The sequence below is a fragment of the Dermochelys coriacea genome, chromosome 14, assembly GCF_009764565.3.
Source record: "Dermochelys coriacea isolate rDerCor1 chromosome 14, rDerCor1.pri.v4, whole genome shotgun sequence".
NCBI lineage: Eukaryota > Metazoa > Chordata > Testudines > Dermochelyidae > Dermochelys > Dermochelys coriacea.
Window position 1 is genome coordinate 14,347,518 of NC_050081.1, and position 283,124 is coordinate 14,630,641.

Sequence of the window (283,124 nt, forward strand, 5' to 3'; positions counted from 1 at the left end):
TACTAAAAAAAAAAAAAACAAAACAAAACCCTGACTGGGAAGAAACCAGGGAGGTGAAGATACTAATGCAGCAGTGGTCACCAATCAGCAAAATAAACATTGGTTCAGCGAACTGCCACATTCTGCTTTATCATTCAGTTCCTGAATTGCAGGGTATATGGTGTGTTTCTTTCCTTCACTCTGGTGAATTTCATCTCCCTCTCTCTGCACAGTGCTAAAGCCATCCCTGCCACCACTGACTTGTATTTCCTGGCTTATAAAAATATTCCTGAAAAGCACATTTTTTGCTTGAAGAATACATCAGCTTGCACTACTTCTCAGGGAGAGGAGGTGTATCATGCTTGCAAAGCATGTGTTGTATTTTTCCTCTTGTGGCTGGGCCTCTTCTTTGATAGCTTACTGCCAGTTAATTATGTTACTCATCTAGCTGTGGAGGTCCATTCTACAGTATTGACAGTCCTAGGTTTAAACCCTGCTGCTACCCCTTAAAGTAGGTAATTACAGATGTGCTTCCCAAGCCTCCTTAGAAGGCCTTCATTTCCACTCTGCAAATTACTCAGTGCTTCATGAAGGGCTCTCCTTAGAACTAAATTGGCTCTTCATCTGCCTACCTGCCTTGTATAGTGAAATGATATGAAAGGTGGCCCACTTCCCTAAGGACTTTCATCCTGCTTGAATTTTAACTAGCAATGGTAGGGCACGAAGTCCACTTTGCTGGAGTTCCCAGTTGACACTGTCAGCTCTGTGTTGCTGTGATTCTCTTAAGCATACTAGTAATCGCTCTGTCCAGCAGATGATGATCACATATGATGGAAAAGAAAGGGGGAGACCCAAAACAACCAACCAACCTAGATTTAATTTGCATTTGAAATTCCTTTAAAAAAACTGTTAAGGGTTTTTCTGCCTCCCTGATTAAGCTCAGAGGAACTTCTGGCCAGGCCTCACAGTAAAAGCAAAACCACCCGAGGTGCTCAGACTATTACTTGCTGCCTGTTCACTTTCAGTTTTAGCTCTGCTGCTGTGGTACAGGTAACCATCTTCTGACAGGGCCTGGGGGAGGGGATGGGGCATGCACTATCACCAGAATAATATACCAGACTATACACAACTGGTGTCAAATGCACAAAGTAAACATAATAGGGGGAAAAGTCTAATTTGACTCTTGGGTACAGTGATCATAGGGGTTACAAGTTATAATAGTAAGTGCAGTATTTTCAGATCTGAATGGGATTTTTCAAGTTGACTGTGTCCCTTCAAATGTCCTCTTTTAAAATGTTAGATTCAAATAAATGTGGAATCATGGGCAGGCAAAGACACCAGGAGGGAGGAGTTGAGAACTGCTGTGGTCCATTATTTTAAGATTTCTGCATTCCATTACCTTCTCAGTTAAGGAGAGAGGAATTGAAGTCTAGTGGGATGTCGTGAGCAAAGGAAACTCCATATTAGATTCGTAAATGTATGTTCCAAGTAATGTTGTCTCTTGAGTAAAAGAAAGCTGCTGCTCCCCTTTCGCCTACAAAATAAAGCTGCTGCTTCATCCAACTCCCAGTCTCAGTGTTATCCTTAGTGTTTACCAAAAAGATGATGTTGGGTTCCTAAAGGCTAAAGGGCCTCTCATGATGCTATTTGGAGTGAGTTTGATTTACAGCACTAACCTCAGGCAGCCCACAAAGTTTTGCTATTTCCATAAAGCCACGTTATAGATGAACAGACAAAGTCCAATTAGCAGAGTTGCAAAGGGAAACTCGAGAAACTGATCTGGAATTTGGAGAAAGGGAGAGAAGTTCTTTTCAAGAAAAAAACAGCACAAGGCTAACAATCTCAGCCTCATCTGGAAAAAGAAAAGGAGTACTTGTGGCACCTTAGAGACTAACAAATTTATTAGAGCATAAGCTTTCGTGAGCTACAGCTCACTTCATCGGAGCTGTAGCTCACGAAAGCTTATGCTCTAATAAATTTGTTAGTCTCTAAGGTGCCACAAGTACTCCTTTTCTTTTTGCGAATACAGACTAACACGGCTGCTACTCTGAAGCCTCATCTGGGTGCTCCAAAGAAAACAACCTCCCCCCACAGCCTGTGCCATTGCACCCAAACAACCTTTACCAAAGGGGAAAAAGTGGAGCACCATATCTGTAAAGCAGTCAGTTCACATGCAGAAACAGACTAGTGCCCTCAGCAGCTCAGAGTCCATGGTGTAATTTCATCTTCTCTCCCTTCTTCTCCACCTAATTTGACTAAGGAATCTAACATCTGATAATGTTTTGACTTATGTGACTCCTGTTGCTCTAGTAAACCCACAAGTTCAATTGCTTCTGGAGGCCTAGATTAAAATCTGCCAAAGTCAGCAATTTCAGTGAGTTTGGTTCCATCACTCATCTCTAATGGATATTAGGTCATGTCAAAATGAGGACACCACTGAGAGAACAGGAATAGCAAGACTGTTATAGCATAGGTTTGGGATGCAATGGACGAGCTGTGTGTGTCCCTTAGCTGAACAAGGAGGTGTGTTGTGGGTCAGTACTGGGACACATCAGGATTGCTTCCTGGGTGAGTCATTTTGTTCATGAAAACGTTCACAAATCCTGCAAATGTCATTAATTTAAGCATGGCTGATGGTTTCTCCAGGAATTCATGCCTGACGCCTGTTTGTTACTCGTTATTCTCCTATTCAAAAACCGTAGTTATCCAATCAGAGAGCAGAAACAATGCCATGTGACTGAAAAATCCCACACCCCGGATAGTAATTAGTCAAAGGCAGAATTAAAGCCGATAGCTCAGGAACAGCCCCTGGGACTGAAAGTTGAAACGATTCTGTGAACCGGAGTAATGAAAAGGTTAGTAGGAACCAGGAGCAGTTCAAGATCATTCTGAAACTGAAAAGGGGGCTACACTTGCAATGAACATTATTAGCAATGAGTAATTCGACCAGTTTCTAATGTGTGTGAAGCCCATAATTCCCAAGCAACTAGGTCACCACCACAGTCAGATCCAGAACCATTTGTACTGAACAGATTCCGGTGCTGGCAGAAGCTGTTCGGGGAAAGTCACTTGCGAGCTGTCAGTGCGCCGCTTGGGGCGTTCACAAAACAAGGATGCATCCGATGAAGTGAGCTGTAGCTCACGAAAGCTTATGCTCTAATAAATTTGTTAGTCTCTAAGGTGCCACAAGTCCTCCTTTTCTTTTTGCGAATACAGACTAACACGGCTGCTACTCTAAAACAAGGAGGATGAGTCAGCCGAGCCTCTCTTCTTCGCAGCACGTCTTCCCGCTACAGGAATTCTGCCTCCCTGGGAAGTCCCCGCTCATCGTGAAGCTGCAGGGAAGTCTGCATCTGAAGAAGTGGGGTTTTGACCCAGGAAAAGCTGATGCCCAAATAAATCTGTTAGTCTTTAGAGCGCCACCGGCCTCCTTGTTGTTTTTGTGGCTACAGACTAACCCAGGCAGCTACCCCCTGCTACTTGGCTGCAGGGAGGGTCACTCAAGTGGCCCCCACGCCTGCTCCTCTTGGACTCCCTGTCTCTGATGGAAGAATCTTCACTCTTGCTACTTTGTGACACTTCTGCTTCCGGAGAACTTTCCTTGCAGCCGCGAGGCTCCGTTGAGGGTGGAGGGAGGCTATTTGCATAATCCCGCCTTCTCGCGGCTTGGATTAAACTCCCGGGCCTCAGGGGCCGCGTCATCTCCCCTCGGCTCCGCCCCCGCCTTACTCCGATTGGCCTAGCGTCGCCCCGCCGCCCTCCCGGGCCCGCCCCCTGCTATAAATGGCGGTGACAGGCTGTAGAACGCGCGGACGGAGAGCGGGGTTCGCGTTGAGGCTTCGTCACGTTCCGGGCAGCGGCGGTCTCCCTCCCGGCTCGCGGGGCGCCTGCTGCGGGGAGCCGGCGCTGGAGCCGCCCGCCCGGATCCTCGCGGGGCTGCAGCGGGCTCGAGCTCCCGGGATCGCTGCCTCTCGGAGCCGCCGATCTCTTTCCACCCTCCCGCCGGGAACATGAGCGACGGGGCGGGGAGCGAGCGGCCGCTGCTGCCCCGGCTCTGCCGCCTGGAGAAGGGGCCGAACGGCTACGGCTTCCACCTGCACGGGGAGAAGGGCAAGGTGGGCCAGTTCATCCGGCTGGTGGAGCCGGACTCCCCGGCCGAGACGTCGGGGCTGCGGGCCGGGGACCGGCTGGTGGAGGTGAACGGCGAGAACGTGGAGAAGGAGAGTCACCAGCAGGTCGTGAGCCGCATCCGAGCCGCCGTGGGCGCCGTGCGCCTGCTGGTGGTGGACGCGGAGACGGACGAGCAACTGCAGAAGCTGGGCGTCCAGTGCCGGGAGGAGATAATCCATGGGCTGCCCGCCGCGGGGCAGGAGAAGCCGGAGGAGAAAAGTAACGAGGAGCCGCAGGAGGAGGCACCGAGGGAGCCGGTGGAGAGGCCGGACGGGGAGGAGAAGAGCCAACCTGCGGAGCGGGTAAACCTAGGTCATTCCCGGGGTGGGGAGGGCAAGCCCTTGGGGGGCTAATGGCGAAGTGGGGGCGGGGAGAGAGCAGCGAGTAAGCCGCAGGTTCTGGGGAGAAGGGAGTGGGGGAGACCGCGGGGCCCAGGGCTTAGGCAGAAGGGGGAAGAACTCGGACAGGTTTGGGAGTTGCGGTGCGGGTGGGGGGAGCAGGGTCTGGCTGAGTGTAACTGACTCTGGTGGTCCCCCAAATACCCCATAGAGTTTCCATGCAGAGGATGGCTCAATGCCCTGGCACGGCCACTCTCAGAAGACCAGATAACGGGCTAGAGGGACTGTTGGTCTGAGCCAGCGTGGGCATTCCTACCACAGTCTCTCTCAAAGGGGGACTGACCTCCCCCTCCAGGTACCTCTCAGGCTCCCATGGTTCCCTGCAGGCTCTCTACTGATTTGTTCTTGTAGCTGGGGATAACTCCATCCTCACCTTTGATGATGAAATGTGAGGCAGTCCATTCGCTTCGGCTGGGTGCCAGCTGAATGTAGGGCTGGCGCTTACCTGCCCTGGCAGGAGAGTCTGGCTGAGTACAGATTTCTGTTGGGAGAGAGAACTTGGGCGGGGGGGAGGCGCTCAGAGAGGAGGGGGGATTTTGGGTGGCCAGGTGCATGCTCCAGGAATTTCCATGTTGGATTCTAGCATCTCTCTATCCCCATATCTGCCAGGCACAGTCTCTGCTGACCTATGCTGGAAGGAGACCCAAGTACCATTCTGTACTGTAATGGGAAGAGCACTGGTACCTTAAAGGGGCAAATGTCTTCTGTGTTTAAAAGTTCCCTGACCTGTCTTAATGGGAGTGAAAGACTTTTACAATTTCTGTCTAGTTTGATTTTAATGCAGGATCCATTCTAGACTGTTGTATTTCTCTCAGCTTTGATAAACTGGTCAATTTCGTGTTAGCCTTATCCTTGCTAGTCAGTGTCACTTTCTGGTTCTCTTGTGCTCACAAAATGCAGCAATAGTTGGGTTGCAAATGCTGCAGGGAAATGACTTTGGGGTGTGTGGGGGTGAGATACTAACATTCATGTTGCCACAAAATTAAATTCTGGTTTTTTGTTTTGTTTTAAATCTCCAGCTTATATTTTAGCCCAAATTTTAACTCTAGTGCCCCTTTTAAAGAGATGCCATCAATTTGAAATCTAGCCTGTTAAATATACTAACTATCTCAAGTACTACATCTGCCCATAAAGCTATCTTTGTGTAGTTTTTTTACAATCACATTTTCCAATTTTTTGTTAAATGCATCTCCTCCTGTTTGGAAAGCAGAGGTAGACCTGTAAATAAAGGGCAAACAAGAGAGAAGTGAGAGAGACAGAGGAATCCAGGCCAGATACCTTCCTCTAGTTTCTTTAGGTTCAAACCCCTTTCTAAATCCAAAAGTTTTAGGAATACTCTCTCCTGTAGCCGTGTGAAAGAGTGACAGAAACAGAAGAAACCTATTATATGAGGAAAACAGTAATACTGACTATTCCAAGTTGTTGGTGGAAATACTCTGAAGCACCTACGAGCCCCAGTCACAGACCAGGACCCCATTGTGTACAAATGCACAAAGTAAACAAACTGGAAAAATGTAGGAACTTTCCCTACCCACAATTAATGCTCTTAAATGTGTTACTTGTTTTACCTGCTGTGGTTACTTTTCACAGAAGAGTGTCTCTTATTTGACTCGTTTAAGCATCTCTTGCTCATTAGTAACCCCTAGGTCTCCATCTTGCCCTGTTGCTGTAGTTGGGATATTTGAAATAATGTCACTTCTCAAAAGAATCCACTCTCCTCCCAAGTGTTACAGTGAGGGTGGTATAGTTACTCTTAAAGGTATGGATGTGGGGTCATGGTTGAACCACGTGGGGGTGGGATGTTGCCTTCTCAATGCTTATGGGACTAAAGTTCCACTATTGCATGTATCGATATAAGATTGAATGTTTCTCCCTCTCATTCATATTGTGTAGCTCCTAGTTGGTGAGGAGGAAGAGAGATGAGGGCTCTGTCAGGATGAGATGGGTCTCAGAGTAAGTGTCTAGGGCTCTTTAACTTTGGGGAACGTGTGTAGCTGAGGATCTAGTTTTTAAATCTCTGTGGACTTCGTGCCTGCCTGCTGCACTCATCAGAAAGAACCAGTGGCTGGTGGCTATTTAGGAGGTGGTGTGGTGGAAAACTAGTAAAACTGTTTTGTTCTCCCAGTTCTTCTCTGCTGTAATGTTTTTAAAGAAACAAAACCAAACACAACTCTTCCCCCAAAACCTCAACAATGGTCAGACTGCTGGTGTGCTGTGACCACAGTTTTTCATACTGACCAGTATCTTCTCATTGTTTCTTTATGCTCTAAATGCTTAGACTGTAAACTCTTCGGGGCAGGGACAGTCTCTGTTTTTGCAGTGCTTAGAACAATGAGAGCCAGGATTCTAGGTGCTTCCATCACAGAAACAATAAAAACTAAATAAAAGGGGAGGGGAATTTTGATCCATGCTGGCTGCAAGTCTTGAAATATGGAAACTTATCAATTCAGAAATGTCTGGCTGTCTTCTACAATATTTTAGTAGAAATACAGATGGAAACACAGTAGAGAGAAGATGTGGAAGGGAAGAGACTCTGGAACTGAGAATGAAATTGCCCTTTACCTACTTGGAGTAGCTTTTAATGGATGCCCTAGCTTTATGACCTAGTTAATATTTACATAATGGAAAATATGTACCTTGTTGCAAATGTAACGCCAACAGACAGGCGGGATCCACCCAGGAACCTCTGAAGCTTAGTGCATGAGCCTCTATAGCATGAGCTAAAAGCCAACTGGCTGTTAGCTAGGGCTGTAGAGCAGACTCATTTTATCTCTCTCTCTCTCTTTCTCTAAGTGGTCTCTGTGCCACTAGATGGGACAGAACACCACATCCAGAAGGGGTGTGGGTTACACTAAGACTGTATGTTTTCACCAGTCTGTGGTGGACCTCTTCAATAGATCTCCTTAAATAATAAAGCTGGGTTATCTTCCCTGGGGATGGAGAAATAAACATCTAAGAAATAAATCTTGGAAGCAGTGTCCCTCTTTCTGATCAGGATAAATTTATCTTGGATAAAATCCTATAGCTGACATGGTAGATTCATTGCTCACTGGTGTTCAAGGGGGTGAGGAGAGACATCTGGTCCATTGATACTTGGGAGACTGCTGGCTTCACCACTTTCACAGGCTGAAGAAGAGAGCTGAAAGGGCTTAATTATCACACAATTGAGGATATAAATAGGACAAAATGTCTCATCAAAGTGAAGGGTTGAACTATCGCTATATAACCATATTGCTCAGATGTGATCTCAAAGAAGCTCCACTCAACTTCTGAGAGTTGAAGGCTTTCAGCACCTGTAAAGGTCAGGCCCTAACGCTATTTTGAGAGCTCTAGCTCTAGAGCATTTAGAGGTTCAAAGTATGGTCTACAAGGGAGTCACCTGTCAGAGGTTTTGTTAATACTAGAAAACCAGTGGGGGCCTAGAGAGAGGTTCTGGGAGCTTTAGACTTGGACTCTGTGGAGGGATGTCCTCTCACACCAGCTGTTGTATCCTGTAATTAGGAGGAGCAGGGCGTTCTTAAGGAGATGATCATTGGAGACAGTGAGTGGATGGACTTTGCCTTTGCTGAGCTAACATTCTTACTGTTAACTGCTGAGGAATGATAGTTCTGCTAATTGTTCCCCATATTGGACTTTAGCCTGGATCCAGAACACATGTTCCTCTTTGGCCATCTGCCCTACTGTGTCACATGCACTTTGCACAAACTGATGGAAAATTTCAGGCCTTTTGGAGCAGACAGCTCTTGCTCAGACTTGTTGTTAGCAAGGTTCTGTTCTTCTGGATATCCCACAAATGGGATTCTCACAGGGTTCAAGTAGCTTTTGCCAGTCCCTCTGAGGGGAGCGAGAATCAATTCCCTTCAGACTGGGCTGGGGATAAAAGTTTCTGTTCATCTTACCTCATTAAAATGAGAGGAATCTTCTCTTGATGTCACTTAGATGAAGAAAGAAGTAACTGATGTAGTTTGCCTTTCTTTTCTGTAGGGGACAGAAATCTGGCATTCCTTACCACTTTTTCTTTAATATGTTGCAACCATATAAATTGAGTGTCTTGACAAGATGCTTACATCGTGGCAGGGTGCCCAGGGCCTTAGGCAGCTCCGAGTCCTGTTTACTTTGGGAAAGTGACAAATAATTGTACTCTGTGTGATCTCCCTGCCCGTGGCTCAGCATACCATGAAGGCCTGGGTATGGCTGAATTACCCATGGATGAAAACCCTATGAAAGCGTCAAGACAATGCCAAGCCACGAGATAGTTACTTAACACCCAGCTGTGGTTCAGAAAGCTCAGCTCTCCATGGAAACAACTGCATTGAGAGAAGAGGGGGGGTCCACGAGATACTTGATCTATATGGCACAAGGCAGATGGATGTTAGCAGGGCACAGGGAATGCATGTGCAGGAGGTGGAATCCCTGATCAGTGACCATATACACAGCCAGGGTGGTGAGAGCTATAAGGCTGCTTTATCAGGCACTAGCTCGGGGTATGGGGCTCCTAGGGTCTCCTCCTCTGCCCAGTCACTTGGAACTAGCTGTGTCTTGTGGAACTGAGGCCGCTCCCGTAACCAGAGTGGCTGATAAAGGAGGCTCCAGCATTGTGCTGCAAGCCCAGAGCAGGGAGTTAACACTAGGGCAGTTTCTCTTCCTTCCCAAAAATGGGAAGTACACACGCTTGCAAAATGGGACAGACCCCACGGCCCATCCAGCACAGCGGAAGGTCAGTGTTTCTCAACAGGTAGCAGGAACTCCTAACCCTACCTGAGCTGGGACTAATACCTGGCTGGCCTCTGGGACCCTAGACACATGACAGCAAAGTGAAGATCTGTTTGTGGATATTCCCCTTCAGGGTGCCTAAGGAGCTCTTTCTCAGAGAGCTGCATGAGAGGAAGTGAAGGATCAACACTGAGCTGGAGGCTGGCAGCAATATTTTTTTTCAGAGCTGGTAGGAGCAAGCTCCCTGCAGTGAGGCTTAGAGGCTCTCTGCTAAAATCTCACCTGTAAGGTATTAGTCTTGCAACATTTGTTCAGTGCTGATTACTGACTGGCTGCAGGTGTCTGGGGAGTCTCCACAGTGATATCCTCCATTCAAAGGCCAGGGACCTCATCTTCCCCTCTCCGCTTCAGCAGGAAAGATTAAACCATGTCTAGGACCAGACTTTCAAGAGAGGCCAGCACCCGCCCCGCTTCCCCCCCCCCCCCCCCATTGAGAACAATGAGAACTGCTGGGTGCTGAGTACTGTTGAAATTCTCAGCCCTTCTGTCAGGTCCCAAATGCAAGCTGAGGTCTCTTGGAAACCTGTCCCCTGGCATCCAGATGATGTGATACAAGTGGCATTGGGTGGGACACAGAGTTCTTCCTATAATTTCTGGGTAGCACTTGCCGCCCTCATTGGCTAAGATTCGAGAATTGCTCATCTCCTTTTGGCTGTGGAGAAAGAAGCAACTCAAGGCTCAGCTGCTGGATCAAGAAGAATCTGCTAACTGTCCGAACTTCTCAGCTGATTAGTCTCTTGTCAGCTAGTGTACTGGGGCAGGAGGGGATGGGGAGTTCTCTGAGTCCTGTAGGGGTTAATGAGTCTGCAGGTGGTGCTCACCAGATTTGCATGTGTCAGAGTCCTATTTGCTTTATTGGGCTGGGCTGGACTTGACTTTATTTGCTTAATGAGCTCAAGGCACGTTCTGGCAGGAGGGCAAGCTGTCCTGCACTGACTGGTTGATATTTGACTCACTTTGGTCTAGGGAATGGGGGAAAACCTGCTGCATTCAGCTGGCAGAGTCCGGGGGGGTCTCTGCCTCTGAGAGCCCCGTCCACAAACATTTGTGCTTTTGTCTGGCTCCCCTCCCCTGCAATGCCTCAACTCGCTGGAACAGAGTAAACGGTCCTCCCTGTGTTAACTTGGAGCCGACACAGACCGGGGCTGTTCGGGGCCAGGTCTGGGGAGCCCCGAGGTAGCAGTGGAACAAGGGGAGGGCTCTGTTACCTTGACTCTTGCAGCACATTTCTGATGGTTGTTCCTCCCCTCCAGCTGGAGCTGAAAGTACTTTGAAAACCCTTTGAGTATTGATGATTAAGCGTTGCATATTTTATGAATAGGCATTTCTATGGTGCTCCTCAGGGTTGGGCCAAGACCCTATTATGCTAGGTGCTCTACAAACACAGAACAAAAAGATGGTCCCTGCCTCAAGGAGCTTCTATTTATTTTGTAAGACAAGCAACAACAGATGGTCTATGGAATCTGAATGTAAAAGTCTCTCCAGGTGGTAGGGTGTAAACATCCAGGAGGGAGTGATCTGAAGGGAGCATATTCAGGAGTAAGGGGATTCCATTTAGAAAAGGAACATTTAGGATGAATATAGGGTGGAAACATTGTTAATGAGGAGAGCTAGTGGATTATTCTACAGAGAAATGGTAGAAGTCCACATTGCTTAGGACACACCCAATGTGACTGGACAAAGGCCTAGGGGAGGGGCTAGATGTGGTGGATAGAGCTGGCTGTATTTTATTCGGCAAATAGTAGATGAACTCTTTTGACTGGCTGAAATTTTTTGGAATCTTCCAAATTTGGTTTGACCCGAACCAAACTTTTATTTCTTGGCACTGGCAGTGAACTGAAAAAAAATCAGTGGTTCACCCAGCCCTCTTGATGGACCTCTTTGCTGACCACTGAAAGGCAGCTGCTGTCTGAATGATACACAGGTACTAAAGAAAAGTTAAATCAGAATTACAGGGGAAGAGAGACTCAAATTGGAGTTGGCCTCAGTGACTTGGGCATACATTTTTAGTCCTGAAAGAAGTGCTCTGAGCCTTCTAAAGACAAGTGATCAGGACCTTGCTCCTAGATCTGATCTTATAAACTGATGACTATTGAACCTGAGGCAGAGTTCAGACCTCGCAGCCTTTGGGAACTCAAAGGGGAGTCCAGGTTGGTTAAGAGAACAAGCATAGCGTTTTCAAAAAGGCTCCATCACTTGGAGGCAAGTCCTATTTTCAAAAGTAACTTAGGAGCCTCATTCTCACTGAAAGTCAATGGAATAAGTCACTGAGGTGCTTTAGAAAATTTTACCTCAAACCTCTGCTCTGAATTGTCCAAACTGGGACACTCCAAGCAAGGTGATGTGCAAGACTCCCTGAAGAGCTGAGCATGTTCTTTGCTTGTCCCCATGCCTTATGTTGGGGAGGGGAGAAACCCCAGCTGTCAGACTGGTGTGATCATAGCCCACAAGGGTTAGCTTATTCCAGGATGTAACTTGGCACACAGGTGCAACATTACTTAGGTTCACACGCTTTGTTAGTGCAACAGGGCCAGAAATGTCACCAGTTCCCTTTTGGAACCTTTAAAAATTATATGAACTGGCTCTTTAAATAAGCACAGACAGCCTTGAACTTGACCCTCCATTTCCTGCAGCTGTAACAACTTGATAAGTCTCCCCCATCAAGGTTCTCAGGGGGAGTGGGATGATTCATAATCAATATGATAAACACCATAAAAATACCAATGTGGACTATAAACTGTAGAACTAGAAACTCTCAAGTCCTATTCCTGGTGCTTGAGGCCTGATCTCCCCTCCTTTTTCCCACCCCCAACTCTCTCTCTGAAGCCAAGGAAAGCTGCAGGCCGTTGGCACCTTTAAACTTGAGCACTAGACAGATTTCAGAGTGGTAGCCATGTTAGTCTGTATCAGCAAAAATTTGTTAGCCTCCAAAGTGCCACAGGTGGTGGTACTTCTTCTTCAAGCACTAGAGAAGACTAGCTGCGGAAGCTCTTAAATGGTCCCAGCGTCCCTGGCCTTGCAGAGCTGAGACTGCAGCCAGTTACTAAGCAGGACCAGCACTTCTGCTTTTGCCACAGAGGTTCTCAAGGGGACAGAAGATTATTTGCATAATGATAATGTTGTAAGGGGAGCTGACTCAGCAAAGTTGAACAATAAAACTGTTACGGGATGAGAAGAGGGGGAGGGGTTCTCTTTGTGGAATGACTAAACTGAGCCCAAACTGGGCCATACTATTTATGCATGGGGTCAAGAGAGAACGTATCCTCTCTGGTCCGGCCTCTGCTGCACCTTAGGAGCAACTACTTGCATAACGATTTGAGGCACAACTATATGTAGGAGGCTGTGCTCTACTTTCTGCTCATAACGTTTGCGCTTCCTGCCGAGTGCTGAAGCAACATGTGGGTGTCTGAAAACCACATATTGCTTTCTGAGCCAGGCAGCATCTGCTAAGGCTGCATCCCGACCTGTTGCAGACTGTAGCCGCCCCATCTTGTCAGCGGTCAGGATGCAGATTTTAACAGTAGCAAAGCTTTCGGTAACACTGCCAACTCGAGCAGCCATCCAGCTTCCTGGGACCTTCATCTCTCAAGATAGTGTTAAACTTTGGCTCTCTTTGTACCACGCGTGATTCCCCTAGGTAATGGAATAATGAGTTTCTCCTGAGGGTGTAATGCGAGGGATGGCTAGTTGAATTGCTGCTGACTTCCCAGCTGGGTTTTGAAACGTAGAAGCAGGGGGAAACAGTGAAGCCAAAATCTCTACCTGGAATGCTAAGAAACTCTCCTGAGTCACAGAGCAGATGTGGAGGAGCATAAAATGCATCTCAAGTCAGTCTGACTGTTCATATCTGCACAGTACAACTGTGCATCGCAAAGAGGCCATTTGCATCTCTGTGTTGTACAGAGCCAGGCTCCAAGTGCGTAATTCAAGCAGCCATCTGCACTCCACTGTTAATAAGGGCCTATCCGAAATGGAGGCCGAACCTCATGAATTACACCCAGGTTACAAAACTGCTGTCAAGCAAAGACCCAAGAACTGTGATGGGCCAGCTCTCTGGCAGAGCTTCAGCTAGCATTTTCAGCGCAGGAAAGGGCACTTCAGAATAATAGCAGAAAGCAAGCTGGGTACTGTAGCTTGGGTTTAGAAGATGAGTTTGATACTTACCATGTGGCTGCAAATTCTCTGGTCTTAAGTGTTGGGAAATGGTTTAAATGTGATCACAAGCCCTAGTGGGCAGAGGCATCCAGTGCCTCTGTCAGAGAGGTACTTGCATGCTGGAAATGAGTGGCCTCCTCCGAGGTGGCCTCAGGGCAGCTCTGCAAGTGGCCCTTTGCCTCAGTTTCCCCTCTTGGTTCCTCAATAAATTCAAACGAGGCTTTTGCAAATACCAATAACAGCAGCCCTCCTGTAGGGTCTAGTTTATTACCTGCAAGTTTAAATTGAAATCCAGAAATCTTCCCTCCATTAAGCTGGGCACAGCCTTGAACTCCCTTGGTGTCTCAGGGCCTTCCTGCTTTAGCAGGCTACTCCTAGCCGGGGCAACTCTATTGGTCTCTGGGTCCTCCCTGCAGGAGCCTTTCCTCATCTTTGCTGCAGCTTCCTGACCTTCCCCCTGGGCCCCTTTACAGCAGTCTCCTGCCCCACTTGATAGGGAAATCACCTGATGCACACCCAGGTGTCTCTCCTTAGTAATCAGGATTGGCTGGGCCCCAGGCATCCAGCTTTCCAAGGGTAAGCTAGCCTGTTACAGTGGGGACCTAAAGTGAGAGTGTATTGTGTGTCACTGATCCTGTTTTGACCAGCACCTGGATTCCATGATGCTGGGTTCACAGGGATGCCCTGTTCTGCAGGGAGAAAGGAGGAGGGGAACTTGGATGTCCTTGCATGCAGATGTCTCTTGCTGATAGGAAGGAAGAGTCTGTGTGGGTTTCTGAGGGGGTGGGGGAGGGTTCAGCAGCTCTTCCTTTGCACCATCATGTCAGTGGGAATTTCAGTCTTAGCAATGGGAAAGTTGTTCTGAGGGTTGAGTCTCTTCTTGCCTGTGCCCTAGAACTCGTGAGGGTGTGGGCATGGGCCCAGAGGATGAGTGCTGGAGTCATGCTGGGGTACTTGCTGCCCCTTCTTTTTTGCTGGGATTTATTGCTTAACCAGTGTCAAACCCCAAACCTCAGCCATGGAGGAGGGATCTGAGATGGGAGGGAAGAACCCAACTCTGTTTCAAAAGCAAACCGTATTTCTGAAGGAACTCTTTCTCCTTGTTCTTTGTCATGGTACGTTCTGCTCAGAGCATGGCATTGTAGTGAGATTCATGTGCAGCGCAAGAAGCCAGAGCATCTTGCACCTTAAGGGATCTTGAAGGGGCATAGTGGGTTTCTGTCAAAGGTGTTTTCCTGCAGTGTTGCGGTAGCTGTGTCAGTCCCAGGATATTAGAGAGACAAAGTAGGAGAAATAACATCTTTTACTGGACCAACTTCTGCTGGTGAGACAGACAAGCTTTGGAGCTGCACAGAGGAAGAAGAGCTCTCTCACCAGCAGAAGTTGGTTCAATAAAAGACATTGCCTCGCCGTCTTTCTCTCTCTGTCAAGGCATTTCCTGATGCAGTATGTGGGCAAAGAGATGGGTGTGGTCAATCCAGGAGACTTTGGCTCTAATATGCATTTTGGTACGGTAGGCTCCAGTCACAAAATTGAGCACTAATGCAACTCAAAGGTTGAGAAAATCGGCCTTGTTAGACTCTAAGCTCTTGTGGGGGCAGGGACTGTCCTTTACAGTGACTAGCACAATGGAGACCGGGGGGAATCTCAATGAGGCCTCTAGGCTGCACTGCCATGTAGATGGTAGCTATAGGACTCAAGTGAAGAAATTCCTCAAATCAGGATGAACAGTCACACTGAACTCTGCCCCTTCTAGCATGTTGCCATTCTGTTTGTCAAATGCAACACAATACAAAGGTGCATGTTTCGTGGAATCTGACAATGGTCACCTTGCACCTCCTGTACGTTGAAATTGCAGTTGTTCCTGTGATACAGCCATATGCTCCCTGCCATACAACAAGGCATCCGGTTTAGCTGGTTGACTGGTATGAAGAAAGGGGACTTGTATGCTAAGGCTTGCTTTGAGTTTGGTTAAAGGGAATTTAGGGTTGGGGAGAGCTGAGACTGTGTTTGTTTTATTAAAAACAACAACCCTAATTGTCACAAAGGTGGATCAAAGACCTTGTTTGAAGGTGACCTTTAGATAGTGGATAGTTCCTTGTGCGAAATGGGCAACAGCTTCTTTATGAAACATTTTAATGGCAAGTCAACATGTACCAGGAATTAAGGGGAAAGGAAGTCTTTGATTGTAACAGCTAAAAAAAGTGTAACCTAGAACTGTCCTCAAAGGAGGTTTATTCTAGGAACCTAGGCATTGCCATACTGGGTCAGACCACTGGTCCAGCATCCCATCTTTGACAGCAGCCTGTGCCAAGTGCTTCAGAGGATGTCTAGTCTAGTTTTAGATCCTTATATGGCCCCCATTCCGGTAGCTTCTGAGCTCCTCCAGTGCACGGTGAGGTAAGGAAGTATTATCTTCCCTTTACAGATGGGGAACAGAGGCACAGAGAGCCTAAGGGGCAGATTTTTAAAGGTGTTTGGGCACCTAGCTCATAACTATGGGAGTTGGGAGAATCTGGTCCTAAGTGAGTTGCCCAAGGTTACACAGGAAGTCTGGGGTGGAGCAGGGACCTAACCCTGGGTCTCCCAAGTCCCAAGCTAGTGTTCTAACTGGCCCATCCTTCCTCTCTGAGAAAGGTGTTAAATTCATAATGGGTGGTGATGGAATGAGCTGCCCATAGTGGGGAGTCCCTCCCCAGCCCTGTCATTGAGTGGGTGGCTTGTGCACTGCAGCATGAGGGTTTATAGTGTTAGTTTAAAAAAAAATCATGTCAGCTGAATATCTTCATTATCCATATAACGAATCCAACCCCCTTTCAATCATACTAACCCATGGCAGTAAGCTCCACAGGTTAACAAGCTGCGTGGGTGGGGTCACTCCCTGAAGTCACTAAGGCTAAGATGAGAGCATGACTGCAGTGTGGGTGGTGGTTAGCAGGAACCGGAAAGTAGAAGCCCCAGATGACTTTTTGCTGGGAATGTTGAAGCATGGGACTATAGGCAGAGAAAAAGTTCTGAAAGAGAAGATACCCCATCATTTGTAGTTTTCCATCTTACTCTCTCTCGTTCTGCCTCATTTCAGGCCATTATCCTGCGTTCTGGAGAATAAAAGCTTGTTTGTGACTGCTGGCACTGGTCAGGTGAAGCGTTACACTCGGATACCATAGTGAAGGACACCTTCATATCTAGGTCTTGCTATTTATTACTTGTATTGCAACACAGTCCATGAGCCACAGTCATGGTCCAGGGCCCCACTGTGCAAAGAAGTAAACAAATGCAGGACAAAAAGTTCAGAAACACCGTTCCACGCCTGTTGCAAATGGCAATCGACACCTCCTTCAACACAAGGCCTGTCCAGCTATGTACTCTGAGTCCAAACAGCCTCACCCTGTCCATGTTGAAGTAGCTTTGGAGTTTAAGTCCCATTGACTTTCAGTGGGACCTTGGAGCTTATGAAGATTTTACCCTAAGTCTAGAAGAGTTTTTTATGTTGATATCTGATCCACGGTGCTCCCCCACACTTAAACCAAGAGAGCTGGACAGTTTAAAACCTTTGGCTAAAAGAGTGCTGAGTGATTTTGGAGTGTCAGTCAAGGGCTGAGAAAGGGGTAATGTACAATCAGCATTTAAGAAGCCAATGCTACCTCCTGTTCCCCAGTCCCCACAGCAGAGCTCATCACTGTCCGATGTTAGTCCTGCCATGGGGTATCTTGGATTTGCGGGTCCCTCCCTACCCGGAATCTCTGAATCTTGCCTTAACCTATCCCTCCATGCCTACCCCGGGGATCCCTGGCGGAATGTGCCCACAGGAAGTGGGGAGTCCCATGGAAATGGGGGCAGGATATACATTTTGTTTTCAGAGGCTGCAGCGGAAACGCTGCGTACTCATGGGAGTAGATTTGCACGGAGTACGGCAGATAGAGAGGTGCTAAAAAAAAAAAAAAAAAAAAAACAGAACAATCAGAGCAGTTGAAATGGTTTCTTGGCCACCGAGCTGCGTGAGAACAATGGGGGGTGGGCTCAGCATTCAGAGGAGACGGCTTGGTTTAGTGTCCTTTCTGGGGGGGGTGTTGTCTTTAGAAAGGCCCCAGGCCCTTCCATTCTGAAGCTGAAAGGGAGGCTCGTTAGAAATGCAGCCCCTGCTGTGGCGGGGGCAGTGCAGGGAAATGACTGGTGTGAATTTGGCACTGGGGGATACATTCCGTAGCCCGGGGTTGAGGGGAAGGGAGGGGATGAATTTTTCAGCAGATCATAAAGATCTTATCCCCCACCCCCCCAGAAAAACTCTTGTCTTTAAATTCATCCCCTTCAAAGGCCCTGTTTAGCCCCCGACCCCCTGCTGGGCAGGCTTGTGGTGAGGCCTGAGTTAATGAGGGATCCTGCCTTTCAGAGGATGAAATGTAATGAATTTATTAATGACTTAGTGTATTTATAAACCACCCACGGGACTCGGCCGCACCAGCCATGCCTGTGCAAAGTCCTCTTCCCTACACCTCCCAGCTCTTGGCTGAGTCCTGGCTCCGGGTGCTCCCCGTGGAGGGAATAACCCGGCCTCCCTGCTTTGTTCGGAGTTATCGGTGGGAAGTAACTGGCTGCCTCTGCCAGCAAAACGGAGGGGGGTGGTGGTGGTGCGTGTGCACACAGAGTGGCGCCATCTCTCTCGCGCTGGCAACAAGCTGGGGCAGGAGATCCGGTCTTGCTCAGACTCTGCTGTGATTTGTCCTTGGTAAGAGGCAAACTGAGCGCTGCTCATGGCACTTTTTCCACCCCCTGTTAGACTGGGGCCCCTGTTCTATACACTACCATGAAGAAACTACAGCACATTGCCCTGCTGTCCTTATGAGCTCTGTGCCAGCTGGTGCAGCAGAGGCAGGGAGAGAGGCTTCTTTCCAGCAATCTTGCGTGCATCCCAGGCTGGATGCATTGGCAGCAAGAGGTCCCTTTGGTTAGACTCCTCCTGAGGCTTATTTGGTTTTGGAACTTCAGGATACCAGCCTCTGATGAGCAAGAAGCTGCATTTTGGAAGCAGGGGCATAACTCGTACAGCGGATGCGAACAAGTCTCCCAACAGCAGAAGCCCATGAATTGATATTTTAAAAAAAACAAAACAAAACACACAAGAGCAGCTAAGCTAGAAGGAGGGAAAGGGCAGAATGCAGTCCTGCAGCTTGCAATAATAAACTTTTTATGCAAATCTTAATTGCTGGTGTTGGTGGCTGGGTATTGCAGTGAGGGAACGCTGGAAGTATGATGGGTAGGTAGGTCAGGGACTTAACATCGTGCCCAGATCCAGAGGGTGATAGCTGCTTGTGCTGGGAAATGGGGCTGCAATCCCCAAGCCAGCATGGGTGCAAGCCCAGAGCGTTTGATCCTATCAGCTGCTACGGGTGGGAGAGGGAGGTATTGTGCCAAGTACTGCTGTCATTTGACTATGTGCTTTTGCAGACACTAAGCCTCCTAGCGTCTAAGCTAGAGCCTGGGGTGTTGTGCAAGGTTTGCTTTACGCTGTCTAGATCACTGTCCAAATCAGATGGTCGCGGTTACTGTTCCAGGGCTAGCTGCACCTCTGATCCTTCTCTGGTCTTTGAGGGCACCCCCACAGATGTCAGGCCCTGTGCTTTTATGGGGGTGGGACCACATGATTCTCCCACTCTTAGGCTAAGTCTGTGCTGTGAGCTGGCTGTCTGATTCCCAGGTTCTACAGGTGTACTCGCGCCAGCTCTCCTGGGCTACCGGCCCCACGCATCGACCATGCTTCCTGGCACCTGGAAATCTTCCCTTCAGGAGCTTGTGACTGGCGATAAATACAGTGACCCACCCAGCCTTCTTAAAGCAAAGGTATTGTTCCTTTAACCCCAGGAGCAGAGTAACCTTACTGGGAAAGGATTTCAAATCAACAGGATGGCTACGTGCAGGGCTATCTTACTTGGAGTCTTAGGCAGGAGTGTCTTAGTCCAGGCCCCCAACCTCTGGAGTCTGGGTTTGCCTTAGCTCTCCGTCCCCCTGACCTGGAGGGACTCTTCCAATCCATCCAGCCAAAGTTCTTCGCTTTCGGTTTCATGGGCTTCTGGTCCAAACCTAGTCTGAGCTCCACTGGGTATGAAATCAGAGCATCAGAGTGAGCAGCAGGGTGCTTCCCGAGGTACCCGGGACTGAGGCACCTCGCTACCACTTGCTCTCAGTGCAAGGAAGCCATGTGTCTACCTGTCGTAGTTCAGCACCCTACTTCGCCGGCCACAGACAACACAGTCACTCACATCAGGACTAAGTCCTATCGAGAGTGGTGGTTCTCAAACTTACTTGATCGGGTCCTCCTCCTTTGTGCCTGTAGTCATTTACACCCCCACCCCCACCTCCCGCAGCAGCACAGAAATAAGGGTGGCAATGTGAAAAGTGACATTTGTCCATATCAGACTTGGTGCCCCTTTACCACCCTTAATTCTGTGCTGCTGCTGCCACCCTGGGGCTGACAGCTGGAGCCCCACCACCTCCAGAGGACGAGCCCGAGCCCAGGCTGCCTCTTGGTGCGGGATTGAGGGGGTGGGGGAAGGAGAGCCCAAGCCTGAATGATGGGGCTCCAGCTGTCAGCCCTAGGGCAGCAGGCCTCTGGCTGTCCACTTTATCCCTGCCTCCCGGGTGGGCATGGCCCTTCTGCACGAGCCCCAGCCACCCAGGGCTGACAGAGCTCTTCATTTAGTTATTTAAAGGGCAGGCGCACAGCTTGCACCTTCCTTGACACGTTCCCATACCTCCCGTGGGCTGTGAGAACTGCTGATCTAGACCATCCCTGACAGGTGTTTATCTAACCTGCTCTTAAAAATCTCCAATGATGGAGATTCCACCACCTCCTGTAAAATAAAATCATAACACCCATTCTAGAACCTAGACTTATTTAAATAGATACCTTCACATTTTACAGAGCAAGGCTCACTCCAGTCTCCTTCCAGTGTTTTTTTTTCAGCCAGGCAGGCTGTGATCCCTTTTTCCTGAGGCCAGCCACACTGCCAACTTGTCTCCTCAGTGCAAGATATGGTGTCTCTCCCTGCAACCCCAGATGTATCAAAACAGTCCTTTGAGCTTTATTCATAAGCTGGACACCCTCCTGCTATGTGTTCCTTTCTGTAGATTCTGCCATCTCTTGTTGATTTTGTAATCTTGATTAGCTGGTGGTGACAACGTGTGTTAATAGACTTCCATTGTGAGAGAGACAATGGCCAGAATGAGAGATAAGCATCTACTACCCCCTGCCTACCACAACCTCCTGGTGACCTGCCTTCAGTTCAATGCTTTAGTTTCCAGTATAGACACATTGCTTCATAAATACTATCCATACGTACATTTAGCAATGATTATGATGATCAGTGAGCTCTTGGCATAGACCTCACATGCCACCCTTTGGTGAATTATTGTACATATACTTGATTTAGCGGATCCATGGAAAGCTCTGTGCCTCTGCCAGTTAGCACAAGAGGTTCTTGAATCACAGAGGCTCTTTCTGAGAAGTGTATATCTTGTTCCACCTCCCAACACCACGCTTCCTGCGTGAATTTCATGATAGTGCTGCTGTTGAATTAACTCAATATATGCATGAAACAGACAATGACCAGGTTAATAATATTCACAGATTATTACGAGCAGCTCCAAATCCATCTGTCCTCTGTGCGGCATTTTGGGGCAGGTGTCAACAGGCATGTTGAGAGTTGGTTCCTCACTAAGACTCTGCTTCAGAAGCAGTTTTGATCTCCAGATAAAAGCAGTCAAGGAAGGCTGTGGGGTGGGGGACACTCTAAATCTCTGGGGAGCTGGATATTCTTTGTCTCCTGAGAAATGTTCTGTTTTACCACCTGTGTTGACTTGGCCATACTTTGGCCTCTTCTCAAATTTTGCAGTCACTGAGAGTTTCCCCTAGTAGTTAGAGCAGGGACTTGGCATTGTTGGGACACCAGGGTTCAACTGAGAACTCAGAGTTGCTCTAGGCCAGTGATTCCCAAAGTTTAACAACCTGTGAACTCCTTTCACTAAAATGTCAAGTCTGGTGAACCCTCTCCTAAAAATGAATATTTCCGGGGATTTTCTCCTTTACCCAAGTATAAATGATAAAAGCAGTGATCTTGAACATGTAAAATTTGTTTTTATGGCATGCTTATTGCACACTATTTATTATTTATCATTACAATATTTGTATTACATTACAAAAACAGCAACACTCTTCCAAGATCTCTTTCGTGGCTTGTATCACTTGGAATAAGCTTGTTATAAGACAAGGCGCCTCTGTTTCATCAAGGAGTATCGGATGAGAAACAGCAGGAAGGTATTTAAGAAGCCAACTCAGAGAGTTCCTCCCACACAAGCATTCAGGTCTTGAGCAGTCCAGGCAAACAATGCACGTTACAACAAAGCTTAAACTTGTTCTTCATAATCATTTTACAAACAATACTAGCTGCCTATTTAATTTTTAAAACCGCAAAAAATATCCACCTCCCTTTCCATTTCTTATAAGGTGTCTTGAAGTTTAAATCTCCTCAGTGTGATAGATATGCTTGCTTTGATCTGCTTAGCTCTTGGAAGTCCAGGGGCTCTGGGCTGCTGGCCCCATGCTGCCTGGGATCCCTAGGGACAGTTCTGTCTGCCATTAGGGAATTTTTCTCTGAGAACCCCCTGTAGCTTTTCGCAAACCCCCAGGGGTTCACAAACCCCAGTTTGGGAACCACTGCTCTAGGGAAGCCACAAGCTGTCTGCCTTGTTTACCACCTGTAATGTGGTATCTACCTTATCCTCCAGGGAAAGCTGTTCCATCACTGATTGTTCTATTCTTGCTGAATTGCTGGTGGATAGTTTCAAGACGGGTAATTGGTCGGTCTGGTTGGAGAGCCAATGAAGCTTGATATTCACTTCATCCTCCTTCACCTCCTCCCTACCCGTGTCCTTCTCAGAGCTTTACTGTAAATATAACGCTGGTTTCAATAAACACAGACTTGGCTGTGATCCACATACCCACCAAGCTGGGCTACTAAATTCTGTTGTACCCAGCAGCGTGGCTATTGGTGTGTAATAGAAAGGGAGTGGAGGACACTGGGAGAGGAGGGGAGGTTGAGCTCAGAGTGACACTGGAAACTGATGTTTCTCCTTTAGCAGAGGTCTGACTGCCCATGAGAAATCTAATTCCAGGGATGGGCTTGCTTCAGCTCTTCAGAGATGTCTGGCAGATGGATCTCTTCTGGGCCACTGGATGTTGTGGGGCCATTCAGATTTTTGCCTGGTTATAATAACTCTTGGGGGAAGGAGTGCAAGCCAGGAGCTGGCTGGAAGTGTCACGAGGTACTTGTGTAGCACCATCGCTGTAGTGTCTGAGCACCCGCCAAGTATTGAAAAGAGGAATAATTTTAACCTCTTGCTTCCTGGCAGATGGAGAAACAGTTTGACTAGGCAGTAGAGTACCTTGTTGTTTGTGTGTAAAGAGCTTGCTGACGGAGAGCCAAGTCAGGGGAATTAGTTTTTCAATTCATTCTGAAAGGGATGGTGAGCCCCTCCTGTGAGGGGGAGAGCTGTGGCTTAGGTCAGTTCTGTCTCCTGCATGATGAGCCTTCCCCATTGTTCGTCATTAGTTCCACAGTTCTGGTGGAAGGTAGCTATTGCAGGAGATCATGGCCATGGAGGGGGTGACGTGCTTGCTCCCAGGGAGCAAGGGCTGATTCCATGGAAGGCTTTGGAGATGAGGCTAAAGACCTGGAACTGGACTCTGGCCCTGGTGGTGATTGTGGTGACCTGTGTGCTGAGCAAATGGGCCGCTGCTCTGTGTCCTAGGAGTTTTTCAGGGTGTAGTTTCTAGACGTGAGTTAGTCATTAAATCTGGCTGTTCCATGTTCCATGGGTGGCTCTCTAGCCAGGTCTGCTTGATGGGATGGGATGCAAGCGCCTGGCTAGATGGGATGAAGTGGGTGTCTTGCTGTCCTGGCTATTTGGGCGTCCTCAGATAGCAATGAGGCCACACTGTGAGCTGAATTTTCCCGCGTATCTGCCCATAGATTGGACGTTGTTAGAGACGAGCTGAGAATGTCTTGATAGCTAGACATAGAGCTAGAGAATCAGTCTGCCCTGTCAGGCTTTGAGCCAGAAGCCCTTATTGTGTTAGATGCTAAAACCTCATTCTCCCAGGAAACTAAATCTGTTTTCTGGTGAAGTCGCACCTGACTGACTCGGAGGCCCCAAGAGGAGGGAAATGAGCTCCAGTGCTCATGCAGGAATCGCGGCAAGCTTGTGATGCCAGCTGCTCTGTGCTCGCTGCCGGTGCAGGTGCAGAAGCTGCTGTGTGCCTCTCGGTGAAGGGAAGGTTTCTGAGTAACACCTCTTAGTGTCACAGTGCAGCCTCGGGGTTTCAGCCCTTCGGAGATATCCCAGTGTGAGGGGCAGAGTGGAAGGCAGGCTCTGCTTCTCGGATTTAAGCATCTGGCATTGAGAGAAGGGCCAAGAACTGATCCAAGAGGATCTGAGTTGTTGGGGTGGTAGGAAGTGGCCCTGCTGACACTACTCCCTTGTTATCTGGTTTGATGGTGGAGGAAGGATTCAGGGCAATGGGCTGTTTTTAAGGTGGGAATTAGTAGAAATGGCACCCGAGAGTCCCTGATGTGCCTTGCTGGGGGAGAGGCTGTTCAGGGAGATGAGTCCACAACTTGTATCTGTGTGTAGTCCGACACAGCACAGTCTGTTCCCCTTTAAGGCTCATTCTGGTACCCTGCAACACCTCTCGAGTCCTGGAAAGAAATCCGCTAAAGGGGGATTGTGCTTACATGAAAGAGAGGGGGTGTCTTCTAAGCACAGGCATTGGAAGGGGCTCCTGATACAGACCACTTTGATGTAGTCTCTGGCTTGACCTTGCTGTATACTCGCCTGGCTTTGCCATTTGAACAGCCGCGCAGAGCTGGGGCCTGAGTATGTTTGGGCAGCACGGTGGCACTGTCCACGCCTGCTGGGAGTGCTTGAATCCCTCTCTAAAGAAATCTTCATGCTCTGTAATCTGTTTGGCTTCAGTAGGCTGCATTTCAAGGCCAGGTGGGTGGGTCGGTTCCTCCACCCTCCTGCGGCAATTATTTCTAAAGCAACCCTGAGTCCTGCAACTGGAGGTAAACAGCTGGGTAATGAAATGTCAGCACTCTCTGCCATCTGTGGGACAGGCCAAGGATGGGAGGGTGCCCTCCCTGGGAGAGGAAAGGACATGAATATAATACACCCTGCACTTCGTATCGTCGAAGCATTTTATGAAGACTTCACTCCTCTGTGATGCAGCTAACTCCTGAGTCCGTTTAAACTAGGGATATGTTTAGACTGCAAGGGAAATCCAGGTGTAGTAGAACTCAAGTTAGCAGACCCTGGGTTTTTTAACCTAGGACTTGATCGTCTACATGTATTTGTAACACCAGGTTAGGAGTTGTTGAATGCTCGGCCCTAGCCTGGGGCTCCAGCATCTGCACTGTATGGCCCCGAGTCCAACCACCCGTATCCCAGACTTCCTAGCACCCTCCTAAAATGTGGCTGCTTTAGCCCCTAGTTTGTGGTGCAGTGTGGGAAAACTTGACTGTCCAGGGACAAAAAAAAGTCAGCCCGTGGGATTATGGAATGCTTTTGGTGGACTCCCAGAGCATGAGTCAGTGGGGCTGTCTACATTGCAAAGAATTAGGGCTTGAACCCTGGGTCCCGCTTTGACTCAGGCTCAGACCCTCCAACCCTGTGGGGTCCTATAACTTGGATCCAAGTTCTGAGTTAGGGCAATATGTGTGTAGACGGAAGAGGGATTAGGCTTGAGCCAGAGTCTGAACCCTGGGCTTGCATTGCAGTGTAGACCTACTGTAGGAGATGGAGACACAAAGGCTGACTTTCCAGTGCTATGTACCTAGTTGATGGCAGGCAGGGCTAAGACTGGAATGCAAAGCTGTTGGCTCCCATTCCTGTGAGACCACTTTGCTTCTGGATGGGTGCTGATTCAGGCCTGGGCGAGTCTCTGATCTTGGGCTGTTGTTAGGAGGCAAGGTAAGTGACTACTAATCACCGCTTTCGCGTGTGTTCCTTCCCGGCAGAAAAAACTGCGACCTCGTCTCTGTTTGATGAAGAAGGGCCCTAACGGCTATGGATTCAACCTCCACAGTGACAAAACCAAGCCGGGGCAGTACATCCGGGCTGTGGATCCAGACTCGCCGGCTGAATCGTCAGGGCTACTTCCCCAAGACCGCATCATTGAGGTACATTCAGGAGGCGGGGGCAGTGCAGTGAGGGGAGAAGGAGAGAATGAGTGGTGAAGCATGGGAATGGCTGACGAGGTCGCAGAGAGCAGTGCGTGGTAGGGGCCTCCATAGGATGCCAGGGGGATGGAGATCGGCAACATCATGAAGATGCTGCATTCCACATCTTGCACCCACGAGCATAGTCATCTGAACTGGGCCCAGACTCCTCCTCTGGGGTTAGTAACGTGGGTAGTTTCTTTTCCCGTGTAAACTAAGGAAAACTTGAGTCTTGCAGTCCATTTGCTTGGCGCCTGTTTTTATTCATCAAGAAATGAGTAGTTAGAATCAGCCTCTGCAGTTTTCAGAGTAGCAGCCGTGTTAGTCTATATTCGCAAAAAGAAAGGGGGTACTTGTGGCACCTTAGACTCTCAAATTTATTTGAGATAAGTTTTCGTGAGCTACAGCTCTACAGTGTGGCTTTGTCTATGACTTGAGTCCTGATGCTGGCCCAGTCATCCTATAGTCACAACCAAAGTCTCTGGGATGGACGCACCACCCACCTTTCCCTCCCATGTTGCTGTCTGGGGCCAGGACATTACAGGAATCCCTTCACTGCTGGCAGTAGGAGGATGAATCTGCAGTGGATCCTGTCTGACTGACAGCTCTGCTTTCTAGGGCATGGTATGCTGAGCATGTTCAGGCCTGATATGTATGCCAGGAGACGGCAGAAGTGCTTTCCTGGCCGTGTAGGAGCCCGTGTGGCAGCTGTCCCCCGCCTGTGTGTACACAATGCCTCATGCTCTTGCCACAGGTCTATTGCCCAGCCTGTGTGCATACACTGCCCTGCGCTCCTGGCAGCTTTGCTGTGTAGTCCTGTGCTAATCACTTAGAGAAAATCTGATTTTAATGAGGTTTTGCTAGCTGCTCTGCTAATCCCTGACAGGCTAGCTCTGGGGACCTGCAGGGGCTCAAGGGTGGCAGAGCTCTGGCTGCCATCCATGCCAGGACAACCAATTACAAGCCTTTCTCCAGGCTACCCCGCCTTCCTAGTTCCAGATGTGCCATTGGGAATACCCTCCACAGAGCTCGCCAAAGACTTCCTGGCCCTGGTCTCTAAGCCACTTCAGCTGTCTTCAGGCCATTCCCAGGTGCAAGTCTCTGCAGCTCTGTTCTGACTCAGCCTGCTGGAATCCCAGCAGGGCACTGATGGGACAGTCACCACCAAGTCACTCCAGCCTTCCTGCCTCCCCCTGCCAGCTGCTCACTCAGAGTACAGGTTAAATGTTCATGGTGGGACATGCTGCCCTTGAGCCAGCTGTGAGGCTGTGTCAGTTTGTTCTGTTAAAAAGCCGTTGTCTCCAGCTGGTCAAATCCTTTCCTATCCTAGCAACCCAAGTGCCTTGTGCTCTCTGCAGGGAGGGGCTGTGAGATGGTGAGTTATGGGTTAGCCTTGCTCCCCACAGTCACATGTGCACAGCTGTAGAGTAGCGGGATGTGTGGGGGGAGAAGTGTGGATTTCATGGGAAGCAGCATATGGGCTGAGCCACTAGTCTGAAGTTCCCGAATACAGTGTAAGGCCAATAGGAAGGGACTAGATGAACAGATTTTTGGGGTATGCTAGTGATCACTACCTCTTGGTCCAGAGACTTCTCTTTCCTTCCTTGGGTTTCCATCTCAGTCTAGGGAGACACTACAATGCTTTTAATCTTCTATGATCATGACTGGGGCCTGGTCTACACTAGAAACTTTTGCTGGTATAACAGGGTTGGTTAGGGGTGTGATTTATTTATGTGACATTTCCGTACCAGCAGAAGCCCTAGTGTGGATGCAGCTATCCTGGTATCAAAGTGCTTTTGCTGGGATAGGTTATTTTGCTCACCAAACTGGTACAAAGCTACAGTGGCAAAAAAGTACCCTCTGGCTGCTATCAGCTATGCCTACGCAAGGAGGGTTTGATGGGGTACTTATGGTGGCAAACCTTTTCTAGTGTGGACATAGCCTCAGTTGTCTTTCTGCTGCAGGCATTCTTCCCTGTCCATAAGTTATAATACAGAGGAATGGGACTTGTGAAAAGCCTCTGTACTCGGAGAGCCTGGATGCTTGTTTCTGCTGTCAGCTGCAGATCTGCTCAGCTGCAGCCACAGCACAGCTGTGTAGGAAGGAGCACGGGTCAGCTGAGTTAATGTAGTCAGTGTCCTATTCAGAAATGAGGCGTGCAGCTCACAGCTGGTAATGCTGAGGAGCGGTCCAGTGATTGGTTAGGTCAGGCTGAGAGAGGCTTGTGCAAAACAGGAAACGTTCATAAATGTGGCGAACTTGCAAGACTACAGAACCCCGATCTTTGTGTCCAAACCCCAGATCTGACCTCTGTGGCATGGCTAGCTCTTCTTCCAGACCTGCTCTTCTTCCTGGGCAGGCTTTGCCAAAGGGCTCGTTGGAACCCATTCCTCCTCCATCATTGCTACTTGTAAATTGGGCTGAATGCTCAGGGCTTCCCCACTTAACATAGAGCCAGAATATTTTTGTGGTGACTTGTCTGAGGGCAGCCTGGATCCCAAGTGTGGCAGTCTGATAAGAGAATTGGTCACAGAGTCTTTCTGAAGTGCGGGATTTGGGTGGAACAGGCCAATGGAAGCTGAGAGAGGAATGTCACAACATAGATCAAGCATCCGTTCCTCTTGTAAAGTGGTGACTGTTGCCTGTCCAGACTAAGGGTCTGGCTGTTCTGAGCTGCCAGACAACAGGAGTCTGACGTAGGCAAGAGTGAGTGTGTCTATTGCTTGGTGGCGGGGGACACCTCGCAATGTACAGCCCTGCAGTAGCCTGCCTGTTCCCATACCAGCTGGGCAGCAACTGAATGGGATAATAGCCAGCATGTGATTGGTATCAGCATTTGTCTAACCCACAGCCAGCCTCGTAATTCAGTATGAATCTTCTTCTTTCATGGTCTTTCCTCTAACTCTGCCCGTTTCCCTTCTGGTAGGTGAACGGACAATGTATGGAAGGGAAGCAGCACTCTGACGTGGTGACGGCTATCAAAGCCGGGGGAGATGAGGCCAAGCTGCTGGTGGTGGATAGCTTAACAGATGAGTTCTTCAAGAAGTGCAAAGTTGTTCCCTCGGAGGAGCATTTGACAGGTGACCGGGTAGCAGCCGCAGTGCTGGGGCTTGTTTGTGGTGCTGGGGAGGGATGGGTTTTACCTAGACAAGGCTGCAAGGTTCTCTGCGAAGGGGTGGCTTAAGGGGGGAGATGGAGGCTGAGAACAGAAGGTTTCCTGCTTATGAGTGGCTTCATTTCCTGTCCAAAACGAGAGAGGATAGAGATCTGTCCTGGTGAGAAGTGACCTCTGTAGCATCTCCACACAGCCCTTGGTGCTGACTGCTTGTGTCCTCTCTTCCTAATCCACAGCACGTAATTAGTTTCCAAGGTGCACTCTGGTTCGCCAGCTCCTCTTGCTTGCCAGTTCCATGGGAAGCTGGCAAGAAAAATCGCCAAGACTTAACCCTGAAGGAACATGACATAGCTTGCACTGGTGTCAAGCAGCCAAATTAAAGACTTTCTGCCTGCAAAGCTGGAAGCTACCTCGCAAGCCAAAGGCCTTTCTGGTTTCCTTGGCATCTTACATGCCAGCAGGGAACGATCTGGCACTGTTGGCCTGGCTCCCTTGCACTCGGTCACCCCACGCCCTGACTGTGCAGGCGTCTGTCTGGCGTTGTGTGAATTTTACAGCTGAAATGGTTAAACTTTGACAGGGTTTATGAGAGGAGGGGCCCGGTTTTTCTCTCTCTTCTCCCCCCCCCCCCCCCCCCCCCCGGATCAGAGTGCAGGCCATGTCAAGAGCATGACTGGCCTCTCTAGCTCATGGTCCATGCCCTCCCATTATCCCAGAGACAAGGGGAACGCACTCCTCTCCGAAGATTTACGTTGGACTTGGTGCTCCAGTAACTGTATCAAAAATGGTAATTCTACCCCTGGGGAGGCTTAAGGGCAAAAGCTTATGGCCCAGCTGTCCCTGCCACAAACCACCTCTTCTAGAACATGTGAGGGTCTTGGCTTGAACCCCTTGGCTGCATGAGAGCTAGGGAGTCTGCAAGGAGGGCCTCAGCATCTGGCAAGACTAATAGTCGCCAAACAAAATAGCAGCCCAGTGTTAATTGGGCCCTGGTGACTGGCCTAAAGAGCTTTCTATTGGGCCTAAAGAATGCTTGTTCCAATAGTTGGATTTCCTCTAGCGGCTTGGAACCCTAGGATGCCAAACGAGTGGAAGCTGGCCAGACTGAGAGGCAGTAGGGGTTAACACTGCAGCACTTCCAATGGCCGGAGTAGGTCCAGGTTAGGCAATTCTGTGCCCCCTCGGTCTGCCAGCAACTGGCAGCGGAGAGCTGGATTTTGCTGGGTGCTAGCTGCTTGGTTAAGGGCAGGAAACGCTTGCTGAGGGTCTGAGCTCATGTTCTGGAGAACTAGATTCTTTTGATGGGGGGGTGTATGTGAGGAGGGACTGCAGCAGAAAATCCAGCACTTCGCCACCAGACTCTGAAGATCTGGGTCCAGTGTGCAAAACCCCTAAGCAAACAAGCGATTTTGGGCGGTTTTTTGTTCTGCTTGAAACATGCCCTCCGATATATTTACTTTCCAAATTCAAACCCGGCCTCTGAAGAAGGATAAATCTTGCTTAGTAGCAGAGAAGAACTGCGTGGCCAGTGGCGCTAGGGGGTTCCACAACAGTGGAATCCGGTGCTTGGCTCTGAGGGAAAAGATCAGTTTGCTGAGCAGACGTTGACATGAGTCTAATGAGCCAGCCGGAAATCTCGGGAGCTAGACACAGGTGTCTGCCACTTATATCTCTGAGCCTCCACCACCCCTGTGGGCTGAGCCTCTGCTGGCATGTGGGGTCTCACTTCAAGCCCTTGTTCTGCTGGAGGGGAGGAAGTGACCTCCTAGGTCACACTTGAAGCACATAAAAAGAGAGTCACAGCCTCACCGGGGGGGGGGGGGGAGAGAAGCAGGAAGCTCTCTGGAATCTCTTAATTAATCCTGTTAACCACCTCCTTCCCCACCAAAATAGCCTGGCCCTGCGGGTGGGTCCGTACCGAGATGTTCTAAGTGGCCCCTCAGAATAGCATTGCCCGGGACGGATGCTCAGCTTGGGTTCTGTGCCTTGCCCGGGGAGCCTTGAGATTCTTGATGGGGCTGATGTGAGGGAGGTTAGGGGAGTGGTGCTTTCTGTGGCATCGAATCTCTTTAAAGCAGGGGGTGGGCTGGGCTAGGTTGGCTTGAAGAAACTCCCCTCCTCCACTCTCCCTGCCTCCATACTGGTGTCTGGCTGCAGGTGGTTATGTCCTATCTTCTTTTGCTCTAGGAGTTTCCCATGAGCTTTCCTGCCACCTGAGTTCTTCATGCAATGACACTTTGACAGGGCCTGCTGTCCAGTGGCTTGAGCAGGGGTCAGGGCTGCTGGGTTCTGTTCCTGGGTCTGCCACTGTCTTGTTGCATGGCTTTGGGAAAGTCACTTTACCTCGGCACTGTAGCTTATCCACCATTGAAGTGGGTCTCGTAAGGGTGTTGCGAAGTCCTGAGATGGAAGATGCCTACAGGGCACACATCCGAGTCTACATCAGCAGCCACCTCCTTGGGTTCATTGCACTGGTCGCTTGTCCCCAGTAACATAGACTCGGGACCTAACCCTGCAGTGGAGGCTCTGGCCATATGAGATTGTGAGGATGTGGTTTCCCCACCACAGCCCATGTTCTCAGTGTGTCTACAGCCTACTGCTGAGCACTGGGCTCAGCCATTGTTTAGTGTGGGTTTGAGAAGATCGGTTTTAACTCTCTGCACACGCACCGGGCTAGGCAGAAACGAGTCCTTGTCTTTGCTGCACAAAAGGGGTTTGGGTGGGGAGGTCACAACAAGATCACTGACATGCAGTGGGTATCCTGCTGCAAAATCCTAGTGGGGACAAAGGACCAGAGTCCTTGCCATGAGATCTTAATGTGAGGTCAACACTCTGCCCCGTGCCCATGGTTCACCTCCCCTCGCTGCATCGCAGTGAGAACTGCAGAGTCTTATCTCCACTAGGTTTTGCCGGCATTCATTATCCTGCGGTAAAAACGCTCCTTTTTTGGCAGGGAAGACGCAGCAGGTCCAGGGTGCAGTGGCAGATAGAGGGGCTGGATCTTCTCCATGGTAAACAGCAGCTTTGTCCGTGGGGGGAGGGGGAGCCAGCAGTCCCCTGGATGTTGGCTCCTTGGTTGCCTAGCAATCTAGCTTTGGGGGCTTTCTCGCTGCTTTTCTCCCTGGGAAACTGAACTTCCCATAGTAAAGGGGAGAGGAGACACTGCAGGAGGCATGAGCCAGCCTATTTACTCCAGGCAGAAAGATCTGAGTGCCCAGGGTGCACGGGGAGGAATGAAAGGTCTGCCCTGCGCCCATGGGGGGGTGAATGCAATAATAATGGGGTTCTACTTTTAAGCAGTGGCTGGTGCTTTAAGATTGCAGGGTGTCTTCAGAGGTGCTTTTTTTTGTCTTGCTTCCTCCTGGTCTGTGGCAGTTCTGTTGAACCATTTCCAGCTTCACTTGAGAGGGGTGAATTTGCTCCCACCTGGTAGTGGCAAGTGTCGCTCAGTTTGAGAGCTGGGAACCTTCAGCTGGCATTAGTGGTGAATACGAGCTGGTTTTACTCCGCACGCCCTGCCCCCCAGGACTAACTCTGATCACAACAGGAGCTGCTCTCTCATGCCAGCAGTGAGGAAGTGAACGGCCATTGGATCTTTCTGGGTAACTGGGAGTGGCATGCTGGGCAGCTGCTGATCTGGCACAGGGAGGCTGTAGTGGCATTCCCTTTTGGATGCCCCTCCACCACAAGGGGTGATTTTATGGGGAGTGATGTGGGTCTGACGACTCTGCCGGTACAAAGGCAGTCTCTGTGCCAGCCAAACGAAAGCATCGTCTGCAGGATGGCACAGCCTGCCTTCCCCCTAGCTCTGTGCCTTTGGGGTGCAGTGCCTAGGCAGAGCTGGGAGGCCACTGGATAAGCAGCCCCACGTCTACAATGATGCCAGGATCCCAGTGCATGGATGTACGGCCGAATAAAGGCAATGGCTGCTGGTTAAGAGAGGAATTTGCAGGCTCTTTGTAACTACATGTCTGTGTCTTCTACTCCAGGTCCCTTGCCAGAGCCAGTTGCCAACGGCGAAGTAGAGAAGGTAAAGATCTTGCCAAGTCTCAACTTTTATAGATGGCATCTAAATCCCACGTTTGCTGCCACTGCAACATGCGTGCCCCTCTGCTCCACTCCAAAGCTGAGTGACTCCTGGAGCCTGTCACACTCCCAGCTTGCGTTCCAGGGCAGCGCTGACCTTTGCAAAGGAAGGGAGAACTGACTCCTTCAGTGTCAGCCACCGAACGCATTAAGACGGGCCCATCTCTGCCTAGCTCCACCCCTTCCCGGGGAAGAGAATGGCCCTTTCTTTAGGAAGGGGCTGGACTCCAAAGGCCTCGTTACTTCCAGTCTGGTTTGGAAAAACAAAACCTCATTAACCGTGGTGCAGAAAGGAAGGCGTCCGCTCATTAGGGCCTGCCGGGAAATCTTAATATTCTTCAGGGAACAGAGGGAGGGGAGATGAGACAGGCTGCTGTTTCAGACTAGGGCAAAATGCCATGGGTGAGGAATAGGCAAATCTTGCCACTGGGATTGGTCCATCAGTTTTCCTGACTAACTGGTGGTGCCAGCGGGTGGAGACAGCCTGGATATTGGAGAGGGGCCAGGGATCAAGGACAGATTCCTCCACCTGGATCCTTATCCAAGTCTAGATGAGCTGTTTCATGTAGGTGTAGAAGCTGGGGCGGAAAGAGACTCAGCATATGAGTCCCACGGCTGTTATGATGGGAACATCGGCACCGGTACAGAGTTGGGTCTGGGAAGTAGTGGGACTGTAGCTTTTCTCCCTCCCCGCACCCCTCCCATGGGTGCATCTGTGGCTTGACAACCTTACTGGCCTTTCTTCTGGTGCACTCCCTGCCCTAAAGAACCTCCAGGTGTTCTCTGCACCCACACTCACCTGGGCCTTGTTTGCCTGGGGCTTGGCCTACACACCGCGTTTGGACCTGTTTGTTAGGGCTGGGACTTTCCTACTGACGTGGTTACAGCGGCACAACTCTTAGTGTGGACACAGTTAGACTAGGATAAAAGTGCAGAACGGGCAGGAACAAGCTAGAACTACAAAATCACAGAACTGTGTCCACGCTGGGGCGCTGTGCCCCTTGAACTATGCAGCTTTCAAGAAGGGTGCGTAGGAGTAGCTCTCCAGTGCAGAGAATGGATCTTGTACCCTTGGGGCACAAAGCAACAGTGCTTAGACCCTAGCCCTGGAGCTGCGATGTGACCAGTCCTTCTGGACGGCAGGAGAAGGGAAGGGGTCTCCACGTGCCCTCTCTCTCCCCCCTGGCCTATACCATGCTAAGGCCAGAGGTTGAGGCAGCACAGCTGTTGTGTTTAATCCTGTCCAGCTCTGAACAGGAAGCACTGACGCCTGTCCAGAAGATGCTTATTAATCTGCAGCCTGTCAGCAGCTTATGTGCTCGGAAGAAGGATTTCCCAGACCCCCCCACTTACTGGGCCCGCTGAGGGAGGAGCTAATTGGAATCAACGGCACTCCGCTCTGCAGGGAGTCGCACAGACCTTCTGGACGTAAGAGGAGATGTTTGCATCTCCCTCCCCAGGAAAGCGCTTAGTTCCCTGCAATCCATGGTGGGGCCCTGAGCCTTCCTGGAGAGGATCTCGCTTTTAGTGAGATTCCAGTCCAGGTGAGCGGTGTTAAGGGGAGTTCTGGCATTTGGGCTAATCCTGCCTTGGTGTTTCAATCTGCTTTCCCTTCTGGCTCCTGCTAAATGGAGCTGAGCAGATGTCAGCCCCTCTGATCCCCTGAGGAATGGAAAGCCGAGGGGGTGGAGTACAAGTTCTGGAAGTAGGGCTCCTCCGCCATAGAAATCTCTAGGGGTCTGACGTATCATGCAGGGCAAGTGCCTCAATCTCTCAGAGAAGCAGGAGAGCTGGCGGAATCTGCAGATGATATTTGGGGCTCTGCATTAAAAATTACCAACTCATCTGCCTCTACACTGCCCAACACTCCCACCCTTGGGTGCCTCCAGCTCCTGCAGATCCACCCAGGGCCCTGCCTGTGTAAAGCACCCCCAGCACAGCGTACCTCTGAATCTACTGGCCATTGACTGGTTCATAGAAGTTGTTCTCTTCCTGAATAAGGTAGATCACTAGATGTTTTTTGTGCACAGGCTGTTTCAAGAGGGTAGTATTTGGAACTGGCCCTGCCATCTGCTGGCAGGCATTACAAAACCTTCCTCTCAATATGACTTCAGTGTGAGTTTCCCTCTCCTATAGGGGATCCACTGCACAGAGGAGAGAAGTGGTAGGAATGGCTGGGGAAAAGGTGGGAGTGTGCCAACTGCATGGCCTGCCCCTCTGGCTGTGTGTGTGTGGGGGGTGGGGCAGCTCAGGGTCTCACTTGGTTTTGTTTCAGGAGGACAGCAGAGAGCAGCGGCCGGAGTCTATGTCTGAAAGTCCATCAAGCCCCGAGCCAGTGGCTGTGTCCCCCTCTTTTAAAGAAATCCAGAATCAGGTATGGCAGGGTGCCTGCTCAGCAGGGCTTTGGGTTGCACCTGGGGGGCAGCTGCCTGATTTGAAGCAGAAGTGAGGAGCGGGCTAGGATTTACCTCCTTGGCTGGCGGGATGGGACAAAGTTGGGGAGCCAGCACCTTCCTGGTGCATGGGAAGAGACCTTTGCCTCGGAGACTCATCACTTCTCCTTGATGGAACAGCAGGAACCCTTGTATGTAGCAAAGGGCTTATTCCCTTCTCTGACCAGGCCTGGCAAAGCATCACCTGTGCCAGAGAACAGCCTTGCACAAAAAGCTCTCTCTTTTTAGGCTCTTAAATAAAAATGGCCTGATTTTCAAAGGGGTAGTGTGCGGGCCACTCCCCTTGAAACCAGGAGAGCAGCACATATGCAGCACCTCTCTAGATCAGGCGGCTCCTCCTTAGACACCGGGGGCCATTCAGAAGGTAATTGTAGGCAATCTGGTGTGCAAAGGGTGGCTTAATGAAATAGCCTGGGCTCATGGCAAGGGGAGAAGACCCAGAATCGTGAGGGATAGAGGCAGACCATCTGCTTGAGTGTGTGAGATCACGGTGGGATGCTCAAACACTCACTGTGCCTGTCGGTCACCTTTGCAGTCTGACTCTCAAGAGAAGGAGGAAAAGCAAAACTCCACGCCTGATCCACTCCTGGACCTAAATGTTCCCCTGTCTGTGGCCAAGGAGCGCGCACACCAGAAGCGCACCAGCAAGAGGGCGCCGCAGATGGACTGGAGCAAGAAAAATGAACTGTTCAGCAATCTCTGAAAGCCCCCCGACAGGAGAGGTAGCAAACTCTCCAGCATCTGACCCAAATCTCCACCAACATCTCGCTTTCTCCCCAATCTCCAGTTTCGTTAGGGAGCGGAGTCCTTTCCCCTACACTTGAATTGCACAATTTGGTTTTCTCTACTGTAATCTAAAGGAAAAAAAAAAAAGCACAATGGCTCCTTTTGCAAGTTTCCAGAGCAGTGTTAACATTCAGAGAACCACAAGATGTTTGTGTGTCTCAATAGCTTAGGGTTCATGTGTGGTAAGGGGTTGGACCATTCCACGGCCCCGAAACAAACCCCTATGTGTTTGCAGTGGGCATTGTGGAGCACCTTTCATTCTCACTGGGTTTTTACTGAAAGCTTAAATCCATGTAAATGCAGGGAAGACATTCAGCAATGACGTGGGATTTTGAGTGCCTGACTGGAGACTCCTTAAAGGGGCCTGATTCGATGCTCAGTTCTTAAAGCAGCTTAGATATATTTTCAGGTGTATCCAGCTGAGCACCCAAAATCACTGGACATATCTGAATATCTCAGCCTTAGGCTTCAGTGTATTTTAAGCTCCAGTTTGGCTAAGAACCAAACAACATTCCTTCCAAGAGTTACTATTTGTTTAGGGTTTTTTATTTTATTTTATTTTATTTTACCTGTGACCTGGGGCTTCCGTCCACAGTGATCCACCCTGCATCAAATCCCCTGGTCTGAAGGTACCCAGAGGGCACTACATTTGAATCGGTTTAACCGAGCACTTGTGTGAATGCCATGAAACTGGTGTCCTGAACACACCTCACAGAACCATTTGTCCCAAGCCCACTGGAAGTGAACTTTCAAAGGATCCAGCTCCCTAGAGTAGCTGAGAAGGGCTTCCCTTGCCATGTTATACCCATGGGATTTGTTCCTGCAGGGGAGGGGTGTTTGGAGCAAGCACAATGACCAATAACTGCAAGCGGGAATCTCCTTTGATCTCTGGTTACTCCTGGAGACCGAACGATCAGAGTTTTGAATACTGAAATGTGTAACATAAAGGTTTTTAAGTAGACTCTGTCCGTTTTCTGAAATGAGATGTTTCCATTCATGCTGATTTATAAGGGGGGGGAGGATTTATTCTGTGGCAATTTTTCCCTGTGGATGTTTTGTTTTCCGTGTTTGTGATTGAGGTATTGTACTGTCAAACTCAAGAGAAATGCTCTTTACCAGGGAAAAAAACAAACCTCCTGACTTTGTGTGTTCATTGGATGGCTAAATCCTTCTAAAGCGAGCCGCCTGGGGGCTCTGAGCAATCCCCTGATTGTGCACCTGGGCTGCACTATGGAGAGAGACATCATGTAATTGCCCATGGCTCCTTACTGCAGACGTGTTTCAGCACCTCCACCTAGCTGCCTTTGTCCTGGAACAATCCTCTCTCATCTGCCCTGACATGCTGCCCCACTGTGCTTGTGCATTGTGGGGGAAAAATGTGGACAGCACCCCTGTGCTGGCTCAGCTAGTGGTGCAATGCATTTTGGGATAGCCTCCTGCCAGGTAGGACTGGCTTACCTGGTTTGGCAGGCATAGGTGAGCAGGCCTCCTCTCTCGACAGAAGGGGCAGTGTTAAAACTCTGCCACAGCCCGGCCCCTGAATGTGTACCCACCCATGTACAGTAGGAGCAGCAGTCAGCCATGTACGAGCTCATAACACTATAGTGTAGATAGGACCCTGGGGCAGGGGGAATTGCACTTCAGGAAATGTCTGCTCGTGGGGTTTGTGTGGCTAAAGTACCTGCCTGTGCACTGGTCCTGGTAGGGGTAAAGGCCATCAGCCCTACCCTGCCCCTTATTTTCAGAGTAAGAATAATTGCCTTGGGTGTGGCTCTGTTTAAGCCCCTCCCTCCATCAGAGCATGGGAAATTCCAAGCCTGCTGAAACTGGTGGTTTAAAGGTTTCCGGTGCATTTGGATGGTGGCACTTTGCAATGTAGTGATGCATTCTGGGCCAACTGGCCTGCTTCTGGAGCCTAGCGAGGGGCAGGGAGGGAGAAGAGGGATCAGCTGGACCCCTCTGTGGGTTAGTGTCTCTGGATTATTAAAATGCTCTCATCCCTGCTGCTCAGGTTGGTGGGAGGAGATGCCCGTGAGACTGCCATGTGTACCAGCTGTAATCTGCTAGGGCTGTTGCTGGAAAGGATTCCCAGGGTAGGGTCACAGCAAGCCTGAGGGACTGTCTTATCTCAGTGTTTACTGACCTGATTAGAGGGCGGCAGCCTGTAAAGGCTCTGGGGAAAATAAATCAGCTGCTCTGCAGTCCATCCCCATTTTCACAAGACTATGCACATTCCAAAACAATCCCAAGTGGACCAGGCTAGTAAACATGGGGGTTGCTTCATCCGAGCCTGGTCCACTTGGGATTGAATTCCAGGACTTGACCTAGCAAATCGCTAAGGTGTGCTCCTGACCTACACCAGAGCATGCAGGTAAGCGAGGAGCCGCTGGCCGTGGAAAAGAGGAGCCTGAGATGGGACTGGGAAAGGAACAAGAGAGGAGGAAGCATGGAAGAAAGGTCTACTCCCATACATCAGACACACCCATGGCGATGTAACAGCGTTTGGTGTGCAGGTGCAGACCAGAGGCTGGGAAGAAGAGCAGGGGAAAACAAATGCATGAGGGCCTCCTTAAGGAGCAGCAGTTGCTGGAGGGGATCATGTTAGTAGGCAGGTAGAGTATGCAGATTTCTAAGGATGGGGGTGACTTGTTTCCACGCCCAGATGTGTATGAGATGGGCCTGTCTTGGGCCTGTTGATGAGCAATGGCACTTGGAGTCTAAAGGAGGAAAGCTACAGTAAGCGAGAGGAAGGCGATAGCTGCAGAACAGTGATGCCTAATAGCGAAGGCAATGGTGGGTAAACTTAAAGGACTGACGCACTGGCAAGTGCTCTGTCCCTTCTTGTGTGGCTTGGTCTCATAGCATACAGCCTCCTACTGGTACCAGTGAACAGAGTTGCTTCTTTAGCTCCTGGCAAGAGGCATGTCCTTTGGCTGAAGATCCTGGGTTCCATCCCTGGTGGAGGTGATTTTGTTTGGAAGCCAAGTCAATGGTTCCTGACTGGGAGAATAAGATTAAAATAAAGGGGAGAGCTGGACAAAGGAGTAGAGCTATGATCAGAGGACTCCACCCCTGCCCCGCATTCTAGCAGGGCAAAGGTTTGGTCTGTGTCATAACGCTATCTCTACTAAACCAGAGAGCAGCCTCTGTAGAAGATGATCGGTTACAGAAACTTTACTCTGACTCCAGTGCCTGTCTCAGTGGCGTAATGACTTTACTAGGAAAGCTGAACTAGCGCCGTGTTACAAACCAGCTCCCTGGTGGCAATAACCTGGAGTCTGTACTCTGTGAACAGCGAGATGTCCCTTAGAGGCTTGTAGTGGAGGAAATAGGCCTTTGGAGGGGAAGATGTCCAGTGAAGTGCTTGCAGAGCCTGGCTGCGGGCACAAATTGTTCCGGGGCTGCCACCTTGTGGCTTGAGCTTAGCAGCAAAATCGGTGTTTGCTGCACTATTTATATGTGTGCACAATGCTGAGTAGCTTAAGTGGGTTAAACAGATAAATCCTTAGCCTGCAGAATGTACAGCTGAAAGACGTGGGTGAGTACAATGCAAAACTAACCCAGACGGCTGTCTGGTCATAACTGCAACATCTCACGTGGCAGGACTAGTTTTCTAAAGCACTAGAAACTTTCCAGGGCTCAATTACAGTAGAACCTCAGAGCTACAGTCAACCACACCCCTCATTTGGAACTGGAAGTATGCAATCAGGTAGCGGCAGAGACCAAAACAAAAAAAGCAAGCCAATGCAATACAGTACTGTTATATACTACTAAAAATGAAAGGAAAGTTGTTGTTGTTTTTTAAAAAAAGTAATGTTTGTGTTTCATTTAAATTAAGATAGCTAATCTTTATTTTTTAATTTCATTTAAATTAAGATTTTTTTTTTGTTCTGCATCGTAAAGTTTCAAGCTGTATTAACTCAATGGTCAGTTGTAAACGTTTGTTCAGAGTTGTGAACAACCTCCATTCCCAAGGTGTTGGCGACTCTGAGGTTCTACTGTATAATGATGATTGCTCTCCCCCAGCTCTTGCATTCATGGTTGGTGGTGGAGCCCTACAAAGCAGGATCTCCTCCATCCCCTTTCGCTGAGTTCTAATGTGTCTGCTGGCTGATCAGCTGTAAGCAGACCTCACGCCCAGCTGTTCAGAGAACGGCAACCTCAAGGAATTTGGGGGTGTTCTCTAAATGGGCTGCTGCTCCTGCCCACGTTGAGAGCCCCACCTTTTCACTGTACTTCAGACACAAAATGGTGGACTTTCACTTGATACACCTGTGGTGAAAAATACCCAAGTGCCAAAAATTCTGTTGCTTGATTAAGAACCTATTTTCCCTGCCCCCCTCAACAAGAAAAAATAACGTGTCCAATGGTGCTTCAGCTGAGAACTTAATGGAGAATTTCCTGACTCGTGTTTTGTTTTTCACACCAATCTTCATTCTGCCCAGTGGGCCATGTGGATGTGAAGACATCTGTCTTGTCCCTTGTCTTTCCGACCACTGGTGAAATTGTGTAGAGAGCCCCTATCTTCCCCTCCCTCACACACCAGCTATATAGGCCACCAGTAGCTAAATTCCATGTGATTGAGTAAATATGCTATTGTCCAGTAGACAGAGGCTAATGAAATGACCTTTTGAGGTGCAGGTGTGTTGGCGTTGGAACGTAACTGTGGAAAAATGTCTTGACTCTCACCTGCCCGTTAGATTCTCCCCGGTGCGTGGTTGGTAAATTTGCAATATCCTGGACTGGGGGAGATCGGCTGCAGATGGTTTGATAAGTGGGAGGGCCAGAGCCCTTATTAGGTGAGGAGCCTGTGCTGCTACAGTAGTTGGAGCTTTCAGAGGACTCAGGAGGAAGGTGAGTGAGTATCTCTGTTTCATGCTTTTGGCCCAGAGCTGTAGATTTAGCTAGTTTAACAAAAGCATTGGTGCACATTTTTAAAATGCACAGGTTACATTTTAAATGGGTGGGTGAACAAAGCTTATTATGGTGAAGGAAACCTGACCAGCAGAGAGGAAGCTAAAGCCGGGTGTTTCTAGCCAGAGCTTTACAAACCCTTAACTGACAGGGCAGTGTCATAGAATCATAGAATATCAGGGTTGGAAGGGACCTCAGGAGGTCATCTAGTCCAACCCCCTGCTCAAAGCAGGACCAATCCCCAACTAAATCATCCCAGTCAGGGCTTTCTCAAGCCTGACCTTAAAAACTTCTAAGGAAGGAGATTCCACCACCTCCCTAGGTAACGCATTCCAGTGTTTCACCACCCTCCTAATGAGAGAGTTTTTCCTAATATCCAACCTAAATGTCCCGAAAGGGAAAACCGACCGACTAAGGTGCAATCAGAGCTAGTTTACAGCCCTGGGCAAAGATCCTTTCCTGCCTTAAAGTGACTGGCCCTTTTCTGAGGAGCTACCTCTGGGGCATTGACCAGGGCTGAGGGGGGCTAGGATAGAGAGAGGGCTATATACAATCATGACTGAGGTGGAGAAAGTGAATGTGTCATTTACCCCTTCATGTAACACATGAACCAGGGGTCACCCAGTGAAATCAATAGGTAGCAGTTTTAAACTAAAAGGAAGCATTTCTTCACCTAGCACACAGTCAACCTGTGGAACTCACGGCCAGGGATCTTGTGTATAAGGGGTAGGGGCAAACACTTTAATGTCCATGTTCATTAACATTTGATGGAAAAACGGCAAAAATTCCATGGACATGCCATGCCATTCTTCAGCCCGCTCTGATTTGAGGCTTCTCTACAGCTTTAGCCTAGCTGAGTGCCAGGGAAATGAAATACTCCTGGTGTGGTAATGCCAGCAGGGGGTTATTTCAATAACCTTCCAGGGAGCAGCTGGGGAGAGGAGCAAGTGTATGATGCAAGCAAACAGCCAAAGTAATCTGCAGGGCAGAATACGTGCCTCCCTTTGAGCCATTTGGGGAATCCAGACAAATAACGGAAACGCTTTAGAAATCAGGAGCACCCTGCAACATGTCATTGATCAGAAGTGGGGCGTGCTTGTAATTTTAGCCGGGCTCGACAGGTCTTCATTCTGCCCATAAATTCTAATGAATTGAACTGAGAAGCAGGCTCAGACATCCACACCTTCCTGAGCTAGGCCCTGTAGTCCACAGCTGTCTGCCCTTTCCTCCCCTGCAATACCCCTGCCCTCACACCCACAGAGCCAGGGCTGTAATTTTAGGTTGCCTCGTGGAGGGTTCTGCTGGCATTTGAATTCAGGACCTCAGGCAAGAGCCATGTCACAGGGCCGTGCAGCCCAGCTCCAGGAATGATGGATTTCCCCCTGAGTCTGGATCTTTTATCTGTCCCCAGAGGCTGCTTGCAAGCAGCACCTCCAAAGATCCCAGGGGTTAAGACCACTGCTGCGACAATGGACAAGAACAAGGGCCTGCTGATTAAATGAGTGTCGTTCTTCATTAAGGAGTAACCAGGTCGGAAATAGAGGCACGGATGACTGGGGGCATCCTCAAATAAGCAGCAGCCCTGGGAGAAAAGCCTATTTTGTTTGTAGCAGCTTTGCAGGGAGTCAGGTCACGGCTGCATAGGGCAATACCCTCCCCCCTGGAAAATGACAGGCCCTGACTTTGCTGAGCTAGTGACCAGTGGAAGCAGATTCTGCAGAGGGCAGGTAGATGTTGCTCAAGACCTCAGATTTCACAGATCATATTTCCATACACGGAGCAAATCCCTCCATTCAGATCTGTTCTCCAAACCTCCTGACTTCAGCACTCTTCTGCTCACTGGGCATTTGGGGAATTATTTATTTACTCACTACAGCTGAAGGCTTAGAGGGAAGATTTATCTCGTGACTATTGCTGGTGAGGTAGCAGGAAGGAGCTGGTAGACAAAACACACGTGAGTTTCTCTGGGGCCCCAGCTCTGTGCATGGGGTGGGGGGGAATAGAGAGAGGAATCAGCCAGCGGTTGTGTTTAGAGAACTCTTGGCCCCAGACACTGCACTGAATTGCTGCCGAGCTCCAGGGTGGAAACAAAGGGCACAATAGCAACACCACCTTGAGGAATCCCAAACTGTTCCCAGGGCCAGCTGCAAATGCCAGAGCCACCAGATCAGCTCACTTGACCCACCTCAACCAGGAGACACCAGGTTGTTTTTTTAAACTCTTCTGAGGCCTTCTTTCCAGTGTATGGCAACTTCTCCAGTGAGCGCCCAATGCTCTCTGGACCCAGATGGAGATCATGCTAGTGGGGGAGTGTGGACGACAGGAGCAGGGAAGGTGGGGGGAAGGTGCTATTGGGTTGAGAGAATCTTGAGGAGGTTGACAAGGGTCCTGGGTGTCTCTGGTGGAGGAAGCACAGAAGGAGATGGAGGGTTTCAGGCAGGTGCCATAGGACTGAGGATATGGTGAACGGGGTTAGGGATCTGCAACAGAACCTCCCTAGTTCATATGTGTGACTGGGCAAATCCCTGGGGAATTGATGCGTTTTGCAAATTAGCGAGTAAGCAAACAAGCAAGATAGCAAATCATCTCTGTTGACGCACTCTGCCTTTGTTTTGACAACCACTGTTCCATTTTGTTTCGTTTTGCTGGGTCTTCCGAGCTCACTCGCTGACGTACTGCAAGGTTTTCTTGCAAGAAGGAGCAAGGTGTCAGTAACGGGAGGCAGGTGCCACTGACTGCCTCTGCTGTTACAAAAAAAATCTCTGCAGTGGTGAAGTGGGGTGAGAGGCCTGGGGGGGGGGGCAGGGGCAGCTTATGGATCAGAGAAGTAAGTGAGATTTATGTAGGAAGTGCCAGTGGCTAGGCAGCAAGTGTTCACTGACTGAGGCATTTCACACTGCTCATAATTGTCTCCATTGTCTCTGCGCCGCCTTTTTGCCTGGGCTTTATTATTGAATGATTAACTCCCTATGAAAGAGACTTTTTTATGAGCGTACATCATCCGGCATCAAGGGTCTTGATCCCTGCTTGGGATCGCTCAGCACTACCATGATACGAGGTGCCACCATGGTCTGTAATGAGCTAGCTATGGTAGTGCTGTCCGCCTACAAATTCATATATATGTTTTTCTCAACTCCAGTTCCCCCTTCTTTGTTATTTCTAACACCTCAGGTTACCAAGCCTGAGAGAAACATGCATTTCCTGCCCCCCCCCCTTTTTCCTTTTTCTCTAGAGTCTGAAAAATCAAACTAGTCAGTATCACTTAAGTTTTTTAGACAGTTTCACTCCTGAGCTCTGGGCTGCAATGTAAATGCAGCAGAAGGGTGTTGGTTTGTTTACCTGGTGCTGTCACTTTAATGCCAGAGCTGTACAGCTGGACCTGTTTGCAAAGGGAGAATCAACAGCTTTGCTTTAACAAAGGGCCTCTCAGGGCTGTTCATGGAGGCCAGAGCGCTCTGCCCTTCCTGGGCAAAGCAGGTTCGTCAGTCTGCCTGTGGGGGTGCCTGCAGTTCCAGTGCTCTCCTCTTTGGGGCACTGTTGCTATGCAGCCTCAGCACTGGGCCCAAAGCTGAGGGGGCCCCAGCAGTAAAACCAGCAATGATGGGGCTGAAGGCAGCACCTCCAAAGCAATGGGGTGCTGGACGGTGCAGGACAGATTCAGGGACAGGCAATGACAGGGGTTTAGCCTACAACAAGGAAGGGGCAAGGACCCAGGCCTCAGAAGGGGCTGGAGTGGAGGGGCTTGGAGGTGGGAAGAGGATGTCCACAGCAGCCGGAGCCAGGTGCCGCAGGGGGAGCGAAGAGAGCCCAGCGCTGGAAGAAGCCACTCCGTGCCTATCCAGCTGTGTCTGCACTTCCCTGGCAGTGAACTGCTCTCGCTCGGGGCTGGCAGAGGTTCCTCCGGGAGAGCCCTGCTCCTGGAGAGTGACCATTCTGTGAGTACCTCGCGGCTGCCTGGAAAGGGTGCCACTTTTGGAGGGGCTGTGTCTCCAGCCTGTGCTCTTGGGAGGGGAGGAACTGCCCATGCAGGGAGAGGGCTGCAGTGTGTTTACAGGTGCTCTGCAGTGCTGGCCCCACGAGGTGGGGGAGCGCCTGTCCTGGGGGAGGCTGCTTTGATGGAATGTTAATGAAATCCCAGGGTGCTGCCCAGCTGATCCTGGGGGCCTGCCAAGGAATGTGCACTCCTCCTCTGGCTCCCTTCAGCCTTTGAACTCTGGGGAAAGGGCCTGCAGGATCTCAGGGAGACAGCAGTGCTTTAGACACCTCTCCTGAAGCCCCCCCCACCCCCTCACTCCAGGCAGATGCTGCATTCTCAGACCCCTCTCAGAGGTAGCCAGGGAATTACTGCATTACACAAAGAATCCCAGGTGCCTGCACCAGGATGTCAGCCCTTGACCCAAGAATGCCCTCCCAGGCACTGGGGCCTAGTGGTTAGAGCATGGAACTGGGACTCAGGAAACCTGGTTTGTAGGCCCATCCCTTCTGTTGATTCAGTGACCTTGAGCAAATCTCCACTTCTGTATGCCTCAGCTCCCATAGCTGTAAAACAGGAATAATAATGCGTCACCCACCTTTATAAAGTACGTGGAGATTGCTGGGAGGAACATGCTGTATAAGTACACAGTGTTAATCTTTAGTGATTATTCTTTAATGGCAGCTGTGCTAGTCTGAGCTGCTAGAGTAGGATAAAGTGATGGCAGCGTCCCAAGGACATTGCACCCACATTAATGATACCAGTTTAAAGCAAGCCACACGACCGGCGTCCACACGTGCAGGTTGGCAACCATGTTGGTTTCAATCACAGTTCTCGTTGCCTGCTCTCTGGAGGGCAAGGGCTCTGTAGTAAGCTGGTTTCGTTAACATTGATCCAAATGAAACTGCTTTCCGGATCAATTTAGTTTTTCAGCAGACAGGCCCAAGTCAGCATCTCTGAGTGACTCATTCGGTTCCCCATCCTGAGAGACCCTGCCCTCATTGATGCATATTAGATGGCAAACAAACCTCAAAGGCAGGGTAATTTCAGGGGAAGGATGGCCTTAATTTAAAGCAGGGAGTATAGCCTAGTCTGAGCCCCAAACTGCTGGACAAGAGAGCTGGGTTCTATTCTTGACTCAGCCACTGCCTCGCTTCAGGCACGTCACTTAACTGTGCTGTGCCTCAGTTTCCCTGAATGTTATAAGTTCCCTAGGAGGGGTTGTGAGCCTTCCGTAACATGTCCTGATGCACAGGTGCTACAGAAGGCTGGAGCATTTCTTTATTTCTTACCAGGGTCTGGCACTTCCTGCCTCCAGTGGCTGAAGGGAAGGGAGGGGTTGGTTTAGAAAAGGGCTACCATGGAGAAGGTATGGGCCTCTGTGGGGGGCCCTGTCAGAAGAGATGGTTCTGTGGCAAGCGTCCCTAAGGAGCTCCAGCCAATGGCCCTCCAGACGCATTGGCTCCTCAAGCTGTGTCAACATGGCTGGATGAAACCCATAAAACAATATTTATCTCCTTGTTCCCATCAATCACCATGGCAATGAGGCCTGATCACCCACAGTTTGCAGGCACAAAACTGTCTCCTGGGACAACAGAACAGGCTATTCGTATCCCTACTGGCTATAGTAGACTTGGGGCTGGTCACCTGGGCAGCCCTGGTTACCGTCACCCTGAAGATGGTGGCTGGGCAGGCCTGCAATGCCCTGGCATGGAAACGGTCCTGCCAGAGGATTCCTCTCCACCCAGTCGAGTTGGCCTTACCTCACTGAATGACCTTACATGTGAGCTCCCCTCCTGCCTCAAGGGGGTTTCCCATTAAAGCTCCCTCCAGTGCAGCCTATAACCAAGGGGGGGGATCCAAAACCCTAGATCCAAGCGCCCCCAAAGTGCAGGGTAGGGGGATTTGATGTCTGAAGCCAGACTGTGCAAACAGCTCCTCCTTATAATGGGCCAGACCAACAGCTCAGATCTTCCCCCCGGACTAGGGCCTGTTGGAGACCCAGGTCTGAATATTGCTAGTCTGCATGCTCCAGTACAAGCCCAATAACATGGCACAGACGCCCGCCTCCTCCCAGTGGAACCTGATTGGTTCCACTGCAGGGACCCCCAGAGAGAGAGAGAGAGACCCTGGAGGGCCCTTTTGCAGCCACTGCAAGTACCTGGGGCCCAGCGACTTGAAGGGTGAGGAGCTTTAATTTCCCCCCAATGTAACCATGGCTTCTCCCCAACCCCCATGTTCTCCTTGTGGATTCTGAGGGAAGAGTCTCCCAGCAGCAGGGGGTGGATGTTTGCTGCAAAGGAATGTTGACTTTTTATTAAAAACATCCAGCTATGCCGCGATAAGCAACCCCCACCCCTTGCTGCCCCTGCCCAACATACCAGTGAGGAACCTGGCAGAGCCTGAGATCTCATGGCAGAAGCAGTTAGACAGCGGCTTCCTGGGGAAACATGCATGGAGGATAGTTAAGCACATTCCCGAGGTTCCCTTCATGGGGTGGCTTCTGGATCTAATTAAAACGCAGGCTCAGAGTCCTGGAGAACCCAGAGCAGGCGTCCCAGCCCCCTCATCTCCATATGGCGGTTGCAGAGAACCCAGGGCACGTTTCTCAATCCCCAGTCAGAAAACGGAGGCACAGTCAAATTAAATGACCTGCCCAAGGCCTCATGGCAAGTCAGTGGCAGAGCAGTGATCAGATTCCCCCAGCCTCCCAATGCCCCATCTGGCACTTAATCTATTAGAGCGTGTGGCCTCTTGGGTGAGGGGCATGTGGTTCGGGGTTTCCCTGTGAACGTTTCGTACAGCCAGTCGTCGCTATGGAGCAGTGCGAGGGCCTACGCTGGGTGCAAATAACTCTTTGCTTTCAATGCAGGGACCTGTCCCACAACCACCTGAACCATGTCCGAGCAGAGGAGCTTTCTGGATACCCCAGCCTCCAGGTGCTGTAAGTAACTCCCTAGCCAGAGCCCCAACCCCTTCCCCATCAGCTCGTATCACTCAGTTCACAGTCTGATTTTTGGTGGCAAGAAAGGGCCACTGGCAATGTTCTCAGCCCAGAGGCTCGACAGCCCACGAGGCTGATGCTACCAGCATCTGCAGCTGGGCATGGGGGAGCCCGTCCTAAAGCTTGCTGGCTATAGTGGGGGTGACAGTATCCAGGAGCCGTGCTTCTTTTGAGCTCTGCAGCAGCCCATTGCTTGCTGCGTGCTAGCCCTGAGCTTTCCAGCACCATCCCCCAGCGGCAGCTGCTGCCTCCTGAGGGTGAGTCTGGGCCCAGAGCTGTCTCTCCTTCCTCACCCGGGTCTCCTCTCTGGTCTCTCCTTGGCAGGGATTTGAGTTACAACTGTATCCGCACCATAGAGGAAGGAGCCTTCCGCCACCTGGGCAGACTGCAGTCGCTGTACGGTTATGTGCCTTCCCTCAGACCTCTCTCTACCTGTCTCCGTTTCTTCTGTCACCCTGCCTTGGGTGCATTTGTCCCTGTCCCTCCTCTCTCCATCCCTGTATCCGTCTGACTCCCTCCCCCTCCCCCTCCCCCATTTTGGTATCATGAGCATTTCTCCCATTTTGGGGGTGGGGCTCTCTGCACAAACAGAGGGAAGTGTTTCGAGGTACCCGACCTCTCTCCTCACTGCCCTCCCCTTCCTCCACTCTCCTCCCACAGCAAGCTCGTCTCTAACAGCCTTGTGTGCAGCTGCACCTTGCGCTGGCTCGGGGCCTGGGTGCGAGAGAAGGGCCCGGCGCTCGTGCACGATGCGGAGCTGCTCCATTGCTTCCAGCCAGCAGCCTCCAGCAGCATCGGGTTACTGAGGGCGGATTTCTCAGCTCTGATCTGTGGTGAGTGACCCCACCACCACCATGGCACTCCCTGCGCTGATGGAGAGGCTGGGCTGGGCGGGGCGGGGAGGAAGATCTCAGATGTGGGATGGAATTTCAAGCATGGAACAAATCTGCGAGGTGTCTGCCCCCCCACAACGCCAGCCCATGCGAGTCCAACAGAGCATCCCAAGCATGTGTTATGAATGTAGGGGGGTGGAGGAATTCCTCAGATAAACAGTGTTTTGACTGTCCCGTCTGGTGCTGAGTGGTAGTGAGGGAACTGCCTTCGTCCAGCACCTCCTTTGTATCTCTGGACTCTCTGGCTGCACCTGAGAAAACCGAGAGCTGTGTAACTCACAGGCTGCCAAAATGTGCAGCCTCTCAGGCTCTCATCAGTCCAGCTCTAGGGACGCTTCGTCTGTCTCTGTTCTGTTCCCCTTTTGGAAAGACTCTGGGAGTTTTCCCCATGTGAGGTCAAGATGCCCCTTCCCATAGCGACCACCCCTCGGTCAGCCAAGCACAGATATCCAGACTGTGCGGCAAAGCAAAATCACAGAGCAAAGCACTGTAAGGCGTGGCTCAGAAAGCTGGCCTGGGGGACTGATACAGACACAGGATACTGCTGATTCAGACCAAGAGGGGAGCTGGAGAAGAGTAACTGGGTGGATGAAGGGGAGAGAATCCACAGGGAAAGCCGGGTCAGACCAGGAGGATCTAGATGGGATAGAGAAACTGGGTGAGAGTAAGAAGGGTCACACCAAAAAACTGCTTCAGGGTTAAAGAAAGAAGAGGTGACCCAGAAGGAGGTCACGTAAGGTCCCAGATAGTCTAGCTGCTGGAAGCCAACTCCATGTGCAAACCGTTGTGTGATGAGGGGTGGCTTATTATAAATGTAGGGCGAAGTCCTGGCTCCTCCTACATCACCAGGAGTTTTGCTGTGGAGCCAGGATTTCACCCTTAGACGGGGTCTACAAATGTAAACCGAAAAGGGGCAAGAGGGAAATAGGAGATTAACACATCAAAGGTCCTGTGGAGTTGCAGAGTTATGCCTAAGAGGAGAGCTGATTTTCCCAAACCTGCCAAAGGGGGCAGTAAGTCCATGGCCAGCATGATACAAACTAAAGAACAGCTCACCAGAGTTCGCTGAAACTTTAAAAGAAAAATCACCTTTGGAGTAAAAGGAAGCGTGAGACATTTCAGCCCAGAAGGGAACTTTTTAGAGGAAGTGTGAAAGGAGGGGACCCAGTGGTTTGCAAAAGAGATGGCCCTGAGCCGAAGGATCCAACTGCTCACCAGGAATTCTAACCCCCTGGAGTCCAGGGGTGGCCAGGGTTTGGAATGGGCCTATCTGGAGTTCAAAGGGAATGGCAGCAGGCCTGATTCACCAGTGCTGGCACTTTGTGGTGGTCTTTACATCTGTGCCAGGGAGCGGATACTAGGTGCAAAAGGCCACTAAAGCCAAGTTTGCCAAGTGGGAGCAATTCACCCCCACTCTGAGCAGGTGTAAAGGGTGACCCAAAGTTCCAGGCAGTGGAGAACCAGGGATCGGTTTCCAGCAAAGCCTTTGCAATTAGCTTGCCTTTGCAGTTTTGGTTAGCGCCTCTGTGTAGGGTTTGCATTTGGGCTCAAATTTTCTTTGTGTGATCTGAGCTCCTCGCCGTGTTGAGCTCTCTACACCTTCGCTAATAACAGACCAGCCAAGGGTTCACCTAGCTCGGTTTCCCTTTCAGCCACTGATTTTATCTCCTGTGTGAAGGACCCAGAGACCAGGAGAGAGACAGTCCTGCTCTACTCCTACCTCCACCCCGGCACGCAGAGTCAGGCCTCTTGCCATGCGCTCTGCTCTCAAAAGGCGCACACCCATTATGGCCTGGACTTGGAGGACCACTGCTTGTGTGGGTCACTAGGCAGCAGAGGGCCCGTGGACTGTAGGAAAGTGTGCTCCAATGAAATCCCGAGCCAAGCGTGCAATAGAACAGTCGTCCATGCCGTGTACCCTGTCCAGGTAACCGCACCATGAGTTAGGACCGTGTCTCGTCCGAGGCTTTATCTACACAGCAAAAGCTGTGTGTGGGCTGGTCTGCCTGAGCTAGCTTGAATCCAGCCAGCACAGGTACCAACAGCAGTGAAGATAGTGCGGCGCGGGCTTGAGAGCTGAGGACATACCCAGGGTATGTGCCAGGTGTGTCTGACCTGCACTGGACCCGAGCTGTGCTGACTTCCCTGCTTTTGTTACCCAAGCTAGCTTTGGTAGGCTAGCCCATGTGCAGCTTTTGTTGGGTAGACAGACCCGGAGTGTGAAGTATTTCGCCTCCCCAGCCAGTGGGGACAGGCTGCTGCTCTGCGACAGCTGGCATTGGGAGAGGTTTTCAGCTGGAGCATGTGCTTGCTGGAGTGGGCTTATGGCACCTTCTACTCTCCGAGAGTATAAGGAAAGGTGGCTAGCGGGAGCTCCAGATGGGGGTTTAGGGTGTTGGATGGAGCCCCCACCTGACAGAGCAGGGTTGGAGACAGGCCCTGTCCAGTGTGGGGCAGAGAGGCTGTGGGAGTGAGAAAGATGGAAAAGGGCCCTCCCATAGCATGCTGGGGGATGGGGTTCGGAGATGTGATTGTTATCAATACCCATGTAGTTCTGCGTCTGATTCCCTCTTTCCCCTCTGTCAGGTGAGCCTCTCGCTCTCTGCTCGGACCCATTACAGTATCCATGAGGTGATTGAATTCACCGCTGAGATCCCGCTGCCTGAGACCCTGTACACCTGGGACTTTGGAGACGGGGGGGAGCAGTTCTCCAGCAGCAGCCCGAGAGCTCGGCATATGTATGCCCTCCCTGGCATCTATGCGGTGACAGTCAGGGCTCAGGTTGGGGAGAGGTCCCTGCTACATAGAGCTGCTGTTAGTGTGATCCTGCCTGTGGGGCTGGTGGGCATCGAGTGCCCCAGGGCAGTGGGGAGAGGAGAGAGCATCAAAATCGGGATCCACACCCAGCAGGGCACTGACCTCTCCGTCCTCTGGAAGATGAAGATGCCAAGTGGACAAGAGACTCTGGGTGAGATATTGCAAAGCGTTTATTTGGGATCAGTGTTGTTTTTTTTCCCCCCTGAGATGGGGAACTTCCATGGCATGTGGCAGTGCTGGGTATTGGAGGAAGAATGGCAGGTTGTGACCCTGTCCTTCCTGCTCCCTTCCCTTCTGCCCCAGGATCGTACACTACAAAAAGAAGGAGATAGCAGCATAAGGCCCTGCAGGGCAGCCTGGGAAGGGCATAAAAGCGGAGCCAGGACAACACAGTCTGGAGGAGGCAGCCTGGAGAAGGAGAGTCAGTCTCAGGAGATGGGGAAATGCCAGGTGCATCCTGGAGGCCCAGGGGTGCTGTGCTCTAAGCAACAGGTGCAGGAAGCAGACAGAGACAGCTTGGAGAGGGGTGCTGTGATCCCAGGGAGCGGAGAGGAATGGCTGAGGGAGTGCCCTGGTCTCAGTGAGTCAGGGAAGCAGTGGAGGTGACCTGGTGGGCACCGCTATACAGGGAGAGCGGGGTAGGAAGAGGATCAGGTTAAAACCAGCTGCCTGTCTGTGTGAGGAAAGCTCCCTCCACACAGACCTTTAGAGAAGGGAGGGCCACAGCTGCGTATCCAGGGAGACTTGTAGCAGCCACAAAGAAAGGGTTTAAAAAAATAGTTGCCGAGTAAAGCCCTATAAAAGCGATCAACGTACTACAGAAGACAGCAAAGTCAGTGAGGGGAGAGAGCTAACAGCACCAGGGACACAGACAGAGTGAGAAGAGGCTCGGAGGGACATTGAAGGGGTAATTCCCACAGAGAGAGAGAGAGAGAGAATGCAGCTCAGCATTGCCTTAGCCCAGATGCCACTGTGATGAGCCTAGTATGAAACCCTAGACAGACAGGTCATTTCCATGGCCCTTGTGAGGATCCTTCTCTCGGAGACTGTGGTATCCTGCGGAGCTGCATGGCAGGGGTGATGCTGAGCCAGGGCTTGAAGCTAGGCTGGCTGCTCCTCCTCCTGCTGGACAGAGGGACAGCTGGTAAGTGGGGCCTTGTCTGTGGTGAGTGAATATGGCAAAGGTTCCCAGCGGTGAGTGGTGGGGAGGTGAGAGGACAGCTGGTGCAGAATCTCTGTTGGGCAGGGTCTATTGCTGCTCGGCTGGGTTCGCAGCAGAGCGCAGTGGTGACTCTGGTATGCTCAGCAGCTCTCAAGGGGCATCTGGGCGGAGGCACCTGGCATGTTTAAGCTTAAATGTTGGTTCATGTTGAAGCAAATGGAAAGGAGAATGCGAGAGCTTGGATTGACTTTGCCATGTGGTCTCCTGTAGTCGAATTCTGCCCTGCAAAGTCTTGGACCTCAGCCCCTTGTGTTCTCCTTCTCCATAAAACCAGAGTGACTGAGGACATCTTGCGCATGCAGCCTGTAAGAGACAGTCCATGTGAAGAGGCAGCATGAGCAGCCAGGGTGAGATAATAGGGTCTTTGTGAAATTGCAGAAGGTGATGCCCATATGGTGTCTCCTCTCAGCCCTCGGGGAGCAGACAGATAGTCCAGTGACTCCAGTATCCTCTCTTCAAGAGTGGCCAACGCTGGGTGCTTCAGAGGAAGAGAGGAACCCTTAACAATGCACTTCATTGTGCTGTACTTTGCAAAGGGGGATAGCCTACGAGATCAGAGTCTTCAGCTTGTACAGTTGCAGGTAGCTTCTTAATCTTCCACCTACTCTTTTTGAAATGCTCTAAGCTCTTGGTTCGCAATAGCTCAGTAGTAGCTGGCAAATGTCTGACTATGCAGCCGAAGCCATGGAAGGCTCTAGCACCTCTTTCTTGCCTGAGTCTTCCTCGTAATGGTTGAGCACTGACCCCTCTTCTTTGTGGTTTGCAGTAACTCTTCCCACTGGGAGAGCAGCTCCATGCAGTCAGTTGTCGATACTACACTGGTCTCTTGCCTTGGTGATGGGCTTCTGGCCGTGCCTTTGGCACTAGGCTATGGGCATTCTCTAGGTTCTTGGTCATGCCCAGCAGCATAGGTTAGGACTATAGGGCAAGCCATTGGTGCAAGCCCATTGTATAGATAATTGATATACCTGGCCAATGTACTTCACATTTACTACTAGATCATCCCATTGTAGTGTCCCTGGGACAGGGACTCTGGGGCTGGACATGCTGAATGCTCAGGTGCCCTGGGCTCTCTGGCTCTGTGTGCTTTGCAAGACAAGTTCCCAGTGTTCCCTCTAATTGTTTATGACCATGTACGGAATGAATTTTGTTATGTGCACCAATATGGAGGTGATGTGCAACACATTACTTTCATATTGGTGCATATAACAAAATTCATGTGGTGGGGGTGGGGCGGAGGGGTTTGGAGTGTGGGAGGGGGCTCAGAGCTGGGGCAGAGGGTTGGGGTGTGGGGGATGAGGGCTCTGGCTAGGGGTGCAGGCTCTAGGGTGGGGTCAGGAATGAGGGGTGTGGGGTGCAGGAGGGGGCTCAGGTCTGGGGCAGAGGGTTGAGGTGTGAGGGGTGTGGGCTCTGGGGTGGGGCCAGAGATGAGTGGTTTGGGGGTGCAGGCTGTTCGGGGCTGTGGTGGGGACTGAGGACTTCCCCCCCCTCCACACCACCACCCCCAGCCCTCTCTCACTGCAGCAACCCGGGGCCGGGGAAGAGGCGCCTATCCCCAGCCGCAGCTCCGGTGGGACTGGGCCAGGCCGGGAAAGGGGCTCCTCTTCCCCGACGGCAGCAGGTCCGCACTGGAGGAGAGGTGTCTCTCCCCGCCGCAGCCTTGAGACCCTGCAAGGGGCTTAATAGACAGCTGTGGGGCCGCGCAGCTTAGAGGGAACTTAGCCAGCGCGCGTGTGTGTTTGCTTTTGTATTTCTTGTGACGGCAGCTCCATGGCCGATGCTGATGCCAGGCCCCGGGGCAGAAGGTTAGTGAGGCTTGAGGAAATGGAGTATCTAGTCACCTTATCCCAGCAGGTCCATTCTGGAGCGGAAGGAAACGGAGAGGACAGGCTTGGTCATGTCTGTGGAGTGGAACCCAGGTGGCTAGAGCTAGTTGCACAGTGGCCGCAGCTCCTGCTGTGTCCTGCCCAGGGCCCATCGGGGACGTCTTTCACTGGAGGCAGACTAGGGCCAAATTCAGCCCTGGTGTAAGCAGACGCAGCTCCCATCAACGTCCGTGGGAAGCTGCATCTGCTTACACCAGGGCTGCAGCTGGTCCTCCATCTCAGCAATGGAAGCTCAAACCTCTGAATCTTTCCATGCCCCCCAACATGCCACTACCTGGCCCTAGAAGTGTAGAGTTTGGGGTGTTCACTGCTACTGTGACCTACTTGCTGTGTTAATACAGCTCTGGCTGGATTCCCTCTCCCCAGGCTTTGTCACCCCAGAGAGTCCTGGGAGACGTCCCAGGCGTGTAGTGTGCCCAGAGGGGGAACTGGCGCACCATTCCTCTAGGAAGCAAGCTGAGCTGACTCTCCGTACCCAGGGGTGTAGGGATGGGGCGAGGGGAGATGCTGCCCAGTCCCTATAGCCAGTATGAGGTGAGGGAAGCCTGCCCTGGAAGATAATGCTTTGTCCTTATGGAAGATAATGCCTTGCCCTGGTATGGGGCAAGAGAGCTGTGCTGAGTGTGTCTGGTGTGAGGCAGGGGAGACAGGTTCCACAGGTTGCTATATCTTGTCTGGGGGCTGGGTGCCTGTGCCATGTTCCCTGTCCAGGAGCGGCTGAGCCTGTGGCGTTGGGGCAGTCAGTGCTGCTATCCTACCCCAGGGAGCTGGCTTTGTGCTCCCAGAGCTGATGTGGGGCAATGGGAATGAGAAGACTCAGCATCGCACCAGGAGATGTGAACACACATATGGCATCAGCACTAGGCTGAGCGAGCCCAACGTAGCAATCTATCAACTGGGGCATTCCTGGTGGCTGCAAGGCCTGCCGTAAAGACTGACCTGGACTCCTCTGTCCTCCCCCTGCACCCCAGCTGCATGGAACCTCCTGATGTCTGGACTGTTTGTGTGGGGCGGGGGGGGGGCTGGGTTTTGAAGAGTGCTCCCCTGGAGAATGGGGCAGGAGGGACCATGCACTGTGTCCTGCAGGTGCATTATTTATATAGTGCTGGAGATGCACAGAAAAGACAGAGTGAAATCCTGGCCCTGTTGGCCTTAATGGAACTTTTACCATTGATGTTGGCGGCGCTGGGATTTCACCCACCATTTCTGCCTTGAGGAGGCAACACAGACCAGACCAAGTACAGGGCAACCATCCAGTCAGGGGAGAGTACAGAGAGCTGAATGCTGAGGAGACCAGCCCAGAAAGGTTTCCTGCAGGACAAGGCTTTGGGGAGGGATTGGAATGAGGAGAGCGAGGACTCTGGACCCAGAGAAAGGATAGTCTTGTGGTTAAATCAGTGGACTGGGCTGTAGGACACCTGCATTCAGTTCCTGCCGCCAATTCCCTGTGTGACCTTGGGCCTGTCACTTGCTCTCTCTGCTCCTTGGGCTCTCACAGGGATGCTGTGGGGAGAAATTTGTGAATGTAGATGAGGTGTTTGTGCACTGCGGTGATGGGGCCATGCAGCTTCCCAGACCGAGATGGGAAACAGTTTCACAAGCAAGGGACAACATGAGTGAAGATGCAGAGCAGAAAGTGGGTGTGGGAGGAGGAAATGGGTGTGTTGCAGGTGGGAGTGTGATTCTGTATTTGCCTGAAGGTGAGAAGGGAGCTGTCCCAGGGAGAACAAACAGTGGAGGGGATTTTTTGATCCTAGTCTTATAGGTGCAGGCAGAAGCGTCTGAGTCATCCTCCATCCCATACCCCTCTTGTCAGGGAGGAGTGGGAGACAAGGAGCAGAAACCACCGGGGGCGGGAATCCAAACCAAGTGTCCCCCCCCTCCCCACCCCACTGTAGCAAACTTTTCAAGAGTGCTTGGTCTATCAGAACGGCCTAGCCAAAGCACTGCCAGCAGCCTGCGGATGCAGCTCCTCGGGACGGGGGAGCCAGGAGAAGTTTCTCCCTTGCTGGAGGAATAGATGGGGGGCCTGGAACAGATCAAACTTTGTTTAGGGTTGCCACGGCAATGGATTTTTCTGGCTTCCTGTAGAAGGAGCATTTTGGTTGTTGCCAGGAGACCCAGGAATGCCAGACAAGGTGCTCACTGGCTCCCTGGGCAACCATGCTGGATACTGTGACGGTCTCATTGATTGGATTGGATTTTTCTTATTATCTTGTGTTTTCAGCAGAGGGATGTTGGGGCTCAGAAGGCTGGCGCTTAGGCCTGCCAACCGTTGCTTAGGTTCCCGACACTGGGGTAATAACAAACTCGTCATCTCCTACCCCTTATGATGCAGCTCTTTCAATACCAAATTCCATTTTCTCCCCAGTCCTGCTTGTCCTGGCTCTTTCCAAGTTAAACACGTTCTCTTTGGACAAGAGAACAAAAGGCTTTGGGCTTTGCCATGAAAAATGCAGAGCCTGGAGTCTGGGCTGGGACATCAGCAAATGGGAGATGGGGTTCTTAGCAGAAGGAGTTAAACAGCAGAGGAAGTGGGGGAATTGCACAGATGAGCTAGAAATAGGAGGGGGGGCAGAGAGAGAGCAGCTCACTCCCTCCAACCCTGAATGCAGGATTTCTCCTTTGGGTTACCGCCTGCTTCCATTGCCCCCACATTTAAGGGTTCTTTTGTAATGAAACCTAATACTGACCATAGAGGGCCATTTAAAGCCCCAGTGTCTTGGCCTAGTTTTCTGCTCATGCAGTAACCTTCCCCAGGCAGTTTCCATTGGATATTCTAGCTTTCCTATCTAAGTTACTCCTGTGTGCTTTTAAGCAGCAGCCATTTTCCACCCCAGAGGTGGCTGCATTTCAGTGGTGGCTGAAGTGATTCCTGTATCTGAAATCTGTAAAGTGCCTATAGGGTGAAAGATGTCAACTCGATGTAACACTCACTGTCATTAGTTTTCCTTCCTCCTCAACCCAGGATTTTATGTGCTGCAAAAATTCCCATCTCCTGTGCCAGGGAGGGTCACCTCTTACAGAAAAAGGCCCTTTTACTCCCAGTTTTGTTTTCTCCTGAGGGTCAGCTGGGTGGCAGCACCTCAAGGTGAGGCTCTGGGTTTCTGTTCCTGCTTCACACCCAGTAGTTCCCCTGGAGCTGCTGTTTGCAATTCCTTTGCTTCCTCCATGAGGCAGGTAGGTTTGTCACCTGAAGAGCTTTATCCCAGGCCTCCATCCACTTCTGGAGTGTAAACAGAGAGGGAGAGCCAGGGCATTATCAACGCTGGCCCTTCTTGATCCTTCTACCTCAGCACTGGGCAACTAGAGCTAATGAAAGGTTGAAGGGAAGGGAGCTCCTGCTATGGGGGGTATCCTCACTATGCTCCTTAAGGCCTTGATGCTGCCTGTGCGGGGGGGGGGGGGGTTGCTGGGCGTGGAAGAGGCTCATGCCATGGTGCAAATCTCTCCTTGCCATATGTTACACCAGAGATGGTGACGTGCTGCTAGGTCATAGTTCTGGGGAAGGAAGCCCAAGAGGCTTAGTTACCACCTCCTGACATGCTCCACCAGCCAAGTGTTCCAGAGAGGAATAAGGACCTGCAGGAACACACTACCAAAGCGGAGGGTAATCTTCCTCAGTCTATGTGGCTGTGCCAGGGCTTATCTCCTCTGGCTACGTCAGCTGGAGGAGCTGGCAGTGCTGGGCTCTCTGGAATGTGATTCGCCTTCTAGCGCGAATCCTGTGTCAGGCTGAGCCCGGAAGGTTCACAAGGAAAGTTCTGGCAGCATGGGGACCCTTCTCAGCTGTTGTTCTTAATCTTTAGATGAAACCTGTTGCTCTCAAGGTGGACGGATCCATTTAGAGAATCTGAACTGCTACTGGCTCAGCCACACCAAGGAGACCTGGCAGGATGCGAGAAGGCTCTGCCAGGGGATCCCCGGTGGAGATCTGGCAGTTGTAAGAACTCAGGAGGTGCAGAGCTTCCTGCAGGAGACTTTCTCTGGGTGCGTATCCTGCTCCAGCCCCATTCTCTTTGCTCTGATTACAATGATGAAGTCACTACTACAAAAGTTGTTGTTGTTCAGGCACCATGGCAATAATACAGGCAAACTCCTCGTCTCCCCTAGCCCCATTGCCCAAAGGTAGTGTTGGATACATTACAGTGAGCCGGGCCTAGAGGCAGACAGGCAATGTGTGCTGCAATAATAGCCTTTCGATGGGCAGCCTGGGTGCGGTTGTGTGAGGACATAAATGGATGTAGCTCACACCCTTAAAAAGCACGTGTGGATCCTGACATAGGATAGATCCACTCAAAGCAGGCAACAGAACAAGTGCAATAGCCATTCTGAGCCATAGACACGGTGGGCTGGATTTTTGGAAGTTCTGAGTGCCCACAACTCCGTTTAAAATCCCTGGGAGGGAGCTGCAGGTGCTTAGCACCCCTGGGAATCAAACCTTATGCACACGCTTCAGGGATCTTCTAGGCAACTGTGCTGGGAATTGTGGGCGAGGTGTAACAGCCCAGCCGCCCGGCAGTGGCTTTGGGGAGCCCTGCGAGTGAATGTGGTGCACCCAAAACAAGATGGCTCGGGCCTTTACAGCATGCACTAGTTCATTCACACCTGCCTGTTGCAGGACAGGCTGCAATAAAAGCCATTTCTAGTGCTGAGGAGCCTCCAGGAAATGTGGGGTCTGTGTTTTTGGGGTATCCCTGGAGACAGAACCATGGCCACACATTCTGACATGTGCAACCTTTTCCTTAGAGTTAGATTGTGGGGTGCTTTTCCTCTGCTGACTGGGGTCAAAGGCATTAACTGCACCACCACCTGCCCCAAGCCCTGCTCCCTTTCCCAGCCGCTCCCTGCATTCTGTGTTGCATTGCTGATGCTGTTTCTCTTTAAGCAGAGGTTATTTCTGTCTTTCTCCCTGGCAGCGCTGGTGTGGTCTGGATTGGGCTCAGCTCCTTGGGTTCCTTGCGCTGGGTTGATGGGAGCCTTGTGGACTCGTTCCAGAACTGGACCCCCTTCAGTCGGCCCGAGGGCAAGGAGAGCTGTGTCCAGATGCACCTCCTCAACCCAGAAGGGGTTTGGAGTAGTAGCCCGTGCTCTGCAAAGTCCTCTTTCCTCTGTGAGAGGAGAGCTGGAGGTACCATATGTCCTGCTGGCACCTAGGGGTGGGAATGTGTTCATTGACTGGACTGGGAGATTACGCTGCTGACCACTGCCAACAGGAATAAAAAGGCATTTTCTTGCAGCCCCTGGAGGAGCTGAGTTCTAAGGGGGGCTGCTGGTATCATAACCCATTGCTTTATACTGCCCTTTCATCCTGGAGGACCCCAATGCTCTTACCAAACCATGGTCCCATGATATGAGAAGCTGAGTGCCTCCCAACTCCCAGTGAGGAGGGCACTGTCATTAATATGTATTTGTTAGTCATGCCTAAGGCTCCCAACGGAGATTGGGGTCCCATTGCGCTAGGTGCTGTACAGACACATAGCAAGAGACCACCCTTGCCCCAGAGAGGTTACAGGACAGAAGTGTTGTTATCACTGTTCTAAACTGGGGGAACTGAGGCAGAGAGGGATTAAGTAACTTGCCCAGGGGTCACCAATGGAGTCTGTGGAGGAGCTGGGAACAGAACCCTGAGCGCCAAGTCAGTCCCTTAATCACAAGGCCACTCTTCCTCTCCAAAGTTAGTGCCTGAAAGTTGACGCTCTGTAGTGTTCTACCCCAGACTCTGGCAGACTCCCATGTACTCTGATGGTGGGTGTATGCCAGGGCCATGGGTGTTTCTGAATATACACATGTGTATTTCTGTGTTCGTTCAGCCCATTCACATGGGCCCTATTGCTCCCCCACACATGCCCTTTCCTTCCAGTCCCCACCCTGGCAGATCTAGGCCCCAGTTCAGCTAAAGCACGTGCTTACAGATTTGCTGAGTCAAGACCCCGGTGCAGCCAGGTGGATCTCCTACGAGCCTACCACTTCATCTGTGATGCAAGCCTGCAGCAGGGCCCGACAGAGCTTTAAGCGGTGACATGACCGTCTATGTGCTTTGTCTTTGCAGTCACCCTGCCCAGCCCAGATGTGTTCCTGACGGGCGTGCCGGTGTTCAGTGGAGTCTACGACGTGAGGAACGTCAGCACTGAGCAGCTGCCTCCTCTCCTGGGGCCTGACAGCATTGAGGTAATGTGCAAACACAGACGGCTGGTGTGTGTGAATGCTGGATGGGTCCATCTGAGACCTCCTCTCCCTTCCCTCTCTAGTCTATATACCTTGCTGAGTAGCCTTTGGGACAGGGAAAACTCTTGGGAAGAGAACACAAATCAACCCAGGAGCACTGCCATGTCAGATAAGGCTGTTCTCTCAATATTTATGGTCCACGGGATATGGGAAACGTCAGAGAGAGCCAGGCTCTGTATTCCCAAACCAGATAACCGTGGCCATGCTTCAGGTCAAGCACTGATCTTTAGGAAGCTTATTTGAACTACACAGGAACATCACAACAGCACAGGTCCCTCCATAACCACCTCACCCCCAACCTCCCCTGCCAGTTCCTTCCAGGAGGCCACTTTGGACCTCCCTCCTTCACACGTTTATTTCCTGGTCTTGTGTCTTGTAGTTGATGCTCTTCCCAGGCCTCTGGTTCAGCCATGCTGGTATTCTAGTCTCCGTAGACTTCGGGATACGAGGGACAAAGAAGCCTGTTCTGATCCGGTTCCAGGTCCTCCGCCCACATTGCAACCCCAACCAGTACTTGGTTCCTCCCGGTAAGAGTTCAGCATCCATGCCTCTGTCTCTTATTCTCTGATACTCACAGACCATCTGCCTAAACCAATGGGGTTGTGCTGATGGGTTGGTGGACATTATAAAAGGACAGGGAGAGGTTATAGCTGCTTGATAGTCTCTATGCTTAAAGCCTCTGGCTTTGTTTGACTCTTGGTGGGATGCTAAGATAGACTGGTGGGCTCAACCTCACATTTCCCTCCAGACCTCATGTGTGTACTTTGCCCCTCTGGGTTGCATGGAAGGGACAGAAGAACCCTGACAAGTGAGTCTCCCACAACTAAGTGACTTGTAGAGATGGTCGGGAATTTTTTGGTGAACTGTTTTTTTTTTTTGCTGAAAAATGCAGATTCATCGAAACTAAAACTGGATCAGGGTTGACAAATCTCCCAACTCAAAAAATTATTGGGCGGGGAAAAAGTTTTGAAATTGTCTAAACTTCCCATTTCAAATTTTTCAAAACAAAAGCTCTGGTTTTTTGAGCCGATATATTTTTATTTTGAAATGTGAGTCAATTTAGACTAAAAAAAAAAAAGGTTAAAGAGAAAAAACAAACTCCAAATGAAGCATTTTGAAATGTTCCGAATAAAATGTTTCCATTTTTTGCAATGGCTTTTCAGTTCATGGAAATTTTCGAAACTTCTAATTTGGACCTGTATCTTGAAAATGTTCATGTGACAGGAAGTTCATTTCCTGCCCTAGTGCCCTGTAATCACTGTGTGGGGCGATATTCATTGATTCATTAGACTCTTCTCCTTCCTACTCCTTTTTTCCATTCTCTTTTTGTTTCAACCTCCTCCTTTTCACACCCATTTCCCCCCCCCTTGTTCTCTGCCTGTCCTCCCCACTGTATCTCTTAAGTCAGGGATGGCCAACCTGAGCCTGAGAAGGAGCCAGAATTTACCAATTTACGTTGTCAAAGAGCCACAGTAATACATCAGCAGCCCCCCCGCCTCACCACCCTCAGCACCTCCTGCCCACCAGCACCTCCCCCTCCCTCCGCGTGCTTCCTGCCCATTGCAATCAGCTCTTTCGCAGTGTACAGGAGCTCTGGGATGGAGTAGGGAGGAGCAAGGGTGCAGCAGGCTCAGGGGAGGGGGCAGGAAGGGGTGGAGGCCTTGGGGTAAGGGGTGGAGGGGGGGGCAGGGCCTGCGGTTGAGCAGTGGAAAGTTGGCACCTGTAGCTCCAGCCCAGGAGTCGGCGTCTATGCAAGGAGTCGCATATTAACTTTGAAGAGCCGTATGCGGCTCCGGAGCCACAAGTTGGTCACCCCGTCCTAAGTGCATTGTGAGCTCAGTAAGGCCAGATCTATGTTAGAAAAGGTTTGTCAGTGTCGCTCTGCCAGCAACCCTCCAAATGGAGAGACCACTTATATTGGCAAAAATGTGCTTTTGATGGTATAGCTGATACCAGTTTGGTGAGCACAATAAGCTCCACCTGCCAAAGCACTTTTGTGCTGATATAACTGCATCTACACTAGGGCTTTTGCCAGTAGAGAAATGGGACACAAATCACTCCCTAATCAACGTTGCTACACCTGCAAACATTTCTAGTGCTGACCTGGCCTACCATTCCAGTTGGTGCCAGCCTTTGGAACCCACCAGGTTTGGATGCTTCTGAAATGAAGCAAAACCAGGGTTCCCAGTGCTCTGATTGGTGACACGGTTTGTATTTGACACCCACAAGAGGGTTAATGATCTCCCAGAGGTTGCTGGGAAATGATTAACAGCGTCCTGCCTTTAGGTTATGCTCCTTCAGTGAGGATGTCCTGAGTAGGATGTTGTGCTTTTATCTGGTGTCCCGTTGGCTGGGGACTATTGTCACTTTGGGCTTGGGTGGAGCTCAGTCTGAACTGGTTGTTTCTGGTTTATAGTAAAAATAAACACACATGTAGTACTGTCCTGAATCCACAAGCAGTGAAGTGCCAGTGGGCTGGCATTATCCCTTTGATATCGAGGGGAGAAAACAAGGCAGAGACAGGTGGTGACTTGCCAGAGGCCATAGAGTCAGTCAGTGGCACAGCCAGGAATAGAACCAACTCCCAGTCAAGTGCCCTATCCACCAGACCATGCTGCCTCCCAGCTTAGGAAACTCTCTTGCTCCATCCAGCTTGTCCAGATCAAACTTCGGGGTGTTCGAAATCCAGATGTGGCTCCAGATCCGGTTCCAGAACATGGCCTGGTCCCTTTCTCTCCTTGCTTGTTTGGCTCTGCTAAGTTAGTTGCATGGCTTGGAAATGTCGCTACAATATGAATGATTTGTTGGAACATGAGTCTAGGGAACACATGCTGGTTACAAACCATAACCCAGTTTGCTCCCTCTTTGAGCTCTCCAAGTCCAGCGTATCTTGCAGCACGTGTGCTTCTTCCCAGGCTGCAAGCTTCTTCACACGCCATTCGCCTGCTGTCACCCCCGGCCCCTCTGCAACACCACGGGTCGCTGCCCCAGCGGGCAGCAGTGGTGCCCACTGAGAGAAGGCTGCTTGAACCTCTCCAGCCCTTGCAGCTCTTATGCCTTTGAGAATGTGACTTCCAGCATCCTGCCCATCCGAAACCCCCCACGTTACAGCGGGACCCTGCCCTTCTACCAGCCAGTGGCTGACTTACCCCTGCTACTCACTCCCAGCAGCACAAACAGGCATGTTCAGGTAAGTGCTCTCAGGGATGTTATTCTGCTGCATCTTCTCTCTCCCATCTTCTACTGCCCGGTCATCTCCTGCCCTTTCTTCCAAGTATGTGTGTGTGTAAATCCCCTTGTGACACCATGATGAGTCTTTGTGGCGATGTGTAATTCAGGCCACATCATCATGCTGAGAGACACTGTCATTCTGTGTCAACACCACGTGGTGGCGTGAAGAGACAACCCTCGCACTTGCATTGTGATGCCTGAAATGAACTCTGGGATGGACCCAGGAAAATGAAGGCATGTCCCAGGAATTTTGGGCAGCCCTGTGACTCTTCTTCATCTCCTTCCCCTGGCTTCTCCTTTCCTGCCCTCCCCTGATTCCTCCTTCTTTCTTTGTGCTCTCTTCTCCACCACTAACGTGGGGAGGCAGGATGTTTCATGGAGACTAGGCACAGGCTGGGGTCTGGTTACAGCAGAGGCTGTGGTTGCAATGGGAGATGACTCTTTCTGTGTGTTTCAGGTTCTCCTGCCTAGAGAGGAGATCAGCGTGTCTCCGGATGACATTATTGGAATACAGCATAATGCAGAGGTGAGCTCCCTTCTCCGTTGCCTGCAGCACTCCCATTCCCCCTGGCGGCAGAGCTATATCAGCCTTGCAAAGGCTGGCTGGTGGGAGGGAAGCATCAGCAGCTTTACCAGCCCCACCTGGGTGGACCATGTCGTCTGTGACCTCCGAGTGACCTTTGTTGGCAAAACCCGGAGCTTTGCAGCCATGCCGCGGCTGGCCAGGCATTCGGCACACGGGGCGTACACCTACACGGCAACGGTGAAGAATGCGGTCAGTAGCAGGCAGGTGAACTGCACGGTGGAGGTGCAGACCAAGGTCGGTGGGCTGCAGATTATCCACCCAACACCGGTCAGCGGGAAGCTCAATGTGGCCACCAAGAGAGAGACTCTGATTGTCATCAAGATTCTCTCCGGCTGTAATGCCATGGCTCGCTGGATGGCACCCGTAGGTAAGGCTGGGGTGGTGTTTGAGGCCACCTGCCCGGGCAGCATTGTAGCACATGTCCCCGCCTGCCACAGAGACACTGCAGATACCTGGTTCTCCTCGGCCCTGCTTCGCATGGAGGAGCCGAGAATGGAGATGCTGAATGTGCTGGTGTCCAATGAGATCAGCTCCCAAAAGCTGTCGGTAAAGATCCAGTCGTACAATGTCATTGAGGGGCTCCGAGTGGTGCCGCCTGGCCCCCGCAGGATGCTAGTGGATGTGTCTCAGGTAGGTCATCTTGCTGCAGTTATCACGGCTGGGTTATCATCAAGGGCATCCCTCCAACATCTCTGACCCTCCTGCCACTCCGTCACCCTATTAGATGCTGGCATATGAGCTGCCTGATGGTTTTACTATAACGCCAAACCTATGGTCACGCAGCTACAAGATGAAACTGACCTCAGCCAGCAGAAACTTCCAAGAAGGGTAGCCCCGGAGCCTGTCCTACCCTCCCTCAGGATGCACTGGGGCCCCAAAAGCCAGGCTAGCATGGGGCATTGTGTGTCTCACCTCCCTGCTTCAGTATCAGGGAGCCAACTGTGTTACGTCCATTGCATGGCTGCTGGGGAGCAGGCAAATGCCGATGTTTCATGTGGGTGAAGTCTTCCATCGCTTTGCTTTAGGCCTATTGGCACCTTCCACCCCTTAGCCCTACTCAACACAACCAGGAGGAAGCAACCTGAGCCCAGCCCATAGGTCTGCTGTAAACTGCTGATTGTTTTGCTCGGCAGGTGTTCTCTGCAGAGCTGACCCAGGGCTCCTCTGTCTCCTACAACTGGGTCATCGACAACATGGACATGTTCGCCTACAACGGACAGACCTACAGCGTCAAGTTCAAGAGGCCTGCCACATACCAGCTGAAGGTGAGCAAGCATAAGAACCAACCCTCAGTTTCTTCAGCTGTGGCCCAGATCATAAAGCAAGGGAAGAGTGTGTAGGAGTCAGAACAAGGAACTGGGGAGTCATGGCTCCTGGGTGCCTTTTCTAGCCCTGCCACTACTTTGCTGTGTGACCTTCAATAAGACACTGACACTCTGCTTTAGGTTCTCCATCTGTAAAAGGGAGGCGGTAATTCATATACCCCTCACTGGCCGGTTCAGAAGGGGTTAAATATTTATAAAGTGCTAGGAGACCCTTCAGTCAGGAGCACCGAATTACTCTCCACCCCCAGAGGGGTACTTTTGGAAGGAATGATGGATAGGCAGACAAATATGCAAATTATTATTAAAATCAAAACACAAGGGTGTAGAAAACTGCTCGTTCAGCCGAAGGCCTGGCAGGACTCAAGACACATCAGGCAGAAGCACGGAACAGCCACTGTCAAATAGTAGCAGCTTGACTCAGGACTCTGTACTCTACACACTTGCCCCAGTTGCTTTTTCCCCACGGAGACTTAACTTCTGATGGGAGTCACTGTATGCTCCACTCTGCCGCCGCTGAGTTGACAGAGGGTGCTGTCTGGGCAGTGATTAGCCGCCATTGCACATCTCCGTGTGTTGCATTTTCCTGACCGTCAGGCCAACGTCTGTTCCTGGCTCTAGTCCCCACTCACCCTGTGCTCCCAATGAGAACATCACCGCAGTGCTACCATTCCCTGGACCTCTTCCCCCAACGTGGGTGGCAGGATGCACTATGCTGGGAATCAGGGAAGCGTGTAACATGGGTGGGGTGAGTTACATGGGAATGCGTTGCAGCAAGGGGCTGTGAGACAAACCAAGGGGGGGAGGAAAATCCGTGGTCATGGTACTGTGGGGTGGGAGGCATCGACCGCCCTGGTGGAGAGGTCAGAGGTCTGGAGTAGATGGGGAGTCAGAAGAAGGGAATGCCGCCTGTTCAAATTTCTTTGCATGGTTGATGCTCTTCTGTTCCTTCCGCACAGCTGCGAGCCGAGAACCCTGTGAGTTCAGAGGTGGTGGAAGTGGTGCTGGCAGCCGAGGCTATGAATCTACTAGCCAACCCCGAGATAGTGGGGCTCCCTGGGGTGGTGGCAGTTGACACCCTCCAGACTCTGGTGTTCAGGGTGGAAGTGGACACTGCCATGGAAGTCACTGTGAGGTGAGAGTCCCATGGAGTCCAAGAAAGGAGAATTCCTCTCACAGACTAATGTGGTCTGATCCCAGAGCGGATCACCAAGGAACTTCCTAGAGAGACCAGCCTTCATGGGCAGCACTCCTTGTACCATCTGCTGACCTCCTGTATCAGTGCCTCTTTGTGTGATCTCTGACAAGAGTCCTTTCTCCCCCGCAGCTGGGTCAAGGCTGTAAAGGGGTATTCTAAGAGGTGGCAGGTTAGAACTGGTATCTCTCATCAGGAATGAGGAACCAAGGTGGGATATGTGGAGATTATTCAAGGGGTGAAAATAGAATTGTAAAACTTGGCTGGGTTTGAGATCCACCCCCAATGGGCTTAAGTTACCAGAGGCTCTGGTGAGAAATGTTCGCAGGTGATGTGGCATAGGAGGGCCTTGGCCAGCTATGTCAGTAAATGCCAAAAGAAGCGCTCTCTAGGCAACAACTTTCTGCAAAGCCCACACCACAAACTAGGCAGAGACTGAGCTGGAAAAGGTGCACTGATAGTGGGACATAAGAACTGCCATGTTGGATCAGATGCGAGGTCCGTCTTGCCTAGTCTCCTATCTTCAGAGAAAGGTGCAAAAAACCCAACCCCACTGTAGCCGATGTGAGAATCTGTTTCCTCCCTCGATGTTGGATTTCTTCCTGATCCTTTCTAGATAGAGACTGGCTTTAGCCTTGAAACATGAGCTTTAATGTCCCTTCCAAAATGTACATTTGCATTTGTTGTTCTAATGCTGGGTATTCATGATATTCACACAGCTGCCCAGTCTCTGAACCAGACCACTGTCTGTGAGGTGGAACTGTTTCTCTTTGCAGGTGGGGCTTTGGGGATGGCAGCCCAGAAGTGGAGAGTCTGTTGTCTCCTCCCTACGATTCTCAGCTGTCACGTCCAGATCCACAGGGAGAGAGAGTCCAGGTGCTGGCCAGAGTGACCCACACGTACACTCAACCAGGTAAGAAAGGGGCTGATCCTGAGGGGGTCACCTGGGCTCAGAAGGGCTCTTAGTCCATGAGTTGGAGAGGGAGAGAGAATGGGAAAGGAAGACAGACGGATGATGGGAGAGAGATACTGTCACAATTATAGTTCAAATGAGTACAGAGAAACATCCTGAGCACAATGGGAATGACACATTCTCTCTCTAGGCACAAGAGTCCTAGAAACCCCGGTTCCTTCCCACAATGCCTTTCTTCTCTGCTTCCACAGGTGACTACTTAGTGACCGCAGAGGCCATCAACAAATATGATCGAGTGGAGCGGGTGGCCAAGGTCCGTGCGGTCTGCCCTATAGCTTCCGTGACCATTCTGGTGACTCCAGCCTCCCCGCTGGTGAACGAGGTGACGCAGTTCGAGGCGTTACCCCGCCCTTCCCCCTATGGCGTTGTTTACTCCTGGAACTTCAATGATGGCTCTCCCATGCAGGAGGGAGTGAATTTTCTGGTGCGCCACCGCTTTGAGAAGAGCGGGGTTTACAACGTAATGCTGCAGGCCAACAACAGCCTCAGTGAGGTGCCATCTAACGTGGCTGTGATGGTCAGTGAAGGTGTCACGGGTCTCCGCTTGGTGGCCAGCGGACCTACTGAGCTGGGTTCAGCCACAGTTGTCAGTGCCGTCTTGGCCTCTGGCACAGATGTCCTGTGGACTTTTAACATGGGGGACGGGTTCGTCTACAGCAATCTGAATCTAAGCTTCATCTCTCACACCTTCGCCAAGGAAGGCAACTACACAGTGACAGTGATGGCTCACAATGCCGCCACCTCTACCCGTGTCTCCACCATTGCAGAGGTGTACCGGCTTCAGATCACCAACATCCTAGCACCCAACTGTCTCTCCAGTGGGGAACGGACTCCCTTCCAAGCCTTGGTAACGGGGCCGAGCCAAGGAGTTCAGTTCTGCTGGGATTTCCAAGATGGCAACCCCCCTTCTGTTGGGGACGGGGAGCCCATGGTCTTTCACAGCTACCCAGCAGCGGGGAGCTACCAGCTGAACCTGACTGTACGTGGCACAGTAAGCACCACCTCTCGCCAACTGGCCATCTGCGTGGAGGATCGGATCCGCTCGGTTAAGCTGATGGCACCGACGCTGGCTTTAGCTTTAGGGGAACCCACGTGCTTCCAGGCTGAGGTTGTTCCAGTGCCAGACCCCCAGCACCAGTATCGGTACCACTGGGATTTTGGTGTTGGTGAGGATCCAGTGACCTCAGGGTCTCCAGAAATCACATTCACCTACCTGGAGGGAGGATCATACCGGGTGACAGTCACTGTGTGGAACACGGTGAGCCAGCAAAATGCCTCAATAGATATCCTGGCTCAGAGGGCGATTGGCACCGTCTCCATTCTCCACAGCAGTGAAACGGGGAGCTTTCTGGCACTGGGCACCTCCTACCTCTTTATGGCTGAGGTCCCCTGGGACAGTGCGGCCACCTTCCTGTGGAACTTTGGAGACCGTTCTCCCCCGCAGATAGGTCAGAGCACCTCCCACTCCTACCGCACAGCTGGAGACATCACTGTCACTGTGACCGGAAAGAACCAGGTCAGCCATAGAAACTCCTCGCTTGACATTACAGTCCTGGCCCCAGTGCAGTTGCTGACTCTGAGCACTGAGCGGCCAGTCTGTGAAGTCAGGCAGGAGGTCACCTTCCACGCCTCTCTGGCATCAGGAGACCAGGTGCGCTACCTCTGGGCTATTGGAGAGCCACGTGGCTTTCAGAAGGGGGCTGCCACTTTCTCCCATGCCTTCCCTGCTGCCGGCTTCTTCGTGGTTTTTGTCGCAGCTGAGAATGCAGTGAGCACAGAGAAGGCGAACATCACTATTGAGGTCCAAGAGCGAGCCCAGGGTGTTCAGATCCACAGCGGGAACATGGTGCAGGGCAGGTACCTGGCCTCTGCCGAGCCCTTTATGCTGACCGCCGAGGTTACCCAGGGCTCCAGCCTCACCTTCCGCTGGGTGATTTCTCGAGGGCTGCGCCGAGTGTTCACCGCAACGGGACAGTCGCTCACGTACTGTTACAATGCGAGTGGGGAGCTGCTGGTAGAGGTGAGAGCTGGGAATGTGCTGGGAGAGGCGTCCGCTGGCCTTGCCCTGCGGGTGGTGGCGAAAGCCTGCGGTGTGACGGTCCGGGCCGCCAGCGACAGCGTGGCTCTGGGAAAGCCAGTGAACCTGTCTGTCTCTGTGGCCTCTGGGACTGATTTGCTCTATTCCTGGTACGTTGAGGAACATGCCCAGCCCCTGCTCACCAACTCTTCCTCTCTGTCCTACGCTTACTCCACTCTGGGCTCCAAGCTGGTGTTCGTCACCGTCTCCAACGTCCTCGGTTCCAGCAACGGCTCCACAGAGCTGAGAGTCCAGGAGCCCATTTCCAGGGTGAGCTTCACAGTGGAAGGAAGCTCTCTCCCCTTCTTCTTGATGTCAGACACTTCTAGGCAGCTCTGGGGCTCAGTGGCTGCAGGCTCTGATGTCAAGTGGGAGTGGCAGCTGCGGGGGAAGGAGAAGCAGCAGCTCTTCTGTGGACAGAACATCTCCTGCGAATTCAGTGCAGCTGGAGTCTATCAGGTGGACCTCCGAGCCTGGAACGATGTCAGCGAGGACACAGTCCAGCATCCTGTGGCTGTCCAAGATCCCGTGGCTGGGCTGGCAGTGGAAGTGGACAAGCAAGACGTGTGCACCGATGACGGGGTAGTCTTCACGCTGCACACTCAGAGGGGCACAAATGTGAGCTTTGCTCTCGCCATCCCGTCTTTGGGGCTCAGCCTGGATGTCAACGGAGGAACGCATCACTTTTCTTTCCCGGTGGCGGGTTCTCATCGGGTGCTGGCATCGGCCTCCAACAACGTCAGCATGCAGCTGGCCTCTGTTATGGTGCAGGTGCTGGAGAAGGTTCAGGGGCTGCACATCCCTAATTGTTGCCCAGCCGTCCTGGAGTCCAACAAGGAGCTGGCGCTCATGGCACAGGTGCAAGCTGGCAAGAATGTCACCTTCTTCTGGATCTTTCACCTCCCTGGGCACCCGGCCTATAAAGCAGCAGGCCAGCAGGTTGGGTACATGCCACCCGGAGCAGGTAACCTGACCATTCACGTAGAGGCCAGTAACCCGTTCTGTGCCGCATCTTTGACTCTGACCATGGCCCTGCAGGTGCCCATAGAGGCAGCCACCTTGTCCAGCAATGGGACGGGGGCTTTCCTCAATCAGACGGTGGCATTTGATGTGGCGGTCATGGGTGGCAGCGATCTCCGCTCCGTGTGGAAGTTTGGGGACTCAGAGGAGACCTTTGCTGGCAGTGGGGACAAGAGGATGTTTCACCGTTATGTCCGTGCTGGGGATTTCTTAGTGGAGGTGAAAATCTACAATGAGGTCAGCTTTGTCCTGGTGCAGATGACGGTCACTGTGCAGGAGCTGGGGTGTGACAGCCCCATGGTGAGGCTGGTGGAGCCGCCCTCCTCTGTCCCCAGATCCCGCACCAGCTACTTCGAGGCCAGCATAGACCTGAAGGGCTGCACGGCCTACAAGGCCCTGTACCTCTGGGAGGTGTTCAGCAGCCCCAGCTGCGAGCAGCTGGCTGAGGCTGACCAGGTGCCGCTGCAGCACACGGACCTGCTCACCCCGTCGCTCATGCTCCCCAAGCTCTCGCTGGACATCGGTACCCACTGCTTGCGCTTCACTGCCTCCCTCCAGCACACCCCTCTGGCCCGGACGCTTTCCCTGCTCATCGCCGTCATCCCCAGCAAGTTGGTTCCCGTCATCCGAGGCGGGTCGTGGAGGAGCTGGTCTGCCCAAGTGGACCTGATTCTGGATGGCAGCGGGTCGTACGACCCTGACGTGGGGAGGGATGCAGACCCCTCCCTGGAATACCACTGGGGCTGTGAGGTAACGAGGGGAACCCAGCAGGAGTGCCTGTCAGCACTCGCCTCCGCTTGCCTGGGGGAGGGGCTGGGGCTCTGAGTGCCCTGGGGCAGACGGGGTTGGATTAGAGTCTAGGGGAGGGCAGGTGCCTTCTTTGGAGGATATTGTGTAACTCCAGGACCCCCCTCCCCCACCTCACAGCTCCCCGCTTCTTCATCCCATGCCCGCCCCCACTGATCACTCAATCCGCAGCCTGCTGTCCAGGCTCCGTCCGTCCGTCTGTTCTCCCTCTGAGGCGTGGGACAGGGACAGATAGCCCAGGAGTGAGTTAATCAGATCTCTGTGTGTGTCTCCCCCACTCAGAATGTGTCCTCGCCCTGGTGTGCCCCACCTCGCCTGCAGGGAGGTGCCAGCGTCACCGTTCCCCGCACTGTGCTCTGCAGAGGCACTGGCTATCGCTTCATTCTCACTGTGAAGAAGCCGGGGAAGGAACCAGTCTCCGTGGCCCAGACGGTGAGCTTCGCGTGGGGAGGGGAGCCCCAGGAGAGGGGTCAGTCTGGGGAAGGACGCTGAGGGACCAGACCCTCAGTCTCGCTGGCACAGAGCCAGCCCAGACAAGGAGGCAGTTGCCCATATGTTCCTGCTGAGAAGGCAGCGATGACCCCTCGCTAAGCCTTGGGGCTACACAAGGAATGGGGTTACAGCTTGGAAGTGCGTGGATTGGTCCATGTGCTTTCAGTGCCGGGCAGATACCAGCCAGGATCTGTGTGGCTGTGCTGCCACCCTGGCACCTGATTCCAGCCCCAGTGCCTGGGCCTTGTGTCTCCCGCTTTGGGTGCCAGGCACACTCACCTGTCACCAAGGGCTCACTCCCTGTGTGCCAGGAGCTCATCCCTCTATTGCATTGGGGCTGCTCCGTTTCCACAGGGGTGTACATCAGGGGAGGGCTGTTTTCCTATGTGGTTTGAATGATCCTGCCGTCCGCCTGCAGGTTTGGATTGAGACTGGCCAGATCCTGCCCGTGACCATCGAGTGCCGTTCTTGCAGCGCCCTGTCGAGCTATGAAATCAGCAGGAGTGTCCACGTCACTCTGGCTGGACAGTGCCAGAGCTGTGACAACAGGACCATAGTGAGATTTGCGTTGCTGATGCATGAAAAGTCCAGTACAGAGCCACTTGTACTTTGCTCACACCCCAGCTCCTGCCACTTGGTAGGAGGTTTGGTGGTTTGATTTTAACGCGCAGCCCAGTGGAGAGATCCTCGCTCTCCAAGCGCTGCTCTCCCACCCACCCCCATTCCTCGCCCCATAAATGCCCATAGGCTCATGGTGCTGCTTTGAGCTAACACTTACAAGTGACCCTGCACTGACCGGAATAGCCAGCTGATCTGTGGAGCTTGAGGGAAGGTGAACTGTGATTGGCTGTACTCGAGGTGCTCCAGCCCATGAGGAAAGGGGGTGTTACTGGGGAAGGGGTGCCAGGAGATAACTCAGAGAGGATAAATCTTACAGCAGAAGGAATGGGTTGAGTGACTAGACCAGGAAACTGGAAGGCAGGACTGCTGGGTTCTAGGTCTGACTCTCTGGGTGACTTTGGTCAAGTCATTTAACCTCTCTGTGCCTCAGATTTCCCCTCTGTAATTTTAGGGATAATGTGCCAGCCGGCTGCTGTGAGGCTCTGTGCATTGGGATTTGTCAGCTCTGGGAAAAGCTTGGATGATGGGCACTACAGAAGGACCAGCCTGATTCTCTGGGCACCCCTATTGGGCTGTTCTCTCACCAATGTCCCTCTCTTTAACCCTTGCAGTACAAGTGGACAGCTCAGAGTTCAGATGGACAACCTTTGACCCTGGACCATGTGACCACCTCCACAGGGGACTCGAACCGGGACCTGGTGATCAGACAAGGGGTCCTGCGGGATGGGGTGAATTACTCTTTCACGCTGTCAGCCTCCCAGTCTGACGGGGAGCTGCAGGGGGGATCCAGCATCACTCTGACCCCCAACAACCCGCCCAGGGGAGGGGTCTGCACCCTGACACCCGAACACGACCTCTACCTCCTGGAGACCCTGGTCTCATACCAGTGCACAGGTAACTCTCTGCCAGGGCATCCTTTGGGCGGCTGCCCCCCACACATGCACAGGGCAGAAGTGGGTCATTTGGAAACCAAAGAGTACACAGTGCCATCGAAAAGGGAGAAGCTCCCAACCCAGTGCAATGTTCATGGGAGGTTGAGAGGGATATTCAGTCCACGTCCCCTGTACCCGGGACAAAGCCCCCGGGGTGGGAATGAATGGGCATGCTGGCCTGGCTAACTATGGCAAGGTGCAGATCTGGGTTCTGTGCATACAATAATAGATAGACTCTCAGGGCCTTGGGAGGTGACGGAGACTCTGGGGCTGGCTGCCAGCCTTCTGCACTTGCCTGGTTAAGCCAGGTGATTTTGACATGGTCTCAGTGCTCCGTATTGCAACATATGTGAGCAATAGCTGCAGAGCCCGACGCGGCACTGGGAACACAGGGAGGCCTGAGGCTGAGAGTCCTGCCAAGAGAGGAGGGAAGAATCAATTGGGCTGCGGGCCAGGGGATTTGGCAGGTTGCACATGCAACCATGGCCTGAAGGAGCCCAAGAGGCAGTGACTGGGTGGGTGCCCATGTTCTGGACTCCCAGCTAAGTCACACTCGCTCTCCCTCCTTCCACGTCTCCCTTCCCTGCTCTCTCAGGCTGGGTGGATGAAGACAGCAGCCCAGTACAGCTGATTTACACACTGATTGCTGAAAGGTGTCCCCCCGACGGCAGGAACTGCCAGCACTTCTGCCTCTACCGTGGGATCAAGTCTTCCTTTGGCACCTTCCTCCCTGCAGCCACAGGTGGCAGGCGCACTGCTGTCAATGTCCTGGTTGAGCTGGAGGACTCGCAAGGAGCGAAGACCCTGGCCTTGAATCGGTGAGTGTGGGCAGATCCGGGAGGGGTGCACACAAGGAGATGAGCCTGGCCGGTGTTCGGCATAGGAGTGCATCCTGGAAGCTGAAAGATCAGAGAGGCAACCAGTAGTGTCTTTGGACTATGTTTTGGATTCGAAAGTGGCTCCGCTGACGGGTTCAAAGCTCCCACTGTCCCTGGCTGCTGGGAGGAATGAAGCCCTTGGAGTTGACTGGGATAACTTTATTTCCTTCCTTCCTTCCAGGACCCTGCCTCTCGCCATGCCGGTCCTCCCAGCGGGCTTCCCGACTGTCACCAGCTGGCTGAAGAACAAGAGCCAATCAGAACTGTGGGGTGTGGTCCAACAGGGCAACCCCCAGGAGGTGATCCCATACTCCCTGGCTCTCATCACGGTGCTGAATCAGGTAAGGGCTCCGCTGCGGTATCCCCTTCTTCTCTGACTCGTGCACTCACACACACACACACACACACACACACACACACACACACACACACACACACACACACACACACACGTGCTTGACCTTTGCACGTGCATGCACACGCCCATCCCCTCTCCCAGCAGAAGTGCCTTGCTCACGAGCGCTCATATGTGTGTGTATGTGCGCTCCAGAACTCGGGCAGCCAGGGCAATGAGGAGGAGCTGAGGGACCGGATCTCCATCCGCAGCAATGTCACCGCAGCCCTGGCCTCCCTCAATATCTCCAGTGTGAAGGAAGTTGCCCAGCTGAGTGCGGCGCTGCAGCAGTGTGTGGTAGGACTTGGCTCTCATCTCTTTTCCCCTGGCCTGTCACTCCCGTGGTGGCAGACGGGCTCCTTGCTTTGAGGGAAGCCCCTTCTCCTCAGCCTCCCTTTCCTCCCTGTCTGCCTCCATTTTCCCATGCACCAGACTGAAAACTTTCCCCTTTGGGAGGGTGTGAATAGTCCCCCTGTCCCCCCATGTGCTCCCAAAGCTCTCTGGCTATGGGGCTCTTTGTTGTGGGGGCAGGGCCTCCTCTGGGACAGTTGCCTAAAGAATGGGCGGAGAGGGAATCTGGGAGCCCAGTGCCCCCCAACCTCCTCCCATCGGGGTGAAAGAGCAGGGGGTAGGAGAAGAGAGACAAGAAAGTATGCAGTGATGGCTCCTGCTGCCTGGGTCAGTGGAGAGTCGGAGAAGTGAGCACATCCTGCTGGCACCCTGGTGCAGGGCAGGCAGGCTGGGTAGGGCTATAGGGACAGGGAGAGGCGCTGCAATGGTGGGTGCTCTCTCAATGCCTCCCCGGCTTAGACAGAAGAAGGGAGGAGTGGAGTGGAGTGAGGTGGAGAGATTGGCAGGTCTCGGCTGGCTGCGGCGGTGATGGAGAGTGGGAGTCAGGGGAGAGCAAAGTCTGCGGGATACGGCCGTGATGGTGGGGAAGGTGAGGCAGGTAGGACAGATCTGCTGGAATGTGACCCGGGGGCCCCACTTTCCCATCCTCAGGCATTTCCAGGAGAGCTCAGCCCCGAGAGCCAGGCCAGGACCCTGGCAGCAGCCCAGAGAATGATCGAAATCATCAGCTCGGAGACAGAGGAGGGACACGAGACGCCCACCTCTGCTGGCAACAGCATCCTGGGGATTCTGGGTAAGCAATGAGCCACCTCAGTGTGATAGGGCAGGACTGGGGCATGAAAGGCAGCAGGGCCGTATTCCTGGGAGTCCATGACTCAGCCCTCTTGCCATCGACTCCCCCAGTGTCTTGGGCAGCTCTTTGACCCAGTAGCAGCTCAGCTCTAAGTGCCACGGTCCGGCTCAGTGATTTTGGGTGCTGCAGATGTGGCCTTGAGGGCACAGCAGCCTTCTGCTTCCCGGACTGTCGTTCTCAGCAGCCTTGCCAGGCCTGAGGTGAAGTCTGACACTAAGGGGCTCTGTGCTCCTGGTGGGGCTGATGCCCTAGTGAAGGGACATGTGAGGACAGGTGGGGCCGTGGGAGGAACGGGGGAAGCAGCAGGACTCTAACCGAGAGGTGTGAAATCTTTCCCAGGGAGCACGTTATCAGCACTGGACACAGCCCCCCACCCACCTCTGTCTGGGGCCCCTGGTCTCAGCACGGCCTTGACCGCCTTCAACCTCACCCGGGCCCTGATGAAGTCCCTGATGAGATCCCGGGTCCTGAATGAGGAGACCTTGTTGCTGTCTGTCTCGGAGATCCGCACACAGGGCAAGAGGGCCAACTCCCCCAACCTGCTGTGCCAGGCTCCCTCTGAGCGGTGTCTCTTCTCCGTGCCCAGCGCGGTGGCCGGGCAGCTGGCAGGGAGCCAGGAGGTGGTGCAGGTGCTCATGGACATCTCTGTCAACCCTTTCCCATTCAACTACTACGCCAACTCCTCCATCTCTACCTGCCTGGCACTGCTGGAGTTCACCACTCCTGGAGGGGCCCCCATCCCAGTCTCCAATCTGTCTGGGGAGAAGGCTATCGGGCTGAGGCTGCCAACGGGGCAGCAGGAGCAGCGGAGCTCTCCTCCGACGCTCATCGTCCTCCCTCCTGGGGAGTCGGTCAATTTCACAGTGAGGGCCTCGGTGGGGAGCCATGCCGAGGGGGTGCACATCCGTGTTGGCGTCACTGTGCAGGAGGGTGAGTCGTTAGCAGAACAAAGAGCTGCTCGTGGTCTGAGATGGGCAGAGCTTTGCCCAGCTTGTGGGGGGCGGCAGTTTGATGCAGATTAGCACTGGGGTTCCCTCTCCCTCTTGCATAGAGGCACCATGACCCTCAGCTATGGTGTAGGGGACAATAGGGATCCGAGTGATAGCCAGAGACTCTCCACAAGCTGCCCGTTAGGACTCATAGATCCCGTTTGTAGGCAAGCCCCTAGGGAGCGATATAGCCACAAACCCTGGAATGAGCCTGATTCCATCAGCAGAGGGCAGTGATACACCTGTTCACACACATGCCCTCTGGTGTGTGCCAGAGTGCAAATAGAGGCTACAGGTGGCATGGGTTTGGTGACTCAGTCAGCTCAGTTCACTGCTTCCTCTGCATCAAACACCCAGATTCTCATTCAGGTGAAGGATGTGGCCCTTCCAGATCAGTCCCCTTCCTTGCTGCTGTGCCCTTCCGAAGCACAGATTCCCCATGCCCAGGTAAATAAGTGCCAGAACTGGCTGAATATTGCAAATCCACAGAGAGTGACCGTCCCTCTCCTTACAGGTTTTGACCCTAGCCAGGAGAGCGAGCCTTCGATCCGTTTCTATGGGCACTACACCCCGGTTCCCAATGAGTTCCACTATGCCTGGAAGGAAGAAATCATCTTTGACAGCTTGCAAGGAGGCAGCAGCAGGGAGGTCACCATCTTGCTTTCATCTCCGTGAGTATCCATTCACCCCCTGTGCTAGGATTTGCAGGTTCCTTCCTGCAGCATTGCTCCCTGTGGTTTGAGGGCTTCACCCGCCTTATGGGTGGGGCGGGGGGGGATAGTCGGTGTCTGTGAGAAACGGCTGACTCCTGCAGCATGCCTCCCCAACACAGCATCAGAGCCCACCTTCTCAAGGGGATGAGCCCAGGGGGTGCAGTGACCCAGTCCAGGGCAGCAAAGAGAATCCATTCCCTGTGCGAAAAGACACTACTTCATTGGAGAGAGCTTTCCTCTCCGGGAAGGATTAGCAGGGTATTTGGGAGCTAAGGGAGAGGGGAAGATCCGTAGCTCTTAACTACTATAGGGCAACAACCTAAGTGCACACAGTTGTGATGTCACTTTGCTTGGGTTGCATGGTGCACCCCTTTTTCACTGGCTTTGTGGAGCTTGAGGATGGGGTTTAAGGGGCCCTCTACAAAGTCAGGTGTGGGGGTGGGGGAAGGCAGATGCCCACTGTGTGGTACATTTAGGGTGTGGTGGGTGCCTGGCATCGCTCCAGGGAGCATCAACAGGGTTTGGAGGAGATCAGAGTGCTGCCATTGGGCAGGGCTGGAGGTTTAGATAGGGGGCTTTTGGCATGGGGTTTGGAGGTGCAGGACGGGAGTCAGAAGGTTGGATCCCTGTTTGCTAACCAGGCCAGCAGGTTGGGGAGCTCATAGGCACAGCAGGAAGGGAAAGTGTGATCACAGCATGGGGCCAGTGTGGAACCCCGTGCAGCCCCACACGGGGAGTATGGCTGAGGCCAGCCCTGCTTGCAGGACTTGCCTGATGGTGAATCCTGGGGATCTACGTTGTGCCACATTCCTCCTGCAGTTTGCTTTAGATATGCTGCCCTTCACTTCCTGTCCTAAACTGTGCATCTGTCATGCTAAACAGTGGCTGCATCCTGCCCCAGCGGGAACTACACTTCAGTGGTGCGTGAAGTCTGTAAGGGGGGGCATTGGCATCCTTTGTATTGAATGGTGCTACTGAACTGTAAGCTCACCCCTGTGCTGTCCCCTCTCCCTTCCAGCCACAGCTTCAACGGGACGCTCCGAGACTATCACATCAACATCACCAACCGCTTCTCCCAGGCACCAGTCAGCTCCACAGTCACGGTCTTTGCCAGCCTCTGCCAGTACTTCCACTTCCCCAGCATGCAGTGGAGCACAGAGGGCCTGAGGCCAACAGCTGCCACCAGCCAGAAGGAGATTGTGTGCCTGACAGAACATCTCACCGTCTTCGGAGCCAGTCTCTTTGTGCCACCTCACAGCATCCTCTTCCTGCCCCCGGTAAGCCGGGCCTGGCCGTCCTGGGCATGCAAGGAGGAAATGGTTGGTTACTGTCCCTGTCAGTGTAACGGTGACAGCTGGCATCTTGGCCAGCACCCGGGGACCTCCAGAGCTAAAGCTGCACTTCTGCAGCTTGAGCTGATGAGCCAGGCTGGGGCTGTCGCAGCTCCTATCCTCTGTGGCTATGATGGGGAGCATGCAACACACAAGGACCAGTGACTGCATTAGCGGCAGCCTGAGACCCTCTGCAGGCAGAACACCCGTCAAAGGCTGTGGGGGCTTCCTGTGCGAAGAGCCAGGCTGTAGAAGCAGGAAGCCTGGTCTCCACACTGCGCACTCGATCAATTGAGCCTTACTGAGCGTGCTATCCTGTAACTGTCTGCTCTCTCCCAGCAAGGAAGGACCCGGCTCACCTGGGTCTAGAACTGGTGGGGGGAGTGAAATTCTCCCCTGTGCAGAGCGGATTAGGCTAAGGGCTAGACACCACCTGAGCCCACATATGCCCTGATTTCAAGGCTTCAAGGAGACTTGAATGGTGCATAACAGGTCTTAGGCTGTGATGCCCCCACTCCCTGGTGAATTTCCTCACCAAAGAGAGGGAGAGGGGAGATGATGAAGGGAAATCAAGACTCCCTTGCTCAGTGATCAGCAGCTGGATCTTGGTAGGTCTGCCAGGGTCGCACCCCGTGATTGAAGATAAAGACCGGTTTCAGAGTAGCAGCCGTGTTAGTCTGTATTCACAAAAAGAAAAGGAGTACTTGTGGCACCTTAGAGACTAACAAATTTATTTGAGCATAAGCTTTTGTGAGCTACAGCTCACGATGAAGTGAGCTGTAGCTCACGAAAGCTTATGCTCAAATAAATTTGTTAGTCTCTAAGGTGCCACAAGTACTCCTTTTCTTTTTAAGATAAAGACCGATACTGTTGCCACCAGGCTCAGGTTCAAAGTCAGTTTGGTCTGTTGGAGAACAACTCGTCTCCTATTTGATCACAGCACCAGCAGAGACGTGCATTACCAGATCTTTCTGGATAGCCACTCCTGCTCTGGGGTAGTGTTTTAGGGTCGGAGTTCCCCAGTGCCCCCTGCCCAGGAGCTTCCGTTTCCAAGTAACACGAGACGCGCTCTCATGATCGAAGGTAGGAACTTGGAGGAAATATTCCCTCCTGGTCCTTCGGGGTTGTTTTCCTTTTAGTGCTCCCAGCATGCCAGATCTCCCTCTAACAGTGGTGGCCTTTGGTCTGCAGGAACCACAGCTGCTCCATTCATTAATTTTATCTGAAGGAGTTCAGATGCCTGGGTGATGGGCACGTTGGAATTGCTGTAATGACAACGAGGGTAGCACAGATGCTTCCTGCCTCTTGCATCTCCAGGGGTGGATGGGTGGGTAGCGCCCGATGGAGCCTCCCTCTGCCTGCTTCTACCCTCACCTGTGTTGGGGTTTCAGAGCAAGCGCGCCAGGCAGGCTCCGCTGGTGGTGATTACCTGCTGTGTGCTCTTCGCCATTTACCTGGGGATGGTGCTGATCGCCCACAAGCTGGACGACATTGACATCACCCGGGTGGGCATCATCCCTCGCTGCGGCCAGCCTGGACGGTACAAGTACTGGGTAATGGTGAAGACTGGCTGGAAAAGAGGATCAGGTAGAGTGGGCAGGCAGCCCATTCCGCTCCTGTCAAGGGCCAGGTTGCAGGGGGTTGGGAGGAGCTATGTGAAACCCCGAGGCAGGCGGCCCTGATCTAGAAAGCTTCTGGAGAGCAGAGGTAGATCTGCCTGTGGCATCAGTCCCTCGATGGAGCTGTGTGAGCGAAAAGCCCAGATCGGAATGAGCCTACAGTATGAATTCCTCCCTCGCCCCAGGAGCGGTGGGCTGTCTCTGAAGCGAGGGCGGGGTTCATTGGTGGAGCTGTGTATAGTGCACATAGGGGGATAGACAGAAAAGGGGATGCCCAGGGTAGAATGAATTGGGAAACAATACATTTCCCCAATGCCTGTTCGAGTTTGCTCCTCTTTCAAGCAGCTAGACCAACGCCCGCTCCCACACCATCTGGAGGCATCCAATTGTGCGCACTTAAAGGCCGAAACATCTGTTGTGTCAGCCATTGGCAGCTGAGTTGGGTTGTGGGGGGACAAGGCGGGTGAATTCTGATGGGGATAATAGACACAACGTTGGCTATCACGTTACACGTCTTTTCTAGGTACCACTGCACACGTAGGGATCAGCTTATATGGGCTGAACAAAAGTGGCTCTCGCCACCTGGACAAGGGCTGGGCCTTCCAGAGAAACAGCCAGGATATTTTCCAGGTGGAGACTGATGCAAACCTGGGAGAGATCTGGAAGATCCGCATCTGGCATGACAACACTGGTATGGCGCACACACTGGCCATGGATTTCTCCGCATAAACTCTGTGCTGCTCTTGCCATGTTCTGAGGTCAATGGGATACATGGATTCTTTACGTATCATTAATATTTCATTAATAGTGATTAACTCTGTTAATTTTCAGACTAGCCTTTATGTCCAGGGCGTGATTTTTCCAAAGTGACTAGAGATTTGGGGTGCCCTTAAATGAGACTGATGTTTGGAAGTGCTGAGCACCCACCTTCGGAAATAGAGGCCCCCTTAAGGGGTCTCCAATTGGGTGCCAAAATCACAAGTCACTGCTAAAAATCTTGGCCACCCCAACTATAAAGGGCCAGATCCTCAGCTAGTGTCAATCACTGTAGTTCTATTGACTTCACGGGTGCTGTGCTGATTTCCACCAGCTGAGGGTCTGACCTAATAAAGTTTCCTTTAAACTGAAGCCAGCAAATTCAGAGTTAAAGCTCAAATCCTATCCTTAATTTGTCTCATTGCACCTATAATTTGACAGCACATCTGGTATAAAGAGGGGCTCACTGTTCTTTGCAAGCCATGTGCAGACCGGTGGAATTGTGAACAGTGATTAGCTTTAGCCTCGAGTTACCCTGATTTGGTGCCTTGGAGCTGACCCATAGCATCAGGACACATTTTTGTGTTCAACTCCATCGCGCTTTCTCTTCCCTGGTTGTGGCCTGTACAGTGTGCATAACGAGGAGTCGTCTGGTACACACTTCCATTTCAGAGCAAAACTATTCACTTTGATGACCCACACAAAAGGGTGAGAGATCAAAGGCAGCGGTGGTCTTACTAATTTATAAGCCAGCCCATCCCTCGCTAGCAGTTCTACAGACACAGCTTTGGCTCAGTCCCGATAAAAGACAATTCCAAGCTAGAATGTTAATTACAACAATGTATCCATGTACTGTTACTGTCATTCTATATTTGCATGATAGTAGCATCCACAATGCACTAGCTGCTGTCCCACACATATTGGGTGAGATCCAGTTGCTGCTCCAAAGAACTCACAAACTAAGTTTCCAAGCGCTTCTGACCAAAAGGAACTCAGTAGCTCACATAAAATAGGTTAGCCTCTGTACATCCATCCTGAGAACTAATCAGCTCCTTAGCTCCTGGATTAGAGCACATTGCAAAGCACATATTGTAACAAGATGGCCATGGACTCCTGCCTCAGGTGAGAATGGGACAGAGGCTAGAGTTCTCCTCTCCATCTCCCTCCATCCGAGGATGACTGAGCAAAGAAGTGAGCAGCCAGGATGTAAATCCATTTGTAACTGTTCTGGGAAGGCAGTCAGAAACGCAGGTGCGTCATTCTCTCCTCCTCCGTGTCCCCAGGGCTGGACCCTTCCTGGTACCTGCAGCATGTCATTGTCTGGGACAGACAGACTGACCATATGTATTTCTTCCTGGTGGGCGACTGGCTGTCCGTGGAAAATGAGAAAAACGAAGGGCTGGTTGAAAAGGAAGTCTTGGCTGCATGTGAGCGTTGCCCCTGGGGCTCTGTGCTAGAAGCGATCCAAAGCGTCCCGTAGCATTATTACTGCAGTAGCACCAGGAGGCCCTGACCCAGGTCAAGAGCCGCTGTGCTTGGTGCTGCACAAACGCACAGTACACAACAGTCTCTGGCCTAAAGATCTGATGGTGTAAATAGACGAGGCAGACCCAGGGCAGGAGGGGAATTGGAGAGGCACGGAGGGGAAATGATTTGCCCAGGATTGCACAGCAGGTCAGCAGGGAATCTCCTGACTCCCAGTCCAAGCCCTGTCCCCTAGGCCACACGCTGAATGTGATCTTAGTGGACAATGGAGACGGGTATGAGGACACTAGAAAGGCTGGCAGTGGGTGGGGAGTGAAGGCATCTTTGACAGCGCAAGTGCCACTGGTGCCCAGACTAACTGAAAGGAGTTCTCTAAGGGATGGTGGCATTGGAGACACCGGAGAAGACAACGGCAAAAGAACTTATAGTGGTGGTCAAGCGAGAAGGAAGGTGTTGGTGATGGCAGAGGTGACAGCTAGAGGGAAATGCCCACAGGAGGGGAAGGAGAGTGGGGATAGAATCCCCAAAGAGGAAGAGAAGGGAATGTTGATCATTTGCATTATGCCGCTCCTAGGCCCACAGGAGCTGAGATGCTTCTCTCGAGTTTTCCCTGCTCAGCTGCGTCTTGGCTTTTCTGATTGGCACGTGTGGCTCTCCATCTGGGGCCGCTCTCCCCACAGCCGCTTCACCCGGGTGCAGAGGATTACCTGCTGCGTGCTTGCTGTGTACCTCTTCCTGGCCATATGTGTGCTCTGGTATGGAGCCATCGGAGTTGAGGGCTACAGGTGAGTTCCCTGCATCTCTGTCTCTTACAGGAGAGTTTCGTGCAAGAAGACAGAGAAAGATGGAGGGAGGGATGGAAAGTAGTGAGTGAGGGAAGGGAAAGCCACTGGGGCTGGAATTTTCAAATGAGTTCAAGGGACTTAGGCACCCAAATACCACTGGATTGCAATGAGATTTGGATGTCTTAATTCCCTTAAACTCCTTTGAAAATCACAGCTTGAATGGGATACAGGTGCTGAGGAAGTATCTGATGCTTTAGACTCATGGAACTGAAGGGCTGGAAGGGACCTCAAGAGGTTATCTAATCTAGCCCCCGGCGCTGAGGCAGGACCAAGTAAACCCAGACCATCCCTCCACAGGTGTTTGTCCAACCTGTTCTTAAGCTCCAGTGATGGGGATTCTTGGAAGCTTATTCCAGACTAAACTACACGGAATTAGAGAGCTTTTTCTAATATCTAACCTAAACCTCCCTTGCAGCAGACTAAGCCCAACACTTCTTGTTTTACCTTCATGGACCTGGAGAACAATTGATCACCGTTCTCTTTAGAACAGCCCTTCGCATATCTGAAGATTATCAGGCCCCCTCAGTCTTCTTTCCTCACGACTAAGCATGCACAGATGTTTTTAACCTTTCCCCATAGATCCTCAGTCTTTGTGTGATGGCTCTGTGCCCAGAGGAGCCTGTGCAAAATGTGGGTCCCTACCCAGTATGAATGTCCTAGTGTCCTGGAACCACTCCCTATTAACACAGGACTCTTCGAGTCACCACGTTCTCTTCTGGCTTTATTTCTCTCCAGTAGTGTCCCCCTGGGGAGCCAGGTTTCAGTGACAGCAGAGAGCATTGCTGTGGGGATGGTTGTGTCTGTGGTGGTCTTCCCAATACAGCTTCTCTTCACCTTCATCTTCAGGAAAACTCGCAGCAAGGTACTACAGTAGTTACCCTCTATGCACAACACCTAATCAACCTCCTCCCTGAAGCTACATCACCCACCAAACCTGCTGCTACAACCCCACCAGGGTCCATCCATTCCCACCCTAAGGGACGGGAAGTTTGGCATGATCAGAGTGAAGGACCTCTGCAGTGCCTGTTTTGTGCATAAATATTTATAATACACGCCAGTATCCAGGGTTGTCAGGCAGATCCCTTTTCACCGGCATAAAATTCATGTAATATTTTCAAGGAAGTACTCTGAAATGTTGCCATCTTATTTGACGGACACGGTAGGAAGACTAGGCTAAAATATACAGCCAAAGATAGTGGAAAATTAGAGTTGGTCAAAAAATCGGGTGTGATTTTTGTAAAAAATGTGTCTTTTTCATAGAAATTCAAAATTTGATTTAAAAAAAACCTTCATCAAAATTAAGAATTTCAAAATGTTGACCAGATTTACATATAAGCCCTTAGGGCTGTTTTTAGAACAGGGTTATAATATTATTAATAGTTGTCATTATTTGTACTGTATCTAGGAGCCTGTCTTGGACCAGAACTCGATTGTGCTAGGTGCTGTAGAAACACAGAACAAAGACAGCCCCTGCCTCAAAGAACTTACAATCTGAGTATAATAATAGGAGAACTGGAAATTATGCAGAAGAAATTCTGCCATGAGCACACACAGCTGTCAAGCTCTTCCACATGATCTGACTTCCAGAGGCTCAGTTAGGGAGTAATGACAGTACCTAGCTCTTATGCAGCACTTTTCATCACTAGCTCTCAAAGCACTTTACAAAGGAAGCCAGTATCATTCTCCACATTTTATGGGTGGGGAAACTGAGGCACGGGGACTTGCCCAAGGTCACCCAGCAGGTTAGTGGCGGAGTCAGAAACAGAACCAGGTCTCCCTTGTCCCTGTTCAGTGCACCGTCCACTAGACACTTGACTGTCACTTAGGGGAATTCTCTCGATGCCAAACTGAAATTGCAATAGTAACTCTTAGGGTCCAGCTGTCAGACCCCTGCCTCCATTTGTGCACCTGCTGCTTTGTATGTGCTCACTGACACCTGGGCACACACTAGCATGTGCATATGCAGGTGACTGAATCTGACACATGTCAACATCTTCCGAGAAGGGCAATGCGCCAGTGCAAAGGAACCGGGTTGGAACCTGGTTCTAGGCGTGCCCTCGGGATGGTCACAGCTTCTGGGCAGGAAGCACTCCTCGTTCCTGTTTCTGACAGGTGGTTGTGGAAGACCCCAACCCACCTGTGCAGGACTCTCAGACTGTGGAGATGGATGTGTGCCTGGAGCACCCTGACCTGGGCAGCTCCTCCTTGCTGTCTATCCCAGGCGGGGTGGAGTCCATCATGGACGGGAGCTCCGTCAGCGGTGTAAGTGAAAGGCCATTCTATGGGCACCTTTTGGGGACGTATGGAGAAAAGGCCCTGGGAGGGGAGGGGCTACATGTCTGTCTGTCTGTCTCGCTGCCCTCCCAGGTGAGTGCTGTATTTCTAGACACACACCACTGCCCCTGGGCTTTGGAAAAGATGACTTCTCTGAAAATTGAGCTCCAGCAAAAGGTTATTGAGCCAGGAGTCAGGACGCCCTGGTTTGCAGATGGGGTGGGTTTGCTCACTCTCTGGAGGCCAGCACTATTTTCAGCCCAGGCCATCCTACCTGCTGAGTAGCGCAGACACTCCTTAACTCCCCTCGCAGAGCCCTCATCCCTGACCCCTCTGCTTTCAGAGTCATGAGAGCACAGATACAAACCCACACTGGTCTAGTGTGGGCAGACCCAGTGTCTCCAGCTACCAGAGGCAGATCCCTCGCAGAGGGGAGAGCCCCTCGCACTTCATCCTGAAGGCTCTTCTTAATCCTTTCTTTGCTGGACTAGAGTAAAACGGGGTGCAATCTCAGCAGCACCCTCTCTCTGTTTATGGGAGCTTCTCTTTGGTTGGATGCAAGGAAGGGTGTGTTCTCTAAAGGTCAATGGTCATTCATATAGAGAGCTTCATAGGGGGCAGGAAGCCAAAGGGAAACAGCCATCTTGCTCTAAGGCAGGATGGATGCCAGGGGACACTCTCCAGGAGTCCTGATGACCATGTGGCTTCTGTCTCCCCCTCATAATTCATCTGCACCCCCCTCATCCGTTTCTTTTCAGGAGTCGTCTGGGAGTAGAAGGCCAGTGTCCACCCAGGAGAATCTCACCAAAGTGGGCAATTTAAGGTACTTCTGCAGCAAAGGGGGCTGGACAAGGGGACGCGGTCCCCTTAATTGAAGGAGATTCATGTCTACCCTGAATCATTTCCCCCCTAAAGCACTGGCTTCAGAGAGGCAGATGCAGGCAGGGGGCTGATGGGGTGATCCTCTCCTTTCTTCCGAGATGGGGATGAGAGAACAGCACCAGTAACACACCCATGCTGGCAAGAGAGCATCAGGTCTCTGCTGCTGGAGAAAATTAACCCATTATATTCTGAATTAAAGCATTATTGAAAAACCTGCATTCGGGCGTTTGTAACTTAGCTCCCCAGCCAGCTCTGACTATAGCCCATTCATGGAAGGACTCCCCAAGTCAGCTTTACATCGAGGGAGAGCTCAGCCTCTGTGCTTTAACGAATCTGCAGTTGGGCTGGCATCTGGCAGATACAGTAATCCTGGTTGTGCGGGCCCCGAGTGGTACTGGAATGGCTGGTGCAGCTCTGCAGTCGGGCTCTGATAGCACTAATCCAGCCTGCCAGGGTGGTCGAGGGCTTGGCGAGAAGGATGGGGCTGCAATGCAGAGCATCAAGGTGGGTCGCGGTGGGGAGACTACAAGGCAGCTAAGATGAGGAGACTCCTCAGAGCTTTGACAAGTCCATGGAGATCTCTCTGTGGGTGGAGGGGTCTATAAACCCTCTCCATCTGAAGTCTGGACTGAGGAATTTGCACAGGCCCATAAAAAACAGGTGACAAATGCAAGCCCCATGCAGCAGAGGAGACATGGGGCCTAGGTTTCTAGGCTGGTCTGATGGTTAGACTGCAGATGGCAAATTCATGACCAATGACCAGCCAGGCAGGAGGGCGGTTCCTGTCCAAATCCAGAACTGTCACGCTCTGACTGTCCAAGCCAGGAAGGGACCTCCTTTGCACGAGGACCAGAGCTCAGCAGCGTGTCGCCCCTTTGGTTCTGCAGGGTCGCGAAACACTGGCCCTCCTGCGACAGCATCTTCGACATCCCAGATCTTCTGAACTCAGAGCCCCTGGTGAGCCAAAGTCGGATCCTCAAGAGGAAGAAGGCCCTGCTGAAGCTGGGAATTGAGTCCGCATCTGGCTCTGATGATGACCCCCTGTCCTTCTCCTTGGGGGACTCTGAGGATAGCAGGAGAGACAGCCATGGCCACCGCCTCACCCACTCTGGTACCCCAAACAACTCTCTTCTCCTTTTTCTCCTCCCCCCTTCCATCTTCATTCTCCAGCTCAGGATTCAGTGTGCGGGTCCAGCTTTAGTGTGATAAATGCATCTGCTGCTACAATAGACAAATGGCCCTGGCTCCTACTGATGCCGAGGGGAGTTTTGCCATTGAGCTCAGTGAGGCTAGAACTGAGCCCAAGGTGCTCCTGCCTTCCCTCTCCTGCCCTGGCTGCAAAGCTGTCTCACTGAGCGCCATCCTCTCCCTCTCCACTCAACAGAGGAAGATTTGCTCAACTCCATCATAGCTGAGACTCAGTGGAGCAGCTCCTCGGACTGCGTCACGTCCGACAGCGGCAGGTTCTCGCCCCGAGCTGAGGCGGATCTAGTCTCTGATGTGTACGTACCCGGACCCTACTCAGAGCACCCCCAAAAAACTAAGCGGGGAGCCCAGGCCAGAGAGATTCATAGAGCATAAGGCCAGCAGGGACCATTACGATCATCTAGTCTGACGTTCTCAGAGACCGTTTCTCCCGCAGCTGCACTGCCGGGAACGGGACGCCTGTAGACCGTGACCCCGAGGGGTGGTGCTTTTTGTGGCCAATTAGGATTCAGAGCCCCAAATTCTTGTTCCGTTTTCTTTTAGTTTTGGGTATTTAATGTCCCGCCCATCTCCAAGGGCTCTGGCGCAGCTCAGGGGGCCTCTCCCCAGTCCTAGGCTCAGTGGTTGACGATCATGAACCACCATCTCTTTCCCATTACAGTACGGAAAGTTCCTGCAGTGCCTGGTCCGATGGCATCACACAGCAGGGGAGGAGCAGCTGGGGTTTCCTGCACAAGTCCTTCTCCTACATCTCCGCCCTGACGAGCCCTGGCAGCGCGCTGCTCCCTGATCCAGAGCCTCTGTCTGCCCCAGTGTCGTCCTTCTCCACCCGGATCGGTGTGTGAGGCACCTGGAAAAGGGGACCCACCCTTAACTGAACTGGACCAATGGGGCTGAGGTGGGGGGAAGGAAGAGAATTCCTGCCTGTGAGAATGGTTTCGCATTGGGGGGACCCTAAGGCTGGATCACTGCGGGGATCTAACATCTGTTGGCAACTTGCAGGTCATGGTTTGAACGCCTCTTCCTCCCGTTCTTCTCTGACTGCTCCAGGCGGAGATTGCACCTTGCACCTCCACGGCACCCCTGGGAAGTGAACGGTGCATCCCTGTTTCTTGCCCCACAGCACCAGTTCGGGAGGGAAGCCAAATCTTGCAGCTGCGGCCCACACACCTGCCGCTGAGCCACCACATGCTTGGCGAGAGGAATAACTCCAAACACAGGTTGAAATGGCTGCATCTCCAGCGAGAGGCAGCAACCAGGGAGGAGAGGGGAGCCTGGATCCCAGCGCAGAGGAAGGGAAGCCAAGTGAAAGCAGCTGGATTGATTTCTATAGACCTAGAAATGCCAAACCCTGCCCCTGTGCAAGGAGAGGCAGTGGGGCTGCCTCAGTGCTGTGGGCAGGGGAGGGTCATGTTGAGTCTGTGGGGTCTAAGTGATGATGGGGGTTTAAACAACAACTCTGGTTGCTTTTCCTGCAGGGGTGTCCCGCAGACCCTTGGAGTGGCTCTTCCCTGGCTGGGTGCTGCCCATGACCTATGCTTTCATCTTCCTGCTTCTAGCAGGCTGCTTCACCATCACCATCCTCTATGGCTCCCCTCTCGATGACCACACTGCCCTAATGTGGCTCATCTCCTGCGTCTTCTCCTTCATCACCTCCTTTGTGCTGCTGGAGCCACTGAAGGTAACGGCCCCTGCTCCTCTCAGGACTGTAGATAATCTTCCGGCTTTGCCCATTCCCAGCCCCTTCCAGCTGAGAGACACAAAACATTTTGCAGACATCAGTTAATTCACAGCACCCTTAAGGTGGGATGACACTGCACCCATTGTCAGATGGGGAAACTAAGGCAGGGAAAGGGTGAATGACCTGCCCAAGGTGACCCAAGTGAGTGAGTGGCCAGTGGGGATGGAACTCCGGAGACCTCAGTGCAGATCCTCCTGCACACAGACTTAGAGGAGAGACTATTTCACACTCACCCATTGGCTTTGATGGAATCCCTGCTGGCTACTGACTCACTTGTGTTACCTGGGGCAAGCCGCTGGCCCTCTCTGTGCCTCAGTTTCCCAATCTGTAAAGTGGGGGCAGCATTGTCCCAGTTATCCCAGGAGGCTGGATGGGAGCTACTGCATACCCTGCTGGAATAAGGCCAGGGGCATTCACTGGAGATGGGAGACTTTGACCTCTCCCCCTGAGGCTTTATTCAACACCCCTCCCCCTTCACTCTGGACATCCCCCACTTCCACCCATTGGGGCATTGCTCTGTGGGTCGGGGTGACTAGCTGCTCTCTGCGGCCCTGGAAGAGTAGCAGCCCCTGGCCCTGGAGAGCTGGGTCTCAGACATTCTCTCTCCACTGTCCTGTTGTGGCAGGTGGTGCTGGAGGCCCTGCGTGCTGCTCTCATCACCAAGCCGGTGGACAGCGAAGGAGAGGGGCTGGTGGAGGAGCCGCTGGTAAAGCCAATGCCTGAGCGTGTTGGGAAGGTGCGAGTGCCCTGTGGATACGGGCTTCTCCAGGCCAAGGAGGAGGCGAGGAAAGTGCGGGCACTGCGAGCGCTGATGAGGGTAATGCATTCCCCTGGGACTCACCCCACTTCGCTTGGCTGCTGTAAGAAGCCTGTGGAGAGTCCTTGGGATGCCGAGGGAGGGATACAGGACATTCACGGAGTGTCGCACTATACTCTGAGGAATGGCCCAAGGGGAATTTAACCTAAACCCTTCTTTTCTGCTGTCCTCATTCTCTATTTTCACCCCCAGCTGCATCCCGGCTGGGCAGTGAACCCCGCCTGAGGGCACCAGCTCTCCAGTTACAACTTAAGGGCACCAGCTGGCAACTGAACCCAGCCCCTCCTTCCGACCACAGTGCCAGTGTTATAATGCACCCTCCTCTTCCCCCCCCCCCCCCCCCCCCCCCGTGCTCAGAGCTGAGCTACAGGAGAGCACCAGTTTACTGGCAAGAGAAGGAGGCCGGCGTGGATTTTTATACACCACCCAGATCCAGAAGCCTTGGCTGTGTTTTGAATCAGAAGCCAAAGGGGCGGCGGCAGGGGTGGGGTGGAGGGTGTGTGATGTATTGAACTAAAAAGAAAAGGAGGACTTGTGGCACCTTAGAGACTAACACATTTATTTGAGCATAAGCTTTCGTGAGCTACAGCTCACTTCATCGGATGCATTCCGATGAAGTGAGCTGTAGCTCATGAAAGCTTATGCTCAAATAAATTTGTTAGTCTCTAAGGTGCCACAAGTACTCCTTTTCTTTTTGCAAATACAAACTAACAGGGCTGCTACTCTGAAACCTGTATTGAACTAAAAGGCAGAATCACAGCTGTAAGGGCTCACTGTGGCCACTAGATGTCAGTGTGAGTTTGGATTTGTGCCGTTTAGCTGCACCTGAAGATAGCTGGGTCCCGTCAAAACTCCTGGCTGTTCTCCAAAGCTCGTGATGCAGGGCTCTGGGCCTGATGGCCAGGCAATGAAAAGCTTCCCATTGTCCAAGATTGTCCATGATTGGGGTTTCTAGCATCTTCCTCTGAGCGTCAGGCTCTGGCCCCTCTTGGAGACAGGAGATGAGCTCGACTGACTCTTGCGCTTGCCCTGGTATGGTCAGTTCCCATCCTGTGGAGTCCCCTTTCTCAGCCCATGATCCAGCTTTCCTTACCTGAATGCCTCCATTTTCTCCCTCTCCCCAGAGCTGTCTCACCCATATGCTCTTCCTCCTGGTGGTACTGACCATCAACTACCAGAGCTGCATCCACCACCGCGATATCCATCTCCTGCACGCTGCTGTCAGACAGGCCGTCGCCGCCCCAAATAACAGAGGACTCAACTTCTCCTCTGTGCGCAGGTGAGGACCCCAGGCGGGGTAAGGGACGGAGCAGCAATGTGGGTGTTGTAGCCTGTTGTTCAGCTGTTGGTTGATGCCCTGAAGCCTGAGTATGTAGAGTTGTATTATACTGAAGACCCCACATACTCATGCTTCCGGGCATCAATCAACAGCTGACTAATAGGGTTCAGGAAGAAAATTTCCCCATGTGCCAGTTATGACATAACTGCCTTCTGCAGCGATGCTGGTCACTGGAGATGGGATCATGGGATAGCTAGACCATAGTTCTGGTCTAAGGCTATCTCTGTCCCTGGAGTGAGATCACCTGAAATCTGTGAAGTTTGGGGTACCAGGCTGGAAACCTGGTGGTGGCTTTGATGCAATTTAAATATGGAATGTTTATGACATATTTACCAGGGAACTAACAATGACCCCTAACGCAGCATCCCTGTATGTTTATACTGATAGTGTAATTCCTTTTACACCACCCACACATTGTTCGTTTTCCCTGTGCTGCAGGTTTTGAATGGCCGGTGCAGAACTTGTAAACTCTTTGGGCCAAAGCCTGTTGTTCATAGTATATTTGTACAGCACCTCACACAACGGGGCCTCCAGGCACTATGTAATATACCAAATAATTGCACTGTAGAAGTAGCAAGGGGGAAGCTGGGGCTGGATAGCGGTCAGCTGGTGATAGGTATGGAGGCAGTTGGGATTGCAGGATAATCTCATTGAGCTGGATGTTTTGTTCTGAGTTTGCACAGTGCCTAGCACCATGGGGCCTTGGTCCACAACTAAGGCTGCAAGGTGCTGCCACAATACAAACACTAATAATACCGATGATCAGCAGTGAAATGGTTACAGGGTTGATATTTTAAATTGCCCCCTTTAGGTTTCAGAGTTAACCCCCTGAAACAAATGGGGCAGTTCACCCCTTGCAGAGCAAGTGTGTCAGGCTCTCTGCAGACTCAGGGAAGACGACGCTAAAGTTGGTTGTGCTCAGTTCCTATTTTCACAGTTTATCTTCACAACTATCAGGGCTACAAACATTACTGACTTAAATAAGGAAAGCTGAGAGTCCACAACAGGAACCCACTCAGCTGGGTATGTCTGCAGGGTGGGATGGCAGGGTACACAGCGTGCCAGCCAGTTATACTGCACTGGGGTGAAATGCACCTGTTCCCCTGGCCTCTTGTTTTGAAGTTGCACAGACACGTGGGAGTGGATAGACTCTGGTTACCTGAGCTACCTCTACAACAATCCCCAACTGACCCTGGTCGGGGTGCCTCGTCTCCGGCAGGAGAGCTCTGCTGAGAACATACCTCTGGATCTGGGTGAGGGCTGCTAAAATCACCCCACTGCTGGCTGGGAGAATGGTATTGGGTGGGAGGACTGTGGCCCCAAACTGGCACCAGCCAGAGAGAGTCTGCTGCTCCATTTTAGCTAGCCTGGAATATAGACTGAAAGGAAGCATCATCCCCCATTTGACAGGTAGGGAAACTGAGGCACGGGAGGATTATGACAAGCTCAAGGTCACGCAGTGTTACCACTAACATCAGAGGGTTTCAGATTCCCGTTCACTGCTCTAACCACTAGAGAAAGTTTAGGGGGTACTGATGTTTTCTAACTGGTTTCTCTCTACAGTCCTGGGGGTTGAAGCCTGTGTGTAAGACTGGGTCGGGAGAATCACAGCCCAGCAGCCACTTCCTACACACGAGCGTTGGTAAGAAGGGGAAGGGCTGGTGATCAGGGAATCCAGGCTATAAATGGGCACCTGAAGGGTGGCGCACAGAGGAATGGAAAGGCAGGAAAGCCTGCACGTCCAGTCATGGGCACAGAGGAGGCGAAGTCACCAGGGAGATGGGGACTAAGGGTCATCCCAGTGGCTATGGGATAGCACTGGACACATCCAGGCATTGAGTCTCGGTGCAGGGCTGGAGCTTCCCTGAGCCAACAGAGGCTGACTGTGTTGCGAAGGGAGCTCTACAGAAGGAGGGTGGGGGACAGGATGGGAAAACCCTGCTCTTGATCCTGCAGTCCTGCCTCCACTGACCTTCATGGGAATTTAGTCTGAGTCAGGAATGCAGGCTCAGGCCCCCCCTTTGGCCAGCAAGGCTTGCTCCAAAGCATTAAATGTGGGAGGGCGAAGATGGGGGGGAAACACCCAGCTGAACCCTAAACAGACAAGGAATTGCGATTGGAAGGAGGGGGTGGAGGGCAATGGAGGAGGTGGAGGACACAGGCCAGGTGCAGAGGGAGACGCTGGGACAACCTAGATCTGGAGAGCAAAATAAGGAGTGTTGTTTAGATGCCATTTAGAAACTTATTAATTGCAACCCAAATCTCGTCCTCCCCCTCTGCTTTTCTGCACCCTCGTGCTCCCCCAACTGGGCTTAGGTCTCTCTTGACATGTCACATCACTAATAGAACCTGTCCCCTCTGCCACTTGTCAGCGCCCAGAGCAGAGGTTTCCAGGAGTGGCCAAGTGGACAGAGACGCATGCTCCCATCCCAGCCTTCCAGAATTCATCCATCACTCTATCGGGTAAGAACACTGGCACGGGCTGGAATGGACACTAATTGGCAGCTGAGAGCAGGAATAGTGCAGTTATGCAACCAAGATGCTTGGTTGTGGATTTCCGCTTCTGGGTTCCCCATCCCAGGGTCAGCTCAGGAGTCCCCAGTCTAGTAGCCCCAGGTTGCTTCACACTGAACCATCAGGAAGGTTCCACTTTTGCTTTCACAAGAACTCTTCCAGGGGAGTGTCCCAATCCTACAGTGACTCCATGGGGATGTGAATTACCCCAGTTCTTGCCCCCTTTCCCCACCAGGGCTATGGCATCTCCAATTTCCCTGAGTGCTAGCTGACAATCAGCAGTAAGGTTCCTTCTATTAATAGCAGTCCTTCGTAGGACTTGAAGGGACACAGATAGGTCATCTAGTCTGATCCCCTGCACTGAGGCAGGACTAAATATTCAGAAGGCTCCCAAAGCATTTCACAAACTATGGACCTGACCCTGCAAGCAGCTGGGCATCTGCAGCTTCCATTAACTTCAGTGAGTGGTGAGGATGCTCGGTATCATTCAGGAGGCGCTCAGCACCTTGCAGCCGCAGACCCCAGGATAGATAAGATAGCTATATCACACATAGGAGACACTGGAACACAGCAACTGTGTCCACAGCCCACAGTCACTACTAGCAATTGCCAAACAGAGGAAGTGAAGGAGAAGACCACAGCCAGCTGGAAATACAGAGCAAATCCAGGGAGACAGAATACGTGCCTCCTAGGTTGGAAGCTGGCCATGACACAAGGATTAAAGATCTCGTCTCTCCTGAACAGGCCATGCAGTCTTTAATAACAAGTGGCCATGAATTTCAATTCACATATTACCCAAAGGTGTCTCAGCTCTATGCAGAAGCACTGGGTCACTACAGACTCAGATAATAGAATCATGGCCTGATCCCTAGCTCACCTGTCTGCAGCACCCTGGGTTTTCCCTGGAGGTATCCCATCTAAATGTGGGCTGGCCCATCCCTGTTCTAGCTTGGATCTGACCAGATCACAGCCCAAGTTAGGGCTCCCAATCCAGCCTCTCACCCACTCTGTTTTCACAGCTACATTTTCTGGTCTCCCATCCCCATTTCTTCTAGGTTTTGGATCTGGGGGCACGTCGGAGTACCACACTAACACGGCTTGCTGGAGGGAGCTGGGAAACAGCTCTGTCAAAGCCCGAAGGTACACTGGCTGACCTGCGAGCCAGCAACTGGATCAACAAAAGGCAAGCCCTCAGGGCCTTACCTTTTACTTTGACAGCTGGGCTGGAATGGAAAATTGAAATTAATTTTGGTAGGTTTCACAGCGTCATTTGGGGTGCTTTAAATGCTTACCTGTGGGGAGGAGGTCATTGCATGGCTATTTCTCCCCTGCAGTAGCTCTGTCTGTCTAGCCGTCTGAGGGGACATGATCATCCTGAGAATGCAAGGTGATGTCAGTTGTTCTCTCCTGTTGTGCGGTGGCCATGTTGTTCCATTTCCCCCATTCCCTTGCTCTGAAGTGGAGCAGAGCGACTCCAGATGACTCGAGAAAGAGAGAGATACTCCAGGCCACAGAAGCTGCACAGTGCAATGGCCAGCCACCGACTGGCACGGGCTGGAGAGCAGGCTGTCAATTTAATCATCCAAACCAATCGGGTTGAGGGCACATTCCATCGGTGGCCACTTAGAATAAGGGAGCAAACCCCTGGGGACAGGGACCTCCAGATGGAAAATCAGGGTTTGTGAGGACAAAATGCACTGTTATTCCACTGCATCTGGACTCCTTGGACCCAATAATTCTGTGGCGGGCTCACATGCTATATATACACCATTGGCTGGGGTCAGTAGTTTCACAGCATCCTTTGTGTGGTCCCTGACTGAATCTTGGCTGCCAGGGGGCCCAAAGGCAGCATGGCTGAGACCCTGATTTAGTGGTAGGAATTGAGGCTCTCTAAATATTCAGAGGATCCCAAAGCATCACCGCAAGGCTGAGATCACCCCAGAAATGGTTCAGTTCAACCTTGCTTATCCGAATGGTATGAGAGAGGCTGAATAAATGCAGATATGGCAACATTGGAGTTTCTGGTGTAATTTATAAGAGGCAGATGACTTGCCCTTGTGGTGGATAGCTGACGTAGCATTGTATGTCTGTGCACAGTCTAGGGAATCTGATGGCTAGTGACCTGTTACGGGTATCCCAACTTTATCCCTGAAAGTGGAAAGTCGAAACAGTGTTTCCCAGCAATCAGATTGAAATGTCCCCATTAGGAGGAGCAAAAATTGGGCCAATTACCCAGCATTTCAGAGCCCTGGAAAATATTTCTTCTCAGCCCACTGTTCTCAGCTCTCTTCCTGCACGACAGGACCAGAGCCGTGTTTCTGGAGTTTACCCAATACAACGTTGATGTCAATCTGTACGTGGCTGTAATGCTCCTGCTCGAGCTCCCATCAGTCAGACCGGCTGTTCCTTCCATCCTCATCCTACCCTACCAAATGCTGCGCTTACACACGGGGCTGGACCTTCCACTTGCCCTTGTGGTATGTACTCTGTGTTGCGAGATGCTTCCAAGGCTCGGGGCTGTCTCCCAGCAGAATGGAGCCAATGTTTAACTCACTCCGGTGGGCCTGCTTTCTCCAGAGGTTGTGTCACAAACACTCTTAGCAGGAGGAGTTTGCTGTATGATATCATAGGTGTCTGTAGGGAAACCTTAGCTCTGCAGTGGTAGCTAATTACAGTCCAAATAAATGCTTGCCTGACTGTATGTGGGTTTGTGGCGGTTACAGTCTCTGATTTAGATGAATCCCAGGAGTGCATTCCCAATGGATATTCCAGGGGGATCTATCCAAGGCTCTGCTTCCCAGTGACAGGGTGATGTAGCTTGGCTCTCTGGTCCCTTATGATGTGGCACACACAGAGTAATTCCTATGCGCAGTACGCTACTCTGTATCTGTTGGGATGATGCTATTTACCTGCTCTGTTTGTTTAGGCTTCAGAGTTAGCACCATACGCTACCATGTTCCTGCTGTATCCACCTTTGTTCGTGCTACTTAACCCAGTGCACAGCAGGAAGGCAGATTCTTTTCTCACCTGCTTTGGCTTTTCAGGTCTCCCTGCTCGTCTTCAGCATGGCCTTTCTCCTGCCAGAGCTGTCGCTCCTGTCCTCAGGAAGGCCTCCTGTTTGGGTCAGAGCCGAAGTTGGCTCCAGCTGCTCCTAGTGCTGCTCTCCATTGCCGTCGGCGCCTTGCACTTTGCGCACATCTGGCTGGCAGATGTGCAGCTCAAGCATTACCGGGGACACCGCCAGGCCTTCACCAGCTTTCTATGAAGTGGCACAGCTGGCTCGGATGGAAGTCTGTCTCCGGCCCTGCTGCTGACCATCACCACACTGAAGGTGAGTGAGTGCACAGAGTTCTGTGATTCCCCAAGGTCACATGTCATGTCAGTTGCAGAGCTAAGGATGGAACCCAGGAGTCCTGATTTCCACTCCCCAGTTCTAACACCTCCGCAGGGTCCTTCGATGTATGTCTGGAACCCCATTCCCAATGTTCCAAAGTTGCTGATTAACAGCCTGGCCCATCTCCCACAGAAATCTCAATCGGAGCCTTTCCACTGGCTTTCTGTTCAGTCTGAGCCCTAGTTCACATGTTGTGGGAAACATTTTATCTACTCAACAGCAATCACTACAAAGCCACCTGGGTGTTGTGCATAGGAATAAATCAGGACCGATCTTGATCCCCCGTTACATTGGTGTAACCCCTCAATCACTGCCAGGCTGCATGACCTAAACACATTCCCGATTCTCATCTGCCAACACCAGCATGTGAGGGCACCTGGAAATGGGCTGGAATTTGTAAAGAGATAAAAACATAAGAACCACCATACTGGATCAGACCAATGGTCCATCTAGCCCAGTATTCTTTCTCTGACAGTGGCAGTGCTAGATATTTCAGCGGGAGGGAGCAGAACAGGGTAATTTTGAATGATCCATCCAGTCATCCAGTCCCAGCTTCTGTCACTTGGAGGTTTACACCCACAGTATGGGGTTGTGTCCCTGACCATCTTGGCTAATAGCCATTGATGGACCTATCCTGTGTGAACTTAACTAATTCTTCTTTGAACTCAGTTATACTTTTGGCCTTCACAACATCCCCTGGCAATGAGTTCCACAGCTTGACTGTGCATTGTGTGAAGAAGTACTTGCTTTTGTTTGTTTTAAACCTGCTGCATATTAATTTCATTGGGTGACCCCAGTTCTTGTTACGTGAAGGGGTGTGTGATCGGACTCGTGGTGCCTTCAGCAATCACAACCCTTGCTGCCAGCTGTCCCTAACTCCCTTGGGTAACAGTCCCCACTGCTCATCCCAATGGAGAGTCATGTGGGAGCAGATCACAGGGTGAAATTGAAGCCAAAGTGGTTTCTCTCTCATAAATAAACCAGGTGACTCTGAAGTCTCTGGCCGGACATTAATGGCTGATCCCCCCCAACCTGCCTCTGCAGCACATCGCTCTCTCAGTTACTCTGAGAGTCCCAGCTGCTCTGGCCCCATCTGGTCTCTCTGTGATAATATCTTCACCACCACATGGAAGCAGAACATCCTTCTTCATCCAACAGCCCTTGTGCATGGTGGCAAGTGGTGTGAGACAGTGTCAGGCCTGAGCTGCTAACAGCCTGGATGATGTATACCTTCTCGTTAGCATGCATATATTATATTATGCCACAATGACCTTATAATTGTCATTGGGGCTGCTGCCGAGATGTAATATCTTCAATCCTTTCTCCCGTTTCCTAATGAATTGGCTAAGTGGCCCAGCTGCTGTCTTCCAGGCTTGCTGTATTTATGGTTCACTGTCGACCATTACTTGCTTAATGCACAGACAATAAAAAAGCGAGCAAACAAATGGATAAAGGCTGCTGGGAGCCAAAGCTGGAGAATCAGTGAAGAGAAAGGGACCCCTGGAGCAGCCTCCTGGAGAGCTCTTGTGTCAGAGATCCCCATCCTCCCAGATCACGTCGGAGAGCTGGCCATTCCCAAGACACCGCTTTCATGGAGGGTGCATGCCAGATGAGTGCATACAGGGGGTCCTCAGTATATGTCAGGTTTGCGTTCTTGAAAAGGGCGACAGATACTGAAACGATGGATACCAGGGAATTTTTCCCCATAAGAAATAAGTCTGCCCCTCCTCTTCCTGCCCAGTTCCACCCCTCCTTCGAGCACACCCAATCCCCGCTCCTCCCTTTCCTTCGCAGCGCCTCCTGAATGCCAGGGGAAGTACCCAAAGAAAAGCCATGCAAAAGGAGAAGCGATCAATATGCGGATCGGGACAGACATGAATTGGAACATGTTCCCCTATTGATATACCAGGGACCCCCCTGTACCAGCTGGCTTTGTGCGCCTGGATAATCCGTTCAGGGAGTGCAGCACTAGCACATAAGGCCCCCAACAACGGTACCGCTGTCCTATGACCTGGTTGCAACATGGTTAAAATGTAGTGTAGATGGGACCTAACCCCATAACCAGGTTAAAACTCTCAACAGATGCTAGCTTTTGGTTGGTTACAGGGGCATGGAAGATTCTGCCCCAGGCTGCAGCTTTTAACAGCCACATTGCAACTGTGGGTCATAGCCAGGATGAAGGCTGGGCCTTTGAGAAAGACGATGCCCTTGCTCCGCCTGGCTTCCCTCACCTGGCCACACAGGCTCCTCAGACACCTCTTGTGAGACAGAACAGAGTGAATGTACATGGGGCTGTTTGAAACTCACTTTTCTGATAAGATCTAACCAGGCTTCATGCTCCCCAATGGACCTTCTCCCCGTAGATTGTACGGCAGCTGCGCTTTGTCCGGAGATGGTCTGCGTTTGGGAAGACATTCCAGCATGCACTGGGGGAGCTAGCGGCTGCCACGCTCCTCTTCCTCCTGCTGTTCCTTGTCTATGCCCAGTGTGGATATCTGGTAGGTTATGCGGAGACTGGCTCTCAGCAGTGGGAGTGTGTGTGGAGAGTAGGATGGGGTTCTGCGTGGTCATGACTCTTACCGGTACAGGGCACTATGCTGTGAATTCCTGTATAGGCTGGATACAAGACGATGCAAAGCGTTTGTCTCCCTGCTACTCTGCCAATGGGCATCAGCTCTGTCAGAGGACCACCACCCTTCCCCAGAGCTCCTCAGTCAGTCTCTCCACTGCTCCCCAAGAGGGACCCACCCACTGCTGAGATGAGATCAGAGTCTAGTGCTCATTTGTGTTCACGCCGTCTGTTTTGCTCTGCTTCATCAGTGAACTGGAAAGTTGACTGGGAGCGACCCACCCCCACATGAGGGCAACGGGAGCTTGTGCAATTGCTAAGGATGCTGTAGACAGGAAAGGGTGAAGACACCTTTCCTAGCGATAACCCCTACGTTGTCTCTCTCATTCCCAGGCGTTCTCTGCTACAGTAGAGGAGTTCAGAACGTTCCGATGTGCTGTCTATGCACTGCTTTCAGCCCTCCATGGGAAAGTGGCTTTTCTGTCCGTGATCCAGGAATTCCCCACCCTCGGCACTGCATACGTCCTCAGCTTCACCGTCAGCTTGCTCTGCGTTGGCAGCCGTTTCCTTTGTGCGATCATCCTTTACAGCTACCGCACTGTCCAAGCTGAAATGTACCGCCCTGCCATTGAACCGCAGGACTATGAGATGATCGAGTTCTTCGTGAAGAGGTTCAAACTGTGGATGGGGCTCAGCAAAACTAAAGCGGTAAGAAAGGGGGAAACCTGGGTGTAGAGCAGCCAGCAAGCCAGAGTCTGGTGCTGCAGCATCAGAGCAAGGTGAACTGAACCCAGGGCTTAATTTGTGCCAGGGCTTGACCAGGCTGAGCCCTGGCACCTCTGGGCCTGGCAGTTCCAAGCCCTGGCACCTCTGGGCTTGTTGCATCAGTTATGAATGTAAAAAAATTGCTTGAGCCCTGGGCTCTCTTTCATTACAAATTAAGCACTGGTTGAATCCAAAGGCCTGGTTCAGTCGTGCTCTCACACTATTCTACTCATGGGCTGGTACCCTGACACAGAGGGGCCACCCTCAACTCTTGGGCGGGGGGAAAGTCTGATCTTACAGCAGGGTACATCTGGATTAACTCCTTCCGTGGGGTCCCTCGGCTTTACACCAATGTTACTGAGATTGTACTCCAGCCCCCTATCCTTCCCTAACCTCTATCCTACCTTGGAGTGACCAGCCTTTTAGGAACAGAAGGGAATTTAGTTTTCATGTAAGAGGGCTCACTTTTCCCCCTTCCTCTCCTTCTGGATAATAAGGCTCAGCTTCTACCCAGCTGCTATCCCCCAGTCGGTCTAATGGCTGCAGTGGGATTACACGGGTGTGATTTGATCCTAGCAGGTCAAGACTTGGAAGAAGCAGAGAGTGGAGCATATAATGCAAGGTGATCTTGGATTGCTCCTCTCTTTGGAGAGGGAAAGGACAGCCTTGTGGCTAAGAGATATCTGGGTTCATTTCTCTGCGCTGGCTTCTTGCCTGGCCTTGGGAAAGTCACTTGCCTTAGCTTCCCCATCTAAGGTTCCATTCATAAATGGTAAATGGAAGTTATAAGCATGTTAGAGAGATAAGTAGTATGTTTGCAGTGTTGTAGTCATGTTGGTCCCAGGATATTAGAGAGACAAGGTGCGTAAGGTAGTATCTTAGGTTGGTGAAAGAGACAAGGGGACCTGAAGAAGAGCTCTATGCAGCTCAAAAGCTTGTCTCTCTCACCAGCAGAAGTTGGTCAATAAGATATTACCTCCCACACCTTGTCTCTCTAGTATGTGGAACAGATGGCTGTAAGCAACCTGGACTCTAATGATTTAAACCAAATTTTAAACCATCTATTAACCCTTCCTAAACCATTATAAATGGAACCTGAATATAAAGTGTGATGGAAAAGCCTATAACTAACACTGCAGGAAAGAGCGCACTGTTGTGGCTCACGGGCCCTCTTACCCCACCAAAGGTAGCAGCACTGGGCTTTGGGATTCTCAGGGGATTTCCTCTTTTTTTCCTTGTCATTCAGTTCCGCCACAAAGTAAAGTTTGAAGGGATGGACTCCCTAATTTCACGCTCCTCCAGGAACTCCAAACACTCCCGCCTCCTGTCTGCTGGCACCATCTTCCGCTGTGCCAGCTCCACCATCTCCTCCTGCTCAGAGGAGCTGGCCCTTTCGGAGAGCCCTGTCCCGGAGCCATACAATGTACAGTTTTACTTGGACCGTCTACCCTCTGCAGTCAATAACCTTCTGGACCAGTTTGACCGGGTCATTAGAGTCATGGAGGATGTATGCCAGTTGGAGAGGGGTCTGGAACAGGCTCAGAAAAGAATTAATGACAACAAGAAGGGACAGAAGAGCCTGCAGGGGGAGAAGGTGGCACCAGTTAAGCAGCTAGAGCTACCGAGGACTTACACCACCTTCTCGGAGTCTGCCCTGGTCAGACTGAGGGCCCACAGGGCCAAGGTCTCCAACTGCAATGCCACTGATGGGCACAAGCTGGTCCAGCAGCCTCCAGCAGATGAGATACCTCACCCAGTGGCTGGGTGCACATCCTGGCTGGTTGGCCCTCCAATATCAACTGATCTCTACCAAAGGTTTACCCAGGCACCAGGCATTTCGTGCAAGTGGAGACCAAAGAGCGAGGAGGGGCAGGGCTGTCTGTGCCATGAAGTTCCTCAGAGGCAGATCCCTTTAAAGAGAAGAGCATGGCAAACAGAAGGAGCTGGGAACGTGTAATGAGATGAAGGTAGAAATCAGGTCATTAAAGGAAGGTCAGACTCCTGTCCCAGCCCTGGAAACGGAGGCCTCTCAATTTCCAAAGAGTGCTTCACTCACAGCATCTACCCTGCTGGGCAAAGGCTATCCTTGTGAAGGACAAATCTTTGCATTAGCTCAGTCCTTCACCCCGCTCCAGCATAGTGCACCAGAATACCATTGTTCCCAACTCCTCTGGGGATTCGACAGTGGGCATGTGTTGCCAGTTCTGAGGCAGAGCTGAAACCCAGCAAAATCATTACATGGTGGTGCTCCCCTCAGAAGTGAACAATAAAGTGGGCAGTTTCATAAGAGCTGCGAGAGAAATGATGGCTGATGATACAGTAACATGTCCGTCCCTTTCACAATATTAGTGCTGACGGCCTCCCCCTTTCACAGAAATGGGCTAATCGAAAGGCAGCTGGAGCAACCACTCCCGAAGAAGCTCTCCCCCTATTGCTGCTGAGATCCCCCAGACTGAGACTTGTCAGTTGCTTCCCAGCCCTTTGGAACACTCTCCTGAATGGGCTGAAACAAAGGCAGGTGCAGTAGCTACCCTTGAATAATTCTATCCTGAGAAGAACTCCTGGATGATTTTTTTTTTAATGGCATTAAAGAATGTGTAGAAAATGAGTTTATTTGAATTAATCACTAACACCAGCTATGTACACACACATTATAGACACAACCATGCAATGTATTTAACTAAATTAAAAGATTTATTATAAAGGCAAGAATGGTTGACTGCATTGGTCTGTCGATACAGCTGTGTTTTTATGTTCGCTACTTGCACCTGGCTGTCACATTTCCCGTCTTTAGTGCCAAGTGCCTATTCATTCCCTTTGTGAACTGTGTCCTGTGCGCTCCCAACGCTGTTCCTCCTGTAGACACCGAAGTATGGCCCTTGGCGTGGTTGTGCCGTGGCTGCTGTTCCCATTTTTTCCAGGGTCGCTTTCTGAGGCCTTCCCTATCCTCGCTCAACTCCTTTATCTAGAAATCAGAATTTCCTACCCCAAACAACCACTGCCCCAGCTAACTTTCTTGTTGTGACACATCATAGCAGTGTTACTATAAAGAATCCTGATCCCTAATCCTTCATTTGGATTTATATGCCTTGCAGCTTGGGTCCCATCACCTGGAGGCAGTGTGTTTAAGGACGGCTGTTGTGTACCTCTTAGATGAAGCCGACCAGGAGGCTGAAATGGAAGACCTCCAACCCCCTGAATTCCCTGTTGACTGTAAACTGCATCCATTCCTCATCCCCAGTTACATTTCTGCAGCTCTGTTTCCAATGCAGTGAAAGCACTTGCTTGGGCAGGAGAGGATGTCATCAGAGTTTATAATCTCTTTGCTCATAACTCTCACTTGGATATGATTTTGTGAAGGGTGGCAGGGCTCTAAGTGTCAGGGGAGGAAATTCATGATTCATGTCACTGCCTCCAGTCAGGGAAAGGGGCTGGGCCTCATTAGCACTTCTAGACAGGGTGAGGTACTGCTAAGGGAACTCAGCTACCGGCAGCAACACAGAAGCATTAGTCTTTTGTGTTCTCAGCCCCTCAATCCAGCAAGAAGTGAGGACTGAACAACTCAAACACAGGGCAGCAGGTATCTTCAGGACCTTGACACCAGTGAGCAGGAGGGAAGAATTTCCAGTGAGACACCTACCTAACCGCAGGCCATTCTCTCCCCCTGGTCCAGCACCACTTCAGGCCCAGCACAAGGAACAGTTGTAAGGTAGAGGGCAGCATGCAGGGCTAGGTTCTTTACATGCACCCCCAATGGGTCTTTTAGGAACAGCAGATTGCCACCTGGTTTTGTTCACTATGGAGCCTGTCTCACTTTAATAATGCCCCATACACAGATAACGGGGCAGGGATGGGATGAAATGGCTCCATTTATAGGGACAAGGGTTACTTATTTCTATTAGAATATAATGTTTGACTTCAACTAGCTGCCAGACTCCACTTAGCCCGCTTCAGCATCACAGAGGAGGAACAAAATTAGCACCATTCGAAGTCTTTCCCTCCATGCAATGTAATCAAAATAGGGCTTTTACCCCACTACATTTCTACAACCATGTTCAGCAGCCCAGGACTCTCTTCAGAAAGTTGGGAGAATTCTATATAGAAGTTTGGAGAAAAAAAAAATTTTTCCTGATCCATTTCAGTTGGGTTTAGTTCCAGTGTGGCTGATAGCAATACTATGCCCTTGACTTCTCACTGCAGCAGGAACAGGCCCTGCTTCAGGCAGAAAATTCTTCACTCACACACGTGCAGTTCCCATCCAGCTACTGCATGCAGTCATGTTCATTACTTTGTTAGAGCAGCAAAAACCTTATTTCAATGGCATCATGCTGCAAGCTGTGGCACTTTTAAAACAAAGTTTCTAGGCAGTAGATTTTTAAGGGAGAAAAATGCAGCTATCCAGGCATAGAAATTAGCATCGTAGAGTGCAAGTACATTCAGTTCCCATTTCTCTCTCTAGCTCTCCTGCTGGTAATAGCTCACCTTTCCTGATTGCTCTTGTTACAATCTGTACAGTAACACCCATTGTTTCATGTTCTCTGTGTATATAAAATCTCCCCACTATATTTTCCACTGAAGGCATCTGATGAAGTGAGCTGTAACTCACGGAAGCTTATGCTCTAATAAATGTTAGTCTCTAAGGTGCCACAAGTACACCTCAAGGTATGAGGCACTTTTTTTTCCCCATCCATCTTATCAGAGCACAGTAAACACAGGTTCCAGGCTCAGCACTGAGCTGCCTTTGAGAACAGGACTATTTTTCCCAAGACTGCTTGTCCCACTTAGAAAAGCAGTTTTATAAGAAGGGTGAAACCTATTATCACTTCTGATGGGGCAAGGAGAGATGGTCAGAAACCATCCTTTCCATTTCATAAAAAGCTGAGGCTTCAAATTTGTTTTTGTTCTAATGCAGAAGAGAACTGAGACCTTCCAAAAAAAAAAAAAAAGTGTGAAAAAACACCACCCCCTGCCTCTCCACAGTGATTGGAGCATTTACCTGGGATGTGGGAGACCCAAGTTTAAGGCCCTGTTCTCATTGATTCATTCTGGAGGGGTGTTTGTTCTTGACCATAAATTCTATCCTGGCCCTGGCAAACCTTGCCAACTATAGTTTCATCAAAAGTGATGTTTCCACAAAAAGTTCTGGTTTCAAAAAATTGGCATTTTTAAATGAAAAACCATTTTGTTAAAAAATTCCCAACTCCAGTAGTGACTACTATGGTATCAAAATGCATGTTCTTGTTCACCTGAGCACTAATCCTGGTTTGGAGACTTAAGAGGTGTCAACGCCACCTTGCAACAGTCAGTTCCACCGGTTTTTATTTATTGCTTCCTTAAAGGCTGGGTTCTGCGTTAGCCATTCTCTGGTTGTCTTGTAATGTAGATGGTTTTAAATAAGCATAGTAGCAGATCAGCTGCGTTTATTCTTTACATCCTCTGTGCAATTTAATTTTCTCACTCATCTTTTTATGGATACCTTGTCACAGCAACGGCTCTTTTTCAGTACCTGTACCAAGCAGCACGGAGACAGGCATTTCTACCCATCAAAAATCATTTGCTGAAGTCTGATGCACAGAGGTAATTTAGTACTCTGATTCCAGCCTCTTTGATTGCCCTCTTTACATGCTGGCAGTTTAGCACATTAGTTCCTAACCTTTTAGAAATGTTGTAGTTTACCATGGCTGGCTTAAGGGAAGTCAGCCAGGTGTCCTTTATGAAGTACCTACAACACAAATTCACTTCAATGGGAAAGGAGGGCACTCAACCCCCCTCAGATCTTAGTTGTACTGGCCTCTCCCATTAAGCTGTGCTCACACTAGCCAAGAGCTGTGACGAGCTACACAACGGCTTAGAACATGCACAAGTGAGGCAGCTGCCAATGGTGGCGCACAAAGCCAAGAGGGGAAAGCCTGGTGCCTGCAGTACCTGGAATACTAACAACTTATCTAGCAGAGCCACTGACTTTATTTTTTAATCTTGTAACCACCACTTTACCAGCCAAGGATGGCAACTGAGCTATTTTGCCTACTAGATCATGTTAAGTCGCATTGTATGTGTCAGTTCATGTGACAAAGCCCAGAGTCTCCTGGGCTCTGACTCCATTTGTGACACTAGGAACTCTGCTGAGGATGGTGGGGTTTTAGCTAGGAACCCAGTCTACTCTGCTCATCCATAGACTGACAGCATTGCTGGCTAATTCACTGAAGTTTATAGGCCCTGGAGGTGTAGACAGTCCCTTCCTAGAACAGAGCAGAGGGAGCTTTGTGACTAAAAGGGCCATTCCCAGCCAAGGTGTACTTCTATGCTTAACCTGTTAGCATCCATTCATCCATCCCAGCTTCCAGGCACTATTGCAAAGGAATGCTGCTGTAGATGCTCTGTCGCGATTGCTGTGGAAGATCAGCATTTCACAGGTGGTACACCAGGTATGTGGAGTAATAAATCAGTTTGTTGTTTGATTAACTCTTGGTCCTAAGGTATTTTCCATACTTGCACTCAGTAATGTCAAACCCTTCCTCCCTGGAGACTTAGCAGGGGTGTGGACTGCCTGCCTTTGCAAGAGGTCTCAGGTCTCAGAGGCACGAGTCTGTAGGTTCAACACACTATAATTTTTCTCCTCCACGTGGTTAGTTTGCTCCAGGAGCCACTGTTTCTGCTGCTCATTCACATCCAGTCTCAATGTCACCTCCTGGAAGACCCTGTTCATGGCAACCTATATACAAGTTAAGAACAACCCAGATTGATCTCAGGCCTTAGCTAAATGCTGCTTCAAAAGGGGAGAATTCCATCTCTCCTGATCAGGCTAGTACCTCACCTCCTTAAAATTAAGCTTTTTGAACATGCAGATACTAGCTTCATTTTCTTGTCCAACCTTAGCCTCAAATTTGGTAATTCCCAGCTTTGTTACTCCTACAGGAGAAGCGAGAAAGAGAGATAAGAACTCCTGGCTGCACACATGTATCTCCATAACATTGCATTATGTCATAACTGCAGACTGGCAAGATTCCCATGCTCCTTAAATATGTGGGCTGGTGTATATATCCACCTCCCTCTCCACATATGCAGAGTAGCCAACGGGAGCATGTGTGCCCCTATCACATCACTTCTGTCCTCCCACATTTAGTCATCCTTACCATAAAACATCATAATCAGAGTTGTCTCCTTGCCAAACCCTCGGCCACGGCAGCTGGGCTCTAAAAGAGACAAGAACAGATGTTGGTGTCCATCTATATAACACAAATCCTGTAACTCAGTCATGTGCTGGACTAGCAGAAAGGGGGTTGCAGATAAGGACTGAATTGCACTGGCAGAGCTCTGAGTGCAGGACACTTGTATATTATCTGCCTACTTTCCATCTAGCTGTAGCCAATGCTACCACGGTCTGATGAGGAGAGTTGTCAGAATCCCCCTGAACCCAGTTGCATACTTTCGTACCTAACCACTATTGCAGGGCAGAGGGTGGCATTAGTGTGATAGTGGCATTAGCAGCCTGGGGCTGTACTTAATGTACCTGCAATCATGACTTCTATCTCTCCCACCGTTGGATCTTCCATATCTGTGAGGAACAGGTTCACATCCCCCACCATGCAGTCCTCCTCGGTACCTGCTTGCCCAGACCACCTCTCAGTCTCCAGTACAATAAACGTGCATTCTGGGGAAAGTGAGACAGCAGCAGAACTCACAGGACATGTTTAAGAATCATTCACAAATTACTGAAGTATGACATTAAAGATGGACAATAGGCAGAGAAGCAACATCCTGCATGTATTAATAGCCTGTATGAACCCAGTAATCAGGGCTCTGGACCAGACAGGCATGCTTATCACACCTGCCACTACCAGCAGCACCCTAGAAAATCTATGCTGGCTTCAATTTGCATAGACCCAGGGCTCACAAATACTTTAACTTGATGCAATATATAAAATTAATATGGATTAGCTTTCCCCACTTCATCGCCTTTTACAGAAAATTCAGGCAAAGAACCTTGAATGTGAACATAGAGACTGAAGCAACCGGTTGAGTCACCTAGTCTATCCCTTGGCTCCTTTCAGCATGTCTTCCCGTGCTGTCACCACTGACCAAGACAAGGGTTAACCTCTGGTTTTCAGAGGTTCAGGCGATGACAGCGAGACCCAAAAATGTTGGTTATGTATTTTTTAAGGAAGGGAAGGTTATAGCCTGAGAACCTATTCCTCAAATGACCCCAAATTTGAACCACTAACCCTACTTCCCACCCTCCTGAGACATAGCAATTTTCAAGACAATCTGATTAAGCATGTGGATTTTAGAGCATTTAAAACAAAACTGGAAGCTAAATAGTGAGTTAAGGATGAGACTAGCTTTAGGGGCTACTTCCCTGCTATAATGGCTCACACCCCTTACAGTACAGACTTGCAGAATCACACCTGCCAGAAACTCAGAGTTAGCTATGATTCCTAACAGTGAGGCGGAAGTGTTCACTACACTTTTCCACTCTTGCAAAATATTCAAACACCTCACTATCTGCATCCTCCTGCCAGCTGCGCTGCATCTCGTACTCCTGCTCCAGGCTCAGTGGCTCAGATGCGGTCAGTCGCTGTAGCTCCTCCGATTTCATCCACTCATGGTACCTGATGGAGAGTGCCATAAACGGAATGCAGGCCTATTTAGAACATCACCTGTTGTGTTCCACTGAAACCTTTAAGGGTCAGACTGTCCCCCTACCATGAACCTATTCAGAAAGCTACAAGTTGCTATAGATGCCCTATTGGCCAGGGGCTGCAAGGCTCACATAACTTCTGAAATAACATAGGAATCAGTACGCACACTCCTTCACCCAGGCACACAAATGAAGGACTAGTACAGGGGTGATACCTCACCTTGAATCTGTTTTGCACTGAGACTGCAATCATCCAAGTCTGCAGTTTACAAACTCATGGCTTAAAATTTAAATTCTTCAGAGACAGTTCAGTTTTTATGAGTTGAAGTTTCACTGTTCACAAGCAATTTGGAAAAGGTTATAGCAAGCACCGAAACAGCAGCAGATCTGATGGCTGTTTGGTGGCCAACGTGAAATGAGCTAGTGGGCCCAGCCCACTTCTAACTGGACAAGTGTCCACATGGATAAACAAATATCACCACTGACATTTGCTGTCCATCTTTGATGACAGTCTCAGCGGAGAGATCAAGGACCTTGAGCTGCCATCTCACACCTAGAGGTGGCTGCTCCAGAGCAGAAGCAAGGAATATGGGCAAGCCAACATAAGCAAAGCCATATTGCTGCTGCTTGTGCTGTGCCACTTACACAGACAAAGAGACCATTTCAGGCCCCAGGGCTGGTAACCCAGAGCCTTCCATGAGCGCTAAATTCCCTTAAAAAATAAAGTTGAACTTTAAAAATAGAAACAGATGTCAGAGGTCGTATAAGCTACATACCGGGATACATGAGCAGAGGTGTATGGTACCAGGGTCACCTTCTTCCCCTGTAAGACTGTGTTCTGGTTAATCTTCATAGTCTCCAACCTGAAAGAGAGACAGAAAGTAACTTACTGAAGTCTTTAAAGATGCCAAGGGAAAAATACACCATCAATATCCGTTCTTCGAAACTGAGTAACTATAATGAATTTCACTTTCTCATTGAGATCCCTTTAAATAATGGGCCCCAACTTTTTTTTTTTTTTATTACACTTCCTTACAAACTTCCCCCCCCTTCCCCATTTTCCTGCTCCCCTAATGGGTTTTATCCTGGTCTTTTCAGCAAAGGAGACATTGGCTAAGTGACACCTGTAAGAGGTGATGAGAAAATGCAAGAGACGAGCCCCACACCAAAACTGTCCCTAGTCTGACGGATCAGCACTGAGCAGCCATTTGCCCCACACCACTGCGTCACATCCAAACAGTGAGGGACATAGATCTATTGCTCTCCAGCCCCAGGAAGGAGGAGGGAGGGAGGGAGGAAACGGCAGCATCCAGCCTCCCCATGGTGGGGGAGTAGGGAGGTGGGCAGGAAGGAGCCAGGGTAGCATCCAGCCCTGCTCAGGCTCAGGCCCGGGTGGGGGTGGGGAGGGAAGGAGTCAGGCGGCATAGAATCATAGAATCATAGAATATCAGGGTTGGAAGGGACCCCAGAAGGTCATCTAGTCCAACCCCCTGCTCAAAGCAGGACCAAGTCCCAGTTAAATCATCCCAGCCAGGGCTTTGTCAAGCCTGACCTTAAAAACCTCTAAGGAAGGAGATTCTACCACCTCCCTAGGTAACGCATTCCAGTGTTTCACCACCCTCTTAGTGAAAAAGTTTTTCCTAATATCCAATCTAAACCTCCCCCATTGCAACTTGAGACCATTACTCCTCGTTCTGTCATCTGCTACCATTGAGAACAGTCTAGAGCCATCCTCTTTGAAACCCCCTTTCAGGTAGTTGAAAGCAGCTATCAAATCCCCCCTCATTCTTCTCTTCTGCAGACTAAACAATCCCAGCTCCCTCAGCCTATCCTCATAAGTCATGTGCTCTAGACCCCTAATCATTTTTGTTGCCCTTCGTTGTACTCTTTCCAATTTATCCACATCCTTCCTGTAGTGTGGGGCCCAAAACTGGACACAGTACTCCAGATGAGGCCTCACCAGTGTCGAATAGAGGGGAACGATCACGTCCCTCGATCTGCTCGCTATGCCCCTACTTATACAACCCAAAATGCCATTGGCCTTCTTGGCAACAAGGGCACACTGCTGACTCATATCCAGCTTCTCGTCCACTGTCACCCCTAGGTCCTTTTCCGCAGAACTGCTGCCGAGCCATTCGGTCCCTAGTCTGTAGCGGTGCATTGGATTCTTCCATCCTAAGTGCAGGACCCTGCATTTATCCTTATTGAACCTCATTAGATTTCTTTTGGCCCAATCCTCCAATTTGTCTAGGTCCTTCTGTATCCTATCCCTCCCCTCCAGCGTATCTACCACTCCTCCCAGTTTAGTATCATCCGCAAATTTGCTGAGAGTGCAATCCACACCATCCTCCAGATCATTTATGAAGATATTGAACAAACGGGCCCCAGGACCGACCCCTGGGGCACTCCACTTGACACCGGCTGCCAACTAGACATGGAGCCATTGATCACTACCCGTTGAGCCCGACAATCTAGCCAGCTTTCTACCCACCTTATAGTGCATTCATCCAGCCCATACTTCCTTAACTTGCTGACAAGAATGCTGTGGGAGACCGTGTCAAAAGCTTTGCTAAAGTCAAGAAACAACATCCACTGCTTTCCCTTCATCCACAGAACCAGTAATCTCATCATAAAAGGCGATTAGATTAGTCAGGCATGACCTTCCCTTGGTGAATCCATGCTGACTGTTCCTGATCACTTTCCTCTCCTCTAAGTGCTTCAGGATTGATTCTTTGAGGACCTGCTCCATGATTTTTCCAGGGACTGAGGTGAGGCTGACCGGCCTGTAGTTCCCAGGATCCTCCTTCTTCCCTTTTTTAAAGATGGGCACTACATTAGCCTTTTTCCAGTTATCCGGGACTTCCCCCGTTCGCCACGAGTTTTCAAAGATAATGGCCAAGGGCTCTGCAATCACAGCCGCCAATTCCTTCAGCACTCTCGGATGCAATTCGTCCGGCCCCATGGACTTGTGCACGTCCAGCTTTTCTAAATAGTCCCTAACCACCTCTATCTCTACAGAGGGCTGGCCATCTCTTCCCCATTTTGTGTTGCCCAGCACAGCAGTCTGGGAGCTGACCTTGTTAGTGAAAACAGAGGCAAAAAAAGCATTGAGTACATTAGCTTTTTCCACATCCTCTGTCACTAGCTTGCCTCCCTCATTCAGTAAGGGCCCACACCTTCCTTGGCTTTCTTCTTGTTGCCAACATACCTGAAGAAACCCTTCTTGTTACTCTTGACATCTCTTGCTAGCTGCAGCTCCAGGTGCGATTTGGCCCTCCTGATATCTTTCCTACATGCCCGAGCAATATTTTTAAACTCTTCCCTGGTCATATGTCCAAGCTTCCACTTCTTGTAAGCTTCTTTTTTATGTTTAAGATCCGCTAGGATTTCACCATTAAGCCAAGCTGGTCGCCTGCCATATTTACTATTCTTTCGACTCATCGGGATGGTTTGTCCCTGTAACCTCAACAGGGATTCCTTGAAATACAGCCAGCTCTCCTGGACTCCCTTCCCTTTCATGTTAGTCCCCCAGGGGATCCTGGCCATCTGTTCCCTGAGGGAGTCAAAGTCTGCTTTCCTGAAGTCCAGGTCCGTATCCTGCTGCTTACCTTTCTTCCCTGCGTCAGGATCCTGAACTCAACCAACTCATGGTCACTGCCTCCCAGATTCCCATCCACTTTTGCTTCCCCCACTAATTCTACCCGGTTTGTGAGCAGCAGGTCAAGAAAAGCGCTCCCCCTAGTTGGCTCCCCTAGCACTTGCACCAGGAAATTGTCCCCTACGCTTTCCAAAAACTTCCTGGATTGTCTATGCACCGCTGTATTGCTCTCCCAGCAGATATCAGGAAAATTAAAGTCACCCATGAGAATCAGGGCATGCGATCTAGTAGCTTCCGTGAGTTGCCGGAAGAAAGCCTCATCCACCTCATCCCCCTGGTCCGGTGGTCTATAGCAGACTCCCACCATGACATCACTCTTGTTGCACACACTTCTAAACTTAATCCAGAGACACTCAGGTTTTTCCACAGTTTCGTACCGGAGCTCTGAGCAGTCATACTGCTCCCTTACATACAGTGCTACTCCCCCACCTTTTCTGCCCTGCCTGTCCTTCCTGAACAGTTTATAACCATCCATGACTGTACTCCAGTCATGTGAGTTATCCCACCAAGTCTCTGTTATTCCAATCACGTCATAATTCCTTGACATCACCAGGACCTCCAGTTCTCCCTGCTTGTTTCCAAGGCTTTGTGCATTTGTATATAAGCACTTGAGATAACCTGTTGATCGCCCCTCATTCCCAGTATGAGGCAGGAGCCCTCCCCTCACAGACCTTCCTGCCTGTGCTTCCTCCCGGTATCCCGCTTTCCCCTTACCTCAGGGCTTTGGTCTCCTTCCCCCGGTGAACCTAGTTTAAAGCCCTCCTCACTAGGTTAGCCAGCCTGCTGGCAAAGATGTTCTTCCCTCTCTTCGTAAGATGGAGCCCGTCTCTGCCCAGCACTCCTCCTTCCTGGAACACCATCCCATGGTCAAAGAATCCAAAGCCTTCTCTCCGACACCACCTGCGTAGCCATTCGTTGACCTCCACGATTCGACGGTCCCTACCCAGGCCTTTTCCTTCCACGGGGAGGATGGACGAGAACACCACTTGCGCCTCCAACTCCTTATCCTTCTTCCCAGAGCGACGTAGTCCGCAGTGATCCGCTCAAGGTCATTCTTGGCAGTATCATTGGTGCCCACGTGGAGAAGCAGGAAGGGGTAGCGATCCGAGGGCTTGATGAGTCTCGGCAGTCTCTCCGCATCCAGCCCCGCTCAGGCCCAGGCCCGGGTGGGGGTGGGGAGGTGGGTGGGAAGGAGTCGGGCGGCATCCAGCCCGCTCAGGCCCGGGTGGGGGTGGGTGGGAAGGAGTCGGGCAGCATCCAGCCCCGCTCAGGCCCGGGTGGGGTGGGGGGGTGGGTGGGAAGGAGTCGGGGGCATCCAGCCCCGCTCAGGCTCAGGTCCGGGTGGGGAGGGAAGGAGTCGGGTGGCATCCAGCCCCGCTCAGGCCCGGGTGGGGGTGGGGCGGTGGGTGGGAAGGAGTCGGGCAGCATCCAGCCCGCTCAGGCCCGGGTGGGGTGGGTGGGAAGGAGTCGGGCGGCATCCAGCCCCGCTCAGGCTCAGGTCCGGGTGGGGGTGGGGAGGGAAGGAGTTGGGTGGCATCCAGCCCCGCTCAGGCCCGGGTGGGGGTGGGGAGGTGGGTGGGAAGGAGTTGGGGGCATCCAGCCCGCTCAGGCCCGGGTGAGGGGGTGGGAAGGAGTCATAGAATCATAGAATATCAGGGTCGGAAGGGACCTCAGGAGGTCATCTAGTCCAACCCCCTGCTCAAAGCAGGACCAATCCCCATTTTTGCCCCAGATCCCTAAATGGCCCCCTCAGGGATTGAACTCACAACCCTGGGTTTAACAGGCCAATGCTCAAACCACTGAGCTATCCCTCCCCCAAAGCCCCAGCCCCGCTCAGGCTCAGGCCCCAGGTGGGGTATCCGGCCGCCCGTGGGCTGCGGGTGGGAGGCAATGGAGGGGACACCCCCCCGGGTGGGGAGCCATGGGGGCGCCCGGCGCGGCCCGGCCCGCCGCGGGCCGGGGTCGTGCCTTACCTAGAGCGCATGCGCAGAAACGACTCCGCTGCCAGCCTATGGGTGCCACCGAGTCGAGTGCGGCCGGCCGGACGGCCCCGCGCTCCCGCACGTGATCCAGCGCATCCAATCGGCGGAGCAGGGCCTCGTTACGCGTGCGGAAGGCCTTACCGCTGCGCAGTGAGTCCGCGCATGCTCTGTACGTTCCACGGTGGGAGGGGGGGTGTCTCGGCCGGTCCTTGGGAGCGCGGGTACGGGAGGAGGTAGCTGCCTGTGGGGCGGGGACGCGGTATGGAGAGGGTCTGAGAGATGGGGCTCTGCGGTGACATGTGGGGGCTCAGGCAGTGCGGGGGCTCTGGGGTGGAAGCAGGGGGTTGAGCTTTGGGGTGGGAGCTGGGGGGGTTGGGAAGTGGGGTGGGAGCGGGGGGTTGGGTACTGTGGGGGGTCTGGAGTGGGAGGTGGGGGGCTTGGGCAGTGGGGTGGGAGTTGGGTATTGTGGGGGCTCTGGAGTGGGAGGAGGGGCTCGGGCGGTGGGGGGGGCTCGGGCGGTGGGGGGAGCTCTGGGGTGGGAGGAGGGGGCTCGGGCGGTGGGGGGGGGCGGTGGGGGGGAGCTCTGGGGTGGGAGGAGGGGGGCTCGGGCGGGGGGGGGGGGCGGTGGGGGGAGCTCTGGGGTGGGAGGAGGGGGGCTCGGGCGGTGGGGGGGCGGTGGGGGGAGCTCTGGGGTGGGAGGAGGGGTCGGGCGGTGGGGGGGAGCTCTGGGGTGGGAGGAGGGGGGCTCGGGCGGTGGGGGGAGCTCTGGGGTGAGGAGGGGGGCTCGGGCGGTGGGGGGTGGGATGGAACATATGTGGTCACTGGGGTGGGATATAAGGGGTGGGGGGCCTCTTTGCTGTTTGTCAGTGGGATGTTTCCCTTTCATGTCTCCCTCCTGGGTTGTATTTTGGACAAGGGAGTAGACAGTGTCTCCAAATCAGTCTGTGTCATGTGGGTTTCCTCTTTGCTTTGTCTCTCCTTGTTCCCATCTCTAGTTTATTGTCACTGGGCATATGGGGAGAATCTGCCTTAGATTTGCACATTTTTCTATGATGAGGTGTCTGCTAGCATGATAATTCTGGGCATAATTCTGTAGCAGTCTCTCTTGGTTTTAATCTGTTTTAGGCTTTGCTGTAGTGTTTTTAGCATCACTATCTTGGGTGGGGTTGTTTGCTCCATTGAACTGGAGATGAATATTGGCATGTCCAGAACAGGATCATGATCTAGGAGTGGGTTATATTTGTTAGCTGATTTTAGCTTTTCATCCTCTACTATTCTGCTGTGGAGGAGATGTTTATTATTGTAATTGAGATGGTGCCAGAAGTTGAATAGTCTTCTGTGTGTGGATTAGGAGGGAGTTTGTACTGATGATCTGTGCCAGCTGCTGTGGTGTAGTTGATAAGTAAGGGCCCAAACCATTTTCTCCTATATAGTAGGATGAGTTAGATTAAGTTCTCAAGTAACTGGAGTCACAATTTTCCAATAAAATCACAATTCTTTAACGGCTTATAAATTCTTCAGAGGGCTTTTTTTCAGATGCTTTTATTGCTGTTGTGAAGTTCCCCAAATGCTTTTATTTTGGATGCCTAGGTATGTATAATTCAATGTATTCTGTTTCTACATTCAGAATGTTGGCTGGCTGTTTTTTTGAAAGTATATGGGGAGAGATTGGGGTTGCTGGGTTTTTTATTGTCGCAGTCTGCAGATAACTCATGTGATGGCAGTATATTTCTAAAGCATATCGATTATTATTTGGGTGATAGTATGATTAGATCATCCTTTTATAGAATCATGGTTTTCCTACTGAGTGGGTTAGTGGAAATCCCTGGTTTGATGGCCATTTCAGGAAGGTTGGTACATTCCATAAGAGCTGCCATAATAGGTCAGACAGATAGTCCATCTAGCCTAGTATCCTGTCTCCAACAGTTGCCCATACTAGAGCTTCTGGGAAGTGTACAGAACCGGGCAGTTATGGAATGATCTGCTCTTCTCTTGCACTGCCGGCTTCTTGCAGTTGGTAACTGGTAGGTATCTGATGTGCAGGGGAAAAGAGTAGGGCTATCTGTTAACATTTGTGTGCTTTGTCAAGACAGTAGAGAATTTTGAATGGAGGTGTCAGGACAGTGTGTTGGAGGATGGGACATCTGGAGGCGTGCTCATATCCCAGGGCAGGATAGAGTCCCAATTGCAATTCTGCTCAAATCTTTCTCTGTTTACAGTAATGGGTTGCCCATTGTTACCCTTCGGTCTTTCAGTGGCATCGTGAGCAGCTGCTGATACTGATAACCAGGCTCGGACATGTTGTCTCTTTAGGCCAGATGTAGCAGAGACAGAAGATACCTGCTTCTCTGTTCCAGGCCCCTCTATCCTCAAACATGGCTGGTGGCATTACCGACACAGGGGAGCTGTACTCTCCTTACGTGAGTATTACTATTGGGATGCACCACTGCTGTTAGTTCAGCGTCTTCTCTTCACAACCCTGCTTATTCTCAGGGTATGTTGTTACTTACCTTCCTGGTTCCCAGTGAACACAGTAATCAATTGCAAAGTTGCAAGGAATGCTAGAAGATATTAGAGTAAGGGCAGTAGAACATGCTTAGCTTGTTGCCCAGGAGATCTTGGTTTGAATTACACCACAACAAGGGCCACTTCAGAGTTTGAAAGGGACCCAAGTATCTAGAGTTTAGTGAGTTAGCTTAGAGAACTTTCATCCTATCTTTGAGACTTTATATGTTAAGTTTGGCTTGGTCCTTTTTGCACCTGTATTTATGGTCAGAAATGTGAATGTGAAAATGGCATCACCTTACTGCCTGTCTCTGGTCCATATGTCTTTTGAGACGCATCTGTTCACTGATACAAACTAGTTTTAAATAATCATTTATAGTGCTTAGTATTTGCATATTGTTTTACATCGTCAGTTACTTTACAAACCTTAAAGGGACACCATCAACCTGATACTTAATCGATTGAAAATATGAGTTACAAGTAGTTTGATACTACACTTGCCCTTGATCCCCCTTGCCCATTTTTATGGTTTTACTTCCACATTTTTAAAACGAGGTTTTCCTTCTCTCCCCTGATCTCATGTGAAAGTCTTGCACAAATAGGTGCAGCTGTGTGGGATGCTGAAATTCACTATCTACAAAGCATTGTCAAATATAAAAAAAACAAATTGAAAGCTTAAGGGGCAAACCTTTTTTCCTCTGATCTGTTTGTTAGTCATTTCACATATTAATTGTAACAATGCAAAAAATCACATCTGTCTGAATTTTTTTATTTTTCAATGGGATGTCCCAAATGATCAGTCCTCACAGCATCCTTTATGAGGTAGGTAAGTATAATATCTATTTTACAGATGGGGAAACTGAGGCATTGAAATAAAGTGACTGTCACTTCCAGAGGGATTAGAACCTCAGGTATTTCTGTCTCTCAGCCTTGTGCTCAGAACACTAGACTTAACTTCTCTTCAACCTGGGCCCTGCAAAGACAATACAGCTCTGTGAGCATAAGCTAGAGTCTATTCTTTCTTATGCATAATCTCAAAATTAGCAGTTAAATTTGGATTTCTTGATTTATTACGGTGATGATATAAATGGCAGGTCATAGCTCAGGAATCTAAAATACTAGTCTGAAGTGTGGGATTTGCTGTATTAACTCCTGCATATTAAAAATGCCTGGCTAGCTTGGGGCACTAGTGACCATTTTCAGATCAGATATTTCATGAACCCACAATGCTAGCATTTAGTTCTGTACACCATTGGGAATGCTGATTTTTTTTTATATCTAATGGGGGTTCACAAAATCAGATCATAAAATTGTCACTACCCCATATTACTTCCACATAGCTTCATTTCTGAAGCGATCTTAATGGTTATCTCAAGAACCATTAAAGATAGAACGAATGTTTTCCACCACCTGAGATCCAGGAATCTCCGCTTTCAAATGCTAAAAACATTCATCTCGAGTCTAGGAACCCTCAAAAGCTGAGGGTAGAACTGGGCATTTATGCTCATAAGAGTATTGGCAGCTAAAAGCAGAACTGAAAAGTGAAGGGGCGGGGCAGCAACACAGTAATCAAAAAAACCTATTTTTAAGCATTTCCTGCCTGATTACAGTTTTTTGATAATTTTTGTTGTCTTGTGCTTTTGCATAGTCTTGTAGTCTTAAGCATTCTCATGTTCAAGAGATTCCAGTTGACTCAATTAGGTGGAGAAAATATTATGTGAGAGAAGATGAAGTAATCACCTTTTTTTAACTTCACTAATAGCGTGAACATCTCGGATGTTGCTAGAATAGGGAATTGGTGCAGAAGTACCTTTTTAAATGTTTTTCTTGAAAATATTGACATTTTTTCATAGTCACCATTTTTAAAAAAACTACTAATAAAGTAGTTGTCACGCTCACTTTCAAGGTCTAGTATTTTGTGACTTGCCAAGAGCAGAGACACTTTGGTAAACCAGTACTAAAGCTTTCAGGACTTACGTTGAGAATGAAATCTACTCTCTTTTTAATGGGTTTTGATTTCTTTATTTTAAGTGAATTTCCAGTACTGACATTGGCAAAATCATCTTTTGACTAGTAAGCCAACCCAATGTGATCTTCCCTGTGGAGGGGGTATATGGAACCCTGGGATGTTTTTAATTGCTTTTCTGATTGCATGCATAATTCAAAATATTAGTGTTTCAGACATTCCTGGAGTCTGAGTTCTAGGGAACTGTAGCTTTCTCATTTCCTCTGAGGATGCTGGGCTATCTCTACCCCAGAGTCTGAGGACAGTAACATGATGCCAGTCTTGGCATCTGTTCAACCAAAGCCAAGAAAAATCACCTGAGTTTCTGTCCAAGAGTCCTTCATTGCAGAGTGAGTCAGGCCCCTGGGCACTTTGAACACAAGGGGATGTAAGCAGGAAATGAGTGACATGAGCCTTTCTGCAAACCAGGAAGGCTGCATTTTAGTCCTTTGGGGGATCAGCTGATGTTCATGTTTGAACAGCGAAAAAGTAGTGTCTCGTTGTGAGCTTAATGAAAAAGGCCTGCCAACTGAGTGACATGAGCCTTTCTGCAAACCGGGAAGGCTGCATTTTAGTCCTTTGGGGGATCAGCTGAAGTTCATGTTTGAACAGCGAAAAGGTGTAGTGTCTCGTTGTGAGCTTAACAAAAAAGGCTTTGCATTGTGTTTTGTATGATGTCTCCAAGCTTGGCTCCTATGATCTTGTCTACATTAAACCAATGCAAATCCCTAAGCCAGGTTAAAACAATTGAAGGATATTCACATACACAGTTTCACCATTTTAACTAAATCAGTTTAAAATTGCATCTTTAGTTAAACCAGTGCAACTTTGTGTTTAGATTAGGCCTCAGCCGCACTTTGCTTAAAACTGCTTGTGATAAAGGAATTGCTTGATTCTGAGGAAACATGAGTGGACCACATCATGACACAATCCATTCTCTCTTGTTGCAAAGGGCCCCTCTGTCTCTGGACTTCCAAGCACAAAGGTGCTGAGTGAGAGAATTATGTGCACCAAACTGAGGGCTTCCAACCACAAGTATTGTTCAACAGTATAGGTCACAAGATGCTTGGAGGCCAATCTCCTTTGGTCAGCAGATCTGGTTTTGCTGGCTCAGCCATGCTTTATAAAGAATGGTGGTAGGACAATGGAAGTGGAAAGTGTCTAGTGCTTCAGACTATTTCAGCTCCAGACCTTCAGTTTCAGGTTAAACACTGACTTCACTAGGGCAGCCTGTGTGTAGTGATGGTGCCTCTTGCATTCATGCTGGTCAGCAAAGATTTAATCCCTGGAGCCTATAAGACTCGTGTGTAGCTCCACAGTCTCAGTACCTGACTCTGCCCAGGGTGGCTGGAAGGTGCCTCTCTCCCTAGCTGTTGATAGGAATTTACTGTCTGGATAACCAATTTCCTTTAATTTAAAAAATAAAATAATTAAATGAATTTCATGCTTCATGAAAATCAGGTAGGATCATTCTGGCCTCAACCAGGCATAGTGCAGGCAGGAGTGTAGACGTCTATTGTCTATTAAATAGACTTCAGATGTCTATTAAAGATTCCATTGATTTTTTTTTTTAACATTCCGTAAATTGTAAATAGAACAAATCTGGTGGGGAACATCAATCCTGACCCGTGCTGTGCTAGTGCACTAATCCACTGCACGACCTTTCTGACTCTGAGTGTTCCCCTCCGCTTGTATGTACTTTTACCTTGTGCTTATCCTTCCTAGACATGCACACAGATCACATTCCCCACACACAACCTGCCATGTCAGCGAGTTATCTTAGCTGATCCCCAGGGCTGCTGCATTATCTAATGCTGATTATCTGGATGATTGCAGGTCGGCCTGGTTTACATGTTCAACCTTATTGTTGGGACGGGAGCCCTAACCATGCCGAAGGCCTTTGCCACCGCTGGCTGGCTCGTCAGCCTCATTCTCATAATGTTCCTGGGCTTCATGAGGTAGGATTTTGGTGTCTCTTTGTCTGTCTTCAGCATGCTGGGAGTGTGGCTTGGTTTTATTCTAAGGGCTACATGTAAGAAATTGGGGGCAGCATGCTGGTGAGAAACCCAGCCGCTCTGCCACCCAGCTGCTGGGATTTCACAATTGTGCTGCACCTGAATCCTGTTTAGAGGCTGTACTTTTAATATCAACTTTCTGGCTAATGAATGTCTGCAATGTGGAGCTACATCTCCTGTAGCTGGTAGAAGGGAGTGTACTTTGTCTCCACTGCCCACTCTAGAGCCTTCTGGCTGCTGCATGGCAGAGGGTCTTCATAAAGTTTAAGGCCAGAAGGGACCACCAGATCATCTATTCTGACCTCCTGTATATCACTGGCCACCAATGCCACCCAGCACTCACATTCTAAACCCAGCAATTTAAATTAGACCGAAGCATTACAGCCCATGGGAGACTAGTCTATTATGTGCTGCAGGCAGAGACAAGGAGAGAGTGAGGTGCACTAGTGTCCAACCTCTTCCCCTCCCCCTCCTCCCTCCCAGGCAGGAAAATGATGATCCTGGCAAGTGACACACACCCACATACTGCAGAGGAAGGTGGAAAAACCTCCAAGCTCACTGCCAATCTGACCAGGGGGAAAATACGCACCCAACCCCACATACAGTGATCAGTTAGGCTTGAGCATTTGAGCAGGAACCAGTCAGCCAAAGTACCTGAGAGAGAGAATGCTCCATGTCACATCAGAGCTCAGGCCTGCTACACCCAATCTCCCATCTCCAGCCATGGCCATCCCTGAGGCTTCCAGAATATATTGGGCAGGGAAACCCCCTCCAGACCCCTGCAGGTGGCCAGCTGAAACCTTGAAGCATGAGCTTCACTACTCTACCCTTGCACCAGCCTCTGGTTTTTGGGGTCATCCTCCTCCCCCAATGTTTGTCTCTTTGCTAGTGATATCTTTCCCAGTCACCAGCAGCAACACAAAGTTGATGTGATTCCTGACAGTTTCACTTCTGCTGACTGCATTTTGAATGGCGGCTGTGAAACTGACCTGTCATGTCAATTTCACTCTGGCTCCTAGCAGGGCTCTGAGCAGGGGGCACTGGAGCTCTATCTGCCTGCAGATTTGGGGAGGCAGCTCTGCACTGACTTACATTTGGAAGGTTAACTTCAGTCTTTCGCACCCATGCTCAACAGGGAAGGCTACTTATTCACCACAGACAAATGGAATTTTCAAAGTTTGCTCTGTCTGCAGAATCGGCATGTTCTGGCTCTAGAACTGAACTGAATCTGGACTGGATTGACTCAGATTATAAATTCCATATATGTCAATCCCTTCTGTGTAGGGGCCATAACCTTTTAGATATGTTGCACTGAGAAGACATTAGAATAATCAAAAGATCACCTGGGTCCTTCAAACCCATCTGCCCCATGGCTGGTCTTGGACACAAGTAATTTAAGCTGATGCCCGAATAGAGCTGCAGAGGAGTGCAGTTCGGTAGTGATTCAGCAACTTGCAGATGGTGTAATCTCCCATCTGCTACCAGGAGTACCGGAGAAAGTAACTTCCTGTAAAACTATGCCTACCTCATTCCTCCCCTTCACCAGTCTGGGATCTTGGAAACCCTGAGGCTAACTTGAAGCTGACCAGACTTCAGCTTGGTTTTCTCTGCACTGGTGCAGCAGTTACAGCACAGGAGGTGGAGCTAAGGGCTGTTGCTATAGTTGTGTGATCTACACATTCAACCTGGAGACTCCAGTAGTTGATAGTGTCATCTTTCTGATGAGATGTAAAGCCTTGTCTGGATCACTGGTGCTCATGAAAGGTCCCCTCTCATTTTTGTAAGAGTTTTGGGATTTTAATCCTGGTGTCCTGGCCAAATTCCGTTATGGGTAACTCCATTTGCCAATTCCTTCTGCAGTTTTGATTGGATACAACTTTTTCCTGTCCTATACTGTTTGGCTATTAAACAGAGTCCATGTTTCACTCAAGAGGAAACTGCATTTCAGTGGTGAATGAAATTATTTTTGTAAACCCCAGGTGTGTTGAGGCTTAATATTTGTAAACTGCAATAAATCTGTGAAAGAAACGCTCTATAAAAGTCTGGTTAATTATTATTGACAGACATAAATCCTGGAAGTACAAGTGACTGTTGGATTCAGATGCAATCCATTTTTAAAAACCTTGTTTCCAAATCATGAAGCCCATGTAAGGAGCTCCCTACCGTCTGCTCTGGTTCTTCCTCAGTTTATATCTTAGTGCCAGCAGGGGGTGCAAATCTTGCTGGCTCGTCCATGATGCTCTTGTGCCAAACTTGAAATGTCACACACTGGTAATAAGTGCTTTGTGAGCCTAGTTGCCCTGTTGCTTTCATTCCTGTATTTGTGCTTCTGATTCCCTAATAACCTCTAGAGAACTTTCTGTGCAGTGAGAATCTACAAGGGCAATCATTATGTGGAGTCCAGGAGGGGGCTGCTGTACGTTTATCCTAGCAAACCTAATTTCTCATTTGAACTTGATAAATGAATTCAGTTTGTGAAGCCGTAAAACTGTTTTTGAGCCTTAAATAAGATTGATTTTAGTTTTACTTAAAAAAGAAAAAAAAGCAGTAGAGGGGAAAGAAACCTTAAAATGGTCATTTAGCTGAGACAATGACAGTCCGTTCCTGAAAGCGGCAAAGCAGATTGTAATGGTGAACTGGGACCTCGGATGGGTGAGTGATTCTAGCCGTCTGCTTGGCATTGGGTTAAAAAAAAGTTCCCTCTCGTTATTTAACTCCTTAGACGGCTTCTTCTGGAGTCACTAGCAAAATTGGTGGTGGACATCCTAATTTGCTTACTGCTCTGAAATCTACAACAATAATAAACCATTGCCCTTCAGTAACACCTTCCTTCTGAGGGTCTCGCAGTGTTTTACAGCCACCAAAAGATTAAGCTTCACAACAGTACTGTGAGGACAGGGAGTATGCATTATTCTGACTTTACAGATGGGGAAACTGACTCGGGATTACAAACCCTACCATGCAATGCTCCATCTTCCTCTAAGAAGCCTGCCCCCGTTGCAGTGAGATAGCATGTAACCTGTGGGCCACACCTGAACTGGAGATATAGGCAGATGCCTGCTCCATTTATGGAAATTAGTTGCAGGCTTCATGCTCCTGACAAATTTCCATTGTGTTTTTGGTTGGTCAAAGTTTGAGCACCTCTGACATAATCCTAGAAATAAGAGGTTCCTTTTATTTACTGATACTTTCACCTAACTGGTCTTATTTTGCTGTTTTAACATGTTTTTACAGAAGCATTTTGGGTGAGACTAATGGGTCTACCAGGCCCAAATGCTTAAACAAAAATAATTACAAACAGCAAATGAGATCTTCTCGTGGATGTGATCATATACCATGAAGCAACCATAACTGTCCCCAGGTTTTTAGTTTACAAAAGAAAAAACATATTCTTGCCTGTTTCTACTCTTAAGAAACAATAATAAGGAAGTACTCTTATGAATATTTTACATCTGTGTGGTGCCTTGCATCCCAAATTGCATCATACTGTGTGCCTTCACAGCACAACTGAAATGAAACTGTCTCTGGGTTGAAGGACAGCTGCAAACCGAGGTAGAGCTCCCTGTACAAAAAAAGAAAGAGGAGAATGCTGGTGAAGGGTGCTGGGACAAACCCCTACTCTTACAAAGCATGCTAGGAGATCTGTAGTAGCTACACGTAACTGATAGGACCCTGGTTTATAAGGTCTCACCCTAAAGACCCTTCACACAGTGAACTACACAAGGCTTCATTCCTCTGAGTTGTAAACGTGAAGGACTGTGTCAGCCCTGTCAGGATTCAATCCTGCCTGTGGATCTAAGGAGTCCAAAAATTCCAAACTTTGATGCTTAGGGCTCTGTGCCATTGTTTTCACTACTGCGTGAGAACTTCTAGATTATGAGATTTGAGTTGTTAAACTCTGTCGCAGTCCAGCTCTTAGCAGAACAGCATCCCAATTGACACCCCTGGGACAATCTCATCAGAGTCCCAGGGCTGAATGCGCCGCGGAGACTCTTTCCTCTAAATACGGTCCCATGTACTAGCAGGATAGTGCAGAATCTTGCTTTGCAGCTGTCTGCATTGTTCTCTGTTCCATGCAAGAGATGCTTCATTTCCCAGAGCTGTCGGTCCAGCCTCTCACCAATACTGACTTCACATAAGAAATGTAAGAATTCCCAAACCCTAGAAAATCTCCTCTGCACTGCTTCATTCGGCAACAGCGTGAGGCTGCAGCACATACCAGAGCTATGGAGAGCCCGTCTCCCTCGGAAAGCCCAGTCAAAGTAATTTGCAGTGATCTATTCTGCTGTCCTTGTTAGCCATTAGTAATTGCTAAATTTAATTTCCCTTCTAGTTACATGACTACAACATTTGTGATGGAGGCCATGGCCGCTGCTAACGCCCAGTTGCAATGGAAGAGAATGGAAAAGCACAAGGTTTGTGTCGTGGCTTTTTATTTTCCAATCTCTATCATTCTTCAGTCCCTAAAGGCTCTCCTCAGATTACTGTTCTGGCTCTGTCTCGCCTCATTAGTAAGTCTAATAAAGGAATAAATTTCCACTGTACTTAACGTCTTCATATAAAATGTGGTCGTTCTCTGTGGTATTGCTCATAAAACCCAGGATTTTCTTTTCCTGCTTTAAAAATCCCCGACTCTGCCCATATATCTCCCAATTTCATGCTGCTGGTCTTGGCCTGAGATGCTCTTTAGATGAGTTGGGGAGAGCAGTCCATCATTCAAGGTGTGTTAAGATCTATAAATCTTTAAATTATATGAGATCCAGCCGCTGCAGGGCACTGTTGATCTAGCTGGAATGCTCTTGTTATCAGTCATTGGGGTCGTATCCCAGGGACTCCTGCTGGGCATTCTCTCTGGCCTCTGTCCTGACTGTAGAATTTACTCCTTCGCTGGGTTTGTCAGCTCCTGGTTTTAGTGGCCTTCATGACGCAGTACAAGGCATAATTTTTTGGTCAGACTTTAATCGTGATCAGTAGAAAGGTGGGGTGGAGTTGTGGAGTGGGTTTTCCTGCTCTGCCTAGTTAGGAAAATGCAAAGGTTTGGGTTTTTAAGAAAATGTAATCTCATGCCCACACTGTGCATCTGGACACCAAATCTACAAACTCATTGCATCAGGCTTGCTAGTGTCTTTATGATTTTACTGAATGGACATTCTGCTCTTGTGTATATGTCCCACACGGAAAGAGAGTAGCTCACTTTGTCATTAACCTCATAATGCCCTGCCAGTGTTGTCCTCCTTCCCGAAAGTGCCTTCCCCCACATTCCAAGACCAGAAAATAGGGTTCCCTGCCCTCTCCCCATGTGCTCACAGGTCTGTACCTTCCAGTCTCCCTCTCTTTTTAGCCATGAGCACGTAGAACTGAGGCTTTTTCATTAGGTTGTTTCTACCTCCTTGTATTGTTGCCACAAGCTGTGCCTCAGGTAGCACACATCACAGAGCAAAACCTGGGCAGTTGCACTTATTGTCCTACCTTCTAGGAAGACGATGATGAAGATTCTTCCTCTGGGGTCTCTGATAGTGACATTCTCCTCCCAGATGGCTATGAACGATCAGAGACACGGCCTATCCTGTCAGTTCGTAAGTATCCAGCTTTTGCTGCTACTTGCTCGCTAATAGGGAATGAAAGGCTTCTCCCATGTCTGTGGGAACCAAAACCTTTACAACTGCCCTCTTGTAAGTGGAGTAAGACTTTTCTCCTCCACCTTTCACCCTGGGGACTTGTCTACACTTGAAAGTTTATTTGGATCGAGATAGGATAGGAATTTAAAGCACCATAGCCATTCCTGAATAGCTCCATGAAAATGGATTAAGCTAAACAGGAACAAGACATTCTTAATGTAAGAGTATCCACTCATGGAGTTACTAAAGAAGAGTTATTTTGGAATAGACAAGCCCTTAGTGACAGATGAATTCCATATGTCCACATCTCACGAGTTCTCTTCTAGCTCATGCCATTATGGCTTTCAAGATGGACTAGTGGATGAAGCTAGTTTTACTCTATTGCTTCCAAACAAAAGAGGCTTTTTCTTTCCCCTTTTATCTAGAACAATTCCATCTGGTCACTGAGACATAAATGTTTTGATCTGGAAAGCTATAAACGGTGTGGAGACTGCATGGCAGGGGGTGTATGTATCCTGGATGGTGTTACCAGGATAGATGGGATGTCCCCAGATGGTGCCTGTCCTTCCTTTGGGCTAATCAAGAAGAGTGAGTGGAACTTTCTTGTTTCCAACTTGCAGAGAGACGTGGCTCACCCAATATCTTTGAAATCACTGAAAGGGTGGAGATGGGTCAGATGGCCTCTATGTTCTTCAATAAAGGTAACTATCTCACTTTCTCAAGGGTTCCCAAAGATCTTCCTGAATGGGTAGTAAGTGTCGTCGTTCCTTCAACCTGGGCATTTGTAACGTGGTGGTGGAAGCAGCTGCTGCTATGAATTCTGGGTTCCCTCTAAACCTCCTGTTTCTGAGGACTTGACAGTTCCAGCCAAACATGCCCCTCATCCCCACACACCTTTTTGTAGGATTTTTGTTACTGATGGTCCTCCACTGCAGTTGCAGAGAATGCGATGTTATGGACTCATTTCCAACCCAGCCAAGGGAACTACACCAGAATCTAGGTCAGGGAGGGCAGAGGGGCTGTAGTAGGTTTAGCCAAAAAAGTTCTGAAGCAAAATGGGCAGATTTCCCTTAGTACATGAGTATAAAGATTGTAGGAGTGACACTTGCTTCTGCCCAGCATGACTGCTCTGACCCTGACTTTCCAAGCATTGAGTGCTAACCTCCTCTTTCTGTATCCTCTGCAAATGTGGTCCACAGCAGAGCCAGCAAGTGTGCTGCTCTCACCTTGGATGAGATAAGCAGCACACCAAACATTTCCCCACTCAGTTAGCTTCAGTCTGAAGGAAGGAGGTCAGTGAGGAGCATTTCTGAGAGCACTTGACTGTGGCTGGGTAAGTGACCTCTCGTGCTTCTCTAATCCTGAGCTTCAGTCTGAATGGTTTCAGAGTAGCAGCCATATTAGTCTGTATTCGCAAAAAAGAAAAGGAGTCCTTGTGGCATCTTAGAGACTAACAAATTTATTTGAGCATAAGCTTTCGTGATGCATGCGATGAAGTGAGCTGTAGCTCACGAAAGCTTATGCTCTAATAAATTTGTTAGTCTCTAAGGTGCCACAAGTACTCCTTTTCTTTTTTCAGTCTGAATGGATCCCCTGTGCACACCTGATGGATGCAGACATCTTGTCTTTGTATTAAATGTGTTTTCTGTCATACAATAAAAAAGATCTATAACTAGAATGAAATAAGAAAACTCTACAAAGGTAGCTGCTATATAAACTATATTCATCTCACACTATAGAGATACAAGCCATAGACAGCGAGAGAGATGACACTCAGAGCATAGTGTGTTAGTAAAGAAATCCCATGTTTTCTGGCTCTGCAGTCAGACACATGCCATGGTGTACAGTTTTGGTCTCTTGCAGTCGAATGGCACGTTCCTTTGTTCACCAGTATTTTTCTTAGCACGCAGTGGGCTGCCTTTTCCACGGCATTACACTGTTTTATGCTAATGTAACTTTTATGCTAATGTAACTCCATTGCGTTCCATAGAGAATCAGGATCCGGGGTGGGGAGCGTTTTCAAAAGCACCAGTGTCATTTGCAAGTCCCACTGAAAGTGTATGGGAATCCTTTCAGCAGATCTTGTGCTCCTAGTTCACTTAGCTATTTTGATATTCCCACCTTAGATCTCTAAGGTGCCCCCACTCTAATGGTGGCGGAGGAATAGTGTGGTCTAAGCCTGGCCCTGGAGCTTCTAGTCCCAGCTCTGACACTGATTTGATGCACCTTGGGGCAAGTCTCTTCTCTTGTGGCTGTTTCTCCATCTGCAAAACAAGGTTATTACTTACCTACCTCACAGTAGTTGTCTGGGGATTAATATTTGTAAAGCACTTTGAAGATGAAGAATGCTGTGTAAGTGCTGCCTAGCAATACTGTTTTGGATCCTTGTCTATATCGGCAGGTGTAGCCTGCTAGATTAAGGGGATGTTACAGAAAGGGGGCAACAGGTCAGCCAGTGCATGCACAAATTTCAAATTGCTAGCAAAACCTCTTCAAGTGAATTGGAGAGGAAATGATGGTGACTACAATACCTAGTACTGGAGAGAGGGGTTTATAAGGGAGACTACATTCTAAGAGGCTGCAGCTGATCTCAAGCTATAATCATTGATGTTAGAGGCAGTGTCTCCCAGTAGAGGGTGCTGGGAGTACATGTGCTTCTCTTCTAACCCGAGTTAGAAAAACTACATGCAAGTTTCCTCACAATACTGTATTACTTGCCTAATACTTTACATTTAATCCCCCATCTTAAAGTTTTATTTTTAGTTTAAGTTATCAGAGTTAAATGCTAGGGATCCCCTTCCAAAAATATTTAGGGTCCCGATGATGATGGGATGAGAGCTCTTTCAGGAAGTCAGGTGGTGCTGCCACAGAATGCAGCATGAAAACACTGTGACTTCCAGATAAGACAGGAGATCAACCTAGTTAACTGTTCTGAGGGGAGCTGTGAGTCATTTGCTGCTTTCCCTCCCCAGTCAGAAGTAATAGCCTGGTCTTTACTATTGCTCAGCTCCCGTTCAAAGGTGCCTCGTTGTTTTTGCAACAAAAGCTCAAACCTAAGAGATCAGATAAGAGCCAAGTTAAACATGCCTCTCTGTAGACTGTCATAGCACACCAGTCATTTGAAAGGCTCCACAGAGATCAAAGGGCCCTGAATGAGGGGGTTGTGCAGTGATCAGTTGGATATTGGTTAGGGAATGAGGCTGTCAGAAGCTGGAGTTTGAAAATACTAGCTCAAAGCATTAGCCTCCACGATTGTACCATTAGCAACTGTCTCTGATGTTTGCTTGGATCGAGACGCTGTGTAGCACAGGCAGACATGAGGTGTCGGGGGGCCAATGGGGGGGGCTTTGTCACAAATTCCTACCAATGAGACTCATTGGCCTGTTAAAAGGAAAAACCCTGTTATTGCTAATGAGCTCTCTGTTCATTTCCCTTGACTGGTTTAACAAACTGACGGGATGTGAATCTGCAAACCTCGGCATTAAGCTGAAGATAAATCTTCCACCTCTGATTCTTCATCTGTTTTCTGAATGGTGCTGACTTGTTTTGGCTGCAAGGGAAAATAAAGGGCCCTCACCAATTTCTTTTTAAAGGAGCCTGCTCTGAAGCATGTCTCTCTCTGGTCACAATGATGAGCTCTCTCTGTCAGGGATCAGGTGTCATTTATCATAATAATGGATTCTGTGCACATTCGTCGTTCTCCATCCTCACAGGAAGTCATTTATGTTTCCGTTTCGTGTCCAGTAATGAAAGTATTGATCAGGGAGGGTTGGTGGCAGTTTATAAACAGAACTGACACTGAAGTCCACCTATAGTCAGAGAAGATGGGGGAACCTCTTGCCTGAACTTCACTGATTAGAAAGTCAAGCTGGGAATGCTGCCTGTTCTTTGAGCTGAGCTGCCTGAGTGCAACACAGAGCACCAAAAGGAACAAAGGGTGGTGCCTGCTTGCATCCCAGAGATCAGCAAGTCAGACTTTTAAGGATCTGGGGTTTCAAGTTCACCAACTTCTTAACGCTTTATTCCCATAAGTTTCTTGAACTAAGTACAAAGACTGCATAAAAGCTACTGCATGGGCAGTTATCAGAGGTGGGAGTTGGCACTTCCTCCACTAGGACGGTTACACTGGATGGAAACTGAATGGGGAAGAAGTAGAGGGATTACTAGGAAAATCAGACTTTGAGCCCTAACCTTCTCTTTACATTTTAAAGACTCATTTCAACTCAAAGGGCTGGAAACTGATTTTAAAAACTCAGATCTTGGAATAGCAGCTCTGTCTAAAGGGTTAACTATTTTTTTTAACTGTCTTTCCCCCTGCTTCTGGAATCTGATGGCTTTCAAAGTTGCACAGTAACTATCCCTACGTGACCATCTTAAAAATACCCCAACACACTAGTTCTCGGTGAGGACAACTGGTGAAAAAAAAAAAAAAATTGGGAGTTTCTAGAATTAGTGGCCAGAAGGGCTCAGCACCTGCAGTTCCCCTTTACTAAATATGACCTGGGGGGGGGAAGAGACTTTTCCAAGAAAAGGACCTCTTTTTTCAAATTTTGCCAAAAGAAAAACTAACCTCCTGTGGCTATAGAACATGTACGAGAAACAGCTTTTTAAGGAAGTTAGAAGAGAAGGTCAAGATTGGGTTTATAATGAAAAGCTGGTTGGAGGTTGATTCTGTGGCTCTGTAATATGGACATATCAGCACCTGTGTACCTCAGGCATATTATCAAGATACACGTCCCCCCACTTTCTTCCAGTCCCCTCCCTTCAATTCCCCCATATATATCTTGAGAGAGTCTGACATTCTCCTATAGCTGTCATCTCAGCTCTGAGAGGTACCATCTTGGAGGATCCAGTGATGGGGGCATTTTTAAACTTGGGTAATGGATGCTGGTACTGCAATGTTAATATAGAGGCCATATTTTGATTTCTTTTGGCAGAGAAGGTGCTTTGCTGCCTTCCAAACAGGAGGTCATTAATCAAGTGAGCCACAAAACCTAGAATAGTTGGTTTAGAGGGAGAAAGGGAAACAGTGTACAGAATGTAGCATCCAAATACCACAGTGATGAGTGCAGTAGAATTACCTAAATATATGGTAGAACTGCTAAACTACAAAGCCTTGTATGAGCATTAATCCTCTCTCCTGCAAGGTAGTCAGTGGTGCTAGCCTCATTTACAGATAGTGTATGTGAGACAGCAAAGTCAAGTGACTTGCCTAAGCCACGGGGAGTTAGCATCCCCGGGGATTTGAACTACAGTTCATCATTCCCAGTCCTGTGCACAGACTTGTCAAAACATCGTGTTCTCCTCATGCTCTTCTCTTCTAATGCTTGCTGCTTTCTTTTTTCCTGCTAAAGTGAAACAGTTGCATGCTTTTTCATGGCTCACTTGCCTTTGAAATTAAAATCTGTTTAGATTAACTTTGTATTGTTTAGGCTGGCTCCACTTCACAGTTGTTTCAGTGTAATTTGGCATCTCTTTATCCTCACTGACTTCAGCTCATGACAGCAGAGTTTCTTGTTTGTGCCCCATTAAGATTTTTTTGTGCATAAAACTAACTTTGTTGCAGAGGTTCTCTGTTTCATCTTCCTCCTTCCGGCTGAATGCAGAACAGGTAAAACCTGGTTGTGATGAAGGGCTTTGTGGGCAGGGGAGAATGTGTGAAATCTTTGTAAAACTCAGATTTAACATCATCAAAAATGCTGCAGAATTAGTTTTCACGCTCCACAGGGTTGAAACTAAGCTCAAAGTTTATAAACTCGGCAGGAGCCTTCCAAAGAAGCTTAGTTTCAGTCCTGCAGAACTTGGGAGCTCTGCATGACTAAAACCTCATGGCTAAGCTCTTGAGGAGTTCAGGAGCTTTGTAGGTGCAGAGCTTCAAGTCAGGGCAATGCTAAAGGACCACCCTGCAATGAGTAGGTATTCAGAGTATTCCATGTCTTCAGTCTTCTTTAAACTACCTCAATGCTGTGTTGCACCCCAGGGGTGTGACTCAATCCATTTCAACTTCATCAGTCCCTTGGCACTTCTCGCTTTCAAATGAAACAATTTCCACACAGGAATTGTGCCACTGGCACTAGTGAACAAGTTTATTTAAAGAATGGGGGAGAATAAGAGAGAACTGAATGGGCTTGCATGTTCTTACCTGAATAGGGCACCTTTTACCTTAAGGTTGCTGGCTTATATCTGTTCCATGTCAGAGGGCCTTCACCACCTGACGTGTAGCTTATGTGAAAGGAGTTGGTTGTACTCAGTCCACTTTCTAACAAGCGAGTGTCCATGGCACCAGAGCCATCATCACAATTGTCACTATTCTCCCTTTTGGGCCATCTTAGTGAAGAGGCCAGGGATTTAATGGGCCAGAGGTAAACTTTGATTCTTTGACAGGGCTTTGGGAGGAAGCTTGTATTGCTTCTGCCTATGCTGTACTTCTCCTATGGGCAGAAGATTCCAGCCTTCAATGCCGCTAGCTTGGCACCTCTCACCTGCATGAAATTTATCGCCAAATAAATACATAAATTGATGGAGAAAATAAAAAATAATATAACCCCCTGACAAGGAGGTGATGTGAACCACTGACTCCTTTAGGAGCAGAGTTCAAGGACCCATCTGGCCCTACCCCTCCTATTAATGTGTTTCCTTTTCTTACAGTGGGGGTCAACTTGTTTTACTTCTGTATAATCATCTACCTCTATGGGGACCTAGCGATCTACGCAGCTGCTGTGCCAGTCTCGCTCATGCAGGTGACCTGGTGAGTGATGGCAGTTCTTTGTAAGCCTAGGAATCTAGTGCACTAACAATGGAGGATGGAACAGATTCTTTTGCATTTGGGTGACTTCTGCGATGGAGGGCTAATGAATATTCAGTGGACCTGGTTTTGCCCTTGACTTCTGAAAGCCAGAGAGGGAGATGACCCAAGAACAGGTCATCGGTGTTTACAGATGGGGTAGTGAGGTTGGACACCTCCTTTACCGGAGACAGCTAAGCTGGCATTAATTGGCTGAATAGTCACGTGACCTGACATGGATTCAACTTTGGTGCCAGGCCTAAGTCCTGCTTGCCCACATGGTTAATGCAGCACTGGCTGCCCCAATGTGAACTCATTATTATGTTTCCTTGTTATTGAAGGACCATTCCCAGGAGTGATCCTTGATAAAGTTCTTGATCTGTCGGTTGAGGTGGCCAGCTAGGCTGAGAGTTGAGTCCTTTTGTGATATGGATAGGTGTCCATTAAGAATTAGACTGAGACCAATTCCTTCCTCATAAGTAACAATAACTGTCAGAGAAGAATGACATTTGTTCAAGTTTGGTCTGGGCTCAATTTGAAATAGTGTCCTAGAGGTGCAAGTCTTTATATCCCACTATTAGTAACTTCAACCATCTAGTCCCATCACCTGCATTTTGAAATAATTGTGAAGAGCCCAAGAATCTATCTATGGTTACATAATCAGAGTGATTTATGTTTTCTGGGGCCTATGACAGAGCAGCAAGATCAGGGGAAAGTCTCTGCATGTCTGTGTCTCCACCATGCCCCATCTCTTTGACTGAAGGGGAGAGGAAGACGCAATTAGTGTATTCAGAGGGATTAATTACTGTTTTGCTTTTGTTTCCTCTCTCCCCCTCCTCCGACGGCATTCTCAGCAGCGTAACTGGCAATCACTCCTGTGGTGTTGGAGATGGCACGAAGTATAATGATACAGACAAGTGCTGGGGGCCAATCAGGCGGATTGATGCTTACAGACTCTATCTGGTGAGTGCTCAGAACTGGATGATTGGTCTGGTCCGTATATCAGATTTGGTCTGAAATGATGTACACAGGTTTCTATGGCATATTGTGTTCAGATGAACAGCCAAGGTCTGGAATTCTGACTTCAGCCCTGTCTGATTTGCTGAATGCTCTCATTGCAGGCTTGATAGCCTGACTACATTATAGTTTGGCTAACCACATTGTGCTAAGCGAAATTTCCCCTGCGTTCTCTTTAGTATACAATATTCTTCACTTTCCGTCCTGCATGCTGTCTATCTCAGTACTGTTTAAACAGCTGTTGCAACCCAGAAGTGGCTGCACTTTAGTGCTTGGTGAAATGATTCTGACTTTATATAGAGGTCTTAAAGTTTAATGCAAAGCTGTATACGAGTGTTAGATCTGTTCCTATATTGCAACAACTTTTGTGTGTCTTTAAAATCTTCTGTGTGTGAAATATTGTAGTTTTATACAAACTTCTGCTTTTTGAGGGGGAACATGTCACAAGACATTGTTCTGTTTCTGTTATGTACCATTTCAGTAGCATGGCTGGCTAGCTTAGGATTTTCTAGCCCATCACCACAGTATCAAATTGTTGTGGCTCTGTTGCATGGCAGAATCAAACTCTTTGTCTTCAGTGGGAGTTACACACGAAGACAGAAACCATTGTCTGGGGTAAGAAGTGAGGAGAAGGAAGTGAAGAGCTTTAATAGCTTGGAAAGTAAAAGCAGCCTGAATCTCAGACCTGTTGGAACTTTAGCTGGGGGTTTAAATAGAAACTGGTATGGAAAAGAGAGAGAGGAAGGTTGCATTAGATCATCAGTGCCAGCAGGTAAACCCAGGGGCAGGAGTAAATGTAAGCAATGCTTTCAGTTGCCATCCTAAGGAGAGTGCGGTGGCTGGATCACATGCCTGAGCACTCCTCACTGTTGCAATAATAGCACTGGAACAGGAGCTAGATCTCAGGAATATCCGTAAATGTCACAGCCTGGTTAATTATTTAAAAGAAATATTATTGCTTTTAAATTGCATCTTGGCTTATTTCTTTGAAAACCTACATGACTGAGGATTTTCTCTCTGAATTTCAATAACTCTTTGACCGAACAGAAGGCACTCGTCAGGAAAGGGAGAAATGCATTAATTACTAACTGTGTCTCCCAGATATTACACCTATAACTCATAAAGATAATTGAAAATTTAAAAAAAAACAAAAACCTTACTTGCTGCTGTCTCTATGGGCAACTTTCATGAACTTTATTCCCCTGCTTGTCTTTGTTTAGGTTTGAAGGTTACTTTATCCTCTAACATCTGTGATGGTGATTAACCCTTTCTCTATTGAGTAATCAAGAAAAAGGTTTCAATGCTTTTCTCCACTTGCCATCAGTGGGAACAAGGCTATGTGATGCTATGAGATATGGTTAGGTAATTAGTGGAATTGTTCCAGCAATGGGCTGAACATATAGAAAAGCTCCAAACTGTCAGTGCAACCTTTGAGCTCAGTTACATCTTCACTAACATCTCTACCATTCCCCACTAGATAAGCATATGGGCAAGATTATATGTCTAAGAGGACAAATCCAGACTCCTATTCCCAGCTCTGCAGTTCAATTGCTGCTTGACCTTGAGCAAGTCACCTAACCTCTGTCTTAATTAACCCCTCTGTAAAAGGAGGGTAATGTTAACAAGGCTCCAAGAGTGTTCACACTTAGCTGTCTATGAAGCACATGGAAATCCGCTGCAAGTAGTGTTGTTGTCGTCAAGGTCAGGAAAACTATTCTTCATATGGCACAGCCCTGAAGGGAGTTTAAAAATTAAACCGACTTTGATGCTGATGAATCTTTTTCATTGTTCTGTTATAACTTGTAGACAACAGGTGACCAATGGGTAGGTCTGTTATATTTGTCCATGGAAAAAAGGTGTCTTTCCTTCGTGTTGCAAAGTGGCAAATTTTACAGGGTATCATTAAATTATAGCAATATGCATTTTAACAGCCCAGTGTCAATCAGATGTTACTTTGTAAGGAGCTAGAAATGCTTCAGTAAAGGCCTGATAAAACACAGGTTTTCTTCTCCCTTTTTAACTTTGTTGCAGGATGGAAATAGATTTAAATCACTAGTCAGGAAGACTTGATTTAATCATGGTTTTCTACATAAAAGTACATTCTTGTTGGTTGTTATAACCTTACTACATATTCTTCACAACTCAGAGATAGATGTAGGATTCATTTTTAGAAGGTACACACTATACATTTTTAAACAGTGATTTATTTTGAAAACTTTTCAGATAAGTTTTACAGCTATATCAGAAAATGAATGATTGGTTATTTTATTTACCAAAGGTAATTGAAGCAGATATTTATGAAGTCATTGGGAGGTGAAGGATCTCCAATTCAACAGGTTAATCTTTAATATTTGGAGGATTTTCTTGCCATGCTGTATTAGGAGGAGAACATCACCAGGCAGACATGTACATTGTTTTATTTAACTAAAACAACATTAAGTACACTGGATTTTTTTTATTCAACAGCAAACATATAATATTTTAACAAAAAAGCATATGTCCCTCATTTCTCACATTTATCTCCAGACTTCTCCTTGTCCAGATCTATTCTTCTCCTCCTCTTCCCCCCCCCAACCAATCTTCTATTCATTGAACTTTTTGAAACTTTGCACTTTTAGAGGAGAGGTAAGGGATTGACCCTGTGTACACAAATTTGCAGAGGGACAATAGAGTTGTGGTCTGTTATTTCTCATCTCTGTTTATTTATTTAAAAACATTTTGCTGTTAACAAGCTATTATCGCTGGGGAGATGCATTCATTTTGAGAACTGCAAAACGAAGCATCTCTGATGGTATCTCTAGGCTAGCACTATGTCCCATTGGATAGATAGAAAGATTACCTAAATAATCTATACAGAAGCCTGTGGAACACCATAAGATTGGGTCACTACTCCATGAACTATTGGAACTCCTTTACAAAGCTTCTCTTAAACATTACATGAATAATTGTCTCATACTATAGAATTAGAATTTATAATCCCTATTCCATGATGAGATATCTTGAGCTATAATGTTTCTTAATTAAAGCTTTCTTTAGATAGGTTTTTTCCTCAAAAGCATTTATAAAAAAAATCCAATTTAAATAAAAAAAATTGATTTTTTTAATTTATTTTTTTTTAAAATCATTGATTTTTATCCACCCTGTTTTGTTGGAATTTCACTTTGGAAAAACTCCAGTGATGAAAGGATAACTTGTTTCAAAACCACAACAATCTTCAATAAAGTAGCATAAACAGTCTGAAATTTGTGCTGTAGGAAAGTAGGCTTTGTGGCCAAACGGATAAGGCCAGAGTTGGGTAGACCAGAGTACTGAGTGACACGTTCTCAAATGCTTCCACTAATGAAACAGGACTGCTATTCTTGTCTCTTGTTGCATTGTTTCAAACTCTTTCCTAGTCACTTATTTTTTCCATGGAGCGAGTTGCAGTGCAATCAAGCTTTTCCTTCTCAAAACATAATGGTGCTTTGAGATGCCTATTGCCTGAACTGTCCCCCCTCTCCTCCCAGCTTAATTGGAATATTGCATGTAGTACAAAACTAAAACTGGAGATCAGCAGTCATATGAAATGTTTTATACTTCAGAGATAAAATTGGCAGAGCGGTTTCCTAATTCAGAATCCGTGTGTGTGTACATGTCTCTCTACCACAACACTTTACATTCAGCATGGAATAGCTGTCACCTTAAACTGTCGTGTTTGTGTACAGAAGTGGATCCTCTAGGACCAGCAGGGTAGCCAGAGCCTAGCCAGCCATGCAAAGGAAGACCCAAGCCATTTAGAAGTGGAGAAGGGGAATAAACCTCTCAAGAACATAAACAAATGGGACCTTCTCCTCCCTAGCATGAGAAATGTCCCTATAGGCCAGGGCCCTTTTGTTCTTGAGTCCTAACTCTCCCTCTTGTGAATGGATTCTGAATCAGGCAACTGAAACAAGGAGCTTTTCCTGCATACTAAATCCCAGTATGGGAAGGAGGAAAAAGACAACACAAGAACTTAGAAGGAAAGGCACGCTATCCTCCAAAGAAACCAGCACTGCTTTTTGGGAGCATCAGCTCTGTCTGCTGAGCTCTTGTCTCTAGTTTCCCCATCTTTCCTGGCTGTTCCAGCGGCCGAGCTGCAGGCTCAGCTTCTGAGGGAATATAAGCAGGTCAGCACAGTCCAGCCAAAGGTCCCACCATAGCCAGCACTCTGCTCCCTACTCTCAGTAAGAATGAATCTCCCTCAGCTCCCACCTCTTTCTATGTGAGTGCAGCCAGCAAATTACTGGCAACGTTTTTACTTCCATTTTTTTCAGGCTAAATGGTAAATGTAATGTTTTCTGCGGAATCTGTGGCAACTGCTAAAGAATCATAGCAACTGGGCATTTTTCACCTCAAAATGCCACCTTTCAGCAGAATATCCAGTCCTGCTTCTCTCCCAAGGACTCTGTTTTTTCCCTTCCCTTTTTTTCTCAATTGCCAGTAATAACTGTTCAAGCACCAAGTCTTTAGGCTGGAGAAAGGGAGGAGAAAATGATTGACATAAAAATCGTATTTAATGTCCAAAAACCTCCTCCAGAAATGGGCTCCATTCCTGCTTTTGGGGAGTGGATGTTGAGCACTGTGTACGTAATGAGACTGTTTAGACTGATTAAGTCCCTCTCTGGAGATTTGCATGCCTGTGCAGCATTTTTATTATTGCTACAGAATCTAGCACGCCTATGTGTGGCTGCAAGGATGACACATAGCCTGCCAGGCCCACATAACCTTCATACTCCACAAACTGAGTGTTGTTGGTCGTAAACTGTGTCCAAAATACAAGGTGGCTTGTGATATAAACAGGTCATGGAAAATATTGATTTTATTCAGTTGTACTCCCTCTTCCTGTCCTGTTACTTGATGCTTGCATTTGCCTCCTTAAGTTGGAGATTTGGGAGGCCTGGATGGGTTTGGAAGCTGGGGTTATGAAAGGCACAGCAGCACTCGGTGCAGCTTGCAGGGTGAATTGGTTGGTAAGGGAGGCATGGACTCCATGTCCTGTAGATGGCAAACGCTGATTGCAGTTAAGCAAATTGGTAATTTTTTGCTCTTTCCCTTCAAACCAGTTAGTCACAGCACAGTGGCGACTTCTGCAGCCAGAGTGATTTCTGGGTCACTTGGCTGTTGTATACCCATTTTTAAGGGCAGCCTGGAATGAGCTATAAAAGGAGGTAATCTAAGTCTCTGCTGTTGTGTGTGTTTCATAGTGCAGTTAGCCTACAGATTTAGGGTCATTGAGCCCTGCTGCAATTCCTTTTATAACACTTCCCTTAAGGCCAGCCAAATGTCTTCTGTGTGGATCGGAGGAAGGGACAGTGGATTTAAGCTTTAACCTTCTCTGCGTTGGACTCGTACCTATTTCTTGTTACAGTCCTGATGTTACCCTTCCTTAGTGATATGGTGAAATAATGATATTGTTGTTAGAGAAAAGCTGGCTGATTAATACTCATGAAAGAAATAAGGGGTTAAATCAGTGGGAATCGCCAGCCATCTGGAGATTCTGATCAAACATGACCGTGGCAAATGTTGCCTCAGTTCTGCACTGGGGCAGATGGAAATGCTTTAGCTTCCTCTCTTCCATCAACCCTCCTTTCCTGGTAACTCAGGAGCCCAGTTTCTTCCCATAACAGACTAAAACTCCCAAATGGGGGAAGCAAATGCCATTTTGGAGGAAGGCGCTGCAAAAGATCCTCTCCTAGCCTGGCATTGCGGTGTTTAAGGATATCGGGTATAGCTGTTCCATGGGAGGATGTGCTGGTTTTAGCTGATTGGGAAAGGTACATGGCATCCAGTTTTACAGGTTCACAGATGCTGCAGTATCGCAGGAAGCCCAGCGGGTGCGGGCTGAGTGAAGAGGCGAGCACAGATGGTTTAATGGAGATTATCCCAGTTGGAAACATGCTTGTGTGGTGAATAAAATGAGTGGGCTCTCAGGCACTCACCGTCTCTCTTCAGGAAGGGACAATGTCACCCCAGCCTGACATTCTGATTAGAATAATGAGCAACCAGAGCAGGGTCTCTCTGAAAATGAGAGAGGCTGGTGCAGAAGGGTGGGGAGATAATCAAGGGAACAAATATCCTCTCATTAGATGCAGAATTTAACCTGAAAGGGCTAAGGCTGAGTTAGTACATTTTATGTAGATGCATTTTCCCCTCTTCTCTTGTCTCAGCATGGTACTTCCTGCTTGGGTTCTCTTTGATTGTAATCTATAGGGCTATTTTTCTCTTATCTCTTCATCTCCCTGTTCCCCCTTCTCTGGCTCTAGAGCTGCCCCCTTGGCATTTCCCCCCCCCCCCCCCAGCTGTGACTGTAACCTTATGTCTGTCTCTGTGGGTAAAAGGCTGCATTTGGGAATCTGTCCTCTCATCTGGGCATAGAGGTGCCTTGATCTCTCACTAGAGACCCATGTCTCTGTTACTTTGTGTGCCCTCACTCACCCCCTGTAGGGCTGGAACCCCTTGGCATACCTGTCTTTCTGTACATTCTACTGTTAAGAAGCAATGTGCAGCCTCCCTGTTGAGAGGCTTTTAGTGAAGGGCATCCCCCATTAAGCCAAAACTCTTCCACATGCGAGCACTTGAATCCACAGCCTGCCTTCCTCTCATGCTAATGCCAATTGGAGTGGCCGTGACCACTATTTAACCCAAATGGCCCCTGTGCTGCACACAACCCTGGGTGTATGAAGCCTTTCTAGAGCGGTTTTCAAAGCTGCAGCCCCAGCTGGCTCTCAAGAGCTTACACTTAGCACAAACCCTTTTGAGCCAAAAGGATCTCAAATTGCCTTACAACTATAAGGATCATTCACCACGCGGTGGAGCTGAAGTGCAGCCAGTTGTGTGGTGGAGCGTGGTCAGCTGTTCGGTAGGACCCATAATGCTATGCAAAAATTCAGGGCAGGGGCACACACAAATTTTTTGAGTTTTCTAGATGGGGGAGGGAGCAGAGGTGTCCATCCATGGTGGAGGCGTCCCCCTGTACAGCTCTGCATCTTCCGAGGAGAGACATGCTCTTGTTCTGAGTGTTCCCTTCTGCAGCTGAGAAGACTTTCCCTGTGTTCTGCCACCCTTCACCACTGTGCCCCTCAGCAGTCACGTCCAGCAATCAGTAGACCATAGCTGCTGTCTCAGGTATCTATTCTTGCAGGTCTCTGTGCTAGGAATGGCCTAGAGACTTTCAGAGCCAGAAAGTGAGGAACACGTGGGAGGAGAGGGTTGACCTCCTATATCATCACCTGGTATGAGTCCACTACTGGGTGTGCTAAGCTTAAGCCTGCATAGAGGGATCATGAGGATAACTGTTTGGGGGAAGTTTATTGTGCTGATGTGAAGCCAACACACCTTGCTTACAACAGCCACCTAGCACACTCATACAGCAGTGTTCTTTAGTGACATTCCAAAGCAGGGTTACAGCAGTACAGAGCCATTGCTATAGCATCCTCCTATGCTCAGTCTTCTCAGAAGGGATGTGTCCTAGCAAGATTCTCTTGCTAGCCCTAGAGCATGTTGTTCCTAATGAAACGCCAGTGCTTTTTATTACAAAATGAATGTGGAAATAAAAACAGACTGTCAGTGTAAAAGAATGGCAGCTATTACTCCTGTGGGCAATTACAGTACTGGAAGCCAGGAAGAACCTACATTAGTGATCCAGAACACTGCAGCGTCATCTTCTGGAGTACTGCAGCAAATTCAGGTATGTGAGAAACAGAACGATTGAAGTCCTGCTTTAAGTGTAACTAATCAGTACACTAACTTCTGCCACAGATGCCTCGATAATGCAGCACTGTTTGACTAAAAACCCAGTCCGAGGGGCTGATTTCGGAGTCTCTTTCCTGTCTCCATCTCATCAACTTTTAAAAAGTGAGGTCAGTTTGCCCTGAAGCTGCGGCTGCAAAACTGGGAGCTGAGTTCCACCAAAATAATTGTGTCTGGGAAATGAAAGCAGTTCTCCGCTTTTGTCAGGGAGCTAATTAAGGTTGAATTCACCCCTCGTTTCTTAGCCATTCTTCCCTCGGTCTTGTCATTAATTTCTGTCTCTGTTGCAGTTAATTGCCTGCTCATCACGTGCCTTTGACAGATCACCTTGGCAGTGTCACAAGGCTTTTTTCCCCCCTCAACATTTCCCAACCAAAAAAAAACAACAACTTTTGGTTAATGCCTAGCCTCTGTGAGCGAGACTTTGTAATTGATTTGGCTCACACAGTGGCTGAGATCTGTGCAGCGTTTCACAAGCGGGATGTAGACTTGTCATGTCAGTATCCCTAGCTCTAAAGTTCAGCTTTTGGTATTGGATTTGCTAGCTTCCTTTGAACCTCCCTTCCCTTAGGACAAGGGGAATATCAGATGGAAGGCGAATGTACCCTGATGCCAGGACTCGGGGAAGGAGACTGATCCTTTGGTACACAGTGGAAGAATTCCAAGAAACTGCAAGGACATGGATTGAAGTGACTGGCTTTAAAGGATTAGCTTGTCTCTTATTACAGAGAAATCGATAGTGCAGGGGACTGAAACGTGTTTTTTTGCAAAGAGCTGTCTGTTCGCTTCACAATGAGAAGTGTTTTTTCTTCTTAAATGAAGCCTGGATTTCACTGTCACTCATCCTGACACTGAGCTTTTTCCGGAGCGCTCCTAACAAAGGGCTTTAATAACGAGTCCTTCCCTCAGCCACTTCCAGCCAACCAGCAACTGCTGTTCAGAGAGGGACGTCTGTCTATTCAGCCCTTTGGGAGCACTGATCAGGGAGGTGCTCTGAACATGGTTGTGACTTGCCTCAGTGCTGTGGCTCAATTAGATGACTCTCAAGGTCCCTTCCAGCCCTACAGTTCTATGATCCTGTGAGCTGTTGCTTTTGTTTGGTGAAATATTGGATGTTATCTTGACCAAAGCTGTGATCTTTAGACCAAACCAGCAGCTACTGATGGACAAAATTATAGGCGCTACCATAAATACAGGTAACCCAAGACTGGCCAGATTTGTCCTGTAGCAAACTGTGATCGGTGTCACCTTTCTGGGCAGAAATTATCCTTGAAGTGATCCAGAGGGTTTATTGCACCAGTCTGTGTAGTGTGCACTAGACAAGGTAGGGGAAGAGAGAGGCTCAGAATGAGTAAATTCCACAGGTAGCCCTTAGCACTGAACAGCTCGTGGAGAGGCATGCTTGCGGGTATTCCATGCCTATATGCCATGCAGCCTATCTGTTTTTCCCACCTTAACACTATCTAACCTGATGGGGGTTTATATTAAATAGAAAGATAGTGTTAGCTGCCAGTACTCCTCTATCTGCATAGATGTAGGGCAGTGTCGTCGTGGGGGTAGTAATGACTATGCTCTCACACTTTAGTACATGCAGCTCATGAATCTGTTTATAGCCCTGCTCGCTAATGTTGCAAAAAATCCTCAAGGCTACTCAGTATCAGGAGGGTTCCTATTCTATTTCGGATCCATTTTGAGGTCAGTCTGTGGAGGATACAGGCAGGCCCACCTCTGCAACTTCGCTCTGTGGGGCTGCCATGTATCACGCCCATGACGTTCCACTTTCAAACTCCGCTCTCCTACTGCCATCAGCTTCTTTGCTCCCCTCCCGCTTGATTCGGATGCAATTAGACGATGCAGAGTATGGGAGGTCAAGGGTCAAGGTGGCGCTAAAGTGACTACAAGACACTGCAGATGACTGTACCATAAATACCCCATCGATGAAGAATTAGATGGCAGTCACCTCGGGAGATTGCCAGTCTCTATCTTTGTCTTGCTCATGAAAAATGACTATGGAAGCATATTTACACCAGAGAATGCAAGCTTGCTGCTGGCTCCAATCCTGGCTGTGTGTGCCAGGGACTGCAATCTTTTCATAGGAGGACTTTTCAAAAACACTTTGCCGTGTTTGGATTGTTTAATTTAGGAGGGGAGGGAACTGAGTGGTTGGTTTTGGGAGGGGGTATTGGGTGTTTTGAGGGCTTGAGGGAAGAGTAAGTGAACTTAGCGCCACCACTGGCTCTATGTATTTCTCAGGTCACTAGGGGCTACGTCCATAGTAGGCATAGCTTCCCTTACTTCAGTGCAGCTATCCCAGCTTTTGCCAGCTGTAGCTCTGGCTCTAGATGAATATTCAACCTCTGACCCAGCCATGTTGTGTAGATCCTGTATATTGAAGGAGAATGCCAGCTGTGAAGGCTGCTCTTTGTACAGGCAATATGTTCCCTATGAGTTATGACTGTAAAAACTCCCCTGGTGTTTCCTGAGAGCTGCATGTTAATTACCAGCAATGCTTTGACAGCAGAAGTCTGTGACAAAGTAGCTCTCCTTTACTCTGGGGGGTAGAAATGAGGCCAGTTACACTTTATCCATAAGTATTCCTCATGCAGTGTCTAACGGAGGCAGCATTGTTCCATGGAACTTCATTACTGCTCGGAGGGGGGAAGAAGAGGTTAAAAACCCTCTCAGCCTCTTTGAGCAATCCCATTTCTGCTGCTGGGTTATTGTTTTAACCAATTTAAATAAGAGAGTCAATAATTACCTGCTTCCTGATAACTTCCTGCCTGTCAGCACAGCAGCAGCCATGGTCCACATGCTGGCCACTGGGGGGCTCTGTCTTTTCATCTTTTAGCTTTTATAAAAGGTCTCGAGGGAACCTTGTATGAACAATCAGTCTCCTTTTCCATATATTATATCTTACCATAGATGGTGAAGGATGAAGCTTGGAATGCAGCCCTAAGTAAAGTGCCAGATGGCACTTAGCTGGAGAGCTGAGATCACGCAGGAGGGACGAGTGTGTCCTCTGTCACGAGGGGGGACAGCCGAGGAGGCTTGGAAGGAGGTCTGAAAGAGGGCACTGCAAGGAAGTGAGCCCCACAAAGCCTCTCTTCTTGAAATCTGTAGCAGCTTGGTCCTTATAAGTGTTGGAACCAGTGGTGTGACCGGCTGAGGCTGCTGGGATGTGGGAATTGGGGTAGTGGGTGCCACAGTGGAGTGGTAGCACTGTTTTGGCAGTTACCTAGGCTGCAAATGGGTGTGTTTAAGTCACTAGTGGTAACATTTTTAGTGGCTAAGCACTCTGGGCTGTTTTAGCCTCAGCAACAATGAACAGAAACATCATGTTGTGAGGAGCTTAAAACCTGGTAAGTTTTTTCAGGCAGAAGTGTGGATTAAACCATTCTGACTGGCTTCAGAAGTGTCCTTACACTCGCCGAAGGCCTGATCCAAAGCCCCCTGAAATCAGTGGAAAGACTCCTCCTGTCAACTTCAATAGTCTTTGGATCAGGCCCTAGATCAGGGGATGAAATCACATATATTTCTGCCTGTCGTCAGTGTTAAAACTCAAGTTCCTCTTCCCCTGTTCTCTAAATGTCATCTGTAGGAGAGAACCTGATGCAGGCGGGAGCCAGAGCTGGGACTCTTACAGAGCCCTCACACCTTGGAGCAGGGCCCTGGCTCCCAAACAGGGCAGATGTCATGGAGCTCATCAGGTGTTTCTTCTAGGCCAGCTGGGTGTCAGAGGCTGTTCTTAGCTGTGGTACATTTGTCTCCATCACTTCCAGCGTTCACCTAGGCTGCAGGAGTAGCTTGATGAGCTCAGGGACATCTTGCCTAGGCAGAGCTGGCATCAGAATTACTACTCATCTTACACCAGCTATGAAGTGACTGCTTTTTCTGCTCTGTTCAAGGAGACTCTTTGCTTCTGTTTCTAAACAACTAATCTTAACAGGGACCAGTTTCCTTTCGGAGGTGTCTCAGTTGGACTTGTCTTTAACTTCTGCTCTGCTATGGGAACGTTCCATATCCATAGCCTTGCAGCGTCTGTAAAGGGTCCAGTTTAGCCTGCCGAGGCAACGCAGTCTACCAAAGAGTGATCCAGCTGATCTAAATCTCAGATCCTTATGCTTGTAAATGTCAGATTTCTCCATGTTTAGAGAGTTTATTTGTATCCCCTCACCCCTTTCAGTGGGAAGAAAAGGGCTGCTTGGAACTTGTGATGTGCAGTCACCAATGTCTGAGACACGGGGTGGAAATTACCATGAGAACAACCGTGCATGTGAGATGTCCACACTTCTACCACCAGTCAGATCCAGGAGCCTCAGAGCAAAGATTTGATTTGCGATTGGCTGTTGCTTTGGCTCAAGTTTTAGAGGGCAGGGGTTGTGGGATTAGTTCTCACATTAATCAAACATTGCTCAGAATTTGGGGATACTCCAGGCTCTGAATCAAAAAGATACGGTAGTTACTCAATTTAGTTGGATTCTCAATAAATGCTAAACACTGTGGATACTTTTTCTGCAGATTAGATCTTGAAGGCAACTGTGCAAGTTACGATGGAAGTTGTGAATGAAACTTGTTTTCATCAGTGTCCCTTGGCAGGCGTGTGCATTCACACTCAGCACACAGATATTTACCTGCAGAGTCTGTGGTGCTAGTTCTAGTCCCTGAGACCCATTCCTTTAGAAAAAGCTGAGAGAGAAGTGCCGAATTCAATAAAATGCGGCCTGCTTATTCTGAACGCTGAGGACTTGAGCCATGATGACATACTCGCTCTCCAGATCCAATAAAGACCCTGTTTGGCCAGCGTAACCTTTTGACTCTGGGCGTAAGGCACCTTCTACATTGATTCGATTCTTGATTAATATGTCTAATACCTGGAAACATTCTTTTGGAGCATCTCAGCTGATTGTCACAGTGGATGTTGACCGAGGCACTACAGCTATCCAGTTTTACATAACCACATTAGTACTTACCCGTACCTTACTGTGATCTTTCTTTGTAAGCGTAACCTTATCCTAAGTGGCTTGTCTACTTTTTATCTGGCATGCAAATTTCAATACAAAGACTGTATTTCTTTTTCAGTCGCTGTGTGCGTTTCTGACAATAACGGCAAATTCCATCTTGGTCCCTGCAGCAAGAAGGCTCCAAGTCAACAGGCCTGTCTTTCATTTTGAAGTATTAAGAGCTGACAGAGGGAGAGGCTGGGAAACCACTGACAGCTGGATTCCTATTTGTTTTTTGTAACCCCCCAAACCTTGGCAGTGTTATAGCCAGAAATAAAAGATGGGGTGGGGTGGGGAGGTCTCCTAACACTTCAAGAACTGCCCAACTATCAAGTTCGCTGGCCTGCAGGGCAGAGCATAATTCAGAGAGACAAGCTGTTGTCTTCACATCTGTGATAGCAAGCTTCTAATTTTCTCTGACTGGAAACATAATCTTCAGTAAAAGCCGCAAACACGTTACCATCTAGTTATGTACTGGGTCATGCTGGCAACACAAACAGGAGTTTGCAAGGAGAATAGGCTTTCATTTTTTTGTGCCTGACTTCCTGCATGACTGCAACAGGCCTGGATATATTTTTTTAATTTTTCTTTTGTAATGGAAGGGGTTGGAGGAGAGAGATTAGGGAATAACCCCCTCCGATAAGTGAGCCAATCCCTTGCAAGTGCATGGTAAGGATTCCCTTCTCCCACATCCATAGGGGATGTGGTTGCTCTTAGACACAGCACTTCATCTTAGCCGAAAGGCTGACATCTCTTCTTCCTTGTTCAGGTTGAACTGAACGAGCCTCCATTCTTTGTCTGTAGTTGTAAACCACCAGAGTACAATAATCCACTTCAGTTAAAGATTTGTCTGTTCCTTCTGCCTCGGGTTATTTTGATAAAACTTAGTAGCTAAGGTGATAGAGGCCTTAGATATTTCTAAGATAGAAAGCAGGGGAGTTGAACTGGAAAATGCAAGAGCTCTTCCCTGGTGTGTAAAGTATAGTGCCGTTTGAATTCCATGAGGGTAACTGATGCCGTTTTTCTGGACAGACTTAGGCTTTGTTAACTGTTGCATGTAATGAGTCAAGGTTTGTAAAACAGCTCACTTTAGAGAAAGAGCTGAGCCTAGAAAATGTTGTTGGCAGATGAGGTAGCTTGTGTCCTAGATGCCAGTCTTGGCTCACCTTTCCTTCAGGAAGAAGGTAATGGGATAACGGCAGTTATGGAGTTAATTAACTACTTGGGGAGGACAAGCTGGATCAGTGTGAACGTAGCAGCTTGTGATGAAGACACAATGATTTGAAAAATCCTTGGAATGAAAATATGGCTGTTTTCCCCCATTCCCGGGAGAAACACCACAGCCTACTTATTTAGGTACTTAATCTTTATTTTGCGGGGTGGGATGGGGCAGTGCGGCATGCTTATTTTTAAACCCCCAGTTTTGAAAATCTTGCTTATGTATTCATATTTATCTCCTCCTCTCCTACACACACCTTTCCAATAGGCTACAAGGCCATGTATCTGAAACATTTTTGAAAAGGCTGGTCTGTCTCTTCAGCTTTCCAATTCTGAACTAGTCAGGATGGGCCAGTCACTGTACTAAAACTGATCTCTTGATCCTCCTTTACCAGCTAAATGGAAGAGCTTCTGGTTTGGAACTGGTGGCCATTACCTGTCCTGTTTCAAATCTCACTGAACTTGTGGGGTTTTGGGGGGTTGATTTTTGCTATTTAATCCCATCCACTACTCTCTACTTCTCATTTAAAGAGAATTCAGCAGGTAGCACTGTTTGATTTATAAACTGGGTCTGCTCTCAAATCTGCACAACCTGATTCATCTCAGTCAAAGCCGTTGCATTGTTCTTATTGATCCTTGGAAGCCCAATGTGGTTCATTGATGGGAGCTGGATGGGGAAGGTAATGTAATATTTAGGCTGCTCTTGAACTCATCTCGCACCTCATTCCTTGAAACCAGGCTTTTATGATGAACAATAGATAGTTTGTTATAAAAGGGTGGGGGGAAATCCATACCTTCAGGCGTGATGATTTGTGTTCATCTCACTGCTAATAAGTTGAGGAGTAGAGTCCTTGAGAGAGAGGGAGAGTTTGAAGCTATTCTCTGAAGTTGATCAATGGGCTTAAAGAAAAGAAGTACATGTGGCACCTTAGAGACTAACAAATTTATTTTTTATTTATTTTTGCAGATACAGACTAACACGGCTGCTACTCTGAAACCTGTCAATGGGTTTAGTAGATCAAGATTGCTTGGGAGCTGGAGAATTTATAACAGTACAAAAGTTAGAGAGGAAAACCCCAAAAGAACTTTTTATATTTTTACCCACAACTGTTACAAAATTCAGTTCCCTGCTTCCTCTCCAGGTTCAGTTTACAAGTGTGTCTAGAGATGAACATACCAATCAGGCCCTGCATCCTCTACTAAAGCTGCAGTTGTGCTAAGAGATCGATACAGACTTCAAACCCTGTCTCTTTGCTACCTAAGGGCCCTTTGTCTGTCTGTGCATTGGATTAAGGTGCTGTTTTGCCAGTTGGTTCTGGTGTGCTCTAATTTGCACAGGACACCTGTTCCTTAATTATCACCATCCCTCGTCTGTCGCTTTGTTTCAGCTCTTAGTGATGCATGAGCTAATCATCCCTTTTGAAGGAGGATTATGTTAACAGTTTGAGCATGTGTTTCTAAGAGAGGCCAGTTGGGCATGGATCTGTAATGTCAGTGGTGGTAGATTTGGCTTCTGCTTTGTTAGTGCTGGTCCAGGTCTTTCACCTGCATTTTCCACATGTGCATTGGGCTGCATCTGTATCCTTGATGATGATGATATTCCCACCTTTCTGACCCTTGGAGGTTGCATTCTGCTTTGGGATTGAATGGCAGTCAGTAGAAAGGAGGCTGCGGGTTGGGTGGGGATGGAGGGAATTCAGGGAGCATAACACAAAAAGGAGATCAAAGGAAAAGCGCAGAGGAAAAAAATCTAATTTCTATAACACTTTTAATTCAATTGTATTAGAACTGAAAAGTCCTTGATATTTCTTTTTGCTGTCTAAGACTTACCAATTATATTTGAAATATCTTTTGTGCTTCCTGGATAATCTCATTCAAAGGATCTTGAAGCATTTCTTAAACCTTAATCCTCACCCACACACCTGTTGGCATTCCTATTTTGCAAACAGGGAAACCAAGGTGCTGAGAGGGTAAGTGGTTTGCTAGGTGTTGCAGCAAATCATAGACTGAGCTGGGAATAAAACTCAAAAGTCCTGACTCCCAATCCCCTCCCTGGGTTTATTTTGGCCACCTGGCAATATTTGTGTTGTGAAATCATTCGAGTTGCATTACATATTTTCTGGAACGTGTTTAGAAAAATTTCCTGGAGTTGTGCGCGTCTTTAAATAACTTGGGTTCTGTCCCAGCACCTCCATGGGTTCATTGTGGGACCTTGGGTAAGTCATATAGCATATATGCATCCGATGAAGTGAGCTGTAGCTCACAAAAGCTTATGCTCAAATAAATTTGTTAGTCTCTAAGGTGCCACAAGTACTCCTTTTCTTATAGCCTCTTTGTGACTCAGTTTTCCGCATTTGTAAAGTGGAGTGCTACCTTCCTTTGTAAAGTGCTTGGAGATGTATGGATGAAAAGAGCTATGTAAATGCTAAGTATTTATTGCTCTGTTTATTTTAAAAAAAATCTTACTAGTTGCCATGCAAATGGACACAGCGTGTGTTGGTATCTTCTGGGCCTTTATCCTGTAGCCTACTGCTTGTGAAAGCTTATGCTTGCACCCGATGAAGTGAGCTGTAGCTCACGAAAGCTTATGCTCTAATAAATTTGTTAGTCTCTAAGGTGCCACAAGTACTCCTTTTCTTTATGCTTGCACGTGTTACTGATGAGAATCTGAGTCAGTCCTTGATTGATTGTCACACTCTCACCGCCCCTCCCCACAAAAACAAAGGGTGGGCAAAGCTCCCCTCCTGTATCACTCCCTCTTTCCCCCAACCTTCTCAATAGACGCAACCCCTCTGGATACCACATTAGCTTTGCTCAGTGGGTGCTCAGAACTCTTTCAAGCCCTTGACATTCTGTGTGTGTTCTTAAAGTGCTTCTTATCTGATTTGGCTAATTAGTCTGTTAGGTAAGCGGCACCTCTCCCCTCCCTCCCTCTCCCCCTCCCCAGTGCCACTGAGGTTGGATAAGAGGTCATGGCTCAGTCACCTGTTTAGTCTCTCTGTTGCACTGTGGAGGAGCGGTAGGGGGATGTGTGATGTCTAAGGAAATGCAAGTCTTCTCAATTAGTCTTGCTTTCTGCCAAGTGACTAGGAGTGTGCGATGGAAAGCTGTCAGATATTCAGTGGATCCTGGTACTGCAATGTCCACAAATTTAGCCTTTAGAGACCCTTCTGCGGTCTGCCTGGTAGCTGTGATTAAAATTGCAGGATGCCTAATAAGGGCACTTGCTGATGGTAGCTTTGGTTTCCCACTCTGCATGAAGTGTTCCTTAACAGCAAAGGTACTGGGAGGCTCTTTATCTTCAGAGTTTTCAGTTCATGGGTGTGGTTTGCACATGTTACTTTCTGTTAATGCTTCAATGTAAAAGTGGAAAATGTAGCACATCAGGGATTAGTTTAGCTGGAGCTGGTTCACCCTTGTCACTTGGCAGGTTCCACTGTTTTTCAGGCTAGTACACCTCAAGGCAGGCCCATCAATGTTAATTCAACCAGACTGGTCACAGCTACAGCTACCAAGACCTAAATTGAACATATACCCAGACAAAGATTAATATTTAATGTTCTGTAAAGTTACACTGATAGCTTGTACTAAAATTTGTCAGTAACTGCGTACTGTACAGGTGATAGCAAACATCAGGAAGCTAAGAGGATCCTGAGCTCGGTCTGCCTGAGGCATATAATCTGACATCAGGCAATTAGTTTGTCCCCTCTTTCTGTCTCAGCCAATCCAGCTTTAAAACTAGTGAAGAAATCTTGGTGCCAAACAGAAGTTGTGTCTGAGCTGAGCTTTCCAGAAGAAGTTTATTTCACTGTTTTTTGGCCTTATTAGCAAAATTCTGATTTTTAGCCTGATTCCTGTTTGTTTGTTTGTTTTTGTTTTGTTTATCTTTCCAGGCAGCATTTACTCTACTACTGGGTCCTTTCACCTTTTTTAATGTCCAGAAAACCAAGTATCTGCAGATCATGACATCCCTGATGAGATGGATAGGTGAGTCGATGAACTTCTTCAGTTTTAGAAAGCCTCCACCCCATCCCTATTGATGGAAACTGAATTACGGGTATTGTATATAGACGTTGGAGTAACTCTGTCATGGCCATATCGTGCCCTCTCAAAGACCCGAGTCAACCATAGATATTTTTGATTTTTTTTAAGCCAGGGTCACCTTCATTTTAGACACAAGTTTTATAAGTGAACACTTGCTAAAATGGTACTGAATCCTAAGTGGCTTGCCGTTGGTGCACCATAGGCTGCTTTAGAAATTAGCACAAGCTGTTTTCAATAGGCACTCTGCCTTCTTCCCTAAACCCCTTGTGTGTCTTTTATGGTATCTCACTAAAAAGGGAAGTTTTTTTTTTTAAGGGTGCGTGGAAATTCTACTTCTTGTGATCAGAGTACTATACATATTGACAGACTGGCCATCTTGCAACTGGAACACTAACGCTTGGATTTTCCAGTGTCAAGGCAGGGGAGGATGGGCATTTTAGAGATGTTTCTCTTTGATAAGGCTATTGGATTGTGTGGCTTGGTGTGGCAGTTCTCCCAATGGACTCTCCTGAACATTGGGTCAATTTCTTCAGGATCCAGGTCTTGGAAATAAGTGGGATGAATCCACTCCATCAGGACAGAGTTCATTGTGGCAGGAGGTGACTACTTTAGTTTTCTCTTTGAAGCACTGATGCATTTAATGGAGAACCCACCCTGAATCTTATCAGTCATCCAAGGACTTAATGGCAGTGAATTTGGGCCATGTGCATGTATTTCAGGAAGAGGTTGCATATTTCCACACTCTGTTTTGCCCAGGCTTATAATTCTGAATGTTTATCTCAGTCTACTCCAGACCCAGATTTGATAACTGATACCTATCATCAGCCCATGTCAGGAAGGAAAAACAACTTTCCCTAGTTCAGCCGGTGGGACTTTTTCACCTGTTCAGTATCACTCTGTACGCAGTAAAGGCCAATTTCGGTTAGCCAAGTTCAAAGGCTTGTAATCCTGACCTGAAACCCCCAGCAGTACTTAAGCGGAGCTGGATGAGAATATCTGATCTGAGGTTTATTTGTGGTGTTGCTTGGGGAAATGAACCTCCCACGGTGGATGAGAGATTAAGCTGCAGAACCTCAAATGTTGAGCGGTTTGAAATAACGAACACCGACCCCGTACGGTGTGAAAATCTCGAATGTCAGTGTCTGTCCTTTGTTGCCTGAGCACATGAAAGGTTTGAAAGCCCCATGCTCCCCAGAAGGAGGGATTATCTCATTAAAGGGGTATTAAAGGTAGCAAAAAATATAATCCCTTCTCATCTCACTAGCCCATTTCCGATCACCCAGTCTTCTATCTTCTTGCAGATGCATCAGTCAAGCCTCCCGTCTCTGAAACAACCTGGCACCTGGCTGGCCTGCCGTTGGTCTGTCCCTAGCCAGCTGCCTCCAGAATAGGGAGGATGATCATTAAACCTTGGCCCAAGGGTTTTCTTTCCTTGACAGACGTAGTGTTTGGAAAGGTATAGGGAAATTCATGATTTAGCCTGATTGATTCCCGTGTCAGGCCATTAGGGGATGTCTGATCCAGATAATGATGTTTAATGGCCTTGGTGGTACCTCAGTGGTTATTTATTGCAAAGGAATCGATGAGTAATAGATTTATTAGAAAAGAAGATTCTTAAAAGGAAAGTGGGTTTATACAGTAAATAAAGAGTAATAGTCCAGCTGCAGGGCTTGGGTTTGGGGTGATTCTGACGCAGACCTTGGGGAGGGGTTGAATCCACGCACTTGGGGTAGGTTAGGCTCCTACTGCGAGCTTGTAGGAGAGGGGGAACTGGAAATGGAGTTTGAGGAAGGATTAAGCCCCTGTGCTTGGTTTGGGCTTCTTGGTGTGATGATTGTATCCTTCTGATATACTAAGGCCAGGCACCACTCCCTCTCTCCAGGATCTGTGACTGCATTTCCTGGCCTGTTCTAGCAGAGTGGTGTTGAAGTTGTTTCTGGAACCCATCCTGAGCGCTAGAGCCACTCTGCAACTCTACCAGGCTGGTTGATCCGCATTGGCTTTTACGCAGTGAAGGGGACACATCTGCTTCTCCTCTTTCAGAAAGTGCCATCTGCACTTCACCTCCCCTTTCAGATAGGCTGACCAATCCAGCCCTTTTGGACAAGTGCATGAACTTGCACTTGCCTCAGCTTTGTGAGAAGCCAGTCCGCTGCACAACTGACCCATCTCTATACTCTGTCCTTAGCAGTTAATATTGGCCTCCAGTGTGTCTGCTGCAGGATGTACACTGCACCCTTTCCCCCATTCAGTGAAAGTCTGTGGATTTCCCAGCTGCAGGGGCTGACATCAGTCTGCACTGCCCTGGGTGTACTGAAGATTAAGATGACAGTAGCAGAAAGGATGACTCTTGGCAGCGGAGAGAGAGCTGCATGTAAAGGTCGTCTCTACTTTTGTTTGTAATGCTGTCATCCTTGCCTTTGAAAGTTGTTTCCTCTCTTTCTCCTTCCGATCTGAGTGATGATCAAATGTCACTCACCTCTTCGCAGAGCCATACGGTCTTCAGAAACAATACTTCGATTAACAAAGCCTACAGCGGTCATTTTTCTCCATGAGATGTAAAGACTTCATCTCTCTGTGAAAAATAAGCTACCTTGAGAATGCTAGCACCTTCATCACAGAGAAAAATTGGTCCAGATCAGAGAATTCAGAGGAACAACCATGCCTGGGTTGTTCTGGCTGGGCTGCTGCATGCAGCTGTGGCATTCTTTATTTTTTTGATGTTATGGAAGTTCTTTGTGTGCAGCTGAGGCAGATACATACTGAAGCACCCAGAAGGCCAAGGGGCATGGGGAATTCTTGAAATGATCTGAAGCTTTAAAGTACAAATGCAATAACATTGGTGATACCAAACAGATGGGAATCTATTGGTTGGGCCCAAAGAACTCCTCTGAAAACAGACTAGTATGGAGAAGCATTTCCCTGTGTTAACTTGATAAGAGCAAGACGGGCACAAGTACATTTCATCAGGTGGAGTAGAACATGCAATGGCTAAAGACTCGGGTTATATGGAGACCTGAAACAATGAAAGCACCTCTCGAGAGCCACGTCTTAAACACAGCTCATTACAAAGTTGTAAGTGTTGTTTCAGATCACTGTACTGGGCTTATGAATAGCAATAAAATAATTAACACTTGTTTCCCCTTGTCATTTGCAGAAATTCTCCCAGAATTGGCCGAATACCAGTGCTAGCCATGGTGGGAGCAGTAGCATAAACCAAGCTCAGGTGTTTTTACCAGCTGTCTAGTCCTGCTCTGACCCGATTAAATAATAGTGGTTAAAAATCCCATAGCCCAGTTTACGTTAGTGTTCTCACTATTGCTAAGGCCAGCGAATTGCACTGACTCTAGACCAGCTCTTGGAGAATTTCTGAATGTGCTCCGCATAGATGCAGTCTCTAATAGACCGAGTAGGAAGCTAGTAGGCTATAAGATGGTTATCCAAAAAATTTCCTAACGTAAGGCTCAGTTGTGCTATTGATATGGTTGTGGTATAACATGGATCCTTTTTGCAAGTATATACAGGAAAATGTATTTCTGTTCCCTGTCCATGCCATTGGAAAGCTGGAGGAACATCCAAAAGGGGCCGACTGAATGAATCTCTCCATGGAACACTACTTAGAGGAAGAACTTACTGGCTTTAGCAACAGAGGGGACATGGAAAGAGTAGCCCAAGGTTTGAAGGCCAAGACTATATAACAGGATTCAAAAAAGAACTAGATAAGTTCATGGAGGATAGGTCCATCAATGGCTATTAGCCAGGATGGGCAGGGATGGTGTCCCTATCCTCTGTTTACAAGAAGTTGGGAATAGGCGACAGGGCATGGATCGCTTGATGATGACCTGTTCTGTTCATTCCCTCTGGGGCACCTGGCATTGATCACTGTCGGAAGACAGGATACTGGGCTAGATGGACCTTTGGTCTGATCCAGTATAGCTGTTCTTATGCTCTTAAGATAGACAGGGATAGTGGAGCCTTATTTGTGCCCTAAGCGACATCCGACAGTGCAGGAAGAATCCAGGTTCTGATTATAATGTTTTAGCCTAGGTCTTGAATTGGGCTAACCTTAAAACTTTTATTTTCTAAGACAGTTGTAGAATAATTCATGCTGGCAAGGTGAAACAGTGTTCTAAGATTTGGGCCACAGCCCTCTTCAAATATTGTTACTTTTATAGAGTACAACTGTGGGTCAAAATTTTGCTAGCTATAACATTGAAAGGTGTGTGTTGCTCATAGAAGGCTAGTACGAATTCTCACGTCAGCTTGGCCAAGGATTCTTTACAGGGAACTGTGCTGTAGCATCCTTTCCCCTTTCCTACACGCATTCACCCCCAAAGTAACCTAAAACTGTTGTAAAATTGTCAGAGGCGATGCAAAAAGATTGTTCCCTAGCCTGGTTAAAGCACTCTTGGAGTGGATCCTTTAATGCAGTTTGGCTAACCCAGTTCTTGGAATAATACCACTTTTACACCCTGGTCAAGGAAACAGCCTTGAGAGGTTTGATTTTTATCTAAAATGCCCAAAATATCCCGAAGAAATATTCTGCTCTTTATTCGGTCTGCCGTTCCTCCTCCTGTGTTGATAGAGGACAAAGGCTGGAGGCAATGATTTAGGTTGGTCTCAGCAGCCTGACTCGGTCCCCCAAAATTATGACCACGTAGAATTTCTCTTACTCTGTTTCTAGAGCTGACCTGTGTCCTACTGCATTCTCTTAGGTGCAGGTGGCAGGGTATTCCCACCCACACTTGTACTTACAAGTGACCTAATTAGTGCCTCAGCCCATCATTTACCCTGGAGCCCTCAAGGAGGCCAGGTTCACAGTGCCACGGTTGTGCCTTATCCCCACCTTCTTCAGCAATATCCCACATCTTCTCCTGGGTACTGGTGACTGGGTATCACAGGGCAGAGCTCAGAATCTGGCAAAGGCAGAACGAAAATCTCAGGACCTGAAGCCATGCAGGTGAGCGTAAGATGTTCCTCCAGTGGGAACCATGGGGCACTCCAGTGCACAGCGGTGCTCTGCATTGTTGGATGATTACGTCCTGCGATGTCGTGGGAAGGATATGGGTTAGGAAAAATAACACAAGGACAGTGATTGGTAGGCTGGAGCTCAGGGGCAAACACTGAGCTATTGTATATTCAGCAGCTAAACCGATTTAATTGCAACCTGTTACAGCCTGGAACTCCCAGCTTTATGAGCAGAGACCTCTGGCTTTAAAGATTGCGACAGCATGAGTATTGCCTCGGTTATTGTATCATCACTGGCAAATGTTCTCAGGCAGCTTTCACTCAGGACACTTGCTGCATGTTCTGCTCCAGATGCTCCATTTGTAGTTACTAGAAACTATTGCATTTTAATCAAGATCCATTTTGGAGAGGAATAAACTTCCTACAGTTTTGGCTGTTGCTGGCTTTCAGTGTTCTCGCTCTCTCTTCCCTCCACCCCCTCCCCCCATTATGCTTTGCGGTGCATTCAGATCAGATAATTAGCACATCAGTCCTGGTTCCTGCACTTCTTAAAGTGGGTCAGTCACAATCCTGGCCCAAATTCTGGGGATAAACTTGAGACTATTAATTAAATCTCTCCTCTTTCTCTTTGCCTCTCCTGCCTCCTCCTTCTCTGCTTCCTCCTCTCACAGACACTTAATACCCAGCTATAGCTTTTGATGCTCAGTTTCCACTTCCAGGCTCAGCGATCGAGATCCTTCACTGATTTTTTCCTGTTCTTAGATAGGCTGGTAATAGAAATATTTTAGGTATAAGGTATTTTAGAAATAGCTTAGCTAAAGACCTCAAACTGCTTTAGGAACCCTGAGTAATGACACCTCAGTAAGTTTAGCCCCTTTATTACAGATATGAAAACTGAGGTCTAAGATCCTACAGTGAATCAATGCTAGAAGCAAAAATGAATCCAAAAGTCCTGACTCCAGATATGCTATTCTAATCCCTACATGCTATCTCAGGGCTTGCCATTGTTCCCATCCCAAATGCTAGGGCATTACCGTAGGGAACAATCTTTCATTGACTCGAGGGTATACACTAAGATCTCATAAATTCTTTCCATCTGTAATTTCAGTTATTTACATTATTTTTCTCATGGGCAGACTTGCCTTCTGCTAAATTTGCCCTGCCTATAGAAAGGTGCAGTCTCTCGATAGCCTGCCTTCTTCCTCTTGATTGCAAAAAAGTAATATTTCATACTGCTTTACATATTTCTGTTTACCTGTTTGCATAACTTTAAGTAATTAAACAATAACACAAGGTCATTTGACCAGGATTTAATTTCTCACTACCACCATCCCCTCCAGTCTCAAAGGCCCAGGCTTCTCTGAAAGAACGTCTCCTATTGTCATTCGCTCCAAAATACAGTTGAAACCCTGCTGGCAGGGCTGTAGACCAGTTTGGTTATGGAGGTGATTTCTGAGAATTCTGCTAGTCAAACCATACTGGAAAATAGCACCGCTGTCAGAAGAAGCTGTGTTGTAGGTAGACCCTACTGATCGAAAATAGCTTAACCTTTCACTTTCAGAACTGGCATCTGTCACTTTGGCCTCCAGTTGACCTCTCAGCCACCTAAAAAATTCCCTTTCCAGTCCTTGGGAACCATGGAATTTAGTTGCTTGTTTTGAGGTTGTTGTGGGTTTTGTTTTTTCTTTTCTTTTTCTTTTTTTTCTCCCATCTGAATTTAGTGCTGGTGCAAGATGCCTGATTCACAGCGCTGGACACTAAAGTCCTTTCTGTATCTACAGAACAGATGCAACTTAGGCAGCAAAGAATAACCTCCCCAGTGTTCCTCATGCTTTGAGGGCTGAGAGGGTAGGTCATTTTCCATACCAATTCTATCCCTCAGCATCTACACTTTGACCACCAAGGGTATAACAATTGCAATGGAGGCTTTTGTACCAGACATTTGTCCACTGAGAATTATCCAAGATCATGTCCCGTAGACCACTGAATGGAATTCAGATGTTGTGGTGACTTTTGGTCACTGCTGTCCTGATCAAAATTTAAACTGGCCAAACTGGAGGTCATCCACCCTAAAATCCTTGGGCCAGTTTGCTGGTTTTTTTTAACACGAGTTATAGCAGATGGGGAAGGGAGACTGCAAGACTTATAGCCATGGCTGGTGTAGGGGTAGTGACAATAACTGAAGTTTTTATATTTTCAATCTCCTGCAAGGAGATTAGTTTGCCACTGTACAGTCCTCTAGGCAGCTGCTCTTCCGGTGATTAAAAACAGAGCTTACTGTGACAGCTTAAGGAAGGACCAGTTAGACCTCTGCCCTTAGTCTCTTCTTTACACCCTCCATTGGGAGGGGGAAGGAGGGAGTTGAACTATAAATCAGGACATTGTATTGCATTTTTGATTGCCTTAAGGACACTGATGTCACTCTTTCACCAAGTCCTCCTGCTTTTTTTGGCCTCTTTCGGAGAGGAGAAAGCCGCTTTAGGAGCCCTCTGGGATAAATAATTCACTAAGAAGAGAATATATTTATGAAGAGTTAGTTAAAAGGCCATGCTTCTCTGCTGTGCCTGCTTTTAAACATATCTGAGGAGCTTGTTTCAGTGTTGTCTGCAGGCTGGGATGGGATGAAATGGTGCCGGCGTGAGTGAAAGCACCTGATAGCTTCAGATGCAAATTGAGAGTGACACACAGTGCTGGATGAGAGTGCTAAGATCCTGCCAGAGGGGTTAATGTTCCTGAAAAGAACATCATCTCCAGTCAGGAGGAGATAAAGCAACGGTTGCCTGTGTCGGGTTGCAGAGCCAGTTCAGAAAGATCTGTGGAGGGCTGAGAATACTGGAGCAGATCACTACCCACTTCGGCATTCTGTGAAGACATCCAGAATGAGGACACCTGTGCAGATTTTGGGATGGAGGGAGTGTACATTAACAGTGAGAGCAACTGTGCATTCCACCGAGTCTATAAGGATGGTTAATATAGAGCATTATTCAGACAAGACATGGCAAATCACTGGCAAATGGAGTGACGCTTCATTGGATGGGGGCCCAAGTAAACCAGAGCCAATGCCGCTGTTGAGCTTTGAGACAGATTTGTTGGCCTCAGACACTCTGCACTGCCCTAGCACCTCCAACTGTGCAAATGTTAATCGAACCTCACAATGACTCTGAGGTAGAAAGTAGTATCCTCATTTTACAGAATGGTAAACTGAGGCACAGAGCAATGACGTGGATGGTCCAAGATCACGTTGCTTGTCAGTAGCAGAGCAGGGACTAGATACCAGGAGTCTAATTATCAGAAGCTGAGTTGGGACTAGCTACCAGGTGTAATGGCTTGAGGATACTGCGATAGGAGATCCAAGGAGCGTTGGCAGAAAATAACTTTACATGTGATCTCCAGCAGAAGTGAATAAACAGTTGTCCTCTCCCATATGTACAGATGAAGGAGCAGTAATACCACCAGGGTATAAAACAATTTTTTTTCTCTCCCCGAGGTGCCCCGGCATGCAGCATATGTACAGCATGTCAGCTGATATGGGATCAGAGAGAGGAATGGTTCAACAGAGTTAATGGCAGGAGTTGCAATTGGAGGAGGTTATTGTAAGTCTTCTTGATTATCTTGTAGCAAACACTGCCATGAGCAGGGAAGGAAGAAGCAGAGAGTTGGTGTTTTCCAGCAGTAAAATCCTATCCTAGAGCTTTTGACAGCTGAAAGACTTGATTCATTTGTTAAAAAAAAATTTGTTTTTGTTAATGAAACAGTCTCTGCATCTGGCCCAGGATCAGGGCAGCAGTAATCTCTGGCACGGTGGCAGAGGGTATTAGTGAAAGCTGACAGCATGGGTAGAACATCAGGGTGATCGGTGTTAGATGAGATGCACTAAATGCATGGTTTCTATTCCCCTGACCTCCCTTTTTTTGCCTTTCTTCACAAGTCACGATCCATGTTGTATGATCTTGAGAAGTTCAGCATGCGTCATTGCACTTTTGCTGCCTGGGTGAGCTATGGTTCCATGCCATGTAGACGGAGCCTCAGACTTCAAACTAGTGAAATAACTGTCCCCTAGCCAAAATCCTGCTTTACCTTGTATGAACTGTCCACACTGAGGCTATGAGCCCTTCTTACTGCTCTAACTTTTTCTAGAACCAAAAACTCTTCCTTCCCCCTCCTAGTCTGAGATCAGTAAAACACTCTCCCAGAGGCAGAGATGCCACCTTCCCCCTAATGGCTTTGACTTGTTTTCCTCACAGGGCACAGGTGCCGATCTGTATTCCTTACAAGCCCCCATGTCTCTCCGGAGTTAGGGACATTCTTGCCTGCATTGTGCTTTCAAGGCTCCACCATCACACAGGTCAAAGATTCTTGACAGCCTCCTAGCTCCCACTTCCACAGAGGCAGATCCACTCATTGCTTCTATCACTGTGCCTAGAGCACTGTGATTCCACCTCACATTGTTTTTGTCATCCTCTCATACAAAACCGTTCACTAAAGTGTAGAGCAGCTTGTCCATTTCAGCTACAAGAGGCCTGGGGCTCATGAACTCTGACTGGGTGAGATCATACAATTTCTGGGGAGGACACGTTAGTTAATGTAGGAGTCAGATCAGGGCTTATTCCAGAAGCCTCTAATTTCAGAGGTTTGTTTTACAGTGTGACTGGTAATAGTGAGCTATCTTAACAGCTTACATGTATAGTACAACTCTAACACCTTCTGATCCCAAAGGATCAGTGGGTTTAATCACACAGAGCACTGTTGAAAGGCAGCCACCTCCTCAGGTCGGCCAGAGCTCCCAGGCTGGTCCTGAGACACCTCTCCCAGTGAAAACTTTGTTGAAACAGGAGCATTCCTGCAAAAAGTTTTGGTTCCAACAACTCAGCATCTTCCAACAAATCCATGTTGTTGAAAAATTCCTGACCAGTTCCTAACCTCATGTCTTCTAACGCTTCCACTCGGACTTCCCTGGCCAGGTTCCCTTCTCTCCTGATTTCCTCCAGGGACCGTGCTTCAACATGTGTCACTGTGAGCACATAAATACTTAAATCAAGCCACTTAAGACCTAAAAGAAATGTGCACAAGGAGAAACTCGCTTTCCACCATCCATGTTTTAAGGGGGGACAGTGAGCCAAAAGAGTTTGGGAGCCGCTAGTCGGGGGAGATGCTGCAGAGCTGATTCAGGATGTGAGTGAGGGGAGAGGCAGGGGGCCTGTAGGCAGAAGATCAAACCCACATGCAGAGGGGATGTTTCAAACCTTCAGCCCCATGCCCCCCTCAAAAACCAGTACCTAAGAGCGCCGAGTCCTGTGTCTTGCCCTCGCTGTTTAACTGGAATGCTCTGCTGTGACTGGGGAGTTCTCTTGGCACATCCAGGGCGTGATATGGCCCCCTGTTATTGCCCTGATGTGTCGCCAGGTGCTCGCTGTCAGTGCCTGCTGGTGGCTCAGGCAATCTCCTCATCCTTCATCCCTGCTGCAGGGAATGGGTGGCTTTGGTTTGGCAGAGTGGAGCCAGGGCCCAGCTCACTAGGATAATTATACAATAGCCGAGGATCTCAAAGTACTTTACACAAGGGGGGCAGCGCTACTGCGGCCCCTTGGAAAAATTGCTTGGGTGCAGGAGCCAGCACAAAAGGGGCTGGCTTCTCCTGTGCGGCCGCATCGTCCCTGCCATGAGTACTGCAAGCCGGCAGTCATGGAAGTCACCTGACTGGTACCCAAGCCCCTGTTTGCAGAGGGGGCAGAGAGGCTTGCCTGTGGTCACCTGGCTTTGCAGTGCTGGAAAACCAGCCCGGCCTGAGGTTTTGTCCTGTGGGCCCCTCGCACCCAAATCTCCCTTTTAAACCAACAGGTTCCTAAGCCCCTAGAACAGCCAAGTGTTCACTGACTCTTAGTATTACGGTAGCGCCTGTGGGGCCAGCTGGGCTCAGGTCCCTGTTGTGTTTGCAAACACAGAGTAAGACAGTGCAGGACTAGGTTCATGCAATCCGGGGCCCTAATGCATGGGCCATCCCTGCGCCATGGCCCCATCCCCACCTGAAGAGGCAGATGTCAGGAGCAGTGATTGGAGCGGGGGAGTCTGCTTCCCATCTTCCTCCTCCCCCCCAAGAGCATCAAAAAGGAATCGGTGCCCCTTGAGAGTACCAGGTCCTCTCTCTCCCCCTGCCTGGAGAGGCAGAGGCAGTAGCCAGGGCATATCTGCCTGCACCCATTGCTCTCTTCTCCTGCCATTTAGGGTATGTCACTTGATGGAGGATTCTCTGCTCCTTGAAGTCTTTAAGCCACGATTTGAGGACTTCAATAGCTCAGACATAGGTGAGGTTTTTCGAAGGAGTGGGTGGGTGAGATTCTGTGGCCTGTGTTGTGCAGGAGGTCGGACTAGATGATCAGAATGGTCCCTTCTGACCTTAGTATCTATGAAATAGCAAGGTGGATAGTGCCCTCTGTGGCAATGGATAAGCAACAATAATGGGTAAGGACTCCCCCCAGGCAAATTTTTGTGCCTTTGGGATTTTTAATGTCCACACAGAGCAGACAAGGCCTTTTTTTTTTTTTTTTTTTAAATATCTCCTGCCAAAGAACCACACCATAAGCTATGTGCAACTCAATGGCTCTACTTGGGAATGATGAAGTGAGTTGAACTCTGTCTTGCCAATGTGTCTAGGCATTTCAGAACTGAGGCTTAGACAGCTTAGCTGTCCTCTGCTTTTGTTCAGTTTACTTCCCTCTCATTTCTCAGCTGGAATGGGATAGAGCCCCTCCAAACTCCAGTGCTTGCCTGCTACCACCACGCCTCTTAGGACAAACTAGCCGCCCTGGGACTCCCAGCCAGTGTGCTCTCAGTCTGCATAAAATGTGCTTTGGATTGGCAAGGGTCCAGGAGATCACTGCGGTAGATGAGTTGGAAAAAGGAGGTGGTTTCTTCTCCCAGAATCATCTCCAAAGGGAGCTGGCCCTGGGAAATTCTGCCTACTCCCCTCCTCTTCCCCTTTCGGTGCCACTTCCCTCCCCAAATCCATCACACTGCCTTGCGTATGAAATGGGAAGCAAGCGTGCATTGCGAGAGGGTGATTCATTATCGTTATCCTCTGGCATATTGATTCTCTGCTTTGAGAGGAAAGCTGTCACACTGTCAGCCAGCACTGATGGATGGCTCTCCTGCAAATGTGTCAAAGCTATAACAGGGCGCCTGCTTAAACAAACAGTTCTAAATGGGTGGATGGGGGCAATGAGGCATAGGGGGCCTCCATTTATAGCAAGATGGTGTGGCAGCATTTCACACCCCGCGTGCTCCAGTTCATTAGAAGGGATGACATGTAGAGCAAGATGTCTGCGTAACCTGGTGATGCTCGTTTAGCGTTAACCATGGTTTCCAGGCTGAGGGAATGGATGTTGTTGGAAAGGGCACAACTCATGAACTGCAGCAAATATATGCAGTTATCCACGTCTTGCTTACTGTTTGTATCCCTGTTGCAGTCTCTCTTCCATGAAGGGGATAATACCAGCTAAAAATAGAAACAGAGGTTGCCCTGCAAAGTATGACTGCTTGCCGCTGGTCTGCAGCCTGCTACCCCTATGAGTGCTTGGGAGCAGTTCCCCAAGGTGATTAAGACATTCCTGCCTGGAAGTGCCTGAGGAAGGCACAGTGTTTAGAGTCAGAGTTCAGCACAAAGCCTAGTCCAGTCCACTGGCTCTTGGCCGCTGTCCGGGCATTATGGGGCACCTGTGTAGGCTGAGAGTCTGTAGCATGGCACCTTTCAGATTGTCACTGGAGAGATGGATTGACTGGAACAGCAATTGCTCCATCACCTAGCACCAGTGAGGCTTAACTTGCTCCAGGGTCCTGGCTAGTTACACTGTATCTGACCGGTGTGACTGGCGCATCTCCTTACGTTTCTTCCTCTTTCTTGGTGCACATCTTGACTTGGGACCTTCCTGTTTCCATCTGCATAAAGATGTTCTGGAGGCAAGGCTGCAACTTCTGTACCTTCCAGGCAAAACTTTCTCTTCAAAACTCTTCTAAAAATAGTGTCTCTGCTGCATCAGTCCAATCACGCAGAGCTGCACCAATAGGCTACAAGGAAAGGTGAAGTCAGAAAATCATTGTGGAGCATGATATTGGGGCAACAGCTCTAGGGGGGCGGATTTACTGCTAAAGGACAGATATTGCGGATGGGAGGGCTTAACGGTGTTTTTTCAGGCTTGACGGGGTTTCTTCTGCCTTACGAAAGCATCAGTGGAATTGGATTTTTGGGAGGATTCGCAGCTATGATTTTTATATATTATGAATGTTGAAAGCGTTCCTTGGCAACTAAGTAAAATTAAAACACTCCAGGCGCTCAACTCCAGGACATCCTGTCTCAATCATCAAATATTCATAATGAGTTTAATGGCAAAATGGAGACATTGTTTACTTGTGACCTCCCGAAATTCTGTCTCATAACAGCTCATTTAAATATCCAGGATTTAGAGAGACCCAGGTCCTGTCCCCTGGTGAAAGCTGCTACCTGCTGTGCATCGGTGATGTGGCAGAGACAGAGGAGGAGCAGACTGGTGAATGCTTTATTTCCACACCTGCTCCTTGTGGAGGGTGAAGAGTAAACTTGGTGTGGTGGAGAGGGGTGACCCAAGACTGTCACGTTGGCCACTTCACTCCATGTGGAGGGATGGAGTATGAACATGGGAAGGCTGTGTTCTCCCACCACCATTCAGTGACAGAGATCCAGGTCCCAGACTTGCTCCTAGCACAGAGAGGAAGGGAAAACTGCATTTCTGTCCCTGCTCCCTATCCACTGAGAGGATGGCATCTGAGCATACCACATTCTCACCTCTCTGCCTTGAAGGAAAATGGGAAGGAACCTGGGACAAGGAGCCAACCTGAGACCCTGTCTTCCAGCATTTGCATCTTGCAGGGGGATGGAGAGCAAACTTGGGAACACCCACATGGTGCCTCTAGCTCCCCATATGGGGTAAGCCTGAGACTTCCCAATTCCCTGCTCTACTGTCTGTGATAGGGATGGATGGCTGACTGAGATCAGCCCAGCCCAGCCCAGCCCAGCACCCCTTCCCCTGTGGAGGAATGCAGGGCAAACATGAGGCTGCAGGAGGGATCCCAGTCGGGCTCTGAGGAAATGATGAGCTCAGAAAGACTGATTTCACTTTCTCATTTCCCTATATGGCTTTGTGTTATCGATCCACTAGAGCCAGCACAGATGGAATGTTAAATATCCCGAAACTCCCAGATTTTCCATCAGGGCCGCTTTTCGGATATAGGCTCTTATGTATTCTTCCCTCATCTGGCCGTGAGAGCCTGATAGCAGAGCTGTCATCTTTCTAAAATCAACATCTCTTTGGTCAAGGAGGACAGGCAGCCTTAGCTTTTCTCTCAGAAGAGGCCTGTGTCCTCCAAGTTAGACAGCTGGTGACCTCTCCCCACGAACAACAGAAAGCCTCAGTTGGGGGTGGTAATTAAAAAACCATGCTGAGTTTTATTTGTCACCCCTTTTCTATCCTTCACGAGTAAGGATGTGCTCTCAAGAAGGTGGGATGCAGAAATGTCCCTCCCAGAACCGCTTGTCTCACTGTGTGGAAAATGAGTTGTCTGGGGTGTGTATAAATTAGTGTCTTACACTGCTTTTGCACAGGGGCTCATTTTATTTATTTCTAAACATTCAAATATGTTTAAAGTTTAAGAGGTGATTGTAACCTGCCAGTAACCCCTTGAAACCATGTAATCTGCCTCTGACTAGTGTGACTGTGTCAATCAGCCATAAACAACACTGTTTTCCAAGGAAGCTGCAGTTCACATGGGTGTCGGGGGTGGAGGAGGAAGCAGGGGCAGGGTGCTGCATCATATTGCCACCACTTTATAGGTTGCATTTCATTTTTCATAGTCTCTTGTGATCTTTCTGGCCTTCCCTCCTTTCTTGTCTCCCTTCCCCTCTTGTAGGTTATCTATATGGTTCTCATCACATGGTGGGGGGCGTTCTCCATCTCCTTTCATTCTCCTATGCACTTACTAAGAAATGTTCTCATAGAGACCTCCTCGCCTCCCACTTTTATTTCCCACTGCTTGGGTCTCAAAATGTTTCATGATGGAGGTCACCAGGAGTGCTCCATGAAACACAACTGGAGAACCAGTGGTGTACAGGCATCTTACATATGCCCTTGACATTCTTGAGGCCTGTCTCCCAATTATGAAGGTGTCTGATCCTCTTGCTTTTCTCTCCTACTTTCCCTGGAGAAATGCTGGCAGTTTTGGTGCTGTCTATGCAACAACTGAAAATCATGCTAGTGGCAATTGAATTTTTAAACAAGGTTCTAGCATAGTTTCCTGGATCAGCATAAGACGAAGCTATACACTACTTTGGGTGGGGTGTGGATGGTATAGGCTCTAGCATGGTTTGACAAGTGCAGTTTTCAGAAAACTAATCCCAGTCCATGCTGATTGGAGAAGGTATACTAGATTTCTGTTATCAACCATTTTTTGTTTGGTGACTGCGAGCTAGTGTGGACGGGACCAGAGCTATATTTGTCTTCTATATTTCTCTCACTCTCATCCTTCTGAAGTGGTGTTTGAAGGTCTCTTCCATCCCTGCTTCATATTTCAGTCCCTCCTGCCCAAACCTATTCCTTACACATGAGCAATTTTCTTAGCACATTTTCTCTCTGCTAACCAGGTTCCCTCCAGGTGCAGGAGCACCATAGGAATGTTAGTGCTGGAGCCGTAGGCTGCTTTAATGGAGTATTTTGGCTTTGCCTTCAGCCTGTTATCCCAAGAATAAAAGGATGTGAACAGAAAGCTTCATGCATACACACGGGATCCTTTTCTCATCTGCTTGAGACTGCCTGTCAGTCAGAGGCTGTCTTCCTCTTTTCATCTTGATTTATCATTGAGCAAAACTAGGTTTCAGAGTTTTTGTTTGTGTCTTACTTCCTCCCAGGGACAGGTAATAAATCTAATATATGAACATTTAATTCTCCAATTTCAGCAGCCAGGACAGGAGAGAGACACTGTTCCGACTTCAATGGCCAAGAGAGAATACAGCTGCTGGAGAAACATTGCTAGAGAGATCTATCTGTGGTCGGGACTTCAATAGGGGAGTCTCCCAATTCACCCAGTCAGCCCATGCCCCTCAACAGATGGGAGATGAATACGCTATGAGCCACTGAAAAGGATAGCACTCCTACATGTTGCCAACACCAAGATAGAACATTTCATTTGAGAGCTTCTTGCAGAGCAGGAGCACTTCTGCTTTGACAAGCTATTGCTAGATTTTTAACCTCTCTTGTTAGACTTGCTTCACGGGGATCGCCGTGTCAGGAAGAGAATTCATTTAGGCAATACAGCCATTCTGTAGAACATAATAGCTTGTTCTTCTCTGCAGTCTTCTATCCAAGGTTCTCCGAACACTTCAGAAATGTTCTACCAGTAGTTCTAGCAGATTCTACAATCTCCACTGTGGGTGGCCTTGTGCTAAGGAACCACATCATTCCCCATTAGGGATCTGATCCAAAGCCCACTGATGTCAGTGGAGAGCCGTTTCATTGACTGTGTTTTAGATCAAGCCCTAGACTTCCCAGCGTAACAAAGCATGGCTTTCTTATAAAGGAGGTCACCAGTTTCTCCTGGTCTTGCCAAGGACTGTGGGGTGAACAGCAGAATCACTGGAGTAGGCTGACATGGGCAGAATATGAAAGTGGGGGGCTGTACACCGAACCCTAAAAAAGTAGGGAATAAACTCAGGTTCTGCCTCCAGCCGTTTTTGTTCTAATCCAAAAAATCTTAACGCTCCAGAAGCAAGAGGGAGAGTTGTTTCTTTTTGTCTCTGAATTAGAAGCAGCCGCCTAGCCTCCTTCCTCAGCTTGGTGTTTTTGTGCATGCAGGTCACCTGCATAGAAAGCTGTGCCAGATCTCATGTGGCCCATCTCCGTAACAGGCATGGAGTGTGGAGATGGGGGTACTGGTGGGGATTGACTCTGACAGGTTGCACAGTGGAAATGTGATCCTGCACTGCTCCCCTGCTGTAAGAGCGTATACTGGAAACAGAAGCTAGCCTGCAAGGCTCTACTGCTAGAGTCCCGTGTGAATAAAGCACCTGGCGCTCTGGTCCACACTGAGTAAGGCTACCATTCTGCCATTCAAAGACTCTGAAAAAGGGTGAAAACTCTGAGGCTCACCAGGGAGTTCAGCAGATCTTGCTGTGCATTGTTGAACGAGAGCTGATAGGTCAGCTCTTGACAGAGCAGAGATGGTAGAGATTCGCGCTCACTCTTCAGTAGGGAAAGAGGTGCAGGGCTCTTGCAGTTAAAAATAGTTAAGATATGATAGAGATACAAGACTGGGCTTCATGAGTCGAGCACTTCTCCCAAAAGAGAGAAATAAATTTCCTCTATTTGCATTTCCCAAGCAGTGTAACCTGTCTGGCTCGTTCATTCCTTAACCTTGTGTCCTCTCCTTTTTCGCTTTTCCTTTGCTGTTCCTGTCAGTCTGTCCAAGCTCACTGTCAGCTGTGCTGAGTATACTCGGTGTCCTGAGGCAGGCTCTGGATGACTTGAAGGTCTTCCTGCTTTTACTAGAGTGGCTAACAAGCATTCTGGAGTCTTTCTGTCAGTGATAATTTGGGGAGAGGGAACACTTTACCAGAGAACTAGAAAAGCCCTTCCTGTGATGATTGCCTTTGGGTTTGTAATGCATCTTTCCTTGGCTCAGATTAGAATTGGAGCAAGTGTGTAAATACCCAGCTCTGAATCGCCCCAACACTCTCCACTATGTCCGGTCTCAGGGATGGATGTTGTGCCTGGTATTCCAAATGTGATCTTGCTCCAATAATGCCTTTATGTAATAGGTCTGGTGTAACAGCCAGTTTATATTCTAGACCCCCTGCAAAATTATCAGTTAGCGTTGTCCTCTTTCACTAGGGGATGAAAAATCTGAAGTGGGTAGCTCATGCGGCCAATAAAATGCTAACTGCAGAGGGGTGGATTGAAATGCATCATGGAGTCTGATAGGGCCCTACCAAATTCACGGTCTATTTTGGTCAATTTCATGGTCATAGGATTTTTAAAATAGTAAATTTCACTATTTCAGCTAATGTGAAATTTTATGGTGATGTAATTGTAGGGGCCCTGACCCAAAAAGGTGTTGTGGGGATGGAGGGTCGCAAGGTTATAGTAACGAGGGGGTTGTGGTACTGCTACCCTTACTTCTGCACTGCTGCAGGCAGCAGTGCTGCCTTCAGAGCTGGGCAGCTGGAGAGCCGCGGCTGCTAGCCGGGATCCCAGCTCTGAAGGCAGAGCTGCCACCATCAGCAGCAGTGCAGAAGTAAGGATGGCATGGTATGGTATGATATTGCCACCCTTCCTTCTGTGCTGCTGCTTGTAGAGCTGGGCCCTCAGTCAGCAGCCGCCACTCTCCAGCCATCCAGCTCTGAATGCAGCAGCCTAGAAGTAAGGGTGGAATGGTATGGTATTGCCATCCTTACTTCTGCGCTGCTGGCAGGGTGCAGCCTTCAGAGCTGGGCGCCCAGCCAACAGCCGCCACTCTCCGGCCACCCAGCTCTGAAGGCAGTGCAGAAATAAGGGTGGCAATACCACAATCGTGCCCAAAAATAATCTTGTGACCCCCCGCAACTCCCTTTTGGGGAATCACCCCGATTTGAGAAACTCTGGTCTCCCCCTGTGAAATCTGTGTAGTATAGGGTAAAAGCACACAAAAGATCAGATTTCACAGCCCGTGACATGTTTAATGGCTGTGAATTTGGTAGAGCCCTACTGATAGAGGGTTGGTACAAGGGGGACACTCTTAAAGAGGGAATGAAACGGTGTGCTGTAGGGTAATAGATGGATTTGGTGGGTAACTGCTTATGATAGGGGGTGAAATGGGTAATGTGTACCCTATGAGTTTAGGAGGAGTCGTCGTTGTCCTTGGGTAATGAGTCTATTGCATTAGGCTCTCTGCAGTAGGGTACGTATCAGAGTTTGGCCAGTAAAATGGGTAATGGATGTTTTGGGGTGTTAGGTCCAGTTACTGGCACACCTAGTGCCAAGGCTGTTGGCTGTTGGATACTAAGAAGTACAATTGCCCCTGGCTTAAGAGAAAAGACGTTACAGTTCTGTATCAGTGGAAGTTTTGGATGAAGTTGATCTGTTCCCTTCTACGGACTGGATAAATCAGAGTGCTTGTGAATTTATTCCATAAACATCAAATATTTCCTTAGATCTACTTCCACCAAGGGGTCGTCAACAACACAGAACAATCTCCAGGCGCTGGTGGGTGTAGAAGGCATTACAGTTGCTGAACAAATGAGCATCCTTTTCCCCTATAGCAGGCACCCAGCGTTTTTAGCATACAGATGGCTACCTGCTTTGGGATGCTCTGCGTGGAGACTTGCTGCTTTCGTTTGTCTGCCGTTATATTTATGACATTCAAAGCTGTCTAATGGGAATGTCGGCATTTTACTTTATTTTTTGATTACCTGGTAACTCATTGCTGTGCTCTAGGCCTCTCAGCCAATGCCGCAGACAGAGCTGTAAAAGAGCCAGGGCAATCATGTCTTCCCAGTCGTTGCCAATCTCAGATTGTCTTTCATTGTTTAACAGGCAGAGTGTTTCACCCTTCGGTAACTCAGCCAGTGACCAGCTTCCCTGGCTTGCAGTGACTTCCATACTGTCAGGATGTGGTTCTTCCTGTACCTATTGCTAGGCTGCTGTTCCTTGTATATGGCTAACTGTTTTTAGCCCAGGTTCTAATGCTAGAGTGTGATAAAGGCTTCACTTCCTTTCTAGACTTTTAACCCAGCCATTCATATTTTTCTTGTCCATAGCAAGTACCTTGTTTTGACAGGCTAGTAAAATGTCATTAGTTGGGTTTTTTCCCATTAACCGGGTAAAGGGCAGGCAAATGGATTTTATGCCTGGAACTGATGAATGTTAATAGTATTTTTTCAATGCTGCTTTAGTCTCTCTCCCCACTCTGGGCTTAGCAGTAGACAGCCTGTTCTTCCTGCCCAAGAAATAGCCAGTGCTAGTGGTGGTTCCCGGGTGATAGTAGCTGTGTGTTGCCCTATCCCCAACACACACCCTGTAGGCTAATGCTTCAGGGACCTCAACTAGCAAGTCACATGAGTGGCATCGGTGTCTGTGGCCAGATTTAGGATCTTGCCTCCTGCACAGAATAATCTCTCTTAAATACCCTTTAGCCTAAACTTTGTAGGTGGGGATGTTTGGAAGGTGTTTAACATACCTCTGCAAGGTGGATAGGAAGAGACACCCTGCAGTGAAAAGGTGATGAATGACAGCAGTGTTTGACTACGCAGAGCATAGGATGCCCATTTCCTGAGAGAGGGTGATGGTTAGATATACTTGCTAAAGACCAAGTCAGAAGGCTGTTCCCATATGAATTCTCTCTGATGTACAGCTTCGTGTTGAAAGCCGATAAAGTGGTAACTCCCTTGTATTTTCCTCCTTGATATGCAGTGCCACATTCTCCACAGGGAAGTGGTTTTTCTTATCTCCTGAGCTGTAGACATGTAGCGAGATCTAGTGCAGAGATTGTGCTGCCGAGGAGAGCTGTGTTTGGGAGCCTGGACGCTGGCATGATTTACCATAGTCTTTCTCTCTCTCTTGCTTGTTTTGCAGCTTTTGTCGTCATGATTATTTTGGCCCTCATCCACATCGGCAAGGGTGAAGGGGAAGGTCACCCACCCCTGGCGCAGCTCTCGGGGATCCCCAACCTCTTTGGGGTGTGTGTCTACTCCTTCATGTGCCAGCACTCACTGCCGTCCCTCATCACTCCAATCTCCAAGAAGCAACATGTAAACAAACTGGTGATGCTGGATTACATCTTAATATTGGGTTTCTACATCCTCCTGTCCTTCACGGCCATCTACTGCTTCCGCAATGAGACCCTCATGGACATGTACACGCTCAATTTCACCAACTGTAATATCACCAACATCGCCTTCATTCGTTACTTCCTGGGCCTCTTTCCTGTTTTCACTATCAGCACTAACTTCCCGATCATCGCTGTGACCCTGCGGAACAACTGGAAGACCCTCTTCCACCGGGAAGGTGGGACGTACCCATGGGTGGTGGATAGGATTGTCTTTCCAGCAATCACTCTGATTCCCCCTGTGCTGGTGGCTGTCTGCACACATGATTTGGAGTCCTTGGTGGGCATCACGGGAGCCTATGCTGGCAATGGGATCCAGTACATCATCCCAGCTTTCTTGGCCTACTGTAGTCGGAAGGACACTCGGCTGATCTTTGGCAGTGGCACAGTCAATAACCATCTGTCCCCTTTCCGGCACATCTTCTGGATCTGGTTCGTGCTGCTCTGGAGTCTTTTCTGCTTTGTGTTTGTGACTGCAAATATCATCCTGAGTGAGACAAAACTCTGATGATGGGGCAGCAGCACTCTTCATCCAGGGCTCTGGAGGAGATTCCAGGATTTTCAGCTCCTGTTTCAGACTCAGTTAACAAAAACCCAACAACCTGGTCTTCGCAAGCCATCAGCTTGTTGATGCAGGTTTGATCTGGACGTGAGGACTTTTTATCCCCTCTTCACCTTGGATGCTGATGTAACTTGCTCAGCCTCCTTTTGATTCAGGTTCTCAGACTGATCATGCAAAGCCAGGGTTGGGAGCTCTCAGAAGGCCTCCATGGTTATTCAGTGTCTGACCATTTCTGCCTTGAGTTGGGGGAGCTCCGTTACAGAGCATCTTCCTCTCTGTCCAGGAGCAGCCTCCTTACGGCGCTGCAGGTTTCGGCACATAGAAGGCTGTCTGGACTGCATCCGCTCCCCATGAGAGCTGGACAAATATCTCTGCCAGAGACAGGGAACTATTATAGCTGCTAACACAATCCAACAGCAGTTCTCTGGAGTGATCCACTTACCCCTCACTAAGGAAGTAGCAGACTTTTTTGTTTTCTGTTAAAGAATTTCAGGTGCATGGTGAGGGAACCGGTTAACTAGGGATGACAACTGGTGGCATGTCTGGAGGATGGGTGAGGAGACTGTAGAAAGCAATGGGCTTCTATGTGGATACTGTGACTGATCCTGTTACAAGTCTTTCTCACGGTTTCTCCATTTCTGTTACTACCTTTTCAGAAAACATTGGCCTTTGTTTTATTTGCAGTGTGGTCTATGGGGTAGAACGTGTGGACTCAATGTGTCTGGATTAGCTCATTTGCCTGTTTGATAAGATTACGCCAACACTTGGTCCTGGAGTTCTGCTCCTAACTGCTTTTTCTGGTTGCCTTAACTTTCCCTCCCAAGGCAAACCCATTCTGCAGGGCTCTGGATCCCAGTCTCTTCCGCACTTCGTTAGCTCTTTGGTGCTGCTAAGTGGCGTCAGCTGTCAGAGCAGATCTCACAAGTGCTGAAGCAGCAGGGAAGACTATGGACACAGCAGTCAGGATTTGTGTGGCCTTGGGAGGTGCTAATTACCTGTCGGTGACCTGCGTTAGACCCTCGAGCACTTGCTGGGCATACTGACATTTCCAGTCTCTTGCTCTGGGTAATTAGCCTTGAAACTCAGGAGAATGTAGTGCCAGCTGGAGAATTCAGCAGTACCCCACTCACTGTGCCTGTCTCAGAGAAATAGAGCTCAGAAGTATAAGCAGAGAGAGTAAAAACATGGGAGGAAGCTCTGGAAATGGTCCATAACGCTATTATCCTGCTTCTAACTTCTCCCTCTGCCTAGGGTTAAGAATTTTTCTTGCATCTGTTTGAGACAGAGTTTAAGAATCATCAGCCCTCCAAAAATTCCACTTTAGCACACCTTACCCCAGCTTACAGGCTGAGAGACACTTCTCTTCTTGCAGGAGAACTGTCTACTGTATTGGACACAGACAGTCTTTTGAGTAAATCTGTGCTGTTGGGGCTGCTAACGCTCTTACTGCAAAGTGACACGTTTATTATTCTAGCAAGCTGAGGGCTCAGGGTCAAAGGTCATACAATAAAGGCTTTAATACCAGGAGGCAGAATGTTTACTCTTAAACTTTTTACCTTAAATATTTTAAAACATTTCCCCTCCCTGTGATTAAGCCAGGTTCAAAGACAGCTGCCAGTCTCTGGCATTATATACCCTGCTCCCAGTGCTACTGCTATATTGAATGTCACTTTTCACCAACGGTGAGCTTGGGCATGCAGTCTTTTTTTTTTTTAATCAAGCTTTCTTTTTAATACAAGTTTCAGGTTTCTATGTGACGTGAAGCACTTCCTGCCATGGAAACATTCAGATGGCTGGGGCTATGCAAAAGCAGCTTTATTTTAAAAGCAGGAGGGGAAAAACCCCTCACCTCCTTAAGCGATGTGAAGATGTCCTTGATCATTGTGTAAACCAGGATGTGCCAGTTGGGTGGAGGGGAGTTGGTTCCAGCATAATAAACCTCCCATCCCCTCTCCTCCCGATCATAAACAGTATTTGGCAGCCCTTGCTGGTGCAAGTTACCTATGCGGCCTGGTGTAGTTACCTGCGCAGCCTGAGTGCTACAAGGAAGCTAATTTGGCTCTTTTGGTGCCAGGTTACTGAGTGGGCTCTGAGAGTGAATTGCTAAGCCCGATGCTCTGTTCTGGGTTAGGGAGAACAAAAACGCAGAGAGGCAGTTTGGAGGGCAAATCCATAGTACAGCTGAGTTCGGAGCCACCTGTGGGGAGTAGTGAAGGAGTTTGCACCTGCTTCCTTCGGTTGCTCATTCTCACGGTTGTTATGTCTAACAGCCAGGAATGGGACAGATCGCAGACGTCGTGGCAGGGCACACTGGGCCCTTCGGTTCTTGTACAGCACAGGGGCAGGCACTGGTAGGAATAGGTTTTGCCCATTTGCAGCAAAGAAATTAGCCTGTGACGGTCTTTCTGTCCGTCTCAGTCCCTCAAAGCAGTGAGCTGATTTTCTCGCCTTGTGTCCCACAGCACCAGACCAGACCACGTCATCCCCAAGTGTCCAGAAGCTAACAGGCAATTTTAATTAGCTGTTTATTTCTTCTCTGCTCCAGGGCTGCCAAATGCTCAAAGACCCTGCTCTCCTTTTTCCTCGCCCACCCTTGGCCTGTCCAGGTCAGTGAGCAGAGTTGCTAGCAAACCTCTGCTCTGAGAGTGAGCCTGTCTCCACCGAGCGCTTTCCTTGGTACAACTGCAAACATCAAGTTCCATATAGTGTGCAGAAGCTGCTGGCCCGGAGCCTGGGAACTGGGCCTGAGGCAGCATAGCTTGGTTCATGATCTTATGGCAAGCACAGTCTACAACTACAGTGACCCTCCCACCACCAGGAAATTTCCCCTTTCCAGCCCGAAAAGGTCCAGCCATGGTGTTTGTCAAAGCACAAGTGCATGATGTCCTGTTTTGAACTACAAACCATGGTACTGCTTCCCTTTTTCCCCACTAACCCCTTCTTGCATGGGCACCTGAGATTCCACAGCTGTCTGCCTTTTGACGGGCAGAATTGGCTTTAATGGACTTCAGTTACAATGTGCCTTTTCTTCTCTGGCATCGATGAACTCCCCTCCTGAGAAGCTTCCTTTGGAATGCTGCACAAGAGTGGTTTCCGTGGGGCTCCTTTGTAAGCTGTGAACAGATATAAACCAGCCTTGATCTGAGATGTAGCTTAACAGCAAGGGATATCTGGCTCATTGTAGAATGGATGTCTTGCCTGGCGCTCCACCAGGGAATGCTCTCCTTGCTACACATGAAAAGCAACATCGGAGAGACTTTCCAGACACGTGCTGTCCTCAATCAGTGAAAGAATCAACCCTCCCAATGGGAGACACTCCACAATGAGGAAGGCGGAGGAGAACATTTTTCATTTAAAATGTGAAACAAGAAATGCCTCAAAAAGTTGAAGGAAAACAGGGAGTTGGATGGATCGAGCCAGAGCAAATATCTCAGCTTGGTCCCTGCCCATCTCATTAGATGCAGAGCTAGCAGGGGGCAGAAGGGGTCCAGTTGGTGTCCTGGCTTGGTGTGGCATGATAACTCGTCTCCTGTCTGGTTTAAGAATGAGATATTTTTAAATGGCTATTATGACAGGGGTTTGTTTTGATCCTCACCACACCGTACTCAGCTTATCCCAGTGTGTAATTATTTCTCCAGAAGGCATACAAATAAAGCGCACATTCTGCATCTCTCTTGCTTTGGCCTTCTCCTGTGTGAATAAGGAACGATTTCTCCTGGTGGTGGCTCCACTGCCTAATAAGTCCATGGGAGCAGCAGAAGGCGGGGAGGTGGCAGACAAAGAGGGCAGGGGTGGTTGTGACAGCTCAGAGTAATTGAGGCCCTAGACTGTCCCGATGTATTAGCCTCCTGCATCTCTAGATGTTCTCTGAAAACTCAATTAAAACATCTGTACTTTACCCTTCTCAATTACATTCCCTTACGCTCAAAACTAAACAAATTAAATCATTCCACCGCCTCTGGCAGCAAACGAAATTTCTGCTGGCAAATTTATTAGCATCATAAAACCCAGCTTGATTTATGTGAAAATATTAGAACACATCTTTACGATGGAAATAAACACTTTCTCCTCCCATGATTCTCTAAGGACTCAACAGACAGTGGAGGAATTTTTTGGCTGGACTGTAAATCTGAAATCAAAGTGAATCCATCCCTAATACCAGTCTTCTGCCGCGCTTCAAAGAGCAACAGCAACGTGGCGGGAAGGGAGGCTGAAGTATCAAACAGACTTGGGACAATGTTACCTTTTTAATTGAATGCTGGTAACCAGTGAGTGCCACTTAGCCCCGGAGGGTGAAGTCCTCTTTCCACCATGTAGCTATGGCATGGGCATCAGCAGCAGTGCAAGCTTCGTTCCTGTGGAGCATCAAATCTGCCTCAGCCCTAAGCTGGGGAAACCACTATCAGAGGGCATTTTAGTCTCCATGACCATTTAATCTCTGGCTTCTCTGTGGAAGATGCCCGTTGTGGCAGTGTTTGTGATGTGAATGCTTCTCCCCTATAGCAACCAGCGTGAGGCCAAACCGTTTCACACAGGCTACTGAACAGATGCTACGTCCTAATGACTTGCAGCCACTACTAACCAGGACCAGATTAGAACCAGTGTCCTAGAGGTAAAAAGCTTAATTTCCCATAACTGTTTCTCTCCCTCTCCCCCTCCCCCTCCCCCGCACTTCATTTTAGCAGGTCTGATAATGCCTCCTTCCTTTGGCTGTAAACCTGTATGGTATAACCCTAATCGCAGACGTGTAAGTTCAATGGAGTCTGTGATGACCTGTAAGCTTCTTTTGTTGACAGAGTATTTCATGCCAGTCACAAATACACTCTGTTCTCGTGCTTGTTCATTCCAACTTGTGGCTCAGGTACGGATGCTCCTGTTCTAGCCCAGACTCTTGCAAGCCGGCCGTCGCTCCAGAAGCCTTTATCATTTTTCAGACCTGGCCCCGGGGACTGTGTTTCTTATAATACATTTCACACAGATGCAGAATTCATTTTAACTTTCAAGCTACTTGGCGCAGGGAGCGTTCTCAGTGGTCGGTGAACAGTCCAAAGGTGTGTTTTGTTTTGTTTTTTTCCACCAAATGCATCCGATGAAGTGAGCTGTAGCTCATGAAAGCTTATGCTCTAATAAATTTGTTAGTCTCTAAGGTGCCACAAGTACTTTTCTTTTTGCGAATACAGACTAACACGGCTGCTACTCTGAAACCAGTCCAAAGGGCTGGATTGTTAGCTGGAAGTCAGCACAGCTGGACTCTGCATTTGTTACCTGTGGCACTGGCCATTATCCTGGCCAAGGCAAGACCTTAGCAGTTGTGTAAATCCAGAGGGTATAATGGGGGAGGACATGGGGGCCGTTCTACAGTGCCTGAAAAATGCTAGTGCTACTTCCTCCTAGCAGAACTACATCCTTTGAAGTGCCTTGTCGCAGAAACCTGTTTTCTTTGGTTAGCGCCAGCTTAGCAGGTTCTCAAGAACCTTCTGCACTAAAGCTCCCATTCCCTACAAATAACAAAAACCTGCCGGAGTCTTCCCCCATTGAAAGCAGGAAGAATAAAAGTTAATTAGATGGGGAAAGTGAAGACAGAAGGTAGCTGACATCCAATGCCAGGTGGTTAATGGTAGCACTATGTCAGGACTATCAGGTTACAATTACTGCTCTTTGGAGGTGGAGCTTTGCGGGGTTGGGGAGGTGAGGGGGGTTGGAGGTTTCAAAGGCATCTGTAGGTACAAGCAGACTCTCAAGGGAAAGGGGATGATTTCCTAAACAGTTACGGAAAACTAGCCTAGTCTGATAGCGCCTTTGGATGGAAATGGATAGAGGCTGACAGTAGCACTTTCCATCTTCAAAGCCCTCTGCAAAGCATATTAGTTTTGCTGACTCCCATGTTAGGCAGTTAAGGACTTGTATCACTTCATCTCTCTGTATTGTGAAGTGAAGCTTTCAGCCAGCAGCAGAGTTGAGGTGGGAGTGAGGCCTTCCGGTTCTTGTGCAAAGCCCACGACGCCATGTCGCAGTGTTTAGGATATAACAGACGGCTTCCGCTGACAGCCCTCCCCTTAACTTTAATTCCAGGTGCCATCTACAATAGTGTCGGCTCTATCGAGGTTTACCTGCTGGGGGGGAGAAGGGTAAGTGCCTCGTATCTGTGAACTCATACTGGCACAGAGAGAAATCCTGGCAGGTGTAGGCCAGCTTCCTATTCACACAGCTGGCCAACTTGCCCAAATAGATGTGATTTGCCACGGTCATTCTGGTGGTTTCCAGCTCCCGACAGCTCTCCCCACTCATTCTTTTCTACCTCTTTCAGCCCTATTTCCTTTTAGATCATACCTACTGAGCCTCAGAAGTTTCTATTTATGTGGCATGACTACTTACCACCCAACCGCTGCGTTTGTACTGAATAGAAATCTGAAATCCCTGTTACCCCCGTCCTCCATGCTACTGTTTTACTTCCTGCTTCTTCCGTCTTAGTCTGAGGAACGCTGAATCAGGAGATGAGTACTCCAGCACCATCCTGGCAGCATTCTCCTCTCTCCAGCCAGGAGATGTTGTTTCATTCTTCTTCATTCTATATATGATAGCCGCCCGTAGGAGCCCTAGTCGTGGATCAGGAGGCCGTTGTGCTAGGCACAGTACAAACAGAACAAAAAGATGGCCCCTGCCCTGAAGTGTTCACAATCTGGAGAGCAGCCAATAGGCCAGGTTCCAGCACATTGTTAGCCAAGGCTTCACAGCAAATAGTGGCAGAGCTGTGAAAAGAACCCAGGAGTCCTGCCTCCTGCTGTTAACCATAGAATAGTGCTGGGCAGTGATATACAAATAATGCACATTTCCTCTTCCATGCCAAGAGGTTTTGAGCAGACATGCCAAACCTGTAGGAAAAAATGCAGAAATTGGGCTTGTTTTTGGCTTAATTGACTTGTGAGTTGCTTGTAGCTTGTTGCTTCTTTTTTTTTATTGGCTGCCAGCAAGCAGGGGGAAGAGGAGCGGGATAGACTCGGGATGCCTAGCAGGCCCACCAGAGTCCCAGACTGCACACCGGGGGGATCTAGTCACACAGTGTTGGGGTTCTTAGGGATTGGCTTGTTTTGACCTTGTTTTGAAATGGGATAAGCTTAATTTTTGTCTTGTCGTGAAAGCCGGGGTGCTTATTTACCATGTGAAAGTTGGCAACTGTGGTTTTCAGCTACAAGCGTTCTACTGTGCTTTGGCTCGTCACTCCCAAGCCCCTCTTAACGTCTCCTGCCTGTGAAACATACATTTCAGTCTAACATGCAGAGGCCTTGGTCCCAGGGTCAATATGAAAAGGATATTATCACAGCCCTTTTTTTGGAGGCAATACTGACTCTCTGAAACTCTCCCAGGGTCTCTATGATAAAAGATGGTCTAATCTGAGCGCATTCTAAGAACTGCTCAGAGGCCTACGGTCCCAAGGGCTTGTGAAACTACAGCAGTGTCAACCTGCCTTTGGCTCAAATGGCATCTGTATGCATGGACAGGGAGTCTGACTTTTCCAAGCATTGCTTTAATTAGATTTTTTTTAATGCAAATAAACCCTTAGATCACTTAAGCAGCATCCTTAATCGAAATTTCAATATTTGTCCAAGGTCAGCTAGTAACTTCTGAATTGTCCAGTGAGTTTTAATTGAAACACAAACATTCTTCTGTTTTCTCTCATTACATTTCTTGCATTAAAGTTAGTTTAAAGAGTTTGTTGGAAACCCAGTCCAAGGTGCTGTAGCTGTAAGAATCAAGGATGCTCATCCCCTTTAAGAGTTGTTGGTATGGATTTTTGACCCTGAACAAATAGTTTATAGAGAATGTTAATAAAAAAAGTATTGGCTTTACCCCTTAACTTTTTTCAAAACTAGGAGAGAAGTGAACTTCCATGATTACAAGAAGGGACTGGCATGCTAGGGATTCTTTGGTTCTATTCCTGACTCTGACACTGACCAAATATGATCCTCCACCTCTCTGCCTCAGCTGGAGCTGGAGTCTGATTGTGTCTACACTGTACCCAAAAAAAAAAAAAAAAGCGTTCTTAACTCGGGTTAAAATAACAGTGAAGATGGGATGTGATTCTGCTTTTCAAGCTGCTAACTCCAATTAAAAGCTGGATTGCTGTGTCTTCACTCTTATTTTAATCCGAGTTAGTTAACCCGCATTAAGAATGCACCTTTTATTCCCCCACCCCCATGTAGACTTACCTTGGGTGGCCAAAAGCATCATGATTCCTCTCTGCAGGCTGCAGCTAGGGCTGTTGGCTCCACGGGTGGTGTTGGCCTGTGTGCATGTTCTTGAACCAAGAGGTTCCTGGGTAGCTAACTAAACAAACCTCACCTCCTATTGACGCAGGATGATTAAACCAAGGCTGTAAACGTCGGTATCTCGGGGTTTCAGTACCAGGCAGCATCCTGCCTTTTCAGCGCTTTTATTTAGTTTGTGGGGTTTTTTATTATTTTTCAATTTCTTTGTTGCTAATGAACTTTTGCAGCAAACGTGGGGGGGAGGGAGAAATGTTCATTTTCTCTGGAACCAGCATCTCAAACAGATGACTCTAGGAATGAGTTTTATGAATTGCCTTCAGGGTCAGTGACAACTGCATGGTGATGATTAAAGATTTTAGAGGCATGGGAACCAATATTAAAAAATAAATGATTTCCAGTGAGGCAACAGCTTACAGAGACGGCTTTTCCCATGTGACCCGTTGTGTGGCTGCACCACCAATCTGCTGCTAGAGCTGCAAAAGTGCTGCAATGTTCTCCGTGCAGCGTTGTCTCATAACTCACAGCTGGCCAGTGGAGCAGAACCTCAGCCATGTGGATACGGAAATCCAGTCCAGATTCTTTCCTTTCCAAGGATTCTTTCTGGATGGTCTAGTTTGTTCCAGCTGGGCTGGATTTCTGTGGTTGCCCAGGGTAGATTCTAGGTAAGCCGTTTGGGAAAAGGACCATTAGCTGGATTCCCGTGGTCAGCTCTGTCACTGACTTTGCTGTGTGACCTTGGGAAAGTCACTAACTTGGTGCCATCTGTAACGTGGAGGCTGGTGATGCTGAGCGCACCAGGTGCTGCATGCTTTAATTCATGTGTGAAACACTGTGCGCGCCTCACGCGAGAGGCCCCCTAGTGGGGCAAGGAATGATTGCTTGTGAAGAGCTGCATGGTGTGGGGGAGAGCGTGCTGTCACACAGCTTCAGCAGGGGGCGCTAGGCGACAGCCCTCTGCCAGCTGTCGGTTTGAAACACATCTGTGGAGGCTGTTAGGAATCCGAGCTTCTTCGAGCTAGAGTTAATGACATGAAGTCCAGGGCAGAGGATTTTTGGTCCTTATACTAATGACTCTGTTCCTCGGCACTGGCAGGTTTTGCACTGCCAACAGCAGAGGTCAGGGCAGGAAAATCCAATTTGTAGCATGGGGGGACAATGCAACCCTGAAACAACTCTTCCTTTCGAAAGAAAAACAGCCCAGCTGAGCTCTGACCCCAAGTCCATGCTCCATGTGGTTCTTCAGGATTGAGCTTTGCCGTGTGCCTGGTGGAGTCAGCTGGGGAGCCCCGCTGCACTCAGGAGGACAATTGCCACTGCACCTGCAGCCCCAGCATACTGGAAATGCTGCACCCGTCACTGCCTCCTCTCCCTGGAGCCTCGCAGCAGTGGGGATGGAGGGAGAGACGGTGTGTATGTTCCCTACCACTAGGAGGAGACATGGCTAGAAATGATGGTTCTGGAGTGAAGGCCGATTTATAATGGAGCATTTATTAAAGCCCAGATTCTCAAAGGTATTTAGGTGATTAGTTCCTGTTGATTTCAATGGGAGCTAGCCACCTAAATACCTTTTAAGGATCTGGACCTAAGCGATGCTTTTACACCGAGGGGTGCATGGGATGGTGTAATGGAGATTTGAGCTGCTTCTGCAGTTAATGGTAAAGGAACCAAGGGAGCATGAGGCTAAATGGATCCCAGGGGATTCCTTAGACATCATCTTCCTCCCACTCCAGCCTCCAGCAGCCATGCTGTCCCCCCGGGCCTGCCTGATGCTATGTCTTCCAGCCCGAATCCTTCATCTTCCTCCCAAGTGAAGTAATGCGGGCCACGGTCAGCAAGTTGCCTGCCTCCACCGATCAAATCAGTTGTGGGCTGCAGTGCTGCCTTGCCCCAACTCACTGCAGACACCAAGCCTTCCCGCTCTTGAGGCTTGGCAAGAGTTCCTCTTGAGATGTCCCTGTACATAGACACGGGTCAGTCTTGCAATGTGCTCAGCACCTTTTGCTAGATGCAGAACTCCCTCTGCTCCTGGTAGCAGTGGACCAGTGTTTCTCAAACTTTTCAATACCAGGGACCAGCTTGCTGCCTTCTTAAACTGTATCAGGGAGAGCTCAGGGACCGGCACCCATCTACGGACCAGTCGTTGAGGAACACTGCTGTAGATGACTCAACATAGAGCCCTGTATGATCCCAGTCATCACTTGGGCATGAACCAACATAAGAACCTGTGTCCACGTGAGGCAGCATCATTGTGCTTAGCAACCATTTCCCTAGAGCTTCGAGCAGAAAGGACAAAAGGCTGAATGTCAACAGGCTCCATGGAGTCCTAACCAAACCACTCATGGGGTGTGTGTAGTTCCTCTTACCCTGTGATGCTCTGCAGGCCTGGACCTCCTTGTCTGATTAACCTGCGCCACCAGTCACTGCCACTGGGCATGAAGGGGTTAAACCAGAACTGGGATTTGAATAATGAGGTTAAGTGATGATGGACGTGGAGCAATGTTCTTCTCCCCCGGGGACTGATCCTCTCAGGAGTCGGAGGGCACCCGCAGCCAATTTAACTTCAAAAAGCCCTCAGCCACTGTGTAGGCTGATCAGTCAGCGTTCAGCATATGGCAACAGCCATGGAGACAGCCGCCTCTCCCTCGCAAACACACGCACCCGCCAGCCGCTGCCTCGCTTGGCCCAAATGTGGCATTGTTCCATTCTGCATGAGCATGCACACACGCCAGCAAGGCCCTGCCACCAGCCAATCAGGACCTCTTGCCTTAATCTCCCACTGCATCACGCCAAAAGGGTGCTGCCGAGAGCCGCTGTTTGGCCAGGGCCCTTCCCGGGTGACTATATCATCGAGAAGGAGGCGACGACTTCTTCGGTTTAACTCATTGGCTAAGGAAGAAAGAAAAAGTTCATTGAATGTCTGCAGGGAAAAGGGCCTGCGCCTGGCTGCTATTGCTGTTTGTCAAGGAGGCCCCCCCGCCGGGGAAAGCGTGCCCTTCTCTAGCTTGGGAGCACCATTGCTGCACCGAGAACTGTCGCAGGTCACGAAATGAGCTGCGATCTCCCTCCCTTTCTCACTCCTGCCTCTAGCCACACGACTCCCCCTGCTCTGTGCTGGCCCGGCCCTGGGCTTTTAAGCCCCAGGAGCCCACTGGCCCCAACGGGAGTGGGGATGAATCCCATTGTTCTCATCTCATTTGGTCAAGCAGCTGGCTGTGTGGCCAGCGGGGACCCACCTGAACAGGTCCATCGGGCAGTGACTGGTCTGAGGAAAGAAGTTCACCAAGTTTCTATGACAGGTTTCAGAGTAGCAGTTGTGTTAGTCTGTATTCGCAAAAAGAAAAAAGAAAAGAAAAGGAGTACTTGTGGCACCTTAGAGACTAACAAATTTATTTGAGCATAAGCTTTTGTGAGCTACAGCTCACTTCATCGGATGCATTCCGATGAAGTGAGCTGTAGCTCACGAAAGCTTATGCTCAAGTTTCTATGTTAACCCCCTTCTGAGCAAGCCGGGAGCAGCCTGGCCTGCTCGCCATGGAACTGGACGGCTTGTTTCACAGAGGGCACAATGGAACCAGAGGGGCAGGGAAAGCGTGTGGCCCACGATCTTGCCCTGCTTACACCAGGCTCAGTAGCTGGGCTCTCCTCACTCCCCTAGGAAGTGCCAAGGAGGCTGGAGATGTTGGGTGAGGGCTTTAAGTCAGAGTCTTTAGCAGCTTGCTAGGGGTTTTATTCAACTGTTTGTTGGCTGTCCTTGTTCCAAAGGGTCTGGTCTGGTCCAGCGGACACAAGCGTTTGCTTTAGCCGATCAGACCCTTAGCCCATGTAGTCGCCTACATTCCTGTATTGACAGCACCAAGCTCATGTCCAGCTCCGTCATTTTGGCATTTCTGGCCGTAGAAGCACCAGCGGTTGCCAAGATTTTCCATTAAACCCAAGGGGGAAACGTATGCAGCATGTCAGTCCGTGCTGCAACTAGGTGGACGCGTGAAAGAAATATAGCAGTTTTGAAGGGGAGAGAAGGAGGAGCGAGGGCTGAGTAAATAGGTTCCTTGGTGCTGGGTCCGTCTGTGCCGTAAGAACGTCTCAGAACAGCCATTGTTATAAACTGGCCTATCACAGAGCGGGGGGGGGGGGGGGGAGAATATTTGACAAATGAAACGGGGGCCGAAGCATTCATCACAATCCAATTGAAGGAGTGCTATGCTGAAGCCAGCCACCTACGTGCCGCCAAAGAGGCACGGGTTTAACTTTCTGAATAGCAGTGTTCATGTTCAAGGAAGGAGAGCAGCTCTGAACAGAAAAATCCTCCAGGACGCAAGGCACCAGACTGACCAACAGGATGCCCCATGCATCCTTGCCACCTTCTTATGCCACCTGCCCTCTATGCTGGGTTCTGTGCCTAGGCAGGTGATCAACTAACCCCATGTGCCTGGATGGCGATGAACTTTACCCACCAGCAATTGGCCAACCTAACCCCCACCCTCCATCTGGTGAGAGTTGATGCGTGCGGCAATAATGAGACCACACCCACATCCTTCCAGAGTCCATCCCATCCGCCAGTGCAAGGGGGCTGTCTCCTATTGCTCACCACAGAGCCCTCACTGCCCCAAGGTTGGACAAACACCTGTCAGGAATGCTCTAGGTTTTCTTGGTCCTGCGTCAGGGTGTGGGCTGGACAGGAGGACTTCTCAAGGTCCCCTGCCAGCCAGACATTTGTCCAATGGAAAGGGGCTGGCTCTCTCTTTTCCCTCTGGGCACTGTATTGCACTGATGTTCCTTCATTATCATGGATGTTTATGCCCCCAGGCTCAAGCCCCCCAGAGCGTTTGAGCCTTGGGCCTGACCAGGGATGATGGGAACGTCCTGGGAACCATCGACTCTTCTGGGAATATTTATCCCTGGGCCCGACATGCTCAAACCAGGTAAAACTGGGTGGCTGGTTCTGGCTTCTCTCTTCTTCTGAATCCTGGGGAATAAGAAACAAAGAACACTAGATCCTGATTGAGCATCTCCTGTGGGTTCCCCCCAGTGCCCACATTTGGGCCTGGACAGCTTGACATGCCCTGCTTGTCTATGGTCTAAGGCAAAGGTTCCCATATTGAGGTACCTGAGCCTGCTGGAAAAGGTACATTGTAACAAGGTTTGTCTCCTTTCAGGAGTAGTGCGACTCAGGGCAGCCAACCCCCATTCCATGACCATGGCCCCTTTAAGGAAGCAGGTATTCAAGAGAGCAGCAGACTAGTTGGGTAATGAGGGCCAGGTGTTAATCAGGGAGCTATCTCAGTAACTGATCTAACTCAGCTGTTAGGTGACTCTCAAGAGAAGAGAATTACAAGGAAGCAGCCAGTTAGGAAAGTGGCTCCCTGGTACAGGAATTGGAACCTGAAGGGGAGAAAGTGGGGGCTGAGGAAGCCTGCCTGAATCACAGCCCACCCCCAAGAGAAAGGGCTCTGGGGTGCCTCAACCAAGCTGGGTAAGTCCAAGCAATGAGGGAGGTCTGTAGAACCTGGACTGGAGTCTGGAGCTGGGGGAGCACTGCCTGAATTGTGGTACAGCTCAATGAAGGGAGAGATGTGACATCCCTTAACGAAGAGGAAGGTGTTTTGTTCTGGGGCCAGCCCGGGGGACCCCTCTGGGAAAGACTCTCCAAAGAGGCCAGGGCCTGCAGTGGAACTAGTCTAGCTCTCTGGCCTGGGGGGAACCTAGAATCTGGGATCAAGGGGGATTGGAGCTGAAGCTGCCTTGTGCCTAGTTAAAGCCCCTGCTTCCAACCAAGACTCCCTTCCCCTCACCTCTGAGCTCTCTCCCTGTCCTTTTGTGCTCACTAGCTGCCCAAGTCCCTTTGCGCTCCAGTGGGTTTCCCATTTTGTATCAAAACAGACCCATTTTGAAGTTACTTTGTGAAAAAAGACACCCCCCCCCCCCGGAATAACTAACGTTCCAGGTTCAAGTGCTGCTCTGAATCAGGCAGACCTGGGTCTTGATCCTAGGTCTCCCTCATCTCAGGTGCATACCCTGACTACCAGCCTATTCTGGGTGGGTCTCTGCATTTGGCCAGAGCTCCCAGGGTGGTCCTGAGACACCTCTCCCAGTGAAAACTTTGTTGAAACAGGAGCATTCCTGCAAAAAGTTTTGGTTCCAACAACTCAGCATCTTCCAACAAATCCATGTTGTTGAAAAATTCCTGACCAGTTCCTAACCTCATGTCCTCTAACGCTTCCACCCGGACTTCCCTGGCCAGGTTCCCTTCTCTCCTGATTTCCTCCAGGGCCCGTGCTTCAACATGTCACTGTGAGCACATGAATACTTAAATCAAGCCACTTAAGGCCTAAAAGAAATGTGCACAAGGAGAAACTCGCTTTCCCCCATCCATGTTTTAAGGGGGGGCAGTGAGCCAAAAGAGTTTGGGAGCCACTAGTCGGGGGAGATGCTGCAGAGCTGATTCAGGATGTGAGTGAGGGGAGAGGCAGGGGGCCTGTAGACAGAAGATCAAACCCACATGCAGAGGGGATGTTTCAAACCTTCAGCCCCAACCCCCCTCAAAAGCCAGTACCTAAGAGCGCCGAGTCCTGTGTCTTGCCCTCGCTGTTTAACTGGAATGCTCTGCTGTGACTGGGGAGTTCTCTTGGCACATCCAGGGCGTGATATGGCCCCCTGTTATTGCCCTGATGTCTCGCCAGGTGCTCGCTGTCAGTGCCTGCTGGTGGCTCAGGCAATCTCCTCATCCTTCATCCCTGCTGCAGGGAATGGGTGGCTTTGGTTTGGCAGAGTGGAGCCAGGGCCCAGCTCACTAGGATAATTACACAATAGCCAAGGATCTCAAAGTACTTTACACAAGGGGGGCAGCGCTACTGCGGCCCCTTGGAAAAATTGCTTGGGTGCAGGAGCCAGCACAAAAGGGGCTGGCTTCTCCTGTGCGGCCGCATCGTCCCTGCCATGAGTACTGCAAGCCGGCAGTCATGGAAGTCACCTGACTGGTACCCAAGCCCCTGTTTGCAGAGGGGGCAGAGAGGCTTGCCTGTGGTCACCTGGCTTTGCAGTGCTGGAAAACCAGCCCGGCCTGAGGTTTTGTCCTGTGGGCCCCTCGCACCCAAATCTCCCTTTTAAACCAACAGGTTCCTAAGCCCCTAGAACAGCCAAGTGTTCACTGACTCTTAGTATTACGGTAGCGCCTGTGGGGCCCTCTGGGCTCAGGTCCCTGTTGTGTTTGCAAACACAGAGTAAGACAGTGCAGGACTAGGTTCATGCAATCCGGGGCCCTAACGCATGGGCCATCCCTGCGCCATGGCCCCATCCCCACCTGAAGAGGCAGATGTCAGGAGCAGTGATTGGAGCGGGGGAGTCTGCTTCCCATCTTCCTCCTCCCCCCCAAGAGCATCAAAAAGGAATCGGTGCCCCTTGAGAGTACCAGGTCCTCTCTCTCCCCCTGCCTGGAGAGGCAGAGGCAGTAGCCAGGGCATATCTGCCTGCACCCATTGCTCTCTTCTCCTGCCATTTAGGGTATGTCACTTGATGGAGGATTCTCTGCTCCTTGAAGTCTTTAAGCCACGATTTGAGGACTTCAATAGCTCAGACGTAGGTGGGGTTTTTCGAAGGAGTGGGTGGGTGAGATTCTGTGGCCTGCGCTGTGCAGGAGGTCGGACTAGATGATCAGAATGGTCCCTTCTGACCTTAGTATCTATGAATCTATGTCTACACTACACTGTAAACCTTGGGACGCATGTTTGTGGACTCCGTGTTTCCAACGCCCCACTTGAGCATCCACATTGCGTTGTAAACCTGGGCTTATGATGGATGGACCCTGGTCTCAAAACTGCTACCATGTCTATGCAGCCCTTCTGACTTGGGTCTATGGCTTGAGCTATGTCCACACAGCAAAATGACAGGGCTTGGACCCGATTCACAGCAGGACTCAGGCTCTGGCCCATCCCCCCCCAGCAGAGTCCTGGGACCTGGGTGCTTGCTGACCTGAGTCAGCCTGATTTGTGTGTGGACAGAGTGGGGGATTGGGCTCGAACCTGAGTTGGAACCTGGGCTTAGGGTGTGGTATGGACATACCTTGGAGTCCCCTGCTGGGGTGCTGATGAAGGGACTCCCCAGAGCAGTGAGTCTTGTGGTTTATTCCTCACCCCTTGACATGAAGGTGTAGTTTGTGCCTCTCAGAGCTGTTGTCTCAAGCTCACTGTGTCAGTTACACTCGGGTCACATTTTCAAGCTTTTCTTTCCCACCCAGCTGGGTGGAAACTTCCTATTGCATGGGAGCTGAGATCCTCATCTCCTCATGTGACTGCTGGAGCCTCTGTGCCTTACTCCAGCCCCTGTCTTGACCGGCTTGTAATTGAAATAGACAAGACACACACAATGTGGCTGAGATGGTATCTCACCGTCCCTGCTTTGAAGATGGGGAACTGAGTGTCAGACAGCTGAAGTGACTTGCTCAGGGTCACACAGGGAGTCTGTAGCAGAGAAGGGACCTGCACTCAGATCTCTGAAGTCCCAGTCCAGTGCCTTACCCATAAGGCCAGCTGCCTTTGACGTGAATTAATGAGGCAGGGATTTCCTGCCATGCTAACCAGTGAATTCATATGTGCAGTGAGCACGGTGGACAGCCGTCTCCTTGTCCAGCGCTCGCAGGGGCTCCTTGGTAGCCTGGTGAGTCATTAATTTGAAATAAAACCCATTAAGGGACATGGGGGTTCAAGAAAATTGCCCGTCACTGCTCTCCCAGGAAGCAAGCGGCCCAGCAGGGACCGGAGCTGCTGTTCTCATCCGTGCCTGTCCTCACCCAGATGAATCTAATTATCATGAACACACAAGGACGGGAGGACCTGGAAACAAGCTGCTCTTCCAGGCCCAATTAGCATATGAATAAGATATGCAAATGACCCTAGTGTTGTTCCAGCCCCAGCCCTTCGTTACCACACTGTTGCCACCACAACAAGCCAGCTGCCTGGGGAAGCGGGAACTGTAGGCAAGTCGGCACTGCTGGAAGCCAGTTGTGGTGAGGGCCGTGGCCACAGTGGGTAGATTTCTCAGCTGCTGTGGCAATCTGGATGCTGTGGCTTAGGGGCAGGGCTACTTTTCTCTGAACTTCAAGGTGTTTAGTGCCATGGAAAGAAAAATCTTCTCCTGGCTGGTACTCGGGCAAACCCAGCATCGTCCGCCTGAGCTCCACAGCGTGACTCTGGTTTCACTCCGCTGTAATGGCAAGCAGGGTTTGGCCTGCGGCAGCCACAGGCTGATCCCCGGAACAACACCTGATGAATAAAATACAGTGCAAATCCGTTTGGCTTGGATGTGAGTTGTAAGAGAAGTGCAATTAATTAATTAAAGGTTTTCAGCGGATACTTTGAAGATGGAGGGGGCAGGGGGTGTCAGGGAGGAACCTTCCCTTTCAGCTGCAGTGCTAAACCACTGTCTAGGCGCCTGACCCAAAGCCCATAGAAGTCAATCGAAAGACTCCGTCGTGGGCTTTGAATCCGGCTGGAAGGGCATTACGTGGGGGAGCACCCCATCCACGGACATATCAGATTCTGGCTACAGCTAGGACCCTAGAGCTGAGTGATGGGGGGAAATCTACTTATTAGCTCCTTGAGTCCATCCCCCTGCCAGGACCCGCTAGACACCCCTGGGAGAAGATATATTAGACTGTGGCTCAGCAAAGCACAAAACGCATCCTTAAGCACGTGAGTAGTTCTGCAGGGCCTTAAACAAGCCTTGAGGGGGGTGGATTAGTCTCCCGCTTCCAGTTAAGCAGGTGCTCAAGTGCTTGGCTGAATAGACGCTTTGGTATTTAGCTGATGCTAGACGTGCTCCTCGCCACAAGAGCTGGCTGGGCCAATGGTCTGATGCGACCCATGTGCCCCCCTGTGTTTTAAAATAATCATTCTGATTTGTATGTATTTCCTTCCTGGCTGTAGTGTGCTCCCCTCTCCCGCACTGAGCTGTTTGGAAGCAGTTAAGAGAATTGCAGCAGTAGGTAAGTAACATGAATTAACCATCGGGCGCTGGTGCGAAATGGCCCAGTGGGGCTGAGGCACTCATTCAGAAGTCCAGGGAGATGGAAAGGGTGAGAGCTACTTGGTTTTAGACCCAAGGCCTTGCTGCAAAGCCATTTCCTCCCAGGGCTGTAAACCTTGAATTTTATACTCAGACCCTTCTCTGACATGGGCCAACCCAAAATACCAAGTCCCTGCCCCCTATAAATTTGGGGAACATTTGGCCCTACATCCAAAGACCGGGACATGGTCCCACGTTTAGTTGTTAGCACTCAGTCATTGGAATTAACCACCTGGCTCTTCTCCCACCACTCTGGTCCATTCCCGTTTGGCTCAGTTATTTCCCGCTTTGTTTGCAGTGAAGTCAGCCCGTCTTTGGATTGTTTCCCCGCACCATCGGCAAGGAGGCCATTAGGTATGTGTGCCTCTTCCCTCACGAACTTCAAGCTGTCCCGCTGAGGCACGCCCCTTGTGCCTTTCTGGAGCCACCCGGGCATCAGTGGGCTCTGCTGGGCCCCAGGCGTTTGTCCAGACAGTTTGCAGGGTGAGTTAACCCTTTGTACCAAGCCACAGGGGAGGGGACGCAGCTGCAGCGAGTGCCACGGAAACAGGTGCCTGGTGTTTTGTTAGGAAGTTCTCTGAGGCAGAATGATGGATTGTAACAAATGAAAAACATAGTCACTATTTAGCATCCCGACGCCTTGTCCCACCTGATATGTTTTGTTCCCAGCTTTGAGGCGCTGCCTACTTACTAGCATCAGTTTAGATCATGGCAAGAAGTGACATGGGGGGAGGGGAGATAAATCAAGTTGACTAAAGAAGAACCAAAAACTTTATTTATTTGTTTGTTTGTTTTAGAGCTTAGAAATAGCAGGAATGTTAAGTCCCAGCCATTCCTGTTTTGCTGGAGGTTTCCTTGGAGGACCGAGAGTGAAAAGGTGTTTTCTTGGAAGAAACCTGCTGCATGGGCTGTGTTGGGTGAATTCATAAATTGCCAGGAGAGAGAGTAGATTACTTAGTTGGGTCACACATGCTCAAGGTGAACATGTCATCTGTTCACGCAGGCATTGAGCTGGGTTCGTACTTGCAGGAAAACCTTCTCAGGACGGTCCAGCGGCTGGAGACAATGGAGCTGATGATTCACTACCCAACCTTCTTCTCCCTGAGTCTACAATGAACCAAGTGCCCAGACTAGCCCTAGTCTCCTGCTGGAGGAGAGAAGATGAGCCTCTAGGCTGGAGGTCCTGACCATGTGTGGTTACTGAAGAACCGATGACAGTTTGTAATAGTAGGAATGTTGACTCTGATGACCTGGCTGAGTTCCAGTACAGCAGATTACATTCTGCCTTCATCTGTGCTCCCTGTAGTTTTCAGTTGGATGCAGTATTTGTCACTTTCTGCCCTATCCTGTGTATATTTAAAAACTAAAACACCCCTACAGCCACTGTGCCCGCTGCCCCTTCTGAGGAAAGGCTGGGAGAACAAACACCCACCAGCCGTTCACGATGGTTTCGTGGAAGGGATGAGTACTGTACAAGAACCAGTGTGGAGTAGCACAGAAGCGTCTCACTCCTCTGGAGTCAGTCTTCTCTGTTCTCTCGGGCTGGTCTCTCTCTCGTGTTCACCCCACCACCCAGGTGACAGCACTTTCCCTATGTGTCAGAATGAGCTGACATCAGCTTTCCATTCCAGGGCTGGGATTTCTCTAGGAGGCCTCAAACTAGCCTCAGGGCTAGTCTTAAATAGACAACATGGCCTGAAGTCGAGGCCCTGGGTTACCCACAGCGAATGCACCTATTTAGCTAACCCGATGCTGCTGAACCGTGTTTGAAAAGACTTTGGGCTTGGACCCTACCTCCTGACGTATCCAAAGGGCCAATGCCCTTGGGAGAGGCTTGGCTAGCCACTGAAAGGTAGTAGTTCTCAATGGGGTAGTAGCTACAGGGATACCTGTTGGACTCAATAAATACACCTGATCCTTGGCAAAACTTGTGCTGTTCCCTGGCATTATCTGACTCCATCGGCCCTTTCCTTTTACTCCCAGGTCACAGAGGCCCCTCTGCTTTCCTAGCAGTATCCATTCCGTGAGTCTCTTTCTCTCTCATCTCCTAACTGAGGGAACAGGCTAATGGTGGAGGAGGACGATGTTCCCATTAAGCGAGGAATAACCCAATAGATCACCCCTGATGTATCAGCCAGCGAGCCCCGGAAGGTAGGATCCTTCCACCCCACGGGCTTTATGAAGCTGCTGCACAGCTGGAAGCTCTGACAGAGCCCATGGGCCAATGTGAGGTGGCTGCACAGAGGCAGGCAAGGGGGGGTGTAAGCTATAGGTCTAGAAGACAAACGCACAGAAGTGGGGGGGAGCAAGACCACCCTGCAGTACGAAGAAGTGGGAATAAGTCCAGGTGGCGAAGGGAATCCCAGACCACGCATAGGCAGCGTGTAGCAGAGGCGAAGCTGCCCCAGACGTTGCGCTGCCAGGAGAGTGGGCAGTGGTGGGTTTTGAGCCCCTGGAACAATCTCCACCCGCCATGGCCCTAGGAGCGCTCGCTCCCCACCTCAGCCCCATGGCCACTGCGGGGGCACAAAGCTTTTCCGGTCATGGGGCTGCAGCCGGGGCAGGAGGGGAGGCAGTGGAATGAGTGAACAGGACCTCGGGGGGAACAGGTAGAGTGGGGGGGCGGGTGGAGTGGGGCAAGGCCATGGGTGGAACGGGCGGGTGGGGCTGTGGGAGGAGGGGCTCCAGCCAGGGCCGAGAGCTCGGGCATGGTCCTGGCCGCAGCTGATAGTTTGACCCTGGCCGCAGCTGAACTCTCAGCACCCCATCTCCACTAACCCCCTGCCCTGGCCGGGGACATGTGGGCGGAGCGCTCAGCCCCTTTCCTCCACGGAGGGTGGGGGTGGGGGGCATGGCCTCAGCCAGAAGAGGCGAGGGCCTTGACTGGAAGAAGTGGGGCACCAGGCCTAGCCGCCCCAATGGGAAACGTCACCTGCCGCCCATGAAAATGCGGCGTACCAGCCCTGACCGTTAACAGAAAACAATTTAAACCAGATGCTGGGCGAAATGTTCCCAACAGGGCTAATGGAATATACAGGGGCAAGGGAGGGCCCACAATCGACCAAAGGCGATAATCCATTAAACACCCCGGGCCCATGGCAGCTGTGGGATGTGCACGCCAAACCCCATTGCCGGTCAAGGGGTGGTTGAGGTGCAAAGCCTGGGGGGGGGGGCGTGAAATGCTTATTTCAGTGCAGGGGAGAGGCTGGGAGACATGGCAGGAAGGCGAGGAGACCGAAAGCCCCCCAGGGCACCGGTTCCCGCACTTTCCCAGCCATGAGGAAGAGCTCTGTGTGCACCCGAAAGCTTGGCTCATTCCCCACCAGCCGGGCCAATGAACGCGATGACCTCACCTGCCTTGTCATGCTCATAGCCTAGGACCTCTTTTCCAGCGCGGTGAGCCAGGCAGAACTAGACCCCGTGGGTCAGTATAAAAATAATACGAATTATCAATAAGCCATAGCACAGTATCAATGCTCCAAGGTATTTGAGTTCAATGGCCGGGGGGGGGGGGAGTGTCGTTAAATACCTTTGAGGCGCTGGGCTTAAGCACATAGAAGAAAATTAACACTATGTTAACATGGGTGTCACATGAACCCTCCCTTTGGGGAAGCTAGATGACCCCACCCCCACCCCTGAGCGCCTATCACCACAGCTGGGGGAACCCTGGCCTACCCAGCCCGACCACCCCCCCCCCAGGTGTCCCAGACTGCCAGCGAGCCTGAACACAGGCCCAACCCCTAGGCCATGGGCTGGCGCTGAGCCCCCACCGAGTTCAGGAGAGAGGAGCGGTGAGAGCAGGGCCTTGGGGAGCCACATTGGGTTAGCGAAGGCTTAGCCTGCCCTGGCCTAAGATCCCTGCCGCCCATCTATGTTCAAGTTTGTGTCTGTGCGCTAGTCTCTGTCCCATGCCCTTTTCCTTCCCCCCATGACCTGTATAGAGTTGATGGCCTGTCTGCTCTAGGCGGAGGTTGCCTTGACGTCTATGGAAGCTGTTCCTGAGTTCGCTGAGACTTCCCTCCCTGGCACCAGCCTTTCTCCATGCAGGGTGTGTAAAACCATTCATGTGGGGGCATCACTGGCAGGCGTTTACCCTCACCTTGCTTAGCCAGGGGTTGGCACTGACCAGTCATGCAATGGGTTTGCCCTGCCCCACCTCGATGTGCTGAAATGCTTTCCCAGTTACCACCCGGCTTCTAACTGCCTCTTTTGGCGGGAGGATGCAGGGCTGGCGGCTGCAGGGTGGGCTGCTGTGCATTTACCTTTACTCATGTGAGTAGGCCAGCGCCTTCAGCAGCACGACTCATTTTGGTAAGGCCGGCTCACGCAAGCCGGCTAGCAGTAGCCCCCTTAACAGCGCCATGGCCTAGCCCTGCAAAGTCACCATGCATCAGCCTGACACTAAGAGTTTATTACAAGCTGCTCAGGCTAGCATCTTATTTATCCCATGACGACACTGCCACAGCAACCCTGGCCCTTGTGACCACAAGATTTGATTGGCATAATTCCCTCTGAGCCGGACAGCTCCTCCCCCTTACCAGCAGCAAAGAGCTGGCTAGCGCCACCGTGCTGTTCTTTCGTGCCCTGTCTTCTTCTGGCTGTCTGCCTCTACTGTGTCAGAATGACTGCAAGGCGTGCCAGGGTCAGGGACTGGGGTTTTTAAGAGACACAGTCTTGAGCCTCATCCAGATGCGGAGAGGTGAGTCAACAGCCCTGTGGCACTGCTGTGGTCTAGGTTGAGTTGTTGGGTTTAGGGTGCAGTTTCTAGGTGGTTGATCACCTTTCATAGCACAGCACCAACCCCAGGCTCCCCTGTGTACCATGTACAGAACCAAAGTGCTGTCATTCCCAATCCCATCTGTCAACAGCTCCAAGGGCCAGACCCTGCCATGGCTCTGGTTTCGCCAGAGGCCAAGGCATGAAGGAGCATAGCTAGGTGCATGTCCCCTCAGAGCAGGACAGTGACCTATCAGCAGAGTAGAGGATGCTTATAGTCAACTTGTTCTGAGGGGCAATAGACTTGCAGGGAGTGATTGACGGTTATTCTGCTTTTCTCTCTCAGGCAGGAACAGAAGAAAAGCATCTTTAAGAGCCCCTGGGGGTCCCTTGATCCCGGGACCAGGCCCTCACAGCTGCACTCACTTACTTGGCTTCCCAGGGCCCCGGGCTGGAGATGATAGCAGCAGCATAGCATAGTCTGCTCCTGCTCCACCTCCTGCACCAGGGGCTGGCGAAGCTTCTGGCCCAAGGGTGTTCTCAGGGGGCTACTGACGCCTCTGGGCCCAGGGCAGCTAAGAACTGGGCCACAGGCAGCAGGGCTGTAACCTCTCCAGCACCACATGCACTTCAAAAAACCTGAAGCCAGAGCGAATCCCACCGCTAGTGGGGTTTAGTCAGTCACATCAGTAGGGGCAGAGGTTCACCTCAGTTCTTTTGCCACGTCAGTAGGGGCAGAGGTTCACCAGGCGCTACTACCCTTTTCCCCTCTGCCTTGCCCAAGCAGATCTGCACCCTTGCCCAGGAAAAGAACCTTAAGTGGCCAGTACAAATAACCACTTCAGCTGGCTGCAACCCCCAGTGCAATTCATTTTTAACAAAAAATGAAACGGCGGCAGTTTCAGGTCAGAAGACTCCGGCGGCTGCTCCTGGGAGGATGGTGAGGAGATCTGGCAGGAAGACAACAACCCTGCTTCGGAACCTAGCAAACAATACCAAACAGAACATCTCCTCTTGGCTTCAGTGTGTGTGTACCTTCTTATGGCTCAGTAGCTGTACCTAAGGGCAGTTAATGAATTGCTATTTACTCCCATTTCAGGTCCTAGAGGAGGGAGTACAGGCAATGCAGCACAGCCTGGAGAAAGGAACGCAGGCTAGAGCAGGCAGAGCTCAGGCCCTCTGCCCTCGCCAAAGTTCAAGTGCCAGCGATGATTATTTAATTCCATGTCCCATAAATCCTAGAGGCTCATATTAATCCTATACTTTTCCTTCACAGCATTGTATTTGTCTGCACATTAGTTCCCTGAGCTAATTTCATTTTGTCGTATTTAACTGGTCATAGGCTCACGTAGGAGAACAAGTGCAGGGCCCACCACTTCCCAGTTGCTACCCAGGCATTTTAACACTTGTGTTTACTGGAGAAGGTGGGGAGGAGGGGAAGAGACACGCTTGGTTTACCTGACCAGGGCTCTGTCAATCCCTTGCTGGGAGGGTACATGCCTACACTGATGCATGGCATAAAAAAAGCCCACCTCCGCCCATGCAGACATCAAGCCACACCCCTCCCGGGGAAGGATTCCTTACAGTTCCCTTTACCTGACAGATCAGCAAGAGGAAAGTAAATTGGTGTGATTCTGAATGTGCCCCACGTTTTTGAAAGCAGCTGCACTCCATTGAGGCACTGCATTGAGGACGCCTGGGTTCTATTCCCACCTCTGCCAGTGACTTGTTATGACACTCCCCTCTCTGTCCAGGAAAGGGCACCAGGATCTAGTGCTGAAGAGAGCTAAGTATTAGCTACATTTATGTCCAGGAAGATGAGTTGGGCTCCTTCTGCAGTTGCTGTGCTGGGAAGCCTGCCTGCTCGTTGCCAAAGATACTAACCTCAAATGTTGTACATGAGCCACACAGAGGCAGGGATGAGACTAGGCCTGAAGCATCTTCATTCCAGCAGCAGCCCCTGGGCAGGGCAGCAGCCATGATCTCTTTCCTAACAAAACACCTCAGTTCTTTTGCCAGAGTCGGGTTTCTCTGCTCCCGCTACACACAGGACTGGGAGAGGTGGCAGCTCAGCGAGAGAAGGCAAATAAGGAAACACATTTGTCAGGCCAACCCCTGGCTATCTTGTGACAGTAAATGAAAAATTAGCAGGTAGGTGATGTCTCCTCCCGAGGCCTTTGATCCTGCTGTGACTATAATGAGACCAAGTGACTGAACACAAGGGAGTTAATAGAAAGACAGGTTTCAGAGTAGCAGCCGTGTTAGTCTGTATTCGCAAAAAGAAAAGGAGTACTTGTGGCACCTTAGAGACTAACAAATTATTAGAGCATAAGCTTTCGTGAGCTACAGCTCACTTCATCGGATGCATTTGGTGGAAAAAGCAGAGGAGAGATTTATATACACACACACACACACACACACACACACACACACAGTTCTGTGTGTGTATGTGTGTGTGTGAATCTCTCCCCTGCTTTTTCCACCAAATGCATCCGATGAAGTGAGCTGTAGCTCACGAAAGCTTATGCTCTAATAATTTGTTAGTCTCTAAGGTGCCACAAGTCCTCCTTTTCTTAATAGAAAGACAGAATAGCAAAGGTCTTTTTCTAAACACTTTGGAGTTAAAGTAAATACACTTCTCCTGACTTCTATTCAATAGCTCAACTCTCCTCGCATCAAGCTTTGTTTGGGTGTGAAAAAAGGCCAGGCAATGGCTGGACTGAATTATCGTGTTAACCAAACCCGGTCAAATAGACTGTGCCTGTGAGGATTTACACGGAGTTAAAAACCCATCAGTGAGTGTAGCATCTCCAGAGGAGTTCCCCTCACGGCATATTTACCAAGTGAGCCCAGATCTGGCAAGTCGCACCTAGCAACATTATTGCACAGCTCATAGGCGCCAACTCCATGCGTGCTCCAGGACTGGAGCACGCTCCCCTCCCTCCCCCCACCGGCAGTCCCCAGCTACATTAGCTCCTCCCCCAGCACCTCCTGCCCACCCGTGATCAGCTGTTCAGCCTCATGCAGGAGGTGCTGGGGAGGAGCCAGGGTGGGGCACACTGAGCAGGGGGCGGAGCCAGGGCAGAGCACTCCGTAACAGAAAGACAGCACCTCTGGCACAGCTGCCTGTTGGACAGCTACCACATTGTATCCCACTTACCATTTCACACACACCCTTCCCCAGGAAACCATACACTTTATCCCTGCTCCTGAAGTCAGTGGAGGTAGGTGCAGGCCCAAGGGCCTGGCAGGAAAGACTCAAGTGCAGGATTCTAGTCGGAGCCTCAGCTTGTGTGCATGAGTAAACCAGAGTAAATCAGTGTAAATCCACTGATTTCAGTAGAACTCAGCTGATTTGCACAAGCTGAGAATCTGACTCATTTACTTAACCATTTGCAGGTCTTCCGGATGAAAAGATGGCTCTCTGCATGTTTGATATCAATAGAAACCTTGGCAAAAATAACCCTGAGTTTGGTTCAGAATGATGGCAGAATTAGAGAAATAAGATTTAAAATGTCTCTTTAATGACCTGGGCATGGCATTGTGACTTTTCGCTTTAAGAAACCAAAATGTGAAGGAAAGTCTTGAAACTATCCTAGGGAATGTGGGTGTTCCTGTCCCTGGTGTGGTCCCCATTCATTAGTGAACCATTTAAAGCAGTGCAGCTTTAGAAGCCGGACAGTGCGGTGGGGAGCAGGGCTGGAAGATGTCCCCATCTTTTCACAAAGAGCAGAGCTGTGAGCATGCACCCCAAGTTCACTGGAACCAAAAATAAATGATTGACATTGTACTGGATACTTTATAGTGAGCCACAGATGACTGTGAGCATTTCAATTGGACAAGACACAACCAAGAGCATCGCACTGCCCATGTGAAGTCCCAGTGCCCAGGAAATGGAAGATTTGAGAATTCACACATTAAAGTGCCTTCTACAGTTAGGTTTGTGTCCCATATCAAATAGTTGTGGCTTTATTATTTTTTGGTCCTTCAGTAGCTGAGGAAATGGGAAAAGATCTTCCTGCTGGTGCCAAAGAGCAGGGGAAACTCATGGACAAATTTGAGAGCCTCCCTTATGGGATCAATCCCCAAGAGTCACACCTGAATCTGTTATCTCCAGATGGTGTGTGACAGCAGTAACATGGATATAGGCCAAGTAACGATAGCCCTAACCCTGCCCCCCTCTCTACCCTCACACCTCAGACTCAAGGCTAGAGATTCGTCTCCAGGACTGGGCAGCACAAGGACTGTTCATTCTCTGGGCTGCCAGGATGTCCCTCCTCTCCGTATTGACCATGTGGAGGAAGGAGGGCTCTGCTTTGTTTCGCTCTGTACAGTCCCTGTACACACTGTCAAAGTACATGGTCCTCCGGCTGTCCTCCTGGACCAAGTAGTCCCTGCTCCTGGGTGCCCAGGGAGCCCGAGTGACACAGCGCTGGCTGGTCCTGGAGTGTTCACAGAGCGGGGGAGGCCCCTGGTAAAGCCGCCCCAAGTACATGGGCAGGTTCATATAGGAGTTCATGTAGGCATACTGTTTGTGCACCATGGTGGAAGAGGCCCGGTGCACACCAGTGGCATTCTGCAGGCACGCCTCCCCGTAAGAGGGCAGCCTTGCCGCTTGAGAGTGCAGGAACTCCTGGGCTTTCCAAGGGAGCCTGGAGTTTGCCTCCACACGTTTTCTGTTGCACATAGCACTGGGCCTGAGGGCTTCTGTGGGATAGTACATTGGTGTCTGCCTCAGTGCCACACCAGCTCTGGGGAAGAGATCTGGCACATCCCCTCGGGTGGAAGACTTGCCGTCGTATCTCCGGATGCCTAGGGAACGGTGCTTCTCGTTCTGCTCCCAGGCAGACCTCAGCAGGCTGACTCTTCTGTTTGGCTTTTCCTTGCCCAGAAAAGGTAGCTCCACTGGTTCTGGTTCCTTGAACACAGTAACTAAGGGTCTGCAAGGCCTGTCGGCTTTTGAGAAGGATCTGTTCGTACAGTCAGGAGGCAAGAAAGGGCTCTTCTCAGAAGTGGAGAACAGCTTTGCCAGCTGGGCTGGGTCCCCGTGTCCTCCTTCCCCATACACCAGGTGGACATTTGGTGGAAGCTTCTCCTTTCCTTCTCCCCTGGACACAGGGTGCTTGTGCTCTTTGTAGATGTCTGGGAGGGGAAGCTCCCTTTGAGTTTTCAGTGGTGAGAGTGGAGTGCTCAGGTGGTTTCCCAGGGGCACGTGGCTCCCGAAATGAGATGGAGGCATGGTCCTCACCAGGAGGTGTGGAAAGCCACTGACTGTGGAACCTGGAAGAACTTTATCCCCAGAATAGCTTCCTCTAAACTTTAGGGGGTGAAGTATTGGAGGTTGCTCGTTTACCGCCCTCCAGTTTTCATTAGCTGGCAGCCTGGAATCCACAAAGAGCTGTTGGGGAGCAGGGATGGGTGGTGGAACAGCCCTCTGGGCACAGTCCCTCCCAAGCTTCTCTGTTGCGGCCACATTGGAGGAGTAGGGTGGCCTGCTGGACACACTGGTATTCTGGACAACAAGCTGAGGAGTTCTAAGGGAGAACGTGGTCTGGAGGTTTTCACTCCGGTTTGTCCAGTTCTCGATGGTGCGCGTGGCATTCTCAAGGGAGCTCCCAACACTGGCTGTTGACACCATGTCCTTGGCAGCCTGCAGCATCTTCAGCACATTGGCTTGGGCAGAGTTAGCGGTGACATCAGGAGTGCGAACACGAACAGGGCTCTCCAGATTCTGGACTCCACTGAAACAGCTATAAATGCCCTGAAAAGCAGAGAGAGAAAAAGTGGCCAGAGCAACCCTGAGTGCAATGGACACAGGGAGGGAGATGAAGAATAATAAATCAGTGCGCCTTGGGTCCTGGGAAGGGATGAGGCAGGGCAATCCCTCATGTACAAGCTCCATGTTCATGCAGGATAAAGCAGATAAAAACTACAGAACAACGATAAACATCCATAGTTGAGATGGAGAGCAGCCCAGGACTGGCCTGAGGTCACATTGCTGTGGGCCGGGAATATCGTCTACTGTGCCAAGTTCTCTGCATTACTTCCAAACACCATGATTCCAAACATCTTCCCTTTTTAGAATAGTTTCCTCCCATTAGTGACCTAGCGGACTCATCTCCAGAACAAGCGCTTTGATCAGCAGTGGAACTTGAGGACAGAGCACCATCCAACCCTGGCCAACAAGCATATCTCCACGATGGTGCTCAAGAGTTCCTCCTGCCTAGACAAACCCAGAACTTAGTCTTTCCCTCAGTTCTCCCATTAGCCTCGCTTTGAACAGCACACCCATTAACTTTGGTTTCACACCAGATGAGGTGAGAGCTTGTTAGAGCACAAGCCATATACTAAACTCAAGGCACGTGCGATAAGCTGTTTTGGCTTGGGAATGTGAAAGTGACAAGGCCAGGGACTGGTGCATCCATTCATTATTCATTTCCTTGGTGCGCTTTTAATTGGTGCTCGATTGTTTCATGTGAATTTAGGGCTGGGAAAAGGCTCCCATCAGAGAACCCCACAGCCCTTCAGACAAGAGGCTTGTTTTTATCCACAGAACATGGACACTGTGTGGGCAGCACAAGCTTCCTCCCTCCTGCCATATTCTGATCAGTAACATAGAGGCAAAATACTCAGCATCCCATTACCAGACACATCCGCTCAGCCCTTACTCCTGGTGACAAACTAGCCCCTCCTGAATAAATAAGATCAATAAAGAGTGACTTAGGGGGAACATGGTCACGTAGTGGAAACGTGGGGAAGGCACTTACCCTGCTTATGGCCAGAAGGAAGTCAAGTTTGTGCGACTTGGGGACAGAGTGGCGTAATTTCCAATACACCAGGTGCTCCCAGGCAAAGACCAGCAGGCTCAACCCCATGGCCACCAACAGCATGTAGAAGACCCCGGCCATGTTGTCAATGTCTAGCTTGCTGCTCATCACCTCATTCTTCTCATTCTGGCAGATCCCCGACAGCCACACTGTCTCCAGTTTCTGGGTTTCCCCTGGGAAACAGTTACACACAGAGGGACAGACTGAGATTCTAGTCAGGAGCTTCCTGTGCCTGTGCAGCATGAGGGACCAACCCTCTCACTTCACAGTCTAATGTCCACGTTGTTTTAGAAGCAGAAAAAAATTCCACTGGATCCCAGAAGTTATTAATAGAATTGTCCTCTCTTCAGCCTTTAGGATTTCTCCCCAGTTTGTGCCTTCACCGAACTCTCCTGGATTTGGACATATGATAGCCTTTCTGACTTCTTAATTTCTTCCCCTCCACACCCATCTCTTTTCTCCCCATAATTCCCTTCCTCTGTCCTGATCTGCCTCTTTCCCCCTCTCCTCCCCCCCTTAACTCTGTTACATTTTACTCTGGAACGTCCCGTCCCGTCTCCCCACTCCCGTGCCTTTATACTTTGCACACAGATCACTTAAGATCTCAAAGCTGCCAGGAGAGGTGTATTGCCTATTAGCGGGAAGAGAGAGATTGCAGAGAGAATAATGTCTAGGAGAGGCTGGGCCCAATTGAATGTTAACCACAACCAACCTGACCGGGAAGAACAGCTTTCTCAATACTTCTTGATGCTTCCCCTAATGCACAGCGCAGACCACAGACTGACTGCTTGACTACACAGAGTGCAGCTGGGGCTCCCTAAGGTACCAGGAGACCAAGAGATTCAAAGCTGCATGCCATAGATGACTTCCATGTGGCAGATGGAGGAGAAAGCTAGGGCCAGCATTCCCAGATGGTTTACATTTACACCAGCTGAGGATCTGGCCCCTAGCTTACATGGATAGAGCCCTAGATGTCTGGGTTAATTCACAACATATGTGCTGGTTTTGATGGACTGTCTGATCCTCTTCCAGTTTTAACAGATAAATACATTTTAAAATAAAACAGCAGCATGTTTGTGCCAGAGAAAGAAAGGAGAGGAAAACGGAAGATCAAACAAGTAAGGGAAGGTGAGAGATAGGAGTGCCACCTTTGTGCATGTCTGATTCTTGGGTAACACGGTTTCCCCAGCTTTGCAAGGAAAGAAGTACAAGAAGGGAAGGGCTAGGCTAACACTGTCACCCAGTCAGAGGAGGGACACTGCTCCCCAGTGCTGAGCAGGGAAAGAAATACCCACCGTCTCCCAGGAACTGTAGAAGGGCCAAGTCAATTGGCCTCTTCCACTTGGAATCCTTCTGCAGAGCAATGCCATAGCCGGTGGTAGCAAAGACCTTCCCACTGCCGATGGTCACCAGCTTACAGCCCTCGTCCTTGCCAGCCATGTAATTCAGCACAGCGGCATCGTAGATAAAGGCATCCAGCTTCCTGGAATCAAGCAGAGAGAGTTCAGGGCAAGGACGGCAACAGAGAAGATGGGAAGGGAGCAGCTCGGGCAGGGAAAGGATGAGGAGATACCAGGAAGAGAGGAAAACAGAGTAGCCACAGAGCTTTGGATTCAACATCTCATCTCAAACAGCCGGGGAGGAAACTTGGATGCTTCTCTTTCTAAACAAGGAGGAACTGTTGATGGTATTGAGGCTCAGCAGCTATATTATCAACAAGCCCAGACTCAACTAGAGTATGGGCTCCAAATGCCCCAAATAGGAGAAGACTACTCCCAACAAAATGCTTTCCTCAGGCCAATATCATTTTAAAGGCAGTGACATATCTATACAGATCACTTTGCACACCACTGAAAGGCAGTCATCTCTGGGGTAAAAGGTGGAAGCTGTTTAGCATCACAGAGCAACACTATACAACAATTTAGGACACAAAGTGAGGGGAAAAAACCCTATCCTCCATTGAAATTGAAGAGGTGATCTAGGGGATGTCTACACTGTAATCAGAGATATGACGGCAGTATGTGTAGACATACCCACGCTAGCGTTGATCTGGCTAGTTTGAAGAACAATCATAATGAAGCTGTGGGAGTAAGGGTGGCAGCATGGGCCAGCTGTTAGAGTTACATACTCAAGGTCCCAGGCAGATTTGTACAGTCATTCTGTCATGGCTTCACTACTATCGTTAGTCAGGGGAGATGGATCAAAATTAACTTGGGTGTGTCTGTATGTGCTGCAGTCATACCTCTGACTGCAGTGTAAACATATCCTTAGCTGAACAGCCTGTAATCGGAGGCCTGGTCTACACTAGAAAATTAGGTCGGTTTAACTATATCAGTCAGGGGTGTAAAAAAGCCACACCCCTGAGCAGCATAATTCACGTGACCAAAGTCCCAGTGTAGACAGCGCTAGGTTAATGGAAGAATTCTTCTGTCGACCTAGCTACTGCCTCTCGGGGAAGTGGATTACCTACTCTGATGGGAGAACCCTGCATCGTGGCATAGGTGTTGTCTGCACTGAAACGCTAAAGTGGTACACCAGTGCCGCTGTGTAGACAAGCCTGAGCTAAAATTTGGCAGCCTGTGCTCATGAGAAGCGCTATAGGCTCAGTAAGGACCACAAGCAGTCAGGACGTCAATCTGCCCTCTCAGCTGGAAGATGGTAGTGCCAGGAGGGAATATGTACTCAGGAGATTACTCAAAGAGAGGGTGGATTTCTTACCTGATGCTTTCTGCAGAGACAATCTGTGTGTGTCTCTCTCATTCCCTAGCTTCCTACCCACCCATCCCCTTTGAAAGCTAAATGCTATTATGCAAAGGGATGGGGCGTTCTTAAATTACTTGATTTGCTATCGAAAACGCACACACACCAGGTGCTGGATGGAGATCTTGGGACAGCTCCTTCTTTACTTCTGTGGAGCTCCACCCTTTCACAGCAGCAGAGGACTTGGCCCTGTATGCTCATGTTAGGTGGTGGGAACTCTTAGCTGGAGCCATCTCCTAAAGTCAGGCAAGTTGATCTGACTTAATCTCCATCCCCCCATGCTTCTGATAATGTAAATACAGAAGAACAGTCCCTTCCTGTCCCACCCCAGGCATTTTGGAGGTAGAAGCCTGTGCACGCTCCACCTCTGGAGGCGCACTCCTGTTTCAGAAGAGTTGCTCTTAAAGGGAGACGTACCCCATTTTGAGGCTGGTCAGGGCATCTTCCACCGAGCGCTGGTTGTATTTCACCATGTGCGTGTGCATATCTGGATAGTTGCTCCGAATGTTTCTCTCCGTGCTGCCATTGGGAACGGTGCCGAAGCGGAACGGGGGATACTGCTCCTGGGGCCTCTGGAACTAGAATGGCAATCACCATGAACAGTAATCAATTGCCTGGTCCAACAAACAAGCCCAGCACTGTGCTCCAGGCCTCCTCCTGGATTTTCCACTTAGCCCAGTGATGGAACCAGGCTGTGTTTTCACCCTCACCTTGAGCCCAGCTTCCACTCCATTTCTACCCTTTCTGTCTATTCCCACCTTGTCACTATCAACCTGTATCAGCACCAGCACTGGCTGAAAAGTGGGATGATGCTTCCATAAAAAGTTTCCCAGTTTGTCAAGATTGGTTTGGTTTGGCCAAAGTGGCACAAGTCCATGGGAGAGCTGGGAATCAAACCCAGGCCTCGTGACCCTTGGTCCCACAAACCCTAGCCACTGAGTGCAGAAACCCTATTTCTTGGCACTTGCCCCCCAAAGGCATTAGATTTATTAATAGGTGTTCCTAGCTGGAGGCCTGCCTGTGCTCTGTGAGCAAGAGCCCGGCTTAGTGGAGAGGAGAAAGGGACACACAGGAGAGCTACTGGGTCCACTTCTACCACAGCACATGAGCATCTCCTATTGACCTCTATGGGCAATACCTGTATGCTGTGGTGGGCACACAAGTCAGGTTCTGCATTAGAACGTTGCTCCCCCTTCTCTGCTCTGTTCTTTGGTTTCAGTCTCTCTCTGCTGGTCACTCTGCTAGCTCTCCACCTTGGTTTCTCTTGGGTTACTTCTCTCAGCCTCTTTTCTGTTCCTTCCCCCTCCGCTCCACACTCCAACCATTCAGCCTTCAAGTCTGTTCAACCTTAGGCAAAGGAGTTCTCACCTCCCTCAAGACTGTGATTTCATTAAACTCCTCATCTTCAACATAACCACCATTGGAATAGTGCCCTAACCCCATCCACTCACCTTACCCTCTCAGCGCACACTTATCCCACCATATTCATCCTGCCCAGGATGTACACCATGGGCTCCTAATCCCTCTCTGCCGTGGAGGGATGTCATAGCTGTCAGACTGAGGCACAGACATTCAGAGTAAAAAGAAAAGGGGTACTTGTGGCACCTTAGAGACTAAAATTTATTTGAGCATAAGCTTTCGTGAGCTACAGCTCACTTCATCGGATGCATTCACAAAAGCTTATGCTCAAATAAATTTGTTAGTCTCTAAGGTGCCACAAGTACTCCTTTTCTTTTTGCAAATACAGACTAACACGGCTGCTACTCTGAAACCTGACATTCAGAATAAGCAGTAACCACCCTTAATGGATTCTACACATTGCTCCTTATTGCTGGTATCCACCAGCAATCCATGCCATGGAAGCCTGACTTGTTCAGAAGGCAAAGTAGGTCAGCTCTCTTCAGTCCTTACTTGATTAACCTAATATACTCACCCTACCCACTGTGGATGTTCTATACCCAGCCATGGTTATCCCCCCATACTTCCCCTCCCAAACTGTGGTTATTTTCTGCAAGCCCTCCTCACCTTCTTGTCACTCAGCCCAGAGACAGTGTCGATATATTGCTCCTGGATCATAAAGGCTGCCAGGTTAGCTGTGTAACTGGCCAGGAAGATCACTGCGAAGAAGGCCCAGATCAGCACCATGATCTTACTTGTGGTGCCTTTTGGATTCTCAATGGGCACCGAGTTATTAAAGACCAGGGCCCACAGCAGCCAGACAGATTTGCCAATGGTGAAGGAGGGCCCGCCGGACTCTGGGAGGAGAAAAGGAGAGAGGCTTTGGGTAGCTTGGAATGAACCTGGGCCTTTTGATAAAACACAACACGTCTCTCCAACCTCAGGCATGCTGCTGTCCCAACTTATGTTTCCTGGAAAATGACTAGGGATAATTCCTTCTGCCTTTTAGCCTTGAGCTGTAGATAAATGGGCTTTCCAGTTATGCTGCTGCCATTTTACACTTGTAACTCACCACCAAACAACGTAATCCCGGGTTTGCTTTTGGGGAAAGTTATTTTTTTTTCTTCCTTAATTCCTGCATTCATTGGTGGGTTCGGTATATGGAGAGAGAAAGTATTGCCTGAAGCCCAGACACCACAAACAGGGTAACCCTTTCTGGGCCCACATCCTACCCTTAACATGGAGCAGGTGAGTCTGGCTGTGTTTCAGGGACCTTCAAATGACTGTCAGAGATTCCCTATTAATGTAAAGATCTACCTGCTTTATTGAGTGGAGCCAGTTGAAAGCTGGCTGTTCACCTAAAACTAAAATATCTCAGGGCCATGTCCCAACAAGCACCAGTTCTGTCTTAACAGGAGTTGGTCTGAACACTGAGCTTCTCCCAATATGTTCGTGCTGAGATGCTCTGCGTCTATCCCGACATCTAATCTGTTGTAGATATTGCTATAGTGCCAGTCCTTGCAGCATCCAGGCACTGAGTCTTATAGAAAACCTGGTAGAGATTCTTTGGTGCTTGTTTTGTTCCAAAGTCCTGGTAAGAAAGAGAGAGAGAGAAGAATCTTGCCAGGACAGGGTATGTGGCCTAGGCAGGTCCTGGCTGGGCTGTGAAGGAAATCTGCCAGACCCATTTCTGGTGAGGCTCCAAGACTGGCCTTCAGCACAGAGACAGAGACCTATTACATAGCAGCTTTTCTGACTTCACCTTCAGAAATAGCGGGATGGTTGCTAGAGAGAGTGGAATGGAAATGCATTTTGCTGCCCCACCACCTCCCAACAACATACCAAAAAATTAAAACTAGGGGGAAAGAAGGAGACAAAATGAGAAATGAGACATGAGATTCAAGAACAAACTAGCGCTCTCTGGTGAGAGGATTGGAGCAGCAGGGTTCTGGCTGGCCGAGTTCTGCTGGAGCCTTTGTTCATTTGGAAGATGAAAGCTAAAAATAGATTGTGTATTTTTACTGTGGGCTCTAGGCTATTCTCTCCTGGTTGATACCAGCTTCCTTCTGACTCTCTCCTTTCCTCTCAGTGTCTGATCCCTGACTGAACGGCAAACCCTCCAAGGTCGACACTGAGAAACTGTTGAGGGTCTCTGAAACTAGAGTGGGGAGAGGTTTGGTCCTGGAGTGCACAGGGGAGTCACTGATGCTGCTTCAAGAAGCATTTTCATTATGCACCCGTCAGGATGGATATGCTTTAATGAACATTCATCAAGGGCAACGATGGCACCCTGGCCTGGGGCTGACAACTCCTCAAAACAAATGTGAGAAAAATCTTCTCCCCAGCTAGCTCGGATGTGGGAGCTCTTAGCTAGAGCAGACAGCATAGTAATAGGCTGATCGGTCCTGCTAGTGACTGCCACAGCAGGTCTGGAAGGAATTGGATTCACTAGATGGTCACAATGGACCCTTCTGGCCTTGGAATTTATGAATCTGTGTCCACAATGGCATTGGCAAAAATCCCATGTCAACTTGAAGTGGCCCGAGGAATCTCCAGCTGGCATCCTGTATTTTAGAGCAATCTGGGAGGGGATGGAAGCGTGTGCACAGTTAGGGGGAGGGGTATTTTATGGCTTTTCAGTTTCCCATGTTGATGTTGAAGTGGAAGACACTGGAGGCACCATTTTGGTACCTGGTGCTAGGCAAAGAGACCCTCAGAGACCCTGCTGAGGAAAGGAAGACTCCCCAATAGCAGAGGCTGGGGAGTGGATGAGGACATGCTGATGGAGATTGGGGTCTGCTTTGCAAAGGCGGAAGCTCTGCTGAAAGAGGCTGGGAATCAGTTTCCACACACCCCACTCACTGTAATCCACGGATATGGCTGGAAACATGACCCTGGGATGAGCCCATGCTTCCCCAGGACATATGGGGCTGTAAGAATCCAGACCCATTCCCATGGAATTATTATGGTGCCTTCCCTCTCATAAAGCAGGGCTCATCAAAGGCAAAGGGGAGGGGAGGGGTGCTTGTGACAAAGGGCACCATCTCATTCCACAACATTTGTTCATGGTTCCTTTAAGCAACTTACTTTTTCCGCTGGTTAGATTCTGGTTGTAGCCGACGGGGCTGAAATATTCAAACATGAAGACAGTGATGGCAACCACAGTGAGACACATCACAAACATCATCACCCACACCGCCGGGCTGTAGGGCTCTGCAAGGCAAGAGGGAGGCAGTCAACTCTAGCTGTGCTGCACCTGGCCCCATGTGTGTGTCACTATAGGCGACTGGACCCTCCCACCAAGTAATACAGCAGGACCCAAACCTAGAGGCTAAGGGAAAAACCCCCTCAAGCTTCATGCAGGATCATGTGACCCTATAGAGACAGATATACCCTTCCCAGCACAATACATTTGTGATGATCCTATTAGTGCCCTTGAATCTAAAGGGAATCGGGATTACACTGAAAGATGCCCGATAGCTACTGGGTGTCCTCATCTACAGACTGAGCACATGCTAAATAGTCCTGTCTTGCTATTTATTGAGTAACTCAGAGTGGGAGAAAGAGGGAAGTAAAAGGGAGAGTCTCACTCACAAAAAGAGCTAAATTCAGACCTGATGTAAGCAGGTTGAGAAATTAGCCAAGGGAGGATGGAAGAGAGAGAAACCAGCCATGTAAAACTGTCATGAAAATTTACCAGCCCAAGCACAAAATCTACTCACCTGCCCTGATCATAATATAGTGACAGAGGAAAAACTAATGAGACATTACTCACCTGTCAAAAAGTTTTCAAGTAGTATCCACCCCATGTGAACAGGTCTATGTTTATTAGTAGTAGTATTGTTAAGGCCCTACTTCATTTGTGATATTGTGGATCCCGCAATATTAGGCTTCTGCTGCAATTTGACAGTGAGGGCCCAGGGCAGCTGATGGCAGAAAATAGTGGAAAAGTATTTGCAGTAATAAGGTCCATTATTACTTTTCCATGATTTTCCATGGCTTCTCCCAACTCAGCTGCAATTTTTGGACAATCATCCTGTGATTCAAGTAGGGCCTTAAGTATTGTTTATTATTTGTGTTACTATAGGACCTAGGAGCCCTACTCAAGGACCAGGATCCCATTGTGCTAGGTGCTGTACAAAGACAGAACAAAAGGAGTTCACAATCTAAGAATAATCTGATTGGAATAGAATCTTGCAAGGCTGAGATTAGAACTGGGTGAACATTGCAAACGTATGTCCATGAATATTTGTTTGAATGCAACATTTATTCAAGAGACAGTGTTCACATCCTGTTTGTGTTCATTTTCTCATCAGTGAATGAGCTTCCAGGCAAGAACATTTGTGGAAACAAAACATTTTAAGTGGATATTGCAGAACATTAGTGAAAAGTGAATTCTGAAGTTGTAATCACGAGTATTCACTCCAAAAACCTGATCCTAAGAGTTACTTTAATCCAGTCAGGGAACTGAAACATGCCATGTAACCTACATGTCCAGTCAAAACAGCTCAAGAAGCCAATACTTGGAAGGAATTGCTCTCACACCAGCTGCAGATTAAGAATGATTATTTGCAGAAATTGTTCACGAAAGAATTACAGACAATGAGAAAATTCCAGAAAAATCAGCAATCTCGTGGCTGAAAAATTCACCAACAGAAAAAGGGGCAAAATACATCAGATACCTTATTATATTTACTGAGCCAGGGCAGAGATATATAGAGATATGCATTACCTAGGGAGGTGGTGAAATCTCCTTCGTTAGAAGTTTTTAAGGTCAGGCTTGACAAAGCCCTGGCTGGGATGATTTAATTGGGGATTGGTCCTGCTTTGAGCAGGGGGTTGGACTAGATGACATCCTGAGGTCCTTTCCAACCCTGATATTCTATGATTCTATGAGAGAGGGAGCGGCAAAAAGGAACAGAGAGAGGGAGAGAACTGGATGCGGAGAAAGAACAAGGCAGACACAAAAGAAGACACAATTAATTGATCTTTAAATATTCATGGTAAATAGGCCCAAAGGCCTGTGATGGGATGTTAGATGGGGTGGGATCTGAGTTACTACAGAGAATTCTTTGCTGGATATCTGGCTGGTGTATCTTGCCCATATGCTCAGGGTTTAACTGATCACCATATTTGGGGTCGGGAAGCAATTTTCCTCCAGGGCAGATTGGAAGAGGCCCTGGAGGTTTTTCGCCTTCCTCTGTAGCATGGGTCACTTGCTGGAGGATTCTCTGCTCCTTAGTCTTTAAACCATGATTTGAGGACTTCAGTATCTCAGACATAGGTGAGAGGTTTTTCGCAGGAGTGGGTGGGTGAGATTGTGGGGCCTGCGTTGTGCAGGAGGTCGGACTAGATGATCATAATGGTCCCTTCTGACCTTAATATCTATGAATCTAAGAGGAGACACTAAGAGAGGGACAGAGAGACAGAGACATCAAGAAGGCAGGAAGAGGCGTGAACAGAAAGAGGCACTCAAGGCAGAGAGAGACCAAGCGGAAGAGACAGTGGCAGTTGCTGGGTGACAGCAGCAAACACCCAGAATGATAGAGCTCTGTCATTAAAGGGCAGGCTGAAGGATGGGATTAATTCAAGCCCTCAAAATACAGCAGAAGAGGGCCATTTGTCAGCGTGTCCTTCCCTGTCAAGGAGGAGAAAACCTTTATCTGATGGCATCAGATGCATTTAATTGCATGTGGAGGGAGCTGGGCAAGTGAGAGGGTGGGGATGGTGGAAGGAGGAACCTTTGACCCTGGCTTCCCCTGGGCTTAGCTCTCCTACACACATTTTCTGGTGAGATGACTGTGCAGTAGGAAGAGAAGGCCCAGATCTGAAGACTGCAGAGAGTTAAAGTCCAGGGGCCTGATTCTTCAAGTAACTGAAATCAGAGAGGGCTACTTGGCTGGAGTTGGGGGAGTTAGGGGACAGCAACACTTTTCTGAAGGGAGGAGGGGGGGGAGAGCCAGGGTGGCTTGTTGCTCTTCTGACTCCATAAGCTCACCCCAGTTTCCTGACACTGAGCTATCTGTCCTCTAGTGAAGGTGGTGACATTGGCTCCCTCTGGAGCAGATACACTCTACTATGCAGCGCTGGGGAGCCTGTACATTTCTCCTGCAATCCCACAGCACAGGAGACAGAAAGCTCTGGGGAGGAGACACTCGTAGCCTCTGGCACCAGCATGTCTAAACTGTGTGCTGTCAAGTCAAAGAGGCCTTCAAAGCATATACAGGCTTATGCCAACATGTGCATGCAAACATACAGAACAAGGACAAGCTCAGACATATGCACAAACATATAAGCAGGCTGCTCACACACACTGTGCTACACATGCGCTTTCGTAGATTTATTCTGTATATATATATATATACACACACACATACACACACACACACACACACACACACACACACACACCCCAACATGCATCCACACATGCAAGCTTGTACATACACACAAACATACATATGGAACAGTTCACACATGCAGCTAACAATCCACATGTTCACACACGCACTTTCCTAACAGCAGGTACTCGCATACAAAAGGTGCATATGTACACACACACAAAGCAAATATACCCTCAGCCACATGAAAACATGAATTCTTTGACATGCACACTCAGATACACCACCACAGATGTACCCATACATGTAGCAACATATAGTTACACACACTTATTCACAAACACTTTTAAACACGCACACAGAGCCAAACTCACACATGCATTCGACACACACTCATCCGCATGTCACATACACATACTGAACACAAACACAGACACAGAATCATAGAAATGTAGGGCTGGAAGGGACCTCCAGAGGTCATCTACACAAACCACCTATGCTGAGGCAGGATTAAGTAAATCTAGACGATTGCTGACAGGTGTTTGTCTAACCTGTTCTTAAAAACCTCCAATGACAACATACCTAGGTAACTTGTTCCAGTATTTAACTATCCTTATAGTTAGAAAGATTTTGCTAATATCCAACTTAAATCTCCCTTGCTGCAAACTAAGCAGATTACTTCTTGACTTGCCCTCAGAGGACCTGGAGAAAAAAATTGATCACTGTCCTCTTTATAACATCCCTTAACATATTTGAAGACTTATCAGGTCCCCACTCTGCCTTCTCTTCTCAAGACTAAGAACTGGGCATGTTTTCAACCTTTCCTAATAGGTCATGTTTTTTCACAACTTTTATCATTCTTGTTGCTCTTCTCTGGAATCCAGTTTGTTCGCATCTTTCTTAAAGTGTGGTGCTCAAGACTGGACACAGTACTCCAGCTGAGGCCTCACCAGTGCCGAGTATAACAGAACCATTACGTCCCACATCTTTTGTGCAACACTCCCAGTAATACACCCCAAAATGACATTTGCCCTTTTCCAGCTGCATCACACTGTTGACTCTCATTCCATTTGTGATTCACTATAACCTCTAGATCCCTTTCTGCAGTACTGCTGTCTAGCCAATTATTCACATGTGAAACACATATGCAGATACATGCACATATAGAGAGACTCGCACAACATGCACTGCAAACACTCATCCTCACATAAACACAAACATGCAACATGTACTGCTAATCAAATTCACACATATTCACATACAGCATTAAACACTCATCCCAAACTTTTGTCTTATTTAAACTTACAGGTTATTTTTCTGGAAAGCACTTCAAAATCTTGGGTTTTTTTGTTTTTTGTTTTTGTTTTTTTAAACACCATAATTACAAAATTCAAGTGCAGAAGAGGAAAGAACTGGATTTGTAGAATGAACCTCCCTAAGAACATGCTCAGCCTGGCCTCCACCTAACAAGTCCCTGATTCAGTTTAATAAAATAACTATTGCATATAACCTCAGCCCCTTGCTTAGAGCAAGAGAGGAATTCAGTCTTGGGGCCTGTCCTGACCTTAGGCTGTAATGACACCACCAGCAGGGAGACTGATCACTGCCAATTTGTGGAGGTGACTTTTGTGACATGGACCCTTGTACCCTGGGAACTTGTCTGAGACTCACCAATTAATTTCACAAAGGCCACTGAAAAACCATCAGCAGTGATGGGCTTTGACTTCCACTGATCTGGCCCATAGTCAAACCAACGGTAAAAGTCTCTATAGTAGTTTAGCCCTTAAACTACCCTGCTCCATTTTAATCACTGGTTCATTGGACTTCAAAGTTTCCTGTTCTTGCAATCAGTGTCCCATCTACCAAGACCCTATAGCACAGGCTATACCACCAATATTAAACTCCAGACAGTCTCCCCTAGGTTCCAGGGGGAGTCTAGAGGGACACAGAGAAGAAGGCCCATGGGGTACAGGAAATGAGCACAACCTGTCAGAATCTGGAGCGGAAACTAAGCTTGTATTTTGACACTGACTGGAAGCGATGCTCTCAATCAATGCATGGCCAAGCAGTGACTTTGTATGCAGAGGACACTCTTGGCTTTGCCAAGATAAAATAAGTTGCATCTGATAAGTTAACTCTTTCATTGCTGATCCTACATAGAAAATGCAACATAGCCAATGTCCTATCAAAATCACAGGATGTGAAGTTCATCTGGCAGCTGTCAAGGAGCTCAGCCACCAAAAAAAGTTTGGGAAGCTATTTCTATGCATGGGTAGTTATGACAGTTCTTTGCACTTTCATAGCACCTTTCATCAGAGGAACCCCAAGTGCTCCATCAGACCATAAGTTCAGCCTCCCCAGACCCCAGTGGGGTGGGTGCTATTATAGTCATTTTACAAATGGGGAAACCAAGGCAGAGAGATTGAGTAACTTGCCCGAGATCACACAGCAAGTCTGTGGTATAGCCAGGAATAGAATCCACAAGTCCAGAATGCCCCCAATCTCCTTTACCTAGCAAGAGACAGGTTAGAATGGAAATACCCTGACATGACAGGGAGGGGAGTTGAGCACAGACGGGAATATCAACCCTTTGTTGGCATCAGCAGTAAGTCCCATCCCAGAGAAATCAAGCTCCTCTCTGGCTCAGCCTTGCTTCTGAGTACACCTCACCACCTGAATCCACATGACAGGCACATTCCTTGGTACCAAAATGGCCCACAGCCACCATATTTACACGGAGTGGAGTCCAGACGCCCCATGGCCTCACCAAGCCCAGACACACCAAGATTCACCCCAGACTCCAGAGCCGGGCTTGCCTTAACCCTCCATTTTCACTCTATGCTTTTCCCCTCCTTGAACGCACCATGCTCACTCGCAGCTCTGCGCATAGAACAAAGCATCCACCCCGGTACCAGGCTGGCTCTGCTCACCTAGGAAGGCAGAAGGCGAGACTGTCCCATTGCTTCTAGCCACCATGACACTAATACCCGTCTCCACAAAGGGCACAGAGAAGTCCACAATCTCAGACCGCTCCTCGTTGATGGTGAGGGACCCTATGGCCATGTCCGCTCGCTGGTAGTACACCTGGAGGACAACAAAGGAGGCAGCCAGGTGAGTCTGGAGCTACGTGAGCAAACCCGCACACCAGCAATTCACAGGGGACCCAACCCCAGCATGGCTAACCATCATTCTGTCTGATCCCACCTCCCCTTGCTGACTGAGTGGCAGAGAGACTGGCCCCAAGGTAACCCACTCCCCCTTTCCCTGTCCCAGCTTCAGACACGGACTGCACAGGAAAAACACCTCCCTTCCCAATTGGTTCTCCCCTAAGAAGCTCAGGGCCTGATGCTCAGTGACCCCCACAGCCCTTTGACTCCATTCTGGCAACACAAAGTAGGTGGATATGGCCCCCAGAGGCTGTTGCAGAACTGGGATAAAGCCCTAGGCCAGCCTTGCAACCATTGCCAAACACAGGACCGATGGGGGGCATGGCTATAGCGCACTGCATGACAGCTATCCTCTGCTGCCGGGAGTCCCAAGGGGAAGCACAGCATAAGAGTTAGAGCAGCCAATGGTACCACAGGCCAGCAAGGCCCCTGCACAAGCTACCTTTGCCCCTCCCCAGCCCTTAGCACAGAAATGGAGTAACAGACTCAGGTCCTTGGCCTCTAGGTCGGACTCACACTCCCCAACTACCTCCTTCCTTCCTTCCCACTCACTGGATTCCTGCCTTGCTACACACTGGGTCCAGCCCTGGTCCACTGCAGTCAAAGTCTGGACTGAATGTACATAGTGACCTTTGGCCCCAGGTAATTTACTAGAGCTGGTCAAAAATCGGAATTTCTGTTTTGCAGGAAATCTCAAACATTTAAAAAAATTAATTTGTTCCAAATCACAATGACTAAATATTTTTGAAACTTATCATGAAGCAGAAATTTTGAATTTTTGCTTGAAAACTAAAATTAAGAACATAGGAATGGCCATACTGGGTCAGATCAATGGTCCATCTAACCCATTATCCTGTCTTCCGACAGTGACTGGTGCCAGATGCTTCAGAGGGAATGAACAGAACATGGCAATTATCGAGTGATCCATCCCCAGTTGTCCAGTCCCAGCTTTTGGGAGTCAGAAGTTTAGGGACACCCAGAGTATGGGATTGCATCCTTGTCCATCTGGTCTAATAGCCATTAGATGGACCTATCCTCCATGAATTTATCTAATTCTTTTTTGAATCCAATTATATTTTTGGCCTTCACAATATCCCCCAGCAATGAGTTCTCAGTTTGACGGGGCGTTGTGTGAAGAAATACTTTCTATGTTTGTTTTAAGCCTACTGACTATTAATTTAATTGGGTGACCCCTGGTTCTTGTGTTATGTGAACGAGTAAAGAACACTTCCCTATTCACTTTCTCCACCCCAGTCATGATTTTATAGCCCTCTATCATACCCCTCCTCTGTTGTCTCTTTTCTAAGCTGAGCAGTCCCAGTCTGTTTAATCTCTCCCCAGATGGAAGCTGTTCCATACCCTTAATCATGTTCCAATTCTAATATATCTTTTTGAGATGGTGCAACCAGAACTGCATATGGTATTCAAGGTGTGGGTGTACCCGGGATTTATATAGTGGCATTATGATATTCCTGTCTTATTTTCTATCCCTTAATAGTTCCTAACATTGTTAGTTTTTTTGACTGCCCTTGCACATTGAGCAGATGTTTTCATAGAACTATCCACAATGACTTAAGATCTCTTTGAATGGCAACACTTAATTTAGACCCCATCATTTTGAATACATTTTCAACATTTATTTTGTTTGCGCTTTTCCATTATTTTTATTATTTTGACCTTATGTCGGGTCATGTCATATTATACACTGCTATGCCTGACATGTCCTGACATAGTGTCAAAATAATAAAAGAAATGGAAAAACAAGCAAACAAAATACATTTTGAAATGCAATTTTAGCTTTGACATAACATTTAGAAATTTTTCCTAAACGTTATTCATGGAAGTTGACATGATTTTGCAAAAAATTTCCATTTTGTAAAGACAGCATTTTCCAACAAAACTATTTAAACAAAAATTTTCCCAAGCAGCTCTTTCAAACAACACCTTTCTGGGAGAAAGGGAGCTTATTTCCTGCTAATGCAAAAATGTCCAATAAAATAAACAAAAATACATGAAAATAACACTGCTCTGAAAATTAATAAGAGCGCAACATTAGCAGCTCATGGCTGCAAAGCTATACAATTTGTCAGCCTCAATTTACTGACCACCACCTCAGAGCTCCTCCTGCTTTCTCACTGCCCCAGAAAAAAGACCATATGCACCAGCATGCCCAAGCTGCTTGGTGCTGCTTCAGTGACACATATCAGCTTAAATCTATTTTAGCCAGGTTTACAACTGCTTGGCCTTCTTGCTGGATCAATGCAAAACAGCTCAAGCATACCAGGGAATCTGGCCCAATAAATGTAAATAGTACACACACATACTATGTTAAAGAAAGTTAAGATTGCGAAATCAAGCACTTAAAAGTTAGGAAATGCCACAGTTAAGGTTACCTGTGCAACCTTAATTTACCCCCCTTGTGTGTATGCATTATGATACTATGCTTGATTATGTGATCATACCCTTTTTTCCCCACAGAACTCCTGCCTCAGTCAGTGAAATGCTCAGCATTTTTACAGCACTTTGTATATTCACAGCACAGCTTCAATCTATTTCAGCTGCAGTTGTGATTACTCAGCACTTCTACAAATCTGATTCTAGGTGGCATGCCAGGCACCCAGAAAATCATGGACATACAATGACCAACTATGAACATTTTGGTTTCAGTGGCTTGCCCAGCATCAGAGGGGCAGGGAGCGAATCCAGTTCTCCAGCCAGTATTCAACTTCTTTAACCATGAGACCAGCCTTCCTCTTCCTTCAATTCCCTGCCTCATTCACTACACACCTTGCAACGTCTACAACAAAGACAGCAGAGGTTCTACCGACGACAACCTCATTCACTACCCAGCCTGCCTTCTGTTTCCCTCCCACTCTTCTCCTGTCCAACCTCCTGCACCCCCACATTGCCTACCCCCATCCCATGCTGCTACCCATCCCCCTACATTGACTCCTGCCCCCCACCCCATATCACCCTGGCTCCTACCCCTCCTCAGATCCTACTCCTCCATTGTCCCCCCCAACCCTCTGCATTCCCTTCAGGTACATCCTCCCCCACACTGCCTGGACACCACCAGGGGAGCACTGAAAGCACATGGAGAGTCTCCTTACTCTCACTTCCTGTGCTTGGCACCACAGTGGCCTCTAGCAGATGGGAGGAGCAATGGCAGGAAATGGAGCCCCAGGTTGGAGCATGCTCAGTACAGATGGAATCTTTGGAGAATTTAGCTGCCAAACGAACAGGTCTCTCGTGAGCATGTGCTAACTGAGATTTTTTTGGAGGTTGATAACCTGGACCAATTTGGGTACATTTTTATGGGAACACAAGGCATATCCCTGATGCTAGGGCAAATGTCTTGCTCCAAAGCACACTGGCACTAGCACTTCAATGAATGTATGATTTTTTTTAACTTGGACAAAACAATGTACTTTTCCCTAATCTCTGAAACATCTCAACCATTTTCGTGAAAATGTCCCAAAAAACATTCAGCATAAGGCAGACAGCCAAATTTCAGCCCACACAGTTAAAGTTTGGAAAAAAGTTATAAACAACTGAAAACAGAGTCTTATAATGCAAAATGTTAGGCTGCCTTTATTATAGGCATCATCCATGTAACATTATGCCCTACCCAAGCCTAGCCAAGGATCAGAAACTGACTCCAAACACTGAAATTCTGACCCAACTCAAATGGGAGAATTCCAGTTCAGATCATCCCTTTAAGCATTTTGGTGAACTGATTGCAGGCATGGCCCTCTTTGAGGAAAGGTGCATTGTGGGAAAGGGTCACACCTGTCCCCCTACCTCGCCAATCATGCCATTCCAGATGCCTCGCACTATCTTCCCATGTTTTCCATTGGTTACCAGGTAGAGATCATAGGAGAACTTCACTGCCTTGGCCAGCTTCTTCAGGATGTCGATGCAGAAGCCCTTGCAGCAGAGTTTGGTGTAGGGGTCCACAGGTCCATCCCCACTGAAACCAGGACATTAAAAATAAAAAAACAACGTAGACACCGATCACTTCCTTCAGAGGATTTCCATGGTAATGCCAGGGCCATTCCACCACCTATGCCACCTCATGCAGCAATGCTGATATACCACTATAGGCAAATGCAGGGCCTGACTAGTCCACAGAGTGCTCAGGAAGCAGCACTAAGGTTGTTGAGCCTGATTCTCACAGCCCTGCATGTTGGGTAGTCATTCACATCCATGCAAAGCGAGTGTAAAATGCTACCATGCAGAATTCTCCCCTCACATGCCACCAGCCATGGTGGTTTCAAATGCACTTTTCACAAGAGCAAAATGCCAACAAAAGCAGCTTGATTCTCTGCTGCCCTGCCCCTCATGTAGAGGTTAAAACTGATGCCAAGTAAGTGCAATATGCTACTGGTCTGGTCTGAGTTGGTAGCATTTCACACCCACTCTAGACTCAACTTTGCACTGGTGTATGTGACTGCACAAGGGGCAGGGTGTTGGGGAGTTAGACCCAATGTACAGTTAGGCAGTGAGGAATCAGGACCATAAAGCAAGTCCAAATTACAAGGAAAGAGGTGGCCTTGCCAGTCAGCTGGAAGAATAACTCCACGGGGCCTAAGAGGGTAGCTGCAGAATACCTGTTGCTCCCCTGGGAAAGGAACACATGTCTCTCCACATGGGGATGAGGGAAGCTGCTGAGTGACATCTGTGTCCCTTGTGTGGGGAAGCATAGCTGCAAAATAGCCACTCCAATTCCCAATGGGAGGAGGGTGTATCCTTCCACTTGAGAAAGGAGGGAGGGAGAGAGGGAACTGTGGAAATGGCAGGGCAATAAGAGAGGCTGCTCCAGCCGGGAAGTGAGAGAAATGCTCCAACAGGCTGGCTGACACAACCTTGATCAGAGAACTGCAGAGGTCAGCCATAAGCAAATGATTAATGAGCGTGTACAGGCCAGCCTGGCTGCATCCCTTTGGGGGCACTTTCCAGGCCCATCTCCACAGCCACCTTTTCAGAAGGCTGTCTCAGGGGAGTCTGGGCTGCAGCTCTGGATCTACAGGCTGGCTGTCCACACACACAAAGCCCTGGAACTGTAATTGATGGGCCAGGGCAGCAGCCAGTCAAGTGGGAAAACAGCATTTATAGACACTGAACTGATGCCCTAGAGTCTGTTCCAGGAGCTGTGTTGGAACTAAAGTCTAGCATGAGCCAGAGGCTCCCAGCTCTGACAATCAGGACTGGACTGCAGCCCAGTTCTACACAGCATCTCCCAGCTGTGAGCATCAGGCCTGAAGTCAGAGCTATTACAGCCAGGATATGAAATCCTGCCTAAAATTCCTGTACCGAATCCTGGCATCACATCAAATCCACACCAGCCACATTCCTGTTTGCAAACACTCAGAAAGCACTGCCTGAGCAGAAAACACCATTTTATACTGAGGTTGCAGCCTGCCCAATTCTGCTCCTTGCTTGGGCAGGGCTTGGAACACCTGATGCTCCCTTCTACCAACCTTGTGAGAAGCAGAGCACGTGCAAGTCTAACCCTGCTCCAGCACACCTGGGGCAGCTGAAGATGAGGGTTGCAGCATGGCATCTCCAGCAGCCCATCTGCCTGCCTGCTTACCGGTCGGTGTAGTTGGTTTGCTTCCGGCAGGGGACGGTGTTGCGCACACAGACGCCAGAGGCCGGGTCCGTGTTCTCCACAATCACAAAGGGCCTCTCTTCAAGGGTGGCCACGGTGAGGTGGCGATTGTCCGACACGGGCTGCAGGAAGGAGCCATAGCGAGGCCACACTGGGTACTTCATGTGGATGATCCCCTTCTCCCATTTCCCCACCTGCCCGAGATTGGAGAACAGTGTTACTGTCCACACAACAGGTGAAATGCCCGCGACTGCCTGGCAATGGTGCATGTGAGGTTATTCCGGGGGTGGGGGGGGGAGGGGTCGTCAATGCAGGTCCTTTGCTTGCATGTCCTTTGCTTCCCACAACCACCACCTTTGCAGCACTGCTGTTCAACTAGAGGAAGAGACAGCATGTCAGGGAAGTTACAGGTGGGTCTGGATATCGGGGCAGCCTGGCCCTGGATGGACAGTAGAGCCCCGATAGTCAAACAGCACATAACAGATAACCCATTTTGCCTCTGCCTGTGAGCAGATGCAGACCCCCTTGGATCGATCCGCTATTACAAACCAGTCAGTGGCTTCGCTCACCCTCAGGGGCGGGTTGCAGCATGCAGCAACACTAACAGGAAGGGAGGGACAACACCACATCCAATTATCCTGCAATTTTACTTTAGGAAGGCTGAATGTAATTAACTACATTCGGTCAGCATCTCAAAGTTAATTCCCCGGCTCTTGCATAAAGATGTGTGGGATCTTTAGTGATCACTAGCGGCCCTTTGTTATACAACTCATGCCAAAGACAGCATGTTCCCTGCCCAAAACCATACGGGCACAGTGGCTCAGAGGGAAGTGCACTCCCTCCTGAATCACTAACACCACTTACTGCAGCATCTCAGTTTTCTTAAATTGCTCTGCTTTCAGCTCTGACCCTGATCATTCCCCGAGAGCTCACCATGCCCCCTTGGGCTGTCGTCTGGTTTGCCTGAAGGCTGCTTCCTACCTTGGCGCTTTTCACCTTCTCAGAAGAAAGCAGCCTGTCTAAAAGAATATCAGACCCAGGTGCAAACACACTCCAGCGCTCCCACCCCCTGAATGCTGGGAACAGAACTCTCAATACTAATCACATCAAATGCTAGCCTGATTGTAAACACTGCAGTTCAGAGCGAGAATCCCCCAGTATCCCAGCTGGTGTGAAATAAAACTTCAAATAGCAGCAGAAGGACTCAGGGTGGGTCTGGGAGGCCTATAAGGGGAGTCGTCAGTGGTATTTAATGGGAGCAACCAGAGAATGGGGATCTCAGGCTGCAGAAGTATAACTGGGAGTAGTTATAGAGATGGAGCATGTGGAAGGAGGAGCAGCACAAGGGGGCTCAACGGAGAAAATAGAGAGGTTATCTAACAGGAGTATAGGGAGTCTCTAAAGGGGTGGTCAAGGTGGCGTAGGAGCCAACCCGACAGTCTGTGGGAGAAGTAAAAGCACATGGAAGCCTCCAAGCGGAGGAGCAGGAGAACATGGGACCTCTAAAGGAGCTAGGAGCTTGGTGGCTAGTTTGTGGCAGTCTCCAGAGCACATGGTGGAGGGATCTTAAGAAGTGCATATAGGTGCTCCTGGGGATGGGGGTGGTAAGTGCACTGTGGGTGCCTAATGAAGGTGTTTGGATTGGTTGCAAATGGGAGCTTGTCACAGGTCTTAGTGGATCTGGAACCTCAAGGAAGAGAAGCCATTGGGTAGAGAGTCTGGAACTACTGAGGCACTGGGGATGGGCAGGTGTGAGCCCACCCATTGCTAAAGCCCCCCACCCCCACCGTAAGGTGAGGAGCCACAGGACCCAGGCATGAACTAAATCTACAGGATTAATGAAAAACAGGGATGGGAGTGAAGGTCACAGGGATAAAATCAGGGATCCAGAGGGAGATACGAAGCAGAGAACCCTGGACAGCACCCACTGCTCCTCAAAGGCATCCAGGGAGGCAGAGGAACCCTGCCCTGAGACATGACATGAGGAGGGCTCAGAAGCTGTAAAGAGTCTGGAGCAGCAGAGCATGGCAGTTCCTAAGTAACTCTTTAGTAGGATGTTCTCTCTGGACAGCAGCCTCTTCTCTCACCCACCCCTTCCTGTGTTGGTTTTAACCTATAGCGCCCAGTGGATGCTGTGCTTTGCAGGGAGAGGTGTTCCTGAGTGGCCATGCCTTAAAAGAGAGGGAGACAACTGTGGGTGCTGAAGGGGAAAGCAGCCCTTACCATCTCCCAGAGCCGATGCCGGTTCAGTGAGATCACCACCATGGTGGGCCTCACCAAGTAACCAGCTTCATTGAAGGAGAAGTCCCTGTGCTCCCATGTCACATTCAGCAGATGCCTGTGGGGGGAAACAAGAAGCACTGTGGCCCGGAAAGGTGGGAGCTTCCCAAACAGGGCTAGCAACCTCTCTCCCTCCCACAGACGCCATCACCAGCACAGGCTAACTCAGAGAGCCCAGATTCCAGCCTGGCCTCTCTCCCCATCATTGCCCCTATGATCATCTGGCAGCTTGGTCTAGCAGGTCTAGGCAGAGGAAATCTGGGTTCTATGCCTGGCTCTGCCATTGACTAGCTGAGCCACCTTGGGAGAGTCACTTCACCACTGCCTGCCTCAGTTTCCCCACCTGTCAAAGAGGGATAACGATCCCCTTTCTTGGCAGCATGCTCTGAGATCTAGGGCTGGAAAGCACTATACAAGGGTGGAGCTATGTTATCCTTTCCTCAGTATGGGCCACAGTTATAAGTCCCATGGCTAGGGTGCAACAAGGCTTCCCAGACAAAAGCAACCTGAAGGGAAACTAAGGCAAGGAGTCTGCATGGATTGGGACAGCAGGAGACGAGGGAGAGCTCTACCTGACTTACGCTTTTACACCAAGCCTATCACCACAGTCCCAAGATATTGGCAGTACATTACATGACTGAACAACAAATTAGCGCCCCCCCTCTGAGGTTTCACCCCGCTCCCTCAGTCCAGGAACCAGAAGGAGGCAGAGGCAAAGCCAGACAGCGCTCCAGCGATTTAGAGACGCACGAAACGTAGCTGACATCCCAGGATCTTAACACCCCCCCGCTTTATTTTCCCAGCGAGTGTGGTCTGCCAACAGGCTAACGAGCTAAAGAGACAGAACATTCCAAATCAGTTAACAGGGCATGGGGGGGAGGGGAGCATTGGGCACGGAGCGGCAGCAAGGTCACGGGACTGGCACCATGCCCACGTGTGCGAGCCGGGTGCTGGCATATTCAGCTCTAGCACATAAGAGCAGCCTGGTGACTGGTATCACTCACCCTCAGTGTCATTCCTTCAGACAGGTGCCCTCCCCTCAGTTCCCTTCCTCCCTTTACCCAGCTCCCACCCCACACCGATGAATCAGAGACTCTGTGGGACTATATCACCCAAGCAGCACAGGATTTACCAAACCCGGAGACAAAGCCCCTTGCTCAGTTAGCCAAGGGTCACACGCTACTTAAAAAACGTTACACTGAGACCAGTCCTTCAGGCTTTGTAGCCTGGCCCTCCCTCTCCTCCCCTTGCCCTTTGTGCCTGCTGGCTCCTGCGCTTTCCCTCTGTCTATCACCCTGCTCCTTTGTGCCACACTCCACGTTGGCAGTGCCAATACTGCTGCTTTCGCCCTGAGCGAGCATTTGGAGGAAGGGAAAAAGAAAGAGTTTTCCCTCTATACCACATCTTGCTAGGGTGTATCTGGCAGTGGGGTGCAATGGGCAAGTCACTGGCCTTGGAGTCTGGACACCTGTGTTTTCTTCCTGGCTCTGACCTTGTCGGTGACCCTGGGCAAGGTCACATTCCCTGCTCTAGGTCTATGAGGAGTGTGGGGAAAAGTGAAGGAGGCAGAGTTCTCTCACCCCCAGGAAAGGGCAGTCCCAGCAGCTCAGAGCTGAACAGGAAGCACCCCTCTACCAGCCAAGAGGTGGAGCTCAGCATCGTTAAGCTGATCAATTTACGGGGCCCTCACGCTCTCTGATGCTGATTCCGCCCCCACACACACACTTTCAGGAGGTCCGGGGGGGGGATTTCCCCAACTGGTGGAGTTCAGTATCTCTCCGAGTGGATACTGCCAACCTACCCCTGCCCAAGGGAGGGTACCTCCAGGCTTCTCTGAGAGCTTTATCCCCTTCTTTCCTGATCCCCATTATGCAAGTTGCTAAGTCCCAGCACTGCTGGTGGCTACCCAGGAGCAACTTTTCCAGGCTGACCTGTAGAAAGTTCTGTTGGCGGTAGTGGTAGGTGGCGTCTTACAGTCCTTGCCCACGTCTGGGAGGGACCCGTGGGTCCTGAAGTAGCTCTCAGCCCCCGTGGCGATGATGGCCATGCCATCCCGAACTTTCTGCCTCAGGCTCATCTTCCAGCTCTCGGTCACCACACTGATGAGGCCGATGGGGAAAGAGGCAGGCGGGATCTCCATGTTCCCCACCGTCAGGCTTGGCACAATCCAGATGTAGCCGGGCCCGACCAAGCCCGCCTGCTTTGCCACCTGGAAGAGGTACACAGCCTCCTCCCGCGAGCAGTACACAATCATCACCTGGGCATCAATCTGCCGTAGCAGCCGCTGGGTTTTGGAATTGCTCCCATCCTGGGTCATCTCAAAGGTCAGGACGTCCTGGAGTTCCCAACCAAAGTAGCTGGCATCCGTGAAGGAACGGATAACGTCCACGAAGATGTTGTACCCTGGGTACAGGCTGGTGATGACCGCAAAGGAGCCCCAGTCATATTCCTCCAAGACTTTGAAGATCACCTGGATCTGCTGCTCGATGGAGACTCCCAGCTGCAGGAAAGCAGAGCCGGGCTCCTGGAAGAGAAAGCCACCCACCATAGAGAGGAGAATGGATTAGCAACTAGTTAAGTGCAAAGAGCCCCAAGGTGCCAATCTTCTCTCCTTTCCTCTCTTAGAAACCTTCACAGGCTAAAGAGGTCACCACCAATCCAGCATCCCAGCCCTATGACTGGCATGGATAGACTGCCCAGTCTTGTGCTCACAGTTCAGGGCTAAGAGTCAGGAAACCGGGTCTGTCCCCACCTGTCATTGGCTTATGGGGTGACCTCAGGCAAATTACTTCACCCTGCTGTGTCTCAATTCTCCCCCACCCCCACGCTGTAAAATGGGGATAAAAATCAGCTACCTAACTTCCAGGGCTGTTAAGAGGATGAATTAATTAATGTTTGTAAAAGTGCTATCTAAATACCGAGGATTATTATTGCTATTATTATTATTTTCAGTCCAGCATCAGACACTCTTTTCCTTTATCTGCTATTCCAAGTCAAGTATTTCCCACTCCCAACCCTCTCTTCCCCTCCCCCATTTTTTATCCCAGTGGCTCTTCAAATTGCTTCACTCTGCTGAGCAAGGGAGGACCCCACAGACCACTGGTGGCCTACAAACAATAGTTTGAGTCTTATCCCATACCTGCTCAGCCCAGTCCTTGTATACCTTTCCCTGAGATCATATCTTCCTTGCCTTATCACTCGTCGCCCCTCCTGATTTTGGATGCTGAATATCTGCTTCCCAATCCAACAACATGATCAGGGATCTCAAACTTTCATAATTCCAATTCCCAATTATATTTCATTCCTCATTTTGTACATTCTGAGCCCTTCCATTTTCAGCTCTGTATCTCCCAGACTGCCCATTCCAAAAACCTACATTTTACTTATGATCCCATAGGCCTTCAAGTTTGCCAGTAGGAAGAGATCATCTCAGCAGTGCCAGGAGGTGGTGGAAACCTCATCACTTGGGATATATAAAATTAGCCAGTTTAGGATTTCCCCTTATCATATGTTCACTGATATTTTATCCTGTCTGAGAGGGATGGGCTAGATTACCTAAAAGGCCTTTTCTGTTCCTAATTTCTATGACTAACTCTTCCTTTGACTAAAATTCATCCTCAATTTAATTTTTCTGCAACTTCAGAAGAGACAAACATTTTTCTTTACAATTATGAAAAAATGAAACATTTGAGTAAAAAAATCTGCCTGGTGAATTAATGCTGTTAAATTTCATTTACACATGCCCAATACCCACCTTGCCTTTTCAAGAATCGCACTGGCCATCTCCCTCTCTCCCACATCACCCCAACCATTTGTCCCACTCATTAGCAAATCTTAATTGATCTGATTCCATCTTAAATGGTTTACAAAATGAAATTTACAGAGGTCACAGAGAAGGCAGTGGGATTTTTTGGTGCAAACTGCCATAAACTCCATTGAATTGTTTTTACAGGGAAACATCGATCAGTCCCCCTGGAAATTAATTCCCAGGTAAACTCAGAGTTGTCAGGTAGATACATTGTCTTGGGGGAGACTACCCCAGATTTGAGAAGCCTGTTGTAGAGGAGTTTGCAACCAAGAGAGACACAGCTCCAAGAAGGAAATCGAGGACATCCCTGCAAATGAGGGAGAACTCCAGAACCGCTGCCAGAATTAAACCCTCTGTAAAATAGAGAGAGAATCCACTGGGAGGAGATGGGAAGAATCAGAGAAAGTTCTGCAGCCCTCTGGGTCCAAAGCACTGGAAATTCAAGGCCTATTTGTAATCATTTGGAGCTTGATTCTGATACCCTTAATCATGAGTAGTACCTTACATTCTAGCAGTCCTATCAAGCTCAATGTTCGACGATTTTGTGGGCCTAAATTTACACCACAATTAACTGCAGGTGCAAGTTACACACACAAAGCTTTCTGGTGGCACCCACAAGTCAGGTAGCCACACATGCAAACAGTGTCATTTGGTCCAGGTACAATGTCAGGCAGTATTATTTACAGGCACAAATATGCACCCACGGAAATAGAAAACAGGCTAAGGATCTTTTGAACATCAGGCCCCAAAAAAGATTCCAAACTGCTAACCAAAATACATGTGAAGGGTTAGAATAGATCAAGACCCAGCTCCAGGGTTCTGTGTTTCCCACTTAACGCAGTGTATTTTTAGGGGGCAAATCCTGCGAACTCTCCATGCACAGAACTCTTACTGAAGTCACAGAGAAGTCCACTCGCAGGGGGCTAGTAGGATCAGGGCCTGGTTTTATAGAGATGGTGTTCAAACAAACTGCATCCCAACACACCTTCCAGACTTATATGGGTAGGATAAACATGAGCAGAGGGGGGCTCAGAGGTGCAGCCAGCAGAGAAAGGGGTTTCAGCAGGGAGTTGTGAAATCAGTTGAAGATCAGACGAGGCAGAGAGATGCAAAGAGGCTGTTTGACACGGAAGGATCCTTGAAGGAGACTATTGCACCAGGAGCGGCCAGATTGCATGCAGTGGAGCAGAGAGGCTGGTGCTATGAAGAGCAGAGGGAGAGAGGTGATAGAGATAAGGTACAGGAGACAGTTTGGAACAGGGCCATGGAAGTTTTGGAAATCAGCTCCACGACAAAGAGGATTAGATGGGACTCCGTTCATACTCTATCAGTACAGCTCCTTAAAACCAAATGTCAGTAGAGTCCTGTTAGGGGACCTACACATCCCTGTCCGAAGAGCTGAGCCCCTCCTTCTGCAACACCCAATGTCTTGGCTGCAAGAGTAACAGAACCAGTGCTGAGAACTGGACTGGGTTGTCTTTTGTCCCAAATAAAAACAAAGATAAATCGTTGTGATCTCCCCACACTAAAAACAGCATGGGAGGCATTCTTCCTACATGCCCTAACCCCCCCCCCCAAAAAAAAAAACAAAAACAAAAACAAACAAACCTATTCCCCGCCTCTAAGGACCTGCAGCATAGAGTCACTTCCTCCAGTCAGGGGTCCTGGCAGCTCATTGCTGCCTCTCCTGAATTGGCTTGTAGGTCTCTCCCAGATGGAGCTGGGCATGTTAATACCAAACTTCAAGCTCACTGTGTTTGGGGAAGGGGCTCAAGATCTCGCTCTTAGGCATTGCTTCTGGGCAGGCCAGGCTAGCACCCGTAATGTACAATGTTTCCCATATAAAAGCATTTGGGAACAGTCTCCTCGAGCTCTTCCTCCTCCCCCAACCCTTCGATGGGATAAGGTTGTATTTTTATTGGATCTTAAAGATTTGCCGATTACATAAACTGCCCATGAGAACCTGGCATCAAACTTCCACAAACAAACACAATCGCATTTGCAGCGAACTAGGCTCAAGGAAATCTTTACACATTTCCCTGCAAGTAGATGACAGTAACAGCGTCTGACACCCAGCGATGGGCAAACTAAAAATAATTACCCAGTATGCAGTCCATCTGTAAGAAATTGCAGTGCCCTGCAGCAGCCTAGGCAATGCATGTTCAGGTGGCTCGGGTTGGTGATTTAAGACACAACTGCTGCTGGCATGAAACATGGGGCTGGATTCCATCCTCACCAGCCTGAGTTGAATCCCAATGGGCCTGGTGGGGACACCATCGGTCTTGGGAGCCTTTGTGTTGATGGTGGTGACTTAGGACCACATCCTGCAAGGTGCTGGGCACCTTTAACTCCCACTGGAGTCAGCAGTGTGTGCTCAGCACTTGCAGGACCAGGATCTTGGCAGGACAGCTTCAGGGACCAGCGCCTGGGACTGTCCTGCCCTCCCACGGCTCCCCAGGGTGCAGAGATACACCAACAGGGTCAAGGGATGGCCTTGTTTTCACTCAGCTCTACTCAGCACCTTCCATTTCACATTTCCTACCAGCTTCTGTGTCACTCAGAACCTCAGTTCCCTCTTCCCAGCACTTCTCCTCACCCCTCCAATGAATTCTGCCTTCTCAGCACACTCCCCTAATCACACACAACACACCGCGTGTATCCCCGTTAGGCCCTCTCCACATACCGTACATCTACACTGCTGTTGGAGCTGTAGCGCCCAGTCGAGTGGACATACACGCACAAGCTCTGATCAAGCTAGCATGCTAAAAGTAGCAGTGTGGCCAAACCTGCACAGATGGTGGCTCGGGCTAGTCACCGGGGGACATGCCTAGGTCTCACAACTGTGCTCCGGCAGCTTGATCAAAAATAGTATATATACACCTCTACCCAGCAGGGAATTACACCTCCTAGCTGCAGTTTAGATTTACCCATAGAGGATACAACACACCCAGAGAGGAAACCAGCCAACTACTGCTGCCAGCTAATTGAGTTCCTCCTTTAGTTCAAGTGAGGGAGAGTCATGCTTTGGCGTTGAAGTTCCCAGATTTAAACCCTGTTGACACCCCTGGCAGGCCAAGGGGGTGTCACTACTTATACATAACCCGAAAGAAGGGACTGTAGGGCCTGATTCTGAGACACTTCTGTGGGGCTCAGTGACCATTTCTCAGCATCAATGTCCTAAAGGAAATCTGCACTAGTTCAGTGGAGCCCCCGCACTCGATGTGGGTAGGGTTGGTCCTGACTTCCCCACTTTGAGTCAGAGGAGTTTCATCTGCTACTATCACCAGGCTCCAAGCTTGCCTAGCTGGGCCTTCTTTGCCTGCACTGCGAGAGTTATATTCCGAGAGGTAGCCACATACAAGCCACTGAAGGAGTTCTCAGAACCGTGTTTAACAAACCCCTTCAACATCCTCACAGTCTCCATTGCGGTGAGTGTCCCAGGGGCAGCTGTCACTTCCCAGCAGGAGTTTCAGTTTGAAGATGCAGAGCTGGACTCAGGGAATGGAGCTCCCATGTAAACACATAAGAAAGCAGGGATGTTCACAGCTGTCATAGGGTAAGTGGCACTCAAAGGAGTGGGGGTGGACAGTGAGAGTTAACTAAACAGTGACATTTGACATAGATGCTTATGCCCTAGATCAGGGATCAGCAACATTTGGCATGCGGCCTGTCAGGGAAATCCGCTGTCGGGCTTGGACGATTTGTTTGCCTGCAGTGTCCACAGGTTCGGCCGATCGCAGCTCCCACTGGCCGCGGTTCGCCATTCCAGGCCAATGGGGGCTGTGGGAAGCAGCGGCCAGCACATCCCTCAGACCATGCCGCTTCCCGCAGCCCCCATTGGCCTGGAATGGGGACCGCAGCCAGTGGTAGCTGCAATTGGCCAAAACTGCGGATGCTGCAGGTAAACAAACCATCCTGACCCGCCAGCGGATTTCCCTGATCAGCTGCATGCCAAACGTTGCCGATCCCTGCCCTAGATTGTGAGCTAATCGGAGCCGGAGCCATTCTTTTTGAATATTTGAAGAGTACCTTGCTCATAGAGGGCACTACCAGAAACTGATGATTAATAATAGAAGATCTTCTCTTACAATCACCATGACACTCTCCTGCTTTCCCATGCATTCAAACATTGGTCTGCATTTTGTGTGTCTTAAAATACATAAGAACGGCCATACTGGATTAGACCAAAGGTCCATCTAGCCTAGTATCCTGTCTTCTGACAGTGGCCAGTGCCAGGTGCCCCAGAGGGAATGAACAGAACAGGTCATCATCAAGTGATCCATCCAGGACACCATCCCTGCCCATCCTGGCTAATAGCCATTGGTAGACATATCCTCCATGAACTTATCTAGTTCTTTTTTGAATCACATTAGTGTCTTGGCCTTCACAACATCCTCTGGCAAAGAGTTCTACAACACCAGATTGTTAAGAATACAGCTCCTTGCCTATTTAGCATTGCAGACACTTTAGACAACATTGTAGTGATTTGTTCCTCCCTGAAAATAAAATGATTGGAAATTTACATATGCATATTAGGGGCCAGATCCCCAGCCGATGTCAACTGACACAGATTGGTTGACTTCTATGGAGCTGTGCTGATTTACACAAGCTGGGGATTTGGGCCTATATATTTAGAGGATTTCATGAGACTCCCTAATTTCCCCCTCTGCCTCCCATCCACCATCTCCAGAAATAACCAATGAAGAGATTTCACCTTGGGGGTCAGGACCACGGCAGAGCCCCCACTGATGCTGATGATGGGGACCTGGGTCTGGGAGGATATGAAGTCCAGGATCTGTGCCACAGCCTCTGTGCCAATGTTGTCCTCAAAGACAATGCCGTGGATCTTGGTGATGGCGAGGATGTTGCAGATCTGGGTCAGGAGGGTGCTGGGGTTGGTGTCATTCACAATCACCGTGACCGGGTGGATCTCCAGAGGCAGGTCCAGGAAGCTCTGGTGAGTCAGCCGGCTGCGGATGTGGAGAGGGTATGAGGAGCCTCCAAATACCACGGCCACATTTACCACTGGCTCCCCAGGGCCCGGCAGCAGGAGATCCAGTATGACAGCTGAACAGCCCAGCACCATGGACAGTACCAGAGTGTGCGTCAGAGCTCTGCCCATGTCCACCACGGAGTCCCTGCAACCCAAAGCAAACAGAAACCAGGGTGGGAATGGGCAACAGACAGACCTGAGTGCGGACGGGATGGGAGGCCCAGAGAGGGAGGGGGAAGGGGAGCATGGAGAAAGAACAAAAAATTAGCAGAAGAGGGGCTTAGAACCTAGCAGCAGGGAGAGAGGGGCCTGCCATCAGGGAGCCAGCAGAAGCCCTGGCAACAGGGCGAGGAACACGGCTAGCACCTGGGATCCTGAGTTCCATGAGTGACCCCACTCCTGCAGGCCAGCTCTCCTCCCCACAGCTCCATATAGCCCTGGCTCCAGGGCAGCATACCGTGTTATAAGCTGCTTCTTCATAGGAACAATCAGGGAATGAAACAAGCTAGGCACATAGTGATCCCCCAGTTCCAGGTCTGCAGGCCTCTCCTGCCCCTCTCTCTGACAGCTCCTACTCTGCACCTTGCTGCCCGCTGACCTTATGTTTTTCTCCCTTTGATCCCCAGCTCCTCATCCCCCACCCTACTGCGTGCTGCATACACCGGTTAGTACGATGACTCAGCTACCATCAGCCCCATGCTCAGCCTTCGAGGGACAGCTCCAACACACAGGGAGCCTAAGCTCAGTAAGGTCTGGATCCTTCTGTTCAGAAATTTCAAAGCCAGGGGCCTGGACTTGGTTTGAAGCATTCCCAGCTGTGGAGCACTTTTGTCGAGCTGACACACAGGGCGTCGTCCCGTGGCTCTGACAAGTGCTCAGAGGAGATGAAAAGCAGAAGCCCCACGCATTTGGCTGAGCGTATCCCCCTCAGAAGCGAGGTTTTCAGCCCCTCCCTGCTTGGCATGCTCTGCACCCTGCACACCAAAGCCAAGTAGAGACTCAGTAACAGTCAGTCACAGCGCACCCCTTCAAATTCCCCTCTTTGGGCCCCGTCCAGCCATAGGGGGTAGAGGCAGCTCCTGAGGAAGCCTGTCAGCTCAGCTCCTGGGATGGGCAGTGAGGGAATGAGATGGAGGCAAGGATGTCACTCAAGGCCAACACGGGTGCCTTCCCATCAACCCTTGGCTGAAGTTAATAGGAGGTTTGCATACAGAATGAATGGGATAATCAGATCCCTGATATTCAATGGCCCCTGCTTCCCACTGCCCCCCCAGCCCAACCCCCCACCCATTCCAGTGCCCCTATCTTCCCACTGCTCCCCCTGGCCTAACCCCACACCCATCCCAGTGCCCTCTACTGCTCCCTCCAGCCTACCCCCTCCCCCATAGCTCTAGTGTTTGCCAGCTCCTTTCACTTTGGGTGCAGGCTCCCTAGCTGCTCTCTAAGCTACTATTGCTGTGAAATTCCTTTTTTATTTCCTTTCACTTCCCCAGTTTTTAATAGCTCCATTTTATCACACACGAAGAGGGGGTGGACAAAGAGGCAGAAGATGCAAAGAGTTGGAGGCTACACTGCCTGGCTCTTTGTAAACCTGACAATCACTTCGAAGATTTAAAGTCACCATTCTCTCATCCGATCCATCCAGCGGCTCTTTTATCTGCACTGCGGGTCTCTATGGCACGTTCCACACTCGCTGCCACTGCTGGCAGGAGAATGGTGCCCTTAGCTGCACAGGGTGCTGGGGCTTCCTCTCCCCATACTCGATTCAGTGGAAGATCAGATTAAAAGCCCGCTATGACAGATAGGGCAATTTCCTGCATATTCTTGGGAAACCTTATAGATTTAAGCTTAACTGTCTTTGGGGATCCATTGTATTAATTGCAAAGCTTATGTATTATTGTGGGCCAGGACTGCATGTGACCTCTTTGGGGGAGATGTGAGGTAAGGTCTGGGAGTCCAAAAGATTACACTGAAAATGTGCCAGACGAGAATGGACTTTTGGGACAATAAGCGTGAAGTGGATTTCCTGGGGAATGCCTAGGGAGAAGTTAATGCAAATTCCCCCACCTCTAGTTATGTCTTTTAAAGCTATGCCCTGAGGAGTGCATCACTATCTGCAGATTATATGTTCCTGGAGATGAGATCAAAGGCCTGAGTTGTAGAAGAAACCAATGAACTGTCCAGCCTGGGTTCTGGTTCTGAATCTGAGACAGTCAAACTTTCATGGGGAAAACCAAGTTGCAGGGTTTGAAGGACTGACACCTGCTCTAGGTTGGAATTGGGGTGACCTCTGCTAAGCTTTTTACTATATGTGTAAGTTCTTCTACTATTTTGAATATGTTTTTTCTATAATGCTTTCGCCTTAAGAATAAATGTGCTTGCTTACAAAGAGCTGTGTGGTAACTCATAACTGCAGGCAATACATTAGGCATAGCCTCTGGAGAGAAAGCAAAGCGCAGACGCTGGCCTGTTAGGGAAGTCTGGCTTGCTGGGAGTATCAGGGAACTGTGCAGTCTTGAAAAACCCCTGCTCAGGAGGGAGAGAGATCCGGGTCTCCGCCCAAGAGAGGCGATGGCTGAGGAGCCAGGAGCCTACAATGGGTGCCCTTAGTGGGCCACAGAAGAGGAATACAGGTGCAGTTGCCCTGAACTTGACACCCACAGAGAATATAAAAGCTCTAGCACTGTATTACTCTGAGCTAGGCAATACCTGCCACAGGGTGGCTGGACCTTTAAGGGGGAAGTTGGACCCAGCCCCACCTATGATGGATCATTTGCCTCCCAGCTGAAACCAATCAGTTGGGGAGCAGATGATTATATAAGCCAGCAAGGAGAGCGAGCTGCAGGAGATACAGGGGAAAGGAAGGTTTGCCCAGTGACAGGCCCTGGAGCAGGAGGGTTCCCAGGCAGATTACCTGGAGGAGCAGGGAGGCTGCAGCAAGGAAACCACTGGCTCTAGGGAAAGGCAGCTGTTGGATTTACATGGAACTGTTGTATTTGGGGTGCACTGAAGACTGTTGGGCAAAAGGGCCTGAACAGCCTCTGGGCATGGCATGAATCCTTGCTGGGCTGGGGAAGCAGGCCTGCAGACTCCAGCCTCGTTAGCTGCCATGGCAGAGGTCTGAGTTTGGGGAGCTCAACACCTCAATTTTTAGCCCTAATGCTAGGTGTGCAGTTGCACTGGTGCCATATATACAGCATGCAGTCACACACATTACAGCTTCACAGTCCCCATGTTCTTTGCATGGAACAGGCCTCCTGGAAGCTCTCGGAGATCTCTCGGACACACTGCATAGGCTCTACTCTATGCTATTCCTATCTAGAGCATTGCTGCCTTGGTGATGGTATGCAGGAACACTTAGCACTTCTGTAGCTTTTCATGGGTAGCTCTTAAAGCACCTTGCAAAGCTGAGCAGGAACCATCATCTCCATTTTGTAGGGAGGGAAACTGAGGCACAAAGAGGGGAAGGGACTTGGCCAAAGTCAAGGACTTCCCATTCAGTGCTCTATCCTCCTGCAGCTCTCTCTGCTTGCTGGCTTTTATAATCATCTGATCCCCCCTGCTTCCTTGCTATATCGATACACCAGAGCCCACCTGGGTGGAATGAGTTTCATATTTCAGTCCGACAATAGACTACATTACCCCCCGACACACCCACACACCTGTGGCATATTTTGCATGTGGTTAGAGAATTCAGAGGTGAAGGGGTTAAATAAAAGCACAATTCTCCTTGTCTCCATCCTTTCCTCCTGGTGCCATTTGTTCCTCAGCAACTCACGCTCCGGGAGCCCTTGAACGTTTTTATATTATTTTAAACGATCTTCAGCAGCAATATTGTCTCCACTTTCCCATTCTCCTCCCCTCACCCCGCCATCCCTGGGCTGTCAGTTACCAGAGAGCAGCTTGCCTTCCATTTTAAATTTAAAAAAAAAATGTATTTCACAGGCTGATAGGCACCTTCAGTTCCATCAACTCAAAGATTAAGTACCCAGGGTAATAATAAAATATTAAAACATTTGAGGGGGGAAAAATGAGCTGTAAGTATTTTGGAGAAGGCAGAGGTTTAGGAGCTAATCCTGCAAAATGGGGACATATGACAAAGCCCTGCAAAGTTCAGGGAGATTCTAATTACTGTGAACTTCAGCTCAGCTGGAAGCTGGACACACCCATTAAACCAGGGAATTTATCAGTGAGGACAGGAAGCCAAATTTCCTGCCCCCAAAACTAGCCACCCCTTGCTCTAATGGCCCATGAATGTCTGGCAGGGACTACCTCTTCCCTTCCTGCATTGTGTATATGTCAGTTTCATTATTTTTTGCCAAATAGATTTTGATTGGCACCAGATCCAGCCAGCGGTCAGCCTGGTGCAGTACCCTGTTTGACAGTAGCCAGAAACTTTTGAGGAAGAAATTCCAAAGCGCGGAATGATAAAATAGCCTTTCTGCCCCCACTCACGGGTCAACACAGCAGGCATCTGGCCTCAAACTGTACTGTCCAAAACAGTCTCCTGCTCCCATGCCAACAGGTGCTGCCTGGTGTATCCTGCTGAGAAGTGGCCCCATGTGGGGGACTGAGCTCTTAGGGCAGGCACTGTCTTTGCAATATGTGGGTGTATTGTGCCCCTCCCAACAGGCCTATGACCTGCAGGCCCCACTCTGATAGAAACAACAGACACCAGCTCGTGACTCAACTAACCAGGGAGGGAGCCCAGGGCCCAAGGTCATTACACTAGAGATAGGCCCAACTGCCAACATTGCACCCAAATTGGGATTCTCTGCACCTCAGAGTTGGAGCAGGGGTTTGTTGGGCCCCATGTGCAAAGTTTGGGTTTGGATCTAGATGCCAGATGTACTCCCCTCCCCCGATATATTGGGGTGTTTGGATCCAATTATGCCACTGTTTTATTTATATGGTGATAGAGCCTAGGACCCCCAGTCCTGGGCCAGGACCCCACTGTGCTAAGCACTTTACAAACACAGAACAAAACAGTTCCTGGCTCAAAGAACTTCCAGTCTCTGCCTTCCTATAGCACTTTCCATTGGAAGATCTCAAAGTGCTTTGCAAACCTTAGCGAAGACTCTTACCCTCCATTGCAAAATCAATCAGTAATATCCTCCTCCTCCTCACACAATGGGGAAACTGAGGCACATGGCAGTCAATTGACTTCCCTCAGGTCACCAGCAGGTCAGGGACCAAATCCCTGTGCCCTATGCTTTAAGTGCCAGACTGCCCCACTGAACCTTTCCCTTCCACATGCAATGCCAACTGACCAATCCAGAGAGGATCGTTAATGGTTGAGTAATGAATGGAGATGTTTGACCATCCTCTGATGTTAAGGAACGGAGCAAGAGGGAGGCTCCTTTACATGGTGACAACGGCCTCCCACCCTGCTACTGACACAAACGTAGGTGTCACTTTTGCAGCAAGATGTTGGCTGCCAGCAGGAGTCTTGGAAATGCCAATTGTAATTAAAAGCTGTAATTCCAAATGCATCTTTGCAGGGAGGAGCTCCTCCCACCAGGGGACCTGCAGCCTGCTGGGCTGCACACGCTGTTTCACATCCTAGGTCCTTCCCTCTCCTCATGCTTTTACTCCGCTCCTTTCGCACTCCATCCCTGCTCCGTTTCATCGCTAAGAAAGGCGGGACACGGAGGCTGCAGCACAGGCCTAGAAGACAGGACCTCCTGAGTTCTACTCCTAGTTGTGACACTGGGTCCCTCTGCAGCCTTGGGCAAGTCACTTAACCTCTGCACCATCTCTGAAGAATGGGAATAAGACTATGTAACTGCACTTTCTCCCTCCAGCTAAGGGGGATGAGTCAAGTTACAGAGGATGGCTGGGAGGATTCGGGTTTGCAGAAAAGCTCCACATAATTGCAATAGCTAATAATTAAATAGCTAATTTAATTAATAATAATTAAAGCCCAACTGGAAGGTTTCTAGCAGAGGAGAGCCATCTTTAAAGGAGGCACTTATTGAATTGCACCCCTGCTGCACAGGCTATTGGTCAAGATTGTCAGCTCCTTGGGGCAGGGACAGTCTTTGTTCTGTGTTTATCCAGCACCTAGTACAATGGGGTCTTGGGCCATGCCTGGGGCTCCTAGACCCTACAATAACACAAATACTGTAGTGATGAGATTTCATCTTCGTTCTCTCTCCATAGGCTAGAGCAGGGCTCAACTCTGGCTCTTGCAGAATAACACTTCCTTCATAACGCAAAAGGTCTCACTCCCTTGGACTCTCCTGGATCTCCTCTGGGAATGAGAAGCCAGGTCAACTTTAAACAGTGGTAGTACAGTGGCCCCTGCAGCAACCTGCACAGTCACAACCCTGTCCCCCTCACCTAGCAGGGGGACCTGGTGTTCTGTTGCCAATAAGCATGAGGTCCTGTGTAAAGAAGCAACACTAGTGCATGGCCCAATCTCACAGCCTGGCAGCGAGACCAGACAGGGAAGCCAGTGGTTCTGTCCTTAGGCTACAGTGATGGGCACAATTATCCCCACCCAGTGACCGGGGGGGAAGGCCCTGCAGTTTCTTCCTTGCTAGGGAGCCAATGGAGAACAGGAGAACATCAGTTTGCCTCAAATCTGCTTTCTGTCCTCAAAGAGAAGTTTAGGTCAAATCCAACAGGAGAACTAACTCACCCACCCAGCTTTCTTCAGCATCTGCTTGTATTCAGGCCAGGACTGGACTGAATCTCCAAACCCTCTCCAGAGAACCTGCAACACTCAGCAGCAGGTGACGTTTAAGAGTTAAGTGGAGGGAATGGCAGGAACAAACTGATGCCTTAATACCTGGCTATGGAAACCTAGGAATCTCCCACAGTTCTAGGGTTCACCATTATACTCATTGCCACAGGAAAACAGATAGTTGACCCCAGCTTAGCACACCACACACCCAGTCTCCCCACCCACCCGCCTGGGCTGGAGAAGGAAGAATCTCTTACACTCTTGCTGTGAATTTCAAAGTATTTTTAGTCCTGCAATAAATAATTCATAGGGAATATGGCCTCAACTACCTGAGCAGAGGAAAAAACCTCTCTTAAAAACAGTGATTTGCCAGTTTAATTTCTCCTCAAGGACATTTAAATATACTTTAGGCAGCACTTTGTCCTCACAGCTGCTGATCAGATTTGTTTGCACCTGACACATCACTAACACATAATCAACTTCTCATCATGGCTCAACCATTAGCAGCTCCACAGCTGGTGGAAGTCCCCTCCATCCAGTGGGCTGGCTGCAATGGAAGGAGTCCTCTCTCTCCCTCCATGGCTGATACCCTGCCTGAGCTGGTAACAGACCCCTCGTTGTTGTTCCAGCATCCTCCCCAAAGGCAACATCCTGATTGGCAAGCTAGCTGAAGACTCAATGCCACAAGGTGCCAAACACTCTAATCCCAATCCAGCAAAGCACTTAAGCAGGTGGGTTAAGTATTGATTTTAAACGGACCGTTCACCTGCTGAATGTGCTAAAGTGCTTTGCTGGATCGGGTCCAAAATGCTCAGTGCCTTGCAGGATGGAGCCCTACAGTGGCAAATGTTCCCACCACCCCACAGCTAGCACCCTGACTGAGATGATAAAGGAAGGTAGATTGACACAAACACAAGAATTAACTCACCCACTACTGAAATGCATCCAGGGCTAGGTTGGAACGTAGCAGCTGCTTAAAAGCCAAGGACAGACTCTGAGTGAGAATACTCTCTCCATTTCTGACTGCAGGGGGAAATTGAGGTCAGCAGAATACAATGATTTCAACTGGAACTTGGCCAGATCCTTACTCTTACAAGGCAAGTGCTATGAAATCTTTAATTGCAGTCAGTGGCAGGACCTCCCGCTCCACTTACATCTCCTATGAAGAGGGGACCTCAAGCACCAAACTGGGATTCAGTTCTGACATGGGAATGGTACATGCCTCCTCACACTGGGAAATTGATCCTCTCCTGACCATTGGCTGGAACACCTGGAGTTTGCAACACCATGTCACTGCCATCCTTGGCATTTTAGGACCATTGGCTGTACTATCCATCTTCAATGCCAAGGAGAAGGTTCTTCCTGTAGGCCCAGCTGAACCAGTGCAATCTGCACTGGCTTCTCCACAGCATGAGCAGCATCCCCTGACTCTTGCAGCTACCCCGGTTCAGCCACTCCCCTCAGAATGCAGTGCCTCCTGCTTGGAAGTCACCCCAAAGCCCCTTCTTCCCAACAACAATTCCGGAGAATGATGGGATTGGTGCTTCAGAAGTCTCTGATGCACCCGGACAACCATGGCAACAAGGTGCCTGGAGGAGGTGCTGGAATGGATCTGTCAGAATCACATCCTCGTCCAGATGCACTAAGCCATCAGGAGGGTGAGCTACTGCACAAACCATTTCAGACAATCAGGGAGAGGAGCATCCGCCAGCGAATCACCAGGGGAGGGCTCCCCTCCAAGTTGTGACCTGGGTCAATGCTGCTTAGCTTGCCAGAGTTCCCTAGAACCCTATTTCCAAGAGTCTGGTAGTGCAAACAAATGAAACCAACAGCAACAGTCCCTAGGCACCTCCACCGACAACTAAACATCTCTTTATCCTGGGAGCTTCTTTAGCTTATGGTGCAGTTTCTCAGCCAATAGCTCCTGTCATTCCCTGGTGATCACACATACATCTTCAAAGGAAGGGAACGGCCATACTGCTATTTTGGAGAAGCGTCCAGTTACAAGGATGCTTACGTGCTGTTAGTTGTGCCTGCCAAGCGGAAGGGGGCTAACCGAATGAATGCATTCCTCCATCCAGAGGTTTCACTGGGCATGCAACCTGCACAGGACTGCAGCTGAGACCCCTCTAGGCCTTGAGGCAGCAACTCTCCCAAGTAAGCCAAAAGGGAGCTTTCTCTCCAGCCAAACCAAGGGGAGCCACTGAGCGAAGCCTGTCTCATCGTAGAGCCTGTCCTTGCAGATCTTACAGGCATTGCCAGCAAAATTAATCTCACTTAGTTCAAATCTCACCTGAAAATGTATTCATTTAAAAAAAAAAAAAAAGCAAAAGCATGTGCCACCTCCACTGGCCCTGGGAGGGGCAGGTTATGGAGGTGCAAATTCAGTCGGGGTGGAGCGGTCCAGGGGACTGGCTGGTGTTGCTCAACAGCCACTTCTCTGGGTGATAAAGCAGCTGCACTGATAAGCTACATTGACTTCAGTGGCTGTACTGAGTGTAAGGGCATAGCAGGGTTGGCACAGCACGGCCGGCACAGCAGGGCCTTGGGGTGGGGGCAGTTGTGGAGCAGGGGATACTTAAGTTTCTGACCAGGGCACCAAACACGCTCACATGCCCCCCTCCCCCACCCAAAGCCAACTTTGTGTAAACTTAGCAGATGCCATAACTGTATCCCAGCAAAGACGTTTTTTAAGCAAAAGGAGTAAATTAGATCAATCTCTGAAATCGCTGGATGATCTCAGTGGGCATGAAGGGAAGGAATCAGGAATCAAGCTCTATGCCTGGTTCTGTCACTGACTCTCTGTGTGATCTTAGCCTCTGTCTCAGTTTCCTGATCTGTAAAATGGATATAGTAATACTTCGATCTATTATTATTCACTATCATCAAGATGCCCCTATCAGGAATTAGGGCTCCTTGGTGCAAGGCACTATCCACACACCACATACGTGACAGTCCCTGTCCTGAAGAGCTAGATCTCTTCATCCAATCAATACCAGCCTGTACCTACCTATTTTACAGGGATGTTGCAAGACTTAATGATCATAAAGTGCTCTGAGATTCTCCATACAAGGAGTGAAATAAATGCTAATTATGTTTATTTTAAACAGGAAAGGGGTTAAACCCAGCTCATTTGGTTTAGTTTTAGTGGTACGCACCCCAGCATGAGAGGATGTGTGGGAGGGGGAAATATTGTTGGAGGGGGAGAATGAATTAATAAAAGAAATCAGGAATGGCACACAATAGAAAGACTGATGGTAAAAAAAGGGGGAGGGGGGGAAATCAGGCAAAACAAAACTGAACTACCAAATAACAGCATCAAAGCAACATCTAGCATCTGCAGCAAAGCTAAGAAAAGCCCAGGAAATTAAAAGCTAATGTTCAGGCTCTGCTCTTTGGCACTGACAAGACCCTGGGCTTGGGTATTTACATCCCAATATATCTGATTGCATCCCTAAGCACAGAGTGGTGAAATCAAGGATAGTTTCCCATCTTGGGCCAGCCTGTGCCTCATCCTTATGGCTATTTACACTAGAAGGAGAGGTGGAGAAGAAAAGGATCATCTTTGCTCAGTTGGCTAGTTTTTGGTTTGGTGCAAGCTGCAGATTTTCTGTTAGTACTAACGCACTCCCCTCCACACACACACCATAGTCCCTTTAATCCACATTTTAAAAAGCCTCTAAATAAGCATCATGTAAGTACTTATTTAGGGAAATTATTTAAAAGGCAGATTATCAGCCTGAGGGAGGCTGGCTGCTGCTGTATGATGGGTGGCAGGTCAAAGCATGTGGCCCATTTGTGGACAAGGAGAGACTGGGAGACCAAAGAATAAGTGTCCCCATCTGTAAAACTGGGATAGTAACACCTACCTCCTACCAGGGAAGGCCGGGGGAGGGGTGGGGGAATAATAGCCCCGAGTCCATTCCCATGGAAGTCAACAAGAGGTTTGCCACTGATTGAAACGGGAGAAAGACTGAGTTTAATGCACTTTGAAGATTAAGACAACAAGTATCACAAACACGCAAGCTCTGGCTCCTGCTTAAAGTACTGATGATGCCTTTGGAGAGCCGAAAGCTTGTTCAGTGTATTCTGCATTATCTGTTGATCCAATAAAAGGTGTTGCATTTTCTCTCGTCAGCTCTGCCTTAAGAAACAATATGGCTCCAAACATTTTTCCAACCCACTTATGCAAACAGTTGTTTTGTGATCACATTATTGAGCTTAAAGTCCGCAATGGTTATTTCCTTAGGGTCTGCCATGAAAACTTGTATTTACCATTCTGTTAGAACACAGTGTGGTTGACTACAACAGAAACAGAAATAGATGAAGGAGGGAAGGGTAGCAAATAAAACATTTTAATGTTTTGCTGTTTGCTTTTAAACTAGCAGAAAACAAAACAAAAAATACCTTCATTTCATGTTATAGACCAAGTGCCTGCAAAATGTCATTTTAAAAGCAACAACCTATTGAGTTTTTCTTATACTTCCACATCCTAAAGCCAGTCAGGTTTGTTTGTTTATTTTAATAGATGTGATGAGTGAACATTACTTGTATTTTAAGTCTCTCTGTTGTTCCCCCCAAATGCTGAATGTTGGGGTCTGACATGGAGAAAAGCTCTTGCAGACATTTTGACTTTAGGGATTAAATAAAAAAGGGTCCTGCTGCTTAAAAACATCTTAACTAGAGAAACCTCCAAACCTGAGAATGCAAGTGAAAAATGTGCAGTGTTGGGGGGGGGGAGGGAGGGAAAACAGAGAGTTGTTGATATTTTTAAGTAATTAAATCAATGCAACCCTTAGGTGAGAAATACTGAACAGAAGCATGACTGGAGGAGGAAGAGGAAAGCCAGGAGGAAGGGGAGACTATTACTATATGCTTGTTGTCATTGCATGGATGAGCGAGAAGGATCTATCAAGCAGAGCAAATGATGGGAGTCTAGACTGAGCCAAAAAAGAGGAAAAAGCTGCAATGGATTGTAAGTTTTCCCAAAAGGAAAATATTCCAACTTCCCCTCTGCCCCCCCCCTCAAATTTCCCCCCTTACTTTCTTTGCCATTTTCTTCCAGCCTCTCCCCCCCCCCCCTTTTTCCTTCACTTGGGACTCCAGATGGGAAATGAGTTGCAATTCATAGACTCCTCTCAGTCAAGCTGCGTCTCCTTTCAACCTTGATCGGATAAACATTTTCCCCCTTTCTCGCCTAGCTCCTCCTGCAGCAACAGTTGGAGGCGGGAAGCCTTTCGATAACAATTAGAACCCAGAGCAACAATCATTGCCAGGCAAATGCCAAGAGTGCAGAGGCAACATGGAAACATTTCTCCCCGAGGTTGGGCGCCTCGGACATGCCTCCGGCTCAGGCACACGCAGAAACATGCAGCTTAAAAAGGTCAAGCGTGGATTAACGAAAAATAAAGGCAAAGCGTCCTGCCTCATGCTACGTTACGCAAGGTGCTAGAGGGGGATGTAAATACCGACAGCGGGATCCATTTTTAAAGGACACATTAAAACCTGATGTTTTGCCACTTAATCGCCTCTGGTCAACGCAGTCAACCTGGTGCTCGGGATGCAGCCGAGGAAGGGAAGCTAGCCCCGTCCTCCGGAGTGCCCGGCAAAGGGGACCCGAGCAACAGGGGTGGGGGCGGCTGGAGAGAGGAGGTGAAGGGGAATCACTGGGGAGGGACCACCAGCCTGGCGGGCTAGGTGCCGCAGACAAAAGTTGCGTCCTCGGGTGTCGGTCCCCTTTGCAGGGCTGGAGCCCTCCCCGCCCGCCACGAGACGAGCGATCGCTCGCCCAGCCACAGCCCCGCTCGCCTACCTGAGTCGAGGCCAGAGACACGGGCCGGGGCCGGGGATGCGTCGCGGGTACTTACTAGAGGGAGACCGCGGGCAGCTGCCGCCCCGGCTGGTCGAGGCGGGTCTGGGCGCTCCAGCGTCCCGGGCGCCGTCCCCGCTGCTGGGGCTGGGAGCAAGTGCGGGGCTCGCCGTCCCTCCCCCCCAGCAGGGGCTCAGGCAGAGCGGGCTGGCGGCGGCGAGGGCTCGCCGGGGCTGCCGCCTCCCCGCGGCGGAGCAGCAGGCGCTGCCCTCGGGGGGGCCGGAGGGCTGCTCATGGCGGCGGCGGCGGCGGCGGGGGGAGCCCCACGGCTCCACGCACAGGGACGGGGGTGGCTGCGCGCCCCGGCCGGTAGCAGGTGTCGGTGGGGCGGGCTGACGGGCGGGGCAGACGTCCTGCCTCCGGCCCTCCGCCGCGGGACCCGCTCCAGCCCCTGCCCCACGCGCGCTCGTGTCCCGCGCCCTGCCCCGCGCGCCACGAGACCGGCGCCGTCGGGGGGGGGGGGGGGCGCGCGTGCCTCTCCCTTCCCGCGCTCCGGCTCCCCCGGCTCTGCCCCCCTCTCCGCCTTCACTGTTCCCTTCCCCGCCCCTCACTCCCTCTGCCCCCCCCCCCCCCAACTTTGGCCCAAACTCCACCCCGGCAACTCAGTGGAGTCCGACAGGGCAGGAGCGTGGCCCTTTAAGGGAGCCCTACTCCCCTTTCCCGGGCCTGGGGGGCGGGGCCGCTAGTGGGCGTGGCTTGGGACAGCTTGGCGCGGGAGGACGGGCCGCCCGCAGCCTCCAGCTGTCGCTGGGGCCCAGTATTAATGGTCAGCTGACCGCATGGTGCACAACTGAGAGAATACTTAAAAAAACAAAACACCTACTGGGGGGATCCTGCAAAGGAAGGAAAAAACCCACGGGGGGGGGCGGGGGGTTAAGGGATCCCTTCCCCAGGGCTTGGGGTTTGCATGACCCCAACTTTCTGGTTTAAAAGAGCTTTACTAGGCTATGAAATAAACCCTGCTCCTCTGTGTGAGAGAGAACAAGGCGCAGTTTTAGGCAGGGGAGGGGGCTTGGCCAGCCTTCACAGCACCCCTCTCCCCCGTGTTATTCCCCACACGTGAGCTGGAGCAGTGCAGCGCAGAGAGGCTGTGGGCCAGAGTCTGCAAGCACCTGCCACCCCTGTTGGTGTCAGCACCTCGCAGGGCTGGCCCTAGGGGACCAGTTTCCAGAAAGCCCGGCTCCGAGTGGTGCTAATGCCAACAGGAACAGAGTGTGGGCTGCCCCTCTCAGGATCAGATTGCAGTGAATCCCTGGCCCAGGAGGCTGTAGAATTTAGGAGGCCCTGGATCCCAGCCTGGGGTTCAGCCTACAAAGGAATCAATATAGTTTTTCACTTGAGGTACTAGCCTGGAACTAACGAGTTCTGGGGGTATGTGCTGGTTCTGCCATAGGCTTGCTGTGTGGGCAAACCACGCAAGGCCACCTTTTTGCAAGAGCTCAGTGTACAACATATACTACACCTGCTGAGCTCTTCTGAAAATCTGGCCATTTATTTGGGTGCCTAAGTGGGAGCTGAGCTCTTTTGAAAATCTGGCCCCAGTTGTGGGTGCGAGCTCTTTTGAAAATGTCATCTTTAATCTCTCTCTGGGCCCCAGTTCCCCATCTATAAAATGAGGCAAATACTTCCTTCTCCGATCCTGGGTGTGTCTCATTATTTATATTTGTACATTATTTAGGACACAAACTACATCTTACTAATTATTTGTACAGCACCTAGCACAATAGGGACTCATTCTCACCAGAGGCCTGAGAGTGTTACCAATAATGATCCTCATGCCTTTCTGAGAAAGAAAGCTAAAAACAAAAGGTTAAAGCCTTGAAGCAATGAAATAACATTTTAATATCTCAAAAGATGTACAAAGATTTCCAATATTCTTTATTTCAGTTTTTTAAAATCCACCCACCGACTCTCATATACGTGAAGTCTGTGACAATAAGAACGTACAAATACGATGTAATATGATCAGGTTCATAATCTCAGCTGGTATTGTGCACAAGCCAAGCTTCACTTACATTTCTCAGTCACACAGCAGTTCATAACAATGAGATTCTGTTCTGGTTAAAACCGATAAGGAAAACACACAGAGAAGACTACTGAGAACATCACTGGGTCCTGAAAGTGACACCTGGCATTTCAAGAGAGACAGCAGCTTATGTAATGACCCTGACTCTGTTAGTTAACTATTTGCTGTCTAAACTAGACTCCGATACTCTAATAGGAAACGACCTATTCCTGGGGAATTGTTGCTGTAACAAAACTGCTTGTAACAGCTGGAGAAACTGTGACTAGCCACAAAAAGAAAAGGAGTACTTGTGGCACCTTAGAGACTAAATTTGTTAGTCTCTAAGGTGCCACAAGTACTCCTTTTCTTTTTGCGAATACAGACTAACACAGCTGCTACTCTGAAACCTGACCAGCCACAGTGACCTTTGAATGGTTTTAGGACTTTACACTAGCCAACAAGTTAAAAACAGTTATAGTAGCATTAAAAGCTCTGAGCTAAAACCATCAACACCAAGAGAAATAGCATTCACTCCATCCTTAATCCACAGCGCTGAACCAGGTGGTGTTGTAAAACATCTCACTAGGCATCTTTGAGTGCCTTTGACACTCTGGCTCACTGGGCTTGATCCCATTCAAGTCAAAGCGATTTGTTTGTGTTATCATACTACCCAGGAGCCCTAGTTATGGAGCAGGACTAATTTAAATTTTCACTTTAACAATTAGCAGGAATATAGAAGCCTGTTATGAATATTACAAGTAGCTATTGCAGGGGCCTGGATTTCTCTAACTGAAACCATGAGACACCCAGATTAACAGATGCTGCTGAATCATATTTTCTTTCTTTACTTTTTTTATTTGTACTAGGGAACAAGTTTAAAAGGGTCATTGGTGCCTAAAATCTTTGCAAAAGTAAAGGGTTTTACAAATGAAATGGTTTCATGATTTATTTTATTTCAATGAAAACATTGTTTCTATTGGCTGGATTTGCTCTCCCCCACAGCATTGGCAACCCGGACATCATCACATGGTGGAGTCAATCTCAAGGGTTTAACCTTCCCAAATAGCATATCCTAGGAACTGTATGTTGTTAGTGTATACCAAATATTTACCTTTTCCATATCAGATTCCCCTTTTCTGTACCAGAAAGCCAGGCTCCCCATTAAGCAATATGGGGTGGTTGTGACCCCCTGACATCTGTTTGCAACCCCTTGGTTGAGAATGCAAGGCATATACAATCAAACATACTACATTACAGTCTACATTTAAAAAAAAACAAAAAAAAAAAAACCAGGTACAGAAAATGCTGCTGGTGATGCTACATGGCAGAGTTCATATGGGCAGCTCTGGAATCCCTAGTCCTTCATTGATTTCCCAACCTTCACATTAAATGCAAGTGCCTTCCATTAATGCAATGTCATTGGTGTGTTTAACTGCATATGCTTTATAGGGGCAGATTCAGTGCAGCTCTGTACCCAAAATGGACAAGAGCTCAGGTGATCTGAAAGGGCCAGATTCTTGGCAAGTGCAAATGGCCATAGCGAGGCACCAATTTACACCAGCAGAGAATTAGGCCCAAAGTCTGGCCCTGTGAGGAGAGCCCACTGTCCAACCCATTCCCCTAGAGAGAGGGTGAAAGAACAAACCACATCACAGATGTGAGTCCCATTGCTTAACAGAGTATTGGAAGGCACTCAGATGCTACACTGATGATCAATCACAATATAAGAACCTCTGCAGAACAGAACAGCGTGAAGCAGCTAGCAGACAGACATGGAGACCAAGGCTGCAACAAAACTAATTGTCACTTCATCTCTCTTGCTAAGTCTCCCCCCAGCACCGGCATGTCAAGCGAGTTCTGAGATGAGGGCCAAGTTAACCAGTGTCAGTCAGGGGCCCCAGGGTAGAAGTGAGGGATTCACTGACAACAGGCACTGTGCAGCCTTGCCTGGCTGTAGAGTGCGTGTCTGTGAGTCCCAGAGTTAAACGCTGCAGTTAAAGAAAATTAAGGACTTAGTAACTAGAGCTGGGTAGGAATGTTCCAGCGAAACATTTTTTTCCATGAGAAAATGCAAATGCACCAAAACTAAAACCATTCGTGGGAAACGGCCCGTTTCAACAAATCTCTAAAATAGTCTAAAATATTTTGAAATTCAAAATTGCTGAAACAGAATGTTTTGACATTTTCAAAACAAGAGTGTTCTGTTTTTCAGGTCAAAATGACTATTTTTTTAATTGAAAATCCCCCTACCCCCTCCAAAATTTCAGATCAGATCAGTTGGCAAAAATATGAGATGGACTTTTCCTCCAGATTCAGGATTGAGATTATTTAAAAAAAAAAAATCTAATTCTCAAAAGGCAGGAGAACAGTTTCCTGGCCAACTCTAGTCATCATCAAATAAATGCATTTGGGACCCCTCCCTTTCCCCCACATCACAACCCTCTATGCATCCCACATGGCCAGTCACCTCCCTTCCTTTGGTGAGTTTTCCCTACACCATTGCCCTATTTTGGGCATATTCTTCCCCTTCTCAACATTGTTTTCCTCTCTGCCTTTTGGGGGTTCCCCCCCATGGAGGATTTCCATCCCTGGGAGGGGAAAGAAACAGCCCTTTCCTGACACTATGGGGCTGGAAAGAAGTTCTCCCCTCTTCTAGGAGCCCATTAAAGCAACAGACACAAGAAGCGAGGCAGGAGAGGATGGAGCCTCGTCTGGGCCCTGGGATGCTGTGTGTTATGGCATTGCAGCCTAGACAGGGAGGAGCTCAGGTGCCTGTGCCCCATCAGGTACCAGCTCCCTCCTCAGCTCCACCCACTCTAGCTTCTGCTCCTTCCAGGCTGTGTTGCAAGAGGCTGGCACTGGCAGGTGCAGGTTGGATCCCTCTGTTCATTCCAAAGGGAGCTCCAAAGTGGAGGGAAGGGTGCGGGGTGTCAGATCCAGTCTCTGGGCTGTAGGTTTGGCACCCCAGGTCCTCAACTGTTGCTGGTGCACCTGTTCCCTCTACCACCACTCAGCTGCTGACCTTGCCAGAGCTGAAAACAGACTCTACTGTTGTTTTGCCAATTGCAGCTGTTCAAATATTCATCAGCCCCCCTTCAATCATGAAAATGGCTTAAAATAATAAGCTTTGTTTTAAATATATATTTGGGGCTCTTTTTCTTTGCCCTGTGATTTCTAAGCCTTTAAGGTGTATGCGGGTCACATTTACAAACTTTTCTCCACCACCATGAGAGCTAAAAACTTCCTTTTTAAAAATCAAAGGAAAGCAGAGATGCACATGTAGTCACATGACTCCTGGAGCTGCAGCTTCAAGAAAGACCAACCTCAAATATCCTGAGACTTTTGATAAAATGGTCAGAGTTGGCAACACTGCCAATGGGCCCTTGTACTGCTCCTTCTCCCTGAAGGGAAGAAACAGAGAATCACCCAGGTTGTGTAATACAAGGGAGCAAGTGCAAGGTGTGGGGAAAGCATCCAACAGCCAAAGTGCAGAAGCAAGGAGAGAAGCAGCGTTATCATCCAGCAGCCAAAGTGTTGAAAGGGGCATTGCCCTCCAGGACCCAGCAAGCAAGCAGGTGGGGCAGGGAGGGACGGGCATGGGGGTGTTTAGCAGCCAGTGACCAGAGATGGGGGAGAAGGGAGCAGTGACAGAGCGAGTGGAAAGGAGATTCACGGAAGAGACCAAGGGGTGGGGAAAAAAATAAGGACGGAGCAAGGGCCAATTAGGCAGAGAAGAGAGTGGATGGAGAAGTCGAGGAAGGAAGGAATTAATAGGACTGGACACACACAGAAGAAGAGAACAAAAAGATACAGGGGCTGGAGAAAGAAAAGGGGCATTGAGAGATCAGAAGAAATTAGACAAAGGCTTGGTCTGCACAACCCGGTTAGGTCAATGTAAGCTGCCTTGCGTAGACCTAGCTGTGGAAGTATCCTCACTTAAATTTGGCTCCTGTCAGAGTAAGAGCCTCTCTACATCGATTTAACACCACCACCTCCCCAAGAGGCATAGGGTCACTGTCAATATTATTAGGTTGATGAAGTGTCAACGTAGACACTCTACTATTACCAGCTCTCAGGAGCCGTCCCACACTGACAATACGATCCATACAAGCACTCCGGGTGAGGACTGCACCGCCAACACAAAAAGCCAACTGTGTGCACATTTAATAACTGGTGGCTGTATGCTGACATATGTTAGGTCAACATAATTTTGTAATGTAAACATGGCATGAGAAACAGATGGGGAAAGGTGGAAGAAAAATAAAGCCAGGCCATATATTGCAGCTGGGAAACAGACACAGACCCGATGGCAAAGTCAGGAATAGCACCCAGGTCTCCCGACACTCAGTTCAGTGCCTTATACATTAGGTCACTCCACCTCCTTGCTGCCTGCATAACTCCTAGTGACCCCAATCAGCATCATTCACTTACCAAGAGGAAAACATGCCCCTTTCTTGCAAAGTGTTGTCCTAAAGTAACACTTTGAAAGTGTGATTTTTAGCAGGGGATTATAATGGAGACCCTTTATAGATGTTTTCCTGGTGGTCCTTCTCCTTATTACTGAGAATACAGTGCCCGAGTCCCTTAGACAGATGTTTCCACCAATGAATTCAGAGAACTTGAATTTTAAATGACTGCTGCTCTGTGTGAGCTGGGGACGGAAGAGGATGGCAGAGGTGAGAGCATAACACACCCAGTTTGGGAACGTAATCAAAACAAAAAACATCAAGTCACTTTCAGAGTTCTGTGGCTTGTGTTATACAGGATGTCAGACTAGATCAGGGGTTCTCAAACTTCGTTTCACCATACCCCCTTCTGACAACAAAAATAACTACAGAGCCCCAGGAGGAGGGACCGAAGCCTGAGCCCACCCAAACCTTGCCACCCTGGGCAGGGGTGGGGAGGGGCAAAGCCAAAGCCCGAGCCCCACTACCCTTGGAGCAGGGGACAAACCCAAAACCTAAAGGCTTCCGCCTCAGGCAGGGGGCCTGTAACCTGAACCCTGCCGCCCAGGGCTTGGGCTTTGGTCCCAGGCGGTGGGGCTCGGGCTTTGGCTTTAGTCCCAGGCCCCAGCAAGTCTAAGCCAGCAATTTGTACCCACCTGCAGGAGTGAATCTAGTCTGTGAGTAGCCAGAACCTCCAAATGCTTTATTTATCTTATGCTGTAGCTGTGTCATCCTGGGGTATTAGAGACACAAGGTGGGGGAGGTCATATCTTGTATTGAACCAACTTCTGATGGTGAGAGACAAGCTTCCGAGCCACACAGAGCTCTTCCCCACATGACCCATATAAGCTTGTCTCTCTCACCAAACAGAAGTTGGTCCAGTAAAAGATATGACCTCACCCAACTTGTCTGAGGCACTTGTAGGGCATCCATTACCATATGTGACAGGGTTGGGCCAGATGGCTATAGGAGAGTAATAGAAGGCAGATATATTAGCCCCAGGCTAAGTAGGTCCCTTTTCCCTGGGTAAGGTAACAGGGAAGATTCCAGAACAATCAGGAACCTTCTGGAGACCATTAAGACAGGCTGATTAGAACACCTGCAGCCAATTAAGAAGCTGCTAGAATCAATTAAGGCAGGCTAATCAGGGCACCTTGGTTTTAAAAAGGAGCTCACTTCAGTTGGTGGTGTGTGGGTGAGGAGCTGAGCGTGAGAATGTGGACTGTTGGAGGACTGAGGTGTACAAGCATCATCAGACACCAGGAGGAAGGTCCTGTGGTGAGGATAAAGAAGTTGTTGGGAGGAGGCCATGGGGAAGTAGCCCAGGCAGTTGTAGCTGTGACACAGCTGTTCCAGGAGGCACTCTAGACACCTGCATTCCACAGGGCCTTGGGCTGGAACCCAGAATAGGGGGCGGGCCCGGGTTCCCCCCAAATCCTCCCAACTCCTGGTCAGACACAGGAGGAGTCAACCTGGACTGTGGGATCAGAAAAAACAGCCAAGCTGACGGCTGCCGTGAAGCTCCAAGGTGAGCAAATCCACCAATAAGTGCAAGACCCACCAAGGTAGAGCAGGAACTTTATCACGCATAGTATCTAGATACCAATAGCCATGCCTGGACTCCTCATGTGTCTTGCTCAGTAAAAGAGCCATATTTCTAACAGCTTCACCAAAAGGACAGCTGCTGCTTGGATATTGATATTTACCTTTCTAGGCAGGGCTAGATTAACCTTTTGTGGGCCTGGTGCCAAACTTATTTGTGAGCCTCCAGGAGAGCCATGGAGAATGGCGCTGAGACTGGACAGGCTTCTGCACCAGTCCCAGGAACCTCCGCTCCGGGGAGACAGGTGGGGCCCCACAGGTGGTGGGAAGCAGAGACTGCCCGGAGCCGGAGGTGCACTGGGACCTGGCTGGGGAAATGGGGCCGAGGAGGCAGCAGGCGGGCAGGCCAAGAGGAGCAAGTGGTGGGTGGGGGGAGCTAGCGGGGTATCGGGCCGCAGTGCAAGCGGAGCAGGCCAGGGCTCCTTCCGAGCATGGGCCTGGCTCCATGGAGCTGCTGTAAACCCTGGCCTGTTTCTAGGTGCCTTTCATCCAGGAGACTCCAACAGCATTTGAAAAACATAACAGAGCTCACTGATGCGCGAGCCACATTGGGAATGCAAAGCAGCTGCTGCTGGACAGGACAGGAGAGTTTAGGACCATAAGGATGCTTTGTTCACCTGAAAATACAGGGGCAGACATGGGTAGGGAGGGTGTAATTACCAACAGTAGAACTTGGGCAGGACACCTAGGTTACTTGTTCAGAAAGGTGCCCTGGGATGCTCTAAAGAGCATCTAAAGAGCAAGCAGTCAAGTTTCTGTTTCACATCAGAAACACACCGTCTCCAGAAGCACAGTGTGCCTTAAAACCAAGGCGGCTACTGATCCAATACTGACTCCAACGGTAGAGTGCCATGACCGGACTTCTATCATCTGACAGGTCTTCCCAGAGGCCTGCCAGCCAAATAATGTCCCAGTCCGGCTAGCTCACAACCTAACACAAAAGGGCTGCATTTACACACAGCATCCCTCCCTCAGGAAGCGGTTACATCCAGGGTTTAGCTGCATCAGACAGACCAAACCAGGGATTGGCTTTATAATGTAATTTATATTTGTAGTTATTCACAAAGCAAGTGCAGACACCAGACAAGTCTTTCTAGAAAACAGAATAAGTTCCAGAGGTTCAATTACATTAGATCCTCTAAACATCTGAAGCAGGGAACCTTGAAATGGAAAGGTTAGCAAAGCACCCCTCACTTTTCTTAATCATTCCCTTTCCCTCCGATCAGACATGCCTCCTCTGCAGAGTCCTGCGTGCGTCAGAGGGCAATTCAAATACAAGGTTGCTTTCATTCGTTTAGAAAGGATGCAGTCATGTTAAAAATCGCGGGCCAAGGTTTGGCTCTCCAGCCCAGAGTGTAAATCCTGAGTAACTCTGCTGACATCAGTGGAGATGCTCTGTATGGACGCCAGGGAAACAGAGATTGGAATCTTGGCATATGATTTTTAACCCGACTACATCCTAAAGCAGGGGCTAAGATTCTGCTCTCCATTTCAATCAGTGTATAGCTGGAAGAGCTCCAACAAAGTCTCAATTTACACCACTGGGCCTGAGATGAGAATCTGGCCCATTACTTAAAACCAAAACGCTATTTCACTTGTCCGTGTTTCTAACAATACTCAAGAATTAAACCAGAGAAAACGTTTAAAGTCTAATTTAACATATAATTTATGCGGTTTGGTTGTTTTTCACAATTCATAGATACTCAGATACTAAGGTTAGAAGGGACCATTCTGATCATCTAGTCCAACCTCCTGCACAACGCAGGCCACAGAATCTCACCCACCCACTCCTACATTCATTCAGCATGGACAATGAAACTAGACTATATAGTCAATTTTGCTTTAGCGCCCAGTTCCAGCTTTTGGGTTGCAAATCCTGCAAGAGTTCATTTAAAAAAAAATCCTTTTGATTGTTTGGTTTTAATCTATGAAAATGTTTGTTAATATGAGGTTTTGTAGGCAAAAATACTTGCAAGACAGAATCTTCACCTTTTGAGGCTAACCTACCTGAGTAGTGTCCCTTTAAAATACCTTCAGTCTTATCTTCCTGGTCATGAACTGCTACCTACAACAGCACAGCCTCGTACTGCCAATTCTTAATCAATGCCTCCAAGTGCCAGCTTGAGTCCTAATGGAGGTAGCAGGCAGCCTGTCAAATCCTTTCCCTTTGATTCTTCCTTCTCTGGCAGGAATGACAGATACGCCACAATGATTCCCCCCCATCCTGTTCCTCTGACATACTGATGACTCTGAAGCATGGTCCTGACCAGTGTGCCAACCCCAACCCTTGGCACAGTGACAAGCACAGCATGCTGGGTGAAATTCTGGCCCTGTTGAAGTCAATCAGAATTTTGCCATTGACATCAACGGGGTGAGGGTTTCACCCCCCACATCCGGTCTCTGCTCCTGGAGAGGGAAGTGTGAATTGCACCCTTGTCTCCCAACAAATCCACAAAAATATGCTATAGCTGCTCATGTGGGATTAAGTGAGGGAGGATGATCCACATAAGGAAGGGCCAATGCTTATGTAAACGCCCTTCACTTATAGCTCCTGCAAGCCCCAAAATGGAGTAGATTGTCCATGACCCCAGCAAACAGCTCAGCTGCGGCAATCTTCCACTAAGCATAGCATGGTGTTATCAGCAGAAGCAGGTGAGCAGACAGGCAGAGGATGGAAGGTGAACACGGAATGGAAATGTAGTCCAGAAACCCAGGAGAGAGAACAATTGAGGCAAAACAGAAGAATACAAAAAGAAATGTGCAGCTGACTGAGGTCTGAAAGGGTAAGTACCATGTCCATTAGAGCTGGACATACAGCACAAGGCTGCTGTACCCGGGCCTCTCTCTCAGCTCTGGAACGGTGCGCACCTTATGACATGCTGGAAATGTAGTGTCCAGTTTTTTTTAATTAATGTAATGACAGCAAAATGAATAGGGACCATCTGATCCATGGACACAGTGCCCTGCATTCATTTATATTCACCAAAAGATGGCTGGGTACGCTGGGGATGAGGCAACTAAAAACCTTCTAATCACAGTAAGGGAAATTTCCCACGGAGGGAAGAAATAGCTAGTTACTCAACAAAAATAAGCTACTCCAAAATGGACAACTTTATTTGTTGCTTTTCATCACGTCCCTAAATAGCTCCTCAAAGCAGCTGCTGCAGGTTTACATCTCACTCTGTTCTATTCCCCTTCTAGCCTTAGGAAACCTGTTCAGGAGGCCCTGTTATGCCAAAGTAATTAACACACATGAAGAAAAAAACCTACAGCCAATTATGGAAATTGGAGCTATAGAGCACTCCTGCCTGCACCTGAGAGCCAATAGCACCCCCTTCCTCTTCTATCTGGGATTTCTCCAGGAGAGAAGAGATTTGATAAGGAGTACAAAGCACTTCCAGTACAATCAGAGTAGAGTATGGAGGGCTTTAAACTTTGGACATTAGGGCTAGGCATAGAGAGAAGCTGAGGCATTCAGCTGTACTAGGTGTCTAGAATCAAATATATATTGATCTGATAGAGGGGTTTACCTCAGAGTTGTAGCTCCACTGAAAGCCAAAGGGATGAAATTTTCCTAATGGAAGTTTCTCCTGACCCGATAGTGCTACAGGTGTGTTACACACAGGGCATTAAGCTTCTCTCTAGTGTGGTCCTCAACCTGCTAACTTGAGGGTAAAGTTGTTAACTTACCGATTGAGGTTTGGTTGGGGTTAGCTACTCCTAACCACTTTAGCCACATCCTGGGGGTGAAATCCTGGCCCCACTGAAGTCACTAGGAGTTTTGCCATTGACCTGAATGGGGCCAGGATTTCACCCTCTATGTACAGTATAAATTCCTGCGATGGAACTAGTAACCCCAAGCTATAAGTATAAAGGAGATGCTGAGACAGACCCAAACACCTAGGTGCAATAGTCACAGGAGAGCAGCAAGCATCTGGTAGAGAGCCAACTGGTGATGTGGAGGATGCAAAGGGGATGTGGAATCTTCCTTCCTTATCCCCTCGTGCCTCACCCCCTTCCCCCACACTCCTCCAACTCAAAAGTGGCTTTGACCCTTGAATCAAAATTTTGCATCTAGTTAGTCCTGAAGATGGCCCCATTTTGTAAGACTTCAGGACAGGGTGGTTGGAAGCCTATTTTAGGGTCAGGTTGGCCATAGGCCATCCCATGCCCCACATTCTGAGAGAGATGGGTATAACTCCCTGCAGAGGAAGTGATTTTTGCTTAAAAAAAACAAACACAAACACACAAGGTTCCAAAAGGACAAGTAGGATTTTTGTGCTTGTGTCCAATGTTCTCAGAAAATTTTGCTGCTGGAGTCAGCACACTCTGGTGCCATCTGTTCCCAGACCCAACAGCCATTAAAGACAGTCACGCAGACTCAAAGAAGGGATGCCACCCTGGGTGATTCATGTGCGTTAACGGCAGGGGAACTTTCAAAGCGGGACGTTGCTTGGCCGACAGAGTAATTGAGGAAATTCATCTAAATCCATTTTTATGATTTCATTAAACAAGTAGCTTTTTAAACAAAGCCTCTCTGGTCGCTAACTCACTCTTAAATCATGCCATTCCTCTTCCCCACCGGAATGTAAATGTAATGCGGGACTTTTCCCTTCGGCTGTAATAGATATTAAATAACCAAGTTTCAAGGCAGCATTGCCCTCAGGTGGTTCAGTCACTTTAAATACACATTTCGATAAACAGCGTGAGAGTTAGGCAGGCAGAAGTCTGCCCAGTTGATGCTCATGAGAAAGAAAATGTGTTTATAAACACAATGCTAAGAAAGTGACAGACTGAAGTGCCAGCTGACAGTTCCATGCCCCACCGTGGAAAAGCACAAGCCTGGAATGGCAGGAATGCTACCAGGACCAACGAGAGCAGGAGTTTCTGGGAACCTGCTTGGACTTTTTCCTATGCTATGTCTTTATCAATTTGCTAAGCAGCCCCATGACAAAGGAAAGACCAGCCTCAATGGGAAGTGGAGTCACTTCCTGGGCACTAGGCATGGTGACAGCGTGTCTTCCGAGGGACGATATCAGAGCCGCACATCCCTCCTGAGGCTGAAAGCAAGAACAGCTCGAGAATGCAGCCCCCATCTAGATGCTGTGAAATAGCAGAGGAAAGGTAGCTGCTTCCCCATTTCACAGATGAGGAAACTGAGGCACAGAGAGATTATATGACTTGCCCAGGAGCACTGAGGAATAGCAGCCAGCTATCCTGACCTGCTCTAACCAGTTGTTTTTCTCCTCTACTAGAAAAGTGGCATTATCTTGACTACATCCCAAAACACAACTGAGTCAGGGGACCAGGATGCACCATCTTTAAAATGTACAGCATCTTGCAGGGAAGGGACTTTTCACTGTTGTAACTGGGCCATGTAACCTGATTGAACACTCAGACATGCCCAGAGTGTTAGTCAGTTTCCAGAGCAGGGCCATGGTTCAGTTACATAACAATGGATGTGCTGTAACTGGGTGTACGGACCAGGGCCATGTAGTCTAGATGGGCTCTTAAAATAAAGGACATTCCTCACCACATTCTAATCTAATTTTATTGGCCTCAGCTGTTTTATACTGTTTCACTGAGGCTAAACTGACACAAATCATCAGCGAAATTTAACTTAAAGGCCAGTACTGTCTTTACTTCAAGCTCTTCAGTTCTCTCCCCCTTCAGAAGCAGGAGGGGAAAGGCAGGTGCGTCATGCTCAGCTTTGCATTTCCTGGCTTCTTATCCATTACATGTAACCGACAAAAGAAACTGAATTTTTGTGCATCGGTAGCTTCTCTTGCTATCCTCAATGCCACTTTCGAGAGAGGAAGAAGCGGGGGTAACTCTCCAGCAATGTTCACCATCGCCACCTGCTGGACAAACATTTCAAACAGAAAAGGAGTACTTGTGGCACCTTAGAGACTAACAAATTTATTAGAGCATAAGCTTTCGTGAGCTACAGCTCAGAAACAGAGCAGCAGGATTTCTTATTGCTCATGTCATGCACATTTCAGAACTGCATTGCAGCAAGGGTGAGAGGTAACTGAATCATAGAACAGAACTGTAGGTCTGGAAGGAACCTGGAGAGATCACCTAGTCCAGCCCCCTGTGCTGCTTGCAGGACCAAGTGAACCTAGACCATCCCTGACAGTGTTTGTCCAACCTGTTCTTAACCTCCAGTGATGGGGATTGATTCCACAACCTCCCTTGATGCCTATTCCAGAGTTTAGCCCTCCCTTGCTGCAGATTAAATCCATTACTTCTTGTCCCACCCTCAGTGGACATGGAGAACAATTGATCCCAGTCCTCTTCAGAGCAGCCCTTAATGTATTTAAAGACTTATCAGGTCTCCCTCCCACCCAGTCGTCTTTTCTCAAGACTAAACATGCCCAATTTTTAACCTTTCCTCATAGGACAGGTTTTCTAAAGTTTTTGTCATGTAGTCCCTTCCCTGAGGTGTAGCTCAAGCCTCCTCCATGGCATTTGCTACTTGGAGCAGCAAGCATCTGCAAGGTTAATTCTGCCCAGAGTCAGTAAAAACAATTCCACATAGCACCAACTCACAAAGGGAACACTGCTACAGAGCTCCACCCTGTTTAGAGCACAGGGAGGAGGTGGGCGAGTCTTCATTCCTCCATCCACAGCAGGTGAGAAACACCTCTAGCTTGTCTCCTATCCTTCCATACACACATTGCAGAAAAATTACCTTGCAGCCACCATTCCACTATGAACGCAGAGCCCCATCTGCCTCAATCCACCCTCCAGTATTACTAACACTTGAATAGCTAATAATAAAAATAATCTCATTTAGCGCTTTTCATCCAATCTCAAAATGCTTCACAATCTTAATGTATTTATCCTCAACACCCATGTAAGGCAGGACAGTCCTGTTATCCCCATTGTACAGATGCGGAACTGAGGCAGAGACACCAAATGACTTGCCCAAGATCACACAAGAAGTCTGTGGCACAGCAGCGATATGAACGCGGGTCTCCCGCCTCCTAGACCAGCGCCCTAATCACTGAATCATTCTTCCCCTTCGCATGTGATTGACTCAGGTACTTAGTTGTAAGTGGAGAATGGACAAGATAACTGGGGAGAGCTAAGGTTGGTTGTGGATCCTTAGCCTCAAATGTCCAGGCTTTCAAAGCTTTATGATCCCAATGGTCTAATAACGGTATTTTAAAATTGATTAATACTCCCTACTTTAATGGCATCTTAAAGGGATTTTTAAAATGTGGGGATTAACCGAGTCTGAGATGGCTACTGTTGTGTGGGAGGTGAAAAGGGGAGGAATAAGAAACCAGGCCACTGTACCTCATGGCAGGTGAGTTCCCTTTGAAGTGCAGTGCTGCACTCTGAACAGCTGAACGCGCGAAGAAAGCAGGAGATGAAACCAGAAGCAACAGGGCATCATTTCAGACAGGGAGGCAGCCGCCCCGCACACAGGAAAATCTTGTAATCTTCTCTCCTAGGCTGGCCATCTAATTCAGCAGGAGAGCTGAGTCTCACAGCAGACAAAGTAGAGACATAGAAGGCTAATGAGCCACTTGCTCTTTCAGGCCAGGCATCACCACTTCATCAAATGTAGGTGGTCACTCAGCCCTAGCAGTTCTCTACTGCACTTGCTGTACTACTTAGGAGTTACAGTACTGGCTTCACAGCGCCACCTAATGGACACACTGTAATTGGGAAATGAACTTTACTGGAGACATTTAATTGCCCTGATCCCTGAAGACTGAGAGAAAGAGCAGAGTGAAGACAAGGGGAAAGGAAGCCAGCTGTCCATCCTGAAATGAATTAACTGGGTCAGGGACAGATGACATGCAGCCAGCTGTGGAATGGGCAGTTCAAAGGAACTGCAAATATGAGAGGAATTGACATCATCTTCAATAAAAGTCCTTCATCTGCCTGAGATATTAAAACCTAGATCTTGACCTCTTGTGCATCCTTAATGGTCCTATGACACTTCCTGGAGGGCATTAGCCTCAGGCCTGGGCCAAATTCCTATCTAAGTAATAGCATTCTACCTACCTAAAATCCCCCTCAGTTATTTGTCCCTTCCTAAAACCTGGTATGGAGCCCTGCTGGTACAGAACTGACTATTGCAACCCATCCTACAGGCAAGTGTGTGCTCCCCGTACCATGTATGCAGCTAGCACAGTGCTTTGGGATTAACATCCAAGGTGAACTCTATAGACATGAACAAAGCATTTACCACCCACTACAAACAAGGTCTGGCCCATCACATCATGTCGCAGGCAAATACATCACTCACAATGCATTTCCATTTTTTCCTCTATTGTTATGTTCCCATATGCCCAGCACCAAAGCAGAACAGAGAGCAATTTCATTACCTTCTAGTCAACAGCCTTGCCAAAAAAAAGCTTAATCACCTTTCCAAATCCAGAATCCATGTAATCTCCAGATCAGAGTTTAACATTAGAAATGCATCATCCTTACGACATAACAGGAGTCGCGTCACACACAAACAGCTGTTCAAAAAGCTTTATTGCTAATTTGTATACATGTCTCCAGCAGTCATCACATTTTCTGAGTTTCTTAATGAGTTTGCAAATGAGATTTAAAAAGAGATGAGGCCCAGATCTGTCTTGTCTAAAATTGGACAAACGCTGAGCATGGAAATACAATCTGGAACCTCCCAGCAGACAGGTGTCCACATTGCAACAAAACAGCACCACAAACGATAAATTTTAGCAGACACACCAAGGGTTGCATGAGGACAGCGATTTAACTCCCCTAACACCCGTAGGCCTGGTCTACAGGAGACACATTTACAAGGGGGCTCTGCCGATGTCTTAAAAAAAAAAGAGATCTGAACAGTTTACATGTGACATAAATGGAGTCTCAGCCATTCAGGTAGCCCCTACAGGTCAAGGAGAAAGTGCATTAGCAGAGCAGAGAGAAGTCTGCACCGACACTGTCCACGCTATACCACTTCTGTAGCGAAACAGAGGATATTAGTCTCTAGGGGCTCTCTGTCTAGCAGTAAAACCTGGAATCATTTAAAACATGATAGATTTGGTCAAAGAGGAAAACAGGAGTGTTTAATAATCTTTAAAACATACAGACTACATAAAAAAGCAGAAAGGCCAAGAGGTTGCTGCTAGTCGCAATCAGGGTAGGCTGCTCCTCTGAAATATTAATGCATAGATGATTCTGGATATTCTGGGACAAGTCAATTATATATTTACTAATTGCCCCCCCCATCCCCATCCCGATCCCCACCCCCACCCCACAGGCTAAAAAAATAAAATAACCCAAGCCTGGTCTAGGTTTCCATCATTAAGTGCTACTGAGCAGGTGAGGACTCTCCAGGATTTATTGACACAGACTGCCTAGTAAAGTTGGCAGACAGACAGCGGATGAGAAGCAGTACCCTGCATTTGCACAGCTCTTCGGCTAGCTGCAGTCCTAGGCTGGCCAGCCAGCCCTAACATTAATGCAGACAGAGATTAAGAGGCTGGACTCTTAAAATGTAGCTTCAACTTCACCTTCCTCTTCCTGAAAGGGCTTAGTTATAGGTGATTTAAAAAGAGAAAATAACTTGCTCAGACTCTGACACAGGTTACAAGAAAATAAAGCCATTTGGTTTCAAGGTTTTGGTGTGAATGGAAAGGTGACTGTCACTCATTTTCTCTCACTGGCTTTAAAGATGCAGTAAAATTTCTTTGGAACTAGCAGAGAAGAGCAGCGAGCCAGGGCCTCTCACTCTAAGCGGCACCCGGTCCAACTAAGCGGTTAATGCCCAAGTGACTCCAACTACAGCGAGCTCCCAGATGACTGCAGCGACCCCCTATAGGGCTGACACAGGCAGGAAAGGTAGCTGGAGTCAAGATTGCAGGCTGTAAAGACCTGGAGTCAGTCAATAGCACATGGCCTTGTGTAAAATCATGTCCACTTTGAGAATCCAAAGTCAGTTCCAGCTCACTACTGGACACCTCCACAGGCCCCTGGAGCCACCCACCTTCTCTCATGCATCCAAGAACAGCAATCAGTTCTGACTGTGCCAATCCTCCATGGCAGGCACGGCCAGCAGCGAATGGGACTTGCTGAGGAGATGCAGGGGATACATGGTGGATCTGTCACTTTCTCGCACCCAGAGGGCTGTGAATAGGCATCTTCAGTGACTGATCAACTGCAGCATCTCCTGAGGATCCACTAGCTTCTCCCGAGGTTTGCCAGCCAGCTTGCCTCTTGCCACTTCAGCAGCATCTATCTTCTCCCAGTCTGAGAAGGTAACTGGATGGACCCCTGGTGTTAAAAGAGAAAGCACAGGTCCATCTATCCCAAATGAACAAGAACAAAACATGTAAGCAAACAGAAGAGCCAGAACCTTGCAAACACAGGCACCTTCAAAACTCAGCAGCACAAAGGCAGTTTTAAGACAGGCTCCAGAGATCCAGTCAAATCTGACTAGTCAGACGCTTGCAAGCCATAACAATATTCAGCGCAGCATTCGCACAAGGGAAACTGCCTTGGTTCACTTAAAACGTCTTGAACTGTCGGAGGGAAGCACACTTGAACCGAAAGCCTTTAAATACAGCAACAGTAAATGACCCTCTGGGATGTTTTAATCTGTCCCCAAATGTGCCTGGAAGGATTGCTATGAAAGCCATTCAACATCAACAGCCGCGCTGTTTATATAGCTGACAATGATACTTTACCCAAGGACTGTGCTGATTTTAAATGGCCCTTGCCTAGCACCTGTGCGTGGCCCTGCAATGACTTTTAAACCTTAAAAATTACATTTAAATTAGGAGAATTGCAGTCCCCCACCTATGGGGTTGTTTTTTTTAAGTAATAAAAAGCAGGTTGGAGACGCATTGTTTTTACACACACTGCTTCCATAAATACTCTGTGAAAATCACTGACACAAGATAGAGGCTAAGAGTCAAGTATGATTCAAACAGAGATTAAACAGTTGTATGAAGACTAAAAACAGTTTACAGTTACATTAGACAAGATACAAAAAATAAAGGACAGAAGCCTTCATGCTTCAGGGCATAAGTCAACAATAAATCAGAGTGTTAGGAAGAAAATTTCTCTCCAGATAGACAGTTATGGAATAGCCTACTAGGGGGTTACTTGCACAATCTGGTATTTGCTACAAGATACACAGTACTGAATTAAGATGACTGGCCTGAAATGATGTGATCATTCCTATGAGCATACGTGCAACAGGGCTCAAGGAGAAATCTGTCATAGGAAAGACTGAAAACAGGCCATCTCCTGGGATGAACAACAGGGTAGAAATTTCTCTAAATCACTGACTTAAATATGGATTAGATTCATAGAAAGCAGGAGCTATATTTGAGGACTATTGGGTATCATCTATGCAATGAGTTTGGTGGTCTCAGACCATAGAGGATTTGTATTCACACCAAGGATTTGTATTCACACCAAGGAATCTACCAGCACAACCGGCACCCTTGCTGGTCACCTCAGCAGGGAAACCAAGGGTTTAGCAGCTCATGGAAAGAACTCCTCTCGCATTCTTGGAGGTGGTTCTTCCGGTTTAGGACTGAAGCATTATGGAAGGTGCAGCATTGGTGGGGAGCTCATGCTGTCCTTGAACAGACCAGTGGATAACAGAATCTCAGACCCAGGACTGTCACCTTTCTCTGCAATATATTCACTGTAACCACTTATAAGCTTCGTATACAAGGTTCCACATTATGTTAACAATAAGCAGAAGTGCTCAAAATAGCACTCCTTAGGTGTGCTGCAAGCACCCAACTTGGTCTCTCCATATTCTGCACCATTAGGCAGTCCATCTTATTCTTGCTTCAGTGAGGGTTGTAAATTGTAATTAAAATGCATCATATAATTTTCACACTATTTTTTAAATTTAAAAAAGACTGTTCCTGGCAAAAAGCGAAGGGGATAAAGAGACTTGAGAAATGCTTCAGATGTCTAATCAGCAAGTGAAGTCTAATTCAGACTTTACAAAAATGAATGCTAAGAGGAGTGGGTGGAATTTAAACATGGGTAGTGTCCATACAAACGAAAGCACCAGGAATAGAGAGCGCACGGTGCAAGCTTTGTCCACTCAGCCTTGCCCATACAATTAAATCCTGACTCTCAGTACTGTGATCTTATTACTGCACGTGTCCCGTGCAGAGACTGACAGTTAGACCAGCGTGTGTGGCATTTGTTCTCTCCCTCTCTCTCACCACCCCCCCAAGGAGATGAGGGGAAGAGAAATGTCCACTACAGACTGAGACAAGATCAAACCCTTTTCCTTAGTCAAATTAGAGCCCATGCTCCAGATTTCAGGAGACAGTTCATTAAGCCACTATCTCAGCCTAGAACTTTTGCATGAGTTTGCTGGAAGGAGGTTGGCTGGCTCACACATCTATGTTCATTGCTACAGATGCTCACACACAAGGACTCGTGTATGCACGTTCACAGACCTCGACTATGCAGGATGCTCCTCACGGACTTGAAGCCTTCCTTGGAGTTTGAAAGCTTCAGCACCCCCGACTGGAGATCTTCTAGCATGGACTGGGCTGTGTCAAAGCTATCATTCATGGTGGTGATAATCACCCCTGTTGGTCCCCTCTTCACCCAGCCACTGCAGTACAGACCTGTAACAACATGTTACTCAAAGTCTGACATGCTCTGACGCAATCCCCAGCACACACGTAGGGATAGGGTCCAGCAAACTCCCCAAACACAGCTGTCTCTTCAGCCTGAAGGGATTCCAAGAGTTAGATATAGAACTACATTTCATTATCCACTGTAGTTTAACACCCACATCCTCTCAGATGTAGCTGGCCAATGTTAACAACGGCTGACACCAGGATATGTCACACTCAGGTCACTACCAAGCCCATTGTAGCATCTGCTCAGTGGGTTATATTAGGGTAGTATCTACCCTCCTCCCAGCAGAGAGGAGGCATCCTCCCAACCGTGCTGTCCTCCCCACTGTAGAACTGCTACAGGAGTTTCTAGTGACTCAAGAATGTTACCCCTAAGCAACCATTGCAGGCTGCCATCTCTCCTTAATAAACTAATAACAATTACAGCATGCTTTTGGGTCATGTGTGTGTCTGAGCTCTTAACGTTACAAGATGCAAGACAGGTCTTTAAAACTGTAACCGTTGGATTTTTTTGTAAGGACACAAAATGGCCCAGCTCCTACAATACTTGACACTCCAATAGCAATTTCTGTCAGAGGATGTTAAAGTGCTTTCCAGATGCTGGTGAATTATGCCTCACCACACTCCTTTAAAGCAGGCATTACACCACTTTTATGAATGGGGAAACTGAGGCATAGATAACTGAACTGCCCAAGAAGGGGTCACACAGGAAACCTGTGAGCTAGACAGGGATGGAACTCAGGTTTCCCAGTTTCCAGACTGGTTCTTTACACAAGCCCATACCCTCCCATTCACTCCTATCCACACAAACCTCATAGCCACTGACCCTTCAAACTTCCTATAGGCATGTTCCCCTCCACCCCACCCACACTTATAAGCTCTGTTACCCAAACACTACACACAAGGAAACCTCAACCCTGAGTGTTAATACTAACCTGGTGCCCCTTGAACCCTGCCCAGGCTGTTGGGGATGATCCCCAGTTTGGGGTCAAATGGTATTGAAGAATCAAGTGGGAGGCTCCGGTAGCCAATGCTGCTGAGGATCAACCCACATTCAAGCTCCTCCACTTCTCCAGTGGGGACAGCTCTAGCAGATTCGCCTGAACCCTACATAACCCAGGGAGGGAGAGGGAAGGAGAGAAAAAAAAAAAAAAAAAAGTTAAAGAGCCTGTAATGCAAATGCAGTTGAGAGTCTTTTCACCCAAGAGAAACAGCAACATCTCCCTTCTACCTCCTGGATTCACTAGCAATCCCGTTACTGGATATTAGTAGGCTGGGTTATTGGAGTGTTCTCCCATTGCAACTATCAATAGCAAGGGACAGAAAGTTTCCTTTGTATCAGAAACAGCTCCTGGAGGAGACCTAGAGCTGACTTCCCAAGAATCTGTCATTCCAGTTGCTCAGACAGCAGGCAGTTCTGCTGGTTCTAATTAGACCAGGAGCATCAAGCTGTCTTTAGATTAATGCAGAAGGGCTCCCCAGAGATCTCCAGATCCAAGTGGATGCAACAGACTTCTACTCATCTCCCAGCAACACAGAACCAAGCATGGGGAGGGCAAATCCTTTAGAAAGAGAGAACTTTAAGTCCATACTTCCAGCCTGGTGACGGCCATTCGGATGCCTCTTGCTTGCTTCCCATCAGCAGTGGGCAGTACCTCCAGTGGGCTGCACCGGAATTTCAAGCCCCACTCTTTGGTTGCTGATGCCCAACGACTGGCATCTTTCTCACCAGGTTTCTCCAGGGCTGATTTGACCATCAGCTCGGTCAGACGCTTCCTGGGTCTGGGAACATCTAAAATTTAAAAGAGCAAGGCAGGAGCATAAGGAACCCTGAACAGAGGTCCGTCAGTCTCTAAAGGGGGACCACACAAGGAGGAGAGTCTGGACCAATGTACAGTTAATGTTAAAGAATTACATCCAGGCAGCATCTGCAAGCCTCTAAACCATGAATAAGGCAGATTGCTGCTGTGCCAGGCACAGCAGCACAGTTGGGACTTTGGAACAGCTTTGTCAAAAGCCGCAATCTCTGAATTCAACAGTTTGAGAAGAAAGTCCAGGGGCACCTTAGAACCCAACTCTCCTTCCAGTTTAGCTTGGAACATGTGCTTTCAGACCTGGATTCTCCTTCACTGAAAGTCACACATTGACCCTGCCCTTCATGATCCATCTTCCCATCAGTCCATTTAATGCTGTTACAAGCCTGAGCAGATGAACTACACTGGAACGTGCTGCAGGTAAGAGCTGGGTGTCCATTTCCTCTAGACACAGGTGGTGTTGCAGGTCTCTTGCTGCTAGCCATCCTCAAATACTCTCCACCAGGGCTACCCTGCTACTGTTTCAGCCTGTTGACCTTCTGGTCACTGTGGCTTAGCCAGGTGGAACTCATGTGCTAGTCAATCAGCATTTTCCAAAGCCTTATGGTCTAGCAAGCGAGTGAGGGCAAAGGGGAAGAAGAAATTAGCTCTCTAATTACAGCCCAATAGACCATAACAACTGCATCCACTCAGGTGCCAACACAGAGTAAGGCAGGAATCAGAGACTAGTTTCCAAGATGCCAGGGCGATGAGGAGAGGGTGAAGTTGTCCACTGGTTTTGTTTAGTTTAGCAACAGGATTGGAAAGTAGGGTAAGGCCCCCTGGCCTCATCCTTCATCTCCAAGAGCTGCCCCAGCTAGAACCCATGGGTATTCACCCCACCATGGAAATCTCACGATCCAACCTGCATTGTGCTGGGCAGACTTTCCTCACCTTTAATAACATCGCCAAGGCCTGTAAAGTCAGCGGGGTTCAGGAGAGGTCTGGTACCGGGCAGGTTTATCATCTCCCGCAACTCCTGGGAACGTCAGACAGGAAGACGTGATGCCTCACTGTGCCATGTGTGGAGGAGGCAGAGAAGCCATAAAAACAGCACAGATCCAAAAGAGAAGCCATTTCCACCATACAGGTGGCACAGGCTAGCAACTCCTGATTTACAGATAGGAGGCAGAGTTCAGCACGTGGGCACAGTAACCAGGATGCCGGCATTCACATACCTTCTTGTAGGCCCTTGAAGCCACAATTAGTGGATTCAACACCTCATGTTGAATTAACTAGACCCACAGAAGGGGGCTTCGGGTTAGATTTACAGTCACAGCAAATCCTTTTACATTACAGTACCCTTAAGCTCAAACAAATGTGTTTTACCTTTATGGTGAAAGCTACCTGGAGGGGCCCCCTCCTCCCAACAAGCCACACACGCTTGACCTTACTGCAGGCTATGGCTGCCAAGGAGCCTTCAGTGATATCAGTCTTCTGAAAGACAAAGATGTGACAATGAACGAGGGTGGTGGGAGAGATAGGAAGGCACAGCGCAGGAAGTTGAAAACAATAGGGCATCTGCTTGCGCAGGTAAAGCCACCTCCCTTTCCAGGGGTGGTTTTCACAGCTAATGCCTTAACACGGCACTCACTGAAAATACTGTCTGCAATCCTTACACAGTTAACAGGGTAACACCTTACTGAGCAGCCTCAAAGGGAAATCTCCCTTCTTTAAAAGGCTTTTAAGAGGATGCTAAAAAAAAACTAAACAAAACATACACAACCTCAAACCAGTCAGCCATTTAAAGCTTGGGGCCAACAGGGCAAGGATCCTCACCTTTCTAACCTCCTCTGCTGTAGGGATTCACACATGGGCATTTGGTGACTTGCCCCTTTACCCTTCCCTACAATGGAAGGAACTCCCCTATTGACTTAGACCGGGGTGGGCAAACTTTTTGTCCTGAGGGCCACATCGGCATTCTGAAACTGTTTGGAGGGTCGGGTAGGAAAGCCTGTGCCTCCCCAAACAGCCAGGCCCCTGCCCCCTTTCTGCTCCCTCCCACTTCCCGCCCTCTGACTGCCCCCCTCAGAACCCCTAACCTATCCAACCCCCCCTGCTCCCTGTCCCCTGACTGCCCTGACCCCTATCCACACCCCCGTCCCCTGACAGGCCCCGCGGGACTCCCACACCTATCCAATCACGCCCTGCTCCCTGTCCCCTGACTGCCCCCCGGGACCCCCCTGCCCCTTATCCAACCCCCCCACTCTCTGCCCCCTTACCATGCCGCTCAGAGCGGCAGGACGGGCAGCCACGTCGACCGGCCGGAGCCAGCCATGCCGCAGCCCTGCTGCCCAGAGCACTGGCGGCACAGCAAGCCGAGGCTGCGAGGGAGGGGGGACAGCAAGGGAGGGGCCAGCCTCCCTGGCCAGAAGCTCAAGGGCCAGGCAGGACAGTCCCTCAGGCTGGATGTGGCCCATGGGCCAGTTTGCCCACCCCTGACTTAGACTGTGATAGGATCTATACCAGCATCACTGAAAACGTGGCTTAGGGTTGTAGAATAAAATGCTTAGCAAAGTCTCCTTACAACAGAAAAGAATTGAGACGGGCAGTTCTGCTCAGGAGGGCAGAACAATTAGAGATTCCAGCTGGACGGTACCTCAAAGGGTTCTGGATCTGATTTGCTCAGTTCAGAAGTCAAAATATGTTTTTTTCCTAACCATCAGCATCACAAGCTAGACGATGTAAAAAGCCCAGCAGGGCTCTTTTCTGCCTCTTCCTTCCCCTTCAGATAAAGATTCTGCAAACAGACCTCGTGGGACAGTTTTACTGATGATGCCCGAGGTGCAACAAACTTCCAGACTCACTCGCTTGTAGCGGGATTAGCTCCACAGAGATAAAAGCAGGGAAGAACCTACATTAAGCACAAAAAAGGACCAAATCTGACCAAGGCACAAAGTCGGCTTTGGGAACATTGCAATTCATAGACAAGTGCCATGTCCCCCTGATGCAGGGGCCGAGTACCACCTCTGGTCCCAAAGACCACATCTTTTGAAGCACAGCTCTCACTTCCCAATCAGTGTAGCTATGTAAGGCCTCTAAAAATTGGCAAAGTCCCAAGCTTTTTTAAATTTAGTCATGAATGTTGGAGGTAGTAGTTGAGTTTCAATCAGCCTCTTTTCAGTTCCGGAGGGACAGAAAGCTCTGGGAGGCCCTTGATGCTAACATCTGGGGCAGCAACTGTACGCAACAGCTGCTGCCAACAAGCTTCCAGCTATCAAACTGGGAGCATGGTAGGGAAAAGATCTAAGAGGCTGGAGAACAGGCACATTGGGTGCTGCTGAGGCTGTTGCTACCACTAAGAGCCTGGGAAGCAGAGATGCGCGAGGAAGAGGCACACCCTTTCCAAAAGAGAAACCCAGGCTAAACTTCTGACCTCCCATCAGCTCCAGCGGGGGGCAGGCTGCAGTTCCCTCTTTGTCACTTGCAAGGAGAAAGGGCAGAGCCTCATTCATTGCCTTTAAAAAACCTGAGAGTTTGAGGTTGTGACAGACAAAATAAAGTGATGATCTCCACACCAGGAAGGGCCCCGAGTGCTACAGGAGAGGCCAGCTGGCTCTGGGAGAATCCCAGCCCGATTTTTGCATTCCCTAGCTCTTGGGTATGTAAGGAGAACGTTTCACACTGGGGAAAAGCTCTAAAGCATTGTAGAATGGATTGGAGCATGGTGTTTTCCTTGTCTTTTTTTGGAGCACCAAATATGCTTTTTCCACCAGCCCAACCGTTGGTGCCATCAGCCAGATCCTAATGTTGAGTCCATGACTCCCCCAATCACTCCTATAGCAACGCTTGGGTACCACAAACCTAGGACTACAACTCCCTTGCAAGGAAGAGCCGGAGGGGAAGCAAGCTGTGAGGGAGAAAGGCTCTGCTTGAAAACAAAACCCACAGATGAGTCTACATGTGGTTGTTTTAATCAGCTATTTTATCTGGGTTTCCCTCTTACATCAAACCCTAATGAATTTGAAGTTGAATTCTGGCCCTTCATGCAAACTCTGCACCTTGTGTTCTATATTTTACAGCGCCTCCCTCAACTCACCTTGAGTATATCAAGTGGAGAAAGCAGAACTCGGGCAACATCCAAAGCCACATTCCCCTGCCCCATGACCACGGCTGTCTCGCTGCTTAGGTCTGGCTTCAGCTGTGTGGAGAGAGAGATCCCACTGAATAGTACATTCAACACCTGGTCGATCCTGGCATCGTCACCACACTTAAGGCTGGTTCTCTCCATCCCCTCCTTGTTAGAAAGGCAGAAGTTTCTTCTGCCTCCTGTTTTACTCTAGCTGCCATCCTAACCCAGATAAAGGGGCCCAGGTAGGCCGAACAGTCACTCCCTCAGATGCAGTTGCCTGGTGTGGCTGTGTCATAATGGCTAGTTTGCAACACATTCAGTTATTTCCCCAGCCTGAATCTTTCAGTGCATCCTGAGCCCCCACTCCTGTAGGTCTCCTGGATTCCATCTCTCTCACAGGGAAGCTCTGAGCATCTACTATTTTGACAAGCCAGCTTAATCCCCCCAGCCCTAAAAGTGTCCCTTTTGGGCTTCCTTATGTCCTCTCCAAGAAGCGCTGCCAATCTACAGAGCTGGCTAATCCTCTCTCACTGACATGAAAATTGTTCACATTTTTAACATCGGAGGAGGATTTAATTTTGTGTCTGCTAATCTTTTTTGATTGCAAGCCTTTCGGACAGGCACTAATCCAGAGTTGGATGACTGAATACAGATGCATGGAGAGCGCAGAGTCTTCGAGAGGAAAAAACAAACCCTTACATCTCTGTTCTCAGGCAGTCCATTGTACCAGCCCACAAATGCTCTTGCTGAGTAAACCCCCGAGAGGTTCTCCCCTGGGATTCCAAGGATCCGGTTATCCTCAGCACCATAGCTCTGCAGAGACAGAAACAACATTCCCATAGTCATACACGCCACTACATACAGGTATAAATATTGTACGCCATGCAAATCTCCAGCTCCACAAACACAATACAGAGGAGCCATTGCTCAGCAGTTGCATCTCTTGGATACTGTACCGCTGCCAATCACCGTAATATCCAGGCACCTCCTGGGGTAGTAGATCAGCACAGCAAAGACCCTAGTGAGTTTTATAGAATTATCAGCTCTTCTCAGCTTGCAGGAAGCCCTGCTCATCACACTAGTCTAGCCATGCTGGATTATGTCAGACACTGAGGTGTGACGAGGGAGAGTGGTGCTTTCAAGCTGCTTTTTTAGGGCAAGAGCAACATGAACCTGGAGAAATGGTAACTGTGCATCTCCTCCTCTGGGACCCACCTCTTGCTCCCCAAATAGCAATAAAACCTGTCACTTTTTAGACTAGCAGCTATTTTCTCCAGCGTCTCGGCAGGAAGGTGAACTATGGCAGACTATGCTACAGAAACATGCGCTCCCCAGGGCACCGGACTCTGAACGATAGTTCCAGTCAGGAGGGGAGTTTCTTGCCATTCTGCAGTGGAAATCAAGTAACAGACATTTCCCTCCTACTAGTTCAGCCATTACTCTATGGGACAGGACGGGATACAGTCCGCCACAGAGGTGAACTGTCCGCATATCAGCAACACGCTATCGGATGTGCACGTCAGGCTGAATGGCTACAGGAAATATTCACAGGCACAGCTACTCAGAGATTGAAACACCCTCTTCTCTCACTGAAATAGAGCAAATTTCATCCCCCTCCACTCAGACCTGACACTGTTCACTTCATGCTCAGGAGAAAGGGCAGTTCATTGGTTAGGACACTAATCTGTGACTGGCAAGGTGGGGATTCAGTTCCCTGCTCTACCTCAGACCTCTTGTGTGACCTTGGGCAAGTCACTTAGCCTCTCTGTGCCTTGGTTTCTCACCGGCCCTGCCCTGCCAGACTGGGGTGTTGTAAAGATAAATCATGAGGAGCTAAGACACTACAGTGATGGAGAACATATAAATACCTAAGAGAGGTAGAGTCCCTCTCCCTTAAAAACTAAACTTGACAGGAAGGGCTAAACAGTGGGGGAATCCAACAGACTCAATACCCCAAAACTCGGTAGGAGAAGTGAAGCGTGCTGGATCTGATTGCGATGCCACCCCAGTCCTTTCCCCACTAGACACACAGACCATTAACCCACCAGCACCACCGCGTGATAAGCCCGCTGCAGCTCCTTCACCGTCACATCCTTCCCGATAGTGACGTTCCCATAATAGGAACAGCGATCGGAATGCGCCGTCTGCGTAAACGTGTTGATTACGTTCTGTTGGGTCAAAAGAACTTTTAAAGGGTGTGAATTTAACAGCCACACAGCACAATTAGGGGGAGGGATAGCTCAGTGGTTTGAGCATTAGCTTGCTAAACCCAGGGTTGTGAGTTCAATCCTTGAGGGGGCCATTTGGGGCAAAAATTGGGGATTGGCCCTGCTTTGAGCAGGGGGTTGGACTAGATGATCTCCTGAGGTCCCTTCCAACCCTGATATTCTATGATTCTTCTATGATCCCATAATGCACAGCGGCATGGTCTGGGGATGTATAGGTCCACAACGCCCCCACGTGGCCTTGAAGTGAGAGGTCAGTGTCTCCCTCTCTAATTCATGCTGGCTGTTCCAGGACACGTAGCTCTTATCTGACAAAGGCTTGAATATTTCATTTTAAAGTAAACAGTTACCCACAGCTTGGCACCACATCAGTCAGATCTGTCAAAAGGAAGCAACAAACGGCAAAAAAAAAAATAGGAACAAAAAAAAAAAAGATCCATTCACTGCTAGAGCGAGTTTGCCCCTTGGAAGAAACACTTGGCTAGAAGTTTTGCTAACTTGAATTTTGCCCCTTGAACAGTCCTCACCAGCATCAAGAGGAACAACTCAAAGTTCCAGCTGTTCTTATGTTCCATGCTACTGAACAATCCCAGGACTGACCTTCTGCCACAGATATCCTTGCCGGACACTCCCAGCTTTTAATATGAAAGCTATTTCTTGAAATCAGATTGTGCAGCAATTTATTCTTACATGCACCTTCCCCCATTTCCAAACATTTCCCCCTCACTTTAGTCACCAATGTCTCTGCTTCCCAGTAGCCTTGTCCATTCAGCAAACATCACTTCTGTCCTTGGAATGCCTGACCAGACCTGGTCTGGCAACAGAAAACAGGCCCCACTACAGAGAGAGAATCCCCTACAAAAAAGAATTGCACCCCAACATTGGCACTTCTTACATCTCTCGAGAGGACCTATGACTCATCTCAGCTCACAATGGTGTAAGCGGACCACCGCATCCAGTTCACAACTCTTGGACAAAGCTACCGACGCAGACTCTCCATTTCCACCACCCCTCGACCCCGTGAGGCGATGGGAAAGCCAGTACTAACTTTGACTTCAGGGTGGTCTGGTGCCACTCCAAAACGAACAAGGCCGAACGGAACGGGCAGCTTCTCATAAATATCCACCTGGGCCAGTCTGTGGTGCTAGAGAGGAGGAGCAAGTTCACAGTTACAATGTAAGCAGCCAAGAGAGAACAAAAGCACACAACCTAAGTGGCTAACAACAGGAGCCTAACATCAACCTCCTGCAGCGGAAACTGGCTGCACATCAAGAGACACTGATCTTTCTGAATCTGCAGGCACAGTAAAAAATTCAGGAGAGCGCTTTGGCATCTCAGAAAAAAGAAGGAGAGTCGTGCTGGGAGTCTGTAGTTCAGTGTCGCCCAGCGAAACTTCCTGAACACTGGGATCATCATGCAGGGACGGAGGCAAGATATGGCCTATCCTCCGTGTCCCTACAGTCTTCATCAAGGGTCTGCTTTTACTTCTGAATGCACATATCACAGGACATCTGGCAAATCCAGCTGGGCAAGAACATAAACTAAAATACAGCTGCGGTGTTGTGTAATTTTGGTTGTAAGGTGTTGCATTCAGATAGCAAGGAGCATACAATGGTGACAAAAACCCCTTTGATTACATAAGAATAGCTGCCATTACACCACTCACATTTTCAAGACAACCACCTAAATACAAAATAAATTAATGTGCACAGAGTGCTGGCACAGAATAAAGGAAATTAGGCCAGCCAGTCTATTCCCATCCTCGTTTAAAAAATGAGTATGTGGGCGCCAGATACAAAATATTGCACATTTCTAGTATATTTCAGGCTTGTAAGCAAAACTCTCCTGTGTTCTGCTAAACTACATCGTCAGGTTGGGATACTGTGGATTTTGCCAATAAAAAGAGGAAAGGAATTATTTAAAGAAACTTAACAGGGGGATCTACCTTCTAACCTGAGGATTCATTAACTTGCACCAATAGACTATGGCTGGTTTGATTTTTGTGCAATAACTATTTTATCTTAGGACATGCCCACTAGGTCAGTGAAAGGAATATGAGATGTTGCAAAACATTGCCAGCAGAGATCCATGTCACCCTTGGCACTGGGTATTTAAGCAATTGCTGCAGAAGTACATTGGGTAAAAGATGCCCCAGATTTCACCCCTTTGGCCCCCCAACAGCAGTTAACAATGTCGGCCGAGATCCTAAAATCTTACTGTCGATTATACACATTTTAGGTTTGTAGCTGGTATGTATTTTAGACAGTCAGATTTTTTGCTTTAAGTACTTCGTTAGCAGCTAGTATTTTGAGACAGTGTCTCTCTCATGCTATTTGTGGAGATTAAGTAGCCATGAAATTTGTTCTTGAAGTTCATTAATGGCTAAAATGCAGAGTATTATACCACAGTATGCTCAAGGGTACTTCAGAGACAGCAAAAAGCAAGTAACCTCACTTGATTAAGCAATTATGGATGTGATTTATCACTAGGAGCACTCTGCAGGTTTTGTAATCTGTTCTCATCACCAGGCCAATAACTGATCGATTAAGATTCTGACATTTACTGTTACGTGAAATTTGTTTGTTCATTTGTTTGGCTTAGTCAATATGGAGAAGGACCTAAAACAATTCTCCCTGGTTACCTTTATTTATAGATGAATGTTACCAGCATTTTGTGGAATAAAAATTTTAAAAGCCCAATAGACAGATATTTGTGGTGTATCTTATTACAGATGCATAGTTTTGTCCCAATATATAGTGACAGCCTTATAGGCTTGATGGGGACAGCCCAACACAGTGCAGGCACCAGGGGAATTGTCCCCTGTATTGTGGGATGTCTACAGCCCACATGCCAGCAAGCAAGATGTTGAATATCTCCTCTTATGTTGAACGGAAGCCAGTTACCTTCAGGAGGTGCTGGGCAGTGTAAAACCCAGCAGGTCCACTCCCCACAACACATATCTGAGGAGTGAGAGCCGCTGTAGAAAGCAGCCTGCTGAAACCTGAGCAAAGAGAACAAAAGCAGAGTCAACGAGCAGAGAAAATACCACCCTTGACACAAATGCCTTAATCCTGCTAGGATTTCCCATGCACGCTGGCTGGACCTCAGAACTGGGAAGGGTGCTAAAGGCTTCTAAGAGCTAGTCCTTCTGCATTAAGCAAACACAGGACTTAGAACCAATTAAAACGGAGGGATGGAAGTTACCCTTAGGAACACGTATACCATGGAAAGGAAAGGAAAGCCACCAACAGGAAAACATCAGGGATGTGCCCAGGGACTGCTAGGTAACAGACCTTCCCTTTCAAAGGGCATCTTTACTGAAGGGGGCATAGGATGACTCCCCTTGTGATGATTTCATCTTTAAGTCCCTTTCAGGGCTCCATTCTGCACAGTGGGCTGGATACTACGGCTTCCCCTTCCACCACTGACTTTGTTATCAGGTGGGGCTAGGAGGAAACGATCTTGCTGCCCACCACTTGAGATTTTCCTCCTGAGTGACAAGCCCAACAAAAGATCTCACTGTCACAGCAATCTAGCGCCTTGCATTCCCCACACAGCAGGCTGTTTACAGAACAGGTCATCAATAAACTTTAATGTGATCCAAATAAACAGCCACCAGAAGGGCTGGAGACAATAATGATTTCAGTCATAGTCCAGCATGGCCTTGGCAGTCAGCTGAGAAGTACAAAAAGACATTCAAAGCAAAAATGCATTGGGGTCAAATGCCAGGGACTACAACTCCCTGCCAAACCCTGATATTTTCCTTCAGTGCCCTTGATATTTATACCTATTTTAGGAAGCAGTTCCCCAGCTCCACTCCCACTGTACCTGTAGAGTCAACTGGACTCTTTTAGAAATGGAGCGTGTCTGGGGAAGGTAGTTAGCACAAAGGAGTAGGAGTCAGGAGTCCTGGATTACATTTCAGACTCTGATACTGGCTTACTTTGGGACTTTGCCTCTTGATGCCACTGTTCACCCATCTGTAAATCAAGTAGAGAAATTCCTGCCTACCTCACAAGGAAATTGGGACTTCCTTAATTAAAATATTAATTAAAGCACTTTGATGACTTCAGAGGAATGGCACAACAGAAGTGCAAGATAGGAACAGAATTTTCTCCTCTGAAAGGAGGCTATATGCTTGCAGGGGTGGGTAATTTTTCATGAATCTACGCCTGGTGAATGGCGACAGCCAGATGTCCTTGGAGGCAGAAATCCTCTCTCTACAAAACAGCTACAGCACATGCAATGGCAATACAAGTGTCCTCCCCATTCCACCCCGACAAGTTGATTCATCCTGACCTAGGAAGAAAGAAAGTAGTTCAGTTTCCATGGTCCATTCAGACTTCAGCTTCTCTGCTGAGACTGCAGACCAGAGTCCCAAGTCATTATCGTCCATATCTCAAAAACCACCATCATGGCTATTTGTTCATTGAGTACTGGACTGAACCAGCCCATTCTGCCAAGGCCTTTCAACAGTAGTCAGATGGCAACAATTTCATCACTATTGACCTGAGCTTAAACCACCAATGGGTCTCTGTATCCTACTAACAAACAACCCACCAAGGCACACAGTCCTATGTCCAAATGTACATGTATTTAACAAGGAAGGGGGCTCTCACTCTCAAAATACTAACTGATATGGCGGAGTCTTCCAAACAGGCATCACTACAGAGTACTTCTACTTCTACTCACCCTAGATGTTACTAACATCAGGAAATTGGTAATTTATTTACAACACTATTTTTTATTGGACAGAGTTTCTTTAAAGAACGTGAACCTTTGCACTCAAGTTACAGGACAGGAATCAAAGGAAGAGTTGATCGTAGCTTTGAAAGTCATAGTTAAATCTACTCTAACTCCTATTATTTCTATTTTTCATTACATAAAAGTCCCTCAAAACCTCTCTCCATTACCCCTCTCTGGATCTTTGCCATCTCTGCTCTCTTTTTCATAAACTGAGGTAATAAACTGGATCACACAGGATGTACTGTTTCAGACAATATCATTTTTTAATACGTCTCCTCCCTTCAACAAACCACTGGAGCATTTTAGTATTATTGTTTTTAATTAGACCGATACTGAACACAGGACAGATATCTGCACTGAGCTCTCTCTCCCCTTACTTCCAAATCTTCTTCTGGAAGAAGTCTTGCAAGTTCAGAGCCCAGCAGCAGATGAGAAGTTTGAGGTAGTTTTACCAAAATGCATTGCTGTATATGTATCCAGTTGAACTTTATCTGCCCTTACATTGCTCACTCTCCCCCCATTGTGTCCAAATCCACCTCACAAGTCTGCAGTGGTTTTGGTTGCTTTGTTTTTAATCAGCTAAAACAATTTAATGTCATGAGCAGTCTTGCTAACCACTCCTACATCACCGAGGACCACGTTTCCAGGAGGGACTGTGGCTACTCAACTTGAGACACGTGGGGCCTGACTATGGAAGTGCAAAGCACCCACAACTCCAGCTGAAATCAATAGCTGTTGCAGGTGTTCAGCTCTTCCAAAAAATCAGGCCCAAAGGGGCCTCAAGGGGGGGACTCTGCTTTATTAACTCTTTCCGAGAGCAAACAGCTTCCAGGGCACAACTTTATTTGCGGGACAGGATCTGTGTTTTGGCCATTTCAGGGTAGGCCTACGCTGTCCTTCCCTTGGACTATCACTTCCCTGAGTGACAGCTCAGGCATCCTTGGAATCAGCTCAAGCTCCTTTTGTGAACACAGGCTTCACCTTAGTTACTTCCCGGGCTTCACAACCAGCTGATGTTCTTAT

At 49.1% G+C, this 283,124-nt stretch overlaps 6 protein-coding genes and 1 long non-coding RNA gene across 25 annotated transcripts in view; 4 read left to right on the plus strand and 3 right to left on the minus strand.

Moving 5' to 3' along the window:
• Positions 1-3,689: 3,689 nt before the first annotated feature.
• On the plus strand, positions 3,690-37,319 carry SLC9A3R1 (SLC9A3 regulator 1). Of its 2 annotated transcripts, XR_006275513.1 has the most exons (7): positions 3,784-4,451; positions 25,547-25,708; positions 28,674-28,827; positions 31,816-31,873; positions 32,852-32,892; positions 35,224-35,322; positions 35,937-35,987. XR_006275513.1 is itself a non-coding variant. In XM_038371836.2 (6 exons), exons 1-6 carry the CDS (start codon positions 3,990-3,992, stop codon positions 36,102-36,104), a joined length of 1,086 nt encoding a protein of 361 aa, XP_038227764.1. In that variant the 5' UTR covers positions 3,690-3,989; the 3' UTR covers positions 36,105-37,319. The 2 variants fall into 2 exon arrangements, 1 of the variants encoding a protein (XP_038227764.1); XM_038371836.2 differs by lacking the exon at positions 31,816-31,873 and having other exon boundaries at positions 3,690-4,451; positions 35,937-37,319.
• Positions 37,320-43,932: 6,613 nt separating this feature from the next.
• LOC119842905 (polycystin-1-like) lies at positions 43,933-107,631 on the plus strand. Its single transcript, XM_043497576.1, is given in 52 exon segments — positions 43,933-45,036; positions 47,947-48,018; positions 48,403-48,474; positions 48,739-48,911; positions 50,624-50,898; positions 51,558-51,939; positions 58,706-58,886; positions 59,816-60,027; positions 60,949-61,067; positions 61,504-61,651; positions 64,040-64,314; positions 64,813-65,571; positions 66,075-66,206; positions 67,223-67,398; positions 68,235-68,371; positions 68,623-72,278; positions 72,618-72,767; positions 73,246-73,383; positions 74,060-74,342; positions 74,976-75,198; positions 75,440-75,599; positions 75,809-75,949; positions 76,655-76,796; positions 77,196-77,786; positions 78,360-78,516; positions 79,577-79,835; positions 81,281-81,476; positions 82,032-82,199; positions 83,548-83,691; positions 84,324-84,534; positions 85,333-85,456; positions 86,707-86,856; positions 87,627-87,691; positions 88,638-88,861; positions 89,135-89,252; positions 89,618-89,793; positions 90,435-90,637; positions 91,323-91,514; positions 92,639-92,793; positions 93,976-94,106; positions 95,226-95,316; positions 96,423-96,446; positions 96,448-96,508; positions 96,510-96,550; positions 97,670-97,844; positions 98,412-98,466; positions 98,469-98,623; positions 98,625-98,664; positions 98,667-98,698; positions 101,125-101,259; positions 101,724-102,038; positions 103,342-107,631. Coding segments are annotated over 52 exon segments (13,602 nt in total). The 5' UTR covers positions 43,933-44,539; the 3' UTR covers positions 104,053-107,631.
• Positions 104,767-116,475, minus strand: NAT9 (N-acetyltransferase 9 (putative)). 4 transcript variants are annotated; one of them, XM_038371687.2, is made up of 7 exons: positions 116,365-116,475; positions 111,510-111,596; positions 110,595-110,704; positions 109,606-109,746; positions 109,229-109,288; positions 108,910-109,004; positions 104,767-108,807 (listed from the first exon to the last, which is right to left on the minus strand). In XM_038371687.2, the coding sequence occupies exons 1-7, from the start codon at positions 116,373-116,375 to the stop codon at positions 108,661-108,663; spliced, it is 651 nt and encodes a 216-aa protein (XP_038227615.1). In that variant the 5' UTR covers positions 116,376-116,475; the 3' UTR covers positions 104,767-108,660. The 4 variants fall into 4 exon arrangements, with proteins under 4 accessions (XP_038227615.1, XP_038227616.1, XP_043353517.1 ...); XM_038371688.2 differs by lacking the exon at positions 116,365-116,475 and adding an exon at positions 115,106-115,137; XM_043497582.1 differs by lacking the exon at positions 116,365-116,475 and having other exon boundaries at positions 110,595-110,736; positions 111,510-112,074.
• Positions 116,349-179,423, plus strand: TMEM104 (transmembrane protein 104). 10 transcript variants are annotated; one of them, XM_038371665.2, is made up of 11 exons: positions 116,532-116,632; positions 117,910-117,963; positions 118,629-118,793; positions 122,720-122,841; positions 127,232-127,313; positions 128,375-128,474; positions 129,137-129,217; positions 135,165-135,264; positions 136,155-136,263; positions 154,196-154,289; positions 174,941-179,423. In XM_038371665.2, exons 3-11 carry the CDS (start codon positions 118,749-118,751, stop codon positions 175,699-175,701), a joined length of 1,494 nt encoding a protein of 497 aa, XP_038227593.1. In that variant the 5' UTR covers positions 116,532-116,632; positions 117,910-117,963; positions 118,629-118,748; the 3' UTR covers positions 175,702-179,423. The 10 variants fall into 10 exon arrangements, with proteins under 10 accessions (XP_038227605.1, XP_038227608.1, XP_038227593.1 ...); XM_038371666.2 differs by having other exon boundaries at positions 116,543-116,594; XM_038371685.2 differs by lacking the exon at positions 116,532-116,632 and adding an exon at positions 119,729-119,789 and having other exon boundaries at positions 117,417-117,963.
• A 2,472-nt stretch (positions 179,424-181,895) lies between these two features.
• On the plus strand, positions 181,896-200,946 carry LOC119842908. Its single transcript, XR_005288835.2, has 5 exons — positions 181,896-189,495; positions 193,943-194,001; positions 194,380-194,564; positions 194,879-196,232; positions 200,817-200,946. It is a non-coding gene; the product is annotated as an uncharacterized LOC119842908 (long non-coding RNA).
• Positions 200,947-202,299: 1,353 nt separating this feature from the next.
• Positions 202,300-248,901, minus strand: GRIN2C (glutamate ionotropic receptor NMDA type subunit 2C). 3 transcript variants are annotated; one of them, XM_038372219.2, is made up of 13 exons: positions 248,538-248,901; positions 235,704-236,127; positions 229,113-229,705; positions 227,125-227,239; positions 224,884-225,095; positions 223,092-223,260; positions 219,054-219,207; positions 212,870-212,995; positions 210,410-210,639; positions 208,802-208,962; positions 206,920-207,107; positions 205,565-205,797; positions 202,300-204,558 (listed from the first exon to the last, which is right to left on the minus strand). In XM_038372219.2, exons 2-13 carry the CDS (start codon positions 236,109-236,111, stop codon positions 202,987-202,989), a joined length of 4,161 nt encoding a protein of 1,386 aa, XP_038228147.1. In that variant the 5' UTR covers positions 236,112-236,127; positions 248,538-248,901; the 3' UTR covers positions 202,300-202,986. The 3 variants fall into 3 exon arrangements, with proteins under 3 accessions (XP_038228147.1, XP_043353512.1, XP_043353513.1); XM_043497577.1 differs by lacking the exon at positions 248,538-248,901 and adding an exon at positions 246,540-246,768; XM_043497578.1 differs by lacking the exon at positions 202,300-204,558 and having other exon boundaries at positions 204,565-205,797.
• A 16,171-nt stretch (positions 248,902-265,072) lies between these two features.
• The window catches only part of FDXR (ferredoxin reductase), a 19,251-nt gene continuing 1,199 nt past the window's right edge, over positions 265,073-283,124 (minus strand). The window contains exons 2-14 of one of the 4 annotated variants that reach the window (XM_043496451.1): positions 281,184-281,335; positions 280,259-280,356; positions 278,404-278,499; positions 277,536-277,733; positions 277,176-277,352; positions 275,830-275,943; positions 275,098-275,199; positions 272,388-272,495; positions 271,953-272,037; positions 270,798-270,997; positions 270,141-270,312; positions 269,017-269,190; positions 265,073-266,854 (exon numbers count right to left, since the gene is read on the minus strand). In XM_043496451.1, the coding sequence (XP_043352386.1) occupies positions 266,724-266,854; positions 269,017-269,190; positions 270,141-270,312; positions 270,798-270,997; positions 271,953-272,037; positions 272,388-272,495; positions 275,098-275,199; positions 275,830-275,943; positions 277,176-277,352; positions 277,536-277,556 (1,284 nt within the window). In that variant the 5' untranslated portion in view covers positions 277,557-277,733; positions 278,404-278,499; positions 280,259-280,356; positions 281,184-281,335 and the 3' untranslated portion in view covers positions 265,073-266,723. The remainder of the gene's footprint in view (positions 266,855-269,016; positions 269,191-270,140; positions 270,313-270,797; positions 270,998-271,952; positions 272,038-272,387; positions 272,496-275,097; positions 275,200-275,829; positions 275,944-277,175; positions 277,353-277,535; positions 277,734-278,403; positions 278,500-280,258; positions 280,357-281,183; positions 281,336-283,124) is intronic. The other 3 variants (XM_038372052.2, XM_038372053.2, XM_038372054.2) reach the window with 3 other exon arrangements.

What these genes read in the sequence shown, in the direction of transcription:
- SLC9A3R1 (XM_038371836.2), top strand. Translation starts at nt 3,990, where the DNA reads ATGAGCGACGGGGCGGGGAGCGAGCGGCCGCTGCTGCCCCGGCTCTGC. An exon ending in AGAGCCAACCTGCGGAGCGG is followed by an intron (nt 4,452 to 25,546) that starts GTAAACCTAGGT and finishes CCTTCCCGGCAG; the next exon opens with AAAAAACTGCGACCTCGTCT. An exon ending in CCCAAGACCGCATCATTGAG is followed by an intron (nt 25,709 to 28,673) that starts GTACATTCAGGA and finishes CCCTTCTGGTAG; the next exon opens with GTGAACGGACAATGTATGGA.
- NAT9 (XM_038371687.2), bottom strand. An exon ending in GATAGAAGTCATGATTGCAG is followed by an intron (nt 109,289 to 109,605) that starts GTACATTAAGTA and finishes TGTCTCTTTTAG; the next exon opens with AGCCCAGCTGCCGTGGCCGA. An exon ending in AAAAGCTTAATTTTAAGGAG is followed by an intron (nt 108,808 to 108,909) that starts GTGAGGTACTAG and finishes ACTTGTATATAG; the next exon opens with GTTGCCATGAACAGGGTCTT.
- TMEM104 (XM_038371677.2), top strand. Translation starts at nt 118,749, where the DNA reads ATGGCTGGTGGCATTACCGACACAGGGGAGCTGTACTCTCCTTAC. An exon ending in ATGTTCCTGGGCTTCATGAG is followed by an intron (nt 122,842 to 127,231) that starts GTAGGATTTTGG and finishes TTTCCCTTCTAG; the next exon opens with TTACATGACTACAACATTTG. An exon ending in CTCTATGTTCTTCAATAAAG is followed by an intron (nt 129,218 to 135,164) that starts GTAACTATCTCA and finishes CTTTTCTTACAG; the next exon opens with TGGGGGTCAACTTGTTTTAC.
- GRIN2C (XM_038372219.2), bottom strand. Translation starts at nt 236,111, where the DNA reads ATGGGCAGAGCTCTGACGCACACTCTGGTACTGTCCATGGTGCTGGGC. An exon ending in GAATCTAACCAGCGGAAAAA is followed by an intron (nt 210,640 to 212,869) that starts GTAAGTTGCTTA and finishes TTCTCCTCCCAG; the next exon opens with AGTCCGGCGGGCCCTCCTTC. An exon ending in CTGACCAGCCTCAAAATGGG is followed by an intron (nt 207,108 to 208,801) that starts GTACGTCTCCCT and finishes GCTTGATTCCAG; the next exon opens with GAAGCTGGATGCCTTTATCT.